The sequence below is a fragment of the Lissotriton vulgaris genome, chromosome 8 (assembly GCF_964263255.1).
Source record: "Lissotriton vulgaris chromosome 8, aLisVul1.2, whole genome shotgun sequence".
Lineage (NCBI taxonomy): Eukaryota > Metazoa > Chordata > Amphibia > Caudata > Salamandridae > Lissotriton > Lissotriton vulgaris.
Genome location: NC_141696.1, coordinates 965,680,860 through 965,969,217, shown reverse-complemented (window position 1 = coordinate 965,969,217; position 288,358 = coordinate 965,680,860).

Below are 288,358 nucleotides of genomic sequence, written 5' to 3'. Positions count from 1 at the left end.
TCATAACAAATTCGGTAAATAGAAGGCAGATATACACAAAACCTGATGACTGGTGTGACAATTGCGAGCAGGATTGTAATTGGGTGACGGGGCAATCAATTCAGTAAATGTGGCTATAGGACTTGTATTTAACAGGTCCTGATGTTGGTAATGTTTTGTTCATGTCACAGAATATAGTCGGTTTGAAAAGAAATTCAAATTATTAAGGACTATTTTAGAAAGAAAAAAAATGTGTTGTTTATTGTGCTGCAAGAAACCTGGTAAATGAATGAATTTGTTCTGAAAGATTATGAGGTCTTTAGTGTGGCCGCAGCCAAAGGCCAAATTAGGACACCTGGTAGAGTGATTAGCTTTCTTGATTTGAGTAAAAATAATATACAAGCCCAAAGAATATTTTTAGAGTCATATGAGTTTTTAATTATAATAATTTAAAAATGAGAAGGATCCCCCAGAGAGAAATGCTTTTGGTGTAATTATAGTCAAAACCTATTTTTCTCCACTGACAAATCAGTATAGACACCTAAAAGAACTGTTAATATTAATTGAGAAGTACAACATTTCCATTAAACTCAATGTTCTTCTTGGGGGATTTTAATGCACAGATTCCTAGTAAAGTATTGGGGCAGTATTTGCAGTTGGAGAAGGACAATGGTTTAGGAATCACTTAGAAGATCCTTGATCATAAAGAAGGAGATGTAAAAGGTAGAAAATCAGGAACTATTTTGGAAAGCTTGAATATGGCACCTATTAATGGAAGGTATAGAAGTGATCAGCCAGGGAAAAACACGTTTGATAATGGAAAATCAAAACGTCTAATTGACTATGCTATAATCTCTTCAGAAGTGAAAGATCTTGAAATCAGGGTGTATTTAGGTTGGGACCATAAGCCTCTGTTTCTCACTCTACACAATTCAGTATATTTAAGAGTTTGTTGGCAGAACAGCACGCTGATTTGGGAGAAAAATAAGCTCAAGGTAATATGGGTAGCAAAATTAAAACAACAGACTGTGGACAAGATTAATACTAACTTGACAGAATGATTTAACTTCCAGCAACGCAATATTTTGGAGGAATTTGATAAATTGATATCTTCAGTCAGAGAGCCAACATCAGTGTCCCTTAATATTGGATGTGGTCGTAAGGGTAAATCTAAACCTCCTAAAGAGCGTGCAAAAAGTAGGTTAAATATGAAAGTACGGAAGGCCTATAAAAAGGGTAGTGCCAATAAAATGGCCCTAATCAATCAACATAGTATGGAAAATTAGTTGGAGGGAGAAGGATGTTGCCTGGACTAGGATAATAAAGGCGCTTTGTAAAAGGAGATCAAAAGTGTTTTGCAATGCACTTGGTAATTTGGGGGATATTGAGTAAAGTAGTAGCAACCCTGATTTCTGAAGAGGAGTGGGTGAAGTATATTACTGAGTTATATCAACAAAGAAATGGTAAAATAGACATGACTACACATATAGCACAGCAAAAACTAGACACCTGGGTGCCTGACCAGTACTAATTAATTCCTAAGGTAAGAAGTATTGAGGAGATAATTAAAAAGTTAAAAAGTTCAAGGGCCCAAGGGGTAGATGGGTCATCAGTGGGTATAATAAAGCTTAACCCCAATTTTTGGACACAAGTATTGATTCCGGTGTTTTCAGCAATAATAAGTGGTTATGTTATACCAGTATCCTGACAGGAAGTATAAGAGTTCCGCTGTATACATAGGGACTGTGGAAGTCTCCAAAGAGTTATCGAATGATAAGACTGTTGGATATCCCAAATAATATTTCTGCTAAACACCTTTTATGCATATTGGAGGAGTGAACATTTAAAAAGTGTGTACTCCCTAAGGTACAATTGGGCCTCTGCAGAGGTGACTCAACAGTTCATTCTTGTCTTGTTTTAAAACTGCTAGTTTCAATACAAGATTAATTTATAGATTTGTCAACAGCCTTTGACACCATCAATCGAGCCATGTTGTGGGAGAAATGTCTAAGAGGAATGTAGTAAATGCTCTGGAGTCAGTCAAGGAGGAAGCTGCATTTAATGCACAGGAAACAGATTAAGCATCTTCATCAAGGAGCTGGTCAGGAGCAACTGACTCAACTGAGAATCTCCAGAGGAGAACAGAACAGTACACATTCTGGAATACAATGAGGTAAGGAAACACAGGAAACAAAGGTAGGAATAGTGTGTAGGAAAATACCAGAAACAAAGGTAGGAATAATGTATAACAAGGAACATTCAACCTGGATTGCTAAAACTTATCATCAAGCTTCATGAGGGGTCATGGGCTAGAGTGGAAATGGGATGCACTGGTTCTTCACCAGGGAGCATTCAGACTCCTGGCTTATGGCTCGGGTGTGTTTTAGCCCCACTGCTGTTTTCTATCTATTTAGCTGACGCACTGATAGCCTTAACTAAGGTTTGCTCATTTCCTCCGAAATTAGGTGTGGAGGCTATTTCCTCACTATTTTATGCAGACAACACAGGTATATTTCATCTTACCCCGTAGGTGTTCAGAGAACACTGCAGAAATAATGAGTTGATAACAAATGTGGCTAAAACATAGGTATTGTTTTTTTAAATAGAATTATACAGAAGAAAAAGTAGCAATGGTGGCTGGATTGTGTGCAATTAGATGTGATTGATGAGTATAAATATTTAGGTCTCCTTTTTAAATACAACCTTAAATTTAAAACACATATTGATCAACAGTAACAAAGAGCATGGTTGATTGCAAATGCTTTGCTTAAAATGGATCCAAAACTGGGGCATCAGTCTCTAGAAGTACTTAAAGAAAATTATAGTATGAAAATAGTAACTTTGCTCCTGTATCGTTGTGAAGTCCTCTTGGAGAAAGACATGAACCGCTTTACGAAAATAGAAATTAATATTTGGAAAATATGGTTAAATCTTCAGAGGGTTACAGTTAAAAGTACACTGAGATTGGAGCTGGGCTTGACAAATATAATATATAGGTACCAGCAAAGAATTGTCCACTACTGGGTCAGTCTGAGAAATGCAGCTGAGGGCTCGTTAAAGCAGTTGATTAAAGATTATTCACAACTCACTGCATCAGCACAGTGGATGAAAGATTTACAGAATATTAAGGACATATTTGGGCTCATGCCTTCCTTTGATACACATGGTATGTCTGAAGTCCAACGAAAGAGTGTCTTAAAGCGAGTAGTGAAGGATAAATCTAGAGACTGATTTAGAGAATGTAAGTACATGAAATATATTATCTTGCCTATTAGCTACTGATTATGGTGGTGCTTTACAACCTTACCTGCATGAAATTAGGAGCTCTATGGGCACTTATGATTAGGATTGGCCAGGTGCTAGCTTTTATAAAATGAGGGACACTGAATTAGCCAAGAATAGAGATTGCTCTGGGGCCTTTTTGTAATCACTTTGCCTTAACTCTGGATCGTCTAATTGTTTTCTGTAGAACTATTGTTGAGAAAAGGAAAAGTCTACTACTCCTGATTTTTTGAGTTTTAACCCCTTCGATGCATCGGACGGCCCCTGGCCGCTCGACGTCACAGTGGGTGTGCATGGTGGGTGTGTGAGGAGGACAGCTGGGTGCCGTCCATTATGCGCATGCGTCAGATTTGGCCGCGGCAGAATGTCCGCCGCGGAGAAGCGGTAAAATGTTTGCTGTGATTGAGATCTTTTTAAAAACAATTTTAGAATGTAATATTATGAGAATATGTTATGGAATGCGTCATTTTTTCCAACAGTATTTACGAAAAAGGATGATTTTAGATTAACCTTTTTATAACTTCTGATTGACTGTTTGTGTTTTTTTTTATTTTTATAGACTGGAATGATTGTAGAAGTTTATAGGACTGAGCAATAATGTATTGCTATTGTAATATTCTGCTGAAATGTTTTGGTAGGATGGAGTAAGGATTTTATAAGAAACGTAATCTATACATTTTATATTGTATTTTGTGTTATGTTTGTGTTGCCTTGTCGGCTCAATATCAAACAAATAAATAAAACCTAAGCATCTGAACATCTTGTTGGACTGACACTTAATCTTGAATTTCTGGGTAATTATTGGAAAATTCTCTTTTGTCATGCACATTTAAGTCGAGTAGAATATTTTCTAGCATACTGACATGGAAACATCAAGCACTATCACTTCAGTATATGGCATTGAGGAACACAATCAAAGGCAATATTTTGTATTATTCTACTGACAAGCTAGGTCAGTCACAGGTTATAGAGTGTTGTGGGAGGCATTTTGTGGTGAGAGAGACATGTACCAAGAAAGTATGTGGAGTCAGACCAATGCTCTTTAGAAAACTGAAATCACGGAAACTGCTTTGAGGTAACAAGAAAACCACTTAGTACAAAATAGCTCCCATCACACTGAATGACTTCATACCACAGTGTAATATGCTCAGATGATCGAAAGGGTGAAATGTATAGACTATCATGAATACACTGCCCGAAGGCATTTGGGGTTGCCATGGACGGTGCAGCCCAAAAGCCACGAGTCAGGATCTGCTGCAGGCTCTGACGGCCCCACGATCTCCACCTCACGATGCTGTTGCAATCGAGCAGCAGCACTGCCGGGTAAGAAGGAGGATCCTCCCGCTGCATTAGACGCTCAAGCGTTGAGCACTCCATTTTGCGCAACTCTTCCAGAGCCACCATGTTTATTGTTAGCAACCTTGATCTGACATCTGGGACCAGTGAGTCCTCTGCTGATATGGGGGTGCAGTGGTGGTGAATCTATTTGGCGTGCCTGCGGTGCGACGCTCCCGGGCTTTTTTGTACCATTCTGAGCCTGGATGACGCACCCGCCCCCTCCCCTCAACCTCGCTGCTGCCTCCCTTTTTGCCAAGACTACTCCCTAACTCCCATGCTCACTTCCCCGGACTTTCTTTTTGCAGATCATCAAAACCGATACCGACACCGATACCTCTGTGGTCCAGAGCCTGTGCACGCATCTTACAACCTTCCATTCACCTTTGGTTTTGTGGAAGAATCGCTGTTAAAATGTAATCCTGTGTGAATTTAGTATTTGTATATATAGAACTCTAACCACTAGTATATCTAGTAGACCTTTGTACTTACTACCATTCCTATGTGATTTTAGAGTGTATCTGTTTGTATCTTTCCTTGAGTGACTTTACATCTTGTACATGTGAAATTTTTTCCAGTTTATATCTCTCCTTTGAGTGACTTTACACCTTGTACATTTGCAATTTTTTTCCATTTGTATCTCTTATGTAACTCCACCTTGGTCCTTATGTATCGACTGGTTCTTTTGTAAAGCGCTTAGACATCTTTGGGTAATGTTGCGCTATACAAAATCGCATTAAATAAAAATAAAAAAATTAAAAATACATTAACACACATAGTGACAAAGGACAGACCCAGCAGAATAGAAGGGGGTTCCCCAGAGGGATTTAGGATGCTGGCAGGAAACGGGGTAGAAGAACAGCTAAATAGAAACAAGGACTACCCTGCCAGAGTAAATTTCAAGGTCCCATAGGGATCCTTACAATTAAATGAGGGGTGACAAACAAATACGTATCAGAGCCAATAGTACATCACATACAGTTAATTGACCTTATTTTTTGTGAAAATATAAATAGTTTATTTGTTATTTGTTGAATTCATATAAAGGATTCATATAGATGCTTAGAAAAATATACATTAATTTAGACTCAACATCACATAGAAGGTGAAGAGAAAAACCGTTGTGTTTGAGGTTTTAGATTGATCCATAATTTGAATCAAGCGGGATGCAAACATCCAAGTCCCACACACTCCCAGAATCATCCACTAGAATCACACTCACTCTCAGACTCACTTGTTACAAAAATATACAATCACATACATAACATTCATAAAGGTACATCACGGCCTGCAGAGGAGGTATCTTATGGCTGCTAGGACTGCAATCACATTATGGAGGCATGAAGATGGAAAGGAAGTAGTTTAACAAAGACTGCACTTTGGGCCATCCATAAAGGACAGACACAGGCCACCACTGAAGGCACTATGAGTAATAAAGGCGGTGGTGAAACACACTCAGAGAGAGATAAACAAGATTTTCTATGAATATTGCACCCTTCTATGTAATGCTTCTAAAGGGCAACATGCTGAAGATATGGGGCATTACGGGTTGAAACGTCACAATAACTTGTGTAAAACGTGTGTGCTGTCTTTCACTAAAAGGGAAGCACCGCTCATTATGCTACAAACGCTAGCTAGAGAGATGCTTGATGTGTCCTTATATCGTGCATTGCCTGTATTAAATGGCAATTACAAAATAATGGGAAACATTATTGTCTGTTAGACTGCTAACAGTCCTTTTGGACATGATACATGATACGTGATAAATATTGATGAAATTTGCGCTAACGTTTTAAATATCTGTTGCTTAGCACTTTAGAATACTGGTAATTTGCTGTTACTCATCGCTGCTGTGCCCTGTTTGCATAACGGTCAGGACGTACTATTCACTCTTCTCATTGGTTGGGAGGACTAGGTGCGTGGAGTCAGCCAGAGCTCCTGCCCTACAAGACACTGGCTGCAGCGCAGAGGTAGTAAAAGGCAGCTTGCTTTTAAAAATATTGCTGAAAATTGTACTAGCATTTTAAATATCTGTCGCTTAGCACTTTTGAATACCTGTAATTTGCTTTTACACATCACCACAGTGCCCTGCCTACATACCGGTCAGGATGCACTGTTTGTGATTCTCATTGGTTGGGGGGACCAGGTGACCATAGTAAGTCAGAGCTCCTACCCTACAAGACACTGACAGCAGTGTGGATGGGTGAAGCGGGCATGTCATGGTGCGCCAAAGGCAAGCCTGTCTGCGCCCGTCCGCGGATGTCCTGACTGGCTGATCTATATGCCAGAGGAACTTAGGAATTTATCTCTTCGAAGTTATCAACTGGACCCTTTCTTACTATATAAACTTAGTAGAGTAGGTATAGTTAATCTGAACCTAGCAGTGATACCAGTGCCAAATCAGACCCCAACCACCAACACACCTGTTGAGCCTAAGTCCATCCACCTTAATGCATACTAATAATTCGCTCCTGCATTGAATAATCAGAATACAGACCACCTTAAAATCATCTACCTTAATACACGCTTACATATTTCAGATTCTCCAGACACATTACTCTTGACAGAAACTTGGCTAATGGATGAATCAGTACCTGATATCCTAGTAGGCCCTCCCAGAAATATTTTATCTACTCTAACAGGCCGCAGGGGAAAAAAGGTATAATGGTTGCAGCAGTTGGCAAAAAAACCTCATATCTGACAAACGTACCCCTATATCGATCCCTATGGTGGATACTATGTTGATTAAACTAGAATCCTCCACCTCCCCACTGCTAGACCCCTCGGGTCCTATGCAACAATTCCCCCAACTTTTGGCTGATACATTTGCTTCTTTGGTCATTGATCATGCAAATATAATTTTTCTAGGAGATTTAAACTACTGGGTGAATGAGGATGCCAGCGGCTAAACAGCTATAGATTTAACAGAGATACTAACTAGTCTTAAATTTGATCAACATGTGTATGAACCCACACATTTCAAGTCAAGTCAAAGATCTTTATTCGGATTAAACATCCATAAAAGTACATAAAATCACAGCGTCATGCAATATCATACAAAACACAAAATCCGATGGGCATATTAAAAAGAATTAATAAAATCACATAATAAAATCATCTGGTTCATCATAGTGTGTATTTACAGTTAACTACGAAAATAGGAATCTCAGTGAATTTTAAGGTTCATATTAAAAGAAACTACGATTGGCGACTCTTCAAAAATCAATTCTATAATATGTGCAAAGAGCAATTATTTGTGCAAAATAGGCAATGTGCAAACTAAGCAATTCAAAGTGCAAAACTTTTCAGGGCAAGTTCAATGACGCTCTTGAGTGAACTGCAGATTTGAGAAAACAACTGACTCTAAAAATTACTTTGTCACAGCTCAGCCTCAGCAAATCGTCAAAAGCTAAGTAAAAATCAAGCTGGTCAGTTTTGCGAAAATATGGCATTAGAAAGTGTTTGGTGTATTTGACATAAAAGCCGCAGAAAAGTGTAAAGTGTAGAAGGCTTTGTTTGCCACCTTGGGTACCGGGACAGTTTAGATTTTCCAAATTTCTGTTAAATCCTATTGGGAAACATAATAGATTTTTAATGCTCCTGTCCCTGAACCGAAACAACAGGCTCCTGTTCCATTTACTCATCTTTCTACACAGGTAACTTTCAGGTAAGTTAGAGGGCATGTCACTGGGTATCAGGAGGGATAGGTACCCGATGACGGACGGTTTTGTAAGGTCTTTCTTTTCCCTCTCACAGTTGTAGTGGCTATACAAGGCCCTTTTTACTAAGTTTTTATGTGAGCAGTCTATTATGTTGGGAGATGTAAATTAATGCCCCTGCTCCACACTCACTAGGCTTTTTTCCACCGCCGCGAGCCATGGTATGTGACTGGTCCGGTCACATTTTAAACAGTCCATAATGATGTCACGGGTCAATGACACTGCTTGATTCCTCCATATTTTCAACCAAAACAAAGCAGGTCTAGATCTTATAAAGTCCTCTGTATATTTGATGCACAGTTCTTGATGGCACAGATAGGTTGGGGCAGAGATTACACCCCCCAGATCTTCCTGCAAAACCGATTCTCCACTGTCTGTATATTGGTACAGTTTGTATAGCCCCATACCTCGGCGCCATAAGTTCCAGTGGGTAAGCATTGGGTCTTGTAAATATGTAACATTGATGTAATAACCTCAGCGCTTTGTGGTTGGGAGAGAGGTGACAGAGTTTATCGCTTTGCTCAGTTTAGTTTTTTACCTGTGCAACATGCGGTTGCCATGAGCCAGAGTCAGCGAACAACAGGCCCAGGTATGGAAAAGTGCTTGTGCATTTTAAAACATTATCCCCTATTAAAATACAAGTGATCTTATGCTTTGTTGGGCCACAACACATTATGAATGATTTGTTAAAATTTGTACAGAGTCCCAAATCTGCCATATAGGTAACAAAACCTGAAATTAAAATTCGTAGTGCATTGGGTGTGCGGGCCAAAAGTACCACGTCATCCGCATAGAGGAGAGAGGGAAGTGGTCTGCCATTTACTTGTGGGAAATCCGATGTTAATTTACACACACAATTACTTAGTTCATTTATATACAGGATAAAAAGCAGGGGGGCTAGGACGCACCCCTGTCTGACCCACCTGCCAATTAAAATATCGCTGGATTTATTATTATTATGTTTCTTATATAGCGCCTGAATCGACCCCCGAAGGGGTATCTCCGCGCTTGCCTTGGGAACCCGTCCTGGCTTTTTTTCCCTGTGAGATAGCCCCTACAGGGCATCCCCAAGGTGAAAGCCAGGCATCCCGCCGCGGGGGGGGCCGTTGTGGAGATTAAGCAAGCTTAATGCCCAGAGTTGCAGAGTGTGAACCCATGATCAGGTCAGGCACCGGAGCGAGAATTTTCGAGTCCATGGACATTTGAGCTCAAGACCCTGCCGCGTTGGGAATTGAACCCTGGTCCCGGGTCTGACCTCTGCTTCAGGGTCTGCCTGCTCTAACCAGTGAGCCACACTTCTCCACCTCGCCTAAGGTGTTCAGACGGACGCGGGCTCTCAAATCACTATGCAAATGAGCCAAAAAGTGAACTAAGGATTCATCTAAACCATAATTCAACAAAACTGTCCATAAACGGGAGCGATTAACAAAATCAAAGGCAGAACTTAAATCCATGAAGCCTAAATAAAGAGGGGACTTTTTTGCAATAGTGTACTTTGCCATTAATACATTTAAATGTAGGCATTGTTCCACAGTGCCCACATGGCTTCTAAAGCCAAGCTGGCATGGATGTAAGATGGAGTTATCCTCTGCCCAAGTTCTAATCCTGTTAAAGAGGACCCTGCCTAAAATCTTCAAAGTGTTGTCAATTAAAGATATCGGTCGATAACAGGCAGGGTCCAATCTATTGCCTTTGTTAAAGATGGGCACGATGGTGCTATTTGACCAAGTTACTGGCGGAGGAGTATGGGAAAGATGATTAAAAATGTTACAGAGTAGTGGCGCCCAGAAATCAGGTTCCGATTTAATTTGGTCGATGGATAGACCGTCGGGACCTGGAGCTTTGTTCCCTGCGCTGTCTGAGATGGCATCTTCTACCTCCATTAGAGTGATGTTGAGAGGAGTTTAAGGAGGGACCACGCCCGTGATGTTAGGTGGGGCCTCATAAATTTTCGAAAAATGTTTCACCCACTCGTCCTCCTGGTATATTGCAATTTATCGGGGTGATGTTAGTTCCTAATGATCTTAAACTCTTAACCTCACTCCAAAATCCAGTTACATCCCTCAGAGTCGCAAAGCTCACAAGAGAATCCCCGTGTTCTGTTAGTAGCTCATTTGTCCTTTTTTTAAGTACATGTTTGTAACTAGCCCTCAATCTCCTCACAGCAGACTGGTCACGTGGGACCGCTGTGAGGGCTCCCCTAAGTTCACGATTGGCTTTACAACATAAGGAATCGAACCACTGTGGTTGTTTGTTATCGGTGGTTTGAGCTGGTTGAGAGATCTCCTTTTTTATGGCCTTACAAAGGTCCGTTAAGGCCTCTATAATAACATGTTCGGGGCTGTCGGTGGAGAGACAGACAACACAAGTTGGGGATGTGTCTTAATAGTACGTGCCAAAACTCCCTTATTATCAACCCCCCTCCAAACCACCCTGAGTCTGTCTGTGGAATCTACCAAATTTTGTGCGCCAATTTCTCTCACATTCCCCTGTTTTTTAATAGATTTTAAACTGATTCGAATCGGGTAGTGATCACTGTATGGGACATCAACCACCATGGCCTTTGATAGGAGATCTTCTAAGGTAGATGATAGAAATACATAGTCTATGGTGGTTGAGGACCCCCGCCCTACATAGGTGGCCTGTGGTTCATCACTGTCCTTACTTTTTACCTCCTCCATAGCGTTAACTAGGTCGCGAGAGGTTAAATGGTCATGTAGTTCCACACCTCTTTTACAGCTAGGGGTTCTTGGGTAGATATGGGCATTAAAATCACCCCCTATACAGATACCATCAAAATTGCCATATTTATGTCCTTCCACAATTTCATCTATAAAAATCAAATAATCTTATAAAATTAGGATTAGGATGGGTTACAAAATCATTGTTGTTAAAATTGATTATGCATAGTTTTATCCTGCTAATATATGCCAACACCTGGAAACTCTTGTGTTTAACAGGTAATAATTCAGTTTTAACTCCTGCCGTGATTTTAGCCCAGATGGAAAGTCCCCCTCTAGGTCGGCCCATAGCTGAGGGGAGTGCGTTCTGATTATAACAAGTGTACCCTTCCAGGAGTAGAGGACTAATGCACCACGTCTTTTGGAACATCAGGACATCAAAATTGGTGACCCACTCTGTCCACTCTTTAATTTGTGTTTTGGCGTGGAGACCAGCAATGTTCCAACTCAGAATGTTCAAGTTGTCAGTGGGTGCTAAGGTGTTAGTGCCCTGGGAAGATGTTAGGGGTGTAATCGGTAGGGCCGATGTTCCTGGTTCGTTGGGCACCATTGTGTTGGAGCAACTCGGCATTTAAGCTATGAAGTCAGTTAAGAGCGGTTGGTCAATTTGTGGTGATGGTCATTCAAAGCTACTCATGTCCGATAGGACACTAAATCTGTTGAACAAGGGGTAAGGTGATGGTGCTTGATTAAATGATCTCTGGGGGGGGCTATAAAAATAGCCTAGTGGGAGTGAGGTTATGACAGTTGATGGGCCAGGGTAAGTATTATTGTTATTGAGAATGTATTTGGCTGTCCCAGGGTGGCGAAAATTAATCAGAATACAGTCGCCATTGATGTTCTTAAATAATGGACCAACCCAACTTACCCGGCGAGCTGACAAGATTTCATTTGAAATGTCATGACCCACCCCTTTGTGTTCACACAACCAGTCTATACATTTGTTGTTTAGCTGGACCCAAGACTCGCCTTGCCCTTCCTTGAGTGGTGAAACGCCGGCTAGGACTAAGACATATGGGCATGCATCTGGTGGTAAATTCAGAGTGGGTCCCATAGTAGGCATGGGCGGAAAATCCGTTCCGCTCGCGGATTTTGCGGATTTTCGGGAAATTCGCAATCCGCGAGATTCGCGAATCTCCCGCAAAATCCGCAAATCCGCGAGCAGCGGATTTTGCTCGCACTGCTCGCACTGTTCGCGTGAGTTCGCGCCCCGCGAATAAGTGCAAAATTGCAGAAATACGATCTTAGCAAAACTGAAAGTAACTACTTACCAGGTTCAAAAGTTCAGGCTCATCATTAGTAGCCATTTCCTGTAGTGCTTCCTGAGGGGCCCCTCCAGAGTTCAGTTGCCAGTTGAAACTATTATGTGACCCTGCTCTGAACCTCAGAATAGTTACACATATGCCACAAAGGTCCTGAATTACAGCTAAGGGAGACAAGCAGGAGCCAGGCTGGAAGTTAAAATCCATTAATCAGCCCCTAATTCATTATTGTCAGTTGGGGCAGGGCAGGTGTTGTAACTAATTTTGCAACAATGAAAGCACTTAGCAAGTGCAAAAGATCACTAATCAGGGCGCACTAAGGAAGCAGGTGCCAGCTAAAAAAATATTCTGTGACACATTAATCAGCCCCAAATTAATTCAGGTCACTTGAGGCAGGGAAGGTGTGCTTTGCTTTGCCGAAAATAATGTACACTGGACAACCAGAGGGTGTGGTGATGAAACAGAGGGTGGCATGGGTGGGCCAGAGGGTGGCATGAGTAGTCAGAGAGTGGCAGTGGTGACAGAGAGTGGCAGTGATGAAGAAGAGTGTCCCAAACAGGCTGGACACGTAGAAACAACAAGTTCGCAAAACTTGCGACCCGACAGGTAAGTTCGCAAATTGCGAAATTGTAAAAACCCTCGCGAACTGGCAGAAACACGGGCGAACACAAAAAAAAAATCCGCAAATTCGCGGGAATTCGCGGATTTTGCGGATTGCGAATCCGCAAATCCGCAAAATTCACAAACGCGAGATCCGCAAAATTCGCTCATGCTTATCCCATAGGCTTTACAGGCCTTGGTGTGGTAGCGAACCCTTTATCAGGGGAAGTGGTGGTTGTAGCCCCTGGTTTAGGGACTGCATGAATGGGAACATCCTTCGGGGGACCGCTAGCCACACTGGTAGAGCTGGTAGAACTGGGGGGTGCAACTGTCGCAACTGAGGTTTGCTGTGGTTTCCTGACAGTTGAGGTTTTCCCAGCGGTATTACTTCTAGGTGTGGCAGTAGGTGCAGATGTTGGTGTAGGTATGCTACTGCTGACAGTATTTGGCCCTTTGCCTATATTGACCTTACAGATAGATTCTATGTCTTTCACTAGACGATCTCCCCTCAGTAGATCAAGGCTAATCTGTCCCTTTCTTTTTACATCCTCCTTCTTTACAAGATTTTCCAGCCTATCTAATCGTTTAAAAATAGTATTAAATTGCTTGATCATTTGATTTTCCATTTGTTTAAAAATAGTGTCTACAATAGTTTCAATCAAATTCCCATTAGTTTTTGGTTGACTGATGCTGTCAAGTAGTGACTCTGTCTGCGTGCAGACAGAGGTATAGTCTTCATTTGCCGGGGTTGTTGGGGGTAGAACTAGAACCACGTCATCAAGCGGTATAGACTCGCTTGTGTCAGTGCCACCCCTCGAAGGTTCTTTGTTCCCTTTGGACCACATACTCTGAGGTGTTGGCTGGCTCTTGTTGCGAGGGGGTTGCTTCCTCTTGTTTCACGTTGGTTTGGAGACCCCTCTTTCTTTTCTCACCTCCCGGTTTGGTACTCGGGGTCAGAGGCACAGCTGGGTCTGGTAGGGCTTCCATTGTATTGGTAGAAATACTCCCGCCTGACAATGGTTCCAAAGAACTAGCTGGTAGTGGTTGTTTCAAGACCGTGACCACAGGGGAAAGTGGGGGGGGGCGTTATTGGGAATTGGCAGAGATGTTTCAGAAAGTGTACTTGCTGGGCCCATTGACATCCTCCTCTCAGTGTTGGCAATTTCATTGGTTACCATGTTGAAAGCATTTTCCAACATGCTTTCAAGGGAGCTTTGGGTCACAAAAGTTCCTTCGGTAGCTGGTACCAAATTTACAGTATTTCTTTTCACCATTGTGGCGGTTGGTCAATCAGACTCACCTAGTACAGCTGCTTAGGGGGTGGCCCTGCCCAGCCTCTTCTGGCCTCTGAGGGCCTAAGAGGGCCCGCCCTTTGCCCGGTCTTAGCCCGGCGTCCGCCCGCGCGCGTCCCGCGGCGCGGAGGGAGTGTCCTGTTGAAGTAGCGCCTCTGGGCGCACTGTGGCCGGAAACAGGAAGTGGCCGCAAGGCTCCCTGGGAGCTGTAGTCTCAAGCCGTGAGGTGGAATGCAGTAGCGGCGAGACCCCAGCGTTTGGGCCCCAGGAGCGAGCGAGCGAGCGTCTGGCCTGCAGGTAGGGTGTCCTTTGACTGGTCTCTCTCCGGTTTGCCCCCGCTCCACCGAGGGAGCGTCCTGTTGAAGTAGCGCTGTCCGGGCGCGCTATGGCCGGAAGCAGGAAGTGGCCGCAAGGCTCCCTGGGAGCTGTAGTCTCAAGCCGCGAGGTGGAATGCAGTAGCGCCGAGACCACAGCGTTTGGGCCCCAGGAGCGAGCAAGCGAGCGTCTGGCCTGCAGGTAGGGTGTCCTTTGACTGGTCTCTCTCTAGTTTCCCCCCGCTCCACCGAGGGAGCGTCCTGTTGAAGTAGCGCCTCCGGGTGCGCTGTGGCCGGAAGCAGGAAGTGGCCGCAAGGCTCCCTGGGAGCTGTAGCCTCAAGCCGCGAGGTGGGATGCAGTAGCGGCGAGACCACAGCGTTTAGGCCCCAGGAGCGAGCGAGCGAGCGTCTGGCCTGCAGGTAGGGTGTCCTTTGACTGGTCTCTCTCCGGTTTGCCCCCGCTCCACCGAGGGAGCGTCCTGTTGAAGTAGCGCCTCCGGGCGCGCTGTGGCCGGAAGCAAGAAGTGGCCGCAAGGCTCCCTGGGAGCTGTAGTCTCAAGCCGCGAGGTGGAATGCAGTAGCGGCGAGACCACAGCGTTTGGGCCCCAGGAGCGAGCGAGCGAGCATCTGGCCTGCAGGTAGGGTGTCCTTTGACTGGTCTCTCTCCGGTTTGCCCCCGCTCCACCGAGGGAGCGTCCTGTTGAAGTAGCGCCTCCGGGCGCGCTGTGGCCGAAAGCAGGAAGTGGCAGCAAGGCTCCCTGGGAGCTGTAGTCTCAAGCCGCGAGGTGGAATGCAGTAGCGGCGAGACCACAGCGTTTGGGCCCCAGGAGCGAGCGTTTGGGCCCCAGGAGCGAGCGAGCGAGCGTCTGGCCTGCAGGTAGGGTGTCCTTTGACTGGTCTCTCTCCGGTTTGCCCCCGCTCCACCGAGGGAGCGTCCTGTTGAAGTAGCGCCTCCGGGCGCGCTGTGGCCGGAAGCAGGAAGTGGCCACAAGGCTCCCTAGGAGCTGTAGTCTCAAGCCGCGAGGTGGAATGCAGTAGCGGCGAGACCACAGCGTTTGGGCCCCAGGAGCGAGCGAGCGAGCGTCAGGCCTGCAGGTAGGGTGTCCTTTGACTGTTCTCTCTCCGGTTCGCACCCACACATTTAAAAGGCCACACCTTAGATCAGATTTGGTCCTGCAATTTAAGAACTTCGAATCTCACTACCTCCCCTTGTATCTGTTCGAACTATTATCACCTTAATAAGTTTGTTTTGAAAGACTTTTCCAGGCCGAGAACTTCTCCTTGTTTAGGCACCTTTTCTAGAAATTGGAATCGGATAAATCTTAACTTGCTTTGCGACACATTGGCACATTCTTTACCTATTCCCACTAAGAACCTGGTGGATCTTGAGGAGGCAATAAAGGACTGGCTAACAGAAGCCAGTAATACACATGCCCCTTTCCGAAAAATAAAAAAATCTCAACGTCACGAGGCACCAAAATGGTTTTCAAACAAGTTAAAATATGCAAAACTGGAACTTTGGCAAGCAAAACAGAAATGGCAAACTTTCTATTTACCTGAAAATAGGGAAGCTTTTGTGCAACTTTTAAAGAGTTACAAAAAAACTAATCTTACAGGTAATATCTGTTTTATTTTTCAAATAAAATGTTAAACTCAGGAAACAAAATCAAGGTTATTTTGGAGATTGTCAGAAAACTATCCAATCTAGATGGAGTAACAATACCGGTTGTTCCTACTCAAAAGCTATGCAACACCTTGAACTCCATTTTTGTAGACATAATAAAGATAAGGAAAGATAGTACTCCTCCCAGTTTACTAAATATTGCAACCTCGAAAGAAGAAAAAAACTCTGCGGTCCTCCTCGATTTCCTGGACAAGTGTAAAGATTGTCTTATCGACTTGAAGAGTAAGTTTAAATCGGGCTCTTTAATGTTATCTGCCCCCCTCAGATTAAAAAAACAATCTTCTCCCACTTCCTTGAGATAGCCACCTCTCTTCATAATCAATGCCTCAGGCAGGCAAAGGTCCCACAGTCCTTCAAGGAGGCTGTCATATTCCCCCTTCAGAAAAACCTGGGGAGGATCCAGCTATTTTCAAAAACTACAGGCCGATCTCATTTCTTTTCTATTTGGCAACATTGGAGACTCATGTTGCTGAGCATCTCTGCGCCTTTTTGGAGTCTGACTTCCTCAACCCACATCAGGCTGGCTTTTGTCCAGCTCATTCTACAGAGACAGTCATTCTCACCATCATGGATGACTTGAGGAAAGAAGATAGAGGCATTACACATGCATTGGTTTTATTAGATTTATTTGCGGCCTTTGATACAGTCAATCATACTATTCTGATCGACCGTGTCAGGGCCGCAGGCTTGCAAAGCACTTCTCTTGCTGGATAGAATCCTTCTTTAAAGACATTCTCAATTGGTTAGCCTTTTTCCCTTTTGTTCATTTAAACTATGGAGTGCCTCAGGGTTCCTCCCTATCCTCCCATAATTGTAATCTTTACATTTGCCCATTGATACATTCCCTCCAGCAGGCAAAGGTGAAAATATACAACAATGCTGATGATATGCAGCTGGTTTTCACCATCGACAATACGATGGAATCCAATAAATATTTCCAAGATACCATGATATACATACAGGACTGGATGAACAGTCATCAGTTGAAGCTGAACTTTGACAAAACGGAGATTATGGTGACTAAAAATAAAATTCGCTAGTGGAATCCCTCCTTCTGGCCTTATCAAATGGGGTCTCCCCTGACGCCCAATAAAGCGGGGAAAAGTCTTGAGATCCTCATTGATGAGGAGCTATCCATGAAATCCCAGATAGGTTTTGTGACCTCTTCATGTTTCTCCAACTTTGGAGGATTAGGAAAATAAGGAGATAGATACTTCAGTTTTGAAGTGATCATCCAAATTATCATTGCTTTAGTAATGTTCAGAATTGACTATGCTAATGGTTTTTTTTTAGACCTCTCCATTGGCCTATCCCATAGATTACAAATAGCACGTCAGCTTAGACATTGCTGTACTTCACACTTGATGGAAAAGCTACATTGGCTCCTGCTAGCCCAGAGAAAAATGTTAAAACCAGGCTGTATAATTTTTAAATCCCTTCATGGCAAAATTCCAATTTTTATATCTACTAAAATTCAGTGCTACACTATGAATTGCCATCTTAGATCAGCCTACATGAACCTATTGACTGCTCCAAGAAGCAAAAGAAATTGGGTGGCCAGAGCTAGGTTTTCAGTGATTTATCCCCACACTTGGAAATCTCTCCCTCTTGATATGTGATATAGCGCAAGTTCACCTGTGCAGGATCTTACCATTCTCACCTGGGCCCAGAAACACATACACACTTTGAAAAGGTAAACCCAACACCAAACCAGTGATTTAAATAACCTTTTTTAGGACCTATACCTTGACTTACCAATCCTTGTCACCGGTACCTAGAGTCCTAAGGAATCAAGGGAGTTAGCAAGAAAATAGGCAGTCAATAAACATTTGCACTTATAAAAATAACCACAAACTCGGTAAAGATTTAAATGCTTTATCTAAATAATTTTTTAAATATCAATGTCCATACTAGATTAATCAGAGCTTGATCAAACAAGAATAATATCAAAGCAAGATGATGTGAAAATATCATAAAACATTCTTTAAGCATTAAAACATAGGAAGGGTAAGAAAAGGGAAACAGCGCAATGAAATACCCTTACAACTTTTATATTTACCTAGAATGGTGTGAAGACGAACCCTGGCCACAGGCTGGGATAAAAGGACAGGACCCCCGATAGTGCAGGTGCCAACAGGTTAGAACAGGTACAGACCAGAATCAGGATAGGTACGGACCCAATTGGATCAGTAAATCAACAACAAGATCCCTATACCTGGGGCGCTAATAACTTAGCACAGACATGAGTACACATCGCTCGAGTTGCATTCATCTTTTACAAAACAAGCTAAACCCCTGCTATCTATCGCAGTTTGGTATTGCTCCTCTAATGTCTAGTTGTCCCCACTCATTCTATGGTTCCAAAGAAAATTAAATACTGCGGTCTCAATTCAGAAAGTGTCCAGCGTGACGTCCCATAGATGTCTGCCATATAGACTAACAGTACATCAATCCACACTTCACCACATGTGTACACTCCTTAAGACAAAAAAATGTGTGGTGGAGAGGAAGGCACCTCACGGGCGAACACCCTCGGGGATGTTGGCAGATGTTACCAACTCAATGCCCCTTTCTCATCATCGGTTGCCTTCCAATCCAAACAAAAAAACAGAAACAATTACAACACACAAACTGAAATGCGTGTAAAGGTGCAACATAAAGAGTCCGACAGCGTTAACTCATAACAGACAGAGTGACATAAAATCAACAGCCACACCCACTCAATTACTTTATTCTTCGTATCAGTGTGAGCTGAAGAATTAAAAATAAGGTTGGTAGCTTAATATCGCCTACCAGTACCTGATACCGACATGTTTCACTGCCCCATAAATTTCGGCAGATTCATCAGGGTATAGAACACTCGGTCAATGCACCAATCTGTTGAACATCCGTTTTGGACACTGTTGAATTGAGACACAAATAAAAACCAGAGATGTGCCATATAGTCAAAATAAGTTCATAGGTTTCCACATCAGTATAATGGTGTGTAGGCATATATGTATTAATAAAATTCTCATAATAATTACCCCTAGTCAGCATGTGTAACTCATACCGGCTGACCGAATCACGCTTTGACTCGATTAAAAACGATTGAAGGAGCAATCTATAGAGGGTACAAGAGAAGGAAGGAGGCTAAGCACTGACATTTTCCAAGCTCAAAACATTATCAGGCATACCTAGCCTTATATAACACATAGATAACCTGCCACCCCCTGTATGTGGACACGTAGGGGCGCGCTCCAAAATACCCGTGATGACAGGATTCCCAGTATCAGTGGCCGGGTCGTCCAACACCCACTCTATTCTAAGCGTGAATATTTCAATAATCATCATGTGGCGCCCCGCTTAGTCTCAGCGCGTTGTAGCAGGAGCGGCCGCTCGTTGTTAATTTAAGCTAGATGCAGCTGTCTGCTCGCCCCCACTCCTCACCGTACGGCTTGGAAACCGGGACCGTATCTCATCCCAGGAACGCCGCTCACACGCCGGCGTTTGATTTTTAAGCAACCCGGCAGGGTCCGGTCACCCAATCACCCGCGCATGCGCATATGCCAGCGCTCCGGTAGGAAACGCGGGCGCCATCTTAGAACGGCACGAGATTGATGTTTAAGTTCAAATGTCCTGATATTAGGGACTCCATCAGAAGGCTGACGACCGCATAGACACTGTCCCAGTGCACACTATTTATACATGTGCGCAAAAAGTATTTTTAAATTTTATACATCATTTATTAATTTTCAACTTTTATGTTTGCCATAGATGATGAGGGGCAAAGCCATAGAGTCAATGCAAGTATCATAATGCATCATGTGTGTATCCTAACCTGTGGATACAACTATTCGGAAGGCAGGTGTGGATGCCAAGCGGGGCAATGTCTACATCGTGTTCCATTCTCTCTCAGTCTCCGACCCCATAGTCAGATCTGCTCAGATACCATTAAAGTACATTCATGACAGAGCACACTCGACATATTTCTAGGGCAACATCAACGTCCTCACGTGTGGCAAAAAACTCAGCAAGGAGCACCTAGCAAACAAATGGGACTCCATCACAGGTAACCCATCCTGAAGAGGTTATTTCACTCGGTTCCACTCCAGGATTTCATTAAGGCCTACGATGTCACTGCGTTCACTGTGTATCCATCTGGCTTCTTTACTGAGCAGCACTGTTTCTATGTTCTGTGGACTCCCTTTTATTACTTCCAACACAGTCCATGTGAAGTCATGCTTTTCTTTGTGACAGTGTTGTACCAACCTTGTGGTCAGTTTGCCCGCCTTAATAGTACTGAGGTGTTCTTGAATGCGTACCTTGATTTTCCTTGTGGTCAAACCAAAGTATTGGAGGCCACAACAGCATAGCAATCTATATACCACATGAGTGGTGTTACAGTTGCTAAAGTGGTTGAAAAACCATACTCTCCCTGTACTTAAGGTCACACTGTTACTTTTTTTGGTAAGGGGGCAAACTGAACATGTCCCACAGGGATGATGTCCCTTGGGCAAAGTGGACAGGTCTCTTTTATTTGGTACTAGGGTGCGAGTATGGACTAATTTGTCTTTAAGGTTAGTCGCTCTCTTAAAGGCAAACCTAGGTGGAGGCATATGGAAATCTTTAGTAGAGAGTAAATCCCAGTGTTTCCTGATAGATTGCCTGATTTTTGACGCCATGGGGTCAAATGTCATCACCACCGGGAGGCAGTCTCTTTTTTCTTGCCTAGTGTGTTCCAGGAGGGCACACCTGGGTGTATTCAGTGCACGTTTTCTGGCTTTCTTCACAACTTTACTGGGATAATTGCGCTGCAAGAGTTTCTTAGACAGATCCTGTGATTGCTCCAGAAAACTGCTCGTGCAGGAGCAGTTCCTTCTGTACCTCAAGAACTGGCCCACCGGGAGGTTATCACGCAGGGCTCTGGGGTGGTACGAATTGTACAAGAGGAGTGAATTCCTATCAGTAGGCTTTTGGTGTACCTTGGTGTTCAGGCCACCCTCCTGTCCTGTCTCAATGTCAAGGTCCAAATAAACCGCATTGGTGCGGCTGTAGGTCCATGTGAATTTCAAGCTCTCATCTTGCAGATTGAGCCAACTCAGGAATTCTCCTAAGGATTCTTCCGTGCCCGCCCAAATGCAGAGCACATCGTCTATATATCGCTTCCAGAGGCAAATGTGCCGCTGGAAGGGGTTGGTATCAGAATAGACGATGTGCTCTTCAAATCTACCCACATAAATGCATGCCAGACTGGGGGCCATTGTGGCCCCCATGGATGTACCAGAGGTTTGTAGGTAGATCTGGTCCTTGTATGCAAAATAATTCCTTGTAAGCGCGAGCTCGACGCATTCCATGACGAATGATTGGGGCGCATCATATGGCCACTCGAGGTCCCCCAGTGCGCGTGCTGCTGCCACCAGCGTTGCGTCCTGGGGGATACTCGTGTACAAAGACTCAATATCGATAGTGACAAGGAACTGGGTACTTGAGTCATACGGGGTATTCTCCAGAATATTCAACACGTCGGTGGTGTCCTTAACAAAGGATCGTTGGTTGATCACCGACTCCCGTAGGAAATAGTCCGCAAATTGAGATAGCGGCTCCAACACAGATTGGATCCCCGAAACAATAGGCCTACCGGGTGGGGGACGGGTCGGCTTGTGAATCTTTGGTAAGATATAGAAGGCTGGAGTCCTGGGGGTTTTATTCACCAGGAACTCAGCTTCTTTTACCGAGATCCACTTGTTGGTTTTGGCTTTATTGACCATTTCTTTTATGGTATCAAGCAATTGATCTACCGGGTCTTTACTGAGGGGCTTATAATTGGTGCGGACACTTAACAGGCGGAGCACCTCTGTTTCGTAGTCCTGGGTGTTGAGTACCACCACCGCTCCCCCTTTATCAGCTGACTTAATTGTCAACGCGAGATTTTTTTCTAGACCTCTAATTGCATCCCAGTCCTCCTTGGTCATATTAGAATGTCGAGAATGTTCCTGGGATTTCTCAAAATTCTCAATGTCCCTGAGGACTCTTTCCTCGAAGACAGATACTTCGGGTCCCACAGCTGATCCTGCCGGACAGAAAGTTGACGGTCTTTTCAGATTAGTACCTCAAAACGAGGTGATGTCCTGTTCGTTCTTGTGTGCGAAAAACTTCTTGAGCTTGATCTTTCTCAGTGTCTCATGAAATTCCACGCGACATTTAAACGAATCATGTTTAGGGGTGGGCACAAACCCTAATCCTTTATTTAGTACCCTTTCTTCACTGGGTGTCAAGATATGATCTGATAAATTGACAACAATGCTCTCATTTAGTTGTCCGTTCGTCCCCGACTGCGGGTCACTCTGGGTGAGAATGTCTGCCATTGGGGTGTCGAGCTGCCTCTCCCTCGGCCCCGCCCTGTGGCACCCCTCCCCCTGTTGTGGTTGGATCTCTGACCCTGTTCTAAAAAAGCACGCAATAGTGAGCCTAAATCCTCTGTCTGGCGGTTAGGCTGGTTAAAGCGCACCCTACTGCTTTGTTGAGGTTCTTCCTCTTCCTCACTCGAGGTATTATCAAATGTCCAGTTGTTAGGTGTACGTCTCTGCTGTTGTTTCCCTCCCCTGCCTCTGTATCTGCTATTGGTGTTCTGTGGGGCAGGTGCTTGTTGATAGTATTCTTCCTTCACGTAAGGGAAAGCCCACTCGTGGGAGTACCTTTCTAAGTTCTTTGTCAACCCTTTTATCTTCTGGTTGACCATATAATTCTTGTACTCCACAAGGTCGTCCTGGATTTTTTGCAAGTGCTCCTTGCTGTCCACCAATGTGGTATCTTTTGAAATTTTCTCTTCCAAATCGAGGATCTCCTTCAGGAGCTCCTCGCTCAATCGTTGAGCAGTGCTGATAATGAGGATGAGCCAGTCCCTGGTGCACTTATTGGCAATGAAACTCCAATCCGTGCGGAATTTCTCGTCATCCAGGAAAATGCGTGGCTCAATCCTAACTATGAGACTAGGTGGTGCTACCCCCGCCGTGTAATACTCTGTCATCAATGCACCATGCAATGCTATTCGAATCTGTTTTTTCTTTAATGTGGATAGTTTTTCCCACTCCTCTCTCACGGATACGGATCCCCGTAATGGAGCCCCTAAACTCAAGGAGGGACCTGACAAGATAGCCAAGATCTGCTCTTCAGAGAAAGCCAGGCAGTTCTTATCCATTTGTAACAATACTGTTAAGCAACTCGGAGGGTTTTAGAGAACACAGACCACTAGTTCCTATAGAAAGGGAAAGGTAAGTGATACCACCCCTGGAGACCTTCAAAGGTAATCCTGTATATATGCAACTACATGTCACTCGAAGGAAACAGCTAGGCCATAAGGGACAAGCTAATGACTATATGTGTGGCACATTTCTTGATATAAAAAGTTTCAATTTTTAGACTCTCACGGCTGAGCCGCCGTTCTCCACAGACAATAACAAAAGGAGTCAAGAGGGATATGGAACGGTATAGGGGATCGCCCTCCACTCTAATCAGTAAATCAACAACAAGATCCCTATACCTGGGGCGCTAATAACTTAGCACAGACATGAGTACACATCGCTCGAGTTGCATTCATCTTTTACAAAACAAGCTAAACCCCTGCTATCTATCGCAGTTTGGTATTGCTCCTCTAATGTCTAGTTGTCCCCACTCATTCTATGGTTCCAAAGAAAATTAAATACTGCGGTCTCAATTCAGAAAGTGTCCAGCATGACGTCCCATAGATGTCTGCCATATAGACTAACAGTACATCAATCCACACTTCACCACATGTGTACACTCCTTAAGACAAAAAAATGTGTGGTGGAGAGGAAGGCACCTCACGGGCGAACACCCTCGGGGATGTTGGCAGATGTTACCAACTCAATGCCCCTTTCTCATCATCGGTTGCCTTCCAATCCAAACAAAAAAACAGAAACAATTACAACACACAAACTGAAATGCGTGTAAAGGTGCAACATAAAGAGTCCGACAGCGTTAACTCATAACAGACAGAGTGACATAAAATCAACAGCCACACCCACTCAATTACTTTATTCTTCGTATCAGTGTGAGCTGAAGAATTAAAAATAAGGTTGGTAGCTTAATATCGCCTACCAGTACCTGATACCGACATGTTTCACTGCCCCATAAATTTCGGCAGATTCATCAGGGTATAGAACACTCGGTCAATGCACCAATCTGTTGAACATCCGTTTTGGACACTGTTGAATTGAGACACAAATAAAAACCAGAGATGTGCCATATAGTCAAAATAAGTTCATAGGTTTCCACATCAGTATAATGGTGTGTAGGCATATATTTATTAATAAAATTCTCATAATAATTACCCCTAGTCAGCATGTGTAACTCATACCGGCTGACCGAATCACGCTTTGACTCGATTAAAAACGATTGAAGGAGCAATCTATAGAGGGTACAAGAGAAGGAAGGAGGCTAAGCACTGACATTTTCCAAGCTCAAAACATTATCAGGCATACCTAGCCTTATATAACACATAGATAACCTGCCACCCCCTGTATGTGGACACGTAGGGGCGCGCCCCAAAATACCCGTGATGACAGGATTCCCAGTATCAGTGGCCGGGGCGTCCAACACCCACTCTATTCTAAGCGTGAATATTTCAATAATCATCATGTGGCGCCCCGCTTAGTCTCAGCGCGTTGTAGCAGGAGCGGCCGCTCGTTGTTAATTTAAGCTAGATGCAGCTGTCTGCTCGCCCCCACTCCTCACCGTACGGCTTGGAAACCGGGACCGTATCTCATCCCAGGAACGCCGCTCACACGCCGGCGTTTGATTTTTAAGCAACCCGGCAGGGTCCGGTCACCCAATCACCCGCGCATGCGCATATGCCAGCGCTCCGGTAGGAAACGTGGGCGCCATCTTAGAACGGCACGAGATTGATGTTTAAGTTCAAATGTCCTGATATTAGGGACTCCATCAGAAGGCTGACGACCGCATAGACACTGTCCCAGTGCACACTATTTATACATGTGCGCAAAAAGTATTTTTAAATTTTATACATCATTTATTAATTTTCAACTTTTATGTTTGCCATAGATGATGAGGGGCAAAGCCATAGAGTCAATGCAAGTATCATAATGCATCATGTGTGTATCCTAACCTGTCCACTTTGCCCAAGGGACATCATCCCTGTGGGACATGTTCAGTTTGCCCCCTTACCAAAAAAAGTAACAGTGTGACCTTAAGTACAGGGAGAGTATGGTTTTTCAACCACTTTAGCAACTGTAACACCACTCATGTGGTATATAGATTGCTATGCTGTTGTGGCCTCCAATACTTTGGTTTGACCACAAGGAAAATCAAGGTACGCATTCAAGAACACCTCAGTACTATTAAGGCGGGCAAACTGACCACAAGGTTGGTACAACACTGTCACAAAGAAAAGCATGACTTCACATGGACTGTGTTGGAAGTAATAAAAGGGAGTCCACAGAACATAGAAACAGTGCTGCTCAGTAAAGAAGCCAGATGGATACACAGTGAACGCAGTGACATCGTAGGCCTTAATGAAATCCTGGAGTGGAACCGAGTGAAATAACCTCTTCAGGATGGGTTACCTGTGATGGAGTCCCATTTGTTTGCTAGGTGCTCCTTGCTGAGTTTTTTGCCACACGTGAGGACGTTGATGTTGCCCTAGAAATATGTCGAGTGTGCTCTGTCATGAATGTACTTTAATGGTATCTGAGCAGATCTGACTATGGGGTCGGAGACTGAGAGAGAATGGAACACGATGTAGACATTGCCCCGCTTGGCATCCACACCTGCCTTCCGAATAGTTGTATCCACAGGTTAGGATACACACATGATGCATTATGATACTTGCATTGACTCTATGGCTTTGCCCCTCATCATCTATGGCAAACATAAAAGTTGAAAATTAATAAATGATGTATAAAATTTAAAAATACTTTTTGCGCACATGTATAAATAGTGTGCACTGGGACAGTGTCTATGCGGTCGTCAGCCTTCTGATGGAGTCCCTAATATCAGGACATTTGAACTTAAACATCAATCTCGTGCCGTTCTAAGATGGCGCCCGCGTTTCCTACCGGAGCGCTGGCATATGCGCATGCGCGGGTGATTGGGTGACCGGACCCTGCCGGGTTGCTTAAAAATCAAACGCCGGCGTGTGAGCGGCGTTCCTGGGATGAGATACGGTCCCGGTTTCCAAGCCGTACGGTGAGGAGTGGGGGCGAGCAGACAGCTGCATCTAGCTTAAATTAACAACGAGCGGCCGCTCCTGCTACAACGCGCTGAGACTAAGCGGGGCGCCACATGATGATTATTGAAATATTCACGCTTAGAATAGAGTGGGTGTTGGACGCCCCGGCCACTGATACTGGGAATCCTGTCATCACGGGTATTTTGGAGCGCGCCCCTACGTGTCCACATACAGGGGGTGGCAGGTTATCTATGTGTTATATAAGGCTAGGTATGCCTGATAATGTTTTGAGCTTGGAAAATGTCAGTGCTTAGCCTCCTTCCTTCTCTTGTACCCTCTATAGATTGCTCCTTCAATCGTTTTTAATCGAGTCAAAGCGTGATTCGGTCAGCCGGTATGAGTTACACATGCTGACTAGGGGTAATTATTATGAGAATTTTATTAATAAATATATGCCTACACACCATTATACTGATGTGGAAACCTATGAACTTATTTTGACTATATGGCACATCTCTGGTTTTTATTTGTGTCTCAATTCAACAGTGTCCAAAACGGATGTTCAACAGATTGGTGCATTGACCGAGTGTTCTATACCCTGATGAATCTGCCGAAATTTATGGGGCAGTGAAACATGTCGGTATCAGGTACTGGTAGGCGATATTAAGCTACCAACCTTATTTTTAATTCTTCAGCTCACACTGATACGAAGAATAAAGTAATTGAGTGGGTGTGGCTGTTGATTTTATGTCACTCTGTCTGTTATGAGTTAACGCTGTCGGACTCTTTATGTTGCACCTTTACACGCATTTCAGTTTGTGTGTTGTAATTGTTTCTGTTTTTTTGTTTGGATTGGAAGGCAACCGATGATGAGAAAGGGGCATTGAGTTGGTAACATCTGCCAACATCCCCGAGGGTGTTCGCCCGTGAGGTGCCTTCCTCTCCACCACACATTTTTTTGTCTTAAGGAGTGTACACATGTGGTGAAGTGTGGATTGATGTACTGTTAGTCTATATGGCAGACATCTATGGGACGTCACGCTGGACACTTTCTGAATTGAGACCGCAGTATTTAATTTTCTTTGGAACCATAGAATGAGTGGGGACAACTAGACATTAGAGGAGCAATACCAAACTGCGATAGATAGCAGGGGTTTAGCTTGTTTTGTAAAAGATGAATGCAACTCGAGCGATGTGTACTCATGTCTGTGCTAAGTTATTAGCGCCCCAGGTATAGGGATCTTGTTGTTGATTTACTGATTAGAGTGGAGGGCGATCCCCTATACCGTTCCATATCCCTCTTGACTCCTTTTGTTATTGCCCAATTGGATCAGGACAGGACCTCCGCAGGTCAGGACCGGCACCCACAGCTAAAGTGCAACACCAGCGTCACACCCCTCTCTGTAGCTAACAGTCGGACCCCGATTGGGTTAGCGAATCTTCTCCCTCATGAACCCCGATTGGGTTATGGAACTCGTTCCCAGAACCCGATTGGGTTATCGTGTCTTCTGACAGAATGCTCTGCCAGCACCTCTGCTCTCGATCGCCTAAAGACTCAAGTCTTTCAAAATGGAGTGCAGCAAAATTACATCAGGCCCAAATACGAGCTAATAGCAAAGTAGAAGAGAAACAGTTTTAGTACAAAGAATAAATGAATGCACTGTATACCACTTATCTCTACTCTATTCCCCTTACTTTATTTTAAATACAGCATTAAGGATTAAGCAGAACGAACAATTTAGTAAAAGCAGCAATGCAAGCATTAGCGCACGATAACATAGAGCAGCCATCTTTAGTTCTAGTTCGCAGAAGCAAAGTTTTCCCACCAAAGCAGTAAGTACATCATGTTACTTTACTTATTATTTTGAGAGGGTTGAGTCCAAGCAAGTCGCTTTACGTGCGAAACCTTGCTCCATCAATTCCCTCTTTGATGATATTTTATATCATCACAAATTATAGAAACAGATGCCAACTTTTTAACATTTACTCATTTCTATTTCTTCAAACACTCTTTTAGGGTTTTCACCATTATTCATGTGGAAGTTTTTCATTATTTTATACAAATCCCCATTTAATTCTTCAAGCTCAATTTCACTGAAGTTTCTTTTCTTCCCTTTCTGATTTACTTCATACGTCTTTTTGTGTTTGCGACATTTGCAACAAATTATTATCCCTAAAATCAGTAGTGCTACTCCCACCATTGGCATTAGTATTTTATCTACAAAACTTTTTCCTACGTTAGTGAACCAACTACCTATTGAGGAGAGACCACTAATTAGTCTCTTCCATGCACTGTCAACCTCCAGTGGTTTCAATTCTTCTCTCAAATTGGTAATATTTCTCGCATACCTTTTAATTTCTACGCTTTTGTCTGGAATGTAAATGCAACAATGTTGCGTCTTCAGCATTCTACAGACTCCGCCCTCTTTTGCCAATAATATATCAAGAATTGGCTTGGTAGTTTGGTCTGCCCAGTTCCTATGATGCACTGGGCCAGGTTCAGACTAATTTGCATATAGCCAAGTTCTGAGCTGGGATGGTGCAGTGAGCTAAAAAACGGTGATGGATCAAGCCCTGATCTTTGGACTGGGTAAGAGTGGTCTGCTTAATTCAGGCACTCTGTTCATCACCCCCCCCTTTTCTGAATCATTTTTGTCCACCATAAGCGTGGAAGGGTATACTCAGATGTGAGTCCCTTGCTCATTGCACCATCGGGATTCAAGCAAGCCGGGCCGAAGACGGCTGAAATGCCAGAAACCGGTCCCCGGAAGCTTGTTTCCTTCCCAGTATAAGAATTGGCTTGGTAGTTTGGTCTGCCCTGTCCCCATGATGCACTGGGCCAGGGTCAGACTAATTTGCATATAGCCAAGTTCTGAGCTGGGATGGTGCAGTGAGCTAAAAAACGGTGATGGATCAAGCCCTGATCTTTGGACTGGGTAAGAGTGGTCTGCTTAATTCAGACACTCTGTTCATCACCACCCCCTTTTCTGAATCAATAATATATCAAGAGCAAGTCGATTTTGTAAAACCATTGATCTCACCACAACTAATTCGGTATTGATCATCAAAAATCCACTAGCAGTGTCAGTCGATAAGCGATCCACCACTGTTGACAATTTGCAAATTCTTTGAGTGTTCAGAACCATTCCCACTGAAGGTATTATTGGACTAAATATGTCACCTACAATTTCAGCAAATGATGCTCTTTTACTACGAGTTAGTCCATTAGTTTCTTCATTGCTTCCAGTGATTTTCTCCACATGGTACACCTTTGGGAATACTATTCCAATATAGCAACTCCCGTACCAATGATCAGGCAATATAAAATAGGCTTTGTTCCCACAAATGTAATAAAATCCAGGATAAACTGGTTCAGTTCCATCTTTGAAATCCCAACCCCCAATAACTTTGAAATTGTGTTCACATTCACTGGAACCAATGAATATATTGTTATAATAATCTGTTTTCTCTCTTTGGGGACAGAGTTTCCCTTTCTTTTCGAAATCCAGCAACATAGCAGCTTGAGTCTTGCCACTAGAGGTAAACACTTTATTTTCAGCCCCTTTAGGAACATTTTTGTTTATGATCAGTGGCTTTTCTATGGAAATCCTGTCTCCTTTTCTCAACCAAATCTAAAAACATCTTTTTTTTCTCTTGTAATATGCATGTTAGATTTTCTTTGTGAGCCTTGGCTATATCTATTGATCCTATTGTTAGAAAATAATCTCCCATTAAGTGTGTAGAGTCTCTATTAATTTAAATTTCTACGTAAAGGAACTTCAGAAAAGATTACATCAAAATTAGAATAATAATATTGTAATTTTCCAGTTCTATAAAATAAACTAGCTAAAATGCTACATGAAATACCACAGGTCAGAGGTAAGTGATGGTAAGTGACCCCTTCAGCTACTGATGTGGGCAATTTCTTGCACACATAGCAATTACTGATTTCCATAGCTTCTACATAATGTACTAACAGATTAGCAAATACATTTAAATGAGTTCTATTTTTAGCTCTTCTATAATGTAAATCTCCCTCATCTGGTGCTTCTAAATCCACTCCAGATTGCTTAAGACTCACTGCTTTCTCATGTATATGTGTATCTATTGTCTTAGGTGAACCTACCTGCTCAGGTATATTAGTGTTATTCTGCATTTCTTTGCTCATTAGGTAAGGTATAGCTAATGTTAATCCAAACCATACTATAACTACTATTACTATACTACATGTGCATATTCTACAACATGTCTTTAGACAATTTATTTTCGGTCTTCCGTTAACATTATAATCAGCCATTTTTTCTAAGGAGATTTTATCCCCTCTTTGTAACTTTTCACAGACTTTTAACCTGTGATTCTTTCCTAAAGTTGGTCTCACTTCTTCGTCAGTCTGATCAACAATCAGTTCGTCATCACTTAACTCTAGATTTTCGAAATCTTCAAGTATGACATAGGTCCACTCAGGTCCTTTGAACTTGTTATTCAGTCTTTTCAAACATGGACTTCTCCTTCTGGGTTGCTCTGTGGACGGTCCAGCTTGGCTTGATATTTCATTTACTTGTTCTGATTCTTCATGTATTGTTTTAAGGTGAAATGTCAGTCTTTTGACAAAACCAGGCCACTTATCTCCCTTTCTGAGTCTTTTAGCTGGCACTGTGCTTTGACTTTCTTCAGATGCTCTTTTATTTTCGTTCAGTTGTGGCTCTACTTGTTCTCTGTCAACTTCTGAATTCCTCTCTATCTGACTTGGTCCTGGGCTTAATTTTGTTTCTTCTGCCTAGATACTAATCTGGCCTTGTTCAGGAGTTTGCTGTATGTGACTTTGACTTTGTTTGCCTTCTACTTCCTGAACACACTTTTCTACACCTATCTGGTCCTGTTTAGGTCTTTTTATTTCTTTATTGTCTTCTGCCTGAGCTTTCGTCCTAATACCTATGTTTCCCTCCTCAGACTCTGGAGTACTGGCTGGAGTTTCAAATGTCTGAGGACATCGATCTTTCCTTATCTGGTCCTCCTCAAAATTACTTTTGACTTGAATTTCTGTAATCTGAGTACATTCTTCTATTCCTGACTCATCCTCACTATCACTCTGTCTATCTTGATAGGTTTGACTTCTGGTTCTCACATATTCTGCAGGTATGTCAACTACTGGAATCCATTCATCCTGACTGGTGCTTGGTTGTTCCTCATCAACTACTTTGAGATCAACTTCTTGAGATCCCTCAGCTGCACAACCTTCAGCTCCTACGTCATCAGGTTCAGTCACCCTTTTGGTGTGACTCGCGTGGATCCAGTTTAGAATTCCCCTGCACTTTACAGCTGTGGTAGTAACCAATATCAATGGATGTGGCTCTCCCCACCTTGGTGCTAGGCAAGATTCTTGAGTATATTCTTTTATCACTACCCAGTCACCTGCATTCAGGTCATGTGCTGGAGTTGATTGTCTGGCGACAGCGTCTTCCCCAACCTGGTGAGAGATAGAACACACTTGGTCAGCCAGTTCTTTGCAGTACTCACCTGGTGAGAGATAGAATGCACTTGGTCAGCCAGTTCTTTGCAGTACTCGAGTACTAAATCATCAGAAATATTTATTAGCTTGTGTACTGGTACCCATGCCTGCCTCATTGCTCTTCCCATGAGTATTTCATTGGGACTCAAGCCTGTTTTTCTGTCTGGAATGCTTCTGAGCCCCATCAGAACAAGAGGTAAAGCATCAGGCCACTCCAATCGGATAGATTCATACATCTTTCCCAATCGTGACTTCATTGTGCCATTCATTTGTTCTACCACTCCAGAAGCCTTTGGGCGGTATGCACAGTGCAATTTCTGCTAAATTTGGAATGCTTCACAGATCAGATGAACTATTTCATTATCAAAATGAGACTCTCGGTCTGATTCAATCGTTACTGGAAAACCGAAACGTGGTATGAGTTCCCTCAGTAGTAACTTAGCTATAGTGATGCTATCATTTCTGAGTGTAGGGTACACTTCCACTCATTTTGAAAACAGACAGACAATGACTAGGCCGTGCTTTAGTCCTCGGCAAGGGAGTAATTGGATGAAATCAATTTGGAGTTGTATGAATGGACCTTCTGCCTTTCCAATTTTTCCTGGCACAACTACAGTTCTCTTACCAGGATTCATTCGTTGGCATGTTATACACCTCTGGCTACATTCCTGAACCTCGCATTGAACCAACTCTGTCTGAACTGCCTAATCATCGTGTCTCTAGCTACATGTGTACTTCCATGATACATCCTAGCCATAGGAGCAAGCATACAATCTGGTAACACTGGTCTCCCATTGAGGTAAACAATAACACCATCCTCAGCCCTTCTCCGACATCCTATTTTCTCCCACTCTTCCTTTTCCTTCATTTCTGCTTCATTTTGCAAACCTCTCACTTCTTCCCACGTTTTCACTCTTTCAAGCAACATAAGTTGGCACCTGTTTTCATGTGCATCAATTTTTTTTAATATTTATTGCCATCTTATGTTTGGCACAATGCTGGGCTGGTTGGTCAGCATATCGGTTACCTGCTGTCACTTTGTCATTTCCGAATGGTGAGGAGCACACTTGACCACAGCCACTTCTTTTGGTAATTGAATTGCTTCTAGTGAGTCTTTTACATAATGTCCGTTCTTAATAGGAGTACCCGAAGAAGTCAGAAACTCCCTTTGCATCCACAGTTGGCCAAAGTCATGCACAACCCAGTAACCAAATTGACTGTCAGTGTACATGGTTACTTTCAAATTTTTCCTAAATTTGCAGGCTTTTGTCAATGCAACTAATTCGGCTACTTGTGCAGACTTGACTCCAGGTAAATAGAATGCTTCCACTGGACCCCACAGAGTACACACAGCATTAGCAGGACTTAATTATCCTTCCTCATGTCTCATGCATGAGCCATCCACGTACAGCTCACATTCAAATGTCAACAATGGCTCTTCTCTTATGTCTGGTCTGGGCTTTGTACTGTATTCTGTGAGGTTGATGCAATCATGCTCGACTTCCGCTTTCACTTCTGCGAAATGTGATTCAGGTAACCGTGTAGCTGGATTTAAGACAGTGCATATGGCAATAGTTACATTCCCTGCACCTAGAAGAATTTGTTCATACTTAGTCAGCCGACTAGGAGTCAAATACTGAGTACGTGCTCTGGTTAACAGAATCACCACTGAATGTGGAACATACACTGTTACAGGGTGTCCCATAATGATGGATTCACTTTGCTCAAGACTCATGCAGGTTGCAGCTACTGCTTTCAGACATCCTGGCAATGCAGATGCCACTGGATCTAATGCGGATGAAAAATATGCCACAGGACGTCTCATTAAAGCATGAGTTTGGGTCAGAACAGACAATGCACAATTGTCACAGGTATGATAGAATAAAACAAATTCTTTTGAATAATAAGGCATCCCTAAGGTTGGAGCTGAGCAAAGACAGTCTCGCAGCTTCAAGAAGGCAGTCATGCTTTCGTCATCCCACTCTACTGGGTCTTTTGTTCATTTTGTTGTCATCTGTGTCAGAGGTTTAGCTAGGACTGTGAATCCCACAATCCACTGCCTGCAGTGTCCTACAACTCCAAGAAACATTCTGATTTCTTTCTGTGTCTGAGGTAGGTTCATGTTTCTGATTATTTTGATTCTTTCAGAGGTAACCCTTCTGACACCTCTTTCTATCTGGTGCCCCAGATACTTTACTGATGTGGTGCAGAATTGCAACTTCTCAGGCGACACTTTATGCCCTCCTTCTGCCAAATGATTCAGCAATGCAATGGTATCAACAAAACAGTCATTTCGAGTCTTAGACACCACCAACAGGTCGTCTGTATATTGCACCAGGACAGACTGTCCGGGTAATACCAGAGATTCAAGGCAGTTTTTCAGAATCTGATTAAAAATCGTGTACCCCTTAGGGACATGGTTCCAAACGTAGACATGATCTTCGAATTTGAATGAGAAAAGATATTTGCTATCTGGATGTAATGGTATGGAGAAAAATGCATGGCATGGATCTATAACTGTGAACCATCCGGCTCCCTTCTGTATTTGACACAGAATCACTGCAGGATTTGGCACAACTGGACAACATGGGACGACAATTTTATTAATTTTGTGAAGGTCTTGTACGACCCTATATTTCCCACTCGGTTTCTTTATGCCAATTATGGGTGAATTACATGGACTGCTCATTATGTCTTGTAAAATGCCTTACTCAACCAATCGTTTTTTATTTCTGCTGCAACACCTGCTTTTATTTTTGGGCTCATTTTGTATTGTTGAATATTTGGGTAAACTGCACCTTCTTTTATGGTCACTTTCATTGGGTCAACATTTGCCATTAATCCTACATCTTTCCCAGTAACATCCTACACTTCATGATTCACTGTATGCTGCAATTCTTTTGGGAGGTCTTCCACTAGCATCTTTTTAATTTCTGTTTCTTATTTTGCCAACATTAATTTATAAACTCCATCTTTAACTGGGGTTTGAATTTCAACACCCCTTGGGGTACAAAAGATAGTGCAATTCATTTTGCACAGCAAGTCCCTACCTAATAGGTTCACTGGACTGGAGTCACACACCACAAATGTGTGCATTTTTTTTTAAATTCCCTATTCTGATTTCCATAGGTTATGTAACAGGGGTACTAATTTGTTTATTAGAAACGCCCACTACTTGAATCGATTCTCCCGAGAGGGGTAGGTTTGGAACGTCTGCTGTTCTCACAGTAGAACGGGTAGTGCCAATATCCAACAAAAAGGTAACATCATTTCCCCCAACTTTTCACTCAATGTATGGACCTGACTGATCTACCAGCAAGGATGCGCCAAGTACGCACTCCTTGTACTCCCCTCTCACGCACCGTCAGTAACTATCTTCCTCGAAAAATGTGTCACTCAAAAGAAATTGTGATGTAATTGCGTCTCTCCTTCCACTTCCCTCCCTATTTGTGGTATCCACCTTGTAATTTGCTTGGCTCCCAGAATCTGGCATAGGTGCAAGTGGTAACTGGTTCTGTATTGCCTGTTGCTGTGGTTTCCTTGACACCCCATTCTGCGTCTGTGGATTCAAATTATCGTTTTGTACAGGGTTACTCAATACAGCTTTACACTTGTTCCTCCAATGCCCCATTTTTCCGCACCTATGACAAGGACATTTTTTTTGGCCTCCTCTCTGTTCATTCTACCTCTTGGTTCACCCCTATTTCCATCTCCTTGATTCTGCTTATTTTTCAATTGATTTAACTGAAGTTCTTGTTGCTCTGCTAATTTTACTTGTGCCCACATTACCTTTTCTTCTAAATTCTTTTGTTTATTGTCAATTTCATCTCCACAATATTTTGCATACTTAAGTATCTCATCTACCGGCTTGGCCTGCCAGCAGATTTTATGATCTTTAATCATTTGCGAAATTTCTGCCTTTAACCCTGACACAAATCGATAAATAAAATGTTATTAACAAGGGGTAACCCAATAGGAGTCAAAAGGACCTGGGTATCAAGTGTTTTAGACAAAATGGTCCTAGACGTTGATTCAACATATACAATGCCAACATAGATTAAATATTCATTTCACTTTTGATCACCATCTGATTCAATCCATTATGGTTCATAACAAAGCAAACAAGTTCGCCCGAGATATTTGTTGTAGCAAGAAAACCACACCTGAAACAAAGGAAATTTTCTCCAAATACTGGGAGATTCCCTTATTTACTATACATTTACAAAAAACACAATGGATTTTGTACAACGTAGAAAATCACAATTATTTATAAAAGGCGGTTCTTTTGTCACGGAGGACGTGCACAGATGAGAGTAAGAGTACATGCTTGTGTATGAAAAAGTGACCAAAAAGGTCAGCTAAAAGATGTAGGTTAAAATGCAATAGAATTCTTTAAACAACGCCTAAGGATTGAATCCTTAGTGTAGAACATGAGCCTGCCCTAGATGTTAGGTTAGCAAAAAATGTAATTCTTTCTTGCTGGTAAGTAATTGAAAGATCCTCCGTATTCTAATCAATACAAGGGAGAGGGGCGTGGCAGAAACAGTACAGGTACAGGCTCCGGGGAATTATGTCAACTTTTCGACCCTAAAACAAGCAGGGTGGCTGATTTCCTCAGGAGCGGGTCTTCATCAGGACGGGGAAAGGGGGGGAGCTCAATATGAACGGAAACAAAGTGACCCCAACAAGGGTGGGCACCCTACACCGGTGTGCCCCTTAGTGCGTAATCAATCAGCACCCCACAGCTTGGTAAGGCTCAAGCGGTTCAAACGCGCTCAGTCATCGAAATCACTTGCATAAATCCAGAAGTTGATTTAAAATGATGTAACTTACTTGACATCAATGAGGCGAACGCGTTCCTTTCCGCAGTCACGGCTCCACCAGCAGAGAGTGCGGACAACTCTTTCAACCTGCCTGTACCACTCTACAGGTTTCTCTCTGAATTTCGGGAAATCGTTCGTAAAAGACAAAATATCCTGTCGCGACCATGGGACATGCACATAACCTCCTCCTGGGACTTCTCTCATCGGACACAACCTTTCCACTTTTATGGTTCTTTTAATAAATATTAATTTGCAGTATTTTTCGCTTGGGCTTCCTCCTTTTTCTTTGCCCATCTAACTTTCCATTTGTCTAACCGGTAGATTCATCAAGCTAAATTGCGCTAGCAAAGGGCCAGATTCTGAGAATCTGGCCCTTTGCGAGTGCAATTTTTGCATTTGGGATTCATCATCCCAAATGCAAAAATCGCTATTTGCGAAATCGCATATTTGCGAGGAATTGGATTTAAGGAATCTCTATTAGAGATTCCTTAAATGCAATTCATTAACCAATTTGAAATTGCAAATTCGCAATATTTGGTCGCTATTTACCACAAAGTCAGACTTCGTGGTAAATTGCGAAAAAATAGAAAAAAGCACTTTAGTGCATTTTTCTCTATTGCATGTTACACACACACATGTCCTTTGGACATGTGTGTGCGTAACACCTGTGTAAATTTGCATTTCAGGGGTGCTCCAGGGTGTCCTTTGGACACCCCTGGCACCCTTGAAATCGCTATCTTATTTGCAATTAGATAATTGCTAATCGCAATTAAGGAATGTGTAGGAATCGCAATTTATTTTGTGATTCCTACATGAATCCCGTTTTGCGAGTCTGTAATAGCGATTCCTTATGAATCGCTATTAAAGACTCGCAAAACGGGTCTTTGATGAATCTGCCTGTACGTCACCCCACTTCTGCAATAATGATAGTAACTCCTTGATCTGCACTTTACGTCCTGACACATTCATGTATTCTAAATCCTTGTCAGAAAATTCAGCTCTGTAAGGTTTCAGCGTGTGATACTTCCACAAATAAACAACAATTCATCCACATTGAGAGTGTTTAACCTGTCTAATCCCACATTTCCAGCCATCATTTCCTCTAATTCATCTCTTAATTTAAAAATATCCAACACCTTCGGCTGAGATTTTGGCTTTTCTATTTCTCGGGACCATCTCTCTATTTCTTCTGGGGATACTACAGTAGCACTTTTTGTACCTGAGGATGTTTCTATCCGTACCTCTCTAGAACTTCCAGGATTGTTTTTTCTGACTGAATCATCCACCGGTTCCCTTATAGGTAAATCCATCAGGGAAATCACTGACTTGCATTCACTTGATTGATCATCAATTATCAAGGGTTCTTTTCTAGGTTGCACTACAGGTGTAGTCAAAACGGGAGGTTTAGGACAGGACTGTTTTTCTCCATATAATAGAACAACGGGACCTATGGTTACCGCAATGGTCAAGGCTTCAGGACTCATATTTAACTGTGAAATTTTCTGAATTAATTCACTTCTCTGTTTATTTATGGCTTCTCGTTCCCTTTCCTGTAACACGTTTTCTAACGAGGTTTCATGCACTACTTGCGGAACCAAAGGTGCTTTTAAGAACGGGGCGCTAGGGTTAACTCTATTTGCTTCTTCATGGTAAGGTGGCAGACTTTTCATTAACAAATCCTCCAAGTAGGTACACAGACAAAATATCGAGTTTTACATTTCGATATACAATTATATCGAAGTTTAAATATCGATGGGACAAAATATCGAAGGTAAGTAATATTGACAGTCTTAATATCGATATTAGTATGATATCAGTAATATCGAAGTTTTAAATATCGATGTCAATAATATCGAAATAAATAACTTCGATGTTACTAATATCAATTTTTAAATAAATTTAGTGTATATTATATTGTATTTATTATGTTTTATTGTTTATTTTTAATGTAATTTAATTAAATATTGTCTTTTACTACTGTAGCGGGTTGTGGGTTTATAGGGGAATAGGGTGGGAAGTAATTTAATTATGTTAAATTAATTATTATTTAGTAGGAATTATTAATTAATTAATTGAGAAAGAATTTTTAATTAATTTTAATTAATTGATTAATTGATAAATATGTTCTGTAGCGGGTTATGGGTTTATAGGGGAATAGGGTGGGAATAATTAATTAATTAATATATGTTTGTACATATTTTAATTAATAATTAATTGGTAATTAATTTATATTAATTAGTTAATTAATTAATATAATTTGGTACATATTTTTAATTATTAATTAGTTGGTAATTAATTAATATTAATTAGTTAATTACATTAATTAGAGTAATTTTTTATATATAATTTTTTGTTATTATTAATTAATTAATTGGGAAAACTAATATTAATAATTAAATTAAATTAATTACAGCTAATGTGCTAATATATTTACTTTATTGTTATTGTTAATTAATAAATAATTGGTAATTAAATAATATTAATTAATTTTGGGTAAAGGAGTATTTTTAGGGTTCAGGGTCAGTTTTCAGTTTTTGGGTAAAGGGGTATTTTTAGGGTTCAGGGTCAGTTTTGGGTTTTTGGGGTACAGGGATATTTTTAGGGTTCAGGGTCAGTTTTGGGTTTTTGGGGTACAGGCGTACAGGGTAAAAATATATTTTTTTTACATTAAATCAATTAAATGAAATTAAAAAAAAGAAAATTACATTACATTATTAAGTGTTTTATTTATTTTAAATGTATATGTATTAGTTTTAATTTTGTTTTAATATTTTTATTTAATATTTGTAAAATTATATGTATTTTAAAATTATTTTTACATTATTATTAATACATTTAAAAAACGATATTTTTAATTTCGATATTTTTGTACTACGATTTTATTTTTTCGATATTTTTGTACTTACCTTTATGAAGATATGACTCCGATATTTTTGATGTCGATATTTTTGTGCCGATATTTTTGTATTTCGATATTCTGTCTGTCGATATTATGTCAGACATTCCTCCAAGTAGTCTGACTCACCATAAGTCATTACATTTTTCGTTTTCTCTGTGCATTTGTTCCTGACGCTTCCTCTAAAGTCTTTACAGGATATAATCCTTCTACCAACATAGACTGTCTCCATTTCTTCATTTGTTTATCTCTTGTCTCTTTTGGAAATCTGGGATAAAATTTACTCCAATTGCTGTCGCTTCTGGGTCTATCTCGCTCGAAAGCCTCAGTCTCCCATTCCTCTAATGCTTTGTACTGAGTTAATCTAGATCTGGGATCTAATTCATTCATGCGTGTTCTCAAATTGTAAAAAAATCTACCATTAAAGGTACCCTGTTCTGGAAATGCCAAAACACCATCATCTTTTGTGTACTCCGTCCAGTTCTCTAACCACACACAGGTGTGATAACCCCTTTCTACCATCATGTATGATGCAGGCGTATTTGGTGGAGGAATAATAATCCCTTCTCTAGTTTTAATCGTTTTGTCCTTTTTAAAGAAATTCTTAATCTTTTTAAATAGTGACATTTTCTTCTCTCCTCCGTACATGATATGAGGTCTTCCCCTTAAGTATTGCTTGTGCGCAAAACCTAAGTACCTCCTATCGGGTCTATTTCCTATAACCGTTGGATCTAAATGCCACATATAATTTGCACCGATAATTTTAATATGCAGCTATACTCAATTGTTTACTAAATACTTTACCAATACCAGCGCGTTTCTTATTTTTCGAGAACCAATCATGTTTAGAATTCAAATAACTCTTGACCAATGATTGCGTGGCTTTTCTCGTGAGACAAGTTCCCACGCTCCTGCACTCACCCCTCCTTTACAATTACACACCCGCTGTCTCAACCAATACCAGCGCTGCTCTGGGTGACGTCAGTGCAGCTCTCCAACTGACTTCCTTCTTTGCAAGGTAAAACGAGAACTATACGAGAACTTATTTCTTTTCACTTTTAAATACAATATTCATTAATTAACAACATAAAAACATTCGCCACTGTGCCTAAGTGACTAAATTCAAAGGAAAGAATACATTTCTCTCACTGCGAGTAAATCCCTTCCGCCTACTCTTCATACACTGCGAGTAGATCCCTTCTGCCTACTCCTCATACAAACATTAGAGAACCTGTTACTCCCTCGAGCTTACCCTTTCTAGGTGATATAAGGCCAAAGTTTCACCAGCGAACTCCTTTGTTATCATTTATTCACACATTTATACAGAAAATCCCTAATCTGTGCTTCCAGTTTTACCTAACTATGCGCTTATTTCCTTAGGCAAGTGACCTCAATGCAAAGTGGCTTCCATTTACCACCCGCTATTCTGCCCCTGGGGATTCCAAAACAAACATAGAACAATACAAACGGGTTTTGGTTAATACATAAAATCAATGCAATTTCCAAATAATCAATACACGACTAACTACCTCTCCTAACTAAACCCTAACCATCTAGCTGCTACCAAAAATACTGATAGAGCGCTAGTTCGCCTGGTCAGGATTTTACCATTCTCACCTGGGCCCATAAACACATACACACTTTGAACAGGTAAACCCTACGCTAAGCCAGTGATTTAATTGAACTTTTTTAGGACCTATACCTTGACTTACCAATCCTTGTCACCGGTACCTAGAGTCCTAAGGGATCAAGGCAGTTAGCAAGAAAATAGGCAGTAAATAAACATTTGCACTCATAAAAATAACAACAGACTCTGGAAAGATTTAAATTCTTTATCTAAATAATTTTTTAATGTCAATGTCCATACTAGATTAATCAGAGCTTGTTCCAACAAGAATAATATCAAAGCAAGATGATGTGAAAATATCATGAAACGTTCTTTAAGCATTAAAACATAGGAAGGGTAAGAAAAGGGAAAAGCACAATGACATACCCTTACAACTTTTATATTTACCTAGAATGGTGTGAAGACCAACCCTGGCCATGGGCTGGGATAAAAGGACAGGACCCCTGATAGTGCAGGTGCCAACTGGACAGAACAGGTACAGACCAGAATCAGGATAAGTACGGACCAAATTGGTTCAGGACAGGACCACCAGAGGTCAGGACCGGCACTCGCAGCTAAAGTGCAACGCCAGCGTCACACCCCTCTCTGTAGCTAACAGTCGGACCCCGATTGGGTTAGCGAATCTTCTACCTCATGAACCCCGATTGGGGTATCGAACTCCTTCCCAGAACCCCGATTGGGTTATCGAGTCTTCTGACAGAGTGCTCCGCCAGCACCTCTGCTCTTGATTGCCTATTGAGTGCGTTGGGTCCGTGACTGGTCAGCTGTTCGGACAAGTCGGACAATCTTACTAGCTAAGCCTACCTTAGTTATACCATTTTCCAGGGCAGTGTACCAGCCCCCAATGTTGCAAATGTGTATATTTCCTCAATTTGATTGGTCAAAAGACGAGGAGAGGTCATCACACCATACCAGTTAGGAGATCATGCTCTTCCATATTCAGATTAATGTTCCCGCCCAATATTTTATTTTCCCATGCACTTTTATTCCACCCGACAATGCCATGACTCGAGGATTCTTTGTCTGTTGTGCGCAGACTCAAGTCTTTCAAAATGGAGTGTAGCGAGATTACATCAGGCCCAAATACGAGCTAATAGCAAAGTAGAAGAGAAACAGTTTTAGAACAAAGAATAAATGAATGCACTTATCTCTACTCTATTCCCATTACTTTATTTTAACTACAGCATTAAGGATTACACAGAATAAACAATTTAGTAAAAGCAGCAATGCAAGCATTAGCGCATGAGAACATAGAGCATTCATCTTTAGTTCTAGTGCTCAGAAGCAAAGTTTTCCCACCAAAGCAGTAAGTACGTCATGTCACGTGAGTGTGACAGACGCATGTGCAGAAAAATTCCCACGTTGCGGCGGCCATTTTGAGTTAATGAAGTTACAGTTAGTAAAAGCACATATGCAAGCTTCCCCAGCTTACTAGAAATGTTGTGTTTTGCATTGTTTATAAGACGAACCATGTTGGTTATTACTTTACTTATTATTTTGAGAGGGTTGAGTCCAAGCAAGTCGCTTTAGGTGCGAAACCTTGCTCCATCATATGAGACCTACAGACAACTATGGGGGGTTTCAGGAAACACTAAAAAAAGTGCCTTTTTAGACAAGCCTTTGGCTAACCTCCACTTGCAGCTGCTGCTAACTACCTCAGCGCCATGAGACCTTTTTGATGTGCGTGCCCTCAATAAATACCCAGGAACATAACATTCAGATGAATCAGAGTTTGTCCTTTATAAGAATACATCTCTGAATTTGTGTACACTTTTTTATGTCATCTATGCACTCATAAAACGTATGAATCTCGGTAAACAGTTTTTGAAATGGGTGAGGCTATTTTACATCTTACCAGGACTGTGAAGACTGGGAAAATAATCTCCTACAGTTGGATAATCCAGCTGGGCACCAGTGAGTGTAGCCCCTTGTCACCACTGATTTATGTACTAGCAGCGGAACAATTTGCCTGGTGGTTACAGAGGTCTCCAAACTATAAAAGAATAACTAAATGCTCCACAACTAACAAACAATTGAAGAGTGCAGGCAATATATGTATATAACTCTCCAACCTGCAACAAAAAAATGGCAAAATATTGAACACATTTGGTCATTTTTCAGAGATGTGACTGAACAGGGGTAAGTCCTGCTTGTTTCCAATGACAGACATCATCGTCTGAATCACATAATTTCCAGATAGCACTGGGAGCAATGGGCCCCACATGCCTTCAGATATCTGGGTGTCAAGATGTGCACAGCAGCAGAAAACTTAGTACATATGATAGCAATCACAAGTGGCTGGTGTTAGAATTTGGGTTACTGGTTGACTGGGGTATGAGCCCTGATCCAGCAAAAACCCCAGTCCTAGTCATGGTAAGAGGCAGGTTAACCCTAAGTTAACCTGTGCTCACCCTCTGGTAGCTTGGCTCAGAGCAGTCAGACTTAATTTAGAGGCAGTGTGTAAAGTATCTGTCCAACACTCCCAACAGTAAAACAATGAAAATGCCACTCAAAAAGACCCCATGCCAAGTTAGAAAAATAGATTTGACTTTAATAAATAACACAAGATGATCAAAACGACAAAAATCCAGTTAGTAGAACCAGAGATATTGATTATCAAAGTTTATAGTAAAAAACCATTAGGAAACATAATAAAACCCAGATGATGCTGGACTAGCCCTGCTATGGGATACTTTACTGCTACAGTTCCCTTTGTAGAACAACCTGCTGCCCTGAAATCCCATGATGAAAACATGGCAAGTTATGTGTAAGCGTTACGTGCAGCGGTGGACATATGATAGCCTTGTTCTATACAATTAGTACAAGCAGAGATAGTAAGATATATGTGTAGGTGCATTTCAAAAACACTGAACTGTAATTTTTATTGAATGTTTTACTTGTTCATAATTGTACTGAATCCTATTCATGTATCTTTTTATGTGGCTCAATACAGATGGGTTAATGACGGTGAAAGTGACTGTTAGAATAAAACAATAAAAATATTTTTAATAAAAATAGGGAACGCGATTTTTCCCATACTGTGTGTGAGTAATTCATCCGCCTCTGCTTTTACATATTTTTATTTTATTTTTGTGGCCTTGTTTTCAGGCATTATATATTTTGCACGTATCCTAAAAAATCCAACAGAACAAGAATCAAAATGGCATCCAGTAGCTTATGCTTTTATTATCCACATGATATGTGTCTTTTTGAACTAGGGATACAAAAAAAACCTAGGGAAATTAGGGGAGTGGGGGAGTTCCTCAGAGTGAACTTTGTGTCCAATGTGTAATTTTCATTTTCGCCTTCAAATAATATCATGGTTATCAAGAGCCACTGAGAAAAAAGATTTTTCAGGCCGAACCTGGATGGGGCTCTGCTTCATACAATTATTTCTCGCTTCTTTACGAGTTTTCATTAAAAACGAGCCCTTTTGTTAGAGATGAAAAAAATACTTTTCATAAAAGGGCCAGTGCACCATGTCAAAAATCAGCTCTTCGTGTGCTCGCTGAGCTGCCTTTTGCAGATGACCCCGTCTGTCAAAACTTCAGAACGTGCACATCTTCCTCCTTGCAGTATGTGCAATAAATATTTATGAATACATAGTGCATCCTTAAAGGCGTGCTATTAAGAACAAAATTATTTATGTGCATTTCAAAGAAAATAGTTTGTTATTAACATCTTTAGGGCTTCTTGGTTCGAATCGAATTCCGCTTAACTACCCAAAAAAGAATTGTTGTTCAACTGGGAAAACAAAAATCAAAATCTGCAGCAGTAGCTGCCTCTAATATTTCTTTATATATCCGAATATTCGTGACTGATATTATGCAATGCCCTGGCCTCCGAGGTCTCCAGCCAGACTCAAACGGCCTACTGTCTGCGCGCCTGGAACATGGAACAAAATATTGCTTTCAATATATTATTCTGAAGTGTTTACCGGAAAGATAGGTCCTCCCGGCCCCTGCGGACCGCCGCTGGCACGAAGTGTTCCTCATATTTGAAAGCAAGTCGTGTACGCGGCGAGGGATAATGAGGGTGTGACGGTCTGTGGCGGTCTGGGAAGAGGGGAGGCCTTTTCTACTCGCCCCGGCCTGACAATGCCGAAATTGTTGTTCCTCGTTCTTTCTCTCTAACAATATGCCATTCTGTACCACATAGGCTCTTAATTTATTCCAACTCGCTGGCCTGACCTGTAATCCCCCTCTCGGTGCCCATCCGACCCATCTGCGTTTCATTTCCCACTCATCAGCATCCAACGATAGGCAGAGGCCCTGTTTGCGACCATTAGCAGACAGAGATTGGCACTGTTCCTTCTTCCTGCGCCACATCCTTCGCTGAAAAAAAAAAATGACCATCAAATCGGGGAACAGAGGCGGCTTTGTCCCTGGCAACCAATATCTGGAAGCACTTTCAATCATGTGCACTCTATACCCACTCAGATGCATTAATGTGATCAACATTGGGTCTGTTGTTGGCATTTTATCCCCCCAGCAAATAGCTCGCTAGCATTCCAGGCATGTACTTCCCTGAAAACAAGGCCGAGACAGGGCCCTGAATATTCATTTGGACTGCCACCAAGAGCCGAGCTTAGCTTGGCACGACTGCTGTTGATTCTTAATAAGGGACTTCCTAAAGCTGAGGCATGGGGCTTACGGGCTTCAATGACTTGTTGCAAAAATATTTTGTAGGTGTCTCGTACCACTTTATTTCCTGCGGTATGCGTCATATTGTGAGCTATTCTAAGCCAGGCTGTTTAAGCACAGTTACAGTTTATTTTCGCCTAAGACAGTGGTGTTTTTGGTTAAAATTGCACTTCCTCCTGTGAGCTCATAGCAGCTAGTGCTGAATTAAGTGTAGCTGCTTTGATACAGCCCCAGAGCCTAAAACGAGCAACGAGCTGAACAATTGTGATTTGTAAAGCGCTTAAATGTCTCATTAAGATTTGTGAGCGCTATATAAATTCAATTACTATAATAGAGTAAAAAAGTAGGCTTTTTTTGCACTCTACATCCCTGATCAGATAGACCTTAGCACAGGGTCTTAATTACTGCATTAGTAAACCTTGTGAAAATATGTATATAACCAGGACAGATATACAGGGTCAAAAGAAAGAGTGGTTCACATTCAAGGAAACATCCATGTTTTCTGCTACTGTCTGCTTATCATCGGATGTTTGCGGTTATGCCTTGCGGAGATTTGCACTTGCATGTATATCTACGTTTGAGGTGACACAGTCTGCCAGGTTGATACTTATGACAGCTACTATCCGCCGCATTTTTTCGTTTTTAAACTTTAATGACTAATGTATTTTTGTTGATATACATACCATGATGACAAATGTACAATACATGAACGATATATATCTGCATTCCTTTTCATTTGAAAATGCATCTAATGGTGTGTATGTGGTGCATGTTGCAGTAGGATGTATCAATCTGAATTCAGATTTCTACTCACAGCATTCAAAGAGAAGGCTAGCGGTTTAGGACCTGAAAGGATGTAATATTAACCAAAGTATAACATTCATACTGCACACTGGGGACCAGAATATTGAATATTTTTGTGTGCATGGAACTTCAAGAGTACATGTTAGCTAAGTTCCAACTTATCTAGAATCAGGCTACAGGGCTTGTTTTGGATCTTACTCGTGGACTTTTTTCAAGGCTCCCTATTCTCAAACCTAATTAGAACGTATGCATTGTACATGGAAGAAATGTCTTCAAACATGGCGTAGGAAATATCTCCATATTCCCTCCCCACATTCTACTTTGTCTAACATTTGTGTTGGGATGAGAATGTCCCAGGCATGGTAAACAAATGGCATCACCTTAATTGAGGATCTGACTGCATGTTTCTGGTATCCTGACTTTTTATTTTGGCCCAAGCACCACACTTATCTAAGTGTGTGCACAGGGGACTAGGTCTCTCCCTGATTATGAGAGCTCCTGTACTTGTACTGTGACCTGAATGGGTGCATGAAGCGTGCCTCCATTTGTTGACAGCGGACTATTGTCCCTCTTGAGGGTTTGGTGCAAACAGCAGTGGTGGCAGCACACCATGCTTTAAGGACTCCATAGTGTGACCAGACCTTTTTCTCTGGATCACTGGGGAATAGGCCTACAGCCCCGCATATGGAAGGTTCAGTTTCAGTGCCCTTGCTTAGTCCTCACACTAACTTTCTAAGTGTGTGTTAAATGCTAATACGTGTGTAACCAGTGTAGCACATGACTGATGTGTGTGAGTGAGCCAGGAGAATGGAGGCCAGTGGGATCCATTTTGGATGTCCTTGGTCAGCCGGAGGATGGGGATTGTATTCCTAGACAGTATAAGATTATTGCTTACTTTCCTGCAGCTGGAGGGAGAAAACCTAGACACTGAAGTGAGGGGAGTGGAGGCAGTGGTCTTTCAGATATTCTTTGGGACTTTTTTGTAGCAACGAGCTGCAACTGTTTTTTTTCTGATTACTGGCATTTGGTAGAATGTAGGAGTGTAGGATGGAACTGCACACTTTGTTGTGAAAGGTGAGGAGGCCTTTAGGTAAGGCATGCCCCTTTGCCTTTCCCTGATAACTCCTTCAGTTGTGCTGATGGAAGGTAAGTGCAGAAACCTCACACCTCTTTGTGCATCTTTGTGGGTGCGCCAGGATGGAAATAACTATGAAGGGAGAAGCACCACTCTACACTAATGCAGTGTCTGGAAAACAGACTGAGAAGGACACTTCAAGAAGAACCACTTCAAATTGTTTTGACAATTTGAGACAGGGATATAGGGATAAAGGAGATTTTGTTATTGGACTTAATAAACTATGTAACAGAAAAGCCTCTAGCTCACATTGTATATCAGTGGATAACTGATGAGTACTGCAGTGAGTGATAAAATAAGGGGATGAGAATCCTCCACAGTTCACTGAGGTAGTGGGATTATTATACAGCAGCCAGATCTTAGCAATAAATGTGTCCCTAGTCCTATTATGCACACTGTATTAAATAGATATGTTCATTCCACCCGCTCAAAAGACTTCTTACTATCAAGAGATAGCATTACCTTACTGTCCTTGTTATCCTTGACCTTCCTTAACAGATGAGAAAGGTTCCCTCAATGATTGGCCTACGAGCGAGCCAGGACAAACTCAACTAGGCTCGGGTGTAACATCTTCAGAATGGCATTTTAAAGTCTATATAAGGTATATAACGTATAAGGTATGCTCGGCATTGGAGCTGTAAAGTGTTGTAATATAACATTTCATAAGTGAGTAGCTGTGCATCGCAGCGTCCCTCCCTGAGCCTCTTTAGGCCCCGGGGACCCCATCCCCAAGGGCTTTTTTTTATTAAGAGGAGGGGGGACCGCAAGCTAATAGTGGTTCTGGGAACCCTTTCCTATGCAGCATTACGGAGCACCCACACCACACACCCATTACAGGTGCATCAGGAGATGGCATTGCTCCCGCCAAGAGATTTGCTTGCCTGCCAGAACGCAGGCAGGGAAACAAAATTGTGCTCCCACTCATCGGGAGCATTTTCAAAGCTCCCGCGGATGGGAGCACACTTGTTTTCCCTGGCCGTGTTTCTGTAGCAGGGAAACTACTGTGTGTCCTGGGGTAGTCTCCTTGGAACACAATGTGTGAGCAGGCTCCAAGGGATAGGGTCCATGGGGATTTTTACGACTCTGGGGGATGCACCCCCCATCCTCAATTGTTTACATGTTGGGTCCAGTGGATGAGGTCCTCAAGGCCCATCAATGGCCAGGGCCGGGGCCACTTGCCCGCTTCTCCTATAAATGTATATTGGCCCTGGGAATGGGGTACTAGGGGCCGTAATCAGCCTAGAGAGAGGGTACCATGCACACCACTTCCATTATTTTTAAATTACGACCAGGGGGATAGGGTCCTAGGGTCCTATGGGAGGCTCTGGGAGGGGAGCCGCATGCTTCCCTCCCCTTTCATTTTCATGGTGGCCGGTCCCTGGCTGCCATTTAATTTTTTTAAAAAGCTGCAATCCCAGCTTTTTATTTTAAAAGCTATTTAGGTCCCGGGGGCAGGCGATTCATACCCTGCCCCATTATTATATATTTAAATTAAACTCAGGACTGGGGAAAAAGTCCCCAAGTGCTGTAATAGCTGCTGCAAATTGGACGCTTTTTTTCGGGGAACTTCTTCAGCTTTTTTAAAATGCAAAGTAAGATATCATTACAATTCCTAACTATGACATCATTTAACTATTGTTTTTTTCCATTGAATATCTAATTTTTTAACCATTCTTCAAGCAAGATGTCCCTCGCTGTGAACTTCGTGGTGTTGGCCACAGGGCCTGGTTACCTGCCAGACCCTGCTCCCAACCCCCACATGGACAGCCGACTCCCCGCTGTGCATGGCCTTTGGTAGTGTGCAAGGTAGAGGTGGATGAAGGGAATGCCCTACTCCCTGCTGGTGCCCAACCCTCTTTTTAGATCGAGCCTAGAGCCAGCGCACATGTGCTGATCTGCGTGGCATACTGTAGAGATGTAGATGAATAGAAGCGCTGCCCACTCTCTGCCCATATTTGTGATTGGCTTGTGTCATTATCTGTCCTAAATGCTGGTTTCTGATTTGTCGATAGGCTTGTTAGTCCCTCCTTAGTACCGCCTTCTCTTCATTTGTCACCTCCCATGGAAACTGACCTCTTTGCTTCGGTTGTTACACTGTACTGTTATTCAGACTGTGAGCACTATTTTTATAAATTTTATTAATGAGGCTCTCCTACTGCAGGCACCACGTGCTTTAGTGCCTTCTTCCCCCTCACCCACCCTCCCTCCCGCTGTTTGTGCCTTCTCCTCCTGCCTGCCCTCCCATTGTCCGTGCCTTCTACCCCCACCCGCCCTCCCGCTGCCCGTGACTTCAAAATCGCCCACCCGTCCTCTCCCCTTCCCGTTGCCCATGCCTTCTCCTCCCCCCGCCGCCTGCCCTATCTCCCTCCTGTTGTCGTGATGCCAAATATTTGTAATGCAATAGGTCTATTGCATTGCAAATGCTTTTTTATTTTGGTGCACATCAGATCCACGGATCCACCATGATTTTAGAGGGGGGCACCCTAGCACTCTCAATCAATCAATCACAGCATTTATATAGCGCACTACTCACCCGGAGGGTCTCAAGGCGCTAGGGGAGGGGGGGGTCCGCTACTGCTCGAACAGCCAGGTCTTGAGCTGCTTCCTGAAGGCGAGGTGGTCCTGGGTCAGGCGAAGGTGGGTCGGGAGGGAGTTCCAAGTCTTGGCGGCCAGGTAGGAGAAGGACCTTCCTCCTGTGGTGGATCCGGGGGACGACGGCGAGGGCGTGGTCGGTCGATCGAAGTTGGCGTGTGGGAGCGTAGAAGTTGAGGCGGCTGTTGAGGTATCCTGGGCCTTGGTTGTGTAGGGCCTTGTGTGCATGGGTGAGGAGACGGAAGGTGATTCTCTTGTTGACCGGGAGCCAGTACAGATCTCTCAGGTGTTCGGAGATGTGGCTGCGACGGGGGATGTCCAGGATGAGTCGTGCTGAGGCGTTCAGGTATATCGGCGGATCCACCTGAACCTGCAAAATACATTAAAAAATGTTGCCCTGATGGGACCACCTCTCATGGCCCATGGAATCATGGTACCTCTACACTGCCACCTACCTTATATCTTTTTTATTTGGGAGGACTCGGGGACTGAGCTCCTGAGTCCTAAACTAGCAACTGCCACTTTTCCTTTAAGTTGTGACCAGACAATCACAATGAGCACTTGAGCGCGCATGTCTGCTAGTCCACCGCGGTGTTGATATGGTGGAACCACAACGTGAAATATATATACATTATTGCCCACATGCATCAAACTCCCGTTTTGCGTTTCCAAATTTGCGATTTTTACCGAATCGCAAATAAGGAATCGCAAAACGGGATGCATTATTGAAAGTGCATAATATTTGCGATTCGGTAAAAATCGCAATTTTTACCGAATCGCAAATATTATGCGAATTCCAATTTGAGATTTCGCAATTCCCATTGATTCCTATGGGCCAGGCCCATAGGAATCAATGGGAATTGCGAATTCGCAAATTGGAATTCGCAAAATGTTGATGCATTCCATGGGTGCAGGGGGGCGTCCAAAGGACCCCCCCTGCACCCCTGAAATGTATTTTAAAATGGATGTTACACACACACATGTCCTAAGGACATGTGTGTCTGTAACATGACAGTGTTTAAAATGCAAATTAGAGCATTTTAAACATTTTTTGCAAATTACCACGAGGGTCAACCTCGTGGTAATTTGCACTTGCAATCTTCAAGATCGCAATTTTTTAAAGAATGATGCATTGCATTTAAGGAATCTCAAAATTGCGATTCCTTAAATGCAATCGCATTTTTGAAAATCGCAAAATTAGCGATTTTCAACTAAAACCAATGATGCATCTCAAAAAGCATTTTTGGAATCGCAAACGGCCGATTTTAAGGAATCGCACCGTTTGCGACTCCAAAAATGCTTGATGCATGTGGGCAATAGTCCCTTAATTTCTCAAAAACTACTGAACAGATTTAATTTAAAGTCCTTGCAAGCACACAAGAGAACCTGAGCAAATTTTTTTTGATAATTCTTCCAGAGGAAACACTTTATTCTATTTTGTTAATATGAAATGCTTCATATAAGATAACCAGACATTGTGAAATAGAGTCAAAATTTGATACTTGTGTATTTGAAACCTGCAATTGTGTTGACTTATAAAAAGCCAGGAATCTTATGTGTTTTCTGTTTGGTTGTTGAAATCAATACTTTCTGCTTGAAGACTACAATACTTGAAACTTTTGACATGAACTTTCCTGTTATCTCGTGACCTTAAAGCTCTGTACAAATCTTGATGATAAAGCTGGATTAAACACGTGTTGAGTAAACGTGTTTCATGTCAAGAAAATATAATACCTCACCCAAGCCTTTGTCAGTTGATTTCAGTTCTAATGTCGGTCCCCTGCACAGTTTACCTTCTTGAAATGCTTCCTGGAGGTTTGTTAGTGAGGAGAGCCATGACTGAATCACAGTTCATTAAAAATTATTTGTTATAGCCAAAGAGGCTCACAAATGCCTGCATGTGAATCTTGGTAGTTAGGATCTCCCAATGCATGATGACCTGTTTCTTGAACTTTGGAGGTTTCACATTTGAACCATCAAATTGGTCATCAAGAAAGACTATCAAGATGTCCCTAATATGGACCTTGTTTGTCTTTTCTGTGAGTTTAATTTCTTGCAGTGCAGGGAAGCTTTATCTTGATATTCCATTGGTAAGTCAAGGTGTCATCCGATTAGGTGGCAAAGAATGTATCTAGGCCACACAGAACATAATTTACCAAACTTTTAAATGTGGCTGGTTTGTTTCTTTTATGTTAAATGGAATTACTCTGAATAATTTTTACAGGGTGAAGACCACAGTCTTCTGGGAATTAGACCAATTTGCCAGTACTCACAGGGTTAATCAAATGTGCTCAGAAATTGTGCAGCATTGAACATAGCAACAAGCTCATCATCTCTGGGAAGGGTGTGTGCATCTCTGTTAGTAGACGTGCTGAAACCTCTGCAACCCACTCAGAAAGGAGGTTCATCAACCTCTGTTTTGACACAAGCACCAAACACTAGCCCAGGCTTCTCCAATGAGTAGCTCATGAGCTGCTAGTAGCTCTCCAGCCACCTATAAGTAGCTCTCCTATGTGTAAACCGGTCTACTAATTTAGAAGCTTTTGCTTGGTTTAATTAGTGCATGGACACTGAAAGTGAAGCATGTATTTGAGACACAAATGTGTGTATTTTCAGAATATAAGCTCATGTTTGGAGAAAAGTGGTTGAATTAAAAATATATATTTAAGGCTGATATTTGAATGATTAATCATGTGCCTTTGCAGAGACATTTTACAAATGTTATTACCTTGATGCCAGAGGCATTGCAACTGTGGCTGTTATGTCTTACCTACGTAAAGACATTTCATATTGACAATGCCTTTTTTACATCACTGCTGGCAGTCTGATGGATTTAGGGGATCACTGCTGGGTGTCTTGCATATGGTGGTCACTAATGTAATCTTGCCTGATATAGTCACGGTTAAAACATTAATAATATTAGTAGCTCAGGACGATTTTCATCAAACATAAGTAGCTTTTACAACAGAAAAGGTTGGAGACTTTATGGGTTAGCCTCAGGGCCGGACTGGTAATTCCGGGCAGCCCTTTTTTTGACAGAGGGACGGTTGCCGCATGAGTCAAAGACTTTGAGTCAGTTCAGCAGGCTCCTTGCAGTTCTCCGTGCGGGGAAAGCACAGCTATCTATCTGCCATGTGCATAATGCATTGGGAGGCACAGTCCATGTCTGTGACCCGGTGCAGGTGGATTTATCATTTAATAACTAATCAGAGAGCTCGCTCCCGTTTGGCTTGAAAGTGCCTCCATTTGTTGATTTCAACGTAAATAGCAGCAAAGGTAAGAAAATGCAAAAACGAGGTGGTGGTGGAGGATTTGGCTACCAGAAATCTAAGAGTGTTCACAAATCAAAGTTCTTCAAACACATCAATAGGAACACATCAAACCTAAGACAGTTTACCCGTTGATGAACCATTATCGGATTGTATTGTAAAAAAAAAAAAAAAACTTAGCTGAAATATTTTTTACACTTTCTTGATGGCTTCTTTAAATTTTAGCGGAAATGTGAAATAATACTCTTTTTGGAAAAGTAAAGTCAAAATTCTGTTCTGATGAAGTGCTAATTTCATGTACGCAGCAAGTATTGAGAGTCAACGCTTTACTCTAGATTCAGCATCAACAGGATCCTATACTTGAATAGATAGAGATCTTTGTTTTGAAAACAAGTCATCTCGCCTATCCTCATTTTCACTTGTATATATGTACATGACTGCACTGTATATAATATTCACCACTTAAACACCCTGCACATTTGTTACATCCATTTGTTTTGTATTGATCTTGACAGTCCACAGTATTATACTGTATATATCAATGAATGAAGTAATTCTGATATAACTCTTCTTGTCGAAGCAATTGTTTTTTCCATGCCTTATTCATTAAGTATTTTTGTTGTGTGTCAGAGGACCAAACATTCCTAAAACATTTTTTCATAAAGCATTAATAGCATCTTTTACTCATGTTTGTTCTACCCGACAGAACCAATCTTGTTATTTCTATACTGTCTGGGAGGGCGTCGCGACCAGGCCGGGAATAAAAGCAAAGTTATAGAAAATGGCTTTTTTTAAAAGGGGAATTCAAGGAGCGAGCTTCATCTGGTTGGAGGGGGTGAGGCAGTGCGTTCCAGATCTTTAGTGACTTTAAATTCTAGACAAAGGTTGATCTAAGCTCTTCTGCCAAGTTGGTCTTTCATGAGCTATGTTATGTTGTCTGCATATGTGTGCCAAGCTGCTAAACAATTTTTTTTCACTCGGAGCATGTTCTTTTGTTTCCAAGAGGACCAAGCCATGCTCCTTGGAATGACCCCAAGCAAAGTCCTGAGTCCTACCCCTTATTTTGCAGCCCTTTGGTTCCTGCCACGGCTCCAGCACTGACCTCAAACATGAGCTCAGAGAAGGGTCTCTTCCCGTTCCAAGCTGTTGCTTATCACTGAGTGCTGCAGAATTCTTTAAATATGGGTTTTCATGGGTGTTGTTCGTGTCCGAGCGAGCAGGGCCAGCTGAAATGTTCCGAGCCAGCAGGATACATGTGTGGTCCTTTTGGTGCCGCTGTGGTGTCTACCACTGCTTGAGCAGCACAGTTTGACTCTTAGGGGCTGTACCTGGGGCCCCTGGTAGCCTTAAAATAAGGGTTTAGGTCAGTGCTTTCCAAAGTGAGTGTCCCGACACAGTACTGTGCCGCCTCCCATGTGTGGGTGTGTCGCGCTGCAATGGCGTCTGCGGGCATATTAGAGAGAATGCTTCCATTCAGTGGCACAGTACAGTACAGCGACGTACGGAGAGGAAGGAGGAGCGTTAGGCGAGCATGAGGCCTTGTTCCCTTTCCCACACAGAGACCACGGAGCCACCTCTGCTCCCCAGGCACTCGGTACTCCGGTGTTTTAAAACTCTGTTTAGGCTGCACCGGATTGCATTTACAAGTGGGTCGCATTTCAGCACACCTGTTGGTTTAAAGACCAAACTACCCACACCCCTTCCAGCGTAGATTTCTGCAGGTCAAAGCTGCTTGGCTCCTGGGTATCAGACTTGAACGGTGTGATAAATATCATCTATCCGTCAAGGTAGGGTTGCTACCCGACACGTATTTTACCATTCTGTCTATGCAATTTAAAGGCCATAACGAGTATCCTGGAATTTTTTACATTCTTCCTATTTTAATTTAAGGTTCACCGATGTAGAATTACTGTGTCAAAAAGTAGCCCAGAAAACTTTATACAAACTATTTATTAAAGTGCCATAATCTGGTCTGTCCAGAAAGTTACATTTTGTGCAAATGGTCGATGTTTTTCCCAGAAAAGTGTATCATCCCTCTCTCTGGAGTACTCGTAAGGAAAGGATGGAGCCTGGCAGGGCATTCCAATAAAGTCAACAAGAGAGATTAATCACGGCGGTAATTGTGAAGGGATGTAAAATTACTTGCCTTTGGAGTTTAGGACTGTGAGATGAATGAGATCACTTGCCATTGTTTTGGAATTGGAGCATTTATATTTGACTTTGATAAACAAAACCAGGGGGCAGTTTTACTATTTCTGGCGCATCTCTGCTAATCAGCAGTGATGCGCCAGAAGAGTTGCAATGCATCTGCCCACCCGTGCCCCACCACTGATACGCCGCATTTACAATGCGGCGCACCGTAGCGCACGGATGGGCAGATGCGTGTTGCATCCCGTCGGAAAGGTGGCACATTGCTGGAGTTGCTTCGCAAGCGTGACGCAGCTCCAGCAAGGCTCGGGGTGCCCTATCCCTAACATGCTGTGTCAATTTTTATGTCTGACACAAGCAGGCGCAAGGTTTTGACGCAGCGGGGTCGGAAAAAAGGACTGAGTGAAATCTTGTAGATTTCACTCAGCAACTTTTAGGAAGCATTCCTGCGCCTGAACGCCCCACCCTGCGCCAGCAAGCCTACATGCGGAGGCTTGGCTTTACAACAGGACGCATCTCCCAGATGCGTCACGTTGCAAAAACCCCGCAGCATGGTGCAGGTTTTGCGCCGCCACTGCGTCACAAAAGTGACGCAACTGCAGCGTAAAAGAGGCGCAAGGGGCTGGTAAATCCGCCCCCATGACTCTTACCATGCAAAGCGGCAATATAACTTTGCTTGGAAATGCACAATTTGCCTACTATTTTCTCAAAATTTTCACCCCCTGAGGTGGTTCAGGCTCGCTCGCTTAGTTCGCTGGCATTACCGTGTCCCTAGTTGAAGATTCTCTAAAAGGTGTGTCACCAACATGAAAAGTTTGGAAAGCTGTGGTTTAGGTGAACCACTCTGCCTAGGCCTGAGAAACAAAGAAGGGCTGTCCTTGTTCAGGACGCCACTGCGAAAGTTGGGGTCAGTTTACTCAAAATATGTTTTTCAGCACCCGACCCAACCAGGGCTTACTATTTTTTTTTTTTTTTACACAAACTAGTCCTTTGTTTTCTTATAAGGTGTTGCTACTACATAGCTCCTGTTGGTAAGACTAACATGCACATTTCTAGTTAAGGAGCTCTCTGCTCTTTCCCTTGATGCTGGCTCAGTTTGTGATCTATGTTTTTTTTAATTGTCTGGATTTCACAAGAAAGGAGTTTGCACTGTTAAAATGCACACTTGTGTGTTCCACCATATGGGGGCTGGTCTTGCTTTTACTTTGTTCTCTCTGATTCACTACTCGTGTCTATTTTTGGTGCTCTCTGTAAGAATATCTATGGGTACATTTGACTGGGTGGGTAACCTGGTGCACTTTAAAGTCATCATTTACAGTTTACTGTGCTTTGAAAGTTGATGCAATTAAATATGTAAAATTCACCATTTTGGTCTGTCTTTTTCCAAAATTTTCTTTGGGAGAGAACACCCCTAAACCCCCCTAGTAGTGGTTGGGCTCGCTTGCTGCGCTCGCCCGCTAAGCGCCAGACGGGAGCTAGTCTGACAAAATTGGACAGGGCTGCTTTTAGTTCCCAGTCCGGCCCTGGCTAGCCTAATGACTTTGGGTGAGCTCAATTTCCCCAAAGTCCAGTATCTTGCTGACCTTGTTTTTAATACAATCCTGGACTTTGTCTGACATCCAGCACGTTTTGTAATTCATCACCAGGCTTAACCCTCATGTCCCACTTGTAACCACACTATGGTGCCAGTTTTGTTGTCAATTAGGACAGCTCAGAGAAATGTCCCAACATGAAAATACACTTACTCTGTTGTAAGGATGTCAGATCGGAGGAGAGTTGGATTCCCCCCACAGAGCTATCCTGTTTAGCCACATGTTGCACATAAGAAAGATCCTTGCTTTCTTCCTCTTCTTGAGCAGTGACCTCGGAAAAGCTTCCAGTTGTTCACACCTGTTGCAAGGTTTGAGCCGGTTCACATGGTAAACCTGAGGCCGTATCATAAAGAGATGCATGGGCTCGGCACAGAGCTCCACCTTCCCATTTGATCTTGAGGAGGTAAAAGGTGGAGAAGTAACTAACTCTGCCCTGTTCCTACATGGTCTTCAATTATGTGCAGCCATTATCTTCCTTGTCTATCACTAGCCTTGGAGCCACGGTGAAGGGCATTATCCCTGGCCTTAGACTCCTGGTGTCCCTTAGGATTGTTTGAAGGTACCATTCAAGACTGACGTGTGAGAGGCAAGTAGCCAAGTGAACAACAAGCTCTCTCTTGTGTACAAGGCTACTGGCTTCATAAGATAGCTCATACTGAGCTAACTATGATGAAAGACACTTGCTTACAGAGTGCAATCCGTAGGGATGCAGTGACAAGGAGGTCATTGACTTACATTGTTTTTTTTTAAAAAAAAAGGGTTCATTAGTGCTAAGTTTTAGGCCTTCTAACTTCATGCACTCTACCTCGGGTGTGTGGTCTCTATCCTCCTCCCTCACTTTGTTTATCTTTCTCCTGTCTCTTTTTCTGTTGTATATTTTTCCTCTTTTTTGTTCACAGCCTCTCCACCTCAAGCTCACACTGTCCCTGTCCTTTTAATAGCTGTGCTTTAAAAACCTACAGCTCCAATCAATCAATCATTGCATTTGTAAAGCGCACTACTTACCCGTGAAGGTCTCAAGGCACTGGGGGGAAGTGCATGCTGCTACTGCTCGAAAAGCCAGCTCTTGAGGAGTCTTCTGAAGGTCAGCAGGTCTTGGGTCAGCCGTAGGTGGATGGGGAGGGTGTTTCAGGTCTTTGCGGCGAGGTGGGAGAGCGATCTGCTGTCGGAGGTTGCTCTTCGGATGCAGGGGAATGTGGCGTGGGCAAGGTCGGCGGAGCGTAGCTGGCGGGTGGGGGTGTAGTAGCTGAGTCATCCGTTGAGGTACGCTGGTCCACCTTACTTTGGTGTTAGACAGCTTGTCCATCCCACTTTTTGACATAAAACACATCTGTGTATGGAGCCAACAAGTTTTTATCCTCAGCATCCATGAGCTTCCAATACCAGAGTGCAACTTCCTTCCTTATGTTAATGTTAATGTTAATGTTAATGTTAATGGGTGTCTTATATAGCGCACGGCTACTCCAAGGAGTGTCCCGGCGCTTTCTGACCCATAGCTGAAAAGAAAGATGAGGAAATAAGGGACAGACCAGTTATTGACTGTAAAGCCAAGTTTTCAAGGCATTTCTAAAGGCCAGCAGATTGGAAATGCGACGAAGATCCACGGGAAGGGAGTTCCACAGTTTAGGGGCGAGATGTTTAAACGAGCGACCACCTATCCTGGCTTTCCTAATGGATGGGACAGTTGCCAGGCCAAGAGATTCAGATCTGAGAGATCGAGTGGGCTTATAGAAAAAAAGCCGTTTCTGAATGTAGTAGGCCCCAACCGAGTGGAGTGCCTTATGGGCCAACGTAAGCGCCTTGAAAACAATCCGCTTCCCAACAGGAAGCCAGTGAAGGGAGAGAAGCAACTCCGATGCCCTAGCATGGCGGGGTAGGCCGAAAATGGCCCTTGCCGCGGAGTTCTGGACCACTTGAAGTTTTTGCAGGAGGTAGTCCGGAAGACCAAGGTAAAGGACATTGGAGTAGTCGAGCCTAGAACAAATTAAGGCCTGTACCGTCAACCTCCTGTGGACCAGAGGAAGCAGAGGGAGGAATTTGCGCAGCATTTTTAACAGACCGAAGCATGTGCCGGTGAGACCTGTTAATTGGGATTTCAGTGAAAGGGTGTTATCAATTTTGACCCCAAGGTTTTTGGCCACCGAGGAGGAAGATGATCGAGGTGACATACTCACCGGCCACCATTCCTGCCAAGGCGGGTCAACCTGACAGCCAAAGAAGAGCACCTCCGATTTGTCAGGGTTGCACTTGAGGCTGCTTCGCTGAAACCAGTCGAAGACAGCCCCAAGGCAGCCACAGATGCTCTCCCCGTCAAACTCCACACCCTTTTTACAAGTGAAGAGAAGCTGGGTGTCGTCAGCGTATGATATGATCTGGGCACCAAGAGACTCCGCCAGTACCGCCAGTGGAGTCATAAAGATGGTAAAAAGGGTCGGGCTAAGCACCGACCCTTGTGGGACTCTGACCTCCATCGGCGGCACCTCGGCAGAGTACGGGGGGGCCCAGACCACTTGTCGACGACCCGCTAGATAGGATCTCAGCCAGCTCAACACCGTCCCTCGGAGACCGATCTCATAAAGTCTACTCAAGAGGGCCTCATGGGGGACGGTGTCGAAGGCCGCCGACAGATCTAACATCACCAGCATAGCTCTTCCACCTGAGTCAAGAGCTTCCTTGATGGCTTCATTTACTTCCAAGAGAGCGGTCTCAGTGCTCAGATTGGAGCGGAAGCCTGACTGGGTGGGGTGGAGTAGACCATGGTCTTCCAGGAAAGAGGGGAGCACAGAGTGGACGTGCTTCTCGACGATCTTAGCTAAACTAGGTAGGAGAGATATTGGTCGATAGTTTACATGCTTTTCCGGATCAAGGCCAGGTTTTTTCAAGAGTGGAACAACCATTGCCTTTTTCCAGGCCGGCGGGACAGTGCCACTTGTCAAGGATAGAATGAGAACAGGATTTATTAAAGGGTTCAAAATCTTGGCATTACTAGCTAGAAAGGTCGCCGGATAGGGGTCCAATGGAGAGCCTGATTTGATCCTGAGTAGGAGATCCAGAGAAGTAGATGTAGACAGAACTGGAAACTCCGATAAGACAGGACTGGATTCAGATGAAGAGGACGAAGGATTACAATCAGTGAGAACTGAGCTGAGGTCAGAGGGAGGGAAAGATTCTTGAATCAGTTTGATTTTAGTAGTGAAGAAATTTGCTAGCTCATTTACCCAAGGTTCAGAGAACTTGTGCTGAACTGCACTGGCTTTGGGAGAGACAAACTCCTTGACAATAGTGAAGATTTCTTTACAGGAGTTTGATGCTGACTCAATTGTGTTAGAAAAATAGTTCTTTTTTGCCTCCAGAATATCGGCGTGATAGGACTTAATAGATGATTTGTAGGCGGACTTGGCTTCCGCATCGTATTGCTTCCACCAGAGTCTTTCGGCTAACTTACAGTTACGCCGAGCTACAGCAAGAGACTCTGAGAACCATGGCGCCGAGCTACGCTTGGTGGATGAGCGAGGCGTAGAGAGTGGAGCAAGGTCATCTAGCCTCTCAGTCAGCCATTTCTGTAGCGTATCAAGGTCACTCTCCAAATGACCTGATAGAATGCAGGGATGTTCCTGATAAGCTTGAGCGAGGCTTTCAGGAGTGACTTTATGGTAAGGCCTACTGGGGTGCCTAAGATGGTTAGAGTTTGTACAGGATGGTTTACTTCTGCCCTGAATTAGAAAACAGATCAAAGAGTGGTCAGACCAGAGAACAGGGATGGGACAGGTCGTGATAAGGGGAATGGTGGAAAACACTTGATCCAAAGTGTGACCCTTATCATGAGTCGCACTCGACACGTATGGAGTTAGACCTAGAGGGGCGGTGACGTCATTGATTTTGATTGCATCACTGTCTAACTCAACATCCATGTGAATGTTAAAATCCCCTAGCACTATACAGTGTTCAACCTTCAAGCAAAGAGTGGTGATAGCTGATTGAAACTCATCAAAGAAAGAACCCCGCAGGCCAGGAGGTCTATAAATCAGGAGCCCAGAGAAAGATTGATGAGGGGACAAAGTGATGGAGAAGGCAAGAGATTCGCAACCAGAAATAGGCAAAGATGGTACCACTACACAAGTGAAAGATCTTTGAACTGCAAGTGCGACCCCTCCACCCTTACCCAGTGATCTATCCTGTCTGTAAAGTATATAGTCCGGAGGAATGGCTGTCGCGATATCCGGGTTGGAAGACTCATTGAGCCAGGTTTCCGTAAGCATAAGACATAATGGTTTTTCGGATGTCAACAACTCAAAAATGTCTAAGGCGTGCCTGTGCAGAGAGCGGGTGTTAAGTAATAGGCACTTGAAGTTGTTAATAGGGAGTATATGGGACCCCTCAGAAGCCCGGTAAATATTAGGGTACCACCCACAGCCAGGACAGCAGCATTTACTGTTATAACGGCCAGGAAAAACATGCCGACAGGTGTCAATATTAGTCCTGAAGGATAATAGATCTGCTGCGGTGTAAGTGAGCCTTTAGCCTACGCCCCCGCCACGCCGTCCGCTGCCGAGACGCGGACGGGCGCAGATGGGCAGGACTCTGGCACGACTCCGGCGCAGGTCCGGCGCGTCCGCTGTACGCGTCCGCTGCGCGGAGACATCACTATCCGTTTTTAAAGCGCTGCTAGAGCGCATCACCAGCCCGACCCACACCCAATATGGCGGTCAAAAAACGAAGGACACAGCCCTCGGCGTCAACACTCAGCCGAGAGCTGGAGGAAGGCAAAGGGAGGGGGGGAATAAGCACAGAGCGCCAAGGAGCGCTAGGAAGTCCCACACACTTAGTAAAATCAAGTCTGTCGAACTTACTGCAGAAATCATTAAAATAGTGCAAAATAGCAAAGTACAGAGGGAGACCTCCCGGCTTCCGCCTCAGGAGGGAAAAGCAGCTTAGCCAGAGAATCACACGCTAGATCCTGAGAGTCCCTTTTAAAGCGCTGCTAGAGCGCGTCACCAGCCCGACCCACACCCAATATGGCGGCCAAAAAACGAAGGACACAGCTCTCGGCGTCAACACTCAGCCGAGAGCTGGAGGAAGGCAAAGGGAGGGGGGGAATAAGCACAGAGCGCCAAGGAGCGCTAGGAAGTCCCACATACTTAGTAAAATCAAGTCTGTCGAACGAACTGCAGAAATCATTAAAATAGTGCAAAATAGCAAAGTACAGAGGGAGACCTCCCGGCTTCCACCTCAGGAGGGAAAAGCAGCTTAGTCAGAGAATCTGGGTCTCCCATCCTGAAGAGAGGACTCAAATTCCCAGTCCCCTCTCACTTCCGCAGTCGAAGTTGCAAACCAGGAGGAATGCTGCACATAATTAAACCTAGAGAGGGTGTCTCAGGTTTTAGCTTTCAGGACCTCCCATTGTAAGATTGCCTTGCCTTACATCAAATCACCCCAAGACTCTGCCCCCACTCGCCTTAATAGAAGACTCAGCCTATCCTACATGCATTCTGGGATGCCAGGAGAATCCCAGATGGGGGTGAAATTAGAGTAGTCCCCTATATTGAGTATTTTCCTCACCTTACACCAAAGGTTTAATGCTGTCTTTAAAACCTTTAACCGAACCTTCTTAAAAAATATAGGTGCTCCAAACTTATACGGAAACCACCCTCACCAAACTACCTAATCATTTCACCCAGAAACTTTCTCCACGTAAATCTCTCTGCTAAACAATAAAGGTTTAGATCTGGTACAGCCAAGCCTTTCCAAGATATCCTGGGTGTCGCCATCATGTTAAACCCCATATTAGTCCTATTGGGGGTGGATAACATCACACATAATTAATTGAGTAGGGACCTGATTGGTCTTGTGTTCTACCTCGTATTACTAACAAGGAGGGAGATCTGTAAACACTGGATCGACCCTGTATTCCCTAGAGTAATAGATTGGATTAAGGCGGCTAAATGGACTTGCCGTATGTGTATATAAGGCTCTCCGGGGAGAAAGTTGGCCGTCTGGGATGTATGTATGTATGTATTTATTTTTGTAAAGCGCACATATCACCATTCGGTCTCATAGCGCTGACAGTGGGTTTGGGAGATGCAGAAAAAGGGGTATTAGGCCAGTGCCTTAAATAGTAGTGTTTTGAGTTCTTTCCGGAAGATTTTATGATTCTGGTTGGATCTTAAGGCCATAGGCAGGGAGTTCCATGCCGTAGGGCCAACCTTTGAGAAGCTCCTATCTCCATTTCTAACAGTTCGAACTCTTGGTATTTTTAGGAGATTTTTGTTTGAAGAGCGCAGTGTTCTTTCCGGGCAGTATCCCTAAAGTTTGTTTTTTAGATATTTGTGGCCCTGTCCATATATTGATTTGTGCACTAAGCAGTAGATCTTGAACCTTATGCGTTTTCTAACTGGAAGCCAGTGCAATTTCTTCAGGCATGGGGCAGAGGGAGTGCGTGGGGGCAGGTCGAGAGTCAGTCTAGCTGCTGCATTTTGGAGTGTCTGCAGTTTAGTTAGTATACCTTCATTCGCATCTGCCAAAAGTGCATTGCCATAATCAAGGCGGCTGGTGATTAGGCCTTGTAACAGTGGTTTACGGTAAGGCAGGGGTAGCCATTTGAATATTTTCCTTATGGCTTCTCATAAGGCCTATATGCAGCTATGGACTACTTTGTCTATGTGGGATGCCATGGTCAGCTTGTTGTCTAGGGTGATGCCAAAGTTCCGAACAGTGCTTTTCGGGGATGGGCAAGGTCCGAGTTCCTGTGGCCACCACTCTTGAGACCAGATGGATATAGCAGCGCCGAAAAGCATTATTTCGGTTTTGCCTGCATTCAGCATCAGGAAATATTGGTCATCCAGGCCTTTACCTCTAACATGCAATTCCTGAATCTCACTTTTGTCTCTGATGGGTCAGGGCCCAGGGTTATGAGGATTTGAGTGTCGTCGGCGTACGACACTGTGTCGAAGCCGAAGTCCCTGATTATTTTGGCCAATGGTGATACGTAAATATTAAATAGAGTCGGTCTCAGAATTGAGCCCATTGATAAAAAAGGTCCTGAGTTGACCCTGGAGCTTCGCCCCGCAAGATAGCTTTGGATCCAACCTAGGGCTTGGCCTTCGACACCTATCCTCGCCAGTCGCTTTAATAGGACTCTGTGGGATGTGGTGTCGAAGGCCGCCGAGAGGTCTAGCAGGATGAGGATAGCCGACTGTTTGGAGTCCAGCGCCAGCTGAACGTTGTCCACCACCTCTATCAGTGCAGTCTCTGTGCTGTGAGAAGCTCTGAATCCTGACTGCGAGGAGTCCAAGAGCGTATGTCCTTCCAGGTATTTGGCTAGCTTCGCGTTGATAATGAATTCCATCGTTTTACCGAAAAGTGGTAACAGAGATATGGGGCGGTAATTTTTCGGTTGCTTAGGGTCTGCGTTATTTTTCTTCAGGATTGGTCTCACAATGGCTTCTTTCAAGGGAGTGGGGAAGGTGGCGCTTGTTAGGGACGCATTAAAAATAGATGATAGTATGGGAACCAGGGTGGGTGCTAGTTTTGCTAAGATCTGGGCGGACGCTGGGTCTTTAGGAGATCCAGATTTAGCTTTTTTTAGCTTATCAGCTACCTCGTCTTCAGAAATTGTTCCAAAGTCAGATAGGTTCTGCTTTATGGGGTTTGTGGTGGAGTGGCATACTTCACTTGTTGTGCCTGTTTCTGTGGGGAATGATTCATGAATTATATTTGTTTTATCTTTGAAATAGATAGCTAATTTGTCGGCCCAGTCCTGAGACTCCTGTGCGACCTTTTGGCAGGCAAGGGGGTTAGAGAACTCTTTTACGATAGAATAGAGTTCTTTCTGTGAATTTCCTGCTGCTTTAATTTTTTTCCCGAGATAGGTTTTCTTAGCAGTGGCTATTTTGCTCATGTATTCTTTATGTGCAATTTTGTATTGTAAATTGTCATCACTGTTTTTTGTTTTGCGCCATAGTCGTTCCGCTTTCCTCGTAGATTGTTTAGTGGTTTTCAACTCATCAGTGAACCAGGGCGATTTCATTTTCAGGCAGTTTATTTGGCGTTTAGGAGCTATAAGGTCTAGAGTCTTACTGATTGCGGAGTCAAAGTCTAGTACCGACTTGTCCAGCTCAATGTCCTCGCTTACTCTCGGGGCGCAAAGGTTTTGGAGAACGCTTCTAGGTTAATCTTTTTCCATGGGCGGCTCATCTTTGTTTCCTTAAGGTGATCAGGAGCGGGCTCATTGGTTTTGATGGTGAATTTAATTATTACGTGGTCTGACCATTGGACGGGAATTAGTTTTTTTATATGTGTTTCTTGGGAGTTGGTGCATACAATGTCTAGCGTGTGACCCGCTTTGTGTGTGGGGTCGGTTTCGAGTAGTCTTAGGTCCAGGGACTCAATACTGTTCATTAGTTCCACCGTATAAGGGTCCTCGTGTTTTTCCATGTGGTGGTTGAGATCACCTAACAACAGGAAGTTTTTACAGGCCAATATTTGGGGTGCTAAGATGTTAACTAGCTAGGTGGCAAAATTGGCTCTGGTTTCTGGGGGTCGGTAGATCAAGGCTCCTTTCCATGACTCCTTCCTATTGAAGGCAAGAGAGAAGATTAAAAACTCTCCCCAGGTGTCTATATGTGTGGCAATGATGTTAATTTCAATCTCCGTTTTGTATATTATCGCAGTCCCTCCCCCGCGTTTCAAGGTTCTGTCTAGTCTGGCTATTTTGTAATCAGAAGGCAAAGCTGCTGCTATGTCCGGGCCAGATGTTTCTAATAGCCAGGTCTCGGTTATAAAGAAAAGATCCGGGGATGAGTTCATTAGATGATCTGAACTAGAGGGAACTACTGCTAAATCCTCATAAGATCCAATGATTATACCAATGGTACCGCTTAAGATTAGAGCCTGGAAAGCTAGTTCTAGTGCAGTGGAAACAGCGTGAATACAATAGACCAAGTGGCGGCTAGAAAGGAGGTTGGTGGTCTAAGCATTGCAGACAGAGTGGTGTTATGAGGACAAAAAATATATAATAAAATGCATCTGTTATGGGTTCACATGTGTTTTATATAGTGCTCTCTACCATATATTTTCATAGTTTCACAGTTATGTAAATAGTGATACCAGTTGTTATTCTTACCAAACCTAATAATATTTAGTTTCTTCATTTCAGAATGATGAAATGCTGAGCTATCTGTTGTGTCAGTAAAGATAGAGTGAAATCTGCTTGGTGCATGTTTGCCCTGATGCAGTAATTCCTTTTCCCCCTGTTCAGTGTTTCGCTAACTGTGCCTTTGCAACTTCCAGGACCAGTTCCTTAATATTGATCCTCTGATTTGCTAGCACGCACTGGGATGGATGGAGTCATAGGACTAGACATGACAGGGCTACGGGGAGGGATTGGTTGGGAATCTATATTGGAGGGACTAACGCCTGCGCCTTTCTCTGGGTATTCTTTACCTCTGTGGAAACTGATCCCTCACAAAGTATCTAAAAAAAGGCTTGTTCCCTGAGTTCTTCAACTGAATCAGCATGTACTTTTGGTTTAGTGGCTCTACAGTGCTGCCTCTCAGCTCAACTTCCTCTATTTCCATAACCCATTTTGTGCTGCGGAGGTACTAAAAGATAAACTGAACAAAGATAATATGTTCCCGGAGGCCCAGATTCTGATCTAACTGGCAGTCTTCATTACGTTAAACAGCGTCCACATCCAAAGAGCTGTGAAAATAATGGATACTGTATCGGTACTGCTTTGCCGTGCCGCTATTTCTTCTGCTTGAAGGCTGTCCTCTTGTCCTTTGCTTTGATACTATAGTATATATTTAGCTTTACCTCTGTATTTTATATTTACCTTTGTATTGTTTTTATTTCTTTATTTACCTCTGTATTTTATATTTAACTCTGTATTGTATTTTACAGCGTCTCTTCTGGTGCTCAGTGTTTCCCCTTGTTATTGTGAACCTCGTTTATATAAGAGTTATGTAATTATTAAGTGTTCTATACACACAACCCTTGGCTGGAATGTTGCACTTTATTTTTGTGTGAATTACTGTTTTGCACTGCACCTAGGCGTACTCTACACACCCTCTATTGAGTCAAACCTTGGACAACTCACCCATGTCTACCCTGAATGAATCATGCTTAAGCGACTCCAAATTTCTGGGGATGACTGACGAACCGATTTATAGATTGGCAGACAGGCTATTTCGTCACAAACGCCATATTAGAAGCGCCATAGGATATAATGCATTTGTAGTGAGGTGGATGGGATATTTGTCAGATTTCTAAGTAATCAGTCTGCCAAACACTAAATCATGCCCTAAGTACTTTGAGCAATGAATTCAGGGGCCCCTGAGCTCTCTCTTTCTCTCATTTGGAGACGTTTGTGACCCCTGTAATAATTAGCTGTGGGGGCCCGGCCTGGCAACAGCTAGGACAGTTCAGGGCTACTCAAGTACAGAAAGATAATATTTCTTGACAAAAATCAGCCACAGGAACAGAAGAACAGTACAATTAATAGGCAAAAGGTAGCCAATGTATCCCATACAGCTAAAATAAATAGCTGTGCCAGAAAAATAACTCCCCTAAAATAAATGCCAAGAAACCCATCAGTAATGTATAAAAAAGATATAAACTAAAGTACAGTCCCAAAGGGTAATTGTTAATATAAATAAGAATGTTTGTAATTATACATTTGATTATTCCTAATACAAATGAGTACATGTTGTTTCAGACGCAAATTGTCCGAACTAAATAAATATGTTGAACTTTTGTGGTGAATAAGAAATAAGTTGGATTAAGGCTAGTAGCACAACTGAAGCATAGATAAAGTTACCAAATCAAAAACTGTACTAAATTGTCATGTTTTAACTATCATTTCTAGGAGTGATAACAAAAAGAATAGAAGGTACCTTTGAAAAATACTGAAGAGGTAATTACAGGCAGTGCTTCTCTTGAATATTTAATAATACAAATACTTTAAAGAGATTCATTTGCTTCTTATACCAGTTGTCGGCCTGGCAGCTCTTCCTCGAAAACTGAGCCGCGCATTCCTAACATGAATTTCCCTTTTGCAGTATTGAGCATTTTGTATTTTTGCCTTCATCTTTAATAAACAAAGCAATGACAACATGGCACAGATGTTTGCAAAAAGCTATTTTCTGTGGCTTCCAAGCTGTGCCACTGAAGAGGGATCATGCCAATCATATGTGATTAAATCAGTGTTCAGCACTGATAAACTACAAAAATACCGGTTGCGAAATCCGTGTAATCCACGGAATTTAAACTGATGTAAACTTTGGCTTTTGGAGGTGCCATATGAAAATGCTTCCTTTTCAACAGCCTGTGCTCAGAAAAGGAATGAACTTAATTCTTAGCATTTATGATATATAGCTACATATTTCTAAAAAATCCATAAATTATATCAATGAAACAGGAATTGAACCCAAGTGTTAAATATAGCTGTAGATAATAATGCTGAATACCAATCAATATGGAGAACAAGCAGTTGTGGAACTGTACTGCATTGTAATTGCATTTGTCTAGCATTTCACACACCACACTCAGTACCACTATGCCCTGCGGATGGGTAGCACGGTACCATGTGAGGTACTGCTTGGTTGGATTGCATGTGTTGGCTTTTCTGGAAGTTCTCATACATGAGTGAACAGAGTGGCACTCTTATACTGCCTCACATCACATTGCTGAATTGTGTAGATAGAGGAATGAGAGGGGGGCACATGCACTTCACATCAATTGATTGTTGTGAATTGATCTGCAGAGCTCTACAGGATCCACTAGAGGGAGGAAGCATGGTAGAACATGGAAGGTGATGGTTACAGAAGTCATGCGGTGTATAATCCATGGAGACAGGTGAGGAAGCCTCAAGGTTCAAGTGTAGACAGACATATTTGGTAAATAATCCTGAAAGTCCTTTAAGGAGCAACAAGGTAGGGCACATCGTGATGGACAAGAGACGCACAACCACAGAGGAAGTCATTTAGGTACTGCTCCAGAATGGTATTCAGTCTTTAAAACACAGGCTATACCAAGTGTCACTATTCCCATGCAAGAGTTCCCATGCAGGTAAGTATCCTGCATGCAGTTTTCTGGCACTTTACAACGTGGGACTTTACCACTAAGTAAGTGTTTTTAAATATATTTTAATATGGGAATTAAGGCATGTTAGTGGCTTTAGGGGTTACGGGTCGGTAAATGGTAAGTAAGGTTTTTAAATGGCCTATACGGTTCAGAAATGGGTTAGAAAGTGGGTAGTAAAGGGTAATAAGAGGTTTTTGGGGTTCAGGGATGGGTAGAGGTGCAGGCATGTACAGGTTTCGGTTTTTAAGGTTAGCTAAATGAAAAGGTAATTAAGGGTTGTTAGGGGATTTTAGGATTCAGGGATGAATAAAGGTAGGGGCTAATAAGGGGTAGTCAGGGTTTTTATGATTCATGTATGTTTAGGGTGGAGCGCTGCAAGGGTTTAGGGTACAGGGTTGGATAAGAGTAGGTGTGAGTTAAAGGTAGTATTGGGTTTTTAGTGTCCAGGGGTGAGTAAGAATAGGGGGCTGTAAGGGTTTTTAGGATGCAAGAAAAAGTATGGGAATCGTAAAGTAAGGGAATTTTTAAGGGTAATGGGTAGGGGATGTATACAAACTATAAAAAAAGAGGCCGGGGGAGAAAATATATATTATATATATATATATATATATATATATATATATATATATATATATATATTGCAACAAGTTCCAACTTAATGTAGTCGAAAGGATGGCAAGCACTCAGGTATCCGATTTGATAAAATATTTATTGCAAACTCCCCTCACCACAGACAAACGCGTCAGTGTCTGACGAAGAAAAAAAAAAAAGAAAAAAAAATATATATATATACATATACACTAAATGCGGAACCAGGTTGGACTACAGTACCCAGCATGCAATTTGCCCTGAGCCACAAGCACACCTGCACGAAGGAGGAGGGGCCGAGAGACTACCTTAAGGGAGTGGTCTCTGAGTCTAATCCAGGATCTAACCACCAGCCTGTGAGACCTCGCACTGATGACGGCCGAACCCGGGTAGAAACGCGTCTGCCAAAAGCATTTCACGGACTGCGAGGACTGAGCTGTGTGGCACTTAATAAATCCCCTGTTGTTACCCGGAGCTGTGTCCTGCTTGTTTTCCAGTGGAGAGGAGCAGTGGTATGTATATATAACGCCGGCTTGCTGATACCGGCTTAAGGACACACCCTCTCGTTCAGGTGCTCCGCGCTCTTCAGCAAAATCTTTGGTAGGAGTACGGACAGTGCTAAGCGCGGCGCCCCCCCGAACAAAAAGTCATTGCCATTTGGCGGTCATTTCAGTGAGGGGGAGAGTAGGCAGCACAAAGTTGCCTGATAAGGATAACAACAGAGATTAAGTGGAACTATTCATTCAGGACTTTGTATGTGAGTGCTGAGTCAAGCGCCCTGAATTTGGGATATCACTTGTTGTTTGGCTCCGCTTTACACTAAATGCGGAACCAGGTTGGACTACAGTACCCAGCATGCAATTTGCCCTGAGCCACAAGCACACCTGCATGAAGGAGGAGGGGCTGAGAGACTACCTTAAGGGAGTGGTCTCTGAGTCTAATCCAGGATCTAACCACCAGCCTGTGAGAGCGGCACTGATGACGGTGAACCCGACTAGAAACGCGTCTGCCAAAAGCGTTTCACGGACTGCGAGGACTGAGCTGTGTGGCTCTTAATAAATCCCCTGTTGTTACCCGGAGCTGTGTCCTGCTTGTTTTCCATTGGAGAGGAGCAGTGGTATGGATATATATATATATATATATATATATATATATATATATATATATATATATATATATATATATATATATACACACTCACATACACAATTAGACACATATATATTTATTAATGGTTGTATATGTATAAACAAGTTGTAACAATGAAAAGTGTGTGCTACAGACCAATAGTATTAACGTGTTGTAAAGGTCAATGTGTTGAATTGCATGAGTTGTAAAGGCATGCGTGGTAACAACTGATATTTCTCCAGAGTGGCGAAGAAGTGACATAAAGGCATTTGATGTTTACAGGCAGCCAGATAGGAGCTAAAAAAGGTATCTTGAGCATCGAGAGGAGAATGAGCAGGGGCTTACTGTGTTATGTATTACACATATCAACTACATTAAATTAATATTAGGCGACCACATAATTATATATAATCAAGGTGCATATGCTATAGAATTCTGGGTGCTGCCATGTGTTGCTCCATTTGCTCGTCTGACTTCAGCTCCTCCTTGTTTAGCATGGAATTATTTTACCCTGGCCCTGATGTTAGGGCTATATTTAAGAGCTACAGAGATGGTTTGCATTTGCTCTGTGGATTCCCCGCACCACCAGGTTTTATGTTACTGCAAGTTGCATGTGACTTTCTTTCCAAGAACAGGGCTCACTAAACCCCAGGAAACAGCAGGGCTTAATTAAGGCCAAGGTTTATAGTTTCACCTGAAAAAATACATTTATTTCTGGAAGAAAGAGCAGTCACTGTAGGTTGCCTAGGCGCAGTTTTCAGGTCTATGTGCTCCTTTTAATTAATCATATTAATGACTGATGCAAAGAAACCAGAAACAAACATAATTCCACCTACACATCAAATATAAAGGCCTATTCAAAGAAGCACATTTTCAAATAAAAGTGGCACCTTTTTTTCTCAGCCAGTAGGAAAATACCTGCCATTACCAGTGAACCTCAGTGGTGGGTGCAGAACAAATATAAATACTTTTCATCTTTCAACACGGTGGAAAACAACACACCGTGAAACATGCGTAGACGTCATCAATTTGGGTGAATCTCATATATTTTCTGCCTTATTGCACCGTTTTCAAGTTATGTTATTGCAATTTGTGTAGTGCTGTGGCTTTGCTGTCTGTGACTAATCAGTAAAAGATATAAATACGTGTTTTGGCACAATATTTGTTTTAAGAACCTGCCGCCGGCACTCCCAAATGATTACGTTGCTGAGTACCAAGGCTGCATAGCCGTGAATCCACCTCCTGCCTCTTTCTTTCACTGCTCTACACCTCCAGTCTCTTAATTTCACCCTTACCAGTTCTTTTTATCCCAGTGTTCTTCAGTTGTAATTGTTTCCTATACTTTTTTATCTGATTCTTTCTACTGTATCTCTCTTGTTCTGAGTCAAAGTCTCTGGTCCACAATAAGTGGTGCCAATAGAAGCCACCAGCAACACATATACAATTAAGCACCTTTGCACTTTAAGGAGTCCGAGGTTGTTCTGAGGCTTCTATTGCATACCACAGTATATTTCGACTAATTAAATTGTGCTATCTACATGGTCGGACTGGCCTAGAGGGCAATCAGGCTGTGCCCGATTAGATGGTCTGATAGATAAATAGGTGGGCTGTTATTTGGCTGTTTGTGGGTCTGTTTTATGGTAAGTGGCCATTTTCTTGTACTGTTTTCCCTGATATTACCACAAACATTGCCTGAAGCAAACATAAATGCATGAAGTCTCACAAACCTTGCACATTACCAATACAGCGTTAATCTGCAAGCTCAAAACTGGCCTGATTTGCAAATGTGGGTCACTTTAGTAGCTCTCTGGTTTGGTAATAGATGCTACTTTTACTTTGGTGCCCGGGCCTATTTTCTTTCCCAATCCAACCCTGGCAATCTGTAGTGTGAGTTGCTATGCTCTTACGTAAGATGAATGTATTCCTTTCAATGAGCTGTTGTGGATACTAGTGACTGACGTGTAAGGTCAAACAGCTGCAATTAATCTTCTTATTGCATCTTCTAAGATGGCACCCACTTCCATTGTCCTGCAGAAGTATATGTTTCTAAGACGATTGGTAGTAGGTGTTGTTGTATGCCCAATAGCCTATTTTCATGCCAATTTCTGCATGTTTTCCCAGGGTTTTTGACAGAGAGGCTTTGACTACTTTCCGCAACCGAAATATCCATGTAAAACACCCCTACACAAAATTCTGATTGGCCTGGTAACCACTAAAATTATCTGGTCAGTTGTCATCAAGGCTTTTGTGTCTGAGGTGAGAATTCAGGTCACTCTTTCATCATAACTGTGCATTCCATGACATGTCTATGCATCATCGCTGTCTGTGATGTAATTAGTAGAGCATGCCCATGCCCTGACTATGCAAGGCATGTGAATAAATGAGTGTGTGAGTAAGTGAGTGAATGAGTGAGTGAGCGTCTCTGAGTTACATTTGTTTTGTCGTCCACTGCACCACTAGATAGTGTCTAGGCACTGGTTCCCCCTGTCATTACTTTCAGAATGTAGAACAGCAAATATTTTAATTGAGCTACACGTCTGGTAATCACCAAACTGGTGAATGTTTAAAAGAAGTGAGTTCCAGATGAGGGCCAAGTGGACCACAAAGCCTCTACCACAGTACACTGGTATATTGGGTATTTCCATTTTCGAATCTGGATTTAAACACTGAGAGAGCGCAATTTGAATAAAACGTACGTATACGCCATATGTACAAGCTCATGGCGTAAAGTTAGCTAATGTAACTTGAGAAATGAGAAAATGTATCCGTACTTACTTAAGAGTGTTTTAGTAGAAATAGAAAGCCCCTATAGAGTATGGGCTATAATAGAAATGTGTGGAAATGCTTAGAAATATTAGACGTGATTAATCAGAATCCATGTTATGTAGCTGCTAAAGGAGGAATGTCATGCTGCAAAGCATAGAGGGGAACAGGCCTCATGGCCAGGGCAAAGAAGATTGGAAATATACACTTATACATGATGTGGATTGCACTATGTTATTTAGTAATTCTGTTTATTCGTTAGATTTATATTCCATAGAAGTGTTTCTCATAATTAAAGAATAAGGTGTTAACATGTTATTTTAGTTCTCGAAAGGATTTGAAGAGAATAGAACCTCTGCGAGAAGGGTTGTAGGCCTGAAGAGAGAAAAGGGTTTTTTCTAATTTGCACGTGCTGATACATGTCGAGTTGTGTCGAGAAATAAGTTGCAAACTTCTGTAAGAAGTCTATGAGAAATGGGATCCAAGTTGCGGATGTCTGTCTGCAGGTGCGAGGGGGGTTCCAATCAAAAGTTTGATGAATAGAGCTCTGTTCGAGTAGACTGGTACAGACATGGAGGAGGATTCAGGAATGTTTAGGGGGTATCAGCGAGCTGGAGAAGAAGCCTGAGAAGCAAGGTCAACGCTAAACACGAGGCCCAGAGGAAGATCATCATGGAAAAAGCCAGAACCGACACCACGTGAGGGGCGTCTCTAGAGGGGCGTTTCAACTGTAATTATGATTTTGTATTAGGGACAGCACCCCTGGGTGGAGAGAGAGCAGATGCCTGGGGACCTTTCAGAGAGCGGATGGGTAGGCAGAGAGGGGTCATGACTGGAGATCATAGGTTTTCACCTAAGACTAAGAGTAGGTGAACTTCTTAGGAAGTCATTCACAGCTGACACCTTTGATAGGTAGGGACTTTTGTTATGTAGGGATACCATCCAGTACAGAGTAGGGACAGCCTAACCTGATTCCTTCCTTCCTTTGTAAATGACGGATAGATTACAATTTGTGTCTATCATTGCAACCCTGATGATTTTGGAATTGATCATAGTGATATTCTTTGGTCGCCTAAGAATCTTTAGAGAACATATGTTTGTATTAGTGCCTCTATATCTTTTGAATCTCGTTTTGAGATGCCTGTATTTGCAGTTATCTGTGACTCTATAATAAACCTTTGAAACTTAGAAGTAGTATGTGGTTTTTCAGAGTCGAGCCCATTATTAGTCAAACTAACCTGGTATTGGATGCACTTTCTTTCCTCAATGACAGGCAATAAAGATTCAGTCGACCTGAACGGGGTTTAGATCTGGAGTGGTAAACTAGAGATCAAAAATCCCGCCCTCCCAGTTGGTAGCTATAGAGAATGGTTGCCTTCTTGAGTAAGGTGATCTAGGCCAGGTTAGATTACCCCAAGGCCCCTAGAGATCGATGATCAGAAGAATCGCCTGCCGAAGAGGGTGCTGAGGGCGTGAGAAAGAAAAGCAGCAGTATCGGTCGAGAGTGAGTATAAAGGGTCATGCGTGTTAGATTGCAGTGTTTTTGTGTTGTATCTATGTCGTAATGTCTTGCGGAGTTGAATGCCTGTAGAGTGACTGTGGAACAGGTTGTGAGCGCGCGCAACCGGTGCAAATCTTAAGTTCAGAAGAGAGCTTAAGTGGTTCGGGTGTATCGGACACCCAGAGTAATTGTCAACCAGTGTGAAGGGGGTCATGAGGTATCATTGATCGCCCGCAGGACCGTGATAGGGGGAACATAAGAGCGAGTGTGTGAGTAACGGACGCTGGTCGGAAGTTACTGTGTGTAAGCAACCTATCAGAGAGACGATTGCCTGGAGAGGCATTTCGTCAGTTGTGGTGACAATTACAGATAGACTGTGGACGTACAGTCAAGAAAAGTGATCGCTTGGTCGGAAGTAGTCATTTTTCAGTGTATGAATGGGACGCATGCGTGACCGAGAGACGAGCTGAGAAAGGAGGGGAACTGCTGCAGAAGGGGAGACGAGTGACGTCAGAAAGTGCCGCGCTGGGATTGGCCGGTAAGAGAGAGACCGCGCTGTGATAGGCCAGCTAGCAAAGCCGCGCTAGGATTGGCGGATTGTCACCAGGAAGTAAACAGAATACCGAAGCAGGAAATTGTACATTTGATAATGAAGTGTTTTAAATGGTTAAGAGCGACGTTTAAGAGAGAGAGGCGGAAATCTTATGATGGGGAAGAGGCCCCGCCGGAGGGTACGCCGGCAAATTATATGGCGACGAATGTTGGGTTGCATACTATATTGTGGATTTCAAATTGGTGTAAGATTACGGAAGGGAATGAGGAACTGACGTTTCCAAAGTATGGGACGTTTAGATTAGAGATATTACATCAGTTAAAAGCAGTTATGACCTCAATGAGACCTCTGCCTAGACCGACCCAGTTTGAAGCCCTTAATGCATGGATTAGGGCGGCGCACGATAGAAACCAGAACAGGCGCCAAGAAAGGGTGAAACGATCGGTAAGAGCAGTGCAGGATGCCAAGTGGGATGCGGATGCTAAAAGATGGAGAGTGCATAACCTTGAAGTAAACAAACTGTACCCAGTGATAGAGGTGGCAGAAAACAAGAGCCCATTAGAGGAAGATGATGAGAGCGAGACAGAGGACAGCCTGATAAATAGGCTGCTAACAGATAGGCCACCCCCGTACAATAGAGAGACAGAAAATGCCGAGCCCAGCAGAGAAGGGGGGGCTGGCATAGGGGAGTATAGACCGCTTCCTAGCACGGATTGGGATCCCACTGCAAGTAAAGAATTGCCTCAACCTAGTCCGGTGCAGAAGGTAGTTGGAAGGTTTGTGGTACAAAAGGTGCCAGAAACGGAGCGTGCCACATCCTATGCACTACCAGACGCCCTGCAAGTACCTGTTACGATAGGTCCTATAGTATCGATTTATGACCCAGAGAGAGCCAGAGGGGAGGAACAGGTACGATTGGACAGGGAGAGAGCAGAAATGGCGAGGAGGAACGATACAATCAATTCCCCAAGACAGATGCCTGGACCAAGGGACTGGAGCACCCCAGTACATACAGCAGTAGATCCCGCAAGAGATCAGGGGGGCCCGAGATGGCCGGTAGATCTGAGGGGATCAGAGCCGAAATCCTTCCAGGAGTTAAGAGAATACCTGAAGGAATGGGATGCGGCAGTAGAGGCTCACAAGAGCCTGATAGCAGTGGAAGCTGAAAGGGAAAGCCAAGATAGCAGGATCCGGACTCACTGCGGGGCTGACGAAAGCAGTCCGGAGTGGGACGGGAAGGGTCAGGAAAGTAGAGGAGATACTCGTCATACCAGGAGTGGAGGTAGACCAGTATTGGAAAACAGGAGCCATGAGTGTGGAGGGGTGTCCCGCCCCGTTCACAGCGAAGGGGAAAGGAGAACGCAGGAGTACAGGGACAGCTTTAAGTGCACCCACTATGCGTCTGGCAATAGTGGACAAAACGAGAGTTGCGAGAGGTCTCGCCATGACCCCTGTAATCAAGGACATGAACGGAGTACCGGGGACATGGGGAGTCGAGAAGGAGCTTACCAGGTACTGAGTGACACTAGGCAACGAGGGAATAGCGCCAGGGTGGAGAATAGCAGAGACTCCTACCATGGGGCTAGGGAAAACAGAGAGAATGGACAAAATGAAATTGGGGGAAACAGGACGGTGTTTCACCACCCTCCAAGGGAAGATGGCCGAGCATGGGACTTAGAAAGATGGGAACAAGGGAGGACTCTCCTGAACACCCCTGAACCTAGGCGTAGGACTCGGAGCTGGGATGGGAGAGATACCAATGAACCTCCTAAGAAAGACATGTTGCGAGCCGAAATAAAAGCAAAGAGACTTGATGTCGCCAGTTTAAAATCAGATCTGGATGACATGGTAGATGGTACTTTGCCTTTGGAGAGAATAGACATGTACAAGCAGGATGAAGCACTGTTCATGGCAAAGGACATCACTCGGAAAGCGAGAGCAGCACATGAGAAATTAGCCGAACTGGCAGGAAAATACATGGTAGACTTGTCAAGGACCAAAGCATTACAGGGTAACCACAGGCTACATTATTCAGATCAGGACCTAGATGAGAGAAGAACAATAGGATTAAAAACACACATAAGGGAACTGATCACTGGAATAAGGACATGGAGAGCGCTGGATAAATGGGAAGAAAGATGGTCCAAGAAAGGGACCATCAGGAGAAGCACACTTGGGATGTCCCCAGAGGGAGGGCTGCAGAAGATAGAGGCATACCCTTTGCATGAGGTTGCAAACGGGAGCTATGTGCATGTGCCCTGGAGTAGGGGGGACTTAGCTGCCTTTACCAATTCCTTTCCTAAATTGAGGGAGAATCCAGTGGAATGGTACAAGCAGGTAGAGAGGTTCGTAAAAATCTCCAAAGTACTCTGGATTGACCTGAACACCCTGTTTGACATTGTGGTGCCAGGAGACTTGTGGTCAGCATGTAAGGTTAGTGCTGAATGGCCCACATCAGAACCAGAGAGAGATGCACGGACTAATGGACCGTCCGAGACAGTAATGACAAAATATGAGAGAGTGATGACTTGGCTGAAGGATAAGGTGCCAATGCAGGACATAGATTGGGTCAAAATAGATCGAACTAGGCAGGAACCCAAGGAGACAGTTCATGAATATTATGAGAGATTGCTGAAGGCGTTTAAACAATATAGCGGGTTGGACCTAATGGATCCTAAAGACATAGGGCAGTTTGTGTCTAAATTTGTTTTGGGCTTAAGACCGGATATTTGTTTAATGATTCAGCAACACTTGATTTGTTGGCAAAATAAACCGTTGGACGAAATTCTGAGATATGCTAGATACTGCAGTGATGAGATAGATTCAAAAGCCAAAAAGCTAAAAGAAAAACTGATGGTGGTACAGATGCAGTCAGCTGGAAAGGGGGGACAACAGCAACAGGGAACAGGGACCTTGGGCAGGAGACAGAATAACCAGAACAAAGGTAATGAGGAGAACTCCAACTCAAGACCTAGGGTAGACATTGCGACATTGAAAAAGACGACCCGGTGCCACCAATGTAACGAGGTGGGACATTGGAAACGCGAGTGTCCCTACAACGTTGAAATTGGAGAACTAGAGATAGAGGAGGAAGAGGTTCAAAACACTCCAGGAAAGGGGGCAACAGCATACCAAGGAAAGGTGGTCAAAGGGGGGACCCCAGCTCCACGAGCCCAGTTCCCTCAACCACCCCGAATTGGGACAGGGGGAAAGACCTATAGACAGATGCCTCTTTTCGTAGGAGGAGAAGAGTGTTACTACGTTGATCCCCTAACAGGACAGAGAGTGGAGAGAGAAGACTGTACCCTCGGGGCAGTCTTAGAGGTGGACCAAAGGGGACCGTACGTGGAGGCCGAAGTGGCAGGGTGTCCCACGACTTTCTTAGTTGACACAGGGGCCACTCGATCCACGTTGAGATCAGCCGTAGTTCCAGGCCTGCCCATGTCAGGAGAAACGATTCAAGTGGTGGGGGTCGCAAACAGGAGAATGACAAGCCCATTGACCGAACCAGTGCTAGTGAAAATAGGGAAATACAGCGATGAGCATCAGTTTGTGGTTTGTGATTCTAGTCCTGTATTTCTATTGGGAAGGGATTTATTGTGCAAGTTAAATTGTACAATATACTGCACACCGCAAGGAGTGGAGGTACTGACTAATGATGATGACGCTGACTTTAAGGTCGCAAACTCAAGGACGTGCGTGGAGCTGTATCCCACTTCGACAGTGGATGAGCTCCCCTGGGATCTAAGGGAGACCGTGGCACCAGAAGTGTGGGATTTCACTGGGGAAGAGATTGGACTAGTCAAGGGGGTGGAACCAGTGAAAATCATAGTAAAACCGAATGCTGAGTTTCCAAGAACACCCCAATACAAATTGACCCCAGAAACGATTGCAGGTATAAAACCAGTGATCGAGTCCATGATTAAGCAGGGAATACTGAAAGAAATCGTGGGTAGTCCATGTAACTCCCCGATTATGGGTTTGCAGAAACCAAGTGGGAAATTCAGAATAGTGCAGGACCTTCGAAAAATCAATAACATAGTTGTCTCATGTTGTCCAGTGGTACCGAATCCATCAGTGATATTGTTTCAGATACCGTTCCAAGCCGAATGGTTCACAGTGATAGACCTTTGCCAGGCTTTCTTTTCGATCCCTTTGGACGAGGATAGCCACTTTCTTTTCGCTTTTAAGCTGGAAGGTCGCGTATTAACATGGTGTCGTATCCCACAGGGGTATACAGAGAGCCCATCGATTTTTAACCAGCTTTTGAAGAAAAATCTTGAAAGTCTGGTGCTGCCCCAGAATTCGGTTCTGGTCCAGTACATAGACGACCTACTTGTTGCGTCAGAAACTGAAGAAGCTTGCAGGGAGGACTCCATTGCTTTGCTAAATCACCTAGCTGTAAATGGGCACAAGGTGTCTCCGAGCAAATTGCAGTACTGCCTGACAGAAGTGCAGTATTTGGGGCACAGAATTGAAAAAGGAAAACGGAAGGTGTCACCAGACAGAATAGAGGCGATCATGAAAATGAACGCACCTAAAACACGGAGAGAGGTCAGGATGTTCCTAGGGATGGTGGGTTATTCCCGACAGTGGATAGCGAACTTTTCACTGAAAGCAAAACCCTTGCAAAAACTGACGCACAAGGAGGTGAGTGATCCGGTGCCCTGGGACAAAGATTGTTTGATGGCGTTCCTGCAGCTGAGAGAGGACCTGTGTCGTGCTCCTGCTCTGGGAATGCCAGATTACGACAAAACATTCTTGCTTTACTGTTGTGAAAGAGAGGGTTGTGCTTTGTCAGTCCTGGTCCAAATCCATGGGAATGCCCGTAGACCAGTCGCCTATTTCTCGGCTACCTTAGACCCAGTAGCCGCAGCGTTGCCCGGATGTCTCAAATCCGTTGCTGCAACGGGTGTCAGCATTGAAAGGTGCGAGAACATAGTCATGGGACACCAGTTAGAGGTGTATGTGCCACATTCTGTTGAACTGTTGATGACCAGGACCAAAACTCAGCATCTGACCAATAGCAGGCTCACGCGCTATGAGCAAGTCATTCTTGCTGCAGAGAACGTGACCCTCAAGAGATGCTCTGTTTTGAACCCTGCTACATTGATGCCACTCCCAAGTGACATTGATGATGATGAATGTACAGATCACGATTGCCTCGATGTGACTGAACTATGCACCAAACCGAGACCCGACATCGTGGATGAGCCACTGACTGACCCTGATGAAGTTTTCTTTGTTGATGGCTCATGTGTAAGAGACGATGTTGGTCAGTTGAGAGCAGCTTATGCTGTTTGTACAATTACCGGAGTTTTGGAAGCCGCATGCCTAGAAGGAGTACACTCCGCTCAGGTAGCTGAAATTATTGCATTGACGCGTGCCTGCCTGGCAAGCAACAAAATTCGAGTCACCATATACACCGATAGCCAATATGGTTTCGGGGTAGTTCATGATTACGGGCAATTGTGGTCTCAAAGGGGTTACATGACCTCTTCAGGTTCCCCCATTCGAAATGGAGAGTTTGTACGCCTATTGTTGGAAGCCTTGCAATGCCCGGCAGCTATTGCCGTTGTGAGATGTACCGCACACACCAGAAACACAGACTTTGTGTCACAGGGCAATAGATACGCTGACGAAGTGGCACAATACTGTGCCGAACAAGGATACTCTTTCACGGAGGTGGAAGTGGGTGGAATAAATGTAAGGACTGAATTAGCTATGATATTGGAAACCGTAGACACTTGGGACGAGTTAAAATCTGTACAAGAAAATGCACCTGATTTTGAGAAAAGAATATGGGAAACTGCCGGATGTGTGATGGGCGAAGCGAATTTTTGGGTTTCAGCAGATGGAAGGGCAGTGTTGCCAAATGAGTTGGTGAGCCCAATGGCAAGACAGATACATGGTCCAGTACACCTAGGGAGAGACGCTATGTTGAGCGTATTCAGACAAACGTGGTACAACCCCAAGTTTAGAGTAGCCGCAGAAGCAGTGTGCCAGCGTTGTGTGACCTGTCAGCAGCTGAACACAGGAAAAAGAACCCCAGTCGCATTGAGTCACATAGGGAGGTCTGGGGGTCCGTTCAATCGGATGCAACTGGACTTCATTGAAATGCCAATGTGCAACCGCCTTCGATACGTCCTGGTGGTTGTTTGCATATTTTCCAGATGGGTCGAGGCATACCCTACACGCAGGTGTGACACCCTCACAGTAGCCAAGTTATTGCTTAGGGAACTCATCCCGCGCTTCGGGGTACCGGCCTCTTTGGAATCAGATAGGGGAACACATTTTAACAGCGAACTTGTGAAGATGATTTGTGCAGCCCTGAACATAGACCAGAAATTGCATTGTAGCTATCGACCAGAAGCTTCGGGAATTGTGGAGCAGATAAACGGCACCATAAAGTCCCGAATTGCCAAAATGTGTTCATCAACGTCTTTGAGTTGGCCTGATGCCCTGCCACTAGTTCTTATGAGCATCCGGGACTATCGCCACACGAGGTGTTAATGGGGAGGGCAATGAGATTGCCATCAGTACCAACTGCAGCATTGTTGAATATCACAGATGATATGATCCTGGACTATTGTAAGGGTCTGTCTGATGCCATTCATTCTGTGTCCCTTCAGGTGCAGGCTGCCGAGGACTTGTGTCATGACCTGTGCCCTGGAGACTGGGTACTGGTCAAGAAGCACGTCAGAAGAAGCTGCCTAGATGTCCGGTGGCGTGGGCCCTACCAGATCATCCTAATATCAAACACTGCTGTGAAAGTGGGAGGTCTGCCCAACTGGATCCACGCGTCTCATACGCGGAGAGTTCCAGCACCTCTGGAAGAAACAGCTCCTCTCTCGGATGTAAGTCCAGCTGTGGACAGAGAAGCCATAGAGGGGGCCAGCCAAGCTGTAGAGGTGCCAGAAGAAGCTGGGAGCGTGTCTGACCAGGCCGAGGACGGTCAGTACAACAGTGAAACCGACGACGCTACCGAAGGAGGAAGTAGCTGGGAGTACGAATCAGACGCTGGCCAAGCTGAAAGTGAGCACGAGCAAAGCAGCCGGTCAGGGAGCAGGAGGGCAAGGCGGGGCGAAGCCAGCTGGCCGCAAAGGAGAAGGTCAAGCCTGAGGTCAACTCCCGAGAGATCCCTTGCTCCAATATCCGAAGACTCAGACCTGGACGAAGGCGCTCTGGGCTCAGAAGCGGCAGGTCCAAGAAGGTCAAGGAGAGTACGTGTGCCTAGCAGAAGATACGCCACCCCTGAGTGGACATACTTGGCAACAGATGTCTTGGGAACGAGCTACAGGGAGAATAAGGGCGGTGATAGTGACCAGCTCTGAACCCATCATCACAGTAGAAGTACAGCTGTTGGTGCCTGGAGTCGAAACCGAAGGGTCACTAACGTTCAAAATCCCCAACCCTCCCTACCTCAGCAAGTTAAAGCACATGTTCTTCACCGAATTACAATTCCCCGACTTTGGAACAACGATAACCAGTCATGAAGAGCACATTCTTCGCTTGGAAATACTGAACTACGCTATCCAAGCCGCTGGTTCAAGCCTCAATGTAGATGCTTAAATACTTTGTAAATAAACGAGAGTGAGAAGATAACCTAGCGCCTAGTGAAAGCAGAGAAAACTTAGGGGTTTCCTTTAAGTTGACGGAGAAGGGCTAGGGTTGTCTGTGTTAAAGTTCAATAAGACTTTGCAAAAAGAGATTGCCAGCTTCCGATTGTGTGGTTCTAAAGACTGAAGGATCAAGAGAGACTGTAAAGGAACTCAAAGAGAAAGAACTTTGTGTTGAAAAGGAGAAAGGAATCATACTGTCTGAAGAAAATGGAGGCCGGTAGTCCGAACCGTAGAGCAAAATGTATAATAGGCACACTAATAGTGGGAGTGATACTTCTTATAGCTTTAGTAGTTACTGTATCATATGTGATGGGACACGAGAGTGAGGCAAGGGTACCAGACGAAAAATCTGTAGTGACACCAAAACCCACTGCTGCTGGTAAGAAAGGGGAAACACCACAGGAGAAAGCGTTATTAGCAGCAGAAGCCCGTAGGTTACATATGGATGAGTCCCAGGGAGACTTTAGGTCAAATGCTTATGCCAAACTGTTATATGAATATGTGGATGCCATGGAGGTCAAAGATTGTTATGTGTGTATGCAACTGCCTGCGTCGGTGGATGAAGGCATTAGATATCACCACCTCCCACTGACTTATGGCATTACATGTAGTTTATTGCTTAGCATATTTTATGGACGAGATAGTTTTGAATACTACTTTTCTAATTATGATTCAGTGTTACCAGAAGTCCCAAATTATAAGCAAATGAATAAATGGGACTATTATAAGAGTGAAGACAGATTAGCAAAATTCTTCATTCCTTGGGATACTTTAGATACTTCACATGCCCGCAGAAATAACCTGACTTGCAAAGTGTCAGAAGTCGAGAAGAAGTTTATAGGGCAAGTGGATGATCGTTACAGAAGGTCAAGTCAAGTCAAGTCAATAAATTTGTATAGCGCGCTACATACCCAGAGGGTCTCAAGGCGCTTGAGGAAGGGTGGGGAATTACTTGTCAAATATCCACGTTTTAAGTTGCTTTCTGAATGCTAGGTGGTTCTGAGTAAGGCGAAGATGAGTGGGAAGTGAGTTCCAGGTTTTAGCTGCCAGGTAGGAGAAGGATCTACCTCCCATGGTGGTTTTGTTGATGCGAGGTACAGTGGCAAGGGCTTGGTTGGAGGATCGTAGCTGGCGGGAGGGGGTGTAGAAGGACAGTTGTGTGTTGAGGCATTCGGGTCCGATTTTGTAGAGTGCTTTGTGTGCGTGGGTTAGGAACCGGAAAGTAATCCTCTTATTGACGGGGAGCCAGTGGAGGTTTTTTCAGGTGGCCAGAGATGTGTTCTTTACGTGGTATGTCTAATATGAGCCTGGCTGAAGCGTTCTGGATGCGGTGGAGTTTTTTCTGGTTTTTTGCGGTGGTCCCGGCATAGAGGGTGTTTCCGTAGTCCAGTCGGCTCGTGACCAGAGCGTGAGTGACTGTTCTTCTAGTTTCAGTGGGGATCCAGCGAAATGTTTTTTTGAGCATACGAAGAATGTTGAAGCAAGATGAAGAAACGGCGTTGACTTGTCTGTTCATCGAGAGTGAGGAATCCAGGATGACGCCCAGGTTGCGTGCGTGGTCCGTCGGGATAGGTGCTTTTCCAAGGGCCTCTGGCCACCAAGAGTCATCCCAGGCGGAGGGGGAGGTGCCTAGGATGAGGACTTCTGTTTTGTCTGAATTCAGTTTCAGACGGCTGTGCTTCATCCATTCGGCTACTTCTTTCATTCCTTCATGCAGGTTGGTTTTGGCTGTGTACGGGTCTTTGGTGAGTGATAGGATCAGTTGAGTGTCGTCGGCGTAGGAGATGATGTTGAGGTTGTGTTGGCGTGCGATGGCCGCGAGGGGGCTCATGTATACGTTGAAGAGGGTGGGGCTGAGTGAGGACCCTTGGGGTACGCCACAGATGACTTCAGTGGCCTCTGACTTGAATGGTGGGAGGCGGACTCTCTGGGTTCTTCCGGTGAGGAACGAGGTGATCCATTCCAATGCGTTTCCATGGATTCCGACGTTTCTGAGGCGTTGTAAAAGGGTGCTATGACAGACCGTGTCGAAGGCTGCGGAGAGGTCGAGGAGGATGAGGGCGACTGTGTCTCCATTGTCCAGTAGAGTTCGAATGTCGTCTGTTGCTGCGATGAGGGCGGTTTCAGTGCTGTGCTTGGCTCGGAAGCCGGATTGTGAGGAGTCGAGGGATATGTTGGTTTCGAGGAATGCGGCGAGCTTTCTCAATGACTTTGGCAGGGAATGGAAGGAGTGAGATAGGGCGGTAGTTTTTGAGTTCGTTGGGGTCAGCTGTGGGTTTCTTCAGGAGGGCGCTGAGTTCGGCATGTTCCCAGATTTCCGGGAAGGTTGCGGAGTTGAGGGAGCAGTTGATGACGTCTCGGAGGTGCGGTGCTATAATGGAGTTTGCTTTGTTAAAGATGTGGTGAGGGCATGGGTCTGTGGGGGATCCTGAGTGGATAGAGTTCATCAGACGGATGGTGTCCTCAGTGGAGATTGGCTTCCAGTCATTGAGGATGTTCAGGGGAGGTGGGGGTCCTGCAGGGGGTTGGGTGGGTTGGTCTTCGGGTCGGTTGTCGAAGTTGTTGTGGATGTCTGCAATTTTGTTGTGGAAGAATGAGGCTAGGGAGTCGCAGAGAGCTTGAGAGGGGGTGATGTCGTTGGATCTGGCCGAGGGGTTGGTAAATTCCTTGACGATGTTGAATAATTCCTTGCTGTTGTGGGCGTTGTTATCTAGTCGGTCCTTGAAAGCGGCTTTCTTGGCATTCCGGATCAGTTGGTGGTGTATGCGGGTGGCGTTTTTGAAGGCGTCCTTGTTGCTGGTGGTTGGGTCTTTTTTCCAGGCCTTTTCAAGGGAGCGGCAGAGATTCTTGGATTTCTTAAGGTCATCGTTGAACCAGAAGGCCTTCTTGCTGCCTAGTTTGATTTGTCGTTTTTTCAGTGGTGCTAAGATGTCGGCGCTGTTGGATAGCCATTGGGTGAGGTTTGTGGCTGCTTGGTCTGGGTTTGAGGAGTGGGCTGGAGGGTTTTGAAGAAGCGATGAGGAGATCTGGTCGATGGTGATTTTGTTCCAGTTTCTTTGCAGAGTGGGTTGGGGGTGGTTGTTGGAAGTGGGCTTGTTGTAGGTGAAGTGAACGCAGCTGTGGTCAGTCCAAAGGAGAGCTGTGGTGTGGCTGAAGGAGACATGTTTGCTGGAGGTGAAGATAGGGTCGAGTGTGTGACCTGCGATGTGGGTGGGGGTGGTGACAAGTTGTGTAAGTCTGAGGTTGGCGAGGTTGTCCAAAAGGGTGGTGGTTTTGCAGTCGTAGTTCTTTTCAAGGTGAAAGTTGAGGTCTCCCAAAAGGATGTAATCCTTGGAGGGGAGCACGTGTGGAGTGATGAAGTCCGTGATGTCTTCACTAAATTGTGCGCGGGGTCCTGGTGGCCTGTAAAGGAGGGTGCCTCTGAGTGTGGTTTTGGGGTCGATGTGGATCTGGAAGTGAAGGTGTTCAGAGTTGGCAAGATTGATGTCTGAGCTGGTTGAGATGCGGATGGATTTCTTATGGACGATAGCGATACCTCCTCCTGTGTGGCCGGTACGGTCCTTGCGGATGATCTTATAGCCTTCCGGGATGGCAATGGTGATGTCTGGGGCTGATGTGGCGTTCATCCATGTTTCTGTTAGGAAGGCGACGTCCGGAGAGATGGTGTCTAGTAGATTCCAGAGGTCAATGGCGTGCCTGTGGACCGAGCGGGTGTTGAGCAGGATGCATTGTAGGTGGTTGGGGTCGGATATCTGTTGTGTGTTCGTGGACGAGGAGTTGTTCTTGGTGCCGTCAAACTTGCAGGTGTTGCAGGAAAAGGGTCCATGGGTGTATCCAGGGGCGGCTTGGACGCAGTTGAGGGAACGGCCGGAGTTGAGGGCTAGGAGGGTGGTGGCATCGTAAGTAATGCGGGAGGGGTGGACATTACGAGGACCAGGGGCTCTGGCGCTGGGCACGGTCCAGGCGCGGACGGGCGTAGGCGGGCTTACCTTTGGCGCACCTTCGGCGCGGCCGCAGCGCGTGGACGCTGCGCGTGGGGGCATAGGTCATAAATGGATGGTGGAGGGGGTGGAGCGTGGGAGGGGCAGCTGGGAGGCGGGATCTGGGAGGAGCCACGGGCTGCCGAGGGTAAACACAGCTACAATGGAGGTAAACACTAAAAAAGCACTCTACACAATCGTCTCTTTGCTGAAATTAGCAGTAGTGCGCAGCAGGACCTCAATATAGTACCAGCAGGCAAATACTACCGAGCGCCAAGTACAATACAGAGAAAGACAATTAATTAAATAAAATCTGCACAAAAACGATACCGAGCGCTGAGTGCGCTTAGAACAGCAGGCAGGCAGGCAGGCAGGTAGGCAGGAGCGAATGCAGCCAGCAGTGAATGCAGCGTCTGGGAGAGGCAGAGGGCGAGGGAAGCAACCGCACCGGACAGTGTCCACTCGGTCAAGATTCTGAAAAAATCAGGACAGTGGAAGACAGATTGGACCGAGGAGGAGAAGGCACACACAAGGAAGGGTAGTAGTGGTCCAATAGCTTTGGATAGAACACAGAAAGGGAAGTTATGCCTTCACAGAAGCCAAACGTACTACGAAAATGTATTCGTAGGGGAAGTCAGTTGTGAACATGCGTTCAGATTAGAATATTACACAAAGGACTTCTTGAAAGGAATGCAAGTGATTCCAAATGTATATTTTGTATGTGGAAGAAATGCCTACGTGAGACTACCTGATAACTGGTACGGATCATGTTATTTGGCAATTGTCTTCCCCAAAATATACCATGCCCAAGACTTAGAGATCATAGAGGGCAAGGTCTCAACAAGAAGAAGAGACCTAGGGGATGCAGAACTAGTTGGAGATGTATTTGGCGCTGCATTTCCTATTTTAGGACTGATCCTCAATGATGTAAAAATTAGGAGACTGGCAACAGTCGTAGACAGATTGTCTGCCAGTACTGCTAGATCCTTAATGCTGGTGGAAGGAGAGATGCAGTCGATAAGGGCCATGGTGCTTCAGAACCGTCTTGCGTTAGACGTCCTACTAGCCAAGGAAGGCGGAGTCTGTAAGGCTTTGAAGGTCCAGGAATGCTGTACTTACATTCCAGACAATTCAAAGCCCCTTGAGAAAGTCATTATGAACATAACTAACATCCACAAAGAGATCGAAGACCTAACTAAAGTAAATGTTTGGGAAAAAGTGGGTCATGGAATGGGTGAAGTTGGAGGTTGGTTCGCTAACATAGGGAAGAGCTTTGTATGGTATACACTGAAACCTTTCATTTGATCGTATTGTGGGGATTGGTGAGGTCGTACCAATGGTACAGATCAAATAGGTTGGAGAGATCCAGGAGAGAACAGGAACGGAGATTACCTGCAATGCAGGACAATCAGTACAGAAGTCTGAGGGCTTTAGAAATGCTGAAACGAGGGAGCCTTGCAACAAGCTCTGTATGAAACATTCAAATTGATGTACTAGTGATGACCCCTAGAGGTCATCAAAGGGGGGAACTGAGAGAGCGCAATTTGAATAAAACGTACGTATACGCCATATGTACAAGCTCATGGCGTAAAGTTAGCTAATGTAACTTGAGAAATGAGAAAATGTATCCGTACTTACTTAAGAGTGTTTTAGTAGAAATAGAAAGCCCCTATAGAGTATGGGCTATAATAGAAATGTGTGGAAATGCTTAGAAATATTAGACGTGATTAATCAGAATCCATGTTATGTAGCTGCTAAAGGAGGAATGTCATGCTGCAAAGCATAGAAGGGAACAGGCCTCATGGCCAGGGCAAAGAAGATTGGAAATGTACACTTATACATGATGTGGATTGCACTATGTTATTTAGTAATTCTGTTTATTCGTTAGATTTATATTCCATAGAAGTGTTTCTCATAATTAAAGAATAAGGTGTTAACATGTTATTTTAGTTCTCGAAAGGATTTGAAGAGAATAGAACCTCTGCGAGAAGGGTTGTAGGCCTGAAGAGAGAAAAGGGTTTTTTCTAATTTGCACGTGCTGATACATGTCGAGTTGTGTCGAGAAATAAGTTGCAAACTTCTGTAAGAAGTCTATGAGAAATGGGATCCAAGTTGCGGATGTCTGTCTGCAGGTGCGAGGGGGGTTCCAATCAAAAGTTTGATGAATAGAGCTCTGTTCGAGTAGACTGGTACAGACATGGAGGAGGATTCAGGAATGTTTAGGGGGTATCAGCGAGCTGGAGAAGAAGCCTGAGAAGCAAGGTCAACGCTAAAAACGAGGCCCAGAGGAAGATCATCATGGAAAAAACCAGAACCGACACCACGTGAGGGGCGTCTCTAGAGGGGCGTTTCAACTGTAATTATGATTTTGTATTAGGGACAGCACCCCTGGGTGGAGAGAGAGCAGATGCCTGGGGACCTTTCAGAGAGCGGATGGGTAGGCAGAGAGGGGTCATGACTGGAGATCATAGGTTTTCACCTAAGACTAAGAGTGGGTAAACTTCTTAGGAAGTCATTCACAGCTGGCACCTTTGATAGGTAGGGACTTTTGTTATGTAGGGATACCATCCAGTACAGAGTAGGGACAGCCTAACCTGATTCCTTCCTTCCTTTGTAAATGACGGATAGATTACAATTTGTGTCTATCATTGCAACCCTGATGATTTTGGAATTGATCATAGTGATATTCTTTGGTCGCCTAAGAATCTTTAGAGAACATATGTTTGTATTAGTGCCTCTATATCTTTTGAATCTCGTTTTGAGATGCCTGTATTTGCAGTTATCTGTGACTCTATAATAAACCTTTGAAACTTAGAAGTAGTATGTGGTTTTTCAGAGTCGAGCCCATTATTAGTCAAACTAACCTGGTATTGGATGCACTTTCTTTCCTCAATGACAGGCAATAAAGATTGGGTCGACCTGAACGGGGTTTAGATCTGGAGTGGTAAACTAGAGATCAAAAATCCCGCCCTCCCAACACCATACTCATCACCTGTACCCTGCAGTTAGAATGGGGAAAAGGAGTGAGTGGGTTGCTCTTTTTAAATTACCTATCCATTGCTGAATATTGCTCTCCTTGTGGGCTAATGAATATGTCAGCATCCATTAGAAATTCAGCATTAGTTACATTTTGGGCAATGGCTTTGGTCCAAAAAGGGTCAGTGGTCTGACAGTATTGAGGGAAGACCTTCCTTTTAATTCAAAGAAAATTAGTACTCTTTTGCCTTCATTAGGCTGGAATTAACTAGTTTGCATCCATTCCTGTATACATTTCAGACACTGGAAAGAGAATCTATGCTATTAGCATCCAAGGTGACTTCAAGGTAACTCTGTTTCTCTTCAGCTTCAGATCAATAAGACAAAGTGATATAAAGTAGTGTCTGGAAAGGGTATTTACTCTCTAGCGCAAAAGGTGTTTTGCACCGGAAAGATGCCTTTTTATCAGTAAAAGTTCTGCTTTGTGCTACTATAAGTCAAGGGACCTTACAGATTTGATACTTGGGTGGACCAGCTCAAGCATCAGTAGTTTTTGGTGCAAAGCCCATTGTACTTCGATAGACCAGAATCTGTGTAAAAATAATGCCTACTTAAAGCAGGTTAAAGAAATATTTTATTGTCTCCAAACATTCCATACACTAGTTGTGTGCTGCACTGTACAGCACACGTTCAATGCATGGAATGTTATAGAATTGTCTAGGCATAGGATTGTGTACTGAAATTGTACACGTCCTGTACAAAGTCTCTGCTAGACTTCACACACACTCACATACACACACACACACGCATGAACGCACGCACACACACACCTTTGCAACATGGTGCAAAGATTGTGCTTGGCCCTAGGCAGCTTCTTTGTGCACCAGAGTAGATGATGAGAGCAGCAACAGGACATTTTTAGTAAGAAAATGAATAACCCTACCGCTATATTTGCTTAAAAAATATTGTGAGACAGTGAATACCCCTTCTCAGCCCCATGCCAATATAATAAACTGAGACCAAAAATATAATTCAGATACATTTGCATCACATCTGCTGCTTGTGTAATAGCGAATGAGGCAACATGATTTGCTGCACCAGGGCAAACACAAACCAAATGCATTTCTCAATTTTTTTTAACTTTATTCGTATAGTACGTAATCGATAAAAATGTTTCTTTTTGACACTTGTCACTTCTCAAATGTGAAATAGGTGAGTAAAGCTCAAGACAAAAACAGTGAGTTTATTATTATTTATTATTATTATTACTTATAGGTTTTATATAGTACTAGCTAGACCCGAGGGTATCAGAACGCTTTACATGACCGAAGAACAACTTATAATCAGGTAGCTTACCAGAAGATGCGAGGCATATTAGATCAATAGAAACACACACATCATAGACAAAGAAAATCATTAGGCAATGAGCTTGGATTAACCGTATTGGCAATAAGAACAGAGTAAGATTAAGGGAAAGAAACACCTACTAAACAGCAGAAACAAAATAATAACTGACTATAACAGAGGGCAAAGACCTATAAAGAGAAATAATTAACGATGTTCAGAATGCTTAGGTGTTAAAGTATTTGTTGAGGAGGAGGAGTTTCATGTCACTATTGAAGCGAGAGAAGGACGGGCTACATCGTAGTTTTCTAGGTAAAGAGTCCCATATGCTGGGTGCATTTCCAGAGAAAGAGCGAGAATGGGTTGAATTCCTTTTTAGTTTGGGAGGTACAAGAAGGAGTGAGTTGGAACTTCCCAAAGTTCTGGTATTTCCAGCTTTCGTGAGCTTGCTGTCTAAGTAGTTGGGGGTATGTGAGTGAAGGGCTTTGTGGGTGATGCAGGCAGACTTAAAAGTACATCTTCCTTCGATGGGAAGCCAATTGAGAATCTTGAGGGCTGGTGTGATGTGTTCAAACCATTTAACACTTGTTATGAGCCGGGCCGCCATGTTTAGAAATGATCTAAGGGGGGCGAGGTGGGTTTTCGGCATCCTTGTGAGAATGGCATTTCCATAGTCCAGTTTGGAGAGGACGAGAGATTGGACCACCATCTTGAAATCATCAGAGGGAATGCATGGTTTAATTTTCTTGAGGTGTTTAAGTGTGTAAAGAGCTCCTTTTTTGGCTCAGTTTTTGATGTGATCCTTCAATTACATGTTCCTGTCCCGGATGAAGCCTATGGATTTTGCTGAGTTGGATAGAGCGAGAAAACAGTTTAAATGCATTCAGGTCGCTGAGCCATTCGTGGATAGGTAGGTGATTGCTTTTAGGAGCGAACAGAATGATTTCTGGTTTGTGGGGTATAGCTTTAAGTGGTTAGAGTTGAACCAAGATTGTATCTTGCTCAGAGTGGCGTCAAGATGTCGGATGTCACTAGGTGATTTGATTTTGTAATAGAGCTGGGTTACATTTTTATTACATGGGTAGCAACAATTGTGCAAAATCTGCACCGATTTGTTTTAAAGGTATGTGGAAAATGATAAACAAAATGACTTATACACAAAACAGTGTATTATTTATATATTTATAGCTGTTTTCTTCATTGTTGCATGATGCAAAAGCCTTTCTGTAATGTAGGCTGGGCAATATTAATTTGCTCAAACCAGCATTCCACAAGCAACAACAGGGAGAAAAATTAATTTGCCCTATTTTTTCACCAGAACCAAGTTTCTGGAAAATGGTCTTTGCCCTAAGTTTTGCAGTGAAAATATTTTGGGGGGAAAATGACTGAAAAAAGCTGTGTAAGCATGTGGTATCCTGAAAAATCTGAATGAAAAATGGTGTGGCTACAAAAAGAAATTGGAAATATTTGTGGATTATACGGCGTAGGGAGAGCAGGGAGAGGGGGGCATCCTCCTGCTAAAGTAGAGAAAAGCATTTACAGTGAGGAAGGGAAAGGGGTGAGGGACTAGTAAGGGGATTTTATGATTCAGGGAAGGGTAGCATTAAGGGATAGTAAGAGGTTGGTAGGGTTCAGGAATTGGTAGATTTAAAGGGAAGTTAGGAGTTTTTAGTGTTCAGGGAAGGGTAACGTTAAGGGTTAGTAAGGGTTTATAGGGTTCAATGATGGGTAACATAAAAGGCAATAGGAGGGGTTTCAGGTTCAGGGAAGGGGATTTCTAGGTGTTGTTATGGTTGTTTAGGGCTCAAGGAAGTGTAGCAATAATTGGAAGTGTAGTGTTAAGGGATAGTAAGGAGTTTTTAGTTTTAAATGTATTTTATTGAGCCAAGAAGCATAATAAAGCATCGCATCACAAAGTACATGTAACAGGTAGACCAATCGAAAATGACAGGCAAGCGTCCGTTCAGCGCGCTGTGAGAGATGGCAAAGGAGATGGCCTCCTGAGAAGAGCGGTGTGATGCTCAGAAGGCAAATGGCAGGCAATGTTAGCATACTAGTTTGAACAAACCATACCCACAAAACCCCTCCGCCCCCCCAACCTACCCCCCGCCCCCCTCCCCCACCAGTGTGCCGTATGTAGGAGATCCATCCTTCATTGGTCAGAAAATAGCTGTCCTGATTACCCCTGAGGTTCCTGAGTCCCTGTAGTCGTATCTGTAAGGCGCAGCAGTCGGAGGTATTTCGGGCAGGTAATTTCGTTGAACTCCTTGGATAGGAGAGATATAAATGGTTGCCAAGTCTTTTGAAATGCATCCGTAGTTTGCGTGAGGGTAGCTTGGATTCGTTCCATGCCCAAGGTGAACCAGATTTTGTGTAGCCACCCCGTGTGTGTGGGTTTGGTTGGTGATCCCCAGAGTGATAGAATATGTTGTGTAGCCGCCTGCATGGCAATACCCATCTGGCGACCTCGGACAGATTTCAGGGGAAAAGTACGTGCATTAGGAAGCCCCAGGATGGCATACGCGGGAAATCGTGGGCTCTCGGTGTCAAAGGTTGCATCAATATCATTCAAAACTGTATCCCAGTAGCCTCGAACCTCCCTACAGTCCCAGAGGATATGTGTCAAAGTGCCCTGCAGTAAGGAGTTTTTAGAGTTCAGAGATGGTTAGTGTAAACGGGTACTAAGGGATTTTAACGGTTCAAGGAAGGGTAGTGTTATAGAATAATAAGGGTTTTTAAAGTTCAGTGAAGGGTAACATTAGTAGGTAGTTCAGGGGTTTTGAGGTTCAGGGATTGGTAGTGTAAATGGGTACTTAGTGTTTTTAGAGCCATGGGAAGAGTAGTGTTACGGGGCAGCAAGGATTTTTTATTGTTCAGAGATGGGTAGTGTAGGAAGACGGCTCAGTATCTATTAAACCTAAAAGAGGAGTCCCCAAAGGTATGGCAGAGGGTTAAAGTAGATAATATCTTACTCTCAATTTAGTTGTAGCGGGGCTGAGCAGTTAGGTTTAGCAGAGGGTAGTGTGAATGTATTTTTTGTTCACACTCAAGCCAGACAGGTACTCACACTCAAGGACTAATTCCAGACCAATGATTTGCAAAAATATGACTTTAGTTACTTTTTTTTAGGAACCAATTTGAATTCAGATACAGGCTGGTAATACTTTCAAAAAAAGACAGTAGGAATACTTTATGGTCTTGGAAGTACTTTAGTATTTTCTATTCAAAACCGTAACATTTAGTACCAGCACAAGATACAGAGTTGTAGGCAATTGATAGAGTGCCAGTCTTCGGGGGTTAGTCCGACCCTGGGTAAGGGTCAGTTTGATCTGGGTACTGCACCACTAGCGGCACTAGGGCGGCTGGGTGCAGAGTTCAGTACCTATGCCACAGCGATCAATACCGGCAATGGTGTTCCGCTCTCGTGGTCTGCGGAGAACAATGGAAAGGAATGAGAATCAGCAGGCCACCAATACTGGGACTATCGTAGTCATTATCAGCGAGTCACCGTAGGTCGAGGGGAGGCACCACCAGCACAGTAGGCATGGTCGTGGGGATGGAGATGTGCAGGGGGATGGAGGTGTTGGGTCATCTCGGAGAGGCCGTGATCGAGCACGTAGGGCAGGAGGAGGTCGACAGGACCACTTAGATGAGCGTACAGGCTCTCAGAAACAGAGCTGCAGTCAGCTTGGGCTGTTGGGTCAAGAGGATCCCTCTAGGTCGTAGAGGCCACCCAGCTGCAGTCCTTTCTTCTGGCAGGGCAGAGTCGCGTCAAAAAAGGCACTTAACTACTGCAGTCTTTGTACCGGCGGACGACGGGGACTAGCGCTTCCAACCCAAAGGGAGGCTCTTGGGCATTAGTTAAAGGCTGCAAGGTCTCCAGAGATTCTTGGAGGACTGACAAGGTTTCTGGAAGGACAACAGGTCCAGTTGTTGAACTGGCTACAGGGGGCAGGGTTCTTGGTGGGTTTTGTCTCCAGCGGATCAGTCACTGGTCCAGCAGTAGTCTTTTTCTGTCTTCTTCTTCTGGTCCATCGTATTTGAGGAACAAGGTTCAGAGCAGCGCTTAAATCCTGAATTTAAGGGTGTTACTGAGGTTGGGAGGCAGTAGCCAATGGTTGCTATCCCCTAGGGTGACTACCCCCTTTGGGTGCCACCTTCCGTTGGGGAGAGGGGCACATCCCTGTTACTACTGGGCATAATTCTCCAATTCCAGATGGAGAATTTCTAAGAGAGGGGTTTACCTTGGCTCCTGGTCACCCTAGGGGTGTCAATCCTTACAACAAGACCTGGTTTCAAAAAGGTGTATATTTTCTAATTCTTTAAACGTGTGCAATATGCTAAAGTTTGTACCATTCTAAGAACTCCTCTTTCTATCAACTATGTGGTAGTCGCACAATGTTTCCCACCTTTATTTAAAATAACTTTTTATAAAAGACAGTCGTCAGAACAGTGAAGGGTTGAGTTCTCTATTTAACTAAACCCTAAATGTGCTCACAGTCTCAGTGATACAAAAAATGTGAAAATGGCAAAATGACCCCTCACATGTGGAGAAGTGTGGCTTAATGATTAGAGCGGCAGACCCTGATGCAGGGGTCTAGCCCGGGACCAGGGTTCAATTCCCCGCTTCGGCGGGTCTTGGGCTCAAAAATTCCATGGACCTGATAATTCTCGCCTCGGTGCCTATTCCAATCATGGAGTCCAACTCTGCAACTCTGGTCAATAGCTTGCTTAATCTCCACAACGGCCCCCACAACGCTAAGGATGCCTGGCTTCCACCTTGGGGGTGCCCAGGAGTGGACGCCTCACAGGGAAAGCCAGGATGGGTTCCACAGCGGTATTCGTACAAGCGCCTTGAGACCCTTGCGGGTGAGTAGCGCGCTATACAAGTATCAATTCACAATTACGTGTGCACCACCAATGGGTTCACTGGTTGGTACTCACCAGTTGTGCCCACTTTTATCATCATTGGTGGTCATTTTGCCAAAAAGAAAAGAAAGTGTCCAAAAAGAAAAAGAAAATTAAGCGCAGTGAAGTGAGAAAGGTCACATCTCACAATGTGACCTAGTGCAAATAAGATAGACAAAAACACTCTAACAGGAACGACTTTATTATTTACCAAGTGTATTTTATCTGGATTAAAAGAGGTTGTTAAGCATGCATACCGTTTCAAGCACCAACATGTTTCATTGCCGTGTAGTTTTGAGGTAATTTCTTCAGGGCAAATCACTTCGCCAAGGTACTGATATTGGACACACCATATACTGTTATGGAAGACTGTCAATCATAAAAACACAACACCATCTACCATCAATATTACAGTTTGAACCTCAACCTGTGTGTTTACCAATCTATTATTGTTAATCATAGTAGTAATATTTACCCTCAACAAGCTATTTTTTCTCATACCAGCTTGTAGTGTCAAGGTCTCTAGGAAAACTCCCTATCTGAGCCCTCCTGGTGAGTGAAATATTCATCTAAAATTTCCACCTAGGTAAATGTGAGTGTACCTGTAAAGCGCACTGTGACTCCACGGAGTATCCTGGCGCTGAAGACCGCTGGGGAACCCGTCCTGGTTTTCCCTGTGAGATGGTCCCTTTCTGGGTATCTCCAAGGTGAAAGCAGGCATCCCCGGCGTTTGTGGGGGGGCCGTTGTAGAGATGAGGCAAGCTTAATGCCCAGAGTTGCCAAGTGTGTTCCCTGGTTAGAGTAGGCAACGAGGCGAGAATTATCAAGTCCGTTTTTGACCCTGGTCCACGACCCTGCCTCGTCAGGAATTGAACACTGGTCCCGGGCCATTCTCTGCTTACGGGTCTGCCGCCTCTAACCAGTGAGCCACACCACTCCACCTATACCAATGTACACAGAAGAGACAAAGCACAGAATTAGCAGTCAGAAGTCTAAAAGTATACTCACTAAGGGCTAGATGTAGGTAGGCTATTACCGGTCAGTAACGGCTGAAATCGGCCATTACCGACCGGTAATAGACTTTTCCTATGTAGGGGGCACATTTACCAATTCGGTAAATAACGAATCGGTATTTACCGAATCATCATTTACCGATTCGGTAAATAACGAATCGGTATTTACCAATTCGGTATTTACCGAATCATCATTTACCGATTCAATATTTACCGAATCAGTGAATGAAATGTAAGAAGCACTTCAAACAGTGCTACTGGGCTGAAAGGATTCGTTATTTACCATCAACTATTAGTTGGTGGTAAATAAGGAATTCCTATGTAAATGCAAATATGTGCATTTACACCTGCGCCATGTGACAAACATACATGCCCTTAGGGCATGTATGCATGCCACATGTGCACACCAGCACTATTCAGGGGTGCAACAGGGTGTCAAAGTGACACCCTGCCACCCTTGACTATTTCCCTATTTTATCGAATCAGTATTTACCGATTCGGTAATTGACATTTATTCCTATGGGCCTCCAGACCCATAAGAATGAATGGCAATTACCGAATCGGTAAATACCAATTTGGTAATTACCGAATCCTAACAATTCGGTAATTTTTACCAAATGATTACCAACATAGGATTTACCGATTCTAAAATACTGAATCTGTAAAATGCAGTATTTTAGAATCGGTAAAACCTATTTACCTACATCTAGCCTCAAAGTGTCTTATCATTCTAATGCATTTATCAGCGAAATTCAAGTAATTCTGTTCAATTAAAAATGTTTCAGTATTAACACTATCTTATGTTTCTCAAACGCTCACAAGTCAAAGCGTGCACCGCATGTATTTTCAACAGATCATGTACTGCAGTGCACAGAGCTAACTCGCGTTCAGTCGAAAAATACATCTTAGCGTGACTATTTTAGTTAAACTGGCCTCGTTGTTACAAAAACCTTGCACCTTTTAACACCAGTGTTTCCCCCCGTTACTCCTTACCACCGAAAGCCTCATGGAGCGCGGTCTCTCATCTCGGTATCATCCCGAGGTGTCCCGCCAGTTTTTAACACAATCATGTGTATGATCACGTGGTAAGTCGCCCTACGTGAACGCCCGCGGAAGAAGGCGCCATGTTTGAATGGAGTGGTATAATATAGAAAACCGATGTACTACTACGTGTATAGTGTATAGTTCTTTCCACCTTCCTCCTATTTTGTACAAGTATTATTTTAAAATGGGACCACTTTATTAAAACTGCAAACACTATCCGTGACAATTTATAATCCAACTCCAAATCGCAAGTAGCATGTGCCTATTGCAGTATTCGATTATTACGATATATCAAAAGAAACAAATGTATATTCACGTTCTTCCAAATTTCCTTCCTTTCGAGGCGACACCATCTTAGGATGGGATTGTCTCCAGTAATGGTCCTTCTACATCTCAAAGGAAATTAATACTCACTCGATAATTATCTGCGCATATTTCTTGTTATGTGCAAGGGAGTGTAAACAATAATTAACCACTTATTCTACACTTTGTGGCAGACCTCGGGAAGATATTGTAATTTCCGACAGTCTTTACTGGTATTCAATGGTGAAAAACCAAATTGAACCACTTATTCTAAACTGTATGGCAAAACTCACGAGAGTGCCATGCCTTTACCACAGCATTGTAAAGCAAGAGCGATTACCACACCTCTTGTATTGTTCACATGTTTATATTTAATAGATTATATGGGGACACTCCTTCAAGTGTAATGTACACTGATAATACATAGCCATCTTGTTCTGTATGTATAGGCGGAACAGCCCAACGCCTCCATCTTTCTCAATACGTTCTAGGTCTAGCACTTCTCACACGGAGGCCAAAGTACCATCAAATACCTAAATTACAATCCTCGAGCATACTTGGAACTCTCTAAGTTAGCAATTCATCATGGAGGTCATTGCATACTTCAAACCTCAAGTGCTGGCTACTATCATTCTGATCATGTATCTATCTTATCCTGCTTTATTCCATTAAATAAGGTCATTAAGACCACGTTGGTCACATTTCTCCTGAAAAATCCAACGTGCTTCTTTTGAGGCCAGGAACCTGTCGATGTTATATGGATTGCCTGTTACCCTCTCCAGGATTACCCAGGTGAAACTGTGTTTTTGTTCATGGCAGTGCGGCACTCATTTAGTTGTTAGTTTCTCTGTTTTTATTGTGCTGAGGTGTTCCTGCACCCTGATTATACTTTTTCTGGTCATAAGCCCTACATATTGGAGACCACATTCATACGTAAGTCTGTACACCACATTAGTGGTGTTGCAGTTGCTAAAATGTGTAACAAATCACTCTCTCCCAGAGTTCAAAATTACACTTAAGGTTTTTTGCTCACTTTGCCACTGGATTCAAGCAAGCCTGGCTGAAGACGGCTGTAATGCCAGAAACCGGTCCTAGGAAGCTTGTTTCCGGTCCACGGGAGGCATGGCTAGGCAGTTCGGGTTGGACTGTTCCCATGAGGCACAGGGTCAGACAGATTTGCAAATGGCCATGTCTGAACTGGGGTGGCAGAGTGGGCTAAAGAACGGTGATGGATTAAACCCAGATCTGTTAACTGGGTGTGAGTGTTTGATTGGTTCAGATGCTCCGTCCATCACCACCCCCTTTTGTACCGCTTTGTTCGCCATAAGTTGGCAGGGTATGCTCAGACGTGAGTCCCTTGCTCACTTTGCCACTAGATTCAAGCAAGCCTGGCTGAAGACGGCTGTAATGAAAGAGGTATTTTTTTAGGACAAGCACAAGGACAGTGGAACAATAGAGGGGGAGGACAAACAGGCAGAGGCCAAGGGAGGGGCAATCAAGTACAGCAATGCCAATCCTTCTCCCCCAGAGTGAAACGCAGTCGGGGACGCAATCAAATCTGAACAACATTGTGGTGAACTTGTCTGATATATCCTTACAGCAAGTCAAGAGAGGGTTGTAAACAAAGGACTGGGGTTTGTCCCCACACCCGTACATGACTCTTTTAAATGCAGACTTAAATTCCACGAAACAATGCGCAAGATAAAATGAAAGACCTTTTTTGCCAACCAATCACAAGATTCTCCCTCAATATTCAACACCAATTTAAAAAAGCCTTCCCATTTTTGCCCCCTCTAACATCTCTAGGGCCAGATGTTGTAGTGTTTAAAACTAGGGTGCTACAAGATATTTCTGAACTTGAGGCTAATAATAGTACCCAGAAGTTCAGCAATATGACTAAGGAAGACTGGACTGCGATGAAAAGTCTCCAGAACAATCACTTCCTCATAATAAAGTCGGCCGATAAGGGCGGAGCAGTGGTTGTAATGAATTCAAAAGATTATGGCACTGAAGTGAACAGATTATTGGAGATGCGTAACAACCACCAACCCCTTAGCCGTGACCCAACCATCGAATTGCAAAAGATGGTGGGCAAAGCAAAAGAAAATAAATGGATTTTAGTGAAGGAAGCAGAGTTCCTGATTAATGGGAATCCCAGGACTCCTGCTTTTTACATCCTTCCAAAAATTCACAATCCTACCCGCCCTCCTCCTGGCCGCCCGATTGTGTCGGGGATTCAATCTGTGTTGGAGCCATTGTCACAATTTGCGGACTTCTTCCTTCGGGAATCTGTTATAAAGCAACAGTCATTTGTAAAAGACACCGCTGAGATCTTAAACATTCTAGAAGGCATACAATTCGATTCCAATCTTGAGTTGTTAGTGACCATGGACATAGAATCACTTCAAGACCCCCAGGATATAGCGGCATGGATTAGCAAATTTAGCGGCACAAAAATGGAAATTTAGCGGCACAAATATGGAAATTTAGCGGCAATTTTGCGGCATTTTATGTGGCCATTTTTCCTACAATAAACACAGATATCTTAGTTTTTTTAGTTACTTAACAACATGAAGCTATGTATATTTGGTTTCTTTACAATGTAGACACTTTGGGGCAGATTTACAAGCCCCTTGCGCTGCTTTTAGGCCGCCATTGCGTCACTTTTGTGACGCAGCGGCGGCGCAAAAGATGCACCATGGTGCAGGGTATTTACTACGTGACGCATCTCCCAGATGCGTCACGTTGCAAAGCCTTGCGCCAGAAGAGGCGTACCATTGCAGGTCAGTTTGTGTCTTGCAATAGCCTTAGAGCTTGGTGCCACTGTACCTGCTGCACTAATGATGGCTATACCCATCGCCACTTTTATTAGTAAGCACGTTAAATAGCACAGTGTATTTTGAACACGACCTGATATCCCACGGGATGCCCGTTCGACAGACCTAAACACTAGAGTAAGAGCAGTCAAAACCGCCAAGTGGTCACTTGTTAAACAGTAGCGAACTGCATGTTGGTACTTGTAGTTTCGTTGCAAAATGTAGCCTGCAAATCGTCTCAGATTTAAAAGCGGGGACTGATTGAAGTTGACACCCATGACATGGGTCCACTTGACGCCCGTGTTAAATTTCTCGCCTCTAGGATTTTTCCCATGGCTCACTCCCAGGGGGAAATGGTCTGCAATAGGTGAGCTCAACCCTCTGACTTCATCCCTTGTCCAGCGTGCCTCTGCAGATACCCCGTCCCGTGTGCGCCTCAGCTCTCTCGGCTGAGTGGTTCTGTCTGTTTATCTTGAGGGACAGACATCTCTGCACGGCGCTCCGTCTCCAAACCAGCGAATAGGGTGACCAACTGGCATTGGTGCAAATTCAGGACGGTGAGTGTAAAAATTCAGGACAAAGGGTCAAAATTCAGGACACAAATTCAGGACAGGAGCTCAAAACTCAGGACAAAACTTCAGGACAATAGGTACGTTTTACAGACACATCAGAGGTCGCGCAATAGTATATAAGTAAGCCCAGCCATTTCCAAACATATTCAACCGTTTGCAAACCTATCCATCATGTATCCTTCCATCTATCATTTCACTCATCCATCCCTTCATCCATCCCCTCATCCATGCTTTCACTCATCTCCATTATCCATCCACCCTTTCACCCTATCCATTAGTACACTTATCCATCCACTCTTCATCCCATCCATCCATTCACTCATCCATTCAGCCATTTACCCTTTCACCAATCCAGCCATCCTTTCACTTACTAATCCTTCCACCCATCCACTATTTTAGTCATCCATCCATCCTCCCTTTCTCTCTCCATCGACCCTTTCACTTAGCCATCCTTCCTTCCATCCATCCTTTCACCCACCCATCATCCATCCATCCATCCATCTGTCCTTCCCCTCATCATCCATCCTTCCCCTCATCACCCATCCATCCTTCTCCTCATCCATCCATCCTTCCCCTCCATCCATCCATCCATCCATCCTTCTCCTCATCCATCCATCCTTCCCCTCCATCCATCCATCCATCCATCCATCCTTCCCCTCATCCATCCATCCTTCCCCTCCATTCATCCATCCATCCTTCACCTCATCCATCATCCTTACCCTCATCCATCATCCAGCTACCCTTCCATTTATTTATTTTCTTAAATTATAGACTGCATGTTTGAAAAACCGAGGTTTGCTTACAATTTAGTGACAGTAATTACGCTCTGTGAAGAGAACCACGTGCTGCCTCGGTGTAATCAGGGGTGTAATCTGGCCGAGTCTCGGATGTTTGGGGCCCTGGGTAGAAATGGAATGTGTGAGCCCCCCTCTAAATAGCAGAGACATGACACAATGCCTCGTACAGGAATTCACAGACGCAGGGCGCTTGCCGCCCCAGAGCTCGAGAGAAAACCCTCCAACCTCACCTCTCCCCAGCCCCTCTTCCACCTGCTGGCGCGTGCTGCCCTCCTGGGACCCTGTGACCTCTGCGGCTGGCCCCTCTCGGGCTCTCCGTGGCTGGATAGGTGAACCTGTCTGCTCCTTAACAAGCACGTGCGAGGTGGGATCAATGGGGCGCAGGCTAGCCACTGAAAGGTGCTTTTATCTGATAATTAGCATCAACTTGGAGACAAATTGATTGTTGGCTCGGGGTAACAAGAGGGGAATGGCAGTCGCGGATTCCACCATCAGGCAGGGCTGTTTGCATGTGAATAGATGTCGCTGCTCCTGAACCTGCAGCCCCTCCCTCTCAGTCACCTTCGAAGCACCTCTTAACAGGTCATCAAGGGCTGGAGGTGTGAGGGTTGCAATCCCGCTGTGCCTCTCCAATGCTGCTGATAAAGCAGACCCCCCAGGATATAGCGAAAAATGCCGCGATTTCTACAAAAATGCCGATTTCGCGGGCATTTTTGTAAAAATCGCGGCATTTTTTAAAAAGTGCCGATTTCGCGGCAAATCGCGAAATCGCGAAATCGCGATATCCTGGAGGGTCTGACTTTATACTTACATACCGCATGATGCGGTACTGATGGCAGCAGCACACGCACTGGGGGAGCAAGAGTGGTTCTATGATGCACCACAGCCCTTTGTGCTACAATGTGTTGAGTTGGCTTTAACACATAATTATTTTAGCTATAAAGACAAGCTATACTTGCAGACAGCATGTACATCAATGGGCACTACTATGGCGCCCAGTCTGGCATGTATATATACGGCCAATTCGAGGAGCACATTGTCTATTATTCCACCAACCCATTCCAGAGGAATCTCCGCCTCTGGAAGAGGTATATAGACGATGTGCTCTGTATATGGTCGGGAGGAGAAGAAACATTACTGGAGTTCCTAAACTGGTTGAACCAACAAGACCCCAGTTTAAGGTTCACACGGACATACAGCAATGCCACCGCTGTAAGAGATGAGTCACTGATCACACGGGTCCATCAAAAACCTCCGGACATAAATTCACTCTTGCTTTATGATTCGTATCACCCTGGAGCACTTATGGACAATTTACCAGTGCGGCGGTTTTTGCATTTTAGGAGGAACTGTTCCACCACTGGTACTTTTTTGGAACAGTCTGAGGAATTGAGTGAGAATCTCAAGCAGCGCCATTACCCTCAAAAGATTATAAGACAAGCAAAGAAGAGAGCTCTGAATACTCCACGCAGTGCTTTGTTGGAGAAAAAGAAAAAAGAAAAAGATGAATGTGTTCTGGTGGTCATGACCTTTGATCCATTGACCACCCGGATCAGGAAATCTATACGAAAGCATTGGCCCCTTTTATCTAACAAAGATTTCCGGATGCCACCGCCAAGATTTACCTTTAAGAGGTCGAGTAATTTAAAAGACAAACTTGTACATACACGGACAGTTACTGTAAAAAAGCCCATTGACACCACGATTCAGCATGGACATTTACCTTGTGGAACTGGTTTGGTTTGCAGATTGACAAAAAAACCTTAAATGTAATTTTGAACTCTGGGAGAGAGTGGTTTCTTACTTATTTTAGCAACTGCAGCACCACTAATGTGGTGTACAGACTTACGTGTGAATGTGGTCTCCAATATATAGGGCTTACAACCAGAAAAATTACAATCAGGGTGCAGGAACACCTCAGCACAATAAAAACAGGGAAACTAACAACTAAATTAGTGCAGCACTGCCATGAACAAAAACACAGTTTCACCTGGGTAATCCTGGAGAGGGTAACAGGTGATCTATATAACAATGACAGGATCCTGGCCTCAAAAGAAGCACGTTGGATTTTTCAGGCGAAACGTGACCAACGTAGTCTTAATGACTTTATTGAATGGAATAAAGCAGGATAAGATAGATACAATTGAATTGAATTGCTAACTTAGAGAGGTCCAAGTAAGCTCAAGGATTGTAATTTAGGTATTTGATTGTACTTTGGCATCCGTGTGAGAAGTGCTAGACCTAGAACGTATTGAGAAAGATGGAGGAGAAAGGTTGAAAGAACTATACTGTATACACAATAAACCATCTTTATATCTTTTTTCAAAGAAAGTAGTACATCGGGTATTCTATATGATACCACTCCATTCAAACATGGCGCCTACTTCCACGGGCGTTCACGTAGGGCGACTTACCACATGATCATACACATGATTGTGTTAAAAACTGGCGGGACACCTCGGGACGATACCGAGATGAGAGACCACGCTCCGTGAGGCTTTCATTGGTAAAGAGTAACGGGGGTGGAAACACTGGTGTTAAAAGGTGCAAGGGTTTTGTAATAACGAGGCCGGTTTAACCAAAATAGTCAGACTAAGATGTGTTTTTCGACTGAACGCGAATTAGCTCTGTGCACTGCAGTATATGATCTGTTGAAAATACATGCGGTGCGCGCTTTGACTTGTTAGCATTTGAGAAACATAAGATAGTGTTAATACTGAAACATTTTTAATTGAACAGAAGTACTTGAATTTCGCAAGATAAATACATTAGAATTATAAGGCACTTAGTGAGTATACTTTTAGACTTCTGTCTGCTAATTCTGTGCTTTTTCTCTTCCGTGTACATTGGTATAGGTGGACATTTTAGGTGAATGTTTCACTCACCAGGAGGGCTCACATAGGGAGTTTTCCTAGAGACCGTGACACTACAAGCTGGAATGAGAAACAATAGCTTGTTGAGGGTAAATATTACTACTATGATTAACAATAATAGATTGGTAAACACATGTTGAGGTTCAAACAGAGATATTGATGGTAGATGGTGTTGTGTTTTTATGATTGCTGGTCTTTCATAACAGTGTATGGTGTGTCCAATATCAGTGCCTTGGCAAAGTGATTTGCCCTGAAGAAATTGCCTCAAAACTACACGGCAATGAAACTTAATTTTCTTTTTCTTTTTGGACACCTTCTTTTCTTTTTGGCAAAATGACCACGAATGATGATAAAAGTGGGCACAACTGGTGAGTACCAACTAGTGAACCCGTTGGTGGTGCACACATGAGGGGTCATTTTGCCATGTTCACATTTTTTGTATCCCTGAGACTGTGAGCATATTTAGGGTTTGGTTAACTAGAGAACTCAATCCTTCACTGCTCTGACGACTGTCTTTTATAAAAAGGTGTTTTAAATAAAGGTGGGAAACGTTGTGCGACTACCCCAACGTTGAATAGAAAGAGGAGTTATTAGAATGCTACAAACTATAGCATATTGCACACGTTTAAAGAATTAGAAAATATACACCTTTTTGAAACCAGGTATTGTTGTAAGGATTAACTTTTGTGAGTGGACGGCGACCTGTGTTTCTTTTTCCCTCTATGGCTCCTTTTGTGAATTTACACCCTAGGGGTGTGTCAAGCCAAGGTTGGACACTCCTATTCTGCTTACTAATCTTCCCACCTGTCCTTCTGCCAAAAGTGAGGCTAAGACAGGGGCCCGGGCAGTCCCCACTAGTTGGAGCTGCCCAAATCAGCATATCACAAGGTGAGAACCTTTGAGGTGCACCACCAGGTGTTGCTGTTCCTGCCAGGTAGAGGTGTGAAACCACCACCCAGAGCAGGCTTTGTTTCTGACTTCTGAGAGCACAAAGGCTCTCACCCCATGTGGTCAGAAACCTGTCTGGTGGTGCCTGGCTGGCAGGGACCAGTCAGCCAATACACTAGAAATTGGTCCTTTTCCAGTGGGCAGCAGTGTGGGTTTATTATGCTGAGAAGGTTGGTACCAAACTTCCCAGCCTTCAGTAAAGCCATCATGGAGCTGTGGAGTTCGTAATGATAAACTCTCAGCCCATGTTCTCAATATGGCTTCACTGCACTTACAATGTCTGTGAATGACATAGACACTGTAGGGTAATATTTCTCATGCAGATATGCCCTCATCTGTGGGATGGTGCACCCTGACTACGGGCTGTGAGGCCTGCTAGAAGGGTGACTTACCCATGTCAAAGGCAGTGTTGGTGGGCATGGCACATAGGGTTGTACACTGCACCAAAACACACAGCCTGCAATGGCATTGTGTGGGTTTTAAGGTGAGGGATCTCTGAGGGTGGCATAATTCATGCTGCAGCGCTCAGTGGCCCTATCTCGTCAGAAGGCCCTTGGTACTCTTACAAGGCACTTATATGTGTCCCAGAGGTGTGCAAATTGTGGAAACAAAGCTACAGTTTCGGGAAAGAACACAGGCCCTCGGAACCTGATTGGCAGGGTCCTAGGGTACACTCACTAAAAGTGCATCAGAAATCTGGCAAAAAGTGGGGTTTTAGTGCAACAGAAACCCACTTTCCTACAGGTAGCATAAAAGGGTAGAAAGGGGTTTTTAGGGTTGAGGGAAGGCTAGCTATTATGGGTAGTAAAGGGTGTTTAGGTTCAGGGAAGGGTAGCATCAAGGGATACTACTTTTTTTAAGGTTCAAGGAAGTGTAGCATTAAGGGATAGTAAGGAGTTTTTCGGGTTCAGTGAAGAGTATCATTAAGGGTTAATAAAGGAGTTTAGGGTTCATGAATGGGTAGTATTGAGATGTCATAAGGGGTTGTCAGAGTTTAGGGAAGGATAGCATTTAGGGGACATAACAGGTTTTTAGGTTGCAGAGAAGGGTGTGTAAAATGGTACTAAGATGGGTTTCGGGTTCAAGGAATGGTAGCCTTAAGGAGAAGTAAGGGAAGTTTTAAGGGTTCTGTGAAGGGTGATAATATTGGGTAATTCAGTGTTTTGAAGGATTAGGGATGGGTAGGATAAATAAGTAATTAGGGTTTCCAATGTTCAGGGAAGGGTAGTGGTATGTAATTGTAAGTATTTTTTAGCGTTCAGAGATGGGTAGCATAAAATCGTGGTGAGGAGGTTTTTAGGCTTAAGGGAGGGGTAATGTTAAAGGATACTAATAGGCTTTTAGGATTCAGGGGAGGGTAGATTAAGAGGTAGTTAAGGGATGAAAGGGTTTAGAGAAGGACAGCATTAGGGGGGTGTAAGGGGTTTTTAGGTTGCAGAGAAGGGTTCGTAATAGGATATTAAGTGTTTTTAGGCTTTAAGCAAGGGTAGCATTAAGAAGTAGGAAGGGTTTTTAGTGTGCAGTGAAGGGCAGCATTAAGGGGTGGTTCACAGTTTTTAGGGTTCAGGGATGAGTAGCTTAAAAGGGTTGACAGGATTCAGGGAAGAGTAGCGTTAGCGGATATTAAGGGTTTTTAGTGGTCAGGGGATGAAGTTGAAGTTGAAGTTAAGAATTTTGTATAGCGCTCGATCACCGTGCGGTTTCTTGGCGCTGAGGACGGAAAGCTCCGAGAGGGGGCAGAGGAGGCCACTTAGTCTGAGAAAGCACGGGAGAAGAGGAAAGTTTTGAGAGCTTTATGTAAGTAAGTAAGTAAGTAATACATTTATTGTGCAGTTAATTAAAACCATTACAATGATTGACCCACTATTATAAACAATAAAACCTCAATTTTCTTTATAAAAAAGCTGATAGCCATAGTTAAACAAAAACATGCGTCAAGATTGGGAAGAAAATCCACACCCCCGGCCTCGGTAGTCCATAATCTTGTTTCTTCACTTCGGCCGGCGAATATCAGTGGCAGTCCGTGAGATAAAAGTACCCCCCTTATTAAAATCTTGACTTCAGAACGATGACAGACCGGGATGCGCCGATTTAAAGTGCATAGTGCTGCCTCGGCTTCCGTTGGTTTGTGCAAAGTATGTCGTATAGTTAGCCTTTCAATGGTTTCCTTTGAGGTTTGGGTGTGGAGAAAGAAACTTGACATTGTATGCTTAACACACTGTTATGGTTGTGTGCACTTTTTTTTAAAATGTAGGTCAGCTGCAATTAAAAACTTTACCAGACAGCAGCTTAGTTGAGTATCTTGGCCAGAGAAGCTTGCAAGCACCGCTTGTCTGCATGACCGTATTTGGTTTTTGTTGAAAATTGGTCTGAGTAGTTGCCGGCGCTCCTGCATCAACTCGCGGCAAATGGCTATAATGTGGACTATGTCCTCCTCTCCTTCCCCACAAAGGCGGCACACTGCTGGCTTTGGAGGGCGCAGCCAAGGGGGCAGGTGGTATGCTGTCGGCAGCAGACCTAACCGAAATTTCAGAAACTTCTCTTTGATGGTTCTGGAGAAGTTAGAGAGGAGGTAAGCTTGAGGAGTCGCTTTGCTATAAGATTGTATAGTTAGCCAGCCATGCGAACGTTCAGTCAAGGCCGCATTGTCCTGTAAGATTGACTCTTTTTTAACAGTGTTATTTACGATTTTCTTGAAGCTTGCCATGGTCCCAGGCGTTGCCCAGAGTTGCCGTAAGCCCAACTGGTCCAGTGCAGTGTCCAAGAACAGTCTGGCTGGGCAAGTTACTTTCGTTTCTACTTCTCTCCACAAATAGAAATTTAAAGTTTCTGGTTGCCCTTTTTTGATCTTAAACCAGGTTTTAACAAAGGCTCCTTTCCTGTCCAGCTCCTGTTTTTGTATACCAAATTCCAGCCTCATTTGCGCTGGAGATGTATATCCAGGCAGCCCGTATATAATTCTTAGCGCTCTGGCGATGGTACCATTTAATGTTTCCGCATCCCTCCCTCTCATGGCTTCGCTTCCATAGGTGATAGATGGTATGAGTTTGGCCTGTATCACCTTGGTCAGAGGGAGGAAGCTCGGGCCCGCGGTTATGTTCTTCAGGTTTCTTAGTGCTACTGCTGTCATAAGCCCCCTCTTTTTTATTGCCTCAAATTGTACTTTGTAATTGCCTTTGCTATCGATCATAACCCCCAGATATTTGTAGTCTTGTACGACTTCAAGCTTGCATTTTGCCAAGTGCCAGTTGTGTTTTGTTTTTGTTTTCCGGTAATTTATACACATGACTTTTGTTTTGTCTTGGTTGATGCTTAGTTTGTTAGTATCCGAGTATTGAGATGTAATGTCCAGCAGACGTTGTAAACCTATGGGTGTCCGACTGATAAGTACTAAATCGTCTGCATATAGGAGATTAGATAGCTGGTGACCACCTAGCTTTGGTGCATGCGCGTTGCTTCCATTGAGTTGAACTGAGAGCTCAGCCATAAATAGATTGAATAGTGTGGGGGCTAATACACACCCTTGTTTTAGTCCTGAGGTTGTGTTCATCTTTTTCGATAGATGGTCACCAGCCCCCAACTTTACTTGTATCCAGGTGTTACTGTGCAGAAGGGTTAGTTGTTTTAGGAGCAATGATGGAATACCTAATGTTTTTAATTTTTGCCACAGAATATTTCGGTTTATGTGGTCAAATGCTGAACTGTAGTCGATAAAGCAGATGTACAGAGGCTGTTTAATTGTAAGTGCTGCGTCTATCATTAGTGAGAGGGCAGAGATGTTAGTGGCAGTGCCCATGTCCCTACAGAAGCCAGTTTGATTGTAGGGTATTGCTTTAATTTCCGTGGCCCATGTTGTTAATTCTTGAAGAAGTACCCCGGCATAATATTTGGCCTCGTTATCCAAAAGAGCTACCAGCCGATAGCTCTTGGGATCGTTCCTGTTGCCTTTTTTGTATATAGGGGAGATTATTGAGCCTCTCCATGATGATGGTAATGTTGACGTCTGCAGGATTCTTTCAAATATTGGTTTTAGAACTGTAGCCCAATATGCAGGATCTTGTTTGAATAATATGGGCGGAATCCCATTGGGGCCAGGAGCTCCTTCTCGTCTGCCTTTCAAGATTCTTTTGTGAACTTGGATGTTTGTGATTGTGATTGTGGAGTTCTGTCCAAGACATGCATTGAGATTTTCATGGAGCGGTCGAAGTTCCATATTAGGCTCATGGATATTTACACCGATTTGGGGGGTCTGATCTTTGTTAAAATGGGATTCGAGGTGGGTTATCCATGCTTCTTCTGTAGCATTGGAGCTGATGCTCTGACCTAGCGGATTTGATAGGGCATTTATCTTCTTCCAAAATTGTGCACTATTATTGTTCTTGACATCATACAGAAGTCTGGCCCACAGGGTTTCTTCAGTTTCCTTTTTGTTTTGCCAAATCAGTTTTTTGCGGGTGGTCCAGGTAGATAGGAGTAGACCTGATAGAAAAGGGAAGGGCATTCCAAAAGGGGGGGCCAAGGTAGGGAACCTCATGCCTGTGAGTTTTTCCTCCTAAAGCGAGGACCACATAAGAGAAGCTGGGAGGAGGAACGCCGATCTCTGTTGGGGACGTAAGCTTTAATTTTAGAATTGATAAAGGCTGGTGCAGTGCCGGCCAGGGCCAGAAAAATCGTGCAGCCCATCTTGAATAGAGATCGTTCGAGGATGGTAGCAAAAATGTTTAGGAGACATTTTTTACGATTCAGGGAAGGTTAACTATAATGGGAAGTTAGGGGTTTTTAGATTCAGGGAAGAGCAGCATTATGAGACAGTAAGTGGGTTTAAGGGTTCAGGAAACGGTAGCATTAAAGGACAGTAAGGGGTCTTTAGGTTTCCAGGAAGGGTGTGGAAATGGGTACTAAGGGGCTTTTAGGGTTCAGGAAAGAGTAGCATTAAAAGGTAGTAAGTGTTTGGTAGGGTTCAGGGTAGTGTGCATAATGGGTAGCAAGGGGTTTATAGTGTTAGGTAAGGATAGCACGAAAGGGTAGTGAAGAGTTGGTAGGGTTCAGGGAAAGGTTGTGTTAAGGGGTAGTTAAGCGCCTTTAGGAATAGGGGAAAAATAACATTATATGGTAGTTCAGGGTTTTAATGATTCAGGGATGGGAAGCGTTAAAAAGTACTTATGGATTATTAGTAGGCCTGGGCAAAATGTACATTACGGTAGCATAATTTGTGTAATTTCAGGAATTTCATGTTTCCCTTATTGCAGTAAATTCCTGGAATGACACTATTGCACTACTTTACATTACGCTGATGTTCACAACACAATTGTAGCTTGGGAACTTTGCATCAAAAACTGGTCCGAGAACACATTGTGAACTAAATATAGTGCTTAATGATGGATTTACATTTGTGTAATTATATGTAAATTCCTGTAGTTTTCCCATAATTTTGTGCAATTGCCAAAGCAAAATATGCAAATGTCTTGCATCCCTAGTTATTAGGGTGCAGGTAGATAAATTAAAGAATGCATACAATAAAAACTTTTAAAATGTGCCTTTTTGGCATTGTCATTCGTAAGAAGGCAATTTCAACTCAACTTTGATATAATCGACATTTCAAAAGTCGAGTTTATTCCACACAATCGGCCTTATATTCCGGCAACATGTCCCAGTGAACAGTTGAAAATGAATAGGGCAGGCCTGGTGAAAATCTATGTGTGAACTCATCTAGAGTTCAAGTAAAGAGACATAAAAGAGGATGCCTCAGGGACCGACTGATGATATTCAAAGATGAAGTAGAGTTGGCTACTAGCCTAGACTATAAGGGGGAGATTGACAAAGGCAGGTAAAAGTACATCAAAATGTATTCCTTTGATACTCTTACATGCTCCTGTGCCTTGTCCCCAGAACATCCAACATGGGCATACATTGGGAATATTTATGTCACAGTAGTACTCTTTTACGTGCTCCTACATGCCTTTGTAACTTCCAGCGCCTTAGTATTTCTATTTGGACTACGTTTATATGAGTACTCCCTCAATACTCCCATTTTATTCTCTTTTAAGATGTTTTGGGGCCATTTTACAAAGGTTTGTCAGAGTATATAAAAGCGTACGACAGGAATGATACTTTCCAAACTTCGACAAGCCTTTGTGAATAGGCCCCAGAATATTCGAACAGCCTCAAGTGATCCTTCGTGTTGATGGCAGGCAACATATAAAAGTTTAAATTAGTGGAGAACGAGCCTTCATCTGCCATCACCTCGGGAACATCTTCTACAGAAGAGAGTGAAACCACAAATGGAACGGATGGTGTGTGTATCCACATTCGGACCCCACACGACCCAGGTACAAAAAATCATCCGGAACAACTGGCATTTGGTTGAGGAAATCATTCCTGAGATCGGCAAACCCTTGTTTGCGCTAAAGAAAAATCGAAGCATAGGACAGCATATTTCCTCCACCAGGGCGGCAACCAAAAGAGAAACACAGAGCACCCTCTTCAACATGGGCCCAGTCAAAGGACACCACAAATGTGGAACATGCTCGGTGTGCAGCTTGACGATGGAAGGCACTCACTTTACTGATGGCACAAAACACTGGCGCCACGAGGACTTCACAAACTGCAAAACAAAATACGCAGTGTACGCCATAACCTGCCCCTGCGGGAAAGTATACATAGGCAAAACAACACACGAAGTACGCCAACGCATAATCCAACATAGATCTCGGATAAATAACAAAGTACTGACAGCACCTCTTGTGTCCCACTTCCTGAAAAAAGAACATACAGTCAATGATCTTAAGTGGACTATTTTGGCAAGTATCAAAAACATTGCGGGTGCCGGCGGGGACCCGGATGTACGACTGTCACAAAAAGAGGCCTACCTCATTTTAAAATTCAACACTGCTTTGTCGGGATTGAATGATTTGAATGAATTCAGCAATCTATAATGATCTGTAAGTCTGCAACGCTAGTCTGCTTGTGCCTGCTGCAGCTCATATGATCGGAGTGTACCAACTTTGAGATACCTATAGCGAAAAGAGCATCTACCAGCCTTGGTTCTATTAAATCTACAGATGCCTCCACATCCCAGTACGTGTCTCATGCTGCACATCACATCTGCACCTTAATTTTCAAAGATGTGGTAGTTAAAAACTACGTTTCCCATAACACACCAGGACCGCAGTCTGTTCAAATACAGGTAGACACGCCCCCCGGGCAAACAAGCTGTCTTCCAGAACTCGTTGTGTGCCGGACCGCAGCGTCTCTCAAAATCTGTAGAGAAGTAAGTCACCCCGCAGGGACATATTCTATACGGATAAGTTTTAAATCACGTCTCCCTAAACGCTCGCTCTTTATACCAACAGCTCTCAAGCCCGTGCAGCGGCTGCCGCCTCCACACGCCTGCAGTTAGGACATATCTCCCTCGTAACGAAGGTAGGACATTTACAAGTTTTCCGACCGTCCTAGCATATCAGTTGCATCACGAGCCATACTAAGAGGTCCCCATCCTTTCTCCAGATTATATAGATATGCCCAATGAACAACTGACGCGGGCCGGCACCATTCCTTTTAATGCGGCAATTTCTACACACTGTTAAGGTACGTCTCAGTCTTATATAATGTATAAGTGCAGCATATTCGAGACAGTGGAGTACCGCTTCTAACCGAGATCTTTTACGCTATTTATCCACAGGGAGTGATCCGAACCTCTCACCATTAAGGTACTTTTATTTTCAGAGTGGTTGAGTCCAAGCGATGAGTTTATATAAGTTAGCCCCTTCACTGACACCGTTTTTTTAATTATTCCACAGTGACAACGACCCCCCAGTCCATGTCCTGAGGAGAACCCGCCTAATGTTGTTGGGTTCGAAACGCGTCGACGTTCTTACCTCCAAGATACCAAATAATTAGGGCTAGCTAGGAATTAACTTAATACACTTGCAAATTTCTGATCTGTTCCCACGTCATTCCTAGCCACAGCACTTGATGTTTAATCTATTGTGTATCTTGTGTAGGTGATAACAAGTAGGCTTATTGTAATCTGTTAGTCCACTTGTTCAGTCTGTATCCAGGACTGGAGCCTCAATGATTGATTGACCTGAGGCCTATCACAGTTGTCCATGTGAATTATTTGTGACAATTTCCTTGTTTAAGTACTGTGTTTGATATCTTCTTTTCAGTTCACTGAATATGTATTTGTGTATCTTTATGAATGTTGTGTTGTATTTTTTGATGCCAAAAAACTCTTAAAAATATTTTATAAAACAAAAAAAGTTATTCAACACAAATGGTTGTCCAACCTAGCAATTTATTATACTAGGCTGCGCACTACTACATATACTCAAACTGCCCGGCTATTGTTTTGTTTATTGCATAATAGTGGTCCAGGCCGGTCAGTGACAGGACCCAAGCCTTTCCCAGTTTTCCCCTTGTTACAGAACGGGTCTGTACCCGTATGGCTTTAAGTCAAATCAAATTATAATTTACTTTGCATTAAGTGGATCCAGGTGTTTGAAGCAAAAGAATGGCAGAAAAAAACACACTGTCATTCAGTGAGGAGCACATTGAGAAACTCCTCGCAGACTCAACACTCTTTTCAACGGTCACATTGAGCGGCACAGCTAAGCAGCAAAACGTAGCAGACAAACTTCTAAGGTTGCAAAAAAAGCACATCAGAACAGAACTACACGGCCAATTTCTACTTGCCAACTTAAGGGCCGGAACGATCCCGTGGGGTTTACAAATAAAGAACGTACCCGTAATCTTCACAGACGACCCGGTCTACAAGAAAGGGTTTAGCTGCATCAGTACAAAGTGCAGCAGAGATCTTATGGTGCACACAGTGGAAACAGCCCAGAGAATCTGCCAAAAAGAAATTGAAGAAATTGAAGAACAATTACAAAATATCAAGGACAATCATACGGAATCGGAGGCGAAACTTCTCTTGGAAAAAATCGAGAAGGAATTAACAACATTTAAGGACAACACCATAAATTTCAAAACAACGAAATTTGAAAAAGACAAAAAATCGTTCAATCTGGAGACGGTGTATCCTTATTTAAAAGAAGACTTTTACACTCAGTCCGAATCCACCAGATATCTCAACACCTACCAAGGTCGATCCAAGAAAAGATTCGTCACTTTTTCGGAAACGTCCTCTTCAGAATCATCAGCTGAATCAGATCCAGGGGAAGGGTCATCTAACAGGAATCAACAGAAAAGGCCTTTTTTAGGACAAGGCCAACAACAACAGAGGAGCAAATTCAAACCCCCACAATGGGAAATGAGCACGCGGAAGCGGAATTACAAGTCGTAAAAAATTCCTCTATCATCAACATTTCTAACAAGATCCTGACCAAAGCAGAGGAAGAACTGCTGCAATTGGGCCTCTCCTTCGTACCTGACACACGCATAGACTTCACCAAAGTGAAATTGGAGGTGATCGAATTCTTTAGAAAAATCCGTCTCAGATGGTTCTTCAAAGACTCTGTGAACCAGCCACAAACAGAGGTCTCAGGTCTTAGAAACAAATCCTCCTTTTGTCCACCGAGTAATAATATGGCGAAGAACATCATCCCCTTCGAACAAAAAGTGCTGTCCTCACTCAATGTGTTGGAGAAGAAGAGACGATTTATACCAGCAAATCTCTCAAAAGATCAAAGACAAGCCATTGGTGCACTCAAAAACCAGCAGGAGGCAGTCATCAGGCCAGCGGACAAAGGAGGGGCAGTGGTCCTGTGGTCTAAAGAACTGTATAAAGCAGAAGGTAGGAGTCATGTCTACAATCTCAATTGGTACCGCCGTATCACACAAGATCCTACGGCGGAGATCACCCATGAAATATCTCGGATGGTGAAGGAAGAGAGACAGAATGGAATCCTTGGTCCAAAAGAAGCGGAATTCCTAGTAAAACGATATCCACGAACTCCACACCTGTACTTTCTTCCAAAAGTACACAAAGACCCCAACACACCACCAGGTCGACCGATAGTATCGGGATGTGATTCAGTGCTGGAGCCAATTTCCAAATTTGTTGATGTGTTTTTGAAGGAATTTGTCACAAAAGTGCCATTGTATCTTCGTGACACGATGGATTTCATAAACAAGGTGGAAGGACTGGAATTCGACCCAAGTACCCAACTTTTGGTCACTATGGACGTTTCGTCCTTATATACTCAAATTCCACAGCAAGATGGAGTGGATGTCATCGAAATGTATTTGGACACTAGACCACGTCCACATAGGGTACCCACCGAGTTGATTGTTAACTTTGCGGCCTTGGATCTTAAAAAGAACTTCTTTGTGTTTGAAGAAGAAATGTTCCTACAAATCAAGGGATCAGCGATGGGCTGTCCCTTTGCACCAGAAATGGCAATACTATACATGGCCCAGTATGAGGAGAAGTTTGTGTACAATAACAACCCGTACAGAGCCCACATTGGGCAGGGGATGAGGTATATAGACGATGTGTGGTGTATCTGGAATGGCACACCACAATCTCTGGAAGAATTCCATAACTGGCTGAATAACAGAAGTCCAGACATTAAATTCAGTTTGGCTTATGATTGCAGAACCATGCCATTCTTGGATGTAGAGATCAAATCAACACCCGAAGGTCTCAAGTCGACTCTGTACCAGAAAAAAACTGATAAAAACAATTCCCTGCACTACAAAAGTTATCCCCCAAAGAGTCTCAAGAACAATCTCCCCTACGGACAATTCCTTAGGGTGAGAAGGAATTGCTCAAGAACAGAGGACTTTGTCACTCATGGTGAAGCACTCACTAACAAATTGAAAGAGAGAGGGTATCCAGCCAAGCTCTTGAAACATTCCATGAAGAGGGCAAGATGGACACCTCGGGAACATCTTCTACAGAAGAGAGTGAAACCACAAATGGAACGGATGGTGTGTGTATCCACATTCGGACCCCACACGACCCTGGTACAAAAAATCATCCGGAACAATTGGCATTTGGTTGAGGAAATCATTCCTGAGATCGGCAAACCCTTGTTTGCGCTAAAGAAAAATCGCAGCATAGGACAGCAGATTTCCTCCACCAGGGCGGCAACCAAAAGAGAAACACAGAGCACCCTCTTTAACATGGGCCCAGTCAAAAGACACCACAAATGTGGAACATGCTCGGTGTGCAGCTTGACGATGGAAGGCACTCACTTTACTGATGGCACAAAACACTAGCGTCACAAGGACTTCACAAACTGCAAAACAAAATACGCAGTGTACACCATAACCTGCCCCTGCGGGAAAGTATACATAGGCAAAACAACACAAGAAGTACGCCAACGCATAATCCAACATAGATCTCGGATAAATAACAAAGTACTGACAGCACCTCTTGTGTCCCACTTCCTGAAAAAAGAACATACGGTCAATGATCTTAAGTGGACTATTTTGGCAAGTATCAAAAACATTGCGGGTGCCGGCGGGGACCCGGATGTACGACTGTCACAAAAAGAGGCCTACCTCATTTTAAAATTCAACACTGCTATGTCGGGATTGAATGATTTGAATGAATTCAGCAATCTATAATGATCTGTAAGTCTGCAACGCTAGTCTGCTTGTGCCTGCTGCAGCTCATGTGATCGGAGTGTACCAACTTTGAGATAACTTTAGCGAAAAGAGCATCTACCAGCCTTGGTTCTATTAAATCTACAGATGCCTCCACATCCCAGTACGTGTCTCATGCTGCACATCACATCTGCACCTTAATTTTCAAAGATGTGGTAGTTAAAAACTACGTTTCCCATAACACACCAGGACCGCAGTCTGTTCAAATACAGGTAGACATGCCCCCCGGGCAAACAAGCTGTCTTCCAGAACTCGATGTGTGCCGGACCGCAGCGTCTCTCAAAATCTGTAGAGAAGTAAGTCACCCCGCAGGGACATATTCTATACGGATAAGTTTTAAATCACGTCTCCCTAAACGCTCGCTCTTTATACCAACAGCTCTCAAGCCCGTGCGGCGGCTGCCGCCTCCACACGCGTGCAGTTAGGACATATCTGCCTCGTAACGAAGGTAGGACATTTACAAGTTTTCCGACCGTCCTAGCATATCAGTTGCATCACGAGCCATACTAAGAGGTCCCCATCCTTTCTCCAGATTATATAGATCTGCCCAATGAACAACTGACGCGGGCCGGCACCATTCCTTTTAATGCGGCAATTTCTACACAGTGTTAAGGTACGTCTCAGTCTTATATAATGTATAAGTGCAGCATATTCGAGACAGTGGAGTACCGCTTCTAACCGAGATCTTTTACGCTATTTATCCACAGGAAGTGATCCGAACCTCTCACCATTAAGGTACTTTTATTTTCAGAGTGGTTGAGTCCAAGCGATGAGTTTATATAAGTTAGCCCCTTCACTGACACCGTTTTTTTAATTATTCCACAGTGACAACGACCCCCCAGTCCATGTCCTGAGGAGAACCCGCCTAATGTTGTTGGGTTCGAAACGCGTCGACGTTCTTACCTCCAAGATACCAAATAATTAGGGCTCGCTAGGAATTAACTTAATACACTTGCAAATTTCTGATCTGTTCCCACGTCATTCCTAGCCACAGCACTTGATGTTAAATCTATTGTGTATCTTTTGTAGGTGATAACAAGTAGGCTTATTGTAATCTGTTAGTCCACTTGTTCAGTCTGTATCCAGGACCGGAGCCTCAATGATTGATTGACCTGAGGCCTATCACAGTTGTCCATGTGAATTATTTGTGACAATTTCCTTGTTTAAGTACTGTGTTTGATATCTTTTTTTCAGTTCACTGAATATGTATTTGTGTATCTTTATAAATGTTGTGTTGTATTTTTTGATGCCAAAAAACTCTTAAAAATATTTTATAAAACAAAAAAAGTTATTCAACACAAATGGTTGTCCAACCTTGCAATTTATTATAGTAGGCTGCGCACTACTACATATACTCAAACTGCCCGGCTATTGTTTTGTTTATTGCATAATAGTGGTCCAGGCCGGTCAGTGACAGGACCCAAGCCTTTCCCAGTTTTCCCCTTATCACTTGGTGTTAGCACCTGTTGAGAATTCGTTTGACTCCTGTCCAAAATCCACTGTAAATGAATTTTACAAAAAAAACATTGTTGATAGATACTTCAGTGGCAAAGCTTTCAGTGGCGGCTCCTCTGCTATGGTGGAGAAGCATCGCCTCACTGCTTTCAAGCAGTGGGAAGAAGAAACATAAAATGATAATAACTTTGAGTTATTATCATTTTATGCTGTTCCCTGCTGCTTTGAGGGTGGTTGGGTAGGCGGGGCTGCTCTGCTCTTGGAGAAGGTGAGGGGATGTGTGGTTTGCCCACTCCTAAGTGCGCAATGACTGTTTGGTCTGCCCTCTCGGGCCACCCAAAGCAGTCATGCACACTTTCTCCATTCTCCATGCAGGTTGCATTTCAGCCTGCATGGAGAACATGCCCAGGCCCCCATTCCCTGGTTGAGCGTCGAACCAGGATGTTCAAAACTAATCACAATGCTGCATTGCAGCGTTGTGAATGGTCAGGGGTCCTGCTTTCTGTTCCTCAATATGCAAGAGGATAGCAGGAGCACGGCGCTGGAACTTTTAATTTTTTATTATTGAACCAAGAGCAACCCACCCACCATCTCCAGTGAGCGATGCACCCGCGCCCGCCTCACCACCCGGGAGCCACTGTTTTCCTAGCTTTTAGTTCCTTCTTTCTCACTTGTTTGCCTTACACTCCCTTGCTGTCAAAGTCCGAAGACAAAAAATAAGTCTCAGGCCTCACAAAAGAGTGCTGGTGCCCACCATGCGTAACCACTGGCACAATTTAACCACTGCAACCAAGTTAGGGGAATAAAGTGTACGTCGTTGCCACAGGAAGTGTAATTGAAGTGTGTTGGGAACAGTAGTTACCTCTGTGGAGCTGATTGAGGTTATCTTGCCGGTTTTTCTAGCCACTGCACAGAGAAAAATAATCCTGCCAAATGTGAATGGCTTCAAGTGGCGGATGGTTTTACATGGACATGTAATTTACATACAGCCAAATCTGGTATATACTTTCAACAAAGCACATGTGGATGTGTATAAACATCGTGTTACAGGCAAACGTGCAATTTAGCCCAACCATGTAATTATGTGTACTGTGTAATCTTTAAAAAGTGTATGTTTTAACTCTTTTGATCTGAAACCTTTTCTGCTCGACTACAGTTTCGAAACAGGACTTTCCAAAAACCTCAGAATTCGGAACACATTTTCAAAAAGGAGAAGGAAATGTAGAGGTTTTACCTTGAATGAGTAGCTATTGTAGAGATTTAAAGGTTGCAACATATTACCTCGACCTTTGCTGTTATGTTTAATTTCCTGCTTTCCACGTTCATGTTACCTTGTTTTAAGGTACAAGTATTTGATTAGCAAATTGCTGGCATTGCTGCACTCACTGTATCCTACTATTTTTACTGGCCTGAGGAGACATTTGCCAGCGCTGAGACCCTTTACACATGCAGAGACATTTTGCACGTGCAAGCCCATCAGAAGATGTTTTTTTGGGAGCAGTAGGATTATGAGTTGTGGACCATATTTTTGGGGTTTAATTCCATAACCTTCCCTCTCAGTCAGGTCCTTTTCAAATGTATAATGTATATGCCTGATATAGAGCTTCTTGAGTCTTATTAGTGTATCATATTGTATTGGAGTTCCAACCGCTTTACCACCTCCTGGAGTAAGCCCAGACGGCTCGCCATTAGCACCTTTAGTGGTACAAGATTACAAAATGAAAAACTCCATCATAGAAGTGGAATTAAATAGTCTTAAGATCAGAAACACTAACAGCAGACAACATTATTGACCAGAGACGGTTCCCAGTATTCACCTATTGTCACAGGTCCCAAAGAGAAGGTATTACAATCAACTTCCAAATCTTTCCTACTTTATGAAAGTACTGGAGGGGCTTAGAAATAGGCACAATACATGTAATCAAATGCTATAGAAAAACACATTGAAAGGACCTCTAACAAGGTGGGCAATTCCCTACGGTGGGCTGCTGGGCACATAACAGCATTAGACTTGATATCTAATCCTGGCTTTACCACTTTCCCAAAATATGGTGGAACTCAATATTGTATAATAAATCTGGACAGAGCCAACAATACAGTGACATTTTCATGGGAAGTTAGTTCCTTTGCCTCTCCATCAGAATCACTGCCCCATCAATTTTGGTCTACTAAGCTAGTTGGAAACTGAGAAACCAGAAAACAAGGGGGCATATTACTAAGCAATAGCGATAATTATCGCTATTGCTTGGTTAGAGAGAAAAATTTACCGCTGAGCTGCGGCGATTTTTATCGCAGATAAACCTTGGTATTACCAAGGTTTATCGCAAATGCGATAAAAATCGGCCGCAATGCATGAATATCGCTGAAAAGTCAGCGATATTCATGCATTACCGAGCTAATGCTCGTAGCTATGTTATCCACCTCCCATTGGATAACATGGCTAAGAACTGCTCAGGGCAGGTGTTAGCTTTTGGAGATATTCACGCTTAGCGCGAATATCTCCAAAAGTTGGTAATAGGAGATAGCAATGTTAGCGACTGTTTCCAGTCGCTAACATCTTGGCACGCCCACTTTGCATGCCATTAGTGATAAATATCACTGACATGCAAAGTGGGGCCCAAGATGGTCGCTATCTCCTACTAGCTGTGCTAACTGGTGTTAGCGACAGCTAGGTAATAGGGAGATAATTTTATCTCCGCTTTCTTGGCTTTTAAAGCCAAAAAAGCGGAGATAAACCCCCTTGATTATATGCCCCAAGATTTTTAATCCCAGTCTCCTCATTTGGCCAAATTGTGTTATTCTTTGGTAATCAAATAAACATTTGACTTATTCTCCTGTCCCCATATTTTATTTAAGATTAAATGTATTTAAAACTAATTTATACGCTCTTAGTAAATTTGTGGTAAAAAAACTTGATTTTATATTAAGTGGGAGGAGTAAGGGTGGCTGATCTACTCAACAAAAAATAATATAGTATTAACGTAATCCCAGGTTTCTAGCTTTAACAAATTATTTGGTCTTGAACAAATCACAATCTTTTGATTTGCTATTGCTAATTAGTGTGCACCCTGAAGGAGGCTTTATGGAAGAAATTTAAGGCATATTCCCGGCATAAGCCACAAAAAGAATTACCATGTACACATTCTGTCTTGTTTAACTACAGGTCTCCACATTCCCTAATAGCATTTCTAAAGGTGAACTATCACTCAAGTGTCATCATGCCTGACCCCTCCTGTGCTGCAGCTCCTCCTTCCAAGCCACACAGAAACCTCTTTCACAACTCATTGATGACTGAAATGTGGACACCCTGCCGGATGGATTGAGGCGCTTCATCTGACTGCTAGCTAGGAGAATCAAAAAGAAGATCGTTTGGTGTCTCACATCAGCTGAATGAGGACAATGAGACAGACCACCTGATGCGGTACAAATCTACAAAAAAAAGGATGTGGACCGCCCTATTGAGTGGATGGCGTATATCCTATCTGGGAAGAGTCAGTGAGGTGCACGATGTTCTGAGATGTGCTCTAATCTTGACATCATGTTTCAGCAGAATGTGCGGTGTGTGCTAGAAGTTGTAAAGTGGATATACTTTCACTTGAGATGTTTGTTTATTCTGAGACACCCATCTGTGTTTGTGTATGCGCTTAGCACAGTGAATTTAGACATTCATTTTTAGGCACCATTACTTTTTTTTATCAGCAAACTTTAATTCAGAGGAAGAGAAAAAAAGGGGAATAAAGGAGAAAGAATAATGAAGATAAACACAATGAGAAAGAGTGAAAGCAGGGATGTAAAAGAACATGAAAGAGGGAGGTGGTGCATTATGGTATTTTTGGTATTCACAGAAATCACTTACGACTCCTAACTTTATGTCTGCGGTCGTGCCGGAATCTCCACACCGGACCGTACTCTCCGCACCCAGACCGTACTCTCCGGCTCGAGTGGTAATCTCCGGCTCGAGACAGATAACGTGTAATCAATTAGCTGGAATGCAATTTTTACAAAAAGAAACATTAGGAATGTATAATAAATGGTAGAGGAGGTCATGAAAAATAGTCTGGGTGGGGAAAAGGGTACGGCCATACACTACATCTTAACCCAGAAAAGTTCGCTCCTTTGTACCATGGTACATGTAGTGCACAATGTGCTCAACCTTTAGTCTTGACTGTGGTGTGAACACTACAGTCAACTCTATGGGGAGCGCCCTTAGTGTTGACTGTGGTTTTGACACTACAGTCAACGCTGAGGGGAGATTAAATTGTACTATGATACAAAGGTGCAAACCTTTCTGGGTTATGATGTAGTGTCTTGCCATACCCTTTTCCCTGCTACCACTATACTCTACACCATTGCACTTTACGTCACTGAAGTTTGTGTCACTGTATTTTACTCTGAACCACTGTACTCTACACCACATCTCCATGCCACTTCGCTCTACACCACTCTACTCTATATCACTGCACTCTACAGCAATGCACTCTACACCAATGCAGTCTACACCACTGTACTCTACAACACTCTACTATGCAACACTGCACCCTCCACCGCTGAACTCTCTGCCACTCTACTCTCCACAACTTTACTCTGTGCCACTACACTCTATGCCACTCATGCCTGCATCACTACACTCTAAGCCACTGCACTCTACGCCACTCTAATCTACTCTGCACCACTGCACTCCACACCACTGTACTCTATGCCACTTTATTCCATTCCATAGCACTCTAAGCCACTCTACACCTCTACACTCTCCCCTGCACCACTCCACTTTACCAACACTACACTATACGTCACTTTACTCTACTCTGAAACAATCTACTATATGCCCCTGCACTATACGCCTCTACGCCACTCTGCTCCACCCGGCACCACTCCACCCTACAACATTGCACTTTACGCTCCTGGAATATACACTACGCCACTCCACTCTACTCTACTCTGCACACTCCACTCTATGACGTTGTACTCTATGCCACCCTATTGTACACCACTGCACTCTACATCAATGCACTCTCCCCACTTTACTCAAAATCAATGCACACTATGCCAATCTACTCTCCACCACTGTACTTTACAGCACTTCAATCTAGGCCACTCTACGACACCCCACTCTACAAGACTCCTCTCCACGATATTCCATTCTATGAGTCTCTACTCCTTAAACTCTTCTCCACTCCACACCATGCTATGCCACTCCACTCTACCACACTCTTCTCCACTCTACTATGCTCTACATAACTCCCTCTACTCCACTCCATGCCATTTCACTCCACTCTGTTCTATGCCACTCCACTCCACTATGCCATGCCACTCTACAACACTACTACACTCTATGTCACTCCACTCTATGACAATTTACTCCACTCTATGCCACTCCACTCTACAACAGTCAACACAACACCATCTACGCTACTCCAATCTGCTTTTGGCCACTCCATGACACTCTATGCTAATCCACTGTACGACACTCTACTCCACTCTGACACTCTACTCCACTCTGCCACCACTCAATTGTATGACACTCTACTCCACTCTATACCTTTCCAATGTATGACATTCTACTCCCTCTATGACACTTCAAACAGTCTATGCCACTCCACTCTATGGCACAATGTGACAATCCACTTCACTCCACTCCACTCAGCTCAACTCTACTCTGCACCACTTGGGGAGGAGCTACGACGGCAAACAAGATGGCTGCTTAGGTTCCCGGCTCTGCCTACCTCCGTACTCCGCCACAAGATCCTGCACAATATCCTGATCTTACACCCAGCCTCTGCTTGGATGAAGTGTTCCTCATTCCGATGGTGAAATCCCCAAATTTTTATCGGCTGATTTCACGAACTTATACCGAGTTGAAGATCGTGGCCTGCTCCAGCGGTGAAGCCGGGGCCTCGAGTATCTGCAAGGCTAGGCTGCAGTGCAACAACATCGGCTGAGAGACCCTGGCAGGGTCCGGTCAACCGTAGTGGAGACTTCGTCTACGCCCGAATTTGGTGGCGATCGTTTTTTCTCTCCCAGCGTTGAGAGAGAGGTGACCTGCTGTTGCTGACTGTGGGTGGGGATCCCTGTCCCGCGGACCCGGTATAGATTTCTGCCGGGGTTCAGCGGGTTGGAACCCTGGCCTGCGGTGTTGCGCCGGGTTAACGAGGCTGTGAATAACGACGGGTCGACATCCACGCTTGCCCTTTCGTGATCCTGTTCGTTCCCCCCGAAAATGCCAGATTCACCCGGGGAGTTAATTGTGACTGGTACCAAACTTAATACCATGGATCGAACGGCGTCTGGGCTAACGCTGAGGTTAATATTGGCAGAACTTTGGGCATTTCACTCGCAAGTGGATGTGTTATTCACTAAAATAGATGCATGCCTAACTGGGATTCTGCTCGAGGCACCGGACCCTGGCCCACGGTTGAACCAGCAATCCACAGCTATTCAAACCGTTGTTGGAATATAAAATCATATATAATCATGATTGTCCCAATATGTACCATATAACCGCATATACGTATTCATAATCGTGAATAAACCAATATTGCTTGATAGCCTAATGATAGGTTATGAAGGTTCGTTTTGACCTATTGATGTAGTTAGGACTACTTTGTTTCATCTCCCTTCATCTATCTATAAAGTCTCAGAAATTACATGGCATAGCGCAGGATACGAAAACAGGTTAAGTTGCTTTGTCTGCTTCTCTTCCCATTCGAACATGGCTCAGGGAAACCCAAGGTCACACTTGCTCTTCTCGAAGGATGCATACATTCTAGCAGGGTCCGTTTCTGTACTCCACGGGTCTAAGATAGACAAGAAGGGCACCTCACTGACCTACCCTCGGAATAGCTTTTAGCTTAGCTATTGACAAATGTGTAAGAACCTTAAATGGGTATTCCTGTAGACTAATGGACGACTTGTGTACTTCCTTTTTGGGTGTTAACCAGAATATGTAAAATGTATATATACTTTGTGTTATGTGTATTTTGTTAGTCTCCTCTGCGCACCTCCATGGGTCGTGTAGACCGAGGCTCCCCTGTCAGGGCTTGTATTTTGATTCAATAAACGATTCGACCTTCTCCATTGCTGACTGCCTTGTTATTCTTTGATTATAGATATATTAATATATATATCCTCTGACTATTGGTAAGTATAGTCCGGCCTTCAGAAATTTAGATCCTTCAGTTGGCGACTCCGCCGGGACTCCACGTTAGGGTCGTCCCCTCCTGTAATCAGGAGCAGAAGGGACAGGGAGGAGCTCTGACCGAGTGGGTGGACAAGAAGTATTTATTTAAAGACCCCGTTAGTGGAGAGTCCACCCTCTAACCCAGTATCCCTCCCGGCTGCCGGAGACCCTACGCCAGAGTCCTACGGGCTTAACCGAAGAGAAACACAGACTGTGTCGGTCTGTCTAGAAATCGGCAGTGGAGAAGTCGGGATCGACCTGCGTGCACCAGGTGAGTGAATCTTCTGATTAAGATTGGAAACGGACACTTGAAGAAAGTGTCCATTTGGAAATTGTAAACTGTTTGTTTGTCGGTGGCCGGGGAAGCCGGACCACGAGGGAATCAGGAAAAGGGTCTGGCGTTGCGGTGCAGGGGCTGCACGGGCAGACACCTTCTGGGATTTGTATTGACTTTGTGAAATTGCACTTGGTACCTTGCGAAGCACGGGGTGTTCGCTCGGCCAAACTCACTCGGAAGAAGCCCTGGGAGCAGCTGCGTAAGCTAGGGTTCTGGAGCCTTGTGCCCCGAAACACCGGCCCAACCAGGATACGACCAGGGGATATCTAAGAAGTGAGTTTGTGGTCTTCCTACCAAGAGGTTTAATTGTGGTTGTTGGAATTCTTTGGAATTTGATTCCCCGAACAGGAGTCGACGGGCTCCGTTCATATTAAAAGACATGTCATTTGTGTTTGATTTTGTATAAGAGCTCATTTCTGAAACCCTGACGCAGTCTTTGCGGCACCTTGTATGAGAACAAAAAAGGAAGAGTATAAGAGACTGAATGGTGAAGAGGGCGCGCCTGTATGAAAAAAGCGATTGACAAATTTGTAACATTTGTAATATTATTGTTAATATGCCTTCTTTTAGTAAACTATGTTTTGGGTGCTGCTGTCGGAGAGGTGCTCGGCTGGAAGAAAGACAGCCTGCCCCTCCCGAAGGAAGCCCCAGTTTTGATATGTATGTTAAACAGGGTCTTACTCCAATTTTATTTAATACATTATAGAATAAGTACACAAGAGATAATGCCGAATTGCAATGGCCCCTTACAGGGTTGTTTGATGAAAACAAAATAACGTATTTGCAAAATAAAATGTTTATGAAGAAAAGTCGCCAGTCTATGTTTGACTCCTTGAACCTATGGTTGAAGGAGGCTAAACGAAGGCGAATAAGGGAAGAGAACTTGGGAAGGATTAAAGCTGGACAGACCATAACTCAAAAGGCTGTAGCTTATGATAAGGGAAAATTGGAGGAAAATATTGCTCAAATGGATAGACAGTTCCGTTTAGGTACAGACAAAAGTTATGTGACTCGACCCGATACGGAAGATGAATTAGAAGGGTTGTTAGAAGCTCGTCCACCTCCTCCTTATGCCCCACAGGGTCTATACCCAGCAGTGCCATTGGTTCATCCAGTGCCTGCGCCTGTGCCTCCGCCGGTGCCCCCACTTCCACCAGCACCTCCCATACGAAATCTTGTAAGAGAAATGGCTACAGCCCCATTATACGGGTCTGTACGGGATGCGCTGCTTCCCCCTCCTTCGCTCCGACCCTCTACTTCACCCCTGGTTACATTACAATCGAATTCGGTTGTACCGTCTATATCAAGTCCGATATTTCTCTCCCCTCCGGCTCGAAGCATTATAGATCCTCAAGCTTTGGCTACCCTAGACACGACCCCTAAACGTCTGGGATCGGATCTGAGTGACCCACGGGTTTATACCAGATCTGCCCTGGGTATGGAAGAACGAAAATCGATAGTAAATCAGGCATCCCAATGGATGCGGAATGCTATTTATACAATGGAGGATATTTGGAGTACTATGAATGATTACCAGCCTGTTGCCCAACAATTAGCTTTAGAAAACATGGCAATTCGTTTGATTTCGCTATGGGAACAGTGTTTTGAGGAGGGGTATGCCCCACAGATTATAAAAGATATAAGAGACAGAGCCCACAAATTCCACCTACAGGCTGATGAAGTATAGCAGAATGTGGCAACTCTCTTGCAGTATCGTGAGCAAATGCATCAGAGATGTACCGATTGGGGAACACAGAATCCTATGAGAGAAGTACATCCTCTTTTCTTTCCAGAATTACCTGAACTTAGGGATGCCGGGGGCAATGTAACTAGACCTAAGGAGGACGCAAGGCTTCAGGAACAATGAGTTTATACCCCTTGGAAACAAAGCGAGGTCCTTACATTAAAAGCTCAGCTCCCCGACCCTCGTAAGAATCCTACTGCTTATTACAAAGAATTGGGCGAAGCTGCTAACTCTGCAATCATGACTATACCCGACATTGAGTTGTTCTTTGGCCTTTTGATCCGAGTCGATATCTGGAGGCAGATACATGATACGGATCATATTCCCGAGTTAGGAGCAACGTGGGTTCAATTAAAAGATTGGGATAAAGAACGGAAGCCTGGGGAAAAACCCTGAGATGAAATATTAGCAGTACCAGATAAAATAATTACGTACATGCAAACACTTCTGCCTCCTAAGAAGATAGATTGGGATAAGTTAGCTGCTTGTAAACAGAAAAAGGACGAGAGTGTCTCGGATTTCTTCACCAGATTTGAGAAAACATTTATAGATTTTAGTGGGCAGGATTTATCCACGGATGGGGAATATGATTGTTTGTAAATAGATTTGTGACAAATTTGTTACAGGATATTATGACACGCCTTCAGGCGGCCGAAAGTACATGGACTACGTCCACCCCATCTGTGATCCTTAGTATGGCTCAGTATTACGAGCACCGAGAGAATGAAAATAAGGAATGGACGGAGAAGAAAACGAAAGATTTGAAGACTAGAGTCTTGATGCAACAAGTCAGTAGAAGACAGAATTCAGGACGAAGTGGGCGCGGTTCCTTCCAAAGAAGGGCAGGCAGAGGACGAGGAGGTCCCCTGAATGTTGGCTTGAATCAATGCTCATATTGTAAACAAGAGGGGCATTGGAGAGCAGACTGCCCGTTGTTAATGGCCAGAAATGTTCCCAGTAGGGGACGAGGCCGAGGCCGGGGAAACATTGATTGAAATAGCATGAGAAGAGAAGATGGGGATTCCCGGAAAAATTATTTCGGTAATCCACAGAACAGGCAGTACTTTAATGAGAATTTCGTAGATTGCGACTACGATGAACAAGATTATGCATGAGACAGCCAAGGACAGAGAGGGGGCCACATTACAGTACCAATTGACCAAGAGGGACCTTATGTACAGGGGGAACTGTTGGGTGCATCAGGAAAATTCCTAGTGGATACTGGAGCAATGAATAGTTCAGTTGCTCATACCATGGTCCCAGAGGCGGCTCTGTCTGGCCACAAAAATTTATCAGTAGGGTTCTCTGGAATACCAGTGGTGAGCTTCATTTCCAAGCCTCTGCCCTTCACTATAGGACCTATTTCTATACAGTCGCACTTTTTGTTAACATCTAACTGTGGTGAGAACCTTTTGGGTTTAGATATCTTAACCTCTTGGCTGCTAATGACAAGGGTAACTCGTCATGGACTTTCCATTGATTTCAATGGAAATTAAAGTCAAATTCAAATAATGCCTTAGCAGCCAAGAGGTTGAAAAAATTACATGCTCGGATTTACTGCTCACCGGATGGTGTATATTTGACAATGCAGAAACCTTCTTTGCAGGATTCTCAATATTTTGCAAGGAACGAGCATTTACCCCCTGAATTCTCTACCATTCCTCAGACTTTGTGGGCGACAGGGGACACTGATGTAGGTCTGTTAAAGATAGCCCCTGTGTCCATTACTCTGAAACCTAATGCGCAGCTGCCTCGCATTCCACAATATAAGATTTCACCTGAAGGTGAACGGGCTATGTTAGAAATTATTCGGGACCTTATTCAAAAGGGGGTGGTAGAAGAAACATCAGCTAATATTTGTAATAGCCCGATTTTGCGGATTCTGAAGAAGACACCAGTTGATGGTGCTCCAGATTATAAGAATACTTACCGTTTTGTGATTGATCTTCGAGCAGTTAATAAAATAGTGGTTCCACAGTATCCAGTGGTACCTGATATAACAGCTATTTTAACAATGATTCCTCCCACGGCCAAATACTTTTCAGTAATTGATCTGAAGAATGCCTTCTTTAGCATCCCAATTCATCCAGATAGTAGGCATATCTTCGGATTCTCATTGGCTGGCCGAAGTTTTAGATTTACACGCGCTCCTCAAGGCTATACTGAAAGTCCCAGTATTTATAGTCAGGCTTTAAAAGCAGCCCTAGATGAATTGATTTTGCCTGCCGGAAATTCCATTATTCAGTATGTGGATGATATACTAGTGGCTTCCGATACTAAGGAGGGATGCAAGGAGGCCACAGTAAAATTGTTACACCATTTGGCCAAGAAAGGAAATAAAGTGTCCCTTTCCAAATTTCAATATTGTCGACAGGAAGTGACCTACTTAGGTCATTTTCTGTCGAAAGCGGGGAGACGATTGACTCCAGAGTGAATATCTGTAATAACTAACATGTCTGTCCCTCGTACACAACGTGATGTTCATGCTTTTCTTGGCATAACCTCTTACTGTCGCCAGTGGATTCCTAACTATTCACTTCTCTCTAAACCCTTGTTGCAATTGACAACCAAAGATGTGCATGAACCCCTCCCCTGGACGGATGAATTTCAAGAAGCCTTTGTATATTTAAAGTCTGCTCTTTGTTCTGCACCTGTGTTGGGTACCCCAGATTACCGGAAACCTTTTTCACTTTATGTGCATGAGGTAGATGGTTGTTCATTATCGGTGTTAACACAGACTTTTCGGGAGAAACAGAGACCTTATGCATATTTCTCTTCGATTTTGGATATTGTAGCACAAGCCCTCCCAAGCTGTCTGAGGGCCACTCCTGCAGTAGCACTGGCCATCCGACAGTCGGAAGGAATAGTCCTTAACACTGATCTCACAGTCATGGTACCGCATGCTGTGGATATTCTTTTAAACAGAACCAAAACTCAACACCTCACGAGTGCTAGATTGACAGGATATGAATTGACATTGTATGCCCCCCATATTACGATTAAGAAGTGCACTACTTTGAATCCCACTACGTTATTACCTCTCCCTGACAAAGATGAAAGAGTTAATGTCCATGATTGCGTGTTCAGAACAGAAGAAGAAACAAAAGGACGTGTAGATTTAACTGACACCCCTTTACTTGAACCAGATGGAGAATTATATGTTGATGGCTCTTGTTTCAAGTTGTCAGATGGCACTGCGACAGCTGCGTATGCCATCACCACTCTGCAGACCATAGTGGAAACCGCAAGGATTCCACATCACTCAGCGCAGGCAGCTGAACTAATAGCTTTGTTAAGAGCCTGTGAAATGAGTGAGGGTCTAGAAGTAAATAATTTTACAGACAGCCAGTACGCCTTTGGCGTCGCCCATAGTTTCGGAAGGCTGTGGAGGGAGCGGGGTTTCTTTACTACTCATGGCCAGAAAATATAGCATGGTCCCTTGATTGACCGATTGTTATTTGCCTTAACCTTACCAAAGAAGTTAGCCATCATTAAGTGTAGTGCACATAAGAAGGTTGTAGACTCCATTGGAAAAGGGAATGCTTTTGCCGATTCAGTAGCAAAAGAGACAGCTCAGACTAAAGGAAGTCCTATGTTTTCTAGTGCATCTACCCGATGGCCCACTGAAACATCCCTTTTTGATATACCCTTGAAAGTGTAAAACAATTACAGAAAGAAGCAACTCCAGAAGAAATACAGAAGTGGGAACAGGACATTGGGAAATTAGATGAGAATGGGTGCTTGATAGACCGATCTGAGAAACAGCGATGGTTGCTTCCAAATGCAATGGTATATGCAGTAGTTATGATGGCACATGGACCAGCCCATATTAGTGCGAAAGGAATTAGCGCAGTACTAGATCCGGTGTGGTATAACACTAATATTGCTAAAACAGCAGCCCAAATTGTGAAATATTGTCCGGTGTGTTTACGACATAATCCTGGAGGTAGAGAATCTGTTTTGAGTGGCATCCTTACCCTTTGAAGTTTTACAGATAGATTTCATACAAATGAACGTGTAAATTCTTTAAAGTATGTCTTGGTGGTGGTATGTGCTTTCAGTAAGTGTGTTGAAGCCTACCCCACCAAAGATGCAACTGCCATTACCACTGCAAAAGTTCTGATTTAAGAATTCTTTCCCCGGTATTGTTTGCCTCGAATTATCTGGTCAGACAACGGACCCCACTTTATAGCTACCCTTGTACAATGTGTTTGTGATGGCCTGCAGATCAAACAGAAGTTTCATGCCGCTAGGCACCCGCAATCTGCGGGACTGGTTGAAAAATATAACGGCATACTGAAACTCAAGATGGCCAAAGTCTGTGCAGACACTAGACTAAAGTGGCCTGATGCCCTCCCAATAGCTCTGCTATCTCTTAAAACAACTCATCATTCAAGGACTGTCCTGTCCCCTTATGAGATCACATTTGGCCGTCCTGCAAACGTGTGGGGAGTCCCTAGACCTAGATCCTTTAGAGATATTGATTATCCATTGATGACAGATTATATTTATGAGTTGACTAAAGATCTGCGTTCTATTCATCAACAGGTATTGGACACATTGCAGCCACTACCAGAGGGTCCTGGACATCGATTGGAGCCTGACCAGTTGATACTGGTGAAGAATTATCAGTGAACATCGAGTTTAGAGCCCAAGTGGTCTGGTCCTTACCAGATATTGCTGGTGACGAGGACGGCGGTGAAGGTGCATGGCTGCAAGCACTGGATTCACGCAAGTCACGTCAAGCGCCTCCCGCTACCACTGCCCTCTGATCGACAGGACAAAGACGGAGTGCCGAGTCAGGAAGGAGAACTGATTCGGAGCTTTGTGCCCTTTTCGATGCTCAAGAGAAAGAGCGATCGAGTGATGTGTTGCCTGAAGGGGAAGGTGAAATAGCTGAGTCAAAAGCAACACGAGAGGTGACCAGGCCTGTTACCCATGCCACTGAATTGTTTTCTGACCAGGAGCAACCTGGCCATTGTCGATACGATCTGCGGCCCCGAAAACAGCGCGGTACCCCACTCACTAATGAAGGAAGATAGAACGAGACATTGTGATCAAGCAGAGTGATTGGGGTGCTGAGCGAGACACTGGACTGAACTCGTAGAGAGCTGGGAACATTGTGTAAAAAGCTCTACTCAGAAAGAAGGACTGAGAAAAGGGCCGGGATCGTGCTTTTGGAATTTGAAAGTTTGCTTTTCCTTTGGATAAACAGATAAGAGTCTGCCTTTGAGGCTCTGAAAGAAACAAAACGGACACAGGGAGAAGATCCCTCCCTCGCCACTGTACCTCGCATCAACAAGACCACCATGGGAGGCAGATCCTTCTCATACCTGGCTGCTAAAACATGGAACTCACTCCCCACTTACCTTCGCCTTACCCAGAACCACCTAGCATTCAGAAAGCAACTTAAAACGTGGATATTTGACAAGTAATCCTCCTCCCCTCCCTAAGCGCCTGGAGACCCTCTGGGTATGTAGTGCGCTATATAAATTCGTTGACTTGACTTGACTTGACTTAGCAAGGGACCAAGATAGATTTGGACCTTTAGAGAGTATGTTTCCCTTTGGCCGAATTATGATGGAGGATGAAAGGCCAATGGCCCCTCGACGCTAGATTCGTGATATGCAATTGTTTTCTGGATGGCCCACCAGAGTGAAGGTGGCATTCATTGTTTTAATTGCCTTAATTACTGTAATTATGATGTGTGTGTTTGTATATTTAGAATTTCAATATCCAGTTCGTAAATTATTGAAAACTACTCCTGCACCCGAGGAACATCAATTTTATTCTCTGCCCCCACATAAGGCTAGGCATAGGCAGACTTATTCGAAAAATTTATTCAGAGAGATGTTACACCAGACTCACAGTACCACAAACAAAACAAATTGCTGGGTTTGTGGGTTATTACCATCAGTTATGCATCAACATGAATTATTTATATCTCTCCCTCTATCGTATTTAGCTAGTTGTGAGGCATGGTGGCAATTGTTATCATTAATGTATTATGTTGTGAATCCCAAAATATATTCTGAAACAGACTATGAAGCTATTTTAAAATATATAGAGAGACACCAAGGATTTGATGCAGAAGGAGATAAAAGTCAGGGTTCTTTAGATCCAAATGCTTGCATGAATGTATATACAGATTTTAAAAATGATACTTTGTCACAAGAAGAGATGCAAGACTTTGAGTTTTGTAATTCCACTTTGTATTTTTAACATTTTAAGGAACGCAATGTTACAAATGATAGAGCTCTGCCAGTCCCCATTATAAATTCCACTTCTTTCTTTTGTATTAGGGGGCGAGGTCACACTAAGGTAGGAAGTAGTACCTATAATTACACCTACACGTTGCAAACTGATAGTACTCCTCCGATGATCACCCCCCCCTAATGTGTATTTCGTTTGTGGGGAAAATGCTTATACTTGGCTTCCCCGGGGATGGGCAGGACGGTGTTATCTGTCTTTCCTTTACCCTCCTGTTTATGGTGCCCCTTCCAACTATCATAAGACCCATCAGCTGATGAAAAGAGACTTAGAAACTAATAGGACTATAAGAAGCTATAATACTGATAAGACTGACCAGACAGATACCTCACTACAACAGTTCGAAGATATTTCAAAGGGCCTGGTTCCATTTTGGGGTCCGATTTTCAACAGTTGGAACATAAGGCGCTTGTCTAGAATTGTGGAAAATGTGGTCCAAACAACGACTGAAATATTAGCTAACATTACTGTAGAGCTTCAGGCTACGAGACTCGTTTCTCTTCAAAATCGGATGGTGTTAGACGTCATCCTGGCAGATAGGGGTGGAGCTTGTCATGTGATCGGCAGCTCTTGTTGTGTTTACATACCTGATTCGGCTCCTACTATACATCTCGCTATTAAAAAATTGCATCTATTAGCTAATGAACTACATGAAGAGAATGGTACCTGGTCCCCCAGTGGGTGGTTCTGGAGTCTTTTAGCTACATGGGGATGGAAGGTATTTATGATTTTAGTAGGAATATTTGGAACAATTTTCACTTGCTGCTTATGCCTTCATTGTGGCCCAGCATGTTGTACCTTTTGTGCTACCAAAATAACGTCTTCTTTGACCCAGGCCGACGAAAGAAGGTAGGAAAACAAATGATCCAGGAGGAAGTAGTAGATCTTATGCAGATAGATGAAGGGGTATTCGTAGAGTAGAATAGCGTAGTTATATTAGCCATAGTGGGCCAAAAGGGCCGTCTGTTGGAATATAAAATCATATATAATCATGATTGTCCCACTATGTACCATATAACCGCATATACGTATTCATAATCGTGAATAAACCAATATTGCATGATAGCCTAATGATAGGTTATGAAGGTTCGTTTTGACCTATTGATGTAGTTAGGACTACTTTGTTTCATCTCCCTTCATCTATCTATAAAGTCTCAGAAATTATATGGCATAACGCAGGATACGAAAACAGGTTATGTTGCTTAGTCTGCTTCTCTTCCCATTCGAACATGGCTCAGGGAAACCCAAGGTCACACTTGCTCTTCTCGTAGGATGCATACATTCTAGCAGGGTCCGTTTCTGTACTCCACGGGTCTAAGATAGACAAGAAGGGCACCTCACTGACTTATCCTCGGAATAGCTTTTAGCTTAGCTATTGACAAATGTGTAAGAACCTTAAATGGGTATTCCTGTAGACTAATGGACGACTTGTGTACTAGACATGTCACGTCCCATGTAGCCATCCCATCTCAGAGACCTTGTGGTTGAGTAGGCCAATTCATGAGCGTGTGAATATGTAAAATGTATATATACTTTGTGTTATGTGTATTTCGCTAGTCTCCTCTGCGCACCTCCATGGGTCGTGTAGACCGAGGCTCCCCTGTCAGGGCTTGTATTTTGATTCAATAAACGATTCGACCTTCTCCATTGCCGACTGCCTTGTTATTCTTTGATTATAGATATATTAATATATATATCCTTGGACTATTGGTAAGTATAGTCCGGCCTTCAGAAATGTAGATCCTTCACCGTGGCCATTTTGACTTTGTGCGAGGACCCCGTGAGGAAACGAGTATCGAAGCGAATATCGGAACCAACGGATGGTGCTCTGGAAGAGGGTGTCCCCGAGGCCGTGAGTGTATTACCGTACCTTTCATCACCATTGACTTTGGAGGTATCGAATGGCTTCCTCCCCCTGTAGACCGGCGCTGTAGACTCTTCTCTCATCTTGTGATTGTCTTTCCCTTTTTTGGAGATTTTGCAATCCCGAGGCAAGGAACATCGGGACAGTCCAGTTAAGAGAGGGGAACTTTCTGCGCTTGAAGTTCTTTTGGACTTACTAGCTACAAGTGGTAATGGATTGGCTTTCGATGACTTCCCTCTCATCTATGACTCGTTTGTGTGCTCATGGGTTTTGCTGGGCAGGGTTCGTGTGCTGGTTCGAAAGGGTCAAGGTTAAATCAATTGAATCGGTATGGTTTGGAACTACTGTTATAGACGCTTGAACTGTATCTGTTTGATTAAAGAGGCTGGGCGGTGTATCACGGTGCCCCCTATTGTCTTTTGAAAGAGTAGCTATACATCCGTCTTTTGCGACAGGGGGTGTCTGTTTTTGTCGGGGGGCCAAGGGGCCGGGAACATCATACGACTATGCCCTCCTCCATGCTTCTTCTTCCTTCCTTTAGGGTTTAGGTTAATGGGGCGACAGGCACGGTGCTAGTGGGGTTAGGCTATAGCCATCGGCAGGGGTGCAGGGTGGGGGGTTGGAGTTTTTGTATTTTTTATTTTGCCTTTTTTATTTTCTATGGCCTTTTTCTTCCTTCCCTTTATTCCTTTAGGATCAGTATGGTTTGTGTCTTATTTGATTTAATTGTGATATGGAATTTAGCGCCTATGCCTTTTACGATAGTCGAATTTCTGGGTGGGCAGGCCCTGAGAACTGGCGTTCACGAAAACGTATATTGTTTTGTTGTTTATTTTGATTCATATGCATTAACGCCAGAGTCTCACAAATGGCTGTTTCTATATGCATATCATGTTTCCTTGGCCTGTCCCCCGTATCCTATCGTTAAATTGTATGGTACCTGATCCGCTCATTTAAATAATATAAAATGAAACCTTTATTATATACTGTGATTTATCAATGCGTTCTAATGCAAGATCCATCCTGAATCACTGCCGGACCTCAGGGTTGTCGGCTGAGGAGCTGTGTCGTATCATGATAAATCGGGTTTTACTTCTGTTTAGCGGCCGGCCCCTGCGGTTGTATGCCCATACTTGTACTTTATGAATGCGCAATAAAGGTTTTAAAAAAAATATACAATAAAATACTCTGCACCACTTAACAGCTCTCTATCACCACTCTGCACCACTCCATGCCACTTCAGGCCACTCTACACCATTCCATTATACTCTACATCACTCCACGACTTTCTAAACCACTCCATAACACTCCACTCTTCTCCGCAACACTCCACTTTGCAACACTCCACGCCACTCTCTATTATGCTTCTACCTTTGAGCCATGCTGAACAGCTAGTCCAGAATCAGGCTGCTAGACTGATCTTTCACCAACCTAAATGGCATCATGTCAGACCACTGATGAAAAGCCTCCATTGGCTTCCAGTGGCTATGCGTTGTGTATTTAAGTTAGGATGCACTATTTTCAAAGCTCTTCCCGGCAACAGTCCAGCCTTCATCTCTTCCAATATTCTGCACTATGCCCCCACTCCTAACCTACGATCCTCCTATCTGAATCTGTTAGTTACTCCCACTTTGAACGCAAGAGACATGGTGGCTCCCGATTTGCAGTCTAGCCCCTCAGTTCGGTGGAGCTGAGGTCGGTCACATCTTGTGCACTATTCAGAAAACAGCTGAAGATCTGGTTGTTTTCCCGGGCATATGGAAAGGGGCGACCATTCGGTCCCCCCGAACGTATGGTGGAGTACCACGATCCCCCCGGGAAGCCATCTTGGGCGGGAGGCGAGTCTCGGCTGGTATGCCCGAAGCGGCGTAGCCGGGGCGCGCCTTTTCCCGCCCTGGAGTGGGTTGTCCTAGACACTGACGCTGCCGGCCACGCCCTCGGAGGCAGGCGGGGGCGGGTTTACGCCCGCCCTGAAGACGGATAAAAGGAGCAACAAGCCAAGAAAGCATCCTCTTGTTCCTGTGCTCTGAAGCTGCACCTCCCCGCTGCACGTGAGCTCGAGACGGAACGAAGAGCCATTTTGAGCGTTGTAATCTTTCTTTTTGTCTTACAGATATTCGTTTGAGAATGCCCAAGAAAGTCGGAAAGCGGGTCGGTACCGATCAGATGCTCCGCATGCTCATGAAGGAGGTAGCCGATTTGAAGAAGCAGATGGCGGCTAAGAACGAGGAGGGAGGACCGAAACGGCCTTTGCCAGGAGTAGTACCTGATGGGAGAGGCAAGAGGTCCAGAAGGGGGGCACTTGGGGGGGAAACCCCGGTTCCCGATACCCCACGTGAGGAGCCAACCCCGGTGCCGAAGGAGGGGAATCCGATCCCCGTGGTGGTTACCCCCGTGACCGGGGAAGATATGCCTCCCGAGTTAGCGGCACAATTGGCAGCGTGGTTGGGAAAAGATAGCGAGGGCACCACGGCTGACGACGCCCGGGCAGTAATGAGACAACTGCGGGAATCTAGAGAGGCTGCAAAGGCACCATCTTCTGTTACCCCGCCGGTTCCAGCGGCGGAAAATGCAACAGGCCCAGGTTCGGCGGCAAATGCAGCTTCTGGTTCAGGTAAGCGGCCATTGCCGATCGCGGGGGAGGGGTCTGTACCTTCACGAAGGGAGAAGGTGGCTCAGCATGTTCCACTGGAAATTAAGGAAAAGATTTGGGCGAATATGTATGTGAACATTTTTTCCTTGCTTACCGACCATTACGAGATGGAGCATGTTAAGAGCCAAAAGGAGCTCATGCATCCGAGTGTTTGGCACGCAAAAATGGCCGCCTTTAAGGTTGACAAAAACATTGGTACTTGGGGCAGAGCGTGGGGCATTTTTACCTCCATCATGGGCGAGCGCAGGCCCGAGTTGCTGACCGAGTTGCCTATTTATCAATCACGTATCATGGAGTATTCCGTATCGTATGGGGGCAATCAGTGGTTCTGCTATGACAATATTTTTAGAAAAGCTAAGGAACACAACCCAGTTCTGACTTGGGATTGTTTCGACTCCGTTTCATGGCAAAAAATGGAGAGTTCAGGAATGTTAAAAGTGCCATTGTCAGGGAGTAACGGGGGTGAATCTTCCCGCCAATACTCTGGGACACCCTTTCGGACGGGTGCAGGTAAGGAGTACCACTCGAAGCCGAGTGGCAACGCAGGTAAAAGGGTGATTTGTTGGAATTTTAACAGAGGGAAATGTACGAGGCCCCAGGGGTCATGCAAGTTCAGACATGAATGTGGGGGGTGTGGGCAGCCATCCCATCCTGAGTCCATGTGCAGAGCCAAAACGGGTGATAACGGTGGTAAGGGAAGCGCCAAACAGGTCTGAAATAGTCCGAGGGGCGCCTTTACCTACTCCGATTGATACCATGGCAATGATTCCTTGGCTCAACGAATACCCGGATCATGCTTCCGCTGGGGTGTTGCGAAACGGTTTTTCATATGGTTTCCGCATCCCAGTGGGGGATTTTCAGGGTGTAGCAAACTGTAAGAATCAACTATCGGTCTTGCAGCATACGGCGGTGGTACAGGTAAAGATTGGGAAGGAGGTGACTCGAGGTCGGGTCGCCGGTCCATTTGATTTGCCACCGGTTGCTAACTTTGTGTGTTCCCTCTAGGGGTGGTCCCCAAGAAGGACCCGGGTGAGTTTCGGCTGATACATAACTTGTCAGCCCCACGTGGTCTTTCCGTGAATGACGCGATAGACCCGGAAGTGTGTTCGGTGCGGTACGCATCCTTCGATGAGGCCGTTGCCATGTTGAATCGCCTGGGGCCCGGGGCGCTGATGGCAAAATCAGACATCGAGTCAGCGTTCCGGTTGCTCCCGGTGCACCCAGACGATCAGCGCCTCCTTGGTTTCATGTTTCAGGGGCGCTATTATATGGATAGATGTATGCCAATGGGGTGCTCGATATCCTGTGCCTATTTCGAAAAGTTCAGTTGTTTTCTGCAATGGGTATTCACAAGGAAAACAGGTTTTCAGCATGTTATGCACTATCTCGATGACTTTCTGTTTTTGGGAGCAGCCGGGGATCCTGAGTGTGGACAGGCTTTACAAGAATTTTGTGTCTTAATGAATCAATTCGGTGTGCCATTGGCGCCAGGTAAGACTGTGGGTCCCTCGACTTTGCTCGAGTTTCTGGGGATCGAGCTCGACTCGGAAGAAGGTTGTTTTAGATTACCCAAGGAGAAAGTGTTAAAATTCAGGTTATCCCTTGAAACATGTATTCGTGCAACGAAAGTAAACCTGCATCAATTGCAACAGGTGGTGGGTCAGTTGAATTTTGCCCTGAAAGTGATGCCAATGGCGCGCCCCTTTTCCCGCTCGATTGCACAAGCCATGGTCGGCCTGAAGGAAGGTCATCATCGCACGAGGCTCTCGGCAGAGGTGCGCCAGGACATGCGCATTTGGTTGGCATTTCTGGCGGATTTCAATGGTCGAATCGTCTGGAACAAACCGGCGGTGTCCTCCGAGGAGCTGGGGCTTTGGACAGACTCGGCGGGGAGTATAGGTTTTGGCGCCATATTTGGTACACAATGGTCGGCTCAAAAATGGCCGTCATGGTGGCACGAGTGTGGGCTGACGAGTAACATTGCTTTTCTCGAACTTTTCCCTATTTTGGTGGCCCTGAAAACTTGGCCTGAGGGGTTCCGGGATCACTCTGTGGTGTTCTGGTCTGATAACATGACTGTGGTTGAGTGTATCAATAGTCAGGCAGCACGATGCAAATGGATTCTGAGGCTGCTCAAAGAAATTGTGTTACTGTGTATGCAATTGAATGTGCTATTTCGGGCAAAGCATGTGCCGGGGGTACTGAACCAAGCGGCTGATGCGCTTTCTCGTTTCCGTATGCAGGCCTTCTGGGGTTTTCTGCCCACAGCGGACCCGGTGGCGGCACCCTTTCCCGAAGCTCTCTGGTCTCTCGGTGCCCCGAACTACAAAACCTCGTGGGAGAGAGTTTAGCACCCAGGACAAGGAAGGCATATGAAGGGGCGTTCCGTTCCTATTGGGCCTTTTTGGGTACTGCTAGGGGGGAGCTTTGGGGCCAGGAAGAGTTTGTAGTAAAATTTCTGCTGTCTTTACATCAGGCAGGCAAATCAGTAGCTACGGCCCAGAGGCATCGGGCCGCCATTTCCTTTATGGCAAGGGCTCATGGGATCCAGGACCCAACAGCGTCTTTCGTGGTGCAGAAAGCGCTACGTGGGTGGCAACGCCTTGAGGGTCGCAGAGTAGATGAGAGGCACCCGATAGGTCTGGATAGGCTGACCCTGTTATTGTCCGTACTCCCGGCAACGTGTTCATCCCAGTACGAAGCAGTGTTATTCCGAGCTGCATTTGCGCTAGCATTCCATGGGGCTATGCGGGTAAGCGAATTAGTGGCGAAGAACAAGCAGTATACGATGGGGGGACTGTGCCGGGAGCACATTCAGGTCAGGGAGGAGACGATGACGGTCTCTTTTGTTAGGTCCAAATCCGATCAGGGTGCGATTGGGGACTGCGTTATCATTCAGAGGATCCCCGGGTCTGCCATGTGCCCTGTGGTGTGCGTAGAGGAATATTTAGCGCAGAGGGTGGCAGCATGGGGGGGGACCTTGTTAAGACACGCTGACGCCACCCCACTGACGAGGTTTCAGTTCCAGCGGGTGCTTGCGATGTCGATTTCGGCCGCGGGCTTGAACCCCGGCGAGTTCGGGACCCATTCCTTTCGGATAGGGGCTGCTACTGAGGCTACAGCCAGGGGTCTGAGTGTAGAAGAAGTAAAACGTGTGGGGCGTTGGTCCTCGAACTGTTATAAAAGGTATGTGCGGTTGCACATGTTGTGAAGCTGTAATGATGTACTCACGCTTCTTGTTTTTGTTTGGTTTTCAGTTGCGCAAGCTTACGAGGCGGGGCGGACTGAGCAGTCGACCCGACACCTGGAGACCAGCGGTCAGACATCACCGGCTGCGAAAAGGGAGGTGTGGGTCGTGGGCCACTCATACGTGAGGCGTGCCGCGGACGTATTCAAAGCAGGTGACATGATTCACGTGGCTGGGGAATACGGGTACAGGGTGTCCTTCTACGGAAAGGGCGGGCTCTGTATTGACCAGTTTCAATCCTTTTTCGAGGGTTTGTTAGGGCGGACAAGGTCACCGCCGTCTATAATCATAGTCCATCTTGGGGGCAACGATTTGGTGGCCACTGGTAGACGACTTCTTCTTGAGGCAATGCTTTCCACAGTAAGTTGGTTGGCAAGAAGAGTTCCAGGGTGCACAATTGCATGGTCCCATATGATCCCACGGACAGTGTGGCGGGGGGCTATTTCGGTTTCTGCTCTGAATCATTCAGTAAAGAAGATAAATAACAAAGTGGGTAGATTGTTTTGTTCAAGTACACTGCATTCTGTTTCGCATGGTTGTATCAAAGGGGACAGTATGTATTTGGGGGATGGGGTTCATTTGTCCCGGGTGGGGAATGAGTTACTCATAGGAGACCTCATAGCTTGGCTAAAGAGTTTAAAACATGACCTTTAGGCAGGAGTGGTTGTGGGGGGTCCGGATAGCCGGTCAACTATCCGGCCTGTGGCGGTAAGGTCATGATCGGTGAGCAGTAATTGGAAGATCCCTATGGGGGGGCGTCACCCATTACGGATGGGAGCGCTCGGGGGAGGTGGCCATTGGCCCCTCAACGGGGAGGCGGTCCCTTCTAAGGATAGGCCGCCGGAAGGAAAGGAAAGGTGGTCAAGGCCCCTTCCTGGATAGGAGGGGCTACGGGCCCTCCTGGGGAATTTCCCGGGGCCAGGACATCTGCGACGGCAGATGGGTAAGTTGTGTGGGGTTCGGGAGGGGGTTTACGCTACCTTTTAGACACCTCACACGAGTCCTCGGACGACCGTTAAATGGCGTTGAGTTCATTGGGGCCCCCGTCAAGTCCAAGGGAAATTGGTAGATGCACTTGAGGTACGCCTCTGTGCGGTCGCTCCCCTCACAAGTGAGGGGGGTATTCCTGGTTTAGGGATCTGACACCGGTTACGACCTTGCCGTTGGCCCTTAACGTTAGGATGTACAATTTCAAGTCAAATGTTTTGTAGCATGTTAGTTCGGCTAGGAGAACCTTTGTATTAGAGATCTGTTAAGGTTAGCCAAACATCGTAATGTGGAAATGAAATTGTACATAATATGAAACTGTTATTTTAATGTTTTGATTTTGTTTCATATTTTAATAAATACGGCCGGGAGGGTCACTCCCTCCCGCCTTCCAAAAGTTCAGAACCGTTTCCGGTTTCCCATCCTTGGGGATTGTGTTGAGAGGGGGTGGCGGGTATCTCAGCCATATGGAAAGGGGCGACCATTCGGTCCCCCCGAACGTATGGTGGAGTACCACGATCCCCCCGGGAAGCCATCTTGGGCGGGAGGCGAGTCTCGGCTGGTATGCCCGAAGCGGCGTAGCCGGGGCGCGCCTTTTCCCGCCCTGGAGTGGGTTGTCCTAGACACTGACGCGGCCGGCCACGCCCTCGGAGGCAGGCGGGGGCGGGTTTACGCCCGCCCTGAAGATGGATAAAAGGAGCAACAAGCCAAGAAAGCATCCTCTTGTTCCTGTGCTCTGAAGCTGCACCTCCCCGCTGCACGTGAGCTCGAGACGGAACGAAGAGCCATTTTGACCCACCCACCAGCCCCTGAGGACAGCTAGTTGTTTTGAATAAAGTTTTGATGTGGTAACTCTATTTCTTGCAGGTTGTGATGATTGTCGTGATATTTTGTATATGCAATAAAGAATGGTCATTTTCAGTATGTTTTTCAAATAAAGTAATTCTGCACTAGTAGCGATCAGTAATCATGCTTGTAATAAGTTATGATTGTTTAGTAATTTAGTAATTTAGGTAGAATTGTCGTATTTATTTTGGTCGGGCGGTAAGGTCATGATCGGTGAGCAGTAATTGGAAGATCCCTATGGGGGGGGCGTCACCCATTACGGATGGGAGCGCTCGGGGGAGGTGGCCATTGGCCCCTCAACGGGGAGGCGGTCCCTTCTAAGGATAGGCCGCCGGAAAGAAAGGAAAGGTGGTCAAGGCCCCTTCCTGGATAGGAGGGGCTACGGGCCCTCCTGGGGAATTTCCCGGGGCCAGGACATCTGCGACGGCAGATGGGTAAGTTGTGTGGGGTTCGGGAGGGGGTTTACGCTACCTTTTAGACACCTCACACGAGTCCTCGGACGACCGTTAAATGGCGTCGAGTTCATTGGGGCCCCCGTCAAGTCCAAGGGAAATTGGTAGATGCACTTGAGGTACGCCTCTGTGCGGTCGCTCCCCTCACAAGTGAGGGGGGTATTCCTGGTTTAGGGATCTGACACCGGTTACGACCTTGCCGTTGGCCCTGAACGTTAGGATGTACAATTTCAAGTCAAATGTTTTGTAGGATGTTAGTTCGGCTAGGAGAACCTTTGTATTAGAGATCTGTTAAGGTTAGCCAAACATCGTAATGTGGAAATGAAATTGTACATAATATGAAACTGTTATTTTAATGTTTTGATTTTGTTTCATATTTTAATAAATACGGCCGGGAGGGTCACTCCCTCCCGCCTTCCAAAAGTTCAGAACCGTTTCCGGTTTCCCATCCTTGGGGATTGTGTTAAGAGGGGGTGGCGGGTATCTCAGCCATATGACAACTAGGCTCTCCCCTCTGCTGCTGCCTAATTTCCACTCCACCGCCAAGACACCATCCGGTGAATGGGCGCTTGACCAACATCTTTAACATAACATAACAGCAGCCACGCTGGTGTACAACATGGCTAAAACATATTAGTAAAGCCAATAGCTCTTGTGTAGACGAGCCCGATTGGCTTTGCCAATGCTTATTCCTACCAGTCTTCAGAGCATTCTCTTCAATTGCCAGCTATCCAGTCTATGCTTCCCAATCCCCTGGGTCCTTTCCCAAACTCAGACAAACACGTGGTTTCCCAGCTGTAGTTCCCATAGAAAGCAGTGCAGATGCTGGTTGGCACAGAAGAAAGACGGGTCATTCCTTAGGAATGTAAAGCTTAAGGTCACTCAAATAAACTATGTACAACCCCCTCTTTTTACATTCATTGCATCATGTTGCAGGAAAATACTCCATTACTAACCACCATTCTGGCAAGACATCTGCGTGTTAAACCACCGCGACAATGTAATTTGGCATTTCATTTTGCATGTAGTTGTTCTCCATTGTGACCTGGTAGTATATTTGTGTTTTTTGAATAGCCGTGCACAGCGTACTTTCTGATTTTGAAGACTTTGCCAGGGCATGGCTTTCATTGTTGCAGCAGGTGCAGTTGTACTGGGGCAGGAGAAGGGGATACTGCACTACAATTGTGGCCGTCTTTTGCTTCTCAGTCTGAGGGGTGAAAAGGGCCATGTTGTGGATGCTTACATTAGGGCCTGTGATGTCCATTCTGCATCACTTATCGTGGCTTTGTTTGAGTGTGGAGAGCTAAAATTCACATTTAAATACATTTGTAGATTTCTATAGCGTGACTTATCACCCCTGAGGATATCCAAGCACTGTCCATGAGCACAGAGAGATTACGTAATTTGCCCAGAATTACAGGATGTTAAGCTGACACCGAGACTCGAACCTGGATCCCCAGCTCCTGAGGCAGCAGCTCTGACGGCTGCGCCACATTCCTTCATTTAAGGCTGGCATTTATCAAGACTTTGTACTGGTGTAAAGGTAGATAAAAATAGGCAAAGTGGTGGAAAGTCTTAGTACTGTATGCACTTTCCAGTGCAAAAGGCATTTTGTGATAGAAAGTTGTCCTTTTCTCTGTGCAAATTGCACTTTGTATTGCTGTGCACTACTTTGCACCACCTTGCATCATGCATTACATGTGTGCTACTTGGAAAGATCAACGCAAGCACCCATAGGATTTGATGCAAAGCCGGCTCTACTAAAATAACCAGAGCGTGCTTTGCGTAAAAAAACAATGGCTCCATGAAGCATGTTTAAAGTTTGGGTATTGTATTAATTCATCCAAGTGTTCCACTTTGTAAGTGTGTTGCACTGCACAGCACATGTTCTATATGTCTAATGTTATCAAACGTGTCTAGCCATAGTATTTTGTACTTGAAATGTATATTTCCAGTACAAAGCCCACACGAGACAACACACACACACTTTTGCATTGTTGTGCGTGGCGATAGAAAGCCTGTTCGAGTGCCAGTGCAGGAGATAAGAGGAGAAGCAGGTGACTTTTAGCAGCTATGGCCCTAAGCAGCTTTCTCACCCTTGTGCAACATAACGCTGCAACTTTCATTGACTATTCACACAACTGTTGTGTGAATTTATTTACTAGGTTCCTTTGAATATTTGGAATAAATGGCATGTTGGCTGAGCATGTTAACCGTGACTGTGCGACAGGAAGTATAGCAGAGGTCGCCCAAGCAAGTAAACAACGATGTTTACAGTAATAAGGTTTCATGCATTATATGTCTCGAGACCCCCTGTGAGGCCGTTTTTTCTCCACAGAAACAGTTTGTAAATGTTTGCCCTGATTTTGACAATGTTCTGCTTTTTGTTTCTTGGGATTTGGTTCATATGAGTTACATACACTCAAAGTTCTCATACATTCAGGATTCACAGTGCAGAACATTGCAGGTTTGCTGGTTTTATATCATTCATCTCGAAAAGTGTATTAATGTATCTATGTTTCATTGGCAGTGCACCAAAATGACCAACAAATCTTTTAAATATGATTGAGGGGCACCTTTTAGCTATTTTCTGTATATATGACCACAATATCATTGCCGTAGCATTGATATCTTGTTACTGATGACATCATAAGCGGCTCTGCTGAGATCTTATCTAACCTTTTGATTAAAAATATGCCTAAACCAGATCCCTCCTATGAAAACCATAGGCACGTTGTCTTTGTGAAGTTAATCAAATATTTACACAGGAAACCATCAGGGGGATTTTCCACTTTCAATGTTGCCTACATTATCACCATAACATCCCCATTGATATTTGTTTGAGATTGCATGACAGCAGCCACCTTGCTGGTTTGCATTGCGTCTTTGCAGCTTAGTCAGGCACATAACTTCCTTAAGTGTGAATTCTTTCACCACTTTTATGGGCCGCCATATGTTGTACATGGACCAACAACAGCTTGTACTGTAGTGCAGTCACCTTCTGCTCAAAGGTGTTTAGCTTTTATCAATCTAACTTTTGAATCTCCTGATCTGTTCCACCACCATTAAGGAATGTCTGCATTGTAAACTTATACACACAATGCTGTATCCAACACATAAGTATGGGAGGTAACAGATCAACCTTCTGAATAGCAAGGAGGAAGTCATTCTCAGCTACTTGTGCAGTGGAATCAACTAAAGTTTTCATGTGAGTGTGAGACACCTTAATGTCACCATGCAGTTGTTTCTTATGTTGTGGTCCATGTTGTTTTGAATGTATATCATGAAAGTAGAATGGTGGTAGTCATAATGTGTGAACCACAGCTAAAGCACAACAGTGGCACAAAAAGCAAAAACTGCAGAACATGACAGCATTACACTAACCCAACACACAAACACAACAGTAATACTACACAGGTGCAGACAATATACACAACGCACAACAAAAAACAGCTAAAGCACAAACAGTAACACATCAGCAAATAACACTCCACCAAACTACAGCAGCCTAGCGATACATAACATAGCTGCACAACTGCATAACAATTCAGTAGCTTATGAGCACAATACCACAACTCAATAATACAACAAGACACTGCTCCAGTATAACTTTGCATTTGTTTTGCAATTTTTCCCCTTGTGTTGAACGTTTGGTTCATATTTTTTTTAGTGTTATAGAGTTTTTTTTATATTGCCTTGAGGTTGCAGTTTATGTTGTGTTTCATTGTGCTTAAGTGGTGGGTCTTCGTTTTTCAGTTGGTTATATTGTGTTGCTGTGTTCTGTTTTGTTTCTGTCATGCTATGGTTGTGTGTTTTTTTTTTCTGTTCTGTGTTGTCTTCAGTCATTATGGATTAACCTGCATGTTTGTCGTAATCTCTCCTATGGTTGCAGTGCACCTTTATTCTGTCAATATGTTTCATCTTGTTCTCTTGTATTAGTGGTGTGCTAATTTGTTTTATGCAACTTTTTAGTGTTTGAGTACTATTAGTTAGATGTTTTCTGTTGTTTTGGTTTTGTACTGTTGTTTTTTTGTCGTGTTGCATTTAGTTGTGTTTTTTATGCTTATGTCATGTTGATTTTTTTTGTATTGCTTGTTCTTGTTCTCTGTTGTGTGATATAGTTCTTTTATAGAATTTATCAAATACTGCTACGTTACTTTAAAGTTTGAGTGAAAAGCAAACTGTTTACACTACATATTTGGAACATACCAAGGGTTTAGCTGAAGCTCCTGTACCACCTGTTAACAATCAGTCTACACCCATGTCACATATCATGCCTAAAAATAGCATTTTACAAGCTCACTTTATGCGATCTAGACCATTTTTCATTATTCCAATATGCACCAAAAGATTGCCTCACTAGTTTCAAGAGGTGTGTCCGTGGTTATCTTGTAATAGCTCCAAACCAGATTCTGATCTCAAATGTTCCTAAATTGAATACAAAGGTACGGCAAGACTCTTTGTCTCAATTTGACTTGAAATACTCCTACTATATATTCTCACTGAAAAAATAGACAAACAAGAGAGAGAGAGAGAGGTAAGACCCAGATGTAGGCCATCTGCAACATTGTGCCATTTGCATGTAGCAAAGAGTTAACAAAATATGTATTTTCTTGCATGTACTGTTGGAAAGGCATGATTAGTGTCTGTACCACTGTAGGAATTTAGATTATTATTATTTGGGGTAGGAGACTACCCACTTAAAGAAATAATCACAAACCGTGTCAGGATGAACCCTCAAAGTTACTATATTAACCTGAGCTCATCCATCTGGTAGCTATGGCACAGAGCAGACAGGTTTAATGTAGGGCAATGTATAAAGATTTCATGTGCTCCCAAAACAATAATAAAGTAAAAATACAAAGAGATAAAAATACCAAATTGAATTAGAAAAATAGAGTAAAATGTAATGAATAAAATGACATGAAGATGAAAAAATCCAATTATGGTAACTAGAGATATCAATTTTTGAAGCTTGAAAAAACTGAAGCACAAATGCAAATTAGCCCACAGGAAATTCAGGCAGGAAAAAGTAATTTTCTAAAAGTTATTTTTCCTTAATATTCATTAAAATCCAACTTTACCTTGAAATTGATTTTAATGACTATCTCTCTCCCGAAACACCAGACCCTTACCGGATGCATCTCCATTAAAATTTTCGAGAATGGCACCATCCTAATACAGGCAAAAAATGAGAACCTCGAGTTCTTCGTTTCCCTTTTCCTCTCGCTAAAGAAGGCAACATTTCACAACATACACCACACTCGGACCCCCATTACTGGGAGCCTTCAACAATCATCAAGTCATCAGACCCCACCCGCGTACTCTCCCCGAGCCCATTCCCTGACAATTCCAATGAAACCGCCCGCCACTCGTCCCCTCATCTAAGGTTCCACCCACTGTCCAACCCTGCCCCGACCTTTCTCAGCCAGCCTCCTAGAGCGGAGCTCTACTCTCAATCTCAACTGATCCACAGCCCCCGACTCTACCAGCCCTAACGTAGCTAGAGCAAAGCCATCCTCCAAAAGAGGAGCCCTACTCCCCATCACAACTGATCCTCAGCCCCCCTTCCACCAGCCCTAACGCAGGTGGACAATAGACCGGAGTCAGCGCCCCCTCTTTCCCTGAACCCCACTAGAAATAGCATGACGTGCAGCTCAGACAGGACCGCACCCTCCCCCTCAGTGCATAGCACCACCCATCCTCCCCTTCTCACCTCCACAAATAATCTGACACAACGCCTCAACCTTCTGGAAGCTCAGCTCGAAACCTTGGTTCAAGGCCTAAACGAAACCCTATTTTCCCTAGTGAAAATCCGACTGCCCACCCAACATTCCGCAGCCCCCTACATTCCCTCTCAACCCAGAAGGAGCGAAACACCGCCCCCCAACTGGACCCTTGCCCCCCGTCAGTCATTAAACCTTTGACTGAGATACGAGCAGACAAACCTAGAAGAACAAATCCCACCCTCTCCCCTCAGGAAGCGACCACACTCACCTCATCATATAACCACCCCACAATCCCCTACCCAAAGTCCACACTTCGCTCACAGAAAGTGATTCCACTTACCTAGCACAGGTCCCCCACTGAACTCCTGACCCAAATCCTTGATTCAAGTAATTACTGGAGTTGGTAGGAATCATCCGCCCCCTAGAGTCCCTAGACCTCCAGCGCACCAAACCTCCTTACCTAGAGACCAACCCAGCAAATCAAAGCCTGAAGAAGAACCCCCCATTAAATGCATGCTCATCAACAGCAGATCTGCTTCCAAACATGCAACAGAAATAGCAGAATCTATCCTCTCCCATGACCTAGACGTAGCTTTCATCACTGAAACTTGGCTCAACACCCTGTCCTACCCCAACATGGACTTGCTGGTGCCGCCCAGTTTTACCATATTCCACAAAGATAGACATAAGCAGAGAGGCAGCAGCATAGCACTCATTCATAAAAGTGACCTCTCCATCTCGGAAGCTCCTCGTGCCTCTATAGCTCATTCATATGCCTGTCAGTCAACATCAAATTATGCACGAACAGATTGCTACTTTGCCATCTCCTGTACCACCCTCCAGGCAACTCCAACGAATTCAGACCGCAGCTCTCAGACCTGATCACCCAATGCGCACTCAGCAACGCCAACAGTATAATTCTGGGCGAAATCAACATAAGATGGAATGAAACAAAAAAACCTGCTCATTCAATCTCTCAACAGCCTCCTGCTAGACAATGGTGTGATCCAACACTGCTCAGAAGAAACACACCATGGAGGAGCTATCCTTGACGCAATCATTTCGGATAGAAACACAATCACTATTGACTATATCATTCCCGTGGACTGGTCAGACCACCACATTATTCTTTTCAATATCAACCAACCGGCCTCAACTCAACCCCCTAAACAGGCCTCTCCCAAATGGGTCAGGAACACAGCCCTAGTCCCCCGGGCCAAACTAGAAGAAAGATTAAGCATGCTCCTCCCTAGCACGACGGAGCACCTCTCAACCACCGAAGTCACCTCTCTCTACCACTCCAACATGACGCTCACCTTGGACCTCCTGGCGCCCCTGAAACAAAAAAAATCCAGAAGCACCCTCTCCAGGTCCTGGTTCACCACCGACATCAACGATAAAAGAAGACAGCTCAGAACCTTAGAAAGAATCTGGAGGAACAATCCCTCCTCCCTCCACGGTGATCAACTCAAGGCAGCATCAGAAACTACAATAAGCACATCAAGAACAAAAAGACAACTTTCTTCTGCTCCGCCTTAGACAATGCAAAAAACCGCCCCAAAGAACTCTTTATATCATTAGGAGCCAAACATCAAAACCGATGACATCCGACATAGTGTCATCCAAAGAACAATGCAACAACTTTGCCAGCATTTTCAACGAAAAAATCGCCAAAATCGATCTCTCTCTCAGCACAAATCCCTCCCCTCACATGGAGATCAAAATGCCAGCAATCAAGGACAGCGCCCCAGTGAACACACCTATTCACTGGTCCTCCTTCACCCCCCATCCAGGAAGCAGAGATAGTGAATCTGATTGCCTCTGTCAAACTCTCATCCCACTCCCTAGATTAGCTTCCCACAAGCCTGGCTAAAGACCTGAAGCTTATCTTAGCCCCAATTTGGTGCAAGATCATCAATAGCTCACTGAGCTCGGGAATCATTCCAGACTGCCTCAAAGTAGGTCAAATCACGCCGCTACAAAAAAAACAGGGCTTCACACTGAGGATATGTACAACTTTAGACCTGTATCAAACCTACCTCTTTTATCCAAATTTCTGGAAAGATGTGTTCTTCCACAGCTAACCCAACACTTGGAGAATATCAAGCTCCTAGACACACAGCAATCGGGATTCAGAAAAAATTGAAGCACCGAAACCGCAATCCTAAATGTCATAGACGATCTACACAAGTCACATGACTCAGACCAATGCAGCCTTCTCATTCTCCTAGACTTATCGGCTGCTTTCGATACAGTTGATCATACCCTGCTCCTCAAAGTCCTCCATGAAAGAGCGGGCATTGAAATGACGGTACTAAACTGGTTCTCCTCTTTTCTGCACAACCGCTCGCAAAGAATAAAAATTAATAACTTTGAATCCAACCCCCTTCCTGTCAATAGAGGAGTTCCACAAGGGTCAGTACTCTCTCCCCAACTTTTCCACATCTACATGGAACCCCTCACCACACTTCTCAGGAACTACAACATCCCCTTCCACCTTTATGCGGATGACACACAACTTTATCTGGAAACCACCTCGATTAAAGACATACACAGACTAAATGTCACGCTCAAAGAAGTCCAACACTGGCTCACATTGAACCACCTTAAACTCAATCAAGAGAAAACAGAAGTTCTCCTCATCTCCGCCGAAAACTCCCAAATCAAGGAATGGCTCAAAGCAATTGACACTCTCAATGGTGCCCTCACGCAAACGGACTCAGTGAAATCCCTAGGTATTACCCTAGACCCCAAATTGGACATGAAAAAACACATCTCAAGATCCGCCAAAAGTGCGTTCCTCAATCTGAAACTGCTATAAAAAATAAAACCCTTCCTTTCCCCAAAAGGTCTTCAACAGGCCACCCAGGTACTGGTGCACTCTAGAATTTATTTTGGAATCGCAGTCCTGACCAGGACAGCAAAATCTCACCTAGGCCCCCTGATAACGACCTTCAATGCCGCAGCAAGAATGGTCACAGGAACTAAGAAATTCGACCACATCTCTGGGGCACTCAAGGAACTTAAGTGGCTCCCTATTGAACAACGAGCCAGCTTCCGAACAGCCTGTCTCACGCATGAAGCCCTGCACACAGGCAAACCAGAATACCAGGCCTCCAAACTCAAAAGGGCCGGCCAGTCCAGGAACCTCAGAAGTTCCAACACACTTCTACTCATCCCACTGAAAGCTCGGAAACACAAAACCACAAATAAATCCTTTGCGGGAAATGCACCTAAGATATGGACCTCCATCCCCCCACATCAGAACGACTACCTCCTTCCCGAAATTCAAGATCCTACTCAAAGCCCTCTTCCTCGAGCACTCTTGAACGTAACAAGAAATCCACAAGATACGCTGGAAGGTGTTCAACACCGCATCATACCCTCAATGTGGACTAAAACAGTCGTCTTAAAACTAAAATCGTAGGGATTTCCCGCCATACCACTTCTTGGTTGATAGACACCCCACTCGCTATCAGCAAACTAACTCCTCCTCAAGAAACCCATCAGCCTCACCCCTCTTGTTCGACCTCAAGATCTGTATTGTAATTATGTCTATAATGCTCCTAAGTTTGTAAGTTACGGATTTTGTCTCTGCCAATAATGCTCATAATTGTACTTGTTGTGAAGCGATATGATACCCTCAGGTCCAGCTAGCGCTATACAAAACTTCTAAATACATAAATAAATATTCGTTATAAGGGTATGTTAAGATTCAATTTCTACATGTCCTACTTTTATATACCAGGAACCCTGCCTTGTGGACTGTAAGGCCTCCACTGGAATGACATTAATATTTAAAGGGGAGAGCTTGACTTATAAAAAAAAGTATATTTTGACAGATTGAAATTGCAGTTTTTACACTGCTACAGTCAGGCTAGGCCTGAAGACATGTTTGCAATGCCACTGTAGTGGATGCCACAATAGGTGCTGCAGTATACTACTATCATTTAAATTCCATGCTGTCGGTACACTTTGTACCATTATACTAACCATGTTAAAAGGAGAGCACTGGGACTTTGCTGCTAGTTCGCAAGGGTAAAGTGCAGAGAGTCCTAAAGATAGCAAAAATACAGGGTTCAGCAAAATGCAAAAAAACTTGTGTGACCACACAGAAAGATCGTATTTACTTCAGCACTAATTTATTTTTACAGTATTTCATTCTATGTTTATGTTGCAGTGTAGTACATGTCGTTTTATGCACATTCATGCCATACATGCTATTGTACTTATTCTTGTATGGTGCAATGTTTCCCACTCAGTGGACACTTGACCCTGAGTGACAAAAACCAAAAGAAAGGTAGTGATATGAGAGTAATTAGATAAAATACAGGAAAAAGCAAAGCCCTATGCTTATGTCTAAGGACAGATGGTTGTACTCACATTTTATACGGGATGGAAATCAATGGATTTTGGTGATGGATGTGGAAATTACTTGATTCACAAGTAAAATATCTCGAATAAAATCTCTTGAATCCCATTTCAAGGTTTGAAGAGTCCTTCAAGCCAATAAAATCAATTTGCTGAGGCAAACTTGGGAGAAATGGTATGCAGTCCTACCGGCTAGGTTGAAGCATCTATTGGTAATATGTGTTTTAAGTAGGTATGGGTAAAGGAATAGCTTACTAATGTGGGTGCATGCAGGTATAAAATTAACTTGGTTTCCCCTGTAAAAGATTATGAAGAACCCAAGTGTTCAGTATTCTTCAATGACAAAGTTTCCTCAGTTGCATTGCAACAGTCCTAAAGGACATTGGTATTGACAATATAAATGGAGGTAGAGGTTTCTGTTCTGGGGAAGCCATGCTCACCTTAAATGCATGTCCTTACTACTTTGCCGACCCGCCTGTTTATGTCAAAGGAAGACTGCCATTGTAGTGTACCAGTCACTGAAAGGTTGATATGCTTACCCAAACTATGTTAACATTAAAAAGGGCACATATTGTGTATACCCCAGTCTAATCTGTGCATGAGACAAGCAGTGCAGAAGTAGGGAACAAACTGAGATTAGGTGGAGGTGAGTGGTGTTCCCTGTCCTACTATTTTTTATGCAGCATGGAAGACAAGTGTAGTTTGGGAGAGCGGTGAATGTTTTGAGCTTTATTGTCTCCAGAGTCATGGCAACAACTTGTGCCATTCACCATGTTTTTTTTGCAAACACAGGCTATTCTTTCTCATACACTTGCAGCTTAGATTGATAAGTTATTTTTACCCCGTGGAAGCATCATTATCTCAGAGATTGGCTACTTGAGGGGTTGTCTATGGAGCACTTCAACATAACGGGAAATACACAACCTTTACATTATTTTCGATTTATTAGGTACCAATGTTTTCAAGGGTTCAAGGGAAGCCCTGTAGTTCTTTGGCTGGTCTAAAAGCACACCAGTAGGGCTCAAACACATTAATAGCAAATGTAGCCACTAAGTATAAAAAATATTGCCACTTTGAGCCATTGTTAAGTTCAATTACCCCTTTTACTTATGTAAGAGGACAAAAAATATATATATTTTTTTCACATTTCAAAGAGTGAGGATATGTGTTTTGATTTGTTGCGCTTGTAAAGGGCTCCATCAATCAGAAACAGAGAGGTGGATTTTTAACTCAATATAAACATGATCACATGTATGATGCCCTACCATGACATTCCATACTTTACATTTGTTCATTATCTCATTCTATGCAAATGCTTAAATATTAGTACATGTACTAAAACATATATGCATGCATCGCCAGGTTACTACTGCACTTGGTGCCTAGGTACTTTTGAAAACAGGCTTGACTGTGTGCTTTTATATTTTTACATATTTATAAACTGATAAATTATACATATAAGTTTTTAACTTCGCCTTGATTTTAAAGTAGTCCTATACCCATTAAGGGTTATGATAGACCCAGACCACTGAATGTGCGCAAAGCCATAATTAATTAGTCTACATCTTAATTATACCTCTCATTTCTGCTTTTTAGCTCTTGTACTCTGGGCATAAGGATTGAAAAAGTGTGAAACACAAGTGGTTTGGGGCTGCAGCTCTGCAGAGGTAAACAATAAAAGTGATTCTGTATCTAAACCTACAGCACAGCACAATCGTCAATGAAGAGAATAAAGTACAACGCATGCTGCCCAAATAATGTTGATCAGCTTCCACAAGATCAGCTTTGCAGCATGCAAGACCTCTTGAAATAAGAAGTGAAAATAATGCATGTTATTGTTTGTTGTCATAAGAAATGCCTGCCACTCCGCCGACCTCGTGAAAGACAGAGAGGTCCCAGACTGGGGAAAGATAAATGAATTCAAAAGGATTAAATTCTTGAATGATAGGAAAGTGAACAACAGTTTAAACATGTAAGTTGTTTTAATTCACAACATACAAAAAAACCTATAAATGGTTTACACGGTACACATGGAAAATGTCTTTTTGTATTTTTAAATTTTACCACAGTTGTGCCCACGAGCGCAACAAGGAAAAGGGAGTGAGGATGTTGTGAGGGAATTCAGTGAAAAAGTGCGGGTGATTCATTATTCTAGGTGACATAGAATCTCAATTCATTCTATATACATATACATAATAATTACAAGTGGCTCCCCTTTCAGGGGCCACCGTTAGTTGCTCTAGTGAGTCAAAAATTTCTGATGGACCAGTCTTCTATGGTAGCTGAATCTATAAGTCTACGTTTCGACCCTTTAAGGTGTAGGGACAGTTTCCCTTACATAGCGGGTCTTCATCAGGACGAAAGGTTGGTTCCTTTAACCTGGAACGAGACACGCCCCCTAACCTTTCAACTTAGTTATCAGCATTTCCACACGCAGACCGGACATATTTCCCGTCCTGAGATTTAACCGGAATACGGATGCCCCTGCTGTGTTGTAAATGAATTATGAGTAAAGCATCAGCCGTTTAACTATCAACCCTGAGAGGCTTCATCTAATAGGACGTTCCCGCATTTGGCGAGTGCGTGGAGTCCTTGCCCACTCCAACCTTTCGTCCTGATGAAGACCCGCTATGTAAGGAAAACTGTCCCTACTCCTTAAAGGGTCGAAACATAGACTTATACCTTCATGACACCAGCTTCTACTCCAAAGCAAGATCGATTCAGCTACCATAGAAGACTGGTCCATCAGAACTTTCTGACTCACTAGAGCAACTAACGGTGGCCCCTGAAAGGGGAGCCACTTGTAATTATTATGTATATGTATATAGAATGAATTGAGATTCTATGTCACCTAGATTAATGAATCACCCGCACTTTTTCACTGAATTCACTAACAACATCCTCACTCCCTTTTCCTTGTTGCACGCGTGGGCACAACTGTGTTAAAATTTAAAAATATAAAAATACTTTTTCCATGTGTACCGTGTAAACCATTTATAGGTTTTTGGTATGTTGTGAATTAAAACAACTTACATGTTTAAACTGTTGTTCACTTTCCTATCATTCAAGAATTTAATCCTTATGAATTCATTTCTCTTTTCCCTGTCTGGGACCTCTCTGTCTTTCACGTAGTGCAAAAAAACGATGGATTTAGGCCCAGATCCTTATACTGGGGTGAATGTATGACATTGTTCTACATTCTGTCTATCAACTGTGTTTTTTGCAATTTTCACCCCGAGTGTGCTGGGTATACTCAGACGTGAGACCCAGGCTCTCCGCACCACTGGAGTCAAGCTATCCAGGCTGATGAAGGCTGATAGCCAGAAACCGGTCCTTGGATGCTTGATTCCGGTCTGGGAAAGACATGGCTTGGTAGTTCGGACTGGACTGTTCCCATGAGGCACAGGGCCAGAGCTGATTTGCATATAGCCAGTGTCTAACCCAGGGTGGTGTGGAGTGCAGAAAACGATGGATTTAGGCCCAGATCCTTGTACTGGGGTGAATGTATGACATTGTTCTACATTCTGTCCATCAACTGTGTTTTTTGCAATTTTCACCCCAAGTGTGCTGGGTATACTCAGACGTGAGTCCCAGGCTTTCCACACCACTGGAGTCAAGCTATCCAGGCTGATGAAGGCTGATAGCCAGAAACCGGTCCTTGGATGCTTGATTCCGGTCTGAGAAAGACATGGCTTGGTAGTTCGGACTGGACTGTTCCCATGAGGCACAGGGTCAGAGCTGATTTGCATATAGCCAGTGTCTAACCCAGGGTGGTGTGGAGTGCAAAAAAACGATGGATTTAGGCCCAGATCCTTGTACTGGGGTGAATGTATGACATTGTTCTACATTCTGTCCATCAACTGTGTTTTTTGCAATTTTCACCCCGAATGTGCTGGGTATACTCAGACGTGAGTCCCAGGCTCTCCGCACCACTGGAGTCAAGCTATCCAGACTGATGAAGGCTGATAGCCAGAAACCGGTCCTTGGATGCTTGATTCCGGTCAGGGAAAGACATGGCTTGGTAGTTCGGACTGGACTGTTCCCATGAGGCATAGGGTCAGAGCCGATTTGCATATAGCCAGTGTCTAACCCAGGGTGGTGGGGAGTGCAAAAAACCGATGGATTTAGGCCCAGATCCTTGTACTGGGGTGAATGTATGACATTGTTCTACATTCTGTCCATCAACTGTGTTTTTTGCAATTTTCTCGTAAGCTACCCAGGTCCCTGTGACTTTGTTTGGGTTAACCCTTTTTCAATACCGACTCCGCGGACCTCACCCTCGCCACAGTCCCCCGCTTCCGAATAGCAATCTCAGTTGCGAGATCGTTCTCCCACCTCGCCGCCAAGACCTGGAACACCCTCCCCATCCACCTACGGCAGATCCAAGACCTGCTGACCTTCAGAAAACTCCTCAAGACCTGGCTTTTCGAGCAGTAGCAGCATTCCCCACCCCAGCGACTTGAGACCCTCAAGGGTGAGTAGTGCGCTTTACAAATGATATGATTGATTGATTGATTGATTGCTAATTTTGCAGAAAGTTGTGGTATGTTGATCATAAATGAGAGGAAAAAAGGGTACCTGCTGGCCTAGATTTAAGTTAGTGCTGCATTACTGAGGATGCACATACAACTTTAAAAAATATATATGTTGTAAATGTTTGTAATAAAAATAGCAATAATTTGCAAAACAAACAAAAAATTGAAATTATTTATTTTTTATTTCAATCTAAGGAACTTAAGTGCTAAAGGTCAATCTAACTGTTCAGGTCTGCAGACTGTGAGCCATGAGACGGCTCTTGCATATCAAGGAAGGTCTGAACAACTTTAAGCGTAAAACAGGGCTGTGTCCTAGCCCCCTTCCTTTTTAACCTATTTTTGGCAGATCTTTCCACTTAGCTTGACAAACAGATTGCCCACGCTCCATCTGTAGGAGGTAAACAATTGTCACATATCCCCTATGCAGATGACCTGGTGTGGTTCAGCAACACGCGAATAGGACTCCAAAGACTGCTCAACACTCTGGGAGCTTACATTGAAAAGAACGGCCTGGAAATACATTTTTAAAAAACAAGTGTGATGGTGTGCAATCGTCCAGTCAAGACAAATCGAAAATAGGTTATTAACGGAAACAAAATTGAGGAGGTCAAACTCTGCGTATACCTAGGACTGAAAATAGATGCAAATTCCTCCTTTGTTTCCCAGAAGAAGGCGATTAGGGCGAAAGCGCAGACCCTTAATTACGGCTTCTCGTCACTGGCCAGATCTATTAAAGGTCATGATCTAAAGTCCATGGGATCATTTCTAAAAGTCAAATTGTTGCCAACCCTTGCATATGGAATGGAGATTATGTTGGGTGAGGATGCTCTTTTGTTAGAAAAACTGATAATAAGAGCATATAAACAAATTTTTAGGCTCCCCAAGTCGGCTTCTCCGGGGCAAATTCGGCTAGAATTTCTGCTTACAAAACAGACAATCGCTAGGCCGGCAGCGTTCGTAAAGCTATGTTATAACTTGCGAGCAGCAGCAGAAAACCCTCTGGCAAATGTAGCCTGGACTGAAATTAACTTGCAAAAGGGCAACCTGCTTACAAGACATTTTGAGAAAACAGCATTAAGACACTTGATCTGGGTGACCTTTGGAACTCTAATATCTCTAAGCAAATCTTTAAGAAGCTCGTAAATAAATCTACAAAATTGCAAAGTTCGATGACAGACAAAGATACTCTGTCAAAACATCTCCTTGGGTGGCTGGTGTTGAAATCATATTCCACGTTAAGGGAATCAGCCTTGCTAGCTGCGCCTTACCACAGGAAGATCAAACAGTCATTTTTAGGCCTAAGATTTGGAGAAATACCCAAGCTAGACCTCATGCCAAAATGGAGGATGTCCGGTCAAAGTGAAGACCGGTTTTGCCGTCTATGCCACCAGGGGCCTGAATCCGTGCTTCACATCGTCTGTGTTTGTCCCTCTTAGTTGGTTCAACAAAGAGATCTATTAAGACGGGAGTTCCTTGAACGGGGAATTAGGTCCTGCAGGCATGCACTGGTGGAGTCAATGGACCCAATCAACACCATGCTGAACATTAGACTGACTCAGGTATTGATCTTTTTTAAGAAAATGATCAGATAACAGGATATGTGATGTGTAATCTGGAGGGGGTCCTTGAATGTAATCCTAAATTGTGATAACTCGGAAACCCTTAATGTTAATCGAGCACTCACAGTTACTGTGAAGGACGGGGTGCTAGGGACTAAAACTCCTAGTTCCCTATACCTTTTTTCTGGTTTGGGCCGCCCAGACTTATTTGAATACCCAAACAGAATTGTTAAAGGGGATGTTGAGCTAATTAAACGAGCTTTCCTTTTAGACAGGAAGACCCAGAGGGAAGGGGTAGAGTTACAGAAAACAAGTGTTAGAAAATATGTTATGGTTAAAAACTGTTTAACAATGGAGCCCTACCTACTCGGTACACTGAGTACTCACGAGAAGTTCCTGTTAACAAGGTTTAGGCTAAATCTGTTTCATGATCTGCTAATCAGGCCAAAGAAAGCCTCTTTTAGTAAAACCCCAGCACCCTGTGGCTGCGACGGAAAGTCTCCACAGGATATGCTGCATTTTATGTTTTTATGTGGTTTTTATGAATATCCGCGAAAACGCTACCTGAGTGCCCTTTTAAAGAAACTTAATTTTAAACAGATCAGACCAGCCTTGTTATATTTACAATTATTGCATACTAACAGTATTCTTCAAGTGAGTGAATTTTTAAAATTGTGTCTTAGACTGCGAAATTGCCTGGACCAATGAATGTTATTGTATTAATGTATTACACCACCAATGAATTAATGTATACAGGGTAATATATTATTGCATTTGCACTTTACCAATGATGATCATGCCTTTTTAAAACAATTGTATTTAATGACTTGTGTACTTTTATGGTTGAATCAAAACGAAATAAAGTCTCTTTGAAAATAAATAACTTTAGACTCAGATAATTACTTTATCTATTTCTGTATTTTTAATGATGTGCATATTTGTATAATTGTTTTTTATAGTGGGTTTCTTAGTCCATCTGGCACCGTATTCATACCTTTCTTAGTACTACTTACAGGCATTTTAATTATATATATATAATGGTACTTGAGAGACATTTTAGTTATCTGTGCAAAAAGCTTGCCTTTTTTTATATTAGGGTAACAAATGATTTCTGTTTAGTAACTTTTTTTCTAACATAGATGAGCGTTGGTATCCTGACTAAAATTTCTAGGAAGGAAAGTTGAAGAAATCAAATGGTATGTAGCGTGAAAAGTTGGGGTTTTACTAGCTGTATGACACACCTGTTGTATATCCATTTTACTTTTTATTTGTTATGTACTTTTTAACTGTGCGATTTTGTTTATTGTTTTAATTTACTAATAAACTAAACTAAGTGAACCAGGTGCACAGCAGAGGTCAAGTTAGTTGGGTTAAAGAAAAGCAGAAAACATTATACTGTCAGGGGCTCAGCTTGGTCAGAAAGATTTAGGGGTGGGGGGCTGAGCTTCCGGTTTTTCCAACAGTGGCGCAGGCATATAATGTTAAAATACATTACACTACGACCGGATGAGAGGGACCAGAGGGACAATAGAAAGAAAGACGGATGTGGATTGGTAAGGGTACTATGTGAGAGAACAGAGAAACGCGGGCCCTTATTTATGAGGCCTTGCTTCAGTTTTGCGCCTCCGGTGCGTCACTTTTTGTGACGCACCAGCGGCGTACAAAATGCGCCTTGTTGCGCCATATTTAAAAAGTGACGCATCTAGGTAGATACGTCACTTTTTAAACCCCTGCGCCACATTATACCTGTGTCAGGTATAATGTATGCAGAGGGGGCGTTCCCCCGCAAAAAGCCTTGCAATAGTGACGCAGTGAAATCTATGAGATTTCACTGCGTCACTTTTAGGATGCTGTTGCGTCAAAATCTTGCGCCTGCCTCACAGCAGGCGTAAGACTGACGCAAGCCCTTTCACATGGACGCATTGCTGGAGTTGCCTCATTTTTGTGACACACTCCAGCAATGCGTCACTTTTGCGCTTACAGATGCGTCAGAAATACTGACGTATCTGTAAGTCCTTGCGACATGATGCGTCATACATTAAATATGACGCATCATTGGTGTCGCAAGGAGTGCGCAGTGAAAAGTGACGCATCGCTGATTTCATGCAGCGATGCGTCACTTTTCAAAAATGAGGCCCGCAGTATTTTGTAAAATAGTCAACTTTGATGAAGACTTTCAAAACAGAGAGAGAAAAATGTGTGTGCGCTTTTGTCTGTGTGTAGGTAAAAATTCCTGCTGAAATCCGGCAGACACCTCACCATACCTGACTGAAAGCACCTGCACCCACCTATTTAGTGGAAAAAACATGTATTAGGGGGTGTTACACCCCAAATACCCCCCTGAAGCTCGCCCCTGTATACTGCTATGCATCTTGCAGGTGAAAGGCCTCGTGGTGATGCTTTAAATTGATGGCTTGGATCAAAATGTGTGCCAGATTTAAGAATTCGAGAACATTCCTTTTCGTGCTCTCTAGGCTCAACCCCAAGCCCCACAGAACTGCTTTATCTATGACAGAAAAACGAAATATTTTGATTGATGAGGGTTTGTGCTTTTTTAATATAAATTCTGAGAAGTTTGAGATGCTAGGGTGCCCTGCTGTAGAGTGACGTGCAAGTCAAAGAAGGGTTTGTTTTGCCTAGGTGACAATCCTTAAAGAGTTGTAACTGCCCAAAGGCTTTTCAGGCTCATTTCACTTAAGGCAGTCGGTGCACTATTTTGGACCAAGCAGCGAGTGAACCTGTTAAAATATTAAGAAAGGCCTGATTGTTTGAAGGGCCGCTCTCGCATGAACTCCCGAATGGACTATGAAAGCCCTCCTTAGCGCGCGAGGCAACAGTGACGCATTGAAGGCTGCTGGTATCCAGTTCATTCGGAAAATACCGTAAACCACTTTACTATGGGAATTTGGTAAAGGAATCTTTCATTAACAGGAAACATTTGGCCGTGGACGATTGCAAATAAAGCAATGTTTACATAATTTGGCAAGATCTTTCAAGGATTTGATATCCTGTCGGCGAGGCTTACAGTGAGCAGCATATTAAAATGCCATTTATAATTATGTTTAATATGAAAAGTTACAATCACCTGATACACCTGTGGAAAAAACGATGATGTAAGCGATGAATTCTAAGCCATGTTTATAGCTCTTCTGTGAGAAGGAAGCTTAATATTAATTAAATGTGACCATAACAAACCAGGCTTTATTTGGCCTGTACGGACACTTTTCAGGAACTTTGGGCCATATGTATCATCATCCAGATTAGCGATTCTGAAATAGCGATTTTTTAGAAATCGCTATTTCAGAATCGCAAATTGGGATGTATGTAGAAATTCGCAATTTTTTGTGAATCCTTAGTATTCCTTATTTGCGATTAGCAAATTGCGAATTGCAATTAACACCATCGGTGCGGCGCATTTTCCCGCTATGCGCTGAAGATTTGAAAATCCCGCGGTTCATGACGAGCTCAGCATGTATGGGCATGTATGTGCATCACATGGCACTTTGAAAAACACAAAAATGTGAATTTTTCAAGGAATTCACAAATTACCACCAACTTGAAGTTGGTGGTAATTTACGATTCCTTGAGGACAATTTGCAGTTTTTTTTTGCCTTCATGCATTGCATTTAAGGAATCGCAAAATTTGCGATTCCTTAAATGCAACTGCAAAATAAGGAATCGCAAATTTTGCGATTCCTTGTTTTGTGGCAGCTTTTCTTTGATACATTCCATTTAGCAAATTTGCATTAGCAAACGCCCAAATTCTGCGAATTCCGGCGTTTGCGAATGCGTATTTGCTTGATACATATGGCCCTATATCTCAATGTAAAGGACAATTAAAGGCATAGATATTTCTGCTTTGGTATCACTGTAGATAGGCCCTCCTGACGCCAAAGGAAAGGTTTGGCTTTGTTGAAACCACTTTTGGACAACTGGAGTGTTTTTTGACAAACTTGATATTCATTTAACCTACTATAGTACGTCAGTGTATGCAGCCTGGTCTATTGTCTGTAAAAAAATGTAAAGCACACATTACCCCCAGCAGCCCTTAAGTTATTTTTTCTGTCTAGGAGATACTAAATCTCCATTAGTTATGAATGGGACAAGGACCACAGGACCAGGAGTAATGGAAATTACTGGTAAGTAAAAAAACATTAGTTGTCACCACCACCCGGGTATCTCTGCCATTAAACCTACATCTGCAAAAGCTTCTCGAAATAGCTGTAAAGCAGAAGAAGGCTAATCTGCCCTCACTTAGACAGTGCCTGGACCAGAGGGAGAAAAGCATACCTAATTGGAATGAGATGATGCACAGACAGTTTCTTGAAAATATAAATCATTTTAACAATTTGTCGCTAACATTTTGTGGCTCAATACTGAACAGTTGTACTCTGAGAAGTTGCACTTTGAGCAGTGTGCCTCAGGCATGTTTCTATTCAGAGCTCTAAGATAAATGTTGAATATACATTGTGTGGAAGTTGGCAGGGATCACTGTTAGCATGAACGGAAGCCATTTTGTTTGTGGCATCCATTTTAGTTAAGCCACGTGTTTGCCATGTGCTTCCCTGTCTTCACTGTTGCCTGCTTCTCTATTTCGCCTGAGTCATCATCTAAAGTTAACTCCTTCAGCACTGAGCCAGAGCACTGCGCATGCTCAGAAAGGCCTGTAGCTGCTAGAATGCACCTGTCTTAAATGTAACTGTCAGGCTATTTTAACTGATGTCAGCAACTATTTAACTCCTCCCACTCTGTTGACTAAGTGGTTCTCATGTACCCTTATATGTGAATAGCTATTCGTGTATATACTTGTACCGCCTCTTTTTGAGCCTTCACGCTTACTCAGCTACAAACTGGCTATAAAAGGCCCATGGTTTCTGTACTCCATGTACTGCCTCATACATTTCCCAAGGGTTATGTATCAATGTAGTCCGACTCATGAGTATTAATAAATGACTTTCTTGGTATTCCAGCTCCTGTGCCAATCTCTATTTGTTAGTCCAAGGACTCGAGTTCGCAGAAGGGCAAACCCCTGCACCAGTGAGCCCCTGAAAAGGCTCACTCCCTCAAATGGAGACACCACAAAGTTTTATGAACTGCACTCCAAAATACAGTATTAAACAGAACTGACTTTAGAGAACTTGGCATTCATACTTAAGCTCTAAAACGTTCTAAAGTAGCCAGAAGGTGACATGTAAGATATCTGTAAACCTAGATAAATAAATAAATAAACAAACAAATAAAGTAGTATGCAACAGTGGGACACCGTCACACACACCAACATACCTGGCACCAGCAGTGGAAGCCTCATGCTAAGCATTGCACTAATCAATGATAGCAGAATGAATAACACGACCAAGCAACTTTTCTGATCTTAGCCAAGTGGCAAAAAAGGTCAGCAGTAGCTAAAATGGTCAAGAAAGACACATTTAATATTCGTAAGGATACTCAATGATGGTGACAATTACTGTGCTTAATACCTTAGAAACATCAGCTTGTAGGTTGCTGGTTAGGTTTTAATAGGTAGTGTCTCTAGTTTGCATGACAGCCTTGATTTATTTGGGAAACTCGACCCTATTTTTGGTCATTTGAAGATTATTTCTGCCAGGTATTCACAAAAAGATATCTAACAGATGTAAGTGTATTTACTACTTCGTAGTTGTACACCACTGAATACTATCACAACACAAACATAAGGAGTGAGGGGTAAACAGGCGTACTTGTGAAAGTTTGTGAATACTCACAAGCTGGTAAGTTTGCGCTCTCTAACCCTTTCCCAAGCTACAAGTGGTTGGAGATTTACTCCAGCAAAGACTGTGAGAAGGCAAAAGCAACACCTCCAGCTTCATCGACAAAACGGTAAGGGTTTCTTTACTAGGAAAATGTTTTCATCGTAGACAAAAAGAGTAGATGGAAAGAATTGTGCAATTTCTCAGTGGGACAGCTCCCCCCAATTCACTATCATATGGTGTGTACTGATTTACATTTACGTAATGGGAAAATAACATTCTGAATGTCTAAAAATACCTATCTGCCTCCATTCATAGCAGTACTGCTACAGGTACAGATTTCGTACTTTTTTGTAAGTTGACCAGAAGTATGCATGTAACATGCGGCCTACAGATCAAAATGTACATCACAAACTTATTTAAACATTTTCAACAGAGATCTTGATATTTCTAGATACCAAAGTTGGCAATAATTTGTCCATAACCCAAACTATACTTTATAGCATGACCCAATACAGATACGACTAAAGAGAATCCTAGCTGTCTAAGGAGCAAGTTCCTCAAGATCGAGTCATTTCAAGGCAGTTTTTTCATGTTCTAGAAGACCTTTATTCTTATATTAAATTCTAGTGCTCTTTTAAGTGTGCTGTTAAGGGTGTGGCAGAAAAAAAGTATAAAGTATAATGCTTGCCACCAGTCTTGACATAAAATCTATCATTTTGATCCTGATGTCATTGTTATAATTACATGCTGCTTGCATTTCCAAGAAAGCCCCATAAACGCATTGCCATGCTTACGACCAAATATGCACTGTTTTTATTTTTTAAAAGATTCGAAAGCTTATAGGAATATTGTCTCTCCCTCAGTTTAGAGAATAATGTTCCTTGGTTCTTAAGGCAGTCCTTCTTTTTTAAACAGTTTTTACGTGTACACAGAAATTGACCGAAGGGGAGATTGACCTATCGGTCCTTTTGCTGGTCACTAGTGTAATGCAGAAAGGTGTATCTATCTGTTGCCTAGGTTTACAGTGTGATGTATATTCCGCCTTCTTCATGTTTTATAGTCGAATCCAAAAAAATGTATTTCCTGGTGACTATACGACATGGTAAATTTAATGTTGAGTGTCCTGTTATCCAACCATTCCACAAAGTTTCAGAGTTCCACTTCATCTCCTCTCCATATCATGTAGACATCATCTACACTCTCTGAAAGAGGTGTCATATTCTGGAGAATTAACATGGCAAGATTTACAAAAGATGAAGGATTCAAGAAGATATTTGGTCGATCAGAAGACTATTTTGAGTACTCAAACTTGCATCACTGCTTTCCTTCCAAAAACTCTCCCTTCAGGCTTGACACAATTGCTTTACGCTATTTGAATCTCTGCCAAACATGGCCCAGTCACTTACCAATTACTACTGTACTGTAAAAAAAGGAACCACATTTTGCATTTTGGCCTAATTTTGTCTTTAGAGGTTAAAGTGCAATAAGATAATCAATAGGAACAAACAAGTAATTATTTATTGTTTTGGTTCCAAATGAAAATATATACTTTCTATTTTTTACCTCCGCAAACAGCAAGGATGGACAATTATCCTTCTTGGCACTTTTTCCCAGGTTCATGACTCTGGAATTCCTTTCTCCCTATTTCAAAGTGGGTGCATATAGTGGGCCCACCTGCACCCATAAGCACCTGGTTCGTGCATTTGGCATAATACTATGCCAGCTTTATATGTCACCAGAGACCCAATTATGATTCTCAGACTCTCTGTAGACTTCTGAGTCTCGACCAAAACCTTGATAATAACACAAAGCAGCTGATTACAGAACTTGTGATTGGTTTGGTGGATACCAAGGTCAGAGTCCACTTGAGTAGCACCTCACAAGGGAGTGTTTTGGGAGTTTTGAGGCTCCACTAAAGGAAAAGTAAGACTACCCTGCTTGGACTTCTCCACCCCACCTCCTAAGGTCACCCCACCCTCTACAGACTAAATACATTATGATGCGGCCTACTAAACATTAGTTCCATCCCAAAGCATCACTAGGAAGTCACCCAGCTGCTCAAGGATATGCAACTGGATCTGTTCTTTATGACATAGACCAGGTTGAATGATTCTACCAAGCCATTCTTCTCACTAGACATCTCCAAGGGTCTGGGGAATGTTAAGGAAATACAGAACATATAAACAGGGAGGTGAGATTGCTGCTTCCTGTGAGAAAACCTTAAACCTGCTACCACAGGTAGATACTGTTTCTCCACTCCCAGAAACGTTGGTATGCAAAGCCTCCATCTCCTTAATCACAACCTGGGCATTTATCATGTCATATGACTGTCCAGATGTTGAGCCTTTTTACTTTCTAAGATTAAATGTATCTGCAGGAGTATCACAAGGCTTTAATCAAACATGGGAGATGTCATTGTAGTGCTGCTCACAGCATGGTTCTATGTTCTGTATTCTTGTGATATGCAACTTGTAGAATTTGTGTTTGGAATGATAAAGCAGCTGGGGTTGAGCAGAACAAGGTTAGGGTGTATATCTCAGGGCCTTAATAACAAAAGGATTTACAACCTAAGGCTGTGCTTTCCTAACAGACAACTGGCTTAACTAAATTGTTTAATATGTTGTATATTTTCAGGACACCTGAAGAATGCACCTGTTTCACATGCAGGATGTGCCGACAGTCTTTGTCACTGCAACAATTTGGTGCATTGGAAGACTCCAAGAGGCTTATAGGTATAGAGAAGCACTATTGATTGTAGTTTCTTTGGTGCCGAAAAAGACAATACGTTTGGCTATTTTACCATTTGCTATGGTATGTACCAAAACCCAAATATTTGTAATTCATCTATTCTTCATCTACCCGAATCTATCACTCTTGGAGATCTATGCAGTTTTTTTTTATATCTAGTAGATTCCTTCCCAGACAGAAAGAACAGAGGATATTTATAGTCCTAGGAGACTTTACTTGTGAGTATGTCTGTCCTATTCCTCCTGAGATCGCTGATGCAGACTCTGTGGGGTATATTTACGAGAAAAAGTTGGCAGCCCCGTACATTTTCAAAACACAGGGATGTGCCATATTCACAAGAATATGGAGCACCCCTGTGTATTCCCTAGTGCCTGCTCTAAATTTAGCTGCCTAGAGCCAATGCAGGCACCCTTGCACCATAGTGCAAGGGTGCTTGCGTTGCAGGCAATGATTGTTCATGTGCAGGAAGGCGATTTGTTACTTCATTTGTTACTTCTATGTGTCCTGCGGAATACAGCACACATAGAAGTAGCAAATGGTCATTATTTAATGATTGTTTATGTGTAGGAAGGATCCCCTTCTTGCACATACATAATAGTTGATGGCATTTTGCTCTTTCTATATATGCTGCAGAATGCAGCACAAGGAGAAAAAGCAAAAGCGAAGAGTCATAAAAGTGTTTCTATTCATAATGACATTCTAATGGCTGCTCTGGCATGGCGTTAGTTTTTGGAGGGGCCTCAGGTTTACACCTCCTTGTAAATCTAGGACAGCGGGAAAAGCAATAGGTGTTGCAGTGGAATACCCATATCCCCACCCCTTTCACGCCCCTTTCATGCTAAGTGGTGCATGTGAAGGGGTCTTATTTACAAGGCAGCGTTAAGTCACAAAAAGTGGCTTAGCGCCGCTTTGTAAATATGGAGATGGGCATATCGCCACCAGAACGTCTCTAAAAGTGATGTTCTGGGGGCAATATCCCTTTGTAAATCTGCCCCTATTTTGGGAATTTCAAAACAAGTCTATACTAATAGAAACTTTTTTCTGTTTTGATATGAATTCATTGGCATAGTTGTTCAGTCTTGATTTGTCCACTTCCTGGCTGAAAGCTGTAATCAATTCAATTTTTTTAAAAACGGATGTGGACAACAGTAAGGATATGCTAACATATTTCTCTTCTAAGCTGCATGGGCAAATTGTATGGGAAGCTTCAAAGCCCCTAATTATGTCTGCCTTGATAAGTGATGCAATGAATATTGCACCTTATAAAATAAATCCTATACCCTGGGGTTTGAAATTTATCAGTGATTCAGTTATTCCCTATTCCAAGTCCAGCCCTTGAAAATGAAGCATAACTTGTGCATTTTGGTACATAAAGAACAAAAATCTGCTTAGGTTTAGTTCCCTTATCTTAGATTAGGAAACATTCCTTTCTCCTTGTTAAAGCTCCTGTCTTGGATGGGGCAGCCATCTTTGTAAGGGGAACCTTCCTTGCTTCTCTGTGAGAGCTGTAGTGTCAGTTTAGGCACTGTCTTGCACCAAGGCCAGAGCACAAGTTTGCTTTTTAGTGAGCATAACGTTTTCTTGCAGCAGCAGCTCTTTGGCTTGCTGTCATCAGATTTCTATGTTTCTCTCCCCTCCTCAAGGACTCACAACTGCCAGACACAGTGCCACACCGTCGGTTTCACTCTCCCCAAACCAGAATGCAGATCAAGTACTCGTATCTCTGATCAATACAATTATCCAAATCGGGCAGATTGAAGGTAAAACCATATGAACTGCCCTATTGTGCTACAGATCTCTCCCAAGTGTCTACATCGCCCCTAAAATCTTAGCAATACAGTAGCGAAATCTTTAAAACCACTAAATGTACACAGCTCTTCGCATCACAGTTTGAGATGTCTCTCAGCACTGCAAAATATGAGACATTACGATTACCAAGTTTAATTGTACAGTCTATGCAGCATGTGCATACGAAGTCTGCAATTGTAGCAATCTATATTTAACTATATAGGAGCCCCTTTAATGTTTTTAAGTGATGCAAACTTGAGTTGCCTGGCAAAAGAAGGAAATTCCATGAGCCTTAAACCATAATGACATAGGATGTGGGCCACATCATTCTGGCAAGCAAGAGTTCTATTCTTGACATTTCCTGCTCTGTAAAAATAAATTGGCTGACTCTGTAGGAAAGTATTCAGTGTCTGAAATAACATTTTACAAAGAACGCATTTCCTGTCATAAAAATAGTATTACTATTTGTCTAGGAATCTCTGTCCAGAATAACTTCAGTCATATTGCTACAATTTACATTGGTGTTCAAATGTCATTTTCTTGTATATGACCGATTTAGTAAAGACTTTTTTCACTTGACGGTATAGTGGTCATACCACATTCAGTTATGCACAATATTGTATTTTGGGGAGTGCAAACAAGTCTACAATAAACAGGTTTTATACATTTAGGGCCAGATCTGCAAAGAAATATTACGGTCGCAAACAGTCCGATTTGCAGAATCGGGCTGTTTGCGAATGAAAAAAACTTTTTTTAAATTCACCAAGCCCTGTTTGCGATTCAGTAACCTATTACCAAATTACACATAGGGTTTGTGATTCAGTATTAGGAAGAGGCTTGTAAGGGCGTCCCTTCCTAATGCCAAATCGCAGTGGTATGTGTGAATGTTTTGAACCCTAATGCGGGCGCAAAACATTCACTTTTTACCACCTACTGGAAAGGGGTTTACAAGGGACCCCTTCCCCTTTGTGAATGTTTGTAAAAACTCTTTTTAAGAGAAGGCAGTGGTCCCATGGACCACTGACTACTCTTAAAAAGAAAACTTTTCAGTTTTCTTTTTAAAACGCATCTTGTTTTACTTAAAGGAAATGGGCTGAATTTTAAAAAAAAACATTGCTTTATTGAAAAGATTCCTAGTGGGTCGTAAACTGAGATATACCTCATGAAATTTAATGTGGTAGGTCAATTTGTGACACATTGGGACTCACAATATGTGTGAAGCACACATTTGAACATGGTTGTTTGCGATTACCAAAAAGCGAATCGCTAAAATTTGCTATTAGGTAATCGCAAAGTCCAAAAAGTCAATTTGTTGCTTAAACATGCTTTCAGACTCTGAGGTCCCGATTACGAATGTTTCTAAATTTGGGGTGGAGATTCTGGTTAGTCAGAAATAATGTTTCCGGACAATATCCATATCTAAAACCAGCTATTTCCAGTTTCTCTCTCTGGAATGTGAATAACATGCATAACTGGAATTACTATACATAAATCTGCAAGTGGATTCACCATTCGAGGGACAAATGTGCTTCCATTTATCACCTGTTCTGAGCAATTGGTAAATGGGAGCAGAAGGTGTCAGGTGGGAGGGTTACACAGGAGGCTGGGTCCTGGCTGCAAGAGATGGAAAGACAGTGCCATATCTGTAGAGATATGGCACTATCTTCCTCTCTCCCTAGCACCGTCACAGAATTATGCTGCTGAGCACCACACACACACCTTTGCCCAATAATGCAAAGGTGTCTGCATGAGTCTAGCACAGGTTTTGTACTGGAAGGGTACCTTTTCAGTACAAAATACTATACTTAGAATTACTTTAGAACGTTTTCTACTTGGTAGTGTGCTGTACAGTGCAGCACTCATGCAAAATCAGAAAAGAAAGTAGAAATGAAATCAAGTGGTGTTAATTTTTGGTACAAAACTCTGTCTACTATTGTTAGTAGATCTGGTTTTGCATCAAAAACTATGGGTGGTAGCATAGGAACACATATGTACTACCCATGGAACACTCCCCTGATGGGTAATGCAAAGGAGCACTTATTGCTTGTTTGCATTGCATTTTCTTACAAACTAATTCAAATACCACTTTGCATTGGTTTGTAAATCCCTAAGAAGATTTTGTGTTGGGTTTGCATTAAAATAGTAAAGCAAACCCAATGCAAAGCCTTCGTAAATCTAGACCATTATTTATTGTTACTGGCAAGTCTGTACAATTAGGCCAGATGTTTTCTCACCTGGGAAATCCAGGTGCTGGAATGCTAAGCCAGTTGCAATTGGGCCCTGAGGCGTTTCACACTGCGGTAATGCTCCTCCTTTCTCATAATAGTGGAAGTAGTGTCATATGGATGGGCTTTTCCATTCCCTTACAGCACTGCCTTTTTGATAGTGGAAGCATTTTGACTCTTTGACAGCGATGGGGCAATATGAAGAATGGGATGCTAAAGGTCTTTCAATGATGGTGAACCTTTTTGATAGTTAAATTCTTAGAATTGTGGACTTCCTAGAACCAATCCTAGCCAGTACCATTAGGTGAATTTTATGATATGTTCATTTGCAAATGAAAAAAAAGCAATGGAACGCCACCTCCCAGGTACTCCCGACTGACCCTTTACTTCATTTTCATGAAAAGAAGTTGACAACAGCAGGTGACCATAAATATGGGCTCCGTTAGAAACTGTTTCTGACTGAAACTATTAGCACTAAGGTGAAATGGAAGGTTGTCACATTCCAATGTGAATTCAAAGACCCTCAGTGGAAAACATTGCAAGAACTATTTCAGCAGTATTAATTTTAAACTGCTTTAATACAGAGTCTTTACAAGGATTTACCTCACTCCAAGCATGCTGACAGCAAGTAACTCTCAATACTCTCTAGCTTGAATTAGATCAAGTGATTCAATTGTTGATTTTCTTATTTTAGTATGGGCATACCTTGTTGGAGAACGTCTCGGGACCAGGAAGTTTGATGACACGCATTCAACAATATGAGTTTGAGTAGAAACTGACACGATGACTGCCCTACTGAGTCTTTGGGGGGACTGGCCTTTTGCTGGCCAAGCAACAGATTAATTTACAGTGGATGAGATGACATCTTGCTTTATGTAGTTAACTTGAGGTGACTTACTTAACTGCAGGATGTGCCTTTAATTCAAAGTAGAGCTGAAGATGTGTTGAAAAAGGAAAAGATTGCATGTTGTTAATTAGTTAAACGTGTATATTGGTGTATCCCACTTTTCTCGTTTAGTTAGTTTTAATGACCATTTCTGCACTGTCCTTCATAACTCCCACATGCATTAAATTGCTTAGATTTGTATTTTTATTGTAATACTGCACCCATCTGTTCCTGGATGATCTCTAATCTCTCGTTGCAATGGTTTATACTTGATTGCCAATCTTTTGTTGGCATGCTTTATACCTGTTCTTTGGTTTGTATCATTCCGAAAAATAAAGCTAAAAGTACCTGAATCATCTCTTATTAACCGCTTGGAGCTGGCCAAATCCAGCGTCCCAATCTTAGCACCCCTTCAGACTAGATGTTTTTAACTGCTGGGCCGACAATTTGAAAAGTGCCTACACACAAGGAATGATTGCCTTTTTACAACCGATCAAAAAGAAAACCTGCCAATGATGCAAGCCATTAATTTGATCTGTGCTCCGAAGTTCCTAAACTTGACATTACTTAAAACTAGCCCCTGTCTTCATCTGCACATACTCTCACCTATATTCACATTCCTGATTAATTTAGCATTAAGAAAGTTGATAAACAGCATGTACCATATTCGTGGGTAAGCTAGCTCCTTAATATACAGTCATATACTCAGTAATTATGGATAACATATCTAAAATTACAAGTTCCAGCCTTAAAGCGGTGGCTTCCCCCAGGAAAATAAAACTCAAAGCCATTATATTATGTGAAATGAATCAACTTTGACTTATGAAACCAAGAGATCAGGCCACCGAAAAGCACCAGGAAAAGACACGACTGCCTGTCAACTGCACAGCATGATGTATTCATGGCCATGATTACTACCTGTCTATCCTCTGAGCAAAAGTGATAATTTTAGCCACATCCTGGAAATGCTGATAGCTCATTAAATGAACTTTTACAGTTTACCAAGAAATGACTGGGTGTAGCCTGATGTCTCTCAAGTGTCTCTATGGCTATGGATGGGATATATGATGTTACAACGCGGACTTTTACTCCGCATACCGTTACAACGCGGTATTTACAACGCGGATACTGTAACAACGCATGTATTTACAACGCATTTTTTTACAACGCAGGTACCTTTACAACGCAGACCATTACAACGTAAGTATTGCTAAGTATATGTTAATAGTAATAATATAATAGTAACTTAATTTTAAAAATATAATTTAATGTAATTTTAAATAATTTAATTTCCGTTAATTATTTTAAATTTAAATTAATATTACTTTATTTTTACCATGTACCCCAGAAACTGAAAACTGACCCTAAACCCCAAAAATAAATTAAAGTAATTTTATGAAATATAATTTAAATTAATTATTGAAAATAAAAAAATATATAACTTTATTTTTACCCTGTACCCCTGTACCCCAAAAACTCAAAACTGACCCTCAACCCCAAAAATAATGCAATGTAATTTAATTTAATTTATTTACTATTAAATAATTTAATTTAAAATTAATTTAATTTATTTTTACCCTGTACCCCAAAAACTGAAAACTGACCCTGAACCCTAAAAATACCCCTTTACCCAAAAACTAAAAACTGACCCTGAACCCTAAAAATACCCCTTTACCCAAAAACTGAAAACTGACCCTGAACCCTAAAAATACCCCTTTACCCAAAAACTAAAAACTGACCCTGAACCCTAAAAATACCCCTTTACCCAAAAACTGAAAACTGACCCTGAACCCTAAAAATACCCCTTTACCCAAAAACTGAAAACTGACCCTGAACCCTAAAAATACCCCTTTACCCAAAAACTAAAAACTGACACTGAACCCTAAAAATACCCCTTTACCCAAAAACTGAAAACTGACCCTGAACCCTAAAAATACCCCTTTACCCAAAAACTGAAAACTGACCCTGAACCCTAAAAATACCCCTTTACCCCAAAACTGAAAACTGACCCTGAACCCTAAAAATACCCCTTTACCCAAAAACTAAAAACTGACCCTGAACTCTAAAAATACCCCTTTACCCAAAAACTGAAAACTGACCCTGAACCCTAAAAATACCCCTTTACCCAAAAACTGAAAACTGACCCTGAACCCTAAAAATACCCCTTTACCCAAAAACTGAAAACTGACCCTGAACCCTAAAAATACCCATTTACCCTAAAACCCAAAACTGACCCTAACCCCTAAAAATACCCCTTTACCCCAAACATATAACATTTAAAAAATAACTATATACTTACCAATACTTACGTTGTAATGGTATGCGTTGTAAAGGTACCTGGGTTGTAAAAAAGATGCGTTGTAAAAACATGAGTTGTAACAGTATCCGCGTTGTAATGGATGCGTTGTAACAGTAGTGCGTTGTAAAAAATGCGTTGTAACAGGTGCACACCCTATGGATGACCAGACGTCCTTCATCAGTGATCAACTCCCACTCTTCTGAGCCACTCTAGCATCAGTCTGGAACTCCTTCAAAAGTTCACAATGTACTAGTGATAATTGTCCCATCATTATAGGTTTTCTCCAGTTTTAAATAAGGTAGCTGCTATTTACATTGCTGCTGGGTAAATAGTGAATTTTCTCTGCTATTCATTCAGCCCATGGCTAAATAGTTGAAATTATTTCCTATTTGGCCAGCAACCTTGATAATAGCAGAACAACTTCACTGTTTACCCGTCCATTAGCAGAATATTACAGATTCTGCACTGTTTTGCAGATAGCCGTATCGACATTTCAACTCGACTGGGGTGTAGAGGGTAAATTAAGACCTCCGCTTCCGGGTCTTCATCAGGACCATATGATGTTCCTGACAGCTGCCATCCGGATAAGAGCCTCTGTATTCTGCCACACAGCCAGCCAGCATGAATATCCTGACAATTTGTTTGCTATTTTCTAATTGGCATCAGACACTGCTGGATGCCTATTGAATATTCCTCAGCATATGGCGCCTCTAAGTGATTTAAACTACTCTGCACGAGGGCAGTGACTACTCATTACTGGGAGCTGTGAACTGACCTGGTCTGCCAAATTTGGGTGCCTGTTATGGTTGTCTCTCATACATCCTATGATCCTGATGAAGACCTTTTACCAGCTACGCCCAAGTCGGGTTGAAACGTTGACACCGCTCATCCTAGGGCCTGTATTACGTTATATTAGCCCTGCCCAGAATTAGATGATGCATTATCAATATACCAGCATCATTCTGTGAAATGAACATGGAAGAATAGAATAAAATTGTTTTGTGGACAGGCCCATGCTCACTGGTGTACTGTTCCTAGCATCATTGCAGCCCGTGTCCACTGTGAACAATTATGATCCTATGTTATTCAACTATCTCATTTTCAATTTCCCCTTCTCTCACTCATCTCGCACATGAACACTTTTTCTTGCACTATGTAACCTCCAATGACTTGAGGGAGCGACTTCAACTTTGTATAAGTGAATATTGTAAATGTAAATTATGTTGATACAGTGATGTAATGTATTTTTATTTATTTTCAACAGCCCTGATGATGTCCGCCATCGGACGAAACGCGTCGGCTGTTTAATGTTTTGATTAACGGATGCTTTTTTGGACTTACTGAAAAACATTGAATTTGAATTGAGAAGCTGTCCTCATTTTGTGTCTAACACTTGAATAAAGAAAAGTTTTGGGAATCAACAACTTTGACCCTGTGATACTTATACAAAGTGGAAGTCGCTCCCTCAAGTCATTGGCGGTTACATTGGACAATTTTTGGATCTTCAAACGGTGAATCCATTTGAGGTGTTGAGCGGACTGTACTATATAAAAAAATCTTTTGTGAACTTATTTATAAATTTAGTTATTTTCTGTGCTTTAGTGTCTTTACCCTCACCTTGGTGCTTGATAGTATACTTTTCTTGCACTCCTTCCTAGAGCGACCATCTATTGATATACCTTCATATTTTTTATCGACTTTGCCATTTTCACAATAAGAGCAATATATATAAGATGTTGTCTCTGTAATACTGTAGTTGTGTCTTTCTCTCTGGTGTGTGTTGATGAGTATTTGTTTCTCTCCTATGGAAAAATATGTGTAAACCTTCTCAGAGACTTAGTTAAATAATTTCAAGAGTCCCAGCTTCTTTGGTCCTTTTGAGGAAGGACGTCAGGACCACCTATTGTCCTTACTACATTGTACCCAGGTCCTTAGACTTATTTTGGGTTACCCCATTAGCTTGTATTGGCTCCATGCAAACAGCAGAAAAGCTTCACATTTTACCTGGTTGCTGGCTAAACAGTAGAAATCATGAACTGTTCAACGGGTGCCCATTCAAATAGCAGAAAAATGATAGGGATTTTGCGATTTCCTACTGTCAGCTGTACAAATATCAGAAAAACATCACTATTTACCCGACCGCTGGTAGACATTCTTCAGTGTATGGCTGGTGGCTATGCAAATTGCAGAAAACCTCAGTATTTACCCAGCCACTGTTTAAATAGTAGAGATTTTGCACAGTTCATCCAGCAGTTGTGCAAATAGCCGAGATGTATATATTTACCGGGCTACTGACTGAATAGTAAAGATGCTACACTATTCGGCTAGCAGCTGTGCAAATAGCACACACACTTCACTATTTGCTCAGTTGCTGTCTAAATAGTAGAGATTCTACACTGTTTGGCTGGCAGTTTTTAGAAAACATCTTCCCCTTACTGAGGCTGCCAACATTCTGTCCTAAGGGAACCCCTTCCCCTTTGCAGATAATTTACCACTCCAACTCAATGGTCATTAGCTCATCAATGGTTTGCGACAGCCATTGCAGTCACAAATTATCAATAAATTCCATTCATGAACCCTTCTATTTGCAATTCAGAAATGATCTCAAAAGTCCTTTTACTAGTCTAAAGAAATTTCCAACTCATAAAGTGGGTCTTGTAAATGATGATAATTACTTTTATGATCACATACCTTGAGATTTTGTGACAATAGTCCCTCAGAGCTGAAGCTGGTTTAGATGTAGGCAGGTCTAAAGCTCCCAAATCTTTGAATGTTTCCAAATGATTTAGACAGACATGGGACAGAATACTATTCCATTACACCCAGCGGCCATCTTTTGGGCCTGATTTAGATCTTGGCAGACGGATTACTCCATCACAACGGTGGCAGGTAACCCGCCCCGCAAGATCTAAATCAGGCCCTTAGTGACTTAAATGACCCTTTATGGAGATATCTTGTGATCCACAAATGCTCCCACTCCTTTACATTTATCTGTAGCTGTGACTAATGATACAGATAATTAGAACCTTTGCAAAATTAGTTAAAGCTGTTTACTGTACTAAAGCTATATACTTGCTCTCACTCACAAAGGCATTAGAATGTACAAGGGCCAGATATAGAATTACCGGAAGGCTTCATGTTATCAGAACACCTCTTTTTCTGCAGCAAATGAGTACATTCTGTAATTATTAATTCTGTTTCAGTTGAATTAAACAACTCAGACTAAAACACCTGAAAATAATGACTTGTAAAAGCAAAAACCAGAAATGTAAACGTTGTTTCCCAATATCATAGAGCCATCTAATATTTAGGGTGATTTTATCAAATAGAAACAATTGCATAGGGCTCCTTAAGAAGTGACCAGCACAGTATAATTGAGAGGCTTCATTCTAATCTCATATCAGAATTAAGAAAATCTATGGGCCTGTTTTAGAGTTTCAAGTGCAGTGTTAATTCCGTCAGGATGGTGGAGGACAATTGCTATGACATCCTAAGGGACATCTGCGTGCCAAATTTAGAGCTGCCCTTTGGGGCTGTAGACAACTCTCTACATTGACAGGAACTTCTGTTATGGTGGTTCCTGTCTATGTGCAGAACCCTTGAAAGACAGTACAGTCAGACATGATGGCCAGCTAGCAAAGGTTTAAAAAACATGTTTTTCAAAAACAACTTCCAAAGCAAGAGTTTGTGTCTGAAAAACAAAAAAAAATGTTCCCACACGCTGGAAGTTTTCTCCCAGGGTGATGGGGTCAATATTTTTTTCCTGTCACTTATAGCCAGGTTTTACTCTCAATCATGTAGATGGTATAAAGTCCTTCCTTCGATGGTCCATACTTGTTGGGCCATCAGAGGAAGTATTCCGTCCGGAAGCCACAAGCAAAGGAATGCCATTGGAATATGAGTTAATTTTCCCATTAAATCAGAGAAAGACAATAGGCAAATAAGACACAAAATAAAAGAAACTCACAGATTTTTAAATTTTTTGACTTTATTACAAATATTGTAAGAAGTAAGACACTGAATAATCAGTGACATTTTGTTACCTCCATTCGTGTGAGCTACTGATAAATCATTTCATTGTTCCACTTTAATACTCATTTTCCTGACAGGGTATGTGGATCCACTGCGGTTTCAGAACTGATTTGAGGTGTTTCTCTTTCGGATATCTTTCTCTAGCTGTCTTTCAGATGCAACATTGTGTCAGGGGATAGCTCACAAAGAAGCAGCAACAGTGCTGTTTCCAAACAGAAATATCCAAAATAATGATACAATTCCAATATTCCAAAAGACTTTATTACGGTCATCGTAGCCCATAAAAGGGTATACACATAAAATTTACACACCTAAACATATGTGCTATAAAATGGTTCCCTTAAATAGCTATACAAATGAATACAGGCAGTCCTGCTTAGAAACCTTTACACTTTTAACATGAGAAACTTATGACTTACCCCTTACTTCTACCATATATCCTATGTCAGCACTATGAAAGAACCAATCTGCTGCCCTTTGCTAAAAAGGACCTCACAGAATTTTTGGGGGTAGCCTTTTCTCCATTCTCCCTCACTTCAGTCTGGGCCTTCAACCTTTATCCACAGGGATGCAGCCAATACACTCCCACTGTGTAGGGAAGCTGTATTTACTCTCTGTCACGTTGTGTAAAATGCATCCCACTGTCCATACACTAAATCTTTCATCACACAAGGGGTGCTTCATTTATGAGGAATTGGCGTAGGGCAAGTCCACAAGTCTTTTTGCTGCGCTGCACTACTCCAATGTGAAAGGGCATGAATGCACCGTATTTATAAAATACAGTGCATTCCTGTCCATTCCCACTGCGCTGGTTCACAATTTGTTGCCTGGCACCAAAAAAAGGTCACGCTTCGGTGGCGCAAGTCTCTCATAAATAAGACCCAAGGAGACTTACTACTAGCAGCAGATTTACCAAGGGTTTGCATTTCCCTTGCATCAAACAAGGCAATACAAGGTAATACAAGCCCTTAATTGGGATTTACTTAGCCACGCAAAACTACCTTGCGTAGATTTGCGTGGCTTAGTAAGTCCAAAGTATAGCAAGGCAGCCCAATTTGCAGCCTTGTGTTACTTTGTGTTCAGAAGGCGCTCCATGGTTCGAGCATGGAGTGGAGAAGCATGGCTCACTGATTAGAGCAGGCAGACCCTGAAGCAGAGGTCAGACCCGGGACTAGGGTTCGATTCCCGACACGGCAGGGTGTTGAGCTCAAATGTCCACGGACTCGATAATTCTTGCTTCGGTGCCTGACCTAATCATGGGTTCACACTATGCAACTCTGGGCATTAAGCTTGCTTAATCTCCACAACGGCCCCCCCGCGGCGGGATGCCTGGCTTTCACCTTGGGGATGCCCTGTAGGGGCTATCTCACAGGGAAAAACCAGGACGGGTTCCCAAGGCAAGCGCGGAGATACCCCTTTGGGGGTCGATTCTGGCGCTATATAAGAAATGCAATAATAATAATAATGGGTGTTTTTTTTAATGCATCCGCCCATGGACTTTGACGCAATCCCAGATTTACTAGCCTGAGACTGCATCAAAATGTTATGCCTTTCCAAGTGAGGTGTAATGAGGAGAAATACCTGCATTGCTCCTCCTTCCTTCCACTTTCTGTTTGTGCTGAATTCTGCATCACACATAGAAAGAGGAACATGCCCCAAATTATTGTATTTGTGCAGGAATGTGCCAATTTCTGCACAAAAGCAATCCTACTCATAATACAGGTACCCTTGCACCATGGCACATGGGTGCCTGTGTTGGTACCAGGCAGCACACAGTGCCACAGTGCCACAGTGCAAGGAGAGAGCAGAAATACTTCATATTTTAGTACATATGACACATTTTTGCTCTCTTCCTGTCACTCAACTCAGAGCAGCAAGCAGTCTTGTTGCCTTGCGTTGCATGACTTCTTAGTAAATCTCCCCCTTGCTACTAAGCCTGAGCAGAGCTCACAGAGTTTTACTCGGCAGATGTCCTCTGAGTTACCACAAAACTCCACCAAATGCCGCAGAGTATTGCTAGGGCGGCTGACAGCCACCCCTAATATCGACTCTCCTTTAACACACAGGTCAACACTCAGCAATAAGTGAATACTTTGTCAAAGTTGGCCCAAGCTATTCATGAAATTTGAATGTTGCCTGTTTATATTCTAGATGCCAACATGGCTATTGGTGTCATAGGAAACATGTGTTTACCTCTCTGCAAGTACGGTAATTAATTCTTTGCAGTTGCGCTCGGTCTCTGATTAGAAGGGTGTGACCTCCAGTGAAGAGGCTGCCCTTCCGGGTACCCCCCCCAGTGACCAGTAGCACTGTTAGGCCGAGTACACATTCAGGTGAGTGTGATGAGAAGGGTAGGTGTGACTAATCACCTCTACAGCTTCACTGCTGCTGACAGCCAGTTGACAGATAATCACACGTTGTACCTACACCGCACTTCTTAGCCTGTGAAACCTGTGCTCAGTTTGGAAGGTGCCAGAAAAATAAATGCCCGCTGCCGACTACCACAAGGAGCAGCCATTTGTACACCAAGCACAAACAATAACATACATAACCAGTGACAGCAACATTCCCGGAAAGCTGGAAGCACGCCGTAATCAATGCCCTCCTCAAGAAGCCCAAGGCAGACCCCAAGGACCTCAAGAAATTGCGGCCCATCTCCCTGCACCCGTTCCCGTTCCCTATCCACCCTACTTATGGTGAAATCTGGCGGCAGGGCAACTGCAATATCCAGGTTTGAGTCTTTGGTTAACCATGATTCCGTTATGCCCAAGAAGTCCAAGTCGTGCTCCATAATCAATTACCTGACCTCGATGGCTGCCTAATGAACGCGCATTAATCAGACCACCTTTGATGATGTTTTGGGAGCCCTCTCCTATAGCTGTTTCAACTCTCTTCTTTGTAGCTTTGAAAGGAATCTCAGTCCTACACTTCAAGCATGTCCAAGGGCCGAAGATCCTACCCACATCCTGAGAGTGGTTGCACCCAATTCCAGAGTTTAAATCGAGTAGCTGTCTAGTAGAGTATCTCATACCTGAATCTAAACAGGCATGATGGCTGGCGCTGACCGCGGCAGGAGCGCGGACGGGCGCAGACGGGCTTTCCTTTGGTGCGCCTTCGTAACGCCGCCGGCGCGCCTGCTGCGCGCGTCCGCTGCGCCTCCGCGTCAACTTCCCCATTTATTATGAGTGCAACAAAAGACTAGACCGTCTCTTCCGCTAAGATGGCGGCCTAAACTGTCCCACCGGAAGTGGGTAGACTGTGGCGTGGCGCTCCCTCCACTCAATCAGCAAACGCTGTGGTGGACCGGGAAGCATACGCTGGAGGCCCTAATGTATTTCGTGGAGCCCCGTCTTTAGCAGTCCCAAACTAGCACCCCTTATATCCAGCAGAGAAGGAGGTTAGTCACAACATAATGCAGCAATCTTATAACTCCCCCAAGTCTGCCCCAATCAAATTTTTAAAAATCGGCGAAAATGTAATAGCAATAAAGAATAAACAATATACACTTTTTCTAATTGTTTTAACAGTTAAAAAGAATCGCAAGCTTGTGCAGGCAGCTGACCGTGTAGTAAGACGCGCGTCCGCTCTACTCCTGCCTTTATACCAACGACTAGACCGTCTCTTCCGCTAAGATGGCGGCCTAAACTGTCCCACCGGAAGTGGGTAGACTGTGGCGTAGCACTTCCTCCACTCAATCAGCAAACGCTGTGGTGGACCGGGGAGCATAAGCTGGAGGCCCTAATGTATTTCGTGGAGCCCCGTCTTTAGCAGTCCCAAACTAGCACCCCTTATATCAAGCAGAGAAGGAGGTTAGTCACAACATAAAGTAGCAATCTTATAACTCCCACAAGTCTGCCCCAATCAAATTTTTAAAAATCGGCGAAAATGTAATAGCAATAAAGAATAAACAATATACACTTTTTCTAATTGTTTTAAAAGTTAAAAAGAATTGCAAGCTTGTGCAGGCAGCTGACCGTGTAGTAAGACGCGCGTCCGCTCTACTCCTGCCTTTATACCAACGACTAGACCGTCTCTTCCGCTAAGATGGCGGCCTAAACTGTCCCACCGGAAGTGGGTAGACTGTGGCATGGCGCTCCCTCCACTCAATCAGCAAACGCTGTGGTGGACCGGGGAGCATAAGCTGGAGGCCCTAATGTATTTCGTGGAGCCCCGTCTTTAGCAGTCCCAAACTAGCACCCCTTATATCAAGCAGAGAAGGAGGTTAGTCACAACATAAAGTAGCAATCTTATAACTCCCACAAGTCTGCCCCAATCAAATTTTTAAAAATCGGCGAAAATGTAATAGCAATAAAGAATAAACAATATACACTTTTTCTAATTGTTTTAAAAGTTAAAAAGAATTGCAAGCTTGTGCAGGCAGCTGACCGTGTTGTAAGACGCGCGTCCGCTCTACTCCTGCCTTTATACCAACGACTAGACCGTCTCTTCCGCTAAGATGGCGGCCTAAACTGTCCCACCGGAAGTGGGTAGACTGTGGCATGGCGCTCCCTCCACTCAATCAGCAAACGCTGTGGTGGACCGGGGAGCATAAGCTGGAGGCCCTAATGTATTTCGTGGAGCCCCGTCTTTGGCAGTCCCAAACTAGCACCCCTTATATCAAGCAGAGAAGGAGGTTAGTCACAACATAAAGTAGCAATCTTATAACTCCCACAAGTCTGCCCCAATCAAATTTTTAAAAATCGGCGAAAATGTAATAGCAATAAAGAATAAACAATATACACTTTTTCTAATTGTTTTAAAAGTTAAAAAGAATTGCAAGCTTGTGCAGGCAGCTGACCGTGTTGTAAGACGCGCGTCCGCTCTACTCCTGCCTTTATACCAACGACTAGACCGTCTCTTCCGCTAAGATGGCGGCCTAAACTGTCCCACCGGAAGTGGGTAGACTGTGGCATGGCGCTCCCTCCACTCAATCAGCAAACGCTGTGTGGGACCGGGGAGCATACGCTGGAGGCCCTAATGTATTTCGTGGAGCCCCGTCTTTAGCAGTCCCAAACTAGCACCCCTTATATCCAGCAGAGAAGGAGGTTAGTCACAACATAAAGTAGCAATCTTATAACTCTCCCAAGTCTGCCCCAATCAAATTTTTAAAAATCGGCGAAAATGTAATAGCAATAAAGAATAAACAATATACACTTTTTCTAATTGTTTTAAAAGTTAATAAGAATCGCAAGCTTGTGCAGGCAGCTGACCGTGTTGTGTTGAGGTAGAACAGTCAGGTCCATTTGTGAGCGGAAAGGTGAATGATGTGGAGATAACTTTCCTAGTGGACACTGGTGCTACCCGTTGTACTGTTCAGTGGAAATTCAAAATCTTCCTCTCTCGGGTGAACATACAAAGATATGCATCGGTTTGTGGTGTGTGACAGTAGTCCTGTTAATTTGTTAGGAAGAGATATATTGTGTAAGATGAACTGTGCCATATACTGTTCACCAGATTGCATAGAATTGCAGACTCCAGATAAAGACAGCTTGTATAAACTGACAATGCTCATGATTGAGGCAGAACAGGATACATTGTTTCCTGTGTTTGACAAAGAGAACATTCCTATTGAATTAAAAGAGGCAGTAAGAGAAAGTGTGTGGGATTTCACTGGAAAGGATATAGGTTTAATGAAAGGGGTTGATCCGGTAAAAGTGACCATGAAAGAAGGTGCTAGCTACCCGAATATACCACAATACAAAATGACTGCGAAGTGATTGAAGGAATTACTCCAGTAATTGACAAAATGATTGAGCAGGGAATTTTAAGAGAAATTGAGAGCAGTCCATGTAATTCACCGATTATGGGACTGAAAAAGCCAAACGGAACATTTAGGATTGTGCAGGATTTGAGAAAAATTAATAAGATTGTTGTTCCATGTTGTCCGATTGTTCCAAATCCAGCAGTGATTTTGTATCAGATTCCTCATGATGCAGAATGGTACACAGTGATTGATCTGTGCAATGCGTTCTTTACTGTTCCATTGCATCCAGAAAGTCAGCCAATTTTTCGTTTCGATTTCAAAATCGTATCTTAGCAAGGTGTAGAATTCCACAAGGGTACACCGAAAGTCCATCAATTTTTTATCAGCTGTTAAAGAAATCATTAGAAACTTTGAGCATGCCTGGAGAGTCTGTGTTAGTGCAGGATATTGATGACCTACTGGTCGCATCAAAAAGAAAGGATGCCTGTGTAACTGATACAGTGGCATTGTTGATCTCATTTGGCTGAAGAGGGACATAAAGTGTCTCCATCAAAATTACAGTTCTGTCAGCAAGAAGTACAATACTTAGATCACAAGATTGCTAAAGGAATCAGACAGGTTACCACTGAAGACAGGTAAGAATGTTCCTGGGAATGGTAGGTTATTGTAGACAATGGATAAGTGGATTTTCATTAATTGCAAAACCATTGCGAGACTGACAAAGGCAGATATCAGAGAGCCAATTGCTCTGACCAAAACAGAGATGGAAGCATTTAAGCAATTAAAAAAGAAACTGTGTGAAGCACCAGCATTGGGAATGCCTGATTATGAAAAAGAGTTTGAACTGTACTGCAGTGAGCGGGAAGGATGTGCTTTGTCAGTATTGATCCAAAGACATGGAAGAATGAGGAAACCAATTGCGTATTTTTCAGCTGTTTTGGACCCTGTTGCAAAGGCTTTGCCAGGATGTCTGAAAGCAGTAGCAGCAACAAGTGTAAGTCTGGAACAAACTAAAGGAATTGTGATGGGATTTCCTGTAAGGGTGTATGTACCTCATTCAGTGGAGATTCTCCTCACAAGAGCAAAAACACAATACATGACTAACAGCAGATTGACCCATTATGAGAAAGTAATTTTAGAAGCTGAAAATGTGACAATTGCAAGATGTGTGAATGTCAACCCATCTACCTTGTTGCCAGAAACCATTGAAACAGAAGTGAAAGGTGAGCTTGATCACAAGTGTCTGGATGTTTTGGAATACTGTACCAAACCTCGCCCAGATATTAAAGATGAGCCTTTGATTGAATGAGATTTTGTAATGTTTGTGGATGGATCATGTTTGAGAACAGAGAGTGGTGTTCTAAGTGCTGCATATGCTGTTTGTACAGTAGCAGAAGTGTTGGAAGCATCTTGTCTGAAAGGAATTCATTCTGCTCAAATAGCGGAGTTGATTGCTTTGATACGAGCATGTGAGTTGGGAAAAGAGGTGAAAGTAACCATAGTGACAGATAGTCAATATGGTTATGGAGTCGTTCATGATTATGGACAGCTCTGGTTCCAAAGAGGTTATTTGACCTTTGCCGGAACACCTATACGGAATGCAGAATTTGTGAAGACATTGATAGATGTGATACAATTACCTGAGAAATTGGCTGTGGTAAAATGTTCTGCTCATAAAAAAGGTGATGATTATATTACTTGAGGTAATAATTATGCAGATGAAATTGCCAAGCACTGTGCTAAAAACCAAATTTCAATAAATCGGGGAAAAACTGAAGAACATGTTCCAAGTCATTTGATGCTAACCAATGTAGTTGAGACCTGGCAAAAAGTGAAACAGATGCAGGAAGAGGTAGGAACAGAGGAGAAAGATGTCTGGATAAAATCAGGATGTAGGCAGAGAGAAGAGGATGAAATTTGGGTTTACAAAGATGAAAGACCAGTAATGCCTGATAGCATGATTTCAGATATGGCCCGAATGTAGCATGGTCAGGCCCATATTGGAAGAGATGCCATGAACCGTCTTTTTAGACAGACTTGGTATAATCCCAAATTTAGAATGATTGCTGAAAGCTTGTGCCAGAGGTGTTTAGTATGCCAACAATTTAACCCAAACAGGAAAACTGTTGTAAGCCTGGGAACCATAGGATGGGAGGGTGGCCCATTCACAAGAGTTCAGATGGATTTTATTGAGCTACCTCCATGTAACAGACTTAGATATGTTCTTGTGATAATCTGTTTGTTTTCAGGATGGATTGAAGCTTTTCCAACACGGAGAAATGATGGAATAACTGTTGCAAAACTGTTCTTACGTGAGATAATACCACGTTTCAGGTTTCCGGTTACAATTGAATCGGACAGAGGCCCACATTTCCAGAATGAACTTCTGCAGAGGATCTGTGAAGCTCTGGATATTCGCCAGAAGCTGCACTGTGCATATAGACCTGAAGCTTCAGGGGTAGTTGAGCAAGTGAATGGAACAATTAGGAATAGAATTGCAAAAATGTGTTTGGCAACAGTAATGAAATGGCGTGACGTTTTGCCGCTTGTCTTGATGACATTGAGGAGCATACCTGACAGAAAAACTGGATTAAGCCCTCATGAGACTTTGATGGGGAGGGTGATGAGACAGGCTTATGTACCAGTTAATAAGCTATTAACCATTAATGATGATATCATACTGGGTTACTGCAAGAATCTGTCTGATGTGGTAACTTCTGTGCTCCACCAGGTGGGAACTGAATCAAATTCCAAAGAGAAAAATCTAACTCATGACGTAGTCCCTGGGGACTGGGTAAGAGTGAAAGTTCTTCGTAGGAGGAATTGTTTGGTACCAAGGTGGCAAAGACCACATAAAGTAATCTTGGTCAGTACTACTGCAGTCAAGTGTGCTGGACTGAAAAGGTGGGTTCATGCGAGTCACACAATCTGTGTGCCAGAACCTGACTACCCATACGACGGTGACAGTACAACGGACTCTGATTCTGAAGGTGAACCAGAGAAGGATCCAGATATTGAAGATCGACAAGAACGTCGACATCTGGAAGTATCAGAAGCCAGTTCTGCGTCTGAAGGTGAAGGTGACAGGGAGATTGTTGAAATACCAGATTCAGAAGATCAACTTGAAGATCGAGAATCGGTAGAAGTAAGCACCAGTAAAGACGCAAAAGAAAGTGAAAAGAAAGTTGCTGAAAAGAAGAAAACTGAACCGCAAACTGAAGACTCTGAAAGCAGGAACGAAAATCCAGAAACAGGAAAAGAGGAAGTAACTCATGATAAAAATGAGATTCCAAGTACCAGTTATGAAGGTGTTCCTAACAGAGTAACAGTAGAGAAAACTAAATCTAATGAAGATAAAGATATTGTGAAAATCATAATTAATGATACAGTAGAAGATACTGAAAGTTAAACTGATGACAGTGCAGACAAGACTCCATTAAGAAAAAGCACAAGCAAAAGAGCTTGGAGAGTGGAGCCGAAGACTAAGAAAGTCTGCAAAGGAGACAACTGGCCTAAAGGAGCTGGAGGATTGAAATTCAAAATTGTGAATACAGCAACAGAGCCAGAAGATCAAGTGAATGAGATTACCAGTCAAAAGGAAACACTGGGAAAGAAAATAGAGACTATTCAAAGGCCAGTGAGAGTGAGATGGCCGAATCAGAAGTACAAATCACCTGAATGGACATATATTGTCCTGCCACCAATTGTTGAAGTAAATAGCAGTCAAGAAAATCTGTACGACCCAAGGCCAATTGGGAAGAGTGAGTAAAGAAGTCAATTAACCCCTTCAGTGCTGGTGACAAAGCCAGCTCGTCATGGGCGTTACCTGCGCTGCGTGCATGACGAGCTAGCTTTGTCACGTAACGTGGTTTTTTTTAATTTTCAGCGCGCAGCGGGAAAACCCGCTAGCGCGCATGCGGTTAAGAAATAAAAGTTAGGTGCTCAAAGTATATGATATTATAGCAAAAAGCCTGAAGTCCTGTGAGACGGTTTCTGTAAATATAGAAGAGGTCAGAGTTGACACAAGGTCGAAGAAAACTTGTTAGAAAAAACTTAAATATAACCTAATATAGAATAGAAACTGACACAAGGTCGAAGAAAAATTTTGTTAGAGTGCTAAGTAGTGTGAAACTTAAAGGTGACATAAGGTCGAAGAAACACTGTTAGGGAAAATGACAATGAATAATCATCAAACAAAATGCTCTATTTTTAGAAAATGGTGTAGATGTTTTACCATTTGTATGAGTTTGTCAGTGGTAATATGGACAATATTAGCTATTGTGATTCCTTTTCAAACTAATTTAACAAAATTAAAACCAAATGTACGCTCAAGTAAGCAAGTTGAGAAAGGAAAAGTACCTGAGACTCATGTATATAATCCAGAATTGCATCAAGATAAGTCTATTAGTGATTATAGTAAAACAGTTTTTCAAAATTACTGCTTGAATATATTAAAACTATGAATGTAGATGACTGCTATGTGTGTGTAAAATTACCAGCATCAGTGTCAGAAGGGGTGACCTATCACCATCTTCCTCTTACATATGGAGTAACTTGTAGTGCAATTGCAAGTTTGTTTTATAAAACTGGAAAGCTGGAATATCAACATTCCAATGTGGATGAAATATTTGCAAAATTAAAGATTGACAATACATTGAATAAGGGGAAGTATGCAGAGGTAATGGGAGAATATTTCTTAGAAGTAGATGAATTGACACATGAATATGCTTTTACTCATAATTTGACATGTAAAATGAGAGTTGAGGAGAAAACGTTTTTAGGCATGGTCAAAGAAAGAATTGCTTATAAACGTAAAGTGAAAATGGACCATGAGAAATCAAAGTATTATATGTTTGATGATGAGAATATTGAGGATAAAAATGTGAATGTAGCAATAAATATAGATGCACCAATGATGGGAACATTTTGTATTAGAAGAGACAACACAATGTATGACAATTATTTTGTGGGTGCAAGTCAATGTGAAGATACGTAAAGAATTTTAGGGGGCTGGGGATTTAAAGGAGGAAATGATCCTGTTTTTCCTGGAAATTATTTTATTTGTGGGAACAGAGCTTATTATAGATTACCTAACCACTGGTATGGGACATGTTATGTGGGTTTGGTATTTCCTAAAATTGTTCATGTAGATAGAGGTACTAATGGAAAACATGAGATAGGTAAAGTTCTAAGTCAAAAAAGAAGAGAAACTGTGTTAGAAATAATAGGTGATGTGTTTGTAGCCCTGATACCAGCAGTGGGAATTTCGTTCAATGCAAATAGAAATAGAAAATTGTCCACAATTGTTGATTGATTATCAACAGACACTGCAGGAGGATTCCTGATGGTGAATACTGAAATGATTGCTATGAGGACTATGGTTTTGCAAAATAGACTTGCTCTTGATATAATTTTAGCAAAATAGGGAGGAGTCTGTGGGATCCTGAAAGTGCAACATTGTTGTACTTATATCCCAGATAAAAGTCAGAATATTGAAAAGTATATTATAAACATTACAGATTTGCATGGAGAAATTGAACCACTTGAGGTTGAAGGTGTCCTTGAAAAGCTTGGTAAAAGTTTCTCAGCAATTAAACATTGGTTTCAAGAAATAGGTAGTTCAATTATAGGTAAAATACTAATTCCAATAACAGTTTTAGTAATAGTGATTTTCATGATAAGATTATGTTGTATATATAAAGGCAGACATGATTTTAGAAGGTCAATAAAGAAAAGAAATGAAGCACAGCAGGCAAGAATGAGAGAAAAGAATGAAATAGAAATGGAAGTAATAAAAGAAAAGTTTTTCAAAGATTCAAAAGCGAAAGAGACAAAAGTATAGATGATATTAACAAGAGAGGGAACCGAAACATGTTCAAGTAAAATTTTTCAACATTTTGGGAGATATTTGGTGATAAAATCACCAGATGAGGGAATTGATGGAGCGAGGTGGCAAACACAAAATTTTGTGTACCCCTCATGAAGTCAATGTCCCATAACAATAATGTTTACTAATTGCATGTTTTGTGAAAATATTCAACCATAGAGTAAGATGCACACGTTATTTCATTAATATTTTTTTATTTATACACGGGTAATGCTAATTCTGCTTATATGTCGCAATAATACTAGCTAATATGTATTGTTATGGTGTTGTGGATTAATGCATAGCTTCAATATAAAGAAAACGCAATTTAAATGTGCTCTTGTGCATGTTTTGTGAAAAGAGAGGGTCGATTATGTAAGTATAAAACGCATTTGTGAGGCATACTGCTAGGTAACGACTAATGGGAAACATTAGCATGGTGGGAGGTAAACTGAATGGGTTTCATTACTATAATTAACATGGATTTTTGTTTGTTTCTATGATAGTTCCGAATGTGGCCCGTGAGGCCTAGTGAGAAAATGGCCGCTCTGAGCTACTGCAAGTGGGTATTGATCTGCGCAGGCGCGTCAAAGATTTCTGCCAGCGCAAGTGAGCTGACTGTGCTTGAGGGAGAGTTCAAGGTTACCTCACCCGGAACCTAGGATGGGTGCCAAGCATGAATGATTGGATGCCCAAACCATGGGAAAGAAGGGCAATGTTGATAAAATGTGATGTGCCTAGGCCACAGGCTGTCTAAACAATAGACTTTTATAATATTAGCTGAATCATGTGAATAACAAATGCTGTAATGGTGAGGAAGTACTCATCTACCTGAATTTGTCCAATCAGAACACAAGATGGTGATGTTAGTTACTTTTTTAGATAGATTAAGTTGAGAAATAAGGTATAAAAACCCCAGGACTTGTAAGGTTGGGGTCGCTTTTTCCATTTCCATCGGAGATGCTGCCCGTTTGCTGACCGATTCCTGGATGTAAGAACTCTTATGTTTTTTCTTATTTGTTTGCTTTGCAGGACTGTTAGGATAAGATGAGGGTGTTAGTCAGGGATGTCAGGAGAGATTGAATTTGGAACTATCTGTTCTTTGCTAAACTTTACTGAATTCTATAATAAAGCGATTTTTCTGAGCTCATGTTTTTGAAATAAAGTTTAAGAGTTATTAAATAAAGAATCAATAAATGTGTGATATCGGACATTCTAAAAGTTTGCTTTGAATAAAAATTAGAGAAATGAAGAATTAAAAGCTGGTCTTTGTTTCTTCCTACGCCTAATTTTCGTTCTAGAAGATCCATTGCCATTATGGTGGTGTGTCTGAATAAAAGTGTTTAATATGAAATCATGGTAAATTGTTTTGAACTTTTAGTGTAAATATTAAATAGGTTTTAGAAGCTCCAACAGATGTTACAGCATTTCTCCATTGCGATTCACCAGAAGCCTTGAAGCCAAGTGTAAGTGAACAGGGTAAATGCGCAGTGTTATGGGCCCCACTAGTGCATGTTTTGAGTGTTTAAAGATTTCAGGGAAATGGTGAGTATTGATTAGAAATAATTTCTGGAGCAGGGCTGTAGCACAGTCAATTTCCCCCAATATGTGCGGGAAGCTTGCTATGGCGTAGTTCCCTTGCTTGGTCTACAGCTGTTCCTGCGCAGTGTAGGGGACGCGAAGGTGCAGGGGTATCAAGCTTATACAAACCGTGATGCTTACAGGTATGAGAAATCCTGCCTAATGAGACCGTAACAGAAGTTCATGTGGTCGTAACCTTCCTTAGCTTTCCTACGAAGGTTACAACCACACTATTAGACTGGCACCATTGGCATGTGTCTCCCTTCCATATTTTTTGCTGTTGCCTCATGTGTTTTGCTGGTGTTAGATGCTTTGGGCACTCTGCCACTGCTGTCCAGTGCCACAGTGCGAGTGCTCTCTACTGTAAACTGATGTACTGATTAGTGGTTCCATGATTGGATATTTGGTTTACTTGTCAGACCCTAGTACAGTTCACTGAGTGTGCCCAGGGCGTGTAAATCCAAATGCTGCTAGTGGGCTTGCAGCACTGGTTTTGCCACCCACAGAAGCGGCCTTGTAAAATGTGTCTAAGGTCTGCCATTGCAGAGCCTGCATGCAGTCTGGTACTATCATGCTGACTGGGCAAGTGCACCCACTTGCCAGTCTCTAAACCTTTCCTTGACTTCATATTAGTCACCCCTATGGTAGGCCCACAGGCAGGGTGCATTGTATGTACAAGGTAGGACAAGTCCTGATGTGTGTGGCATGTCCTAATAGTGCATTACAGCCATTTTTGTTTTTCAATATTGCAAGGCTACCTGTTCTCCATAGGCTAGAATGGGCTGTTAGAATTATTACACTTTATAATCCTAGCAGACTCAGAGAACATGGTAGAAATTCGAGTCTAGTATGCCTGGACGCAGAATAATAAAATACATCTTTTAGTGAAGTTTATTTTAATTTTCATTGTTTGCAAATACCACTTTTAGAAAGTAGGTATTTGCTTGCCTAACTATTTGAGCCTGCCTCTGCGAGGTTGTGTATTCCTTGTCTGGGTTTGTATGTGACAGGGCTGGGGAATTCCAGGAGACAGGCTGGAGCCGCCCGGTGGTGAATAGAGAGATCTGCAGAGGGAGGAGTTGCACCTGGGACCTGAATAGGGCTGGGCCTTCCCTCTACAATGCTGGCTCCACCCCCTGTGATGTGTCTGATTTCTCTGCCCTGCACACTGAAAGAAGAGAAGGAAGACTGTCAACAAAGTGCTCCAGGACTGTACTTGCCTTCCACAATGCTGGCTCCACCTCCTGTGGGGCGTTTGATGTGCCTGTCCTGTGCTGTGAAAGGGAAGGAGAAGTCTGGTAAACAAAGTGCTTCAGAACTGGCTTGAACTGGGCACAGGCCTCTCTCCCCTCAGAGAACAAAGGATTTTGGGGTATAAGTATTGGGACCCTGATCCCATGAAATTACATCACTTCTGGACGTACAATGTGAGAGGTTGGCCTGGTATGTGATGTCTACTATTCTAGTGGGCACCCTGCATCAGTCCAAACAACCCTTAGGGTGATGGTTGTAAAGTCAACCTTATAGACCAGCTATCCTATTCCCACTCCTTACTCCTTGCCCTTCACTACCCTCTGGTTAACGGTTCCTAGCGCTGGGATACTCACGGGTGACTACGCGCTCTATAAAAATTTATTAATAATAATAATAATTATAAGTAACATGGACAAAGCAGTCTTAGGCTAATACTTCAGAGAGCATGTGAAGCCAATTGTTTTACCAATTATAATCCCTTGAATACCAAATGAAAGGGCACCACACAAGGTATATATCAAATATATATGTATTTATTACTACACAACTGCTCTGCACTCTTTATGAGGTCAGAGTTCGAGATACAGCACAAGTTACTCAATAAGCATACTATAAGTTGCACAAATACAATTCTGCCCTAGGGGCCTCACAAACCATATACTAAGTAAGTGGTGTAAGAACCACTTCAGGAAAGGTGAGTAGGCCTAGGGCCTAGGAAATAACTGGGGCTACACTGAACAACCAAAGGTTAGGAAGTAGGAGTCCCACAGGATGCGTGTGCAGTGTCTAAACACACATGCAGGTTACCATAGACTTTCAATGGGAAAGTAGTAGATTTTGGACACATCTGGGTGGACTACGGGAAAACCCAGTTAAACTAGGACACTTGGATAGTTGTTACCCATGGGAGCACCGGAGTACTCGAGTTACCTCACCCAGGGAAGCCGGGAGACTAGGTGTTCTTTCGTGTCGGGTTTCGTCGATCAATCCTATGGAGAGCTGCAAGAAAATGCTGCAGGCGACCAGGAGGAAGATGTCCGGATGGATCGGAGCAGCGAAGAACCTGAAAGCAGAGGGGACAGAGTCTGGGTCACTAGCCAGTGACCAGGAAGGAACCAGGCGATGTCGAGATGCAATCAGGTGAAGAAGTGAAACTTGTCTCTGCAGCCACGTGGACCAGGAGGCGTTGACGATGACCAGGAGCTGGATACGGACTGTCCCACAAAGGATCTAGCTATTGGCGGTGTTGGCTTCTGGATCGAAGTAAACAAGCCTTGGCAAAGGCAATCCACGCAAGAAGGGAAGATCAGCTTCTGTTCAGACCAGCAAGGTCTAGGGAGCTTCCCCTTTACAGAAAAGCAGGAGCCTGCCCAGAGCAACCAGGCAAGCAGTGTTGTTCCAATAGGATGTCTTCAGGATGGCCACTAGCCAACGGGCTAGCAACCGCGAAGACGTGTCGAGGAGAAATGCAGGCGCAGGCCCCACGCGGCACTCGTGGAGTGTGGAGGGCTGAGCTTCGGTGCACTTACTGCTCGGGTTGGGGCTTCTCAAACCCCAATGCACAACTTCGAGGACGCCTCAGAAGCTGCACAGTTAGCAAAAAGCAGGCACTGCAGGTTGTCCGGTCCCACGTCTCTCGTGTCCACCACGGGTCTCAGCTTTGCTGTGGATGTGGGTCAGAGTCAGAGAAGTCTGGAAGTCCAGAGGCTGTGTCGCTAAGTCTTCGGGTTCCGGCGGGAGCGTCGACAAAGCAAACCGGCAAGTTACTGGTGGTGCCTGTTTGCACAGGGTGGTCACTTCTTGACCACAAGGGAGATGTCTTCAGTCTTCCAGTCGAAATGGAACGTCGAAGGTCCAAGAGTTCATTTCAGAGTTTCTTTCTGGGATAATCTAATGTCTCTAGACACAGCTCCTAACTTTATACTGATCTAAGGGGCTGGATTACCTGCTAGGTCCCTCCTGTGGGTGGAACCTGGGAAGGGGGGTGGTTACTTCCCTTTTTCTTTGTCCAGTTTCGCGCCAGAGCTGGGGCTGGAGTGCCCCAGCAACTGGTTTGAACCGGGCTATGCATGGAGCACCTTGTGTGCCCCAGGCAGTGTTTCATTTCTTTCAACCCACCCTGCCCCAATACACTATAGCCTGTCTGGGGAGGTGCTCGCAACTCCCAAGGCAGGAAACCTATTGTCCAGGCCTCCCCTCCTGGAGTTTAGTCCAGCAGCAGGAGGTCAGACTCGTGTCCGTGGCAGCAGCATCAATTTTGTGATGCTGAGGCTCTGTTTAACTTTAACCGCGTAAAGCTACAACTACATGTCTTCTCCCTCTAGAAGGGCAGAATGCTACCCCTGCCGCCAGGACTGGTGGGGGGGGGGGTAGTATTCCAAAGCGTATGACACCTTACACAACATGTTTTGATAAAGCCAAACCAAAGTTAGCATTAACCGGCAGGATTATAATGCACTTAAGAGTATATGGTATGCCTATATCATAGAACAGCTATAAGGACATGGCTCCGAAAGCTGCAGACAGGCTCATCTCATGCTAGAGCACCATCTCACATAAAACCAAGCACTCTGCCTTCAGGATTTTTAAGGCCTGCCATAGGAGTGACTTATGGGTATATATGTGTCTATATATAATGGTAGGTATAGCAATACTATACCTAAGCAAGGGGTGATTACATGACCTTGCCCCTGCTGACTGATCAGCCAGTGGTGTCAGTTTGGATGGCCAGTCAGGGGTGGCATAATACATGCTGCAGCCCCTGGTAGACCTTGGATGCACCTCTCCCCTGGGTACCTATGGTACACTATACAGGGGCTCATAAGGTGACCCAATACCCAATTGGATATGTACCTAAAGTACATGGAGTCCATTTTACAGAGAGAGCAGATAGCCTGGGGCCCTGAATAGCAGGATACCAGGCCAACTAAGTCAAAAACCAGCTACATACTAGGCAAAAAGTTGGGGTAACCACATAGTCAGATATCCTCCTTCCTACATACAAGACGAAACCTCTGCTGAGGAGAAGGAACCTGAGGAAACTGAGGAGAGACTATTCCCGAGCTGAAGTGCTGCTTGGGGGATTGGCCTGCAGTGGTTGCCTGACTGCCAAAGAGAGGAGAAAGAACTTTGTGGACTTTACTTTCAACTTGTGAAAAGATCTCCAAGGGCTTGGAAGAGAGCTTGCCCCCTGACCGAAGTCCCAGGACCAGTGGACTTCACTAGCCTTTGTAAATTGCTGCTGGAAATGCTGTTTGAGTGGTTTCAGAGGCAGGGAGCTGTGACCGACCGGCCCGGTGTCCTGTAGGCACCGCACCAAGCAACGTCTGCCTCGAACAACGCAAGCTCTGTGCTCAACGACTCCGTCCTGACGCCGTCACCGAGCCGCAACCTGCACCGTGACTGAAAGGACACCTCGACGTGCAACACATCGCTACACCGACTCGTACTGGTCTGATCGAAGAAGTCCCTGCTGCTGACTCCGAGTCCTGTGACTGCACCGGAGTTGGGCACTGCCTCGCACGCTTTGCAACGCACCGCCCGACTCAAACCGCTGTCCGGACTGATCGACGCCAGCTCCTGAACTCAGGCTTGTTCGCCGCACCACAAGCTGCAAGCACCGCATCGAAGCACCATCTTGCCCTGCAACGCAAGCCTTGGATCCACCAACTCTGTCAATGGGCCGCTGCCTGCACTGCATCGAGGGACAACCCGTCCTGCAACGCTTCCTTTCTGCACTGCGAAGATCACCGGAACCGGCTCGCACATCCGTGCCGGCCGCCCCAAGTACAAGGTACTGTGACTGAGTGTGTCGATATTTGAGTGGGCCGGTACCGGCGCGGTCGGCTGGATTTGCTAGACTCTGTGTTATTTTCAACAACACTGTAGCCGGACCAGGCTACCGACTCGCACAGAACCTTGATTTAAGCTTTTTAACCAGAACTCTTGAAATCTAGTAGTACTGTGGATTCTTTTTGTCGTTCATTGGTATAGTGGTAACTCTATATAAAATATATTTATTTTTGATATGAAACCTTGTATGGCGTCCATTTGTAGTGGTGTCACTGGGTTACTGTATGTGGTCACAAATGCTTAACTTACAACGCCTCTGAAATAAGTCTTGACTGCTCATGCCACGCTACCTAGAGGGTAAGCAGGGGTTATTTTAGGAGTGTAATCCCCCTTACTCTGACTAGAGGAGAGGGTCCCTATTTGTCACAAGTACCTACCTGTGCCAACTAGAGACCCCCAATTCTAACACACACGAACTACTGTTTCAGTCTTTTTGTGCAGGATTGATCATACTTGTAAGCATTCCAGTTTGTCCAAGTGCAACCTCAGATTATGTTTCTGACCATACGGACGCTTGACTATTGTCACCATTTATCCAACAGGTTTCTGAATACGGACTTTCAGAATATGGAATTGTGTTTGGGATTTCCCGGACGATATGCAGTTAATTGGATCCACAAGTTGACCCTGATGAAGTTCCCCATTGGGAATGGAACGTGTTGGTTGATGTTTTCGTGTTGTTAATTTATGTTTTTGTAATAAAGTACTGTTTTTCCACTACTGTTGACTACTGGACTTCATGACCTGGCGCACACCAATTTCAGAAACCACAATCTTGGATATGGAGAACAGAGGTGCCAGGCAAAGGCTGGGGTTGGGGCTGGTTGCGCTGGAACATTACGACATTGGGACCAGCTTGTGGTGCGGATACAGGGGCCCACCGTTGCTTTTGTGGACATGCATCCAAGACATGTGTGAGGAAGTTTGATAGGCCTGACTGTATCCTCGGACTCTGGCAATTGTTGGTTGGAAGGTACCAGAGGCCAAGAGGTGCAGCACAGCCAGCAGCTTTGTCTGCAAAGGGCTGTTGGTTTGTCCTCTGTGTTGGTAGGTACCGTCAGCCTGTGGGCAATGTGGGTCAGGATGTTGAGGATAGTTGTCCTTTTGAGCCTGTAGTGGGCAATGACATCCTTTGGCGTTTAGTTTCTGAGGCTGGTGCATTTTCGGAAGGTCTTTTGTCTTGTTCTGCACTGCCCCTGTGTTAGTCCGGGGGGAGGCCTGGTGGTGGGGGGGTCCTGGGGTGGTGGCAGTAGGTGTTTTGGCCCTCTTGGGTCTCCAGGCTGCATGATCATTGGCTCCATGGCATCTGTTGGTCTTCAGATGTGGCTCTGGGCTAGGTTCCCTTTCATAGTGCAGGTTGTCGTCCTGCTGAACACCAGTAAAAGGCAGGTGTTAGATCCGTGCTGTTAACGCGCCTTATCGCCTGTTTTTGGATCGCATCACAGATTTGACTGGTCGTTGAGAATATCGCGTAGTGGTGTTCTCGTGTGTTTTTGCACGGGAACGCCTACTCTGCATATCATTAGCGTTAGTTGTCGCTCTCATCCGTGGCAATGTTTTTTTGCAAAAGATATCGCTGGTAAACCGGCGATATCGCCAGTTTGCACCAGCTTGAGAATGAAGTGATAATTCTTTCACCACTTTTGAACCGCTAAAGTGCAGATAACTCTGCGATAATTCCTTGAGAATATGCCACTATGTAGGAAATGCGTGTTTTGCATCACTATAGCATTATATTGACCCCTTCTGACCAGTATGTGACAAACTATGCTAAAAAAAAATGCAGAATATTTGTTTGAGAATGCCTTTTGCGCAGATAGATCAAGGTATGGCCCAAGGCATAAGGGGCTTCTAAAAAAAGAAGACAAACAACATTTGCTATAGTGTTGTTTGGAGTGGAATATCACTCTTAACTGCAAAGCGCCTATGTAGTCAAAGCAAGCCCAGCACTCCACTAGAAAGAATTTTTTGCGAATAAAATTGCTCCCTTTACCAATGTGCATCATGTTTTACAAAGCCAACGTACACGAGACTCATTTTGAAAATGCAGGTTTGCTGCAGAATGATCAAGAGGCCTCAAAGTTATAAGCGGGTTGGAAGAATAGTGGTTTACATGGTTGCAAAATGAATTCACAAAAGGGAAATATATCAGTGAAAAATTGCAAGAGAGCTGACAAGAAAATCCACCAAATTTCAAAGGTACACATGGATCAGCCTTACTCATTGCCTTTCCCAGGTTTGGTGTATTTTGGTCGAGCTATTTATACTAAATCCCAAAATATGGCTGGCTAATTCATATGTGAGCGATAAGTATTAAAATTCCAAAATATGAAAAATCATGCTCTCTAATTGCATTTTCCTAATATTATCGAACAAACGTACTTGGCTGGAAAACTTAAGAAGGCATACATTTTTGTTTTCCTAACATTTTGTCACGAATATTAAGATTTCTCAAGTGAAAGAAGGAAAACAAAATACATTTGCTGATTAGTCCATATGAGGCACGCAACACCCGTCAGAATAGTGTGCATGGCGTAGCATATTTTATTTATGAAGTGAACGGCCTCATTTTAAAAAAAAAAGATGAGTGGAAAAACTGATGCAACATAATGTAATGCACAAAGGCGCTGTCACACCTGTGCCCAGGGCTCTGCCTGTTTTCACTAAGTATAATATGTTCGGTCAAGGAAAAGCAGTCTGCCTTCTACTGCTACGATGAGATCACAGCAATGAATATCATTTTGCAAACTGATACAGACTATAGGTGACGATTTTTCAAATGTCTAAGGGGCATATTATCAAGGGGGTTTATCTCCGCTTTTTGGCTTTAAAAGCCAAGAAAGCGGAGATAAAATTATCTCCCTATTACCTAGCTGTCGCTAACACCAGTTAGCGAAAGCTAGTAGGAGATAGCGACCATCTTGGGCCCCACTTTGCATGTCAGAGAGATGTATCACTAATAACATTGCTATCTCCTATTACCAACTTTTGGAGATATTCGCGCTAAGCTTGAACCAGATGAAGAATATTGGCTCAGCACAATTGATGTAGTATCATTATATACTTCTATACCACACAATGAAGGCCTTGAAGCCTTGGAATGGAGTCTTTTAAAGGACGATGAATGTGAAGCTAACAAAATCTTCCTAATAGAACTCATGCATTTTGCGCTGTATCACAGCTACTTTGAATGGGACAATAAATTCTACAACCAATGTAATGGAACCTCAATGGGTTTTGGGGGGGCCCCCTCATATGCAAACCTGTTTATGTCCAGATTTGAACAAGAGAACATTCTGAATAACAACAATTGGACTGATCACCTAGTGACTTTCAAAAGATACATAGATGATTTATTTTTAATTTGGAAAGGCGACAAAGAACAACTTGTTGCTAACATCATGGAAATAAATCAAGTGAACCCTAGAATCAAGTTCACACACACGATCGAGAAAGAAACCATTGCATTTCTAGATGTAAAGATCACTATTGTCAACCAAGAACTCCACACCCAAGTCTATAAGAAACCTACTGACCGTAACTCAAGTCTGTTGTTCCAAAGCTTTCATCCGGTAACCTTAAAAAAGCATTTGCCTACTTCGCAATTCATTAGACTTAAAAGGATCACTTCGGATTCCCAGCAATTGGAATTGACTCTGTCAGACCAGATTCTTCAATATCAAAAACGCGGATATCCCAACGATGTGTTGGATGAATCAATGAAGAAAGTCACCAATCTCTCAAGAGATTCATTATTGACTTCTAAGCCTCAAGCAAAAGAGAATAAGACAGTGTGTGTGTTAAAACATTCGACATCATCAACACAAATCAAAAAAATCATCAATCAGTATTGGACTCTTATCAGAACAGAACCTGACTTATCTAATCTGTATAGTGATCATTTGACCTTTGCCTACAGAAGATCGAAAAATCTCAAAGAAACATTAACCACTAAGAAAATGACAAAAATTGCACAGAAAGGCATGTTGAAATGTTTGAACTGTATACACTGCAACAACATCATACCAGGTAACATTCTCTTACATCCTACCAAAGGTCACAAAATAGATCTACAATACACAGGCACCTGTGACTCAAAAAACTTAATCTATGCGATCAAATGCCCATGTGGCAAAATTTATGTCGGACAGACAGAAAGAAAGATTAAGACGAGAATATCAGAACACAAAAGCAATATCCGTACAAAAAACATGAAATCAGCATTATCTACACACTGGCTTGAAAATAATCATCAGATCACCCAACTCAGATTTACTATACTGGAGATACTTCCGCCACGCCAAGACATGGATCCCACTAAGCAACGTTTACAAGCTGAATTTCACTGGATAAAAAAACTAAATTCCCTCCAACCAGCAGGGATTAACGACCGGATTGAACTTTCATGCTTTCTATAATCCTTTGGCACAACTCCGGGTCGCAGGAGCGACTTCCCTCCACTCTGAGGATAACCACATGAACAATTCACACTGAACTCTCTCAACCTGACAATTTTGTGCTCATGCTGTTTTATTGATGTACTTGATCAGCAAGTGTCACTTTGCTCATCCTATTTTTTTCTGAGCTTCATGTTACATTTTATTTATATGCAATGTTATTTTCTATTTCTATGTGTATGTACCGTTTTTTTCACCTCCTACTTATCCATTATCTCACTGATCCTCGTTCGCATCCGACATCTAGCAGGTCATGCTGAGTTGTTTTCTGTTTCACACATCGACCAACCCTTGTTTACCTTCGCATAGCGTACCATGTGACCCCAGCAGACCTATCAGATCAGGCTGTAATCGGCACGCTTCCACAGCGGCTATTCATTCTATCTTATTATTTTTTAGCGTTTCGTTTATGCCCTCATTTGAACCACGGGTTATATATTACCCGGTCTCACCACGTTTTTATTCCGTTACCTTATTTTTCCTTAATTATTCCCGGGACCCGCACCACGTGATCTCGGTACTCTGTTATAACCAGCCTTCCCATTGGCCAGTTATCCAACAGGATCAGTTCCGCGTTCGGAACTGTGAGACGAGTCTTCGTTTACTTCACGGTAAGCTGCCCGGTTAGGATTAGAGTCAGTTCTTTTCTGCACGTTAGCGTTACGCTCTCTTCTCGTTTAATGCACGTTTTGAGACACAGCTTTGTGGCAGCGCTTCTGCTATGTGTTTACCCCAGGCACTTTCAGTTGAGTTTCTCGCTCGGTTTCACCCATTCCACACTAGACATCAGCTGGTGAGGGACGTCCTCGTTTTGTATATTTTTACTATGACACTTTTTTCATTTTTTGTTAATAACGCAACTTGCATGCCGTTGTATACACCCATTTAGTATTGACACTGTGTACATTACTGGTCAGTCTTGACCCCATGGTTCGTTTTTCCTGAAAGTTAAGGTCTTGTATGTGTTCGTTTTGCAGGCCCCTGACGAAGGGTTACTCCCACTAACCCGAAATGCATTGGGCAAGGAATGAGTAATTATGAAGATGGAATGATATCTGTTTGTTGGATAAATGAATTATGAAAATGAACATCATATTGGAATGAAATAAATTCTGATTCAAACTTCAATACAATTTTCAGTTTGGATTTGTGATTGGAAAATATGTGAAGAAACCCACCAGTTTCATGTAAAGATGCGCGCCTTACAGTGATTTCCCATCACAAGTTGCTCACATTATCTTAAGGCACTATTTGGCATAGTGCGACAAGGGAACGCGCTTGAACTTCTGAACCTTATTCTAAGAGCGAGTGCACGGAGATACTATACTATTTATATATTAACTTTTGCCTACCTCATCTCCCAGTGCACCAACATATTGTTTAAAAATGCAGTTCGAGGAAATCGCACAATTAACGTCCAATCAAGCTGAGATGTTAGCCTTCACTTCTGAAGCAGCAGAAGAAATTTATGGACTCATACAAGAGACCAGAGCTTTCAGTCCCAATATTTCAACCACAGCACAATTAATCCGGCAATTTGAATTTCTAAGTAAAAAAGAAATTAATCAAAGATTACACGCAACTACATTGATACATTATCATAAAAACAGGAGAATCCCCAGAGGGTTGAGAATCGCCCTAAAACCTATGTTGTGCAAGAATAGTAAGAATTTCGTTGAAAAGTGGTACCAAATCCTGAACAAGTGTTCCCTGGATCTGATCCTATTAATCATACAGGAACTTTCTAAAGTGCTTAAGGAAATTGACGTCGATCTAAACAACATGAAAAAGGAGCTTGAAAAATTTCCTGACTTACAAACAACTTTGGAGGATGTGAACAAAAGATTAGACAAATATGCCAAGGAAGTAAATGATCGGAAAGTGAGAAAATATAAGAGGGATACCATCGATTATAAATATGACGAAGTATACACCTGGGCAGAAATTTATAATCAAAAGAAATGGCAACAACCCAAAACCAAACCATCTACCACCTCGTCTCAAGAAAGTCTAGTATCAGAATCGGACATATCACAGACAAGACAACCTATTGATAAAACCCAACAACCAAGTTCCTCTACTAAGAAGCAGCCTTTTTTAGATATCAGTCCCGCAGCCAACGCACCACCTACAGTCGCATCAGGAGGGGGAGAAGAAACTCCAGAAGAAATAGCCAAACGAACCAGGAGCCAGAAGTCAACAAAACCGACTTAGTGATTAATATTTCATCTAAACCTTTGACACCAGCCCAGACGGCGGTATTAAATAAAGGTATAACGTTCGTGCCTACTTACAAGACCAGTCTCGCTGAAACTGAGATTGCTCTTTTCAAATTTTTCAGAAACCTCAAATTGAAATACTTTTTCAAAGATGCGACAATTTCATCTACAACTGACACTGCAGTTTTTAAGCCAAAAAGCACATTCTGTGCTCCATATTCTCATAAAACCATTGAAACTGTGGAAAGGATGATATTAACTGACATTCAAAAAATCAACTTTAACAAAATCAGCAAAAACAATTTGTCTAAGAAAGAACGTAGCACCATCGTGCAGTTGTCCAAAGATACTGAAATAACTTTCCAAAAAGCAGACAAAGGGGGAGCTTTGATTGTCATGGATACAACTTTCTACTATACAAGCGTGAATGAACACGTTCAAGACAAGAATACCTATATTCCTCTAGACAGTGACCCCACTGTACAATATTCGCAAATTCTCACTACCATTCTGGATCATGCTCTTGAACAAAAATGGATTGACGACAGAACATATAAATTTCTGGTAACTAAATTTCCAAGGAGACCTAAGCTCTACATGTTGCCTAAAGTGCACAAAGACTTAAAAAGACCACCGTTCAGACCCATCGTGTCTGCGTGCGGATCAATATCAGACAGTATAGGTAAATACCTAGATCATTTCCTGCAGCCGTTGGTACAACGAGGACAAACCTATATCAAGGACACTACATCTTTTCTCAATTTACTCAAAACCATAGAACTTGAACCAGATGAAGAATATTGGCTCAGCACAATTGATGTAGTATCATTATATACTTCTATACCACACAATGAAGGCCTTGAAGCCTTGGAATGGAGTCTTTTAAAGGACGATGAATGTGAAGCTAACAAAATCTTCCTAATAGAACTCATGCATTTTGCGCTGTATCACAGCTACTTTGAATGGGACAATAAATTCTACAACCAATGTAATGGAACCTCAATGGGTTTTGGGGGGGCCCCCTCATATGCAAACCTGTTTATGTCCAGATTTGAACAAGAGAACATTCTGAATAACAACAATTGGACTGATCACCTAGTGACTTTCAAAAGATACATAGATGATTTATTTTTAATTTGGAAAGGCGACAAAGAACAACTTGTTGCTAACATCATGGAAATAAATCAAGTGAACCCTAGAATCAAGTTCACACACACGATCGAGAAAGAAACCATTGCATTTCTAGATGTAAAGATCACTATTGTCAACCAAGAACTCCACACCCAAGTCTATAAGAAACCTACTGACCGTAACTCAAGTCTGTTGTTCCAAAGCTTTCATCCGGTAACCTTAAAAAAGCATTTGCCTACTTCGCAATTCATTAGACTTAAAAGGATCACTTCGGATTCCCAGCAATTGGAATTGACTCTGTCAGACCAGATTCTTCAATATCAAAAACGCGGATATCCCAACGATGTGTTGGATGAATCAATGAAGAAAGTCACCAATCTCTCAAGAGATTCATTATTGACTTCTAAGCCTCAAGCAAAAGAGAATAAGACAGTGTGTGTGTTAAAACATTCGACATCATCAACACAAATCAAAAAAATCATCAATCAGTATTGGACTCTTATCAGAACAGAACCTGACTTATCTAATCTGTATAGTGATCATTTGACCTTTGCCTACAGAAGATCGAAAAATCTCAAAGAAACATTAACCACTAAGAAAATGACAAAAATTGCACAGAAAGGCATGTTGAAATGTTTGAACTGTATACACTGCAACAACATCATACCAGGTAACATTCTCTTACATCCTACCAAAGGTCACAAAATAGATCTACAATACACAGGCACCTGTGACTCAAAAAACTTAATCTATGCGATCAAATGCCCATGTGGCAAAATTTATGTCGGACAGACAGAAAGAAAGATTAAGACGAGAATATCAGAACACAAAAGCAATATCCGTACAAAAAACATGAAATCAGCATTATCTACACACTGGCTTGAAAATAATCATCAGATCACCCAACTCAGATTTACTATACTGGAGATACTTCCGCCACGCCAAGACATGGATCCCACTAAGCAACGTTTACAAGCTGAATTTCACTGGATAAAAAAACTAAATTCCCTCCAACCAGCAGGGATTAACGACCGGATTGAACTTTCATGCTTTCTATAATCCTTTGGCACAACTCCGGGTCGCAGGAGCGACTTCCCTCCACTCTGAGGATAACCACATGAACAATTCACACTGAACTCTCTCAACCTGACAATTTTGTGCTCATGCTGTTTTATTGATGTACTTGATCAGCAAGTGTCACTTTGCTCATCCTATTTTTTTCTGAGCTTCATGTTACATTTTATTTATATGCAATGTTATTTTCTATTTCTATGTGTATGTACCGTTTTTTTCACCTCCTACTTATCCATTATCTCACTGATCCTCGTTCGCATCCGACATCTAGCAGGTCATGCTGAGTTGTTTTCTGTTTCACACATCGACCAACCCTTGTTTACCTTCGCATAGCGTACCATGTGACCCCAGCAGACCCATCAGATCAGGCTGTAATCGGCACGCTTCCACAGCGGCTATTCATTCTATCTTATTATTTTTTAGCGTTTCGTTTATGCCCTCATTTGAACCACGGGTTATATATTACCCGGTCTCACCACGTTTTTATTCCGTTACCTTATTTTTCCTTAATTATTCCCGGGACCCGCACCACGTGATCTCGGTACTCTGTTATAACCAGCCTTCCCATTGGCCAGTTATCCAACAGGATCAGTTCCGCGTTCGGAACTGTGAGACGAGTCTTCGTTTACTTCACGGTAAGCTGCCCGGTTAGGATTAGAGTCAGTTCTTTTCTGCACGTTAGCGTTACGCTCTCTTCTCGTTTAATGCACGTTTTGAGACACAGCTTTGTGGCAGCGCTTCTGCTATGTGTTTACCCCAGGCACTTTCAGTTGAGTTTCTCGCTCGGTTTCACCCATTCCACACTAGACATCAGCTGGTGAGGGACGTCCTCGTTTTGTATATTTTTACTATGACACTTTTTTCATTTTTTGTTAATAACGCAACTTGCATGCCGTTGTATACACCCATTTAGTATTGACACTGTGTACATTACTGGTCAGTCTTGACCCCATGGTTCGTTTTTCCTGAAAGTTAAGGTCTTGTATGTGTTCGTTTTGCAGGCCCCTGACGAAGGGTTACTCCCACTAACCCGAAATGCATTGGGCAAGGAATGAGTAATTATGAAGATGGAATGATATCTGTTTGTTGGATAAATGAATTATGAAAATGAACATCATATTGGAATGAAATAAATTCTGATTCAAACTTCAATACAATTTTCAGTTTGGATTTGTGATTGGAAAATATGTGAAGAAACCCACCAGTTTCATGTAAAGATGCGCGCCTTACAGTGATTTCCCATCACAAGTTGCTCACAAAGGAATTAAAGAACCCAAATTGGGGCCCCTTGACGAATAACTTCCTTGACCACAAGCCCCTCAGAAAGCTAGAGTAATTTTTGGACTTTATTCAGACCCCCCGTGATAGAACTTTGTTTCTGAAATTAAGATATGGTATCCTCCCCCTCAATTCATTTAAGGAAGGGTGGAAGGGAAGGAGGGAATCTGATCTAAAATGTCCAGGCTGTTCCTGCCCGAAAGAATCTCTTGGCCATTTTTTTGTTTGCATGTGTTGCATATAAACAGACGCGAGCAAAATGGCTGAAACCTGTTTGTAGGGAGCTAGGAGTTAGGGACCACAGATCAGCAATGCGTATCATTTTAACCAACACTTCTTCGATATATATTGTTTGTGGGGTAGCCAAATATTTGGCGAGCGCTTGGTTTATCAGGTCGAAACTGCTACCCGATGTTTGATTAGTTCCTATAAGAAAATAACCTTTTATCATGCCCCTTTTTAATGTTTTATGGATTTGTAATACTTGTAATATTGTCTTATGTATTTTGTATGCTCGAATGTTCGTACTTTTATGAAATATTTTTTCGAATAAAGTATTACAAACATTGAAAGTAATTCCACTGCCCCTTCATCAAGAGTTCAGAGGTTATTCACTTACCAAACAAGCCTATAGCAGACATTAGATTAGAACCTTTTTAAATGAAATTTTGAAAAATAAAATGGGTGACTGTAAGGAGCAATAGTAATCTTGAGACTATGTAAACACCTGGGCTGGACTGGCAATAGCGGGCATCGGGCTCTTCCCCTCAGTGCTGGAAGAGTGGGGGCTGGTTTTGCCACTGTGGGTACCGACTTTGTTACTGGGGGCTGGTTTTGCAGCAGTGCTGCAATATAGGCCCTCAGTAACACAAGCAGGGTACAAGCGTTTCCAGCCTCCCGGAGCCAAACAGTGCTTCCCAAGGGAGTAGGTTGAGAAAATTGCCAGGGCTGCTTTGGGTTCCCAGTCCTGCTCTGGTAAACACAACTGGTGTCCCCAAGCATATGAAGAACAATGAGTTATCATCCTATAGTGCAAGAAAAAGGATGCCTATAATGAAGAGTTCTTATTACATTTAAGAGGTCATTGGGTGGTAGTGGGGGCTCAGGAAATCCATCCTCTACAATAAAGTTGTTATTTCAGGGTGGTAATGTTAAATATTCTCAACCAATGGATGTCCATATTGGGTGTCGCTCTCTAGATTTCCCCTAAAAAGTAAAATATTATGAGAATCCTTATGATGTTCAATTATTGGCCAAAAAAGAAGTTCGTAAAATGTGATTTGCACATGTACCACATGAACTAAACCACCTTTACTTTGTAGGATGTTTCTCTTCACATCAATATATTGTGACATAGAAGACAGATATTGAACAAGATCAATGTAATTCATTTAAAAGCGGATTTCTTGAATAAAGACCTGCTTCATAGAAAGGTTGTGCTTATTGCATTTTTCGTATCCAAGAGCTGTTTATTTAATTAAAGTTAAGAACCTTAAAAACAGTTTTTTAAATAAAAATAGCTTTCGACTTTTCCTTCGAGGGAAATGAAGGCTTTTCCAAGGCAAACAGAAAAACAAGTGACCAATACATTTTACAAATGTCAATATAGTGCTCAGCATAAACAAGATGGAGTTGATGAAAGGGGGTATACAGTTTAGTGTTAATGTATGAGCAATAGTGGAGACCAACATTCAAGGGCATATTTATAAGAAAGTCATGCAGTGCAGCCCAACGCAGTGCAGCCCAGCGCAGCGCAGCAAGTCACCTTGCTGCGCAGTACTGCTGTGACAAGGGAACAGCAGGAATACGCTGTTTTTAAAAGAGTATGGTGCTTTCTGCCCTTGTCCCTCCACTGGCGCGAGGGTGCCTGTGTTGCATTCAGGATTGCTTTAGTGCTGGAAGGGGCACCTTCCTGCACAAAAACAATCCTGAGAGGCATATTCCTCTTTCTATTTGTGCTGCTTGCAGAATGCAGCACACAGAAAGAGGAAGTAACAAGGAGAATTAAAGATATTTCTCCTTGTTATGCCTTCCGTGAGAAAGAGTACCTTTTTGGCGCATTCCCAGGTCTACCACTTTTGGTAAATCTAGAAATGCATCAAAATCCATGGGAGTTACGTCGGAACACCCATGCAACGCCATGGAATGCCTTCCTAGGGCAGAGTAATGCGATGCAGCAATTTGCGATGTGTTGTGTTATTCTGGATTCATGAAGCTACTCAGGGCCTTGCAAGGTGGCCTTGCATGGCTTCATAAATTGCATTTTGGACTTGCGTTGCGTGGTGTCATAAATATGCCCCTCAGCATTGGTAGCCGCTCTTCCACATTCCCAGATCTACTGGAAAACAATTTAGACATAAAAACAAAAACATGTAACCCTTGATGGATAGGAAAAATATAATATTCATATTCATATTATTATTCATATTATTATTCATATTATTATTATTATTATTATTATTATTATTATTATTATTATTATTATTATTATTGTTATTAATATTATTATTAATACTAATAATAATAATAATAATAAAAATGATAACAATGCTAATAATTATAATAATTATAATAATGATTGTATATAGCGATATAGCGACTCATAGCACACGTGTCTAATTTCTAAATACTGTCAGTAACGCTCAATTTAATGGTATGCGTTATTTACCTTTCATAAGTATATAGGCCAGCTCTTGCAGGACTGACTAAGGCCAGATTTATATAATGACAGACATCCCGCTGTTCCGCCATAGTGACAGAGTAAATTACTCTGTCCCCATAGCGGAGGGACTGCCCCTCAAATTTATTAATCACTACCAAGAGGCGTTTATTTATATTACATTGGCAGGAACCGCATTCAAGCCGGTTCCTGTCAATGCATCTTGCTGTTTGGTACAGGGCTGCATTAGCATGATGCAACCCTACACCGAACAGTTTACTTTTTTTTATTTTTAAAAATATTCTGAAGTGGTGTCACATCCCATGGCTGGTCAACATTATTTAATATTACTGTCCTGTGACTGACAGTAAAGAAAAGACTACATGTCTACCCATTCTGACTGATTGAGCAGACATATAGCCATTTCTCCGATGACCCTTACTCCTTTGGGCAGTCGGAGAGGGTTGGCTATGATGGTGATGGAGTAGTTACCAGGTCATATCCAAACCTATGGCCCGCACCTGGGCGGGCTACTATGTTGCCAATTTGCATACTCTGTCACCATTGCGATGGAGTATACAGACTGCCAGGATATAAATTGGGCCCTAACTCTGCTGAATGGAAACAGACAAACAGACAATATTTGTTAAAGTTTATTGTATTAAATACTGCACAAAATATAGTTAATAATTTGTTGAAAGCAGAGGGTAGCGCTGTAGTGCATAGCTGAGTTTAAACTGTTATTGGTGCAGCAGGGGCTGTGGCACCCAGGTCCAGAAGGCTGAGGGTCCCAGTGAACCATAATCATTGCTTCATTTTACTATCAAACTAGCTGTTAGGGGGCTATTGCAGTGGGGCGCAGGAACACTTGCTACGTTACTGATAGAGAGGTAGAATTTATGCTAATTTTTGCATAATCTCCAGCATGGTGTGTTATGCTTGTTATGTGAAATGACTGAGATTATTCCATGTTGCGTAATTGAGTTGCTTCTCAGATAAAAAGCTTTTTGTGAGAGCACAGGACCAAAGCAAAGTAACTCAACTTGAGTGGTTGTTCTATCACGCATGGTGCTGCTCTATTTTTTTGTGCATATCTGTCTGAATATTCACATTGGAGAAGAGGATGCATTTCCCACAAAATATAGTACAAGGACGTATCTTGTGCTAAAAATAGCACAAAATGGCAGAAAGGTGTTTCATATAATTTTGTGTAATTTTTTAGGTATTTCATGTACTTGCCACAAATGAAACTACCCACCGATCTCCTTCCCGCAAGCACATCCCTCACTTATGGATCTTAAAACTCTGCACCTCAGAGCATCCAATATAACTTAGAGCATCCATAACTCCATTCTTGAATTGAAAAAGCATCCTTCACCTCACAGAACTCTTTCTCTCGAACTTCAAGCTCCCCCTGAACTCAACTCCTCCCCTTCTCACCAAGAGCATCCTTCACCACTTGCCACTATCTTTGAGACACCTTGGCCCTCGCAAGCTTCCAAACTACGTCTCGGAGGATGAAATTCTAGCCCTTCTCCTAACATACAAGACTGTTCCTTACGCCACCAGTCCACCAGACAAGAAAGACAAACACTTAATCCATAAGGTTGCAATCAACTCCAATAGATCACCAACTCTCTGCAACAGAGGAGTTATCAGTGACAATTTTGTGCCTTGACCCCACTCTCTCTAGCCTCTCGATTAACTGTTGCTCACCAGTAAAGCATGCCTCCAACATCGCCTCTCTCATCTTGAGCCAAAAATTTGATGTAGCAATCCTGGCCGAAACATGGCTCAACGAATCACCATCTCCTTGCCTATACCAATCGGTCCCTCCTAATTATAATATCGCAAAGCTTGACAGGCAATCAAAAAAAAAGGAAGAGGCATTGCTTGCATCTACCACACAGACCTCCTCGTAATTGAACTTCACGCTGACCCAACAGACTCCTGTGAATACTTCGCACTCTCCATATGCAACAATGCCACACAATTGTGCAGACTGCACATCCTCTACCACCCCCCAGGTATACTGACACCTTCACCGACCACCTCATGGATATTATTACAGACAAGGTTTCCCCCAACTCTAATGACATTTTCCTCAGTGACTTCAATCTGAAATGGAACGTCCTCAAGGACCCTCAGGTCAACGCCATCAAAAATTTCCTGGCTAACCAATCACTTACCCAAATCTGCACACTCCCAACACACACGAAAGGTGCCACGCTCGATTGGAACATTGCTAAGGAAACAACGGTTAGGCTTATCTCAATAGACCCACACGACTGGTCTGATCACCAGGCCAATACCTTCCTATTACCTGGCACCCACAAGACAAGGTCAGCGCAAACTGTGAAACCAAAATGCTGGCTCAGGGACACAAACTGACTGCACAGTGCGAGAATGACCTCCTCCCCGCCCCAAATATCTCAATGGTCAATTACCTTAGAGAACACTACACCTCTGCTATGTCTGACATACTTGATGATCTTGTCCCGCTAAAGCTAAAAAGAACCAAAATCAAAGACAAAAACCCCTGGTTCAACGGATCCCTCAACAATGAAAGGAGAACCTTCCGGCTGACATAAAGAATATGGAGATAGCGTCCCTCAGCCTCCCATCTAAACCTTCTCTGACAGACCAGGAAATGCTTACAATAGGAACATCCTCAAATCCAAATAAGAATTCTTTACATCAGAACTGGAGAATGCCAAGAATATAGTTTTGCAAGTTCTTTGAAATCGTCAAACACCAATCTAACAAACTGGCTAAAACCTCCAATGAAACCCCCAAATTCCTAATAACCTGTCTCTGCCTTCTTTTCTGCCAAAATTACCTCCGTAGGAAACAAATTTAGTTCTGCTGTGGAAATCACAGATATTGCTGTTAGCATAAGCTGAAACCATTTTGTTTGTGGCACCCATTTTAGTTAGCCATGTGCTCGCCATGTGCTTCTCCCTCTTCACTGTTGCCTGCCCTTGTATTTCGCTTGAGTCACCAACTATAGTTAACTCCTTCAGCACTGAGCCAGAGCAATGTATGCTCAGAAAGGCCTGTAGCTGCCAGAATGCATCTGTCTAAGTATTTAACTGTCAGGCTATTCCAACTGATGTAAGGGTTTTTGTTACTCCTTCAACTATCTTTACTAAGTAGTTTCCAGTTGTCCATATATGAGAAATAGCTATTCATGTGTATACTTGTACTGCCTCTTTTCCATGCTTACACTGCAACTATCACAGTATATAAGCACCATGGTTTCTGTACTCCATGGACTAACTCATACAGTGGCCTGAGGGTACTGTATTGATGTAGTCTCCCTCGTGAGAGGTTAATAAATCTATATCCTTGATATTACAGCTTCCGTGCCAATATCTTCTTTGTTGGTTTAAGGCCTAGTGCATCAGTGAGCCCCTAAAAAGGCTTTTTATTCCACACTGCTACCTACTTCCGACTCCCTCCAGACAGGCCCCATCTCTCCTCGCTGGCCCCCCAGACCACACCAAAAAACCGAGCGCACTGGTCCAACTTCAAATTATATGGCGATCATTCCATCTCAGAGATTCAATAATCAAAACAACCACTTTATTGACTCACTCCCCTCCAACTGTTTGGCCACTACCACCCAGTTTATCATTCCTATTTGGACTGCAATAATCAATGCCTCCCTTCTACAAGGGTCGATATCTGACTCTCTAGAAGCTGGTTGAGTCGTCCACATCTTAAAAAACCTACATTGAATCCTGCCTCTATAGACAACTTTAGACCAATATCCCACTCCTAGCGAAAGTTCTGGAGAAATGTGTACAACTTCAATTGAGCCAACACATCCCCAACTTTAACCTACTAGACGATTTCCAATGTGGGTTCAGGCCAGGGCACAGCATGGAAACCTCCATTCTCTGCTCCCAGAGATTCTTAGTCAACAGTAACTTATCTGCTCCTTCTCTGACTATGGTCGGAGTCCCCCAAGGATCAACTCTTTTCCCTACCCTATTCAATCTCTACCTCGAACCTCTAGCAGAAATACTACGTACTGCCAATATCTCCTACCACACGTATGCTGAGAATACTCAGATCTACATCAAAATCTCTTTTCCGGAGATCTACTCCCTGAATGAGGCCCTGAAGTCGACTGTTCAATGGCTCACCTCCAACCAGCTCAAACTAAATGCACAAAAAACAGAGTTCCTGCTAAGCTCCCCTCTCAAAAGCAACTCTGACATTCGGGAATGGACTAAATCGATCACAGCTCTGAACTGCTCACCGACCATAGTGGAGTCTGCCAAATCTCTCGAAATAACCCTAGACAGCAACCTGAATATACGTGACCACATCAACTCAATGGCTAAATCTTCCAGGTTTCACCTAAGCTATCTGAGAAAACTAAAGGCATTCCTTGATACTTCCAACCTGAAAATGACAGTCCAGGCACTAGTTATCTCCAGAATCGAATATGGATGCTCTACCCTTTCTGGCCTACCCAAGATCTCTACGACCCCCCCCCCCCCCTAAAAGCTTGCCTCAATATGCTGCCAGACTCCTAACAGGCTCAAAAAAATTCAAGCACATCTCACCGCATCTGAAAGATTTGAATAGGCTTCCTCTAAAAGCCAGAATCCAACTCAAACTGGCATGTATCACTCACAAGGCGCTACACCCTAAATCCCCTGCATTTCTCTCCCAGAAACTCCTGGTGTCCGGAGGAGCCAGAAACTCCACATCCGCCACAGACCTTTTGCTCCAGCCACCCCACTTTCGAAAGAAAAAACAACAATCGTGCATTTTCTGGGGCCATACCAAGAATCTGGAATTTGCTGCCGCCAGTGATAAGAAGAATTCCCTCTCTGGCAAATTTTAAAAAGGAAGCCAAAACCTTGGGCATGCTCATTTCATAGCTCTTGCATTGCACACACCATTCAGCGACCTTGCTTTATTTTGTTGCTACTACACCTTGGAATGACCGCCTGCTACCCACCTTGCACCTCTCTGTACTCCCACACCTGTAAATCTTTTGATTTTCTTTATATTTCAATTTGAAAATGATATGCACCCATTTTATTCCCAAATGTTTCGCCCCCTGCCTATGTCTTACTTGTATACAACTTGTATCCCTGTAAAGAGCTCTGATACCCTAACGGATCATGTTCGCGCTTTATTAAACACTAAATAAATAAATACTTGAATTTCACTCAGGCCTAGATTGTGAGATAATGAAAGTTGTTATCAACATTAGGGTAAAGCTCCTCACCCTGTTAAATTCTTTTGTGGTTTGCGCTCAGTTATCAGTAGCGGGCATCCATTCGATATGTGCAAGATGCTTGATTTATTTGACACTAGTTGTTTCTGTATCACTCTTGCAAAAGCAGGCGCTGCAAAGCTTAGTGCATGCACTATATCCGTGTCCTCCCCTTAGGTGACCAGTGTATGTGCTCTGTACACATTGTGAGTGTGTAAACATATATAATCCACTTAATTGTATTATATATGTGTGATCCCCATGAACTGGAAAGCTAACAAAACAAATGAATTAACTGCCTTTTTAGCAATTCACTTTTTCCACTTTTTAGCCCACTTTGCCAGAGAAAATACAGCTATTTTGCAACGTTTGGAATTCCACAGGCGCCATTTTACATATAATGTTTTGTTTTTTAACTTTATGCCTCCTTCTCATTTCTCCCCGAACAGGATTTTTTAATTTTCTTAAAAAGCAGCACCTGTGCCTGCTTTTAAAAATAAATGGTGCATGCATCACAAATAGCATTCCTATTCGCAAAACAGAGGAAGCCTTGTTTGTGAATAGGAATGATACATTGGGCCCATTGTTCTTATGCTCATGCTGGAGTCCATATTACAGTGGGGATTCTAATTCTACTCTTTAAAGTACGATATTTATCAGTCCATTATGTTGAGGGAGAGAAGCAAATTCTGGGATTTGCAGTACTGTAATTTCAACAATTTCCTCTCACCCATCATTTCCTTGCCACCATTTTTCGGTCTAGCCTCTGCAGTGAGCATGCGCTGCCTTGGGAGTATGCTGCACTCGAACACTCCTGCTTACCACAGGTTGGCTCCAGTGTTGCTCTTCTTTGCTGCCTCCTAATTGGTTCACACGCCTAATACGTCACATCAGCTCCATGCTTAGGAGCACCAGCCTAGTACAGATTAATTCCACTTGATTAGTGGCAGTCTGCTGTGATGCAGGTACTATTTCGTCTACCCCCACATTCCCCTGGCCCTTTTTGTACCATTCCCTTTCTGGCACTGTGCTTCAGAAACCAATTACAGTCCTCCCGCTTGCCCGGTACCTCTCCCACAAGCTCACGTTAATTTTATATTTATAGGCACTGCTGCAGAAAGATTAAGGGGCATATTACCAAGCAATAGCTATTGCTTGGTTAGCGTGAAATATTTACTGCTGAGCTGCGGCGATTTTTACCGCAAATAAACCTTGGTATTACCAAGGTTTATCGCAAATGCGATAAAAATCGCCGCAATGCATGAATATCGCTGAAAAGTCAGCGATATTCATGCATTACTGAGCTAATGCTCTTAGCCATGTTATCCACCTCCCATTGGCTAACATGGCTAAGAACTGCTCAGGGCAGGTGTTAGCTTTTGGAGATATTCGCGCTTAGCGCGAATATCTCCAAAAGTTGGTAATAGGAGATAGCGATGTTAGCGACTGTTTTCAGTCGCTAACATCTTGGCACGCCCACTTTGCATGTCATTAGTGATAAATATCACTGACATGCAAAGTGGGGCCCAAGATGGTCGCTATCTCCTACTAGCTGTCGCTAACTGGTGTTAGCGACAGCTAGGTAATAGGGAGATAATTTTATCTCCGTTTTCTTGGCTTTTAAAGCCCAAAAAGCGGAGATAAACCCCCTTGATAATATGCCCCTAAGTGATTTGCCCAGAATCACAAGGTGTTGAGCTGACACTGAGACTTGAACTGATTGTAACGCCACATTTCTTGCTAATACCTTCATGCTAGGGTGAGATCCCGTTAAAAGTGCCGGCTGGCTGCAAAGTATTACATTATCTCGGGAATTTCAGCCTTGCTCAGGAGATGCAGCCTAGGGACTGAATCATCAACTTTGATTTCTGTTGCAACTCGAAACAGAAACAACCCTTTATAAATTCTAGAGCTTGCCGTTATTCCTAGAAATTATATTGTGCTCCTGGCTCTCTTCCTTGATGTGAACCTCATTCCGTCCATCCACCTCAGAAAGTTACTACAACCAAAATGTCCATCCAATGATTGTGGAAAGGGCAATTAAAAATGCTGGGTCTTTAAACTACACAACAAGTGCATGCTTTTCCTCCAAGCATAATTTATGCTGGTAAGGTAGCTCGGTTCACTGATAAAATATTGAAACCACAAATATCGCGGGACATAATTATTGTGTCAATAATATCAAGCACAAAAATATTGCTATCCTATACTTATAATGTAAATCACAAAAATATTTTTAACAAATCTCATTATACAATAATATGGAACACAGAAATACAGTTTTCTTTTATAAACATAGTTAAACATTGTAAACATTAAATATAATCCTATATTTAACAATGACAGCAGACCTTTTCGACTTGCAGTACCTAACCTATATATCCCCAATTGTAATCAAACTGGAAATTTTCCTCAAATTGTGCACATATATACATACCCACTGTCAAGGTGTAAAGGAACTTGCATAAATACATAAACACAATAAGGTGCACAAAGCAATAATTTGTGCATTGTTAAATCAATAGTCCAAAACAATCACGATATTCAATCATTTTCAATCTTCTTTTATTGCAAATCTTTCTTTAAATTTGGGCAGCCAAAGAGTTTCTTCAAAGGATGGACTTTTTCAGGGCAAAAGACTAAGTGAATTGCGATTCAAAAACTCCAGAACTTAAACCGCTGCAGTAATAACAATCATTGGGCCATATATTGGTCCTTTATATCAGGAAACAAGTAGAGTTGTGGTCTATCCAAACGTCCTCCAGTGCAGAACGTCACAAATCCCAATAGGGTATCAGGAGAGAAACTTCATCCCCAACGGAGCACCCGTATAAGGGGACCACGGATTCCTAGGAGCTCGGTCCACAAACACATCCGGTCGGCAGTCAGTCTACTGCCGACCGGATGTGTTCATGGACCCCGCTCTTAGGAATACACTTTACTAAAAGTATACTACATATTGCGCACATTAATAAATACAAATAATAGCATGTTAAGTATACAGTAACATCATAATAGTATAAATCTAAAGAATATAAACAAAACTATAAAATTGTAAGAACATACATATACTCTTCCTACTCCAATATCTGCAACAGTTGGAAAATTGTTGGACTCACGAGGGGTTACAAATTATTATTCCCACTCCTGTCACTGCAAGAATAGGGAAAGTGCTGGATTGCAGAGGGGTAAAATGTACTATTCCCACTCCAGTCAGTGTAAAAGTAGGGAAAGCATTGGACTTAGGAGGAGGACAAATTACTATTCTGACTCCAATCTGTGCAACAGTAGGGAAAGCGTTGGATTGCGAGGGGTGCAATTTACTACTCCCTCTCCAGTCAGTGCAACAGAGGGGAAAAGGTTGGACTCAGGAGGGGTAACAATTTATTATTCCCACTCCTGTCAGTGCAACAGTAGGGAAAGTGTTCGTTTGTGGAAGGGTAAAATTTACTATTCCCCCTCCAGTCTGTGCAACAGTACGGAAAGGGTTAAAATGTACCTTTCCCACACCAGTCTGTGCAATAGTTGGGAAATGGTTGGACTCAGGAGGGGTAAAATTTACTGTTCCGACTCCAGTCTGTACTGCAGTAGAGAAAGTGTCGGATACAGAGGGGTAACATTTACTATTCCCACTCCAGTTTGTGCAACAGTAGAGCGGAGTAGTTCACTTCACACAAATAAAAACATTTTAACAACTATATTAAATAACGACAAATACAAATATTTAAATCTAAAATATAAATATATTTTTTTTAAATGAAAAAATACATGTTTAATAAAATGTTAAATAAACATTTTAAATTAAAGCAAATAATCATAATATATCAAAAATTCCACGCTATATTTTCATAACTATAACAAGCAGCAAATATAGTGTTATTTACAATTAAAAAGCCTTACACAGTTAACACATAACATAATAAATACCACAATTTTAAGGACAATATATAACTATGTTTACTTTTATTATTACTTAAATAACTTCCTACCCTATACCTCTACAAAGTAAGCATCATGCGCCTAATATATATCTTAACATTAATATAATTATTTATTTTAGATAATTAATTATCAATTAAACAACTAATTGTAATTACTAATAATACAATAATGATATTTAATTTATTTTCCACACTTTATCCCTACAACTCAACAACAAGCACTTAATATATATTTTTAGGAAAAATTATAATTACATTATTTACATCATTAATTATCAATTAAACAATTATTAACAATGAACAAATAATACATGAATTATATTTATTTAACTTCCAGCCTTTTATACCTTCAAACACCCACCTCATATATAACCTCAATAATATCTTAATTACATAATTTACATATTTAATGATCAATGAATATTTTTAACAATTAATTATCAATTAAATAATTACTCATTATAAAAAATGTATTTTAAAATACTTTTCATTAAATTACTTCCAACCCTTTACCCCACAAATCCCAAAACCCTCCCAAAACCCTCACCTAAAACTTAATGACCTTTAAAAAAAGATATTACACAATTAATATAATTAATTATCAATTACATAATTAATAACAATTAGTAATCTATTATTCATTCTAATTCAAATTCTTCCCACCCTGTACCCCTATAAATCCCACAACCCACTACTACACTTAAAATACAAATAGACTATTAAATTAAATAATTAACAAACTATGTAAAAAAACATTAACATTAATTATACAAACAATGTTTAACGTATGCAATTAAAATATATACTAAAATACATAAAAATAATTGAAAAATAATATTATTAAAACATTATTTTTTTAAAACAATATTAAGAACATAGATAATTTTAAAATTGATATTAACAACATAGGTATTTTAACATCAATATTAGTTGCCTTAAAATCGATATTCTTGTTAACAATATTTTTGCACATGATATTTGTGCATCCCAATATTTGAAACTCAATATTTGTGGCACTTTCTCCAGTTACTGTGCAACTGAAAGATAGCACTTTTAAAAACTTGTTAATGGGCAGCTCAGCCTTCTATCCATGCAAGACTAAGAAAAGCGGCATAGAGTATGGAGGAGGCGGCACATGTTTTTTATGCAGCTGTAACAAAGGGGAAACGTGGTGCCACCCAGCGGTATACAGAAAACATTCTCTTAACTCCTTGCGTGCTCATGACGAGCTGAGCTCGTCATGAGGCACGATGGCCATGTGCTCATGACGAGCTGAGCTCGTCATGACACGTGCAGCGCTCACACGCGGGGCTAATTCCCCCGCTGTGCTGAGCATTCTGAAAAATGGGCGTGGTCATGACGAGCTCAGCTCATCATCAGCACAACACCACCGTGCAGCATGACGAGCCGAGCTCGTCACAAGCTCTGTGGCGCTGTGTTCGCCCCCCCCTCCGCCCCCAGTGCCGCAGGGGAATTAGCCCCACAGTGAAGGTGTTAATAGCAGATGTGAGGGATCTGATTTGACTGTTTATAAGAGGATAGAGGTGGCGTGGGTGTGAAGGGATGAAATTTGACTAGAGCTTGAGAGCTCCATGCCAGATCTTAAATGTACAGAGGAAAGGCTACACAGCAGTTTCATTGACTTGAGTCTGCTTTAATTTATGCTGTAAAGAAGGTCTCCCGGATGACCAGGCAGCCGAACAGTAGTCAGGCCAACGTCGCTAATTTTGTCCCCCTCCAAGGCAATTTAGCCTTCTTAGCCAAATGACACCTGACAAAAGCAAGAAGTGTGAGCTTTGATAACCAATGCCATGAGTGGATGCTTTGCTAAAAAATTGCAGCTCTGCTAATAACAGTGAATACCCTGTACCTCACAGGTTTGGAGCAGCGTTGCCTACGCCTGATTCTGTAAGGACAATAACATTAGTAATCTTTTGAAGAACTCCCGGACTGTGGAAGTGCAGTTTCCATAAATACAAAGTATGACTGATATATGAAAACAGTCAACCTTTGTAACCTGGTGTGATGAAATGGTAAAACCCCTTTCGATGTACAGAGGGATGCAATGGGCGCTGTCAGCTGGACAGACTTTCCCACACTGTTGTGTCCGTCACCCATTTGCTTAAAAAAAGACTAACAAAAAGATGACATTCCTTTCCTAATGTGGGGTCTCCTAGTTGCCTTTCCTGTTTAACAGAGCATAGCATTTAACCCTAGGCTAATTCATTAATTGCAGGTCAGGTGAATGGAAAGAGCATATACAAAAAAAAGTCTAACCACAATCCTAAAGCTCAAATCGGATAAAAATCTGGGTAGAAACTGTAGGTCTTTGGCTATCGTTGCAGCAAACTGAGGGCCCCTTTAGTGTAGTGATTCAGAAAAGGGGGTGGTGATGAACAGAGTGTCTGAATTAAGCAGACCACTCTTACCCAGTCCAAAGATCAGGGCTTGATCCATCACCGTTTTTTAGCTCACTGCACCATCCCAGCTCAGAACTTGGCTATATGCAAATTAGTCTGACCCTGGCCCAGTGCATCATGGGAACAGGGCAGACCAAACTACCAAGCCAATTCTTATACTGGGAAGGAAACAAGCTACCGGGGACCGGTTTCTGGCATTTCAGCCATCTTCGGCCCGGCTTGCTTGAATCCTGATGGTGCAATGAGCTAGGGACTCACATCTGAGTATACCCTTCCACGCTTATGGTGGACAAAAATGATTCAGAAAAGGGGGTGGTGATGAACAGAGTGTCTGAATTAAGCAGACCACTCTTACCCAGTCCAAAGATCAGGGCTTGATCCATCATCGTTTTTTAGCTCACTGCACCATCCCAGCTCAGAACTTGGCTATATGCAAATTATTCTGACCCTGGCCCAGTGCATCATGGGAACAGGGCAGACCAAACTACTAAGCCAATTCTTATACTGGGAAGGAAACAAGCTACCGGGGACCGGTTTCTGGCATTTCAGCCGTCTTCGGCCCGGCTTGCTTGAATCCTGATGGTGCAATGAGCTAGGGACTCACATCTGAGTATACCCCTCCACGCTTATGGTGGACAAAAATGGGACAGGGACAGACTGATTTGCATATAGCCAGGTTCTGAGCTGGGATGGGGCAGTGAGATAAATAACGGTGATGGATCAAGCCCTGATCTTTTTACTGGGTAAGAGTGGTCTGCTTAATTCAGACACTCTGTTCATCACCACCCCCTTTTCTGAATCGTTTTGGCCACTATAGGTGTGGCAGGGTATACTCAGACATGAGTCCCTTTCTCACTGCTCCATCAGGATTCAAGCAAGCCGGGCCGAAGACGGCTGAAATGCCAGAAACCGGTCCCCGGTAGCTTGTCTCCTTTCTGGTGAAGAATTGGCTTGGTAGTTTAGTCTGCCCTGTTCCCATGATGCACTGGGCCAGGGACAGACTGATTTGCATATAGCCAGGTTCTGAGCTGGGATGGGGCAGTGAGATAAATAACGGTGATGGATCAAGCCCTGATCTTTGGACTGGGTAAGAGTGGTCTGCTTACTTCAGACACTCTGTTCATCACCACCCCCTTTTCTGAATCGTTTTTGGCCACTATAGGTGTGGCAGGGTATACTCAGACATGAGTCCCTTTCTCACTGCTCCATCAGGATTCAAGCAAGCCGGGCCGAAGACGGCTGAAATGCCAGAAACCGGTCCCCGGTAGCTTGTCTCCTTTCTGGTGAAGAATTGGCTTGGTAGTTTAGTCTGCCCTGTTCCCATGATGCACTGGGCCAGGGACAGACTGATTTGCATATAGCCAGGTTCTGAGCTGGGATGGGGCAGTGAGATAAATAACGGTGATGGATCAAGCCCTGATCTTTGGACTGGGTAAGAGTGGTCTGCTTAATTCAGACACTCTGTTCATCACCACCCCCTTTTCTGAATCGCCTTTGGTGTAGTAGCATAATTTATCAAGCGGGACATGTATGCAAATTGAGAATCGGGCTCTTGAATGGCACTACTCACACAGAGGTGACAGATTATAGATCCACCTGGCAGCAGTCTATTTTATCCACATGTTCTGCCCTGTGGTATATAGTTCAAAACAATCCTACACAACGACCAGCATAGGAGCAACAAATTGCATCTAAAAGGAGAATCTTAACCATTGTTTAGAGAGTCCATGTCAAAATGTCACTTCATATACGCAGAAGAAATCCTTGCACCACTCTTGCAGGTTAGGTTTGGGCAAGGGAATTGCTCTGAGGTCACACGTCATTCATTACATCTTACCTAGCAACTTTTCTGTGAGAGCTGTTCTCACTGGCTTGCAAAAGGCGGCTAGGCGTGGATGGTGATTGTAAGTTTGCCAGATTGCAGATGTACTACTCGAGCAAGGGGGGCAGTGACTAGAACAGAAAGTAATGACTAAGGAGAGGCACAAAGGCTGGTTTGTTTTCCAAAGTGGTCCTACAGCACAAGGTATCCATTTTTAAAGTCAAGCCTCTGTGAGCATGCTGCACATGCTCTCGCTTGCGATAGTATTGATTTCAATAAAGGACTGTGATCCTGCCCGCTGCTTACCACAGGCTGACTTCAGTGCCTATATTCTTTGCTGCCTCCTAATTGGTTAGCGCAGCCAATACATCACTTCCATTCTTATCTAAGGAGCACTGACAAGTACAGATTAATTCCACTTAATTAGTTCCCCTTCCGCTATGATGCAGGAACTATTTCTTCTCCCCCTCGCTCATTCTGGTTCTGATGCTATGCTTCAGAAATCAATTACTCTCCTCCCACTGTTGCTTGCCCTGTACCACTCCCACCATCATGGGTGTTGCTTGCTGTTTTTAGGTCTCACCTAGGCAGAGTATATGCTGTCTCTTTCGAGATATGCTGTATCTATTATGTGGGCTTCAAACACCTCTTTTCCAATCGTACCTGTTAGTGCCCTTCATAAATGCCAGCTTTTGTTTGGTGAATATGCTTAATTAGTCCTGCCTTTGGGTGTTTCGGGCCCACCCAGGAGCCTGTGCCTGTTACATGTGGTCATACTCTTTTATTTATTTATATGTCTTTGTGCGTGCTATTCTTTTATTTTGTTTGCCTCGCCCACCTTATGGACACCCCACATCATATTTCTGATGGTATTTGATATTTCCAACCAGTAACATGTGTTTGCTTGTGTAAAGAAACTTTGCAGCCTCTGTTTTATCAGGATGGTGCCTGCTTCACTGGCTCTGCACATCGTGTTTTATTCATTTTTTCTTCTGAGGAGGTTCATGCTTTTGGAGTCTACACACGCGTTCATATTTCACCATCGCGCGGCGGCAAAAAAATGCTGTATCCGCTTCTCCCTGAGCCACAGTCTCTCTCCGTTTCCGTTTATTATGTACGTGGTGGGTTACTGGCACAACATACATTCAAAACATCAGTGGATATAAAATAAACAGATCATGAAATTTGGTCTCAAGCAGGTTTCTCAGGCACGTGGATCATCAGACACAAATGTACAATCAAATATTTCGATTCAAATCTGGATGGCATTGTCGTTAACACCTACATGATCTAAATAACTTTAGCACAGTAGAATGCAAGTGCTGAATAGCAGGGATTTAAGAAAGTATACAGATGTACCTTTTGGATTAAGATACAGACGAGTAGGTCTAATTTCACAGTGCCGAGTAGTTGTCTAATATAATAATAATAATAATCCACATTTGTAAAGCGCGAACAATCACCCGTAAGGGTCTCTAGGCGCTGGGGGCCGTCGGGAAGATTAAGTAAGCTATTGCCCAGAGTTACATAGTGCTGGGCTAATCTGCTGCCGGCGCCGGAACCATGATCCCCATATTCCAGAGTCAGTCTCCCTGGCTGCGGCGCCACACTTCTTCTCTATACACACTAAATCTGAAATTTGACCACAAATGCTACAGAGCTGCTTGAAGGTAACACTTTAAACTCTCTTGCAATCTGAATTTATGTTAGTTGGGAGCTTTATATTGGATCCGTTTTAATATAATGAACTGGCAAAGTTGTTGATAGCAATGTTTGTTCCATCATAAACTACAAAACTGAGAGTTAATTACAATTAGTAGCAAATTCCTCAGAGTTGTGTTGAAATTAGCAAGCTTGGTGTAAAGCAAGAAAATCACAAATGTAAGTGCTCTGTTGCAAGTTTGCAATTCGTGAAACAATGGAAAGAGCTAACTGAACTATAAACACAAGGTAGTCATGGTCAGTACTAAATAAAAATTGGATTATACTGGGGGCTTTGGGAGTCCCAATACATTAAAACATAAACATTAAAAAATGAGCAAGTAATATGTATTTATCCAAAGTACATTGGGCCCGATTCACAGAACTAACTTAAGACAAAATCCTAAACTTACTACCATTTTGGTATTCACAGAAGGCACTATCAGCCTGATTCATCAAGCCAAAATCGGCTCGCAAAGGGCCAGATTCTGAGAATCTGGCCCTTTGCGAGCGCTATTTTTGCATTTGGGATTCATCATCCCAAATGCAAAAATCGGTAATAGCGATTTTGCTATTTTGCGAGGAATTACATTTAAGGAATCTCTATTTGAGATTCCTTAAATGCAATTCATCATCCATTTAAAATTTGCGAATTCGCAATTTCGGCCCGCAATTTACCGCAAGGTCAAACCTCGTGGTAAATTGCGAAAACTCAGAAAAATGCTTTTAAAAGCATTTTTCTGAGTTGCATGTTGCACACACTCATGTCCTTTGGACATGTGTGTGCGCAACACCTGTTTAAATTAGCATTTAAGGGGTGCTACAGGGTGTCCTCTGGACACCCCTGGCACCCTTTAAATCGCTATCTTATTTGCGATTAGCTAATTGCTAATCGCAAATCAGGAATACTCCCCATTCATTCCTATGGGCCTTTTGGCCCATAGGAATGAACGGGGAGTTATTCCTTATTTGCGATTAGCAATTTACTAATCGCAAATAAGGAATCTGTAGGAATCGCAAATAATTTTGCTATTCCTACATGAATCCCATTTTGCGAGTCTGGAATAGCGATTCCTTCTGATTCGCTATTTCAGACTCGCAAAACCTCCCAATGATGAATCAGGCTGTTACTCATTTCGGTATTCACAGAAGTTAGGAGTCCTAACTTAAGGACTCCTAAATGCCTTCTGTGAATACCCAAAGTCTTAAAGTTAGGATGTTTCTCAGTTTAGGACTCCTAAATGGAGAAAAATCCTAACTTTAATACTTCGGTATTCACAGAAGGCATTTAGGAGTCCTAAAGTTGGGACGCCTAACTTCTGTAAATACCGAAATGAGTAAGTGCCTTCTGTGAATACTAAAAGGAGTAAGTACCTTCTGTGAATACCAAAATGGTAGTAAGTTTAGGATTTTTTCTTAAGTTAGTTCTGTGAATCAGGCCCATTTTCTGGTAATTCGACATGCCTGTCAAAGCAATCCTCGTCGTCCCTTACCTTGCCTTGACTGAAGCTCTCTTGGATGACGTGGATGATTTCGCAGAGACGCAAGGGACCAACTTCCCTAATCACTAACTAAAACTTACTGATTCAGAAGTATACAGCAAGGTTTAAACTAGGAATTAGGGAGGAGGGCCGGTACTGGACGTTGAAGTGAAGACTTTAGTACTTGCTGTCGACCTGCGAAGCAACAAGCACCAAAGACTTTAGTATTCAGGTCAGAAAGTTATGACTCCTACTATTCTATGGCCTATTTACTAAAACTCTATCTAGTTAAAACACCTAAATCAGCGTGACGAGCTTTTGAAGTTCCCCTACCTGCGATCAGTAAGTTGTTGGCCTTCGTCCAGTATGTCTTTGTTCGATAGTGATGATGAAGTCATCAGACGTCCTCTAGGATTAGTGGTCAGCTGGTGGGATGTCAGTTTGTTTGTCTAGAAGTTGTCGCAAAAGAAAGGAAGGATTACTTTACATTCTTTAAAGACCCTTTGCAATCTTCCTATCTACTCCTATAACTTACTTGACATTAACTTCTTGATTCTTGGTCTTGGGGTTCGTGTCTTTTCAACTAGTTACAACAAAAGATAAGCATAGACCAAGAGAACACCAAATCCTAAATATCTTTCTTCTATCACCTTGTTTCAAGCTAAAATCTAAAACCACATTGTAAAAACTTTTCACAGCTTAACACAAAAATGAACTGGCAAATGTTCTTCCATTTACTAAGATCCATATAAATGTCCCTAGTCTCTTTCTTTGCATATTCTTCTGCAAATAAAAGTTCCAAAAATTCTGTTGACCTTTCTTGCGAAGGGCGCCTTAAATCAAGTAAAGTACTTAGCTTTCCAATTTAGTCTTTCAGGATACTTGTTCCAGGAAATGAGAAGAATCCGCCGTGGAGTCCTGCCAGGATCGAATTCACCTTCAGGTAAGTTCCTCCATCAGACGCGACCTTCTCCAAAAGAAATCAGAAGGCAAAGCGCCTTCCAGAAGGCTGGGTGCGGTTTAAATACAGGACCGCACCCAGCCACTCCCAGTCACGCACTCGAAACGTGCGCGAAGACGTTGCCTGCAATCCCCTTCAGACGCGCACCAAAAAGGAACGTGCAGGGATGCGGGGAGAGAATCATGAGACCTTCACTGGGGCATTGTCTTTTATAGAGCAATACGCGAAGGCCAAAACTCTGCCACTCTGCGCCCCCAAATCCCAAAATCCACGCAAGGCACCTCAAAAAATACACAAGTGAAAAACCACAAGTCTAAGCAAGTTGAATATTAACCTATATGGTGAAAGGCATGTACAAAGGTATAAACACACCCAATCACACTGACTTTGATGCGTGCAGGTAGCACGGGACAGGGGTGGGTTTTAATAAGGGAAGACTCTGCACATGTCTTCAGGATATGTGTGTTATGGGTATGCAGAACCATGACAGTACTCCCTCCTCAAGATCCCCAAAAGAACAGTGGAAATGGGTTTTGGTTTTTCAGGGTGTCTTAAATGGAAGAGTTGAATCAATCTAGGAGAGTTTTTTAGATGTTCTAAGGGTTCCCATGACCTTTCCTCTGGGCCATAACCTTTCCAATCAATGAGGTAAAAAAGTTTTCCTCGAACTCTTTTGGAATCTAAGATTGTTTTTACCTCAAACTCAGGGTGATCGTCAATCATGATGGAAGGTGGAGATTTAGAAATACGAGTTTGGGGATGGAATGGTTTAACCAGAGAGACATGGAAAACCGGGTGTATCAAGTACTTGTGAGGAAGATTCAGTCTTACACAAACCGGGTTAATTACCTTCTCAATAGGAAAGGGGCCAATAAACTTTGGATTGAATTTCCTGTTTCCCCTCAGTTTCAAATTCTTTGTACTCAACCACACTTTATCACCAATTTTATACTGAGGTTGTTCAGATCGATGTTTATCCTTGGTTCTTTCTGAGATTCCTTTGCCTTTGCCAAATTGAATTTAGCTTCTTCCTGGATGGTGAATACCTTGGATACATAGTCAGAAATTGCAGGTACAGAATCACAGTTGTTAGAACTTTCGGGAATACTTTTGGGATGAAATCCAAAATTACAAAAGAACGGAGACATTTTGATAGATGAATGTTCAGAGTTATTATAGGCGAACTCTAAGGGGCTTAAAAGATCAGACCATTCTTCAGGAACATTAGGCAACATACAACGGAGATATTGTTCGATAGTTTGATTAGTTCGTTCTGTTAAACCATCTGTTTGGGGATGATAACTAGAAGATAAACGAACATCCATATGTAACAATGAACCCAGCTTTTGCCAAACCTTTGAAATAAATTGGGAACCCCTGTCTGAAATAACTACTGAAGGAATACTGTGTAATCTTATCACGTGTGACATGATCAAATGAGCAAGTTCCAAAGCAGTGGGAAGCTTTTTTAACGGAATAAAATGGGCCATTCGCGTGAATTGATCTACAACTGTTAGAATTGTATTGATTCCCTTCTTGGTTTCAGGTAATTCTACTATAAAATCTAACAATATTGTATGCCAGGGTTGAGGTGGAATAGGCAAAGGCATTAACAACCTACTAGGAGCTTGATGAGAAGTCTTGTGTTGAATGCAAATACTGCAAGTTTCTACAAATAGCTGAATGTCTCTGAACATTAATGGCCACCAAAAAGTTCGTTTTATAAGTTCCATAGTTTTCAAAATGCTAGGGTGAGCGGATAACATAGTATCGTGGTGAAGATGGATTACGGATTTTTGAATCTTTTCATTAGGAACGAAAATCAAATCATGTACCATCAACAAAGCATCTTTCTCATATAGATAAGGATGATCTTTTTTCCACATCTCAACATTCTTTTCTTTCAAAGCCTCCTTGATGTCATTAACAATATCACTCATGGATATACTTCCCTGAAAACAAGAAGTTGGGATTACAGGATGGACAATTTCAGGTTGTTCTGGGCCTTTATCTCCAATTCTAGACAAAGCATCCGCTTTCAAGTTCTCTTTTCCTGGACGATAAGTTATTACAAAATTGTAGTCATTGAAGAACATAGACCAACGTAACTGTCTAGCAGTCAGAGCCTTTACAGATCTTAGAGCTTGGAGGTTTCTGTGGTCCGTATAAATAGTTACTGGATGACGAGCCCCTAACAGGTAGTGGCGCCATTCTTCAAACACAGCCTTTATTGCCAATAACTCCTTATCGGCGATTGCATAATTCTGTTCCGCTTCTGATAACTTTCTAGAAAAGTAAGCTATCGGGTGCATTTGGCCGGTATCAGAATTTCGTTGTGAAAGAATTCCTCCCAATGCATATTGAGATGCATCTGCTTCTACAATAAACGGTTGGTTGGGGTCCGGATGACATAAGATTGGGGCCATGGTAAACCTCTTCTTAAGGATTTGAAATGCTTCATCAGCATCTGAGGTCCACAAAAATTTTACTCCTTTTCTCAATAACTTGGTTATGGGTGTGATTATTTGGGAAAAGTTCTGAATAAATCTGCGGTAAAAGTTTGCAAAGCCTAGGAAACTTTTAATTTGCTTCACAGAAGTGGGGCTTGGCCAAGAAGTTACTGCTTCTACCTTTTTAGGGTCCATTTCTATTCCTTCTGGACTAATAATGTAACCCAAAAAGTCCACCTTGGAAACATGAAATAGACTTTTTTCCAACTTCACATAAAGTGAGTTTGAAAGCAGTTTTTGAAGAATGGCGCGAACCTGTTGTACATGTTCTTCCTCTGAATCAGAATAGATGAGAATATCATCTATGTAGACTACGCAACAGATGTCAATGAATTCATGTAAAACTTCGTTTATAAAAAACTGGAAGGCGGCAGGAGCGTTACACAGACCAAAAGGCATAACTTGGTATTCAAAGAGACCAAACTTAGTGCGGAAGGCCGTCTTCCATTCGTCTCCTTTTCTTACCCTAACCAAATGGTAAGCTCCTCGCAAGTCCAGTTTAGTATAAATCTTAGCCTTCTTTATTTGGTCCAAAAGTGTTGGAATCAAAGGTAAGGGGTACCTGTTCTTTATTGTGACATTGTTTAAAGCCCTATAATCAATGCACGTGTGCAATTCCCCTCCTTTCTTCGGAATGAAAAAAAGAGCTGAAGAAACTGGAGATTTTGAGTGTCTAATGAAGCCGTTTGCAAGGTACTCATCTAGGTATTCTCTCAGATGAGTGTTCTCAGCTTCAGTAAGAGCGTAAATGCGACTGCAGGGCAAGGTTGCTCCAGGCATCAGATCAATTCTACAGTCAAAATCTCTATGTGGAGGTAGAGTATTGGCTCTTTTCTTGTCGAACACATCAGATAAGTCGTTATACTCCAATGGAACCCCATCCAAAAGCAGTACATTGGGTGATTCTATTCCAAAATCAAAACCTTGAACCACATCCTTAGATCTATCAATGAGGAAGCACTGTTCAGTACAAGTGGATGACTTAAAAGTAATTAACCCGGTTACCCAATCTATGCTTGGGTTATGTTTTATTAACCAAGGTATACCCAGAATCATTTTAAATTGAGGGGCATCAATTATGTCAAATTGTATCCTTTCTCGATGTATAGGAGAACAATCCATTTCTAAAGGTTCGGTCTGTCTATTTACAAGCCCTGAAGTCAACTCTTTGCCATCAACTGCTCTAACAGTTTCTGGGTGATCCTTAAACACAGACTTAAAACCTAACTGTAGAAAGAATTGGGAATCTATAAAATTTCCTGTAGCCCCGGAATCTATATTGGCTTCTACTTTTCTTGTGTGGGATTCAGGAAGCAGATCTCGGAGTTCAACTAGGATAGAAAAGTGTCTAAAACCAATGGGAGGAAGAGTTGAGGCCACACTAGAAAAACTACCCGATAAACTGACCTCTCCTTTTACCGAGTTGTCTAGTTTTCCGACTTTTCCTGAGTGATGGCTAAATCAGAAGATTTGGTCTTAAACTTATTTGGTCGTGTGGGGCATTCCTTTACAAAGTGTCCTGTCTTTCCACAATATAAGCACTGATTTAATCGTCGCCTCTTTTCCTTCTCCTCCTTTGATATAGGACCACGGATTGAACCTATTTGCATGGGTTCAACCGAATCAGTTTTTGAACCGGTTTCTCGATTTGAGGCAGACCTTTCCTTAAAGAAAACTACCTTATGCTCCGACTTCCCTCTTTCTCCTTTTCTCTCTGAAATGCGATGATTAAGCTTAACCAGTAAGTCGATGAAATCACTTATGTCTTCTGGGGGCTCTAGGATCTGAGTTATCATGTCCTTTAATTCCTCCCTTAATCCTCTGTAGAAGATAGAGATTCTTTTGTCGTACGGCCAATCAGCCTCTAAAACCAAACAGTTAAAGGTAGATATATAATGCAACAGATCAGAAGATCCTTGCTTTAAACCTAAAAGCTCATTGTCCGCCGACTGAGCAAAAAGATGTTTTGCAAACATCTTCTTTAAAGCCCTCTCAAAGTCTTTAAAGTTATACAAACTTCGATCATCATTTTCCACTAAAGGAACGGACCAAAGAGCTGCATCTCCACCCATATAGGATAACATAAATGCTACTCTGGAGGAATCATCTGGAAAAGCTGTAGTCTTAGCTATAAAATGTAAGTGGCATTGTTGTAAAAACACTGAGAATTTATTACAATCCCCATAAAACCTCTCAGGTGGGGCTAAGGGGGTGGGGAACGGAGTTACCACTTGGATTTGTGTCTTGGAATCAGAACTGGACGATGAACTCTGAAAAGTGGAAGGTTTCAAGACTGACTTCTGCTGAATCGAGTCTTGGAGAGAGGACAAATCCCTACGTAAAGCTGCGTTATCCTGTCTTATTGCTTCTAAAACTGCGGCCAAATCCTGCATATTAATTTGATCCATTGCGTCCGGGCGAAATTATCTACGTGGGCTTTGCCTTCTGTCAAAGCAATCCACGTCGTCCCTTACCTTGCCTTGACTGAAGCTCTCTTGGATGACGTGGATGATTTCGCAGAGATGCAAGGGACCAACTTCCCTAATCACTAACTAAAACTTACTGATTCAGAAGTATACAGCAAGGTTTAAACTAGGAATTAGGGAGGAGGGCCGGTACTGGACGTTGAAGTGAAGACTTTAGTACTTGCTGTCGACCTGCGAAGCAACAAGCACCAAAGACTTTAGTATTCAGGTCAGAAAGTTATGACTCCTACTATTCTATGGCCTATTTACTAAAACTCTATCTAGTTAAAACACCTAAATAAGCGTGGCGAGCTTTTGAAGTTCCCCTACCTGCGATCAGTAAGTTGTTGGCCTTCGTCCAGTATGTCTTTGTTCGATAGTGATGATGAAGTCATCAGACATCCTCTAGGATTAGTGGTCAGCTGGTGGGATGTCAGTTTGTTTGTCTAGAAGTTGACGCAAAAGAAAGGAAGGATTACTTTACATTCTTTAAAGACCCTTTGCAATCTTCCTATCTACTCCTATAACTTACTTGACATTAACTTCTTGATTCTTGGTCTTGGGGTTCGTGTCTTTTCAACTAGTTACAACAAAAGATAAGCATAGACCAAGAGAACACCAAATCCTAAATATCTTTCTTCTATCACCTTGTTTCAAGCAAAAATCTAAAACCACATTGTTAAAACTTTTCACAGCTTAACACAAAAATGAACTGGCAAATGTTCTTCCATTTACTAAGATGCATATAAATGTCCCAAGTCTCTTTCTTTGCATATTCTTCTGCAAATAAAAGTTCCAAAAATTCTGTTGACCTTTCTTGCGAAGGGTGCCTTAAATGAAGTAAAGTACTTAGCTTTCCAATTTAGTCTTTCAGGATACTTGTTCCAGGAAATGAGAAGAATCCGCCGTGGAGTCCTGCCAGGATCGAATTCACCTTCAGGTAAGTTCCTCCATCAGACGCGACCTTCTCCAAAAGAAATCGGAAGGCAAAGCGCCTTCCAGAAGGCTGGGTGCGGTTTAAATACAGGACCGCACCCAGCCGCTCCCAGTCACGCACTCGAAACGTGCGCGAAGACGTTGCCTGCAATCCCCTTCAGACGTGCACCAAAAAGGAGCGTGCAGGGATGCGGGGAGAGAATCATGAGACCTTCACTGGGGCATTGTCTTTTATAGAGCAATACGCGAAGGCCAAAACTCTGCCACTCTGCGCCCCCAAATCCCAAAATATACGCAAGGCACCTCAAAAAATACACAAGTGAAAAACCACAAGTCTAAGCAAGTTGAATATTAACCTATATGGTGAAAGGCGTGTACAAAGGTATAAACACACCCAATCACACTGACTTTGATGCGTGCGGGTAGCACGGGACAGGGGTGGGTTTTAATAAGGGAAGACTCTGCACATGTCTACCGCATTGAATGTCAAGTTTCTCTTAGAAAAATAGAGAAGGTAATTCTGGGTTTTATTTTTAAGTTGACATTAGAATAGATCTCTTTACTTCTTTACCAAACCAATTTCTACAGATCAATTTGCGGGTACGAGGCCCTTGAGTGAAACCAAACCAAAATACATACGTAAAAGACATTGTCACTTAAAACACCAATAGCTCAAACTCTCACAAATGCTAGACCTATTGCATTGCAAATGTTAATTTCCAAATCCGTTAATAAAAATGTGCTGCACCAATCTGAGTTCCTAAATTGTGCCTTACATTTCTATGCCGTACCAGACTGTTGTCAAAGAAGGATATCAGAAAAAAAGTAATCGGTCACATTTATCCTTTGGTGCTTGTCATATTTTTTTGCTGGAGAATCCATGAGTTTGTTCAGTGATTGATGGAACTGACTCAACCTAGGGGCCTATTTACGAACTTGTCATGGAGTGCAGCACAGCTAGTCCCCTATTTAAGGCAATTCAGAGTATTCTTGCATTTTCCTCTGCGCTTGCACCCTTTTGGCAGCCTAGCGCCAACACAGACCACCTTGCACTATGGTGCAAGGTTGTCTGAGTTGCACGCAGGATTGTTTTTGTGCAGGAAATTACACTTTTCTGCACTAAAAATATCCTGAGAGGCATATTTCTCTTACTATGTGTGCTGTAGAAAGAGAAAGGAACGAGGAGAAATAAAGATATTTCTCCTCTTTACGCCTCACCTGAGAAGACGTATCCTTTTAATGTGCTCCCATGTCTATCAGTTCTGGTAAATCTGGGAATGCATCAAAAACCATGGAAGTTGCATGAGAACATCCATTCAATGCCCATGGAACCCCTTCCCAGGATAGAGTAAGACGATCTGCGCTGCGTTGCCTTACTCCATATTTATGGTGCTACTCAGGGCCACATAAAGTCGTCTTGCATGGCTTCACAAATAACATGTAAGGTTTGCCTCGGTTTTGCACCATGCATCAGTGATTCCAGGCCTGACAGATTGATGAAAATATGCTGGAAATGAAAAGCTAAAAAATATGCAGTAAAGGCTAGGTGGTAAAAAGTACTTTCATTGTAATAAATGCGTGGTAAAGGCTATGCGGGGTAACAGCCGCGTTGTAGTGGCTGTTTCCCCTATTTAACAGATGCTGGAATCAGTGATTCCAGGCCTGAATGCTTGATGAAAATATGCTGGAAAGTAAAAGCTACTTTGCAGCGTGAAAAGGGATAATAAAGCATGAAATCACGAGAAAGGTTAAGTCTTTTGTGAGTGATACTATGGAAAAAGTGCACCATAACTTGAAGCAGAACTTCTACAGGTGGTGAGATGTCCAATAAGTGCTGGGTATGGTTTAGACTTAGGGCCCAATTAGGAGTATCGGCAGTGCCAGCAGTACTCCCCCGCTATGCCCCTGCACCGCCAAGACTCGTTTGTAGTCTGGTGGGCAGGTGGCCTGGCATTCCTAGGGCAGTGCCTCTTTTAAAGGCCGCTGTGCCTTTGAAAAAGGCACTGAAATGAGAATGCCTCAGAAGGTTCCTGCATGGCATGTTCTTGAAAGTCCATGCCGTGCAGGAACTTTTCTGAATGCACATAGGGGTGCACACTTTATGCCTCCTGTATGCATGCACAAGCAGAGGAGGCCCAGGGGGACCGGTAGGGCTCGCTTTGTTTCCTCACCTTCAAGGTTTACGTGGGGGAGGAACCTCCAGGCTGTCTCCAAGTAATTGCGATTTCCTAGCATTGTTGGCAGTCCCAGTGTGGTCCAACTGTCATCTCATAATGGGGCTGTCGAACAGCTGGTGCTGCAGTGGCTGGACCGCCACCATCGCGCCCCCATGAGTCTGGCGATCCTCAGACTGCCAGACTCGTGATCAGGCCCTTAATGTGATATAAAAAAATTCTTACATAAACTATTCCACACATTTCAAAAAGGAGATGCCCTCCTTGGAATCCCCAAAATTAAATAAATCCAAACTACGAAACAGTCTTTCTTGTGAAATGCCTCCAGGCTATGGACTGCAGTCCCCGTAGAGATAAGAACAATTTGCTTCTTTGAGTTATTCAAGAAAAACTAAAATCCTACATTTTTTAACACCACCACCACCCTCTGTGCACAGATTGTGAAGTATATCTTCGCCCCCGCCATATAGAATAAGAAGATGGTCTTCAACTCCAATTGTAACTGTTTATCCTATCCCCACCTGCTTTTATTGAATTCTCAGCATATATATTCCAAACTCATCCCATGGAACAAGTAGACTGTCCTGAACCACATATTGGACTGTTTATCTTAATCTCTGCCTGTTTCAATCCAGTTTTACCTTTAATTGATTTTCTGTTGTTCAGCCCTTACATCTGTGAAACACTCTGATCCCCGTGCATCTTGTTTCGGCTATAGAGACAAAATAATTTAACAAAAGCAGAATAAAATCAGTAAGGCACGGCTCTGGCAGCAGTTAGCTAATAGCTGTAATTCTGCAGAGCTATTTTCTTTCTGTGTCCCCCTAGACCAAGCTGTGTGCCCTGTTAACATACTTTTAAATTGCCTTGGAACAGCTTAAAAACAATATTGCAAGGTCCCACATATTAAAAAACCCAAGCATCAGCAATTCCAAACTTTATATCTTTCAGAATCCGAGTCTTGGGTGTAAAGCTCAAACATATGCATGCCTGGAAAATTTAATAAAATAATTTGTTTGGGCTCCAAAATGAAGTCTAATAAACAAGGACAAGCAAAAGATCCCATTTACAAAAAGTAACTTTGTTTTTCTGGACTTAAAAAATATCACCATGCTTACACCACATCTCAAGCCCAGAACTGATTAGTAAACCTTAGAAAGAGAAGGGGGTAATGATTAGTGGTGCCTTAGACTGTTGTTAATCCCAGAAAGACATAAATCTATGAGGTTTAAAGCAGCTGGATTTAGGTCTCTGCGCCCATTGGGAATTCAGGCAATTCACCGACTGCAGTAGTGAACAAGCATTTGGAATACAAAGGACTTGTATTTGCAAGAGTTAGAGATATTGCCACTTTTAATTGTTGTGGATGTACGTAGACATGAACGTGCAGTAGGCACATTGTAAATCCTTTGTACCAAGCAGAGCGGCTGGTAACCTACCGTACTACAGTTCCTCAGCGACCATGAGCACCACTACCCCTCCCAGGCAAGCAGTAGAAAACAAGATGGCTGGAGCTACTTTGGAACGCATAATGGGAATGCATTAAAATTGGGTGTTCCAAAGGAGTGTCAGTCATCTTATATGCTGATGTTGAGGGTAGTGGGTATGGTGTAAGTGCTAGAGCGTCTGACCATGAAGCCAGTAAACATGGTTTGAGTTGGAGAGGCTCAACATCCTATGTGCCTGCGTTAATCACTTCACGTAACGTGATCCAATACCTGGGAAATTGCATAAGAAAAAAAAACCTCAAAAAAAGCAGCGATGGGTAGGAAAGCAACAATATAAGTAACAAACTAGGGACTCTGAACCTAAGATAAGGATAGAGGGGAACAACCCACCAGGAGTTCAACAATAATCAAAACATGACCGGGAAGTTCCCATTATTTTAAAGGACAAAATTGTACAGATAATAGGAAGTTGCCCACAAAAACACTGTCGGATATCAAAATTATTTTCTTTCTTTCTTCATATGTTTAGATAAATAAAAAAGACATTCATTTGTTTAGAGAGGATTGTAAACATCAGACACATTATTTAATATATACAAATTACTATTGCCATATTGGTCCAGCGCTGAAAACAGTAACCATACTTTCTACAGACCATTCATACTCACAGGCATACATACATTCAGCCATCATTATATAAATAAGGAGAAAAACACTATAGACACATTTAGGACTGACAGACAGGGGAAAGCGCCGAAGCGCGTTTCGGAAAGAGTGCCAAATTTTAGAATTCCTTCATCAGGGCGCAGGTAAATTGCTGTTACAGTTCCATATTAGCTTGGCTGGGCAACAAAGTGAAAGACCGAAGTGTTTCTGTGGGCAAAAATGAAATAGATATTAAAAATCAAGCAAGGGGAAAAGGGAATATGGTCATCGGGGCTAAACAATAAAGCAAGGAGATAAAATTTTTTTTAGGAAAATGTAGAAATTTATAAGTGCACCACTATCTAATGGGTGGCGGTAGCACAACCAGGAAGCACATGTAATTAGGGGCATAGAATGAGAGGGGGGGCTGCTTAGGATTTCAAACAAACAGTTCTTTCAAACAATAACATAAAGGTGCTTAGCAAAGATGTCGTAGAGAATGGGAGGTGGGTGAAGAAATAGTACCTGCAAAGATGCCAGCCACTAATTAAAGAGAATGAATGTGTAGTTCAGCTGTTCCTCTCAGCCCTAAACATAAGTGATGTATCGCAAGCATGAACCAATGAGGAGCCACCAAAGAAGAGCCACACTGGAGTCAAACTATGGTAAGCATCAGGTGGGATTACACTCCGTATAGTCATTACAGCAGGTCTTCCAGACTGCACAGATGCGCTGCCAAGGCTCGACCTAAAAAGGTGATCCATGTGATAGAATGTCCTTGCAGACCTAGATAAATTGGCATGACCAGACTAGGATCATGGAGCACCAGACTAATATCTGATGTAAACATTCAACAACTTAATTGGCAACCCATTTTTGACACAAGATAACAGTATGAATGAGTTCAAATAGACAATTAGAAAGAAACTCAGTTGATATGAGTTCTTAAGAACATTTACAAGGACACTCTCTGTAGAAGAATAACGTTCGATCTCGAAGTTAGGGACATTCACAGTATGAGTGACTGATGATATGCCATGAGCAGCAATAGACTGCTACTGACTACCACTTCAATACACATACATACCTATCGTCAAAACACTCCCTTCACTTTACAATTATTGGCTGCAATCTATTCTTCTTTGCTTGACTATTTAAAGCCCACATAGAATAGGTAGGTCCAGAATATGCTGTCCTTACACTTTGGGACCGATTCCGATCCTGGAAAAAAAATGTCCGTACGATTTTCATCCAGAGCCATCGCCGTGCAATTCGTTCCCGTCCGTCCAAGTCGTATAGTACGATCCGTATTCCGTCAATCCGTCCGAATCGTCGCGATCCGTACGTATTGTAAGGCTGAAACAGTCAACCGTACGACTGGTACACATGCCATACGACCCGACGAGTACGATCCGGACCAAGGTATGAGGACGTGTTTTGTACGGTCCACATCAGGTAAGGGTGATTCGTACGGAAAAGCACACAATCAGTTACACACCGTACGGTGCATACACCCCATGATAGCAGGGGTACAGTGCGTACCCCTGCAATCTTGGGGTTTACGCACCGTACCCCGCGATAGTAGGGTGTACGCACCATATACCCAGCGAACATGGGGTACGGTGCGTACACCCCAAGATCCCAGGGTACGGTGCGTACACCCCGTGATCGGAGGGGTACACACCGTACCCCTGTGATCACGGGGTGTACGCACCGTACCCTCTGCTTTTACGGCTGTTTTCAGCTCCCGTAGAAAAAGGGTCGTACGGTGCGTACCCGACAGGAATCGTACTTGCCGGGTCAGAAAAACAGCTGCGAACCGTACAGATGTTGTGTACAGCAGGTTCCGTGGGAGATTCGTATGGGGATTTGATTCGTACGGTCTCTGTACGATTCGTACGGAGTCCAGCTACTGGTACGAATCCTACTTCGTTGTACGTACGGGGGACGTTGCAGGGTACGATTCGTACGGGAAAAACGCTCCGAACGGCTATTCGGAGCGGTTTTTCCCGATTCGGAATCGACCCCTTTCTGTCTTACATAGATACATTAGCATTTGTACATTGATAGGAATTTGCTTTAGACCCCATTCTTTAAGACAATTTAGGATTACTCTCATTCAGCTTATTTTTTATAGCCATAGTAATACCAATGAATACTTTACTGTTTCATTATCAATGATTGTTGTCTACTTCCAGTGTCAATTCCTTTCTTACTTTTTATGGTGATAATTGAGCACTCTCCACTCTTTACGTTCATGTAAAACGGTGTTTGTTAACAGAGACGAAAATATATACCTTTATAATCACCACTGCTTTCTAGAATGCTGTGCACGCAACCATAGCATTGTTTTTATCATAGTAGGTTATAATGGATATGGATGTAGTGCTTACTTGCAATTAGCAGTGTTATTTGGACCAGTGATTTAGTACTTGCCATTATTTTCACTGTTGTTGTACGACTTTGGGTCCATCAGAAATGTACATAACTCAATGGCGCAAATGTGACACTTACATGTTCCTGTGTTGTTACACTAAGCAACTTCATAATCAATCAATCAATCATATCATTTGTAAAGCACACTACTTACCCGTGAGGGTCTCAAGGCGCTGGGGTGGGAAATGCTGCTACTGCTCGAAAAGCCAGGTCTTGAGGAGTTTTCTGAAGGTCAGCAGGTCTTGGGTCTGCCGTAGGTGGATGGGGAGAGTGTTCCAGGTCTTGGCGGCGAGGTGGGTGAACGATCTGCCGCTGGAGGTCGCTCTTCGGAAGCGGGGGATTGTGGCAAGGGTGAGGTCGGTGGAGAGGAGCTGGCGGGTGGGGGTGTAGAAGCGGAGTCGTCTGTTGAGGTACGTTGGTCCGGTGCTGTGCAGTGCCTTGTGTGCGCGAGTGAGGAGCTTGAAGGCTATCCTCTTGTTGACCGGGTGCTAGTGCAGGTCTCTCAGGTGGGGTGTGATGTGGCTGCAGCAAGGGATGTCGAGGATCAGGTGTGCAGAGGCGTTCTGGATGCGTTGGAGCCGTCTCAGGAGTTTGGCCGAGGCTCCTGCGTAGAGGGCATTTCCGTAGTCCAACCTGCTGCTGACGAGGGCCTGGGTGGCTGTTCTTCTCGTTTCAGTGGGGATCCAGGGTGTTGAAGCATAATGCATTCTAACATAACAGATGCATTCTTCCAGCATGTAACGTCTAACATCACACATGTACACAAAGTGATAAAATTAGGTGAGTTCCACACATGCACGCATTGTGGGCAGCTACATTGTTACAGCTACCTTAGCCTTTTTCTGACACATGCATCCTTCCAATAACTTTTCCACAGTATCTGCACAGTAACAATTGGGCCTTGCACTCAAACATGCACAAATCTGGGTTGTTTGGTGAGTGATAGGTACACTGAATGGGACTACACACTAAATGGCTATGAACCATATTGATCTTCTTATATTCTTTTTAAAATAAAATCTGCAAACATTATTGGGGAGGTTTACTGAAAGGAGTACTTGTTTCCTAAAAACTTGAACGGAGGAGCGTTGCCCCACAAAGAGAAGGCCCAGGCCAGAGCTGAAAAATAAAATGGTAATAAAGTTTATTTATTACTATTTTATTTTCTAGCAACCAACCCTTCCTGACCTGAGTAACAGAACGGGGCGAGCCAGTGCTCCTTAGGGGTAGCAGGGAGCTGGGCGCTTTGAAATGCGCATGTCTATTTTGCCAGCTGTCTTGCAATGGCAATCCAGACATTTGCGTTTTAAACTTCTCTAGCCTGGCTACCTTAGACAACTGGGTTAGAAAAAGCACAGGCCTCCAGCATTCTTGAGAGCGCTGAGTGAGGCCGCTCCCTCCAGTCCTGCTGATGTTCTCATGCTGGTGAGAGCAGCGACAGGATTGGTTAGGGGAGTTGGCTGGGTTCCCCTTCAGAAAAGACTGAAGGAGGAGGATGTCACGTTGGTCAGGAACGTAGGTGTATTTTATACATTTTTGGGTGTGCCCCCGCCTTACCACCCTCGGTACATGCCAGCCACCACTGAGGTTAAAATAATCTGGCTTTGCACTCCAAAGCACCCGCTTGTTGGAAAACACTCAAAAAGACTTGGTAATCATTAGGATACCGGAGTGCCTAGGAGTAAGACACCTGTGGGGTGTTGCATGTCTTTTTTATCTACTGTGCAGTGTTTGCACCAATGGGTATTCAGCCTATTGACAACATTTAACTTTACTGTAGGACAGCATATTGTTTCCACTGGAACTATCTCGAGAATGTAACTGTGACGTTTGTATAAAACAAAGTGTCCATCATTAAGTACTTATCTAAATACCTGTCCCTTTGACTTGTGTTTTGCAGTATGGATTGAACTGCTAGCCCAACAGTGGACTTATTCAGTATACCAATTATTTACTAGTTGCCAGTAACTTTCACTTTATTAGTATTTATCTTCGCAAATAAGGAATTACCACTTGAGGTGGACACGCCAACAACTTATCAGAGAGAGCCGAGCCAGAGCGGAGTCAAGAGTCTGGCTTGGTTCTAAAAGCATGTGCACAAGCTGAGACCTGAAAATGTTTACCATGTACCCTATGCAACAAACACCATGTAAAACTATAATAAAGTTGCTTCAAAATCCAAAAGAACTTTCAACTCAGTTTATATCACTTACTGTATTGAGGTGTATTGAGTAAAAGGTGTATTTTTTAAACATGAACATAGAAACATTCATGCCCCATCCCTGCCTTTAAGATAATGCCATTGGTGAGCTAATAAGCAAGTCTGTTGTCATTCTTAACCTATGGGTCGCCTAGAAGAGATGTGGCAAAATTAAAGTGTATTAAATCAAACTCAAGAGGTTTTTGTAAAGCACAAATCCTGAACCCACATATTTAGAAGTGTTTTATTATATGATAATGAAAAAAGGCAGCTCATGTAATAAACCTTTCACCTTGGATCACACAATTTAATCAGCAGGGAAGCTGGGCTAGATCCCTGATTTTCTAGTTCAACATTGTGCAACACACCCACTAGATGGCTACTGTATCAGAGGACACTGTGTTTATCTATTGAATGCTAGGAGGGTGTGCTATTGGGTTCTCTTTCTCCCCTTTATCCCCCCAAGTTGCTTGCATGCATATACTTAGATATTTACTATAGAGTGGTTAAGCAGTAGCCTGAGACTTGAGTGGCAAGCAGGGGTTGGTTGTAAATTGGTCCTAATTCACGTTGCTCATAGGCCCTGGCTAAGTGGGTCTGATCGCTGCACCCCACCCTCTGAACCCCAGCTCCCCTCCAAAGGGAGTGGTTGTATGTCAATAAAAAGAGAAATATTCTGTCCAAAATATTTTTTACAAAATATTGCCCCACTTCAGTGATATTTTTGTGGAACAATATTTAGGGCACACTCTTTCTGTCAGATGATATTTTGGTTACAGTATTCTAGTCTCAAAGGAAGTAAATAGGTACAAATGTGCACACATTATTAGCTATATGAATCAGAAAATATATCTCACCAGTAATGTAGTATGTCTGATCAGATTTTGAGGCCTATTCACAAGAGTAAATTTACAAGTGTGTAAATCTACGCATGTAACTTTACTCACCCTTTGTGGTAAATGTACTCCTTTTTCCTATCCGCCATTTTAGAGTGTAAACTTTCTGCTAACTGTAGGTTTACATCTCCAGTGCCTGAAACAGAAGGATGAGCCAAATTTACGAGTGTGAAGTTATTCCTAGTAACTTTTCACATGTAGCTGGAAGTCTCTGCCACTAAAGCAGAGGTCTCCCTATGATAAAGAACAGGGAGGGATTTTTTTTTTAAAGTTTCTTAAACTATTTATAAAATTGTAAAAATATTTTTATGTTAAAAGATTTAATACATTTGTTTTAAATGTAGAACAAAATGGGAACATGCTACAGAACTATTACCTTAATTTGTAATTAAATAGGTAACATTTTTAAATATATTAAATTAAATGAACATTTGCTTTAAGATTTGTTAAAAATGTATTCCCACCCAAAGTAAAATGTTCATATGCATGAAAAGTCACAAAAAGTTATATAATTAATCTAAATAATATGATTACTATAAAAAAGTTGCAATTAAAAAAAGTTTATGCAAACATTTCATAATAAGTTACTATTGTTTTACATATATATTTTTTAATATTAAACTAAATGTATACATTTCTAAATGCTCAACATAAATTAATTAATTTCGACATTATTTCCTATTTTAATTCTCTGCCTCCGAAAATTTTTATCAAAGGGTGTAGCAATACCAGTAGTAGGCCATGTGATGCTGGACTAGTTCTGAGCTGGACTTTATTTATAGCTATTTTGGCCCTATTTGGTTGTAGTAGTTGTAGAAGTGCAGTTTGGGAATAGGAATTGGTTTAGTCAGATGTGAGTTGTCACATGTCCCTTCCTAAACCTTTCTTTATGCTCCCTAAACCTTTACTTACTCTTCCCTAAACACCGCCTTGTGGTAAATACTCCCCATTTTCATGCTACTCCCCCCCGTCCCTCCTACAATTACTACAAAAACATATACGTTTGTGTGCGGGGATCTCTAAGATGCAGTGCTACAAGATGCAGTTGGTGAATTGTCCAAAATGAGTTTACAGGTAACTGGGCAAGTCCAGAAAATGGAAATTAGATTTATACCTCAGAAAATACAAACAAGGACTCAAGACTTTATTGAACACACTGCTTCTGTGTGAGGCTCTGCTGAGTTTGAGGAGAATTCATATAAAGAATTTTTTTTATATCAGAAGGCATCTTTATAATTCCTGCGTCCTTGATATTTTAGGATAAGGGCAATGATGACAGGGTTTGTGTTCGAATTGCGGCATTCATGGAGAAAATACTGAAAATTGAGCCATCAGTAAGGGAATCACTAAATTAGAAAACGTGTTGATTCATAAATTCCATGAGTACAGAACGGTGTATAGAAAGAATATCAATGGGGAAATATTGAGAAGAAGAAATATCGAGGTAAGAATGTTGACTGTGTTAAATATTGATGTCTTAAATATCGATGTATGAAATATCTTTTTTTAGTAGTACAGAAATATCGACATTGTGAAATATCGATGTAGTAAATATAGTTGAAATAAATATCGATGTAATTTATATCGATAAGGGTGGGAATAATTTAAAAATGTTGTGTAAAAAAGTAAACATTTTTTTAATTTCGAAATTTTAAACTTAACATTTGAAATTTTTTATTTAATGAAATTATGTTATATATTATTAACATTTGTATATATTTTAGGAGCAGGTTGCTGTATTTATAGGGGATAAGGTTGGGTAGTAATTTATAAATGTTGTGCTAAAATTCATACAAATTTTGAAAATTAGAATTTAAAAAATTTAATTTTACGAAATGTTTAATTTGAAATTAGAAATTTAATATTTGATGAAAATATGTTATATATGTTTAAATTTTGTATATATTTTTGGCAGCGAGTTGTTGTATTTATAGGGGATAAGGGTGGGTAGTAATTTAAAAATGTTCTGTTAAAATTTATAGAAATTTAGAAAATTAGAAGTAAAAAAATTTCTTTCCGAAAACTTACATTTGAATATAGAATTTTAAAATTTAATGAAATGATGTTGTTTATTATTAAAAATGTGTCTATAATTTTGCATTGGGATGTTGTATTTATAGGTGATACGGGTGGTTAGTACTTTAAAAATGTTGTGTAACAATTTATTGCATTTTAAATAATTAGAATTAAAAGTAAATTAAATGTTGAAATTTTAATTGTAATTTTTAAAAATTAAAATTGATTATGGTTTGATGTCCAGCACTTTCCCTGAGTTATGTTGATCTTAGAGTTAGAATAGTAAATCATTGTGGTTTACTGTCCAGCACTTTCCTTGAGTTATATTAGTTTTGGAGTTAGAATAGTAAATTAATATGGTTTAATGTCCAGCACTTTGCCTGAGTTATGTTGGTCTTGGAGTTAGAATAGTAAATTATTATGGTTTACTGTCCAGCACTTTCCCTGAGTTATGTTGGACTTGTAGTTAGAATAGTAAATCATTATGGTTTAATGTCCAGCACCTTCCCTGAGTTATGTTGGACTTGGAGTTAGAATAGTAAATTATTATGGTTTACTGTCCAGCACTTTCCCTGAGTTATGTTGGACTTGGAGTTAGAATAGTACATTATTATGATTTACTGTCCAGCACTTTCCCTGAGTTATGTTGGACTTGGAGTTAGAATAGTAAATTATTATGGTTTACTGTCCATCACTTTCCCTGAGTTATGTTGGACTTGGAGTTAGAATAGTTTATTATCATGGTTTACTGTCCAGCACTTTCCCTGAGTTATGTTGGACTTGGAGTTAGAATAGTAAATTATTATGGTTTACTGACCAGCACTTTTCCTGAGTTATTTTGGATTTGGAGTTAGTATTGTAAATTATTATGGTTTACTGTCCAGCACTTTCCCTGAGTTATGTTGGACTTGGAGTTAGTATAACAAATTAATATGGTTTACTGCCCAGCATTTTCAATGATTTATATTGGATTTGAAATTAGAATAGTCATTTATTATATTTTACTATGCAATATTTTCTTTCACTTTAATTGTATTTGGAGTTATAATAGTGAATTATGATTATTAAATTATTTTATTTATTACAATATTGTAAATAAATACAACTTGTTATTGTTTCAAATATTTTATTTTAATATTCTGTCATATATTTTAAACTTTTAAACAAATTATATTTAATAACATATATATACAAATGAATTACACATTTTTGTAACATGTTATTATTTATTTGTAATGCATGTATCATTATAAAGTAACATAGTATAATTTTGTCATAAAGATACAGTCTTTATTGTGTTGTTTTTAAAAAAACATATATTATTGAATAAAAGCTTTACGTTATGTTATGTTATGTTATAGATTATTTATATAGCGCCTATCACCGCCGGTCTCTAAGCGCTTAACAGAAAAACATAACACACTGGTTCCCAAAAAAGCCCTCAGCTGTTCCACCGCCTAAACTGGCATCAATGCCTTTCTGAATAGATGGGTTTTCAGTTTTTTTCTGAAGGGTAGTAGCTGTGATTCTTCCTTCAGAATAGCCAGGAGCTCATTCCACAGTTGCGGGAGAAGCACAGACAAGGCCCTGCCTCCTCTGGTTTTTAATTTAAACCTGGGTTGAAACAGATTGGAGGTTTTTCCTGAGCGCAGAGGTCTCCCAGGAACATACCTCTTCAAACGTTGCTTAATGTACTCTGGGGCTTTCCCAAAGAGTGCCTTATGGGCCACACAGAGACATTTAAACTGGACTCGAAATTTCACTGGAAGCCAGTGCAACTTCTGAAGCAGGGGAGTTGCGTGCGAGTTTCTGGGCAGGGAGTGGATCAGCCTTGCTGCGTCGTTCTGTACTACCTGCAGCTTCCTCAGCAACTTCTGTGGCAGGCCGAGATATAAGGCATTGCCATAATCAAGTCTCGAGATGACTGTGGCAGATACGATCGATTGCAGGGTGGAGGCAGATAAGATGGGGACTAACGCGGTTCACGTAGCACGTAACACGCACACAAACCCAGAAATGAAACATAACAGCAGTTCCCGATGGCGGCAGTGCCAATAATCCTGGTTTGTTCCCTGATGCGGTCGGCATCTCTTTTGCCTCCATCCTTTGTATAGGCGGTAAGAGTGCTGTTGGCACAACTCATTTTTATCGCCTGTGTTCTGTACCGACTTTGATTTCAGAGGTGAATTCCGTGGTCCATGGTTTCACCCTGTTGGCAAGTGCAGCCTCCCTCCGGTCTTTGCAGAGGCAACGCGGCTTACTTGTGGATTACTCTATTCGTTCCTGAACCCCTCTGTTGGAAGAGACCTCATTGCGGTCTAATGCAGAGGTGTTCCCTTGTTGATTGCGGATCCTAAGGCTTGTTGTTCCCCCTATTGGATTGGGATTTTTAGCTCTAGGTCTCCCACAGTAGATCTCCTGATTTCCAGTATTCCTGTGTTCAACCGGATGGTATAAAAAGAACCTTTGTGTAAAGTTCCTTTGGGCCCAGTAACGCAAAGATTTACTGGAATCATGTTCTGAGACGATATATGTGACCCTATCAGTTTTTGGTGATCTTTTCATTTATTCCTAATTTGCTTGACCAAGACTACTACAAGAAAGTATTGTCCATTGCTCACAAACGTCAAGCCTCATATACTATTGGCTTTGTTTAGTCTTTTTACTTCATTATTTGAGAGAGGGTCTGAGAGGGTACGTGCCACCTAGGCTAGGCACTAAACATTCACTTCAAGTTCAAGTTCAAGTTCAGGAATTTGTATAGCGCACTACTCACCCAGAGGGTCTCAAGGCGCTTTTGGGAGGGGGAGCGTTATTTATCGAATAGCCAGGTTTTAAGTTCCTTTCTGAAAGAGAAGTGGTTCTGTGTGAGGCGGAGGTGAGTGGGGAGAGAATTCCAGGTCTTGGCCGCCAGGTAGGAGAAAGATCTTCCTTCCATGGTGGATCTGTGGATGCGCGGAACTGTGGCGAGCGCTTGGTTGGAAGATCTTAGTTGTCGGGTGGGTGTGTAGAAGGACAGTCGTGTGTTGAGGCAATCGGGTCCTAGTTTGTAGAGGGCCTTGTGTGCATGGGTGAGGAGACGGAACGTTATTCTCTTGTTGACGGGAAGCCAGTGGAGGTCTTTCAGGTGGCTGGTAATGTGAGCTTGGCGAGGGATGTCCAGTATGAGTCTGGCTGATGCATTTTGGATGCGTTGGAGTTTATTCTGTAATTTGGCTGTGGTTCCGGCGTAGAGGGTGTTTCCATAGTCCAGTCGGCTAGTGACCAGTGCGTGGGTGACCGTCTTTCTTGTTTTGGTGTGGATCCAGTGGAAGATTTATTTAAGCATACGGAGTACGCTGAAGCAGGAAGATGAGACAGCGTTAACTTGTCTGGTCATCGAGAGGGAGGAGTCAAGGATGAAGCCTAGGTTACGTGCGTGGTCCGTGGGTATGGGAGCTGTGCCCAGGGCCGGTGGCCACCATGAGTTGTCCCAGGCAGAGGGGGAAGAACCTAGGATGAGAACTTCCGTTTTGTCTGAGTTGAGTTTTAGGCGGCTGTTTTTCATCCATTCGGCTACTTCTTTCATGCCTTCATGAAGATTGGTTTTGGCGATGTTAGGGTCTTTGGTGAGGGAAAGGATCAGCTGGGTGTCGTCAGCGTAAGAGATGATGTTAAGGTTGTGTTGTCGCGCGATGGATGCGAGGGGACTCATGTAAACGTTGAAGAGGGTGGTACTGAGTGATGATCCTTGTGGTACTCCGCAGATGACTTCGGTGGCCTCTGATTTGAAAGGGGGGAGGCGGACCCTCTGGGTTCTTCCGGCGAGGAGCGAGATGATCCAGTCCAAGGCTTTTCCTTGTATTCCGACGTTGCTGAGGCGTTGTATGAGGGTGCTATGGCAGACTGTGTCGAAGGCGGCGGAGAGGTCGAGTAGGATGAGGGCAACTGTTTCTCCTTTGTCCAGTAGCGTTCGGATGTCGTCTGTCGCTGCAATGAGGGCGGTTTCGGTGCTGTGTTTGGCTCGGAAGCCGGACTGTGAAGAGTCGAGGGAGTTGTTGGATTCAAGGAAGGCGGCGAGCTGGCTGTTGACGGCTTTCTCAATGACTTTGGCAGGGAATGGGAGGAGGGAAATGGGGCGGTAGTTCTTAAGTTCAGAGGGGTCTGCTGTTGGTTTCTTCAGGAGGGCGCTGAGTTCGGCGTGTTTCCAGCTTTCTGGGAAGGTAGCGGAGTTGAAGGAGCAGTTGATGACATCACGGAGATGGGGTGTGATGATGGAGTCTGCTTTGTTGAAGATGTGGTGGGGACAGGGGTCGGTTGGCGAACCTGAATGGATGGAGTTCATTAGGCGGATGGTGTCTTCAGTGGTGATTGGGTTCCAGGCGCTAAGGTTGTTAGGGAGCGGTTTAGGTTCGGAGGTGGGTGGAGTGGACTGTTCTTTGGAAATGTTCTTGAAGCTGTTATGTATGTTGGCGATTTTGTTGTAGAAGAAAGAGGATAGCGAATCGCAGAGGTCTTGGGAGGGAGTAATGTCGTTTGAGGCTGCGGTGGGGTTGGTAAATTCTTTGACGATGTTGAAAAGTTCCTTGCTGTTATGGGCGTTGTTGTCGAGTCGATCCTTGAGGGATGATTTCTTGGTGGATCGGATCAATTGGTGGTGTTTGCGGGTGGCTGCCTTGAAGGTGGTCATGTTGTCAGTGGTTGGGTTTTTTCTCCATGTTTTCTCGAGAGTGCGGCATAGTTTCTTGGATTTCTTATGGTCATCGTTGAACCAGGGCGCCTTTTTGCTATCCTGTTTGGTTTGGTGGTTTTTCAAGGGTGCTACTTCGTCAACGCTGTGAGTGATCCATTGTTTAAGTTTGGTGGCAGCTTCGTTTGGGTCCGATGAGAGGGCGGGAGGGTTTTGGTTGAGCTATGTGAGGAGTTGGTCAGTGGAGATTTTGTTCCAGTTTCTTCGAGGAATAGGTTGTGGGGGGTTGTGGAACGTGGTAGTTTTGTAGCTGAAGTGAACACAGCTGTGGTCCGTCCAATGGAGAGCTGTGGTGTGATCGAAGGAGATGTGTTTGCAGGAGGTGAAGATAGAGTCGAGCGTATGTCCGGCTACATGGGTGGGGGTGTCAACGAGTTGTTTGAGTCCGAGATTGGCCAGGTTGTCCAGAACGGTGGTGGTGTTGCTGTCGTTTTTCTTTTCTAGGTGGAAGTTGAAGTCTCCCAGTAGAATGTAGTTCTCGGAGGGGAGGGCATGTGGGCTGATGAAATCAGTGATGTCTTCGCTGAATTGTTTACGGGTTCCTGGTGGTCTGTAGATGAGGGTGCCTCTAAGTGTGGTCCTGGGGTCGGTGTGGATTTGGAAGTGGAGGTGTTCGGCGGTTGCAAGGTTATCGTCGAAGCTGGTCGTAATTCTGATGGTGTCCTTATGGACGATGGCGATGCCTCCTCCTGTTTGGTTGGTGCGGTCTTTACGGATGATCTTGTAAGCGTCCGGGATGGTAGAATATATGGTAGGTGAATAGGAGTAAGAAAGTATTCATTGTCAGATGAACGCGACCCTTCTATTTCTTAATATATTCACCTGTCCTTTTGAAATTCTAGATATAAGGTGATATTGCCGCTGCCCTTTTCTCTCTTCTATGTCCTGGGCTTCCAATTATATTTCTTTCAGGTGAGGGAAAGGGAGGAAAAGCAATATCTCATACATATTGCCATATCAAGATCTCTGTTGTTTAGTTCTCGGTACATGTGGTTATACTGTGTTCTTTTGTCTCCTCATATCTCCCTCCCCGCAGTCCCTACCCTTTCCTTCCCCCACTCGATTACCCCAAACGTCTGAGATTTTCTCCAAAGCCGGACTTGGGGTTGTCCAGAGGTGGGCCCCTTTATAGCATCAACACAGCCCTGAGGATTCGTGAGGAAGAACGTGACAGATACTTTCTTCCCCAAACAATAGCTCTCCAGTGCTCCCAGGTGGTGCCCACAAATTTATAGACCCAGGATTTTTCAACATCTTGACTTGTAAGGCACTGACTGTCACTCTGGCATTAGTTCTTAGTACCTTTCCCTCACCTCATTGTGGCATGCAGAAAGCCTCAAGAGAGCATTAAGGAAAGTGACAATAACAATATACTGACAGTACAGTACAGCAGACAGTACATTATGGGGCATTTGTATCATCCGCTTTTTTAGTCGCAAATGCTGCAATTCGCTAAAAAGCAGAGTTTGCTACAACAAATTCGGAAAATGTGATGTATGATTAAAATCGCAACGCAAAATTAAAGAATCGCAAAATTCGCGTTCCTTAATTTTGCATCAGCATTTAAGGAATCACAAATTGCGATTCCTTAAATGGTATGTATGAAGCACCCAAGTTGTGCGATTTCTCATTAAGAAATCGCAAATTACCACCAACTTGAAGTTGGTGGTAATTTGCGATTTCTTTCACAAATGCATTTTTTGGCATTTGTAAAGGTGCCATGTGGCGCACATACATGCCCTTAAGGAACGTATTTGCTCCATATGCGCACACATGTAAATTTAAGGGGTGCATCAGGGTGTCATTATGACACCCTTACACCCTTGAAATTATTCTCAATTTGCGATTCTCTAATTGCGATTCGCAAATTGAGAATAACTTCCCATTCATTCCTATGGGCCTCCTGGCCCAAAGAAATGAATGGGAAAGTATTCCTTAATTGCGATTAGCAATTTGCTTATCGCAATTAAGGAATATTAATAAATTGCTAAAAGATTGAGATTTTTTACATACATCCCTTTTTGCAATTCTCAAATAGCAATTTCTAAAAAAATCGCTATTTGAGAATCGCAAATGAGGATGTTGATACATATGGCCCTGTATACCTTGGAGTCCTATTAAGCCCTACTCAAGCTCACAAGGGATGAGGGAGAAGGATGAGAAAGATGCAGGAAAATATACTTTACAACCGGAATTATTGTTACTGAAGGTAAGTAACTTTGTCTTGTGATGGATATTTCCTCCCATCTCACTTTTTTAATAAATCCAACAGCAGCAGTACAGTCGGAGAGGAGGAATTGAGTAGTATGAATAACCAAGGAAGGTGTGAAACACATCCCAGGCAAGGTATTCATCACTATGAGCCTGAGTCGTGAGGATATGATGCTGAGCAATTTGCTAATCGCAATTAAGGAATATTAATAAATTGCTAAAAGATTGAGATTTTTTACATACATCCCTTTTTGCAATTCTCAAATAGCAATTTCTAAAAAAATCGCTATTTGAGAATCGCAAATGAGGATGTTGATACATATGGCCCTGTATACCTTGGAGTCCTATTAAGCCCTACTCAAGCTCACAAGGGATGAGGGAGAAGGATGAGAAAGATGCAGGAAAATATACTTTACAACCGGAATTATTGTTACTGAAGGTAAGTAACTTTGTCTTGTGATGGATATTTCCTCCCATCTCACTTTTTTAATAAATCCAACAGCAGCAGTACAGTCGGAGAGGAGGAATTGAGTAGTATGAATAACCAAGGAAGGTGTGAAACACATCCCAGGCAAGGTATTCATCACTATGAGCCTGAGTCGTGAGGATATGATGCTGAGCAGAAGTATGGTCAAATTCATGTGGCCTCCCATCAAGTCAGCCATAGAGACACCCCTGGTGAAAGCAATAGAAGCTGCCATGACATGACATTGCATGCCTTGGATTCCGTTTCTGTAGTTGAGCCTCCTCTTTGTTAGGGCAAGGAGGAAGGAAGAAGGACTCAAGATCGATGGACTGGCCCAAGGGAATGGCAGACAAAACTTTTGGCAAACATGCACAGCAAGTGCAAAGCACTAATTTATCTGGGTAGAGCACCCTGAAAGGTGGTCAGACCCAATGGTCTGCAGTTCACCCATCCTATGAGCCGAAAATATTGCCTCAGAGAGGGTTAATTACATTGCTGGCTTCTGTGCCAAGGGGTGTGATCCACAGGACAGGGAGAGTCGGAGCCACATCAGGTCTTGCTGGATGGTGCCTATGACTCCCATCAGGGAGTTTGGAGGCAACATTGTTGGTCAGTTGTAAGCCATACTGTATGGCTAATTTTCCTGCGAACAAGACCGCTAACTTGTCGTATGTAATGATAACATCTAAGGTGGCAGTAATGTTGAAATAGAAAATGGCCACACAGCCTTTTGCACCCCATATATTTACTTTTTTTATTCAGCATGAAGGGAAAATTCAGAAATGCCACAAAATGTTCCTTGTTCATGCGCCACAACTGCTGGACTCTTCAGCGATTACCTTGCTCTCAACATTTTAGATAGCTGTTGAACCTACACTGGACTGGCAATTTCCCCTTGGTGACTGGAGATTTCCTCCTGATGAAGGGGATGACTATGTGTTTTGATACCAACACCCAATAGGTTTTAGCCTGATGGTTGGCCGAGAAAATATTTATAATTTCCTTTTTCATCTGCATGTAATTTAATCCTACAATCTTAGTAAACCTTGAAACTGTGCTTATGTAAACCATTTGCAATTATCTTTATGCACTCTGATTCCTATTGGATCATGTTCATGCTGTAGGAAACAGTAAATAAATAAATATATTAACTTTGAAGGCATTCCCCAAGGAACCATTTGTTGGAAGTGCATGGAACAACATTGAGGATACTTTTTGTTGACGCCCACTACAAATAGATCCACACTTGGACACTCCATCAGGAGAAAATCATATATAACACATGTGGTTGAAGCTCTCACATGTGGTCTTCTAAAGCAAAGTGGCTCAGACCTTCAGTTCTCACACTGATGGGACCTGCGAGGGCACCACAGCTGGGAAAATACCCTGTTGTAGAGCCCATATACTTAACCATATTGCCTTCCAGACCAAGGTCCAAGTCCCTACGATGCTGTAATGGATAGTGGTTATGCTGTCTGACAGAAGTTGAATGGCGTTCCCTAATATGGAAGACAGAGGGAAGCAGCTTTCAGGGTGAGGCAGACAGCCTGCCCTTTCAGCACATTTTTGTGCAGGTGCAGCTGCAAATGGGAGCACAGGCCTCTTGCTGTGTGTCACTCAGATGAATGCCCTTGCCCAACAACGATGCATCTGTAACTATCGCAGTTGGTGACTGTAGAAGACTGAAGGGGAGATCCACTAATAGATTTGAGGTGGAAATCCACCAGTGCAGATCCAGAAGAACAAAGTCGTAAATCTATCTCCTCCGCTGAGCGACTCTCATGATGCTGGAGCCACTGTTTTCTGAAGCATCACTTAAGGGTCCATATTAAGCATCTGATATACAGGATCATAATGTATGAGGGCATCGGCTTAGCAGGCACAGGATCTACAAATCTGGAATTGTATCTAACCCAGATATATCTGAATCATATCCCAAATACTTGCAATAGTCTCAGGAGGAAAAAAGCCTTCATTGAGGGCATGTCTAAAACTGCACCTACAAAGGTCAGCCTTTGCATAAAGACAGGATGTGATTTCTAGTTTTTTTTGTGGCTAGTGCAGTGGATTCCCAACCTCCTTAGTGAAGAAACCACAACCACCAGTAGCTTAGTAAACACTTATGGTATGGTCATTAGACCAAATGGGAGAGCAAGAACAAGTGGTAAAATGGATGACAGGGAGCTGTTTGAAATTAAAGGGAGACAAAACTGAACTGATGGTCCTGGGTATGCAGGGATACCCAGGCCTCTAGACAGTTGGCCATGTTGCCTAGGGATCTCCCCAGTCCAGAGTACTGCCATTAAGAATCTTGGTTTCTGGATGGATAAAGAGCTGACTATGGAGACCCAAGCACGGAAGGAGGCAGGCACATGATTTGGCTTTTAAGAATGCTCCGCAGGATCCTTGAGCTAATCCCCATACAGCTACAGAAAACGACCATACACTCCTTGATCATGTCACGTTTGGACTACAGTAACTCCCTCCTTCTGGGCGCACCCAAATATGTTATTAACAAGTTGCAGGTAGTCCAGAACGCAGCGGCCAGACTTCTGTGCCAAATTCCAATGAAGGAATCATTGAGTACACATCGCAGAAACTTACACTGGCTCCCGATCAAGGCGAGAATCAAATTAGAAGCGCTCTGCCTAACCCACAGAGCCATAAATAACAAAGGGCCCAAAAAGATCAGGAATATGGTGTTCTTATACCTTCCCAAAAGATTTCTGAGGTCAGCCACTGAGTGCCTGTTAAAAACCACCAGAATAACAAGGGCCAGATGGTGCAGAAGAGCCTTTTCCCACCTGGTGCCCAAACTATGGAATGGAGATTAGATTTACAACTTCAGAAGCAACCTTCAGAAAATAACTGAAAACTTTGCTGTTTAACAAATGCGACTAACCCCCTTCCTTTCTCGCTTCACAATGTCTCATGTCTAACCCTGGGAAGCCTTTGGGTAGCCATGTGCCCTATAAATCCTCATAACATAACATAACTGATAGTTCTTAGACAATACATTGAATCTCAGGAGGTGTGTTGAGCAGGTAGGATTGGCACATGAAAGTAGGCATCCTGGAGGTCCAGACTTACCAGCAAATCACCCAAGTTGAGCGGTAACAGCACTTGGCTCAAGGACAGAATTTTTAGATTGTTCTTTGGAGTGAACATATTCAAGTGGTTGATGTCAAGGGTGAGTCACAGACCTCCCTTCATCTGGGGAATCAAGACATAAAGGAAGTAAAATCCTATGCATCTTCCATCCAAAAGCACAGCTATTATGGGACGATGTGGAGCAGGGTCAGAAAGCTCTTTCATGTTAAAAAGTTAAAGCATCCAGCAACCCTAAGTACTCATCTCCCAACTGGTGGTTAAATGGGAGACCCTCCTCACCCCATCAGAAACTGGTACAATAAAAGGGAAAGAATTTGAGGCTAGGACTGGAGCTGCTGGTGGGGATGGTGTCCGCTAGAACCACTCCTGCTCCGAAAGGAGCAATATATCTGACAAAGTATTTTAACCAGCTATGATGACTGTCACTGATGGAACTTCTGTGATCTGGAAAAGCAACAAATTCTTTAGTACTGTTGGTAGAACTGACTTGCTGGTGAGGCGAAGCCCAATGGGCATGATGCTTTGTTGCAGTTTCCTAATCACTTCGGTGGAGGAGAAGGTTTTCTCCCCCAAAAAGCTATTCACCATAAAAGGGCATGCCAGTAAGGTCCCTTGGATATCCCAAGAAGCCTGTTGAGTAGAATCAGACCTCTTGGATCAGGGCAAGAGACTAAGCCAACATGTCAGCACAGCACAAAGCTGTCTCTGGGGCCTGCTAGGGATTTGCCATAAAAAACAGCACACACATTATGTCTCACTGCTCAGATCATGATGTCTGCCAAAGTCGTAATTGCCAGAATCCCTAAACCCGCAGGAAGGACCACTCTTGGGTAAAAGTCAGAGGGTAGCAGTGGCAAGCTAAATATGTCCAGCAGGGGGTGATAAAAGGCTTTGATCTATGTAGGGTGATAAAGGAAATCAAGATCTCCAGCTTCTTCTTCTTAACAATTGGAAATGTCACGGATGATGAAAAAGATGCCAGCATTGAGAATGGTGTCAAGAAACTCATGATCCCGGAAACACAACCGTTTCCCCAAGGAAAAAGAAGACCTTTCCTTCCTTTAGCAATTTTTGTGTTTTTTATTGTACTGTCTCTTGGGAGCTCATTCCTTGTCATGAAACTTACCTCAATGGAACAGGGACTTTTTTAAGGTGTCTGTGTGGGCTGTGTTAAAAGATAACATGGTCTCCCATCTCCGGCTGCATCAAGTAGCAGGAGTCTCAATGACTCATGATCACATACAAGGCACCCCATTTGGATTTCATGTATTTCAACAAGCTATCGTATTATGATGGCATCTACTGCAGGGTTTATACCCCAAATTCCTACTAGGAGACATTTGACATAGTTGCAGTCAAACGCTGAGGATTTTCATTGGTAAAGCAAAGAGGGTTCTGGCCCTGCATTGATGAAGCAAAGAAAAACAGGAACTGAAAACCAGTGGACATGTCAGTGTTTTACTTATTGCAATGTTGTTGCATCCTGGTTGGGCAGAAAGTTTACTAAATTTTCTTTGTGCCATCTGGCAGTGCTGAAGAGGATTGCTTAGGGAAAATGGTTCAGGATCCAGTCTTGCTCCTATAGGACATTCATAAGGTGAGGAACCTACAAGAAGAAGTATCTGTCAGAAAGTAGAATTACTACAGTAGGTACAGATCTAATAAACCAGCCAATGCTAAGCTTAGGTTGCGGAACACTAGGAGCGGCAACATGAGTGGATGTCGAAATATGTGAAATTCACTCACTTTGTTTGTGCCTGGTTGTGAATCAGGGTTGCTCTGCTGCTCCGCAGTTGAAAAAAAGACAGCTCAGCACAGTTGCTTTTAGGAATACTGTATAAAGCCAGGCAATCTATTTACCTGAATGATAATTGCATCAAAATAAATACATTGGCTGGACCCCTGACAGTGCTCCTGAAAGCAACGTCCCCAAAAAGGAAACCAGGCCCTCATTCATAAAAACTGTTGAATCACTCCGATAAAACAGCGATGTGATACTTTTCAGTGTGCCCTCCTTGCGACACCATAGATGCGCTGTATTTACTGTGCGCACTCCATGTCGCAAGGATTAACAGATACGTCGGGAATCCTGACGTATCTATCGGCGTTAAAATGGCAAATTACTGGAGTGTGTCTGGAAACAGATGCAACTCCAGCAAAAGAGGAGGGGGGGGGTGTAGTTGACAGATCCCAGTGTTCTGGAGATCTCCGGTGGCTTCTTGAGCGGACTGAAGAGCAGGGTTGATGGGATCAACCTTGGAGGGACCGTGCTTGCCTTGCAGCCATGAATACAGAAAAAGCTACACATGTGGAGAGAAGATGGAAGGAGGCAGAACATGGGTTGGGAGTGCTGAGAGATGAAGGGTGTGAGTTTTGAGTGTCCAGAATTTAGTTCTGGGCACATCGGACATACTACGGTGTCAATTGTTGTTCTTGTATATGATCATTGTTTTTGGTTTGGTTGTTGTTCCTGTACATGATTGTTGAGTTTTGCTCCCCTTGAGTCATTGTGCTCCATCGTTTAGCAAATTCTTTGTTTACCCAGGTTGTATGTTAGATTCCCCATGTTAGACTAATGTTCTGATTTGTTACCTTTGCCTCAAATTGTAAAGCGCCCTGATATCCTTCGGGATCAAGTTCGCGCTATATAAAACTTTATAAATAAAAAATAAAAAATTGTAATTTCACATAGGGCAAGCCCCATGTCAAAAGGCCTGCATCACCGGTTAAGCCTGCTTCAAGCAGGAATAAGGATTTGATGCAGTGAGGCCGTAGAAGTGTTGCAGTAAAATCTCATAGATTTCACTGCCACACTTATACGAACTTATACGAACACCCACCCTGCATACAATATACCTGACGCAGGTATAATGTAGCGCAGGGGTTTACAAAGTGAGGCATCTGACTAGATGCGGAGCTTTGTAAATGTAGCGCAGTGTGGTGCATTTTTTACGCCACCGCAGTGTCGCAAAAAGTGACACAGCTGCGGCACAAGGGCCTCTTAAATAAGGGCCCTGGTGTGCACCTCCAACCTAGAGGTTCCTCTAGCACAATTATGCTAATTACATTATCCGGCCCCTGACGGTGTGGGATGGCACAAGAATAATTCATTCTGCCCATTTCTCACTGCAGAGGATAAATCATTCTGGTACAGCAAGGCATTCTACGAGCATTTTGCCTTTTTTCAATTCGTAAACCGCAGAAACAGACAGAGCTGTCGGATCTTTTGCACCCACTTACCTCAGATTCAAGAAATGGAGTTCACCACCCCTACCGAATAGAGTGCTGACAAGTTTAACAGGACCACATTCCCAGTACTAAAGGGGGCATAGGTGGTGAGGATAGCCAATGAGATCTCTCCCACTGAACCCTTAAAGTCTGAAGTAAAAAGGAGATCCTCTTGGGACATTAATATACACAACATTTTCAGCAATGTATTCACCTGATGATGGTCACACGTTTCCCTATGTCCACTTTCTATGCAAAAATGTATTGTTTTGCTATATGGTAATACTAAATTGGTTCTTTGTTTTCATTCATGTTTGTTTTGCATGTTCCAAGCACAATTTTCCCAACATAAACTGAAGTATCAGTAGAAAAAAATGTCTTTCCCAAGAAAAGATGCTTCTGCAAACAAAATGGGAGCAAAGAAGGAGGGTTGACATCCTGTAAGGGTTTGCCGTTTATTGACACATTGTTTTATGTAGCATACGTTTTGCACAATTTAAAGTGACAGAAAGGGAACAGTAGAGCTTTAATCAGTGCCCTGCTTGCTCAGCACAGATCTAAAAATGTGTACATTTGCTGGGTCATGTTGCACAAACTCCATACATAACACCACACCCATACTTGCACACTCGTAAGATATACTTAGGAGATTATGGATGCCATAGCTTCAGGGGTCTGTGTGGCTGAACATTTCCTCAATTATGCAGGATTCTAAAATCTTGTATCTTCATTTGACAACACCATCTGATATGCATGGAAACTACATATAGCTACAACTCTATTGGATGACGTATGAACACTTTGGGGCCCATTAGGATGGCGGGCGGATTGCCCCGCCATCTTGCTGCAAAGACCCCCCGCCATATTAACATGCCTGGGGGTCTGCGGCGGACAGAAAGACTGTCCACCGCTTTTCTGCCCCGGTCACCTTGCGACCGGGACGGAAAAGGGTTGTATATGGTGGCGGTGTCTATCAGACCCCATCAGCCATATTACAATGGGCATTCAACAATGGCATGCGGGCCCCCAGGGACTCTGGGTGGGGTGTGGGGGGTGCACATGGGGGTACCTATGGTACCCCCCTGAATTTCAAAGAAGAACGTGGCAGGCACCGCACAGTGCCTGTCACGTTGTGCTTTGAAATGCAAAAGAGGTTTTCTTAGCATTATGGCGGGCGGTGCTTTCAGCACCGCCCGCCATAATGCTAAGAATACGGGATGCGCCCGCCACTGTGGCAGGCGCATCCTAATAGCCCCCACAGGACCCTTATCCTAATGGACCCTTAGGTATTTCACATCTGAAGACAGATGAGAAAAACTAAGTTGATCAAACAAGCTGAAACGTTTTGACTGCAGCATATTTGTAAGTGGCTTTGACCACAAGCTCATAAAATACAATTTTGGACGCTTTATGAAGAGGTTTCTAAATTTTCCCTAAACCAAAGTGCTTATTTCAAGATATTTTGAAGTTTCGAAGAGAAACTTGACAATGGCAGTTTTGAATTTAGACCATCTAAAGTAATTTAAATAAAACAGTTAAGATAAGATATGATGGATCCTTCTCTGTCTCAGTAAAACCAGAATGTCAGATCTTGTGGCTAAGCCCCCCTGCAAATTGTTTAGAAAATACGAGACAAACTATGCATTTTTTCATATATGCTGACTGAAAATTCTGAGGTTTTACATAGAGGTCAGAAGATGATGTTTCAACGAAATAGTCTAGTGACCGCATGACACAGTGCAGTATCCAGGAGAAACATTTCTTCTCAATAACAAATCATGTACATGTCTATTGAATACAATTTTTTTAGGATTAATGCACAAAAGGCAAATACTTGTGCCACAACAGGGTCAGTGCCTATTTCATACTACATGCTAGTAGAAATAGCACCCGTTTTAAATACAGTGTAGGAGCATAAAGCCCAATATTTGCTTTGGCGCTAGCCGTTTGCAGTGCCGAGACTTAGAGTGCAAGGGCTTAGAAACTTTGTATTGAGGCCTAGCATTATAGAGGCCCTGCCTGTCCCTTCCCCACTGTATCCCACCACACAAGGTCTAGTTACTGTTGCACTTACCTCTTTTGAACACTCGGTGGGCCCTGTTATTGCTACCTATATATGCAGAGACTTCCTCTCTCATATTTATGGCATCCCAGGGCCATTGATCGGAGAGGTAGTGGGCCTGTCCATCAAGATTGCACTGTTGTGCTGCTTCAGAGAGGACTAATATGTGGTAGACCCTGGTACACGGGATCGAGACTGCAGACAGCCACTGGGAGGTGACCTGGAGTGGGGTCGCTTGAAATATTTGGGGAAAGCGGACAGCAACCAAACACATCTAGCTTTTGAATACTGATGCTCCACTTGGCCCCCACCAGGGACGATTTTGGAACAGCAACAAGAGGCAGGGTAACAGGGCATGGCTTTCAAGGAAGCCAGACAGGCTGCCATGCAGCACAGCCTCAAGTCCATAGATCAAAAGATGGATTCCTTAGACCAGTGTCTCGACAATATGTCCACAAAACTCGACAAGCAAACTGAGCACATCATGGCGGCGAAGCAGCGAATCTCTACGTTGGAGGATGACCTACAGGTAATAAGCAAGAAATGCTTGTACATGGAGAAAATCCTGGCAGTCATACAGACTAAAAATGAAGATTTAGATGCACACTCACGTAGAAACAGTGTGCGCATTACTGGCATCCCTGAATCTACTAGCATGGGCACAATGGAAACGTATGTAGAAACGCTACTCACTATGCTTTTTTGGCCCTGAACAGTTGCCGCAGCTGCCAATGGTGGAAAGAATAAATCGGTCCATCGCTGTGCTCCGGCATCCAGGGGCCCCGCCACGCCGATTTAAAACAAAATTGTTGTGATCGAGACATGAAAGACATCATGTATCGGGGCAATCAAATTGCTTTCTTCCCTGATTTTACAGTGGTGGTGCAGGCTACCCACAGAGAGTTCTTACCCATCAAGAAACAGTTGCAAAAGGCTGAACTCTCTTATGGCGTGCTTTATACAGCACGCCTACACATTGACTTATCGTGGTACTCAGACTATATTCATAACTTAACACACAACAGAGCAGAACAGGTCAAGAGGTGGTGTGTGACTATATCAGAAACTATGAAACAGTAGGATGAAGATGTAGACCAATGCTATTGCAAATTTGGTAAAACAAAGCTGGAACAATTCCCAACAGCCCACCCATTTGGTGGAGTTTACGTCACGTGGGAATTGTCTGATCAGTCCATACCAGGTCCGGCCATATAGTGCCGGTGTGGGAAATGGATGTCAGGAAACTAGCCATGATGTTTTACCAAGAAGTGGACTAGATACTGTGCAGTGCTCATGTGATTGTGATGAATAAAATTGACTACACAACCCCTGAGGAGCGTGTATACAGAGGTTAGTGTGTCAAGGGTTAAAAACGCCTGGTAGAGAGGCTACCTTATGGCGCTGTGCAGGACGGTCGACATGTTTCAGCCGATGGGGCATTTCCCCGGCTTTCTTCAGGACCCTACGTATAGAGTGGCTACTGCAACTATAACTACAGGTGATATGTGAATGGAAAATAACCAAAAGTTTACTACTAGACAGATACATATCTACCAGTAACTTTAACGTTTAGACGTCCACTGGCGGGAAAGAAGCATGTCTTCTTCCTATCAACAAACAAAAAAGTATAGATGTATAACAACACTGGATTACACCACCACAACCATCTGAATACAGAGAGACCGTATAGAAAAAACACCTGCATGAATAATTGACATTCTGCATATATTGAAAAAAAGCATAATAGCTTAATCACATAGAGGCATTTCCTCAAAGTGATACTCACCCAGCCTTGTGTGGGTGAAGACCTCACCTCACCCGGCAACCGCTCGGGAGTATGAGGCCCCGCTCTGTGGTGTAGAAAAAGGGCACAGTAAGCATACTGCTCTACAATGCCCAAGCCAATTGCTCTACACACATAACCCAACGAACGTGTGATAGGTGCCCAACTGCCAAACCAACAAAAAACAACCTACCTATAGACAATATTTTAACTCCTATTCAGTACTATAGCCTAGAAGATCACAATGGAAGCTTACTGCAAAAACGTACTCTAAGAGCAGATCTAATGCCCATAGTGAGAAAAGCTTATAATAGCCCAAGGGGGACCAAGAGGGTTACCCACAGTTGAGGGCTAATGCAATATCATGGAGTCTAGAGGAGTGAAGTGCCCCTATAACAACCCAGTCTTGTGAAAATACATGTATCAGCCAGGATATTGCTAGTCCTATGTTGTCAGCAGAAACCTATCTCGTCTGCATGGTTAGACCAAAATGCGGAAAGTCCAATAGGACGCTTACCTGTCCGTCGGTGCCCCTATCCATAAGCCAAGCGGAAGTGGAGGTGGTGGAGGGGCCGCCTTTCACCCTTAAATACTCGTAAATGAAGGATAACGTGGCGTCCATGGCGTTCCAACTGACACTATTGTCGGAACCGGTGCGAGGAGAGACACTACTCCCTCGCGCATGCGCAAACCACAGAAAAACGAAGGCAAGAAGATTCAGATCTATACGCATCGCGTCGTTTTGTCAAAGTGATTGCTGTGTTCAATCACTGATGCACAGTGGCGTTAAATGCCTTCCAAAGGAATACTATGTAGTTATTATTTAATTTGGTAGCTCCCGCTTCGATCTCGCGCATGCCCACACTGGGAGACACTAAACTCAATGGCATGCGCCCGGCGGATGGCAGAAGAACAAGGCTGAAAGCTCATGAGACACGCAGAGATCTCTAGCGTGTATTAACCCATTAGGGAGCCATCAAAAATACCATGTGTAAATTGAACTCGCTGCAATATTCTCAACAAGTGTGGAAATAGGATTCACATTCTCAAAAATTGAGGTGTTTGTAGAGAGTGCAGTGCATAGTAAACATAATGTTTCCTGTACTGGATGTTAAGTCAGCCCAGGGCATTCTGACTACAACTGAATACTCATGGAGAGGAGAGCACAAGGTGTGACTGTGGCTGATTCTAAAATAAGGACAGTGATATTCTAGAAAGCATTATTGCACTATCAAAAGTAACTTAGTAATAGACCTTCAATCGACCCCAAAAGGAGATCGTCATATTCACACAATTGAATTTCATAGAGTATATTCGCATATTCATGAAGAGTGAGATTGATGTTATTTTCATCCAATGTCAGTCAAGGAGGGAAAGTAGTAGTGGCTAGGTGGACAGACGGGCAACACACACAATTAAGTTGAGTGAGCTATAGGTGCAAACAAACAGAGTTCGCATCCGTGTAGAATAGACCCGCAACTAAAAAGTTGCTCTAAATACTATCAAAAACAAAACATGTGTGGAGGGTCAAGGGGAATATTTAACGACCTGACTGCTCGCTCCCCTGTTGTCAGAATACAAAACACACAACAGAGCAGAACAGGTCAAGAGGTGGTGTGTGACTATATCAGAAACTATGAAACAGTAGGATGAAGATGTAGACCAATGCTATTGCAAATTTGGTAAAACAAAGCTGGAACAATTCCCATCAGCCCACCCATTTGGTGGAGTTTACGTCACGTGGGAATTGTCTGATCAGTCCATACCAGGTCCGGCCATATAGTGCCGGTGTGGGAAATGGATGTCAGGAAACTAGCCATGAGCGGTTGCCGGGTGAGGTGAGGTCTTCACCCACACAAGGCTGGGTGAGTATCACTTTGAGGAAATGCCTCTATGTGATTAAGCTATTATGCTTTTTTTCAATATATGCAGAATGTCAATTATTCATGCAGGTGTTTTTTCTATACGGTCTCTCTGTATTCAGATGGTTGTGGTGGTGTAATCCAGTGTTGTTATACATCTATACTTTTTTGTTTGTTGATAGGAAGAAGACATGCTTCTTTCCCGCCAGTGGACGTCTAAACGTTAAAGTTACTGGTAGATATGTATCTGTCTAGTAGTAAACTTTTGGTTATTTTCCATTCACATATCACCTGTAGTTATAGTTGCAGTAGCCACTCTATACGTAGGGTCCTGAAGAAAGCCGGGGAAATGCCCCATCGGCTGAAACATGTCGACCGTCCTGCACAGCGCCATAAGGTAGCCTCTCTACCAGGCGTTTTTAACCCTTGACACACTAACCTCTGTATACACGCTCCTCAGGGGTTGTGTAGTCAATTTTATTCATCACAATCACATGAGCACTGCACAGTATCTAGTCCACTTCTTGGTAAAACATCATGGCTAGCTTCCTGACATCCATTTCCCACACCGGCACTATATGGCCGGACCTGGTATGGACTGATCAGACAATTCCCACGTGACGTAAACTCCACCAAATGGGTGGGCTGATGGGAATTGTTCCAGCTTTGTTTTACCAAATTTGCAATAGCATTGGTCTACATCTTCATCCTACTGTTTCATAGTTTCTGATATAGTCACACACCACCTCTTGACCTGTTCTGCTCTGTTGTGTGTTTTGTATTCTGACAACAGGGGAGCGAGCAGTCAGGTCGTTAAATATTCCCCTTGACCCTCCACACATGTTTTGTTTTTGATTATATTCATAACTTCTCAGGCAGCAAGGGATTGTCAGGACTATCACCCAGAAAAGACGAGACCAACCTCCAACCTGCAGAGGATATCAATGACGATGGGAATTGAATTTGTACTTGGAAGATGGCACTCTACCCTATCACATACCAACTGTCCATGATGTGTGTAATGTGCAGGAGGTTCATAGGAGTCTTTTTGTCCCAAGAGTAGGCTCTAGCTTAGTTATTTGGTTCAACCATGCTGATCAGAATGATGTTTTGTTCCTGGCCACATCCAGTCATCTGTAAGAGTGTTGGGAATCTGACGGACCCCTGAGGGAACACCCTGTATGCTATCTATGTATGGTAATCTACTGACTCAGATAATCTTTAATGTCAAGTTTTTGGTCATGATTTCTTTGTCTTTCGATTGTGGGACTCCCTTTAGCATGATTGAGACACTGAAATGGGAGGTGGGAGGGCTGTTCAATAGTTGTTTTGGTGACCATCCTAGTGTTGCTCCTCATTCGGATGATTTTGTACATTGGTCATACTCTGCCCTGATCTGTGATACAGTTGTTGCCCACTTGTTGCCCCTATGGACCTACCCCGAGGACACAAAGCCCTCCTAACTTGGATCAATTGGGGGCTTAATAATCCTTACAAAACTCAACAAGTACTCTCCTATCTAGACAGGCATCATATACCGTTTGCATTCTTACACTTATCACGCCACATGGAGCATACTATTGGGCCCGCTGGGTTACCTATAAATCGGCTTCTTCCTATTACTCATAGTCCCGGGGTGTCATGATTTTGATAAAATAAAGGGGACACCCTTCACGGTTATGCGCTTTCTGGTAGATGAGTAGGGCCATTATGCAATTGCACAGGGTAGACTCTGTGGAACACCTGTCACTCTGGTCAATACATATGGCCCTAATGTATATGATCCTGGATTTTATATGACATTCTGGCGCCACATTCATGCCTTCCCTCAAATGACCATTATATAGGGGTGGATCTAAACACATACCTAGACCCCATGCTTGACCGGTCAGCTGTAGAGGACTGGTACAGCAAGCACTCCACCAAGATAGTACACAATGTCATGGATGGTAGAATATGAAATTTTAGATATATGGAGACTTAGACACCTGTCTCAACGTGAGGGCACATACGTCTCTCATCTGTGCATAGGTCATGCTCTCACTTAGACTATTGGTTGGTTACCCAAGAGGTTAGTACCTGGGTGGCAACAGTTGACCATCTGCCCAAGAGTTTATCTGATCATGCACCCGTAAAGCTAGTACTCTCAAGTCCTACTCATACACCCACCCAATTCATGTGGAGGTTTTAGGCAACAGCACTCCTAGAACCCGTATTGTGAGAAGAGCTCTGCTATGCCATTGTTGAATACTTTGACAAAAATGTTGGCTCTGTGGAGGGAACGGATACGCTACGGGAAGTGTATAAGGTCACAGTCAGATTGGTGTGTACAACACGCAGGTCGGAGTGCTGCTGGTAATATGCACCTAATTGCAAAACACTGGGAACACTTTGAGGTCCTTTGAATGAGAATACAAAATTACTCCTCGCTCTGTCATCCTAGCTTCCATTCCAGAATACATCACCACCTTTAATAAGCTGGCTACACAAAAACAGCAATTCATATCCAAACGTCACAGGACTAGAACATAGAGGGAGGGTGGACGACTGGAGGCAGTAAGGCTGCAAAGCTTAGGTCACCGAAGGGGCACGCACATGTTGTGGAGATCACCACCCCAGAGGATGTAGACCATCATTATACCCCCCTCAATGCTAACTGACTTTACGATATTATATACCAATCTATATGGTGCCCACCATTTAGCCACAGAGGCTCAACTGGGGGGAGTTATTGAGGACATAGCACTGGCGTGGCTGTCCCTTGGACAGCCGGAAAATCTGACAAAACCTATAACACCTGAAGAGATTAAAGACATCATATGCTCACTCCCTAATGGAAAGGCTGCCTTGGTGTGGTATATGGACGCTGTTAAATACTTGGGAATATGGATCTATATTGATCCTGAACTTGTAATACTTTTCAACGATGGTGGGAACATCTCGCACTTGGAGGATCAAATTCAACACTGGTCCAGGTTGCTGTTATCTTTGTCAGACAGGATAACCATCATGAAAATGGTAATTCTGCCCAAATTTCTATACCTTTTTTATTAACATTCCACTAGTATCGCTGCAACATGTTTCAAAACAGTACGGGTGCACATGATCACATTGGCGTTGGCAGAGAAACAACCATGGATTCGCTGGGATATACTGACCCTTCCGTACACCCTACGAGGCTTCAATGTACCAAATTTGCAGCTGTATTATTTATGTGCACAAGCTCCTTTTGCCCACTACTGGAATGTTCCTCATGTCTATGTTACACATTTAGAGGTGGACCATGATGCTGCATTTTCCCTCCCGCTATAAGCTATACTTCTGCATAAGTGCGAGAGTGTGACATGAACAGAAACCAACATGATTCACTCCACCATACACGCTTTGTGGATTCTAGGGGAACGAGCCGGCATGGTCCCTTTATACGCTCCAGTACTCCCACTGATATTGTATCCCGCCCCATTGTCACGCAGGAGAGTTGAGTGCTGGGACTGCTTGGTCGGGCTGAGCTGTAAACAGTGGGGGATGCCTTACCCAGTGGCATTTTCATAGCCTTAAACAATGTTTCACAGACTCAACGACACACCCGCTGTTGACCTTCACATACTATTGCCTCAGAGCTGTCCTCCGCAAGTTCTATCCTCAATTTCCTAGCAAACCCCCTACATTTTGTGCTTTACAAACCTTGCTGACTAGCGACACATGCAGGAACTTGATCACTAAATTATACTTTGTGGTGCAGGCAGACAGACCGGTGGCCCCGGATCTGGCACTGGGGAGATGGAATGCGGTGCTAGACTGACCACTAGTGCTGATAGACTGGGCCTTCTGCTGTGCACAACTAAATACACTTACACCTAACTGTAATTTACGCATTATACATTTTAAGTATTTACACCGAATGTACAATATTATTCCGCTGTATTTCTCCCCGCAGGGAATCACAAGGCGGGCGTTACAATGACTGCGTTGTGATTCCGCATGCCATTACTTCGCAAGTCGGAACAACCACTTGCGGAGGGGGGCCTTGGATGTTTGAATAGTATAATTTACTATTCCAACTCCAGTCTGTGCGGACAATAGGGAAGGTGTTGGATTTTAAATCCAACACCTTCCCCCCCCCCCCCTCTCTGCAAGTCGTTGTTCCGACTTGCGGAGTAATGGTATGCTGAATCACAACGTTGTAACGAACGCAGTGTGATTCCCTGCGGGGAGAAAGATTTGTGGTAAACATTGTTTATCATTTACACCATATGTACTATACACCTTTAAATGTATGCAGATATGGTTTGAGAGGGGATGCAAATTGTGTGCATTGAAGAGCACCAGATGCAGATTTCCTTCATCTGGCCTGGCTGTGCAACTCTGTCTGGTGACTCGGGGCTCGCATTTCGGAGGCCCTGATCGCTATGGGGCTGGAGACAGTAAACTGTAGCCCTGTAGTGTGTTTGTTGAGACTGGCCAATTACTTACAACCGGCCAATCTTCTATTTGTAGCTGTGGCTCTACTGTTGGCAAAGCGGAGAGTTGCTCTGCACTGGGGCAAACGAGCGGTACTTCCCAAATGGCAGTGATTCTTGGACCCAGCATGCTGCAGAGAACAGTTGGAACTGTATGTGGATGATTTACCACAGCAAACGAGGCCGAAAGACATATGGGGGCTCCCTCACTGCTTATCTGCTTTTGGTCCTAGAAAAGACATAGAGGGTAATGTCTGTGGGGTGATTGACTTCATGAACCATATGTTTTTTGATCTTTACATTTGTGGAAGCGATACCGTTCAGATACATCTGCTCTATTTCATTGTCAGTGGCACTGATGGTCGCTATGTTGCTGTAAGTTTTGTTTGTTCTGAAAAAGCAAATAAAAACAATAAAAAAAGAGTCCAGATTTGTACAATTGTCCTTTGCCCAATGTGTTTGTAACATGATAGTCATACTTGCAGGTTATGGCCTTCTACCATAAGCTTTATATACTGGCACAAAGCATAGGCTTTGCTCATGTCCTTTATAAAGATATCATGCCCCTAATTCTAGCAGGATAAGGACTTTAGTCATACCCATTAAGTATTGGGCATTGGGCATGGCCTTTTGGTTATGTCCTAAGCCAAGAATCTATACAATTGTATTTATAGGTATCAGTTTTTATTTAGAAGTGATGGCATTTCGACAAGAAACACTGTACATTGTAGCAAATGGTACATATGAACAATGTTATCTGGATGTTTAAATAGAGCCAATAAGTGTTGGTGACACATAAAACGGAGAATGAGGACCCTGAACGGGGAAGAACATAAGTTAATACATTCATATGATGCATAAATGTAAATTCTATTATACTGTATCTAAGGGCAGGATAGTGTTGAGCTGCAGTAGGAAATTGGAGGACAGGCACAGATGGAAGGCAAGTGTGGAGGGATATAGAGTTAGGAAAGTCAGTGCAGAACTAGCTCATAGCACATAAGGTCCTTTTGAGATTGATTTCATAGGCTGCTAAGAAATGCCTAGAAGGATTACATTTCAATAAGGTTTTTCCATGACGCAGAAAGACTGCAGTAGAATTGTGGGTGTTAGGTTTGGGAATAGTGAGGAAATTAAGATTAGGGGCGTGCAGAGGTCAGAAAGGAATGAAACGGCAAAGAGTTACAAACAGTTCCTTTAGAGAATCGAATTGAACACTTGGGTAAATAAGAGTTTTGTATTGAGAGTTCTACTGCTAGCAGACAGCTAACAGGCCTGGAATAAGCTGTGCTGATTCTAGGGATAAGGGAAACGTTTGCAGGTTTGAAACACTGATAACTTTATTGAGGGGTGAAGAAGTTCTTTGAGAGACACAGGTAAGCACCTAGAGTAAACAAGCTGTTTATAGCAACTTTGTTAATGCATGACTTAGTGGTGTGGAATAAGATGTGGGTAGAGTTTTCAGATATTATGTAGTGCACCGTTCCCTTATACCAGTGCCCAGGACCTGTGCCCACAGTGCCGCATGGCAATGCCTAAAAATAATGTTCATATTTTACTTCCATGATTTCCCCACTCTCACAGCTGGCTGTGCTTTAGTCTCCCCTGTTTTGGTGTGGAATCGACTTGCTCTTCCTTTCCCCTATGGCATCAACATAAAATCTACTAGAACAGCGGATGTGCACCCACGTTTGGTTCTGCTGGCCGCATAATGCATGCTATAGCAAAAATAATCCGTTTCTAAAGAGTCAATGAATTTCTGAGCTCAGAATTAAAATGTGGGTCTGCAAACAACTGGTAAGCTTGGTACTAAATCAAAACAAGAACTTACAGGACAGACACCCCCACCTCATGCCATGTTTGGCGATAATACACACCGCACCGTTTGTGTTCTTGCTTCATAAAACTCAACATTTAGGAACAATGATCTACTACCCCGATCTTAGGCAAACTATGGAATAGGGTTACTCAAAGCTTTGTCGCCTTGATGTTTTAAATTATCAAGGGAAGGCTAATGTATGCAATGTATGGGTTTTCTAATTGAGGGAGCCATTTATGGGGAATGAGAGGGTGTCCTTCCCTTGTCCGACTGTGAGTGTGAATAATGTGATTTGGTTTGTAGGGTGAATGTTTTCCCTATCTTGATACTGCTTCGAAGTAGACTTTGCCACATTCCAACCTAGGATGTGTGCATATGCACTATGCCATAGATAATAATTTTTTGAGGGCATACATTTTAAATCTCTCTACTTCTGTCAGCTATGGCAATGTTGACTGACTTATTTTCTTCCATATGTCCTATGTGGGTGCTTATCACAAAACTATTATAGTGCAACGTGTGTAAGCAGAGTTTATGGCTTTTCTGATTCTTGTCTGTTAAGTTTGGTTTGTGGCACAGGTACCAATAAAGTCAATGCCACAATGACTTTTTGTTTCCCTGTTCCCTCTTATTACAGACTGCATACATTGTTTTCAAATCCTTGCCCTTGTATCCTTGCATGCAGTATATTCTTTGCTCATTGCCATTCTTTCTCAGTCTCCCGGTCTCGGTGTTTTTTTTCCCCAAGTTTTCCTGTCTGAGGTTTCTCCAAACTATCTCCAAGAATCCCTGTCCTCCGAGATGCTCAATCCTTGAAGCCCACTGATTATAGAAATGTCTACATACATATTGTTTCTTGAGCATGCCTTAAAGTATTCTATCTAAGAGCAACATTTTGCACGTTAGACTCTATTCAAACATAGTCCGCCATGCAAGGGGCTTACTGGTCTTTTTGGTGTGAGCTGTGGTTGAAATCTCAAATCCATTCCTATTAGGTAAACAAGTCTCCGTGAGAAACTCATTTCCTATTCTATGTAGCTTGGCATGTGCAGGAAAGACTTTGTCAGAGTAACCTGCATCTGGCACATAAAGAAAAACACTAAAACAATATTCCCATTAGCAAATATGTGAATTAAAATTCCAAGACTTATTTTGTTAAACATAATAAAAGTTTCTTGATCAAAATGAAGACAGTTGAATATATGGATCAGAAATTATGAGGATAAGAAAAATTTTCCATAAGAAACAATAGGAACCAAAATTTGCTGTAAATCAAATAGCGTGCTTTACTGGGATCTCGGCATATTTCATGGCTAATCAGTGATAGAGCAAAGACAGGAAATGGTTCCTGCTTTGACCTGGTCAAATAATTTTACCTTGGACTCTGACATTTTTTTCTGTCCTGCAGCGGCCATGAACTTCTGGTCTACATCTTTGAGTGAACAACCAGAAAAGTTAGCAGGTGATTTTGCATCTTCTTTAGGTATGTTTGACTCCTTGACTCTGATCCTCTAGAGATGGACAGTTTCTAAATCACAACTTCAAGACCTGCCTGGCCTCCCAGTACTGTAAGTACTTACCTGGCCTCCAAAAGCAAACAGGCACTCGTAGTCAAACATGAACCTCTTTTATCCTTGTGGCTCATCAAGAGGATTGCATCTTTAGACCTTGGAGATGCTTCCAGGGTGAAACTTGAGATGCAGCTCTGCAGAGCTATTTTGCATCAACGGGGTGTACCATGGGATGTACATAGGTGTTCTATACAACCATCCATGGGTTTTGATACAAATCCCCACCTACTGACACCGTAGATATCCACACACAGATGCCAACTTTATTTTTAGTAAATGTTGCTGGAAAGTAAGGAATATTTACTAAATTACAAAAAATTGGGAGGTGTTTAGGAAGCAGTAAAGAGTGTTAAAAGAAGGGTTAAGAATGGGTGTAGGGAGGGGTGTAGGGAGGGATACAGCCCAAGCACAAAAGCAATCTCTTTGCTATTCACAAGCTGCCCATTGCAATTTACAAACTGCACTTCGAAAGTTACTACAGCTGTAAGGGAACCAAAACAGATGTAAATGTACTACAGTGTAGCCCTGGAGTAAGGCCAGCACCACACAAGGCCGACCACTGGAACACCCTCCATGGAAAATATAGGAGGCGGGGATTTAAAATAACAACCCAAAGGAAATAATGTTAAAATAAATTGACTTGTTTTAACTTTTTTTTAAAATATATATGCATTTAATTTATGTTAAAAATTATACGTAAATAAAACATCAATAATATTTTATTATAACATATTTTAATATCCTTTTTGATTGAACTATGAATGTAACTTAATTATTATTATAAATAATTACATTAATTTGAATACACTGTATACATAATCTTTAGTAATTTTAACTGCATAATAAATATATATAAACATTTCAATTTCAATTGAGTTTTTAAATATGTATTAAAAAATATTCTATTTTAATTTAATATATTGAAATGTATTATATTTTTAGTCCACCATTAACTTAACAGCATTGTTGCATTTTTAAAATGTTGTTTTATTTTTAAAATGAATATGTAAAATTAATTTACTTCATTATTTGACATAAAATATGTTAACATTTAATTTAATAAACGTTTTAAAACGTTCCTATACTTTACTTTGGAGGTATCTCCTCACAGTGGTGGAGTCCTTCACCTATGAATGAAAAGTTACTTGTAAATTCGTAAATAAGGCTCCACCCGCTGTTCAGGGTCTGTAGGCTAACCCTGGGCGTAGGATTACGCTTGCGTAGTTTGCGCAACTACGTGCGACGTGAATTGCACATAGCACAATGGAAAAATGAGTAGTGGGCATTTTGTGCTTGCTCTTAGCCCTCAACGTCAAGTTGACGACCTCGAGCAAGCAAAATAACATCCCGGCGAAACGTTTTCCTTGTTCGCGATCGGCAACATCAAGTTGCCGATCGCGAGCGAAGAAAATGAACCTCCTGGCAAGATTCTCAACGTGGGGAGGTCAGGTTTCTCAGTGCGAGTGGTTGCGTATGCTCGCGACCGCTTGCGATGAGAAACTACCAGTCCGCGTTGAGAAAACTGCTGCTCAAGTAGAATCTACTCGAGCTACAGAAAACGACCGCTTGCACTGTGCAAGATGTGGTTTGCAATGATTGCACAGTGCGGACAAGCATCCAGCACTGTGTAATAAGTGCGAACAGCATTTTGCACAGTGCACTACGCAGTACGCTTAGCTACGTGTAGCTTGCGTAGTGTGAAGTGCCCTTAGCGTAGCTAAGCGTAGCGCTACTACGCGAACTACGCCTAGGGTTAGTGTAGGCATCTTAGTCTATGATTTGGAGTCAATTTACGCTTGGAAATGATGATTAATCAAATAATGTACATGTAAAGAGTACATTTAAACAAGTAGATTAACTCACTTGTAAAAACAAATTGTGAATAGGCCATGGTGATTGGACAAACATATACCACATGTATGATTACATCTATGCATCTTCATATTCACCCACATCATCTTCTATTTCATAAAAATTATGAGCTTAACATTTTTTGTCAGTTATTAGGAAGTCTTTTAAAACCACAGGCATATTTCTCCTTCATTTTCTATAGCTATACCTTCTATTTAGTGAAATTGTCCACCTCCTCCAGGAATAAAATACATAGGGAAGGTGGAGAACTCTGTAATTTTGGAAAATTCTCTGCCAACTTCAACAAACAGGATAATATAGAGGAACATGAATTAGACCATTCCAAAGCCATGGTAACCACACAAATCTCCTCCCTCTTGCTGTTCCTTGTGTTGTAGATATCTTACAAGTGGCTGTGAATTGAAATGCGGGGGCCTCAAGTTTCTCCAAAGAGGAATGGTCAACATCGTGGAGGGAGCACTCTAGAAAAATCCTCAGTTTTATGAGAAACAAGAAACCCAGGTGAGTAATGCAGTGCGAAAGGAAATCTGTCAGAACAGTGCCACATGCTTCAGTGGAGAGCGTGTTCACACCCAAAGAGCCAGGGTGTGCCACATGTACAAGTGCTAGCATGACCTTGTAGCAAAGGGAAGAGAGTTATGTGAAATTTTAGTTATTTGTCAAATTTAAAACTCTCTTAGGATATTAAAGAGGTCATGGCAGATGTGAGGTCACACCAACAGGTGCAGACTGACTAGCAGGGAGACCGCTACTATTTCCTGCCCTTTTGGACTGCTGCCATTTCCACACCTTCTTTCTACCACCTTGCCTCCACCATTACTGTTGTGTTCCTGATATGTGTTCCTCCTCTGTCCATAAATCTACACGTGTGTCCATATTCTCAAGTACCTGCTCATGCTGCCCTTCAGCTGCAATTTCCTCCATCAGCAAAAAGTGCTATGTGGTTCTTCTATCTGACTTGGATGATTGTCCTTCCATCTAGATCAGCATGTTGGACTCTCCTATCTGTTCTGTTCAGATGTTTATATTAATTGTGGAATTTTGAACTTTGCTTTGGGCTATATTATTCAAATAATAGATTTTTGTTAATATCCCCTTTAGAGGATGTATATAGATTGGTCCCCTGATATTCCTGGTGTGTTATTTCAATTGCTTACCCATCTCTAAAGCCCTATTTTTGTCCTTTATCTCTTTCCCAAGCATGGTTGACTATTTACCAAAAACATGCCTTCAATATACAACGTTTTATTAAAAAGGAAGATATATAAAAAATGTTAATTTACTAGACACACATGGTTGTCTTCTTTCTCTGTTCTGTGGATATGGGGAGGCTTGTAGATGTATGTGAGAGTGTTTCTATATAACTTAATGTTAAATGCCCCACTGTTTCTAACACATCACATTACATTATTGTTATATACACTTTATGACCAAACATACTTGAGCTGACACATGTTAAAGTTAAATCCATGTGATATTTAATGAAAACATTTAGCAATAAGGGTGTCTATGTATACTTCACTAGAGGTGAGATAGGTTTTTGGAAAATCTGGGTATGTTGTGGAATATAGGTCAATAAGTGTTGGGTAAATTGTTCATGGGGTGGGAGTTCTGTCAATGTCTACAGAGAGTCGTCTGCCTATCCGGCTCTGCAGTACTGGCCCCAAATTAGGTTGAGGTTGTTGTTAAGGCATGGGAGCAAGCTAGTTTGTAGGGATGAAGGTGGTTTCTTTGTATGGGTTTGTGGGAGGAGTGGTCCTTGCAGGTTTGGGTTGTTCCCCAGATGACTGAGATGCAAAACTTGGTCTTGCAGCTTGACACAGACACCTGTTTGATATGGCCTGTATTGGCATGGCTGAGGCATAACACATTACATCCACCTCCATCAACACACAGAGATGTTCCCAATGAAGCTTCACTCCAAACATGGATTTAACTCACAAAGCATCACACCTGCTCCTGGTGGTTTTCATGTTGGACGAGGTTTATCCCATTTAGCGAATATGCCCACGCACAGAATATTGATGTTGTACATTAGTTGAAAGAAACAGATGACACTTTAGATTAAATTTGTATATAGCGCGGCTTGTTACCTGTGAGGGTATCCAGACGCTGTCCATGGGCACGGGGAGATTAAGTGATTTGCCCAGAATCACAGGATGTTGAGCCAATGCTGAGACTCAAACCTGGATCCCCAGCTCCAGAGTCGGCGGGTCTGGCTGTTGCACCACATCCACTCCCAGCAAAGATATATGATACACTAGAACATTATATAATGTTAGATGAAGGCTAATGTATACCCATACAAAAAATGTCTTCTCAGCTCTTGCCAGGATGCTTCCTGTATTGATGGATCCATAGATATCTTCTGCTGAACCTTTGTCCTTGAAGAAGCTGATGGACATATGTTCCTAGATCCAGAAGATGGTAAAAAAAACAAAAAAAACTTCAGAAATATGACAGTGGTATTGAGGAGAACCTTCATAGGTAACAAAGTATCAAGGTTGAAAAATGTTGGGTAGATATAAGACTTTACTTTCAGTTAGACACATTTCTCAGTGGACAGATATTTCTTAGAAATGAGAAAGGGTGAAAATAAGTCAAAAAAGATTTTGATATTAGTACCTGTTTTATCGTCACAGGCATACCTGACTGATGGATGGTAGCTGGCCAAATTTCTATTTGCAGGATGTCTCCTCATATTATCTGATGGGTGGGGGATTGGAGTGAACACCAGGGGATGTTGTATCACTGAAACTGTGGAGAGAGACATATGTAGGCCCAAGAAATATCCATCTCCACAGATAGCAAATGTATCATTGTATAGTAAGATATTATGTAGTACATAAGTACCAACAGAAACATCTCATGGATTACAGGTAATATGATAAAGTTGCATACATTCACATAACATGAGGAAGTGGTAGGTACTCTGACAAAAAGCATAACATGCAATGATTGTATGCAGTAGAGAAATGAGCAGCTACAGTGGGGGATTATTAACAGATATATATTGGGACATATTTATCAAGGGTTTGCATCACGTTTGCCCCGTGCAATGTGGTGTATGCATGTCGCAAACCTAAAATGCAATTTATCAAGCCACACAAGGTCTCTTTCCGTGGCCCTAAGTGACTTGATAAATCAGAAGTAATGCAACTCAGCGCAAAACGCTGTGTTGCATTACTTTGCACCAGGTTGGCATTTCAAAGGTGTTAATCTGGTGTTCCCACGCAACTCCTATGGATTTTGACACATTCCCAGATTTTGAATTACCGGAAGACCTGGGAATGCATCAAAATGCTACACCTTCCCAGGGAAGGCGTAACAAGGAGAAATATCTTTAATTCTCCTTGCTACTTCCTCTTTCGCGAAAGAGGAACTTGCCTCAGGATTGTTTTTGTACAGGAAGGTTCCCCTTCCTACTCAAAACAGTCCTGCATGCACTGCAGGCACCATTGCACCATGACTCAAGGGTGCCTGTATTGGCGTTAGGTAGCCTATTGTGCGCCAGCACTAGGGAAAAGGCAGGAATGTGCTGTATTGTGTTAAATATGGTGCATTCCCACTCTTTCCCTGTAACACAGTGCAGCAAGGTGACTTGCTGCACTGTGCTGCATTTAAGCATGGGCGAATTTTGCGAATCTCGCGTTCGCGAATTTTGCGGATTTGCGAACTCGCAATCCGCAAAATCCGCGAATTCTCGCGAATTTGCGGATTTTTTTTTTTTGTGTTTGCGCGGGTTTCTGCCAGTTCGCGAGGGTTTTGTACAATGTCGCAAATTGCGAACTTACCTGTCGGGTCGCAAGTTTCGCGAACTTGTTGTTTCTACGTGTCCAGCCTGTTTGGGACACTCTTCTTCATCACTGCCACTCTCTGTCACCACTGCCACTCTCTGACTACTCATGCCACCCTCTGGCCCACCCATGCCACCCTCTGTTTCATCACAGCACCCTCTGGTTGTCCAGTCAGTGTACATTATTGTGGCAACGCAAGCACACCTTCCCTGCCTCAAGTGACCTGAATTAATTTGGGGCTGATTAATGTGTCACAGAATATTTTTTTAGCTGGCACCTGCTTCCTTAGTGCTTCCTGATTAGTGAACTTTTGCACTTGCTAAGTGCTTTCATTGTTGCAAAATTAGTTACAACACCTGCCCTGCCCCAACTGACAATAATGAATTAGGGGCTGATTAATGGATTTGAACTGCCAGCCTGGCTCCTGCTTGTCTCCCTTAGCTGTAATTCAGGACCTTTGTGGCATATGTGTAACTATTCTGAGGTTCAGAGCAGGGTCACATAATAGTTGCAACTGGCAACTGAACTCTGGAGGGGCCCCTCAGCAAGCGCTACAGGAAATGGCTACTAATGATGAGCCTGAACTTTTGAACCTGGTAAGTAGTTTCAGTTTTGATTAGATCGTATTTCTGCAATTTTGCACTTATTCGCGGGGCGTGAAGTTGTACTGGGAAGCCGCGAACTCACGCGAACAGTGCGAGCAGTGCGAGCAAAATCCGCTGCTCGCGGATTTGCGGATTTTGCGGGAGATTCGCGAATCTCGCGGATTGCGAATTTCCCGAAAATCCGCAAAATCCGCGAGCGAAACGGATTTTCCGCCCATGCTTAGCTGCATTACCTTCTAGTTAAATAGGCTCCATAATAATTTCAAATGAGGCTTCTCAATGGAAAGATGTATTGTATGACATTAGGACAGGATGATTGCACATTTACGTTCACTCAATAAAAAATTTGGCACAGTTTAAACATATCCTGACATGTAGGCAAAGATAAATGTGCTTAAAAAAATTACAATTGATCCTACAAGGCTCAGCCATCTATCTGGCATGTCGCCAGTCTACACATCTTCTTAAGCATCTCTAACCCAGTCTCCAACCACTTGTGTAAAGGGGGTGAATCTCATAAATTCTGCTGCTGATTGGATATTTCCTCCCAGAAATGGCAAATACCTTAAGAGTGGAGATAGCCTCCAAGGCCAAGGCAGAAATCTAGATTTCAGTAGATCTTCGCCTTTACATTTCCCTAAAGGATTAAGTCCCATTGTGTTTGAAGAGATCTCCAAGACAAAAATAAAGTACATTGGTAAAGAAATATTAAATAAAGAAGGACTGAATACGCTGTCATTACGGACTGCATGGTTGGTAATTTGGAGTCATACTAGAGTTGACAAAGTAGGGATATTAAAGTTGTGAAGTGTTTATAGAAGGTATTGTATGTAATAACATTAGAGCTTACAGGTAAGGACCTTAAAATAAGAGCTACAAAATAATTAGTTTCTAAGTGACAGTATGACATCTTGGTAATTCAAGCTATTTAGTGCTGAGACTCTGTGTAAAACAATACTGTAAGATAATGTCATAGTATGTGCATTTATGTTACCAACACCCACAACCCTCAAAACTCTATTGTACTAGGTCGTTTCAAATATCTGACATTTCAGTTTGGATCTGGTGGTTAAGATTCTTTATTGAAGTTTTGTTGTTGATTTGATATATTTGTTCTTCAGAAAGAGATTACAGTTGATGAAGTTAATTAAAACATGTTAAGGATTCATATTACACCTGAAAAGCATCACCAGGTTAGTGACAATTGTATGGTGCCACCTTCTGCTTTTTTAGTATTTCCTTAGACCTTAGTAAGACGTGTGTGGTGGCACAATACAGCATGTCCTCTCTAGGCATGAGCGGATTTTGCGGATTGGCAATCCGCGGATTTGCGAATTTGCGGATTGCGAAAATCCGCAAAATCCGCGAATCCGCGCAGATTTTTTTTATTTATGTTCGCACGGGTTTCTGCAAGTTCGCGAGGGTTTTGTACAATTTCGCAAATTGCGAAATTGTACAAAACGCGTGCGAACTTGCAGAAACCCGTGCGAACACAATGTGCCTCTTGTGTGAATAAAAGGTCAGAGAAAGATCAGTTCAGCAGATGAAGAGAAAGAAGCTCCTGGTCACAGGAACAGCACGGGTATTGCGCTCGTGAAAGTCAAGGATGCAAAGCATATCCAGCATCACAGCTGATTTTCCACGGTAGATTTGGGAAGAAGGCACACCTGTCCAGCCTCGACGACGCTCACGATTGTTTTTGGGCTAATGAATGAGTCACTGAATTTGAGCATCAACTAGTTCGAGCGACCATGTGTGTGTTACTATGCAATCGCCCCGAAGGGCGCAGGGGTCCCTTGAATGAGCTGCAGACCTGTGCCCAGCCATGCAACTATTTTACAATGGCGCCAGCAAGCTGCCAGCGCCGTTGTAAAATAGTTACAAAGTTAGCTTGCACAGGAAGCACTTAAATAAAATAAAGCAGCACCTGCTTCGTTTTATCTAGTGGTTCCTGTGCAAGCTAACTTTGTAACTATTTTACAACGGCGCTGGCAGCTTGCTGGCGCCATTGTAAAATAGTTGCATGAGTGGGGGTTCAACTTTTGAACCCGTTACATTCGCGGATTTTTTTTTCCGGATTTTGCGGGAAATCCGCTAAATTCGCGGATTGCGGATTTCCCAAAAATCCGCAAAATCCGCGAGCGTAACAGATTTCCCGCTCACACCAGTGCTTTTTTTGCCCTCTAGAGCTAAGCCTTTGCTCTAGAAACAAGCATTTGCAATTCAATAGGTCTCGCATTATTTAAGCTTGAGCTATTGGCATTGCTAAATAATGCCACACCAATAGCTCAAACTTTAATAATGCGAGACCTTCTTGCAAATGCTTGTTTTAATTATGTTACATTATAAAATAAAATGAAATGGTCTGAGTAAAAATGTTAACAAAGTTGAGATTGAAATTTTGGTAAAGAAAGGCTAACAGCAGATTTTTCCATAAATTGCGATTCACTTACCAGCCTCGTCCACATTTGTATCTGAAAATGTGGCAACCCTATGTACATCTATCATATGCCCACTTTAAATTCACCTCTTCCCTACATTCTCAGCAAAAGCCTGCAGTGATGTGGGCGTTTTCCTTTTTTTAGGTCTCGCCTCTCAATGCGCATGCGCATTGAGTGGAGCGAGACTGTCGTGACTTAAACAGACTTTACCCAACTGGCGATTTGGTGCTGTGCTCGTGCGCTTTTAGGTCAATGCGCAAGCGCATTGACCTAAAATGCGCGTGCACAGCATCAAATTGTCAGCCATCTGATGCCCAGCTTGGTGCCGCTCCACCCCCTGCGGCATCAAAAGCTTTCACGGCCGCCCGGCCGTGCTTTCAGTTTCACGGCCGGCCGGCCGTGTCTCCTTTTCTTTTAACTTATTTCTTGTTTCTTTTATCGTTCACTCTGTTTTGCTTTTCCTTTCTCTCGCTATTTGTTTTATTTTTTTATTCTCCCCCCCCCCCCTTTTCACTTTCTTCTGCTCGCACTCTATCTCTTGTTTAAATGTATGTTAGGCTGTGATTACAGTGTGTCAATAAAACATTGATGTTCATTGAGACCCCTTTGCGATTTTATTTTAGGTCTCCGCCAACCCCCTCTCCCCTCCCCGATTCCTTCTAAGTTGTCCTTTTCTCTCTGCCTTTATTTCCGCCACATGCTCTAAGCTCCCTCCCTCTCCTCATTTTCAACATTCCTTAATCTGCCCTCATTGTCTTTGTCTCCTGTTTATTCCCCTCTCCCTCTCAATCTCTTTTTCTTTCTCTTCTTCACTGTCGCTGTCGGCCTTTCCTCCTGTCTACTTTTAATTCAATTGTGCATCTTTACCGCTCTTTGGCCGTCTCATCCTTGCTTCTGTGTCTCACCACATCCCTCCTCACTTACTTTGTTTTCCATCTCGCTGCTGCTTTCAAGCATCTCCAAAATTCACCAACACTTCTCGTTTTTTTTCTTTTTTCACCCACCCATTCTCACCTGCCCTCCACAGCACATAGCATGTTTCCTTTCATCAACCGGGCGCCTGCTGTGTTTTATCTTTTCAAATGGCAGCCGCGCATTTTCGCACAGCTCTCGCCAGTGCAGGAATGGATTTTTGCCCTTCACCCTCCTAGCTGTGTCTCTTCCGGGAACCCAACTGCCTCGCGGCGCACCGCAGCTCCCCTTCCCACTTGCTTTTTAAAGTTTCTTGTTTGTTGCACTGGCATTAAATATGTAGGCACAAAGAAAATTCAACGCTGCCTATGTGGAGCTTACACCGGGAAGGCTTTGGCAAAGAACTGTGAAGATGGTAAAACTCACTTTCATGCCGGACAAACATGGGGGCTCCATAACGGGGAAGTTTCCAGCAACTTATAAAAGACGCAATAACATGGCTATCAAGTCAAGCACAATACCTCATAAATCATATGCTTGTCTCCAGGAAGTGCATACCTTAGCTGCCCTCGAACCAAGGACTGGTTTTAAAGGTGCAAATAAAAAAAGGTTGAGAGATTTTTTTAAAAGGCTTTTTGAAAAGTGAAAAAAACTCTCCTCCTCCCATCTTCCCTCTCTCTTCAACCTCCCCTCCCCCCTCTCTTCCCTTTCTCCCCTCGCCTCTCCCCTCTCACCACTCTCCCCTCCCTCTCTCAAATCCCACTCTCTCCTCACTTACTCCTCTCTCCCCTCTCCTCACTCACCCCTCTCCTCCCCAGTCCTCTCCCCGTCTCCCCTCTCACCACTCACCACTACACTCACTCTCCAACCCCTCTCTCTCTCCTCACTCACCCCTCTCTCGCCTCTCTCCCCTCTCCTCACTCACCCCTCTCCTCACTCTCTCCAGGCCTGACTCTCTCCTCCCCTCTCACCACTCTCCCCCTTCACCACCACTCTCCCCTCTCAACACCACTCTCCTCACCACTCTCCCCACCACTCTCCCCTCTCACCACCACTCTCCCCTCTCACCACCACTCTCCCCTCACCACCACTCTCCCCTCTCCTCACCACTCTCCCCTCTCCTCACCACTCTCCCCTCTCCTCACCACTCTGCCCTCTCACCACTCTGCCCTCTCACCACTCTGCCATCTCATCCCTCTCACCACTCTACCCTCTCACCACTCTCCCCTCTCACCACTCTCCCCTCACTACTCTCCCATATAACAACTATCTTCTCTCATCCCACCTCACCAGTATGCACTCCCACCACTCTCCCCTCTCACCATCACTCTCCCCTCCCTTCTCTTTTTCCCCTCAGTCCTCACTCGCCCATCACTTTCCCCTCCCACTCTATCCCCACTCTACCCTCCCTCTCACCACTCTCCTCCCTCTCACCACTCTCCACCCTCTCACCACTCTCCCCTCTCCCCTCTCACAACTCTCCTCTCTCCTGTCTCCTCTGTCTCCTCTCTCTCTCCCCCCTCTCCTCACTCTCCCCTCCCTTCCCCTCCACCATCTCCCATCTCTCTCCACACTCTTCCTTCTCTCTCCTCTACCCTCTCTCCTCTCTCTCCACACTCTCCTCCCTTTCTCCCCTCTTTCCTCACTCTCCCTTCTCTCCCCTCCCCTCTCCCTTCTCTCCTCAAGGTACACACGATTGTCAATGAGCACTAACACAGCATCATTTATACCATTTCGGCATTAGTCAACACCACTATTTTTCTCCCTGTTGTTCTCATCTTCATCTCCCCCATGGTTACTCCTTTCCCAGGTCTATCTCCATTGCTCTGCCTCCCACCTCTCTTGCCTCTCTCCCAAACTCATCTTCTCCCTTTCTATACTCAACTCTCTCCCTTTCTATAATCTCAGACTCCCTCTCCTGCTTCTCTCTCTTGCTTCGTTCTTGGGCTCCCTGTCTGTACTTCTCGCCCTTGATACACTCTGTCTCCCTCTCCATGCTTCTGTTCCCTGCTGCACTCTCAGGCTCCCTGTTCGTGCATCTCACCCTTGCTTCACTCTTGGGCTCCTTCTCCGTGCTTCTCTTCCTTGCTGCACTCTCGTCTCCCTCTCTGTGCTTCGCTCCACTGCTGCACTCTCGTGCTCTCTAGAGATGTGGCCTAACGACCAGAGCTGCCATCTAAGTCACGTAAATACAAAACATGTTGCATTCCAAATGCTATAGGTGTCACATTCATGAAAGTTATAACTATTGGCATTGTAAATGACAAAACTATCCATTTAGCTATTTTAAAAACCAACACATAAATAAAATATTTGTCATTTACAAGACCAATAGCTCCAACTTTTCTAATGCGAGACCTATTGCATTTCCAATGCTTGTTATTTGCAGGATACCCTGTTATTCGTTCTTGGTGCTGGCTTTACTTCACACACCTTCAACCCCTTTAACTTAGCCAGTCTTGCCGCTGTTGGCATGTGGATACAGTGATTAAGCAATGAGAGGGCCATGCAGAGGAGTCTGCTAAAGGAAAGAAAGAGGGGAAAAAGATAAACACAGAGGAAAACTGTGAATGCCAGTGCTTTAGGAAGGAAGAACCTTAATTACTACCTGGCAGCCTAACCCCATGCCACGGCACCTGACTGGGGGTGGGGGGGCTGAATCTGCATCACTCTACATCCATCACAAGACAGCATGCGCTCTCAGTAGAACAGAAGAACGAGTGGAAAAATACAGTACCAGATGGACCCCAGGCCCCTTCTGGTGATGGTTGTGACAGCAGCGTGGTGCACTAATGTGTGCAGTCACTGATTTGAGAACAGCAACGCGGACTAGCGGGGTAACCTGTTCGAAGCTGGGTGCTTTAACTGTTTCACTGTTATTGCAAGAGTGGAAACGCTCTCCAGGTGTGGTGAAGTTTTCAAGTCGCCAGGGAGCGCCGCCTTTTAAGTATGGAACGGCTACTTCCTTTGCACTAAAAACTAGTCCCATCTTTTGCAGCGCCCATAGTCCGGTGATCCGTACGAGAGCATTGAGTACGGCCTGCAGGATTACCCTGCACCATTGGTTGGCATTGAATGTTTGTGTTTTTTTTAAGAAGATGGGGGACCTAAACTCCGACGTGTCTGTCGAAACGAAATGTGGAGGCGGGCACTAGGACCCTGCACAGAGCAGATGTATTGGGAATTTGGAACATTTATGTCTTTGTTTTTGAGATCCGCGTTTTTTTTGCTAAACTGCTTTATCCTAATAAAAAACCATTGTGACAGTCAAAAATTTCAGACTCCGGAATAAGTACTTTTTGTCAGCAGTT